General features: G+C 41.2%; 1 protein-coding gene and 1 non-coding gene across 3 annotated transcripts; both read right to left on the bottom strand.

Annotated features, from left to right (window-relative positions):
• Positions 1-26296: 26296 nt before the first annotated feature.
• On the bottom strand, positions 26297-170118 carry LOC132829818 (hippocalcin-like protein 1). Of its 2 annotated transcripts, XM_060847182.1 has the most exons (5): positions 170031-170118; positions 169508-169572; positions 71892-72289; positions 34044-34149; positions 26297-27979 (listed from the first exon to the last, which is right to left on the bottom strand). In XM_060847182.1, exons 3-5 carry the CDS (start codon positions 72267-72269, stop codon positions 27882-27884), a joined length of 582 nt encoding a protein of 193 aa, XP_060703165.1. In that variant the 5' UTR covers positions 72270-72289; positions 169508-169572; positions 170031-170118; the 3' UTR covers positions 26297-27881. The 2 variants fall into 2 exon arrangements, with proteins under 2 accessions (XP_060703165.1, XP_060703166.1); XM_060847183.1 differs by lacking the exons at positions 169508-169572; positions 170031-170118 and adding an exon at positions 109580-109663.
• Positions 87018-87122, bottom strand: LOC132830193 (U6 spliceosomal RNA). The gene has a single exon (XR_009646354.1). It is a non-coding gene; the product is annotated as a U6 spliceosomal RNA (small nuclear RNA).
• Positions 170119-264059: the final 93941 nt, after the last annotated feature.

The following is a 264059-nucleotide window of genomic DNA, read 5'->3' as shown; positions in this document are numbered from 1 at the left end:
ACTAGATAGCAGCAAACTGCACGCAAGACCTGACCCTGCCCCCAACTCCATCCACCACCACCCCCCATCCGTGCCCCCTTCCCCCCCGCCCCTCGCAGCCCATTCAATCTCCAAACCCGTCCAACACCGCCCCTGCCAGTCACCTGCCTCCCCATCTGCCCACCCTCCCATGCACCCCCACCCCCTCTCTGGGGCAGCCGGACTGGAAACCAACTACAAGACTACTGCTGCTGCTGCTGCCGCCTTTTGGAGGTGAATCTTCAAACAGCGCGCGCGCACACTCACACACACACATACAACACACCTTTTTACTGCAACTTTTTCTCAGGTTCCACCTTTGCCCTGTAACAGGACAATGTTGGAGAGAACTCCAGGGGAGGTGTGGGGGGAGAGAGAGAGCACACCAGCGGTCAAGTCATTTGGAGATGGTGCTTGGGCTCTTATCAATGTCCAGGACTGTTCTCGGCAGCATTTCAGGAAGTGGAGTTCACTTTTAATCACTGTAACCAAAAGACATGATCAGCATTGGAAACACATCTGATGTAATGTTTCTATCGGGACTTTGAGATCTCCTTCAGATAATCCGATATTCGGATAATTGATATTCGCATAATCGAGGTTCCTCTGTACATGTTAATCCTGTCCCTCAGGATTCACTGCAACAACGTTCCCACCACCGACGTCGGGCTCACCAATCTATAGTTCCCTGGTTTTTCCTTACCACCTTTCTTAAATAGTAGCACCATGTTAGCCAACCTCCAGTCTTCTGGCACTTCAACTGTGGCTATCAATAATACAATATCTCAGCAAGGGGCTCAGCAATCACTCTTCCCTAACTTCACAAAGAGTTCTAGGGTACACAGGATCTGGAGATTTATCCACCTTTATGTGTATTAAGACATAAAGTACCTCCTTCTCTGCTATATGGACATTTTTCAAAATAGTGCTATTTATTTTCACATGTTCTCTAGTTTCCATATCCTCTACAGTAAACACTGATGCAAAATGCTCATTTAGTATCTTCCCCATCTCCTGCGGCTCCACATATAAGTGGCTTCGTTGATCTTTAAGGGGCCCTATTCTGTCCTTAGTTACCCCTTTGTCTTTAATGTATTTGTAGAATCCCATCAGATTCTCCTTAACCCTATTTGCCAAAGCTGTCTCATGTCCCCTTTTTGCCCTCCTGATTTTCCTCTTAAGTATACTCCTACTGTTTTTAATGTCTTCTCGGGAATCACTTGATTTTTGCTGTCTATACCTGCCATATGTTTTCTTCTTATTCTTATTCAAAACTTTGATTTCTCTAGTCATCCAGCATTCCCTACATCTATCAGCTTTGCCCTTCACCCAAACATGAACATACTGTTTCTGGCCTCTCGTTATCTCATTATTGAAGGCTTTCCATTTTTTAGTCATCCCTTTACTTGCAAACATTCTCTCTCAAATTTAACTTTATTTAAAAGTAGTTGATGACAGCTATATCTTAAAGCCTCTGATGGCATAGTGGATGAGTAAATTTTTCATGATGATGATTTTCATATCATTGCAGTCTTCCATTGAAGGGCAGACTAAAGCAGTGGGACCACTTGCATGTTGATTGAGACTACAGGCAGCCTATCCATGACAACTTCTTTACAAAGTTAAAAATCACACAACACTAGATTGTGGGCCAACACATTTATTTGGCCTTCAGAGTGCTGCTGATGAAGGAGCAGCGTTCTGAAAGCTAGTGCTTCCAATTAAACCTGTGGGACTATAAACTGGCGTTGTGTGATTTTTAACTTTGTCCACCCCAGTCCAATTCCGGCACCTCCAAATCATAACTTTTATACAAGCCTATAAAATGGTTAATTCTAATGTGGGCATCACAGTTTGCAACATGGCATATGATGGGGAAGAGTGGTGGTAGTGAAGGGACAGAACACCCACAGCCACCAAACATGACTATTCCTCCAGATGTGAACTGAGAATACAGAAACAGAAGTTTCCACCTTGGAGACTGTACTAATTATATATATTCTGATTCAGCAATGAGAATGCATTTAATTAAGTCAATTACATTGAAATGAAATGAAAATAAAACCATGAAACATGCAATCTTTCTCCAAGTAAAAATCATTCCTACTATGTCCTCCTGTTTGGGAAGGTTTACAGGAAACAGTTTTCAGTTTTAAAAAGATTGTTGTTTTGGCTGTTGTTTGCTTTTACTAAATTAGTTCAAGTGATGTTGAGGAACCAAGGATATTTGCACAGCAAATTGAATGTGATTCACCACTTCAGTGCCAATACATGATTTATCAGCGCAGTAACCTAAACAATCCAACCAGGTAGGAGATTAAATTACTCAACTAAATCAATTTAACAGACAAAGATGAATCACTTGGGCTTTGAAACCAAGACTTTTCTATTTACGCTGAGGAAAATAACAGAGAACACTTCAGTCAAAAATCAGACTTTGGTATGATCAGTGAATCATTGGTACTCTTGGAAAGAGTAAAGCATAGACAATAGACAATAGGTGCAGGAGTAGGCCATTCTGCCCTTCAAGCCAGCACCACCATTCATTATGATCATGAATGATCATCCTCAATCAGTATCCTGTTCCTGCCTAATCTCCATAACTCTTGATTCCCTATCCTTAAGAGCTCTATCCAACTCTTTCTTGAAAGTATCCAGAGACTTGGCCTCCACAGCCTTCTGTGGCAGAGCATTCCATACAATCACCACTCTCTGGGTGAAGAAGTTTCTCCTCAACTCTGTTCTAAGTGGCCTATCCCTTATTTTTAAACTGTGTCCTCTGGTTCGGGACTCACCCATCAGCAGAAACATGCTTCCTGCCTCCAGAGTGTCCAATCCTTTAATAATCTTATACGTCTCAGTCAGATCTCCTCTCAGCCTTCTAAACTCAAGTGCACACAAGCCCAGTTGCTCCAATCTTTCAGCGTAAGATAGTCCCGTCAATCCGGGAATTGATCTCATGAACCTATGCTGCACTCCCCCAATAGCCGGAATGTCTTTCCTCAAATTTGGAGACCAAAACTCACACAATATTCCAGGTATGGTCTCACCAGGGTCCTGTACAACTGCAGAAGAACCTCTTTGCTTCTATATGCAATTCCTCTTGTTATAAAGGCCAGCATGCTATTAGCCTTCTTCACTATCTGCTGTACCTGCATGCTTGCTTTCATTGACTAATGTACAAGAACACCTAGATCTCATTGTACTTCCCCTTTACCTAATTTGACTCCATTTAGGTTGTGATCTGCCTTCCTGTTCTTGCCACCAAAGTGGATAACCACACATTTATCCACATTAAATTGCATCTGCCATGCATCCGTCCACTCACCTAGCCTGTCCAGATCCCCCTGTATTCTCCTAACATCCTCCTCACATTTCACCCTGCCACCCAACTTTGTGTCATCAGCAAATTTGCTAATGTTACTTATAATACCTTTATCTATATCATTAATGTACATTGTAAAAAGCTGCATTCCCAGTACTGATCCCTGCGGCACACCACTGGTCCCCGCCTGCCATTCCAAAAGGGATCCGTTTAGCACTACTCATTATTTCCTGTCAGCCAACCAATTTTCAATCCATGTCAGTATTTTGCCCCTAATACCATGTGCCCTAATTTTGCTCACTAACCTCCTATGTGGGACTTTATCAAAGACTTTCTGAGAGTCCAGGTACACTACATCCACTGGATCTCCCTTGTCCATCTTCAGAGTTACACCCTCAAAAGATTCCAGAAGATTAGTCAAGCATGATTTCCCCTTCATAAATCCATGCTGACTCTGACCTATCCTGCTTCTGCTATCCAGATGTGTCATAATTTCGTCCTTTATAATTAACTCCGGCATTTTTCCCACCACTGAGGTCAAACTAACTGGTCTATAATTCTGTTTTCCCATATTTCTTAAAATATGGGACAACATTAGCCACCCTCCAATTCGCAGGAACTGATCCTGAATCTACAGAACATTGGAAAATGATCACCAATGCATCCACGATTTCTAGAGCCACCACCTTCAATACCCTGGGATGTCGACCATCAGGCCCCAGGGACCTATCAGCCTTCAGACCTAACAGTCTCTCCAACACCATTTCCTGCCTAATATAAATTCCTTCAGTTTAGGTCCTTCAGCTACTATTACACCTGGGAGATTGCTCGTGTCTTCCCCAGTGAAGACAGATCTAAAGTACCAATTCAACTCTTCTGCCATTTCTTTGTTCCCCATAATAAATTCACCTGTTTCTGTCTTCAAGGGCCCAATTTTAGCCTTAACCATTTTTTTCTTTTCACACACCTAAAAAAGCCTTTACTATCCTCCTTTATATTTTCGGCCAGTTTACCTTCGTACCTCATTTCTTCCCTACGTATTTCCTTTTTAGTTATCCTCAGTTGTTCTTTAAAAGCTTCCCAGTCCTCTGATTTCCCACTCATCTTTGCTTTGTTATACTTTTTCCCTTTTCCCTTTATATAGTCCTTAACTTCCCTCAGCAGCCACAGCCACCCCTGCTTCTCCTTAGGATCTTTCTTCCTTTTTGGAATGAACTGATCCTGCATCTCCTGCATTATACCCAGAAATACCTGCCATTGTTGTTCCACTGTCATCCCTGCTGGGGTATTGCACCATTGAACTTTGGCCAGCTCCTCCCTCATAGCTTCATAGTTCCCCTTATTCAACTGAAATATTATCACTTCCGATTCTACCCTCTCCCTTCCAAACTGCAGATTAAAGCTATTGTATTGTGGTCACTACCTCCTAATGGCTCCTTCACTTCAAGGTCCCTGATCAAATCCAGTTCATTGCACAACATCAGATCCAGAATTGCCTTCTCCTTGGTAGGCTCCAGCACAAGCTGTTCTAAGAATCCATCTTGGAGGCACTCCACAAACTCTCTTTCTTGGGGTCCAGTACCATCCTGATTCTCCCAGTCTACCTGCATGTTGAAATCCCCCATAACAACTGTAGTAACATCTTTGCGACAGGCCAATTTCAGCTCCTTATTCAACTTACACACTACATCCAGGCTACTGTTTAGGGGGCCTGTAGATAACTCCCATTAGGGTCTTTCTACCTTTAGAATTTCTCAGCTCTATCCATACTGACTGTACATCCCCTGATTCTAGGACTGAATATCATTCCTTACCAACAGGGCCACCACCGCCTCCCCCCCACCCCCGCCCGCTCTGCCAGTCTGTCCTTACAATAGCTCATATAGCCTTGAATATTCATTTCCCTCGACTTGAGGCCACGTCTCAATTTTCCCCACAATATCATAACTGCCAATTTCCAAATGAGCCTCAAGCTCATCCACCTTATTTCTAATGATTTGTGCATTCATATATAACATTTTTAATTTGTTACTCCCCTCACCCTTCCTATCAATCCCTATTTCACTTGACCATATGGCATGATCCTTTTTTGAGTTTTCTGCTCCATTGATTCCGTTGTCTTTCTTGACTTCTCTTGTTCTAACTTTCCCTTTACCTTACTTCTTAAACATCCAGTTTGTCCCCTCTCCCGCACTATTTAGTTTAAACGCAGCTGAATTGCAGTGGCAAACCTATCTGCCAGAATGCTGGCCCCCCACCTGTTAAGGTGCAAACCGTCCCTCTTGTATAATTTATCCTTACCGCTAAACATACCCCAGTGATTCAAGAACTTAAATCCTTGCTTCCTGGACCAGTTCCCCAGCCACACATTCAAGTCCATTATCTCCCTGTTCCTGTCCTCTCCAGCCCAAGTAACTGGAAGCAAACCAGAGGTAACCACCCTGGAATCCTGCTTTTCAGCCTTCTTCTGAGTTCTCCAAAGTCCCGCTGTAGAATGTCCCTCCTCTTCTTCCCGCGTCATTTGTGCCGACATGCACCACCATGTCTGGCTCTTCACCTTCGCTCTTGAGGATTTCCTGCACTCTGTCAGCGATGTCCTTAATCCTGGCACCAGGAAGGCAACACACCATCCTCAAATCCTGCCTGTTGCCACAGAAACCCCTTTCAGTCCCTCTCACTATGGAGTCCCCTATTACCTCGATTCTGTGTGATGTCTGACTCCTCGGCTCTGCCTCCATGCCAATTTCTGATTGGCAGACCTGACCACCTCTCGGACTGGCAGTGATACCTGTCTCTATGGTTTCCAAGAGATTCAACCTGTTCCTGACAGGTACTTCCCCTGGGGTCTCTTGCACTTGTCTCATCTCTGCCTTCCTCATCGTCTTCTCCCTTCTATTCTCTTCTGGTATGCTCTTCCGGTGGGCTGTACCAATATTCACATAAACTGAACAAATTCCGGGTTAAAATAACATTGGGAGGTACAATCCATTTACATGCTTCACGCCTTCATTAAATACAGGGCTATAATGGCTTTGGCATTATGAAAGTAAGTCATGGACAGGTTGACATGGTGGCTCAGAGGTAGGCCCTGCTACCTCACAGCACTAGGGACCTGAGTTCAATTGCACTCTCAAGTGAATGTATAGAGTTTGCCTGTTCTCCTTGTGACTGTATATGAGCTGGTTAGGTGGATTGGTGATGCTAATTGCCCATATTTTCCAGGGATGTGCAGACTAGGTGGATTAGCCATGGGAAATGCAGGGTTACAGGGATATAGTGGGCCTAATTGGGATGTTCTTTAGACGGTCAGTGTGAACATGATGATCAAAGTTTGTGCGAAGATTTGTAGCTCGGGTGCTGGTTGTAGTGGTTCTGTTCGCCGAGCTGGAAGTTTTTGTTGCAAACATTTCGTCCCCTGGCTAGGAGACATCATCAGTGCTGTGGAGCCTCCTGCGAAGCGCTTCTTTGATGTTTCTTCCGGCATTTATAGTGGTCTGTCCTTGCCGCTTCCGGGTGTCAGTTTCAGCTGTCCGCTGTAGTGATTGGTATATTGGGTCCAGGTCGATGTGTCTGTTGATGGAATTTGTGGATGAATGCCATGCCTCTAGGAATTCCCTGGCTGTTCTCTGTCTGGCTTGCCCTATGATAGTAGTGCTTTCCCAGTCGAATTCATGTTGCTTGTTGTCTGAGTGTGTGGCTACTAGGGATAGCTGGTTGTGTCGTTTTGTGGCTAGTTGGTGTTCATGTATGCGGATTGTTAGCTGTCTTCCTGTTTGTCCTAAGGACAGCGGACAGCTGAAACTGACACCCGGAAGCGGCAAGGACAGACCACTATAAATGCCGGAAGAAACATCAAAGAAGCGCTTCGCAGGAGGCTCCACAGCACTGATGATGTCTCCTAGCCAGGGGACGAAACGTTTGCAACAAAAACTTCCAGCTTGGCGAACTGAACATGATGAGTCAAGTGGCCTGCTTCCACACTGTATGTACTCTATGTGGCAATAACAAATCAAATCAAAACAAAACCCTCTGGGAGAAAAAAAGTCTTCTCACTACTTAAAAAAAAGGTGGTGACCTCCCCTAATGTTAGAATATTGCCCCTTAATTCTGGACCAACCCACAAGAGGATCATTTCTATATCCTCCTTGCCAGGACCATTTTGGGCTTATGTGCTTCAAACAAGTCACCTTTCAGTATCCTTAATTCCAATGGAAACTTAGTCCAGCGTGTTTCTGTTTTCCATTGAAAGGAACACTTTCATTGATTCCAGCTATCAATCTAGTAAACTTCCTCTCAACCATTTCTTGTAGATTTTCATTCTTCCCTAAAAAATACCAGAATTGCACAAACTAATGGTTTGTACCTCTTGCATTACAAAAGTTAAATCACTCCGCACTTCAGCATTCTGCAGTCGTTCTCCATATAAGCATGATTCAAGTTGTCACCAGAACTTGGTTTGAGACGAAATCACTGCAGATGCTGGAATCCAAAATAGACAGGTAGGAGGCTGGAAGAACACAGCAAGCTAGGCAGCATCAGGAGGTTCCCTTTTGAAAGTTACTAATGAATCTGCCACCATCCGTTCAACGAATGCATTCCAGATGATAATAATTTCATGTCCTTCCCTCTGGCTCTTTTGCCAATTACCTTAAGTCCATGTCCTTTGATTACAGACTTTCCTGTCAATGGAAAGAGCTTTTCCTTATTTACTCTTTATATAGATACATTTGAAAACAAGGCATTGCCTACTAAAGCTAATTAGAAAATACCCTTAGAATCCCATTGTCTACAGGGGACTACTGCAACAAAATAACATGTTCTGTTTAACAAATAAGAGCCAATTTGCTGAAACTGATGTTGTTCCTGAAGGGAAACTGAAATCCAACAGTGCCCTGGAGAAATCTTGCAATGACATGGCCTGTTCAACATCCTAGAATTAAATTGTTGAACTTGAACTCTCAGTAATATTGAAGACAGAAATAATACCAGGCACCCAGGGAATATTGTCCTTGCATTGCAAACGATGGTCTGTTCAATGTATGGTGAAATATGTACAAGCATATCAAAGCATCCCTCCCTTACACAAACAAACAAAATCTCAAAAAATTATGTACTGTACCTAAGTGCAGTTTAAAAAGAAAACAGTCCCAATATCAGTTTTGTAACCCACAGTGAAATGATTGTCCTTGAATCATTTTCACTGAATGTAGAACATAGACAACTATTACAGCACACAGGGGAAATCATATACTGCAGTGCTTCAATGTCACAATGTACAGTGAGATGACTGTAATTGAATCATTTGATGTTTGTAGTATTTCCCCAAAGACTATCAACTTACTGTCATTTTATTATTGTCTGTCAAGCTTTTAGTTCTATGGTGGTTTATACAAGAAATTGTTCTTTGGTGATTTATTCAAGGATTTGTTCTTGTCATTATTTGTCTCTTTATTGTCCTCACTTTTTCTATCTAGTGCCTGTAAGCTTTGCTGCACTTTAAAAAAAATCAATCTCAGGATGTGGGCGATGCTGTCCAGACCTGCATTTATTCCACATCTCTAACAGTGTGAGAGAAGATGAGGCTTCTTTTTGAAACATTGAAGTCCCTCGGATCGGGTGCTCAGAGGAAGTTCCAGGATTTTGACTCAATGACCAGAAAAGAGTATGAAAATGTTATGTCTATGTCAGAACGATGTGAGACTTGCTACAAGACTTGAAGGTCACGGTGAATCTGTTGCACTTTTCATTCTATGCTTCCAACCCAGAGGAAAGTCATCCATTCTGCTCACCATCATTCAAGGTGGTCAAAATTACAGGTTTGGGAGCTACCATTGAAGAAGTCTTGGAGAGAAACTGCTGACCTATAAGTAACTTGAAGGGAAGCTGTGGGGAGTTAGAAAGTGTGCCTCTTACCAAAGGATATCCCACTTCTGACGTTCTTCGTTCTTTGAGGCTAATACTTCAAATAGCTGATTCCTTTCGGATTCCCATTAACATGCGCCCAGGATAGTTATGGTGAGGGTATTGCCATTCAGTGTGGTGATTGTCATGATTCATTTTGATAGTGCACTGGATTTCAAGCCAGGGTCATTGCAAAAAGCAAAGTTTTTAAAAACAAACCTACAAAATCCCCAAACTATCTGCTTTTCAGACTCAGGTTGAGAGAATACACACAGCAGATTTCTATACTTAGCAAGATTCACTCTTTATTATAGGTAATTAGATTCTAGCTATGGGTAAATAATTAAATAAATTGAGGAAACTACACATTAAAACTCTAAACACCTTTTAAACTCACTCTTACACACATAATCGCATACAGGTGGAATGAAAACATAGATGGAGGGTAAACTGGGGAAACATTCTACAGTCTTTGTTCTGTTGGGTTGGTTCTGGGTTGATTGAAGGTTCCTCCTCAACCTTTTTCCAAATGCTTTTACTAGTCAGCAGAGTCACATGGTGACTGTTTCACTTATGAAAGTGCCCTGATGTATCAACTCAATGCCACAGCTTACATTATCTGCAGAAGTAAATAACTAATTTGACTTCAAGTTTAAAGTGTCATTACGTGCAGAGAACTGATAGTAAGTTTCCGGGCTGACACAGATCTTCTGATTTCTCCTCTGGTCTGACCTAGCTTCTCTTTGTCTTATTAGACCAGCGGGAGGCTGGAAGAATGTTGCAAGCCTGGCTGCATCAGGAGGTAGAGCCCAGTCCCTGTGTCTGTGTGGATTTTCTCTGGGGTGAATGTGGTGGAATGGGTCTGGGTGGGGTTGTTCTTAGGAGGGTTGGTGTGAACTTGTTAGGCTGAAGGGTCTGTTTCCATACTGTAAGGAATCTAATCATTTTTCATTGAGAAACAGTAAGAAAAATAATAGACATAAGTATCAGCAGGTCCAGGAATGCCAAAATAATGTTTGAAGGAAATATGCATTGATATGAGATCTGAATTCTGCTGTATTTTACAATAACCTGAAACATTGAGCTCTCCACCTCCTGACGCTGCCTGGCTTGTTGTTCTTCCAGCCTCCTGCTTGTCTACTTTGGAATCCAGCATCTGCAGTTTTTTATGTTTCCCTGTCTTATTCACAGCCCAGGTAGTTCACCTACTTGACAACCAATCACATAGTTGTTGGCAGGCACAGGACCTTTGTCATTAATAACTGGTCAATAGTCCACAATCGGCTTCACTTGTATACAATCCTTCGGTTCCGGTGCGTCTGCACATTTCTGGAATCTACTGCTGCACAAACAGGGCTCACAAAAGGTCCAAATTCTCTACTCTCAAAAGGTTCAATCTTCCTTGTAAATCCTTGGATGTCATTATGGTTGTTTCTTAATTCATGATGAAGTTTTAAAGATCACAGAAATATAAAGGCATAGTCTTTACATTTTGAAAGTGTTCGGGTTATACTCTCAGTCATAGGATATGGTCATGGCCTGACATTTATGTGATCTTAATGGTATTTGCCATTTTGGCACATAGACTTTATTATCCAGGATAATGCAGTCACTCTGTCCGCCACCAGCACACAGCAGCAGCAGTTGTACCATCTATAAGATGCACTGCAAAAACTCACTAAGGCTCCTCAGACAGCAACTTCTAAACCTGAGACCATTACTGTCTAGAAGGACGAGGGCAGCACTCAGACAGTTCCCCTCCAAACTGAACGCTATCCTGACTTTGAATTATATCATTATTCCTTCAGTGTCACTAGGTCAAAATCCTGGGACTTCCTCCTTAAGAGCTCTAAGTGGGTACCTATAGAAAATGGGTCAAGGCAGCTAACTACCACCTTCTCTATGGCAATGTGCAATAAATGTTAGCCCAGCCAAAGATACCAATAATGAATTTATAAAAGCATCAGCTTATGTTTGTTGTGATTAATATGGTTTATCATTCAGTTCTTCCCCTTTCTCTTTACTGTTTAGATTCTTTAATCAGTCCTTCCCGGCTAGCACTTCCCACGATCCCTTCCCTAGTCCAGACTTTCACGGTCTTTCTAACCTTCTTTGCAGCTCAGCAATTTGAGATATGCATTCTTTTGTCCATTGCTCGGTGAGGCAACTTATTTTCATCATCATTGTCCTCTTATTTTCTCACCAATACCTGATGTCACAACCCAGACCACCTCCCAATTCCACGTATTGCTTTCTTTCAATAGCTTTTTTGTTTTTTCTGACCGACATTCTTGCTTTTTCCTAAGGCCCTGATTTACACTGGACTACAATTCCATGTAATATACAATCACCAGTGCCTCACCCATGGTATTCATGTCAGAATTTGAAGAGTTCATCTGGAAAGATTATTTGTCCGGGGAAGGGATCACCAGGGACCTGACCCTACTCTCAGCTTAAGTGTACAGGTGCTCTCTTTTCACAAGGGCTTTGTGTAAATCCTTGGATGTCATTATGGTTGCATAAAGTGGTGCATCTGACAGATGCTCAATTTATAAAAACAATTCATGTGATATTTTTCTCTTGCCATTCCATTTTGCTTTATGAATAATTTCTACTCTTGAAATTTGTTTTTAACTGTACTGAAACAAGATATTTTCGATATAGAATATGCAAAATTAAAAGTAGCTGATCATTGATGGCATTATTGGGGCGGCATGGTGGCTCAGTGGTTAGCACTGCTGCCTCGCAACAACTGTTTGTGTGGAGTTCGCACATTCTCCCTGTATCTGTGTGGATTTTCTCTGGGGTGAATGTGGGGGAATGGGTCTGGGTGGGGTTGTTCTTAGGAGGGTCGGTGTGGACTTGTTAGGCCGTAGGGTCTGTTTCCACACTGTAAGGAATCTAATCATTATTCATTGAGAAACAGTAAGAAAAATAATAGACATAAGTATCAGCAGGTCCAGGAATGCCAAAATAACATTTGAAGGAAATATGCATTGATATGAGATCTGAATTCTTCTGTATTTTACAATAACAAAAAAATGTTCTTTTTTGAGCAAGATCAAAATATTTCAAGCAGTCTGCTGCAACCTGATGGGTATGATGGACTGGTCTATATATTTTGATGATTTCAGTAATTAGTGGTAGCTCCTGACATTCTGTGGACCTGAGAAAACTGGTAACTAGGGAAACAGGTGTTATTGTGAAGCTGTCTTGTGATGGTTTCTACAATAACACACATCACATTCTCTGGTTGATTGTTTGGCTAGGAGCAGCAATCAATCAACTTACTAGAAAGGAGCACTTATGATTAACCAATCTGCTGATTCAGTGCCATTCACTGAAATATAAATAGCATTTGTAGTTTACTGAGCTTCTCTGGGACAAAAAAAAAGACATTTTATAGCATTTAAAATATGACATCTGTTTTAACAAGAAGCAAAAGTAGTGCATTTTTGTGCGAGTACAAACTCCTTTGGTGTTTTACGTAGTAGATGGCACTGACATTTCAGTGCTTTCTGGTTTATTTAGAGAACTATAAATTCCACGAAAAATTTTATATCTTTGTATGCAAGATTTTTCTTTCACCTGCAGCTTACGCTGAGATACATATGGTTATTGTAAGTCAAATCATTAAACAGCCTCCTGTCACTTTGAGATGGAATACTTTCACAGTATTTGATACTGGTATTCGATATAGTGCTGCACAGCAGACCTGTGAGCAAAGTTACACCTAACAGAATAAAAAGGGGAAATAGCAAGAAAGGAAACAAAATGTACTTGTCAGTGGGTGGGTGTCCTTCAAACTGGAGGGAGGATTATAATGGATGCCCCCTCACCCCCCAATAGGTGAGTGTTAAGGGCCTTGCTTCCCCTGAGGTATGTAATCACTCAGACATTGATGTGTATGGCATAGTTTTAACCTTTACAGGTGATATAGGACCAATGAATTGTTTGAACAGTGAAGCATGTGAATCTGTGAGTAGGATAGCATAGAACTTTGTAAGGACATGAAGTTGGTGGAATGGGCAGACAAGTGGCAGAAGAAATTTAATGCAGAGGAGTGAGAGATGATTCAGCTTGGTTAGTGGAACACAAAGTTGATATAACATAAAGGGAACAATTCTAAAATGAATCTGGGTGTTTATATGTAGAGGTTGATCTGGTATAATATGCATTTCATCAATGCGAATTGGCGATAACACGATTAACAGATTGTGGACACTGTTTGGATAATGCGTACTTCCTCCTGAACGGGTATAGTGGTTTTCTATAGCGATCTCCTACAGCGCAATTTTCTATGCTGGATTTCTAATAGCGTGGCATTGCAGAAGAACACTCTTTATTACGAATTAAAGGTGCTAGGACAGGTCAATAAAGAGTAATGACATATACAACATTTTAGGCTTTACCATGGGGGCGTGGTGTACAAAACCAAGGAGGTTGAGTTAAACTTGCACCAAACACTCATTCAGTCACAACTGGAGCAACACATCCACTGGTGCCATACTTTAGGAATGCAGGACATGAAGGCTTTAGCAGGACTGCAGAAAAGATTCAGAAAATGTTTCCCGGTATAAAGAACTTTAGGTATATATAGTCAGGTTGTAGAGGCTGGGGCTGTTCTCCTTGGAGAAGAGAAGGTTGACAGCAAGTTTGATAGTAGCATTCAGGATCATGAGGGGCCTAGACAGATCAGATAGGGAGCAGCTGTTCACACTGGTAGAAGCATTGAGAATGAGAGGGTGCTGATTTAAAGTAAATTGGCAAAAAATGAAACATGAAGAGAAAATTTTTTATGCAGCAAGTGGTTAAGACCTGAAAAGCACTGTTTGAGAGTACCATAGAGGTAGCTTCAATTGAAGCTTTCAAGCAGAAACTGGTTTGTTTTCGGAAAAAGGAAGAACGTGCAGAGTTATGGGGAAACGGAGGAAATTACACTAGGGGTGTAATAATGGGCCGAATGGCTGTCTGTAGTGTACTATTTCTGTGACTCTGTGTTACTTTCAAAGTCAGGGAATAATATTTGTTCCTGACATGAGAACACTGAAAACTGTAAGCATTCCTTCCTTTTTTATACTTAAATAATACAGTTGCGAGTCCTAATTAAGAACATAAAATGCTGCAGGTACACAGCAGGTCTGCTGGCATCAACAAAACAGACTAATACCTTTCTTTTAAAGCCAGAAATAGAAAAGGAACAAAATAAACTAATTCTTTCCATTCTAATGGACCATCTCTGTTTGGGAAAATAACATTGTACCTTTAATATACTGAGTGGCTGGCTGTAAGTGCTTTTGTGTGCAGTCTGTGGGAGCCATTAGACACACTTCACTTGTACCAATTTATATTGGACATGCAGACCTATCATTTCTCCATTGAAATGCTGGTGGGTGCACTCTCATCCTAATATATCTGATTTTACTTTCTTCTGGTTCTTTGAGCTCACCCCATTTCCATTAAATATTGTGACTCCAAATGACATTATTCATAAAGACAACACTGCATAAATGCTGAGCAATTAATCATATACACTATAATATGTATTTCATAACCAAACTTAAGGATATTCTTCATATACTTCTGAAATGTTTACGAGATATATAATATTCAATGTTTTAATGTAGCATGCCTCTCTTCCTCACTTGCACTAACCCTGCTCAAGCATAAATCGATCATAAATACTTAAATCTTTCTCCAAAAGGACAAGTTGCCACTAGCAACATGATTAGAAACTAAAATAAAACAAAGAACTGCAAACTTTATGGTTAGAAACTGGTTCTACCACATAACAAGCATACCTCCTGTTTAACCCCTTGATAGCCCATAGCAGCAAAACCAGAAACATGTATAGAAAAATGACTTTTAAATGCTATGGAAAAGTCTACCACAGTAAAAATGTATTTTATGATGCAGAACATATTAGGTGCATCAAAATCTACACATATATAGAGTGTGTGTGCAATATACAAAGGGTTCAAATGTATCACACATCAGTAAATAGAATGGAATGGAATAGAAATTTATTACTATGTGTACTTTTACATGAAAAATAAAGTGAAAAATTTTATAAGTTGTCCCACAATGGCACCTACATCAATGACAGAAGTCATACATAATAATAAAAACGTAAAATTAAAACAAAATTCATCACAGATCAGTTATTGGCTCCTAGACTCAGGGAGAGCTGATTAAGGAGCAATGGAATACCCAGAAGGTGCAGCCAGGACGAGACTGCTATTCTGGGACAAGAGTGCCACAGGCCAGGCCAGTGCAATACTGGGCCCGAAGCCTTGGCCAAAGAAGATCACCACACCGGGCCGAGACTGCACAATTACAACATTTAAAATGCATCTGGATGGCTACATAAATGGGAAGGATTTAGAGGGATATGGACCAGATACTGGCAAATGGGACTAGATTAATTCAGGATATCTGGTCGGCATGGACGAGTTGGACTGAAGGGTCTGTTTCCATTCTGTATATCTTCATGACTCCTGGATGAGACAGCCTGCCAAGCGGCTGGAATATCTGGAATACCAAAGAAGCTGACCTCCACACGTTGGGCTGAGACCCCCTTTCTCCTCCTCCATTGGCCCAGGCCTAGCTGTGGACCTGGAGCCTCAGCCTATCCTGCGAATCTGGGCCAGGGGAGTTAGCCTGGGACTTGCTCCTTGCTCACCGGGAGAAGCTAGGCTAGGGTGAAGCCATGTTTGGCTTGTCCTGTCTGTGCTGCTGCTGCCACTGGAGACCTCCTCCTTTAACCACCACTCTCCAGGCTTTAAAGAAAAGAAAATGAAGAAAGAAACAAGAAAGAAAGCCATCAAGAGCAGATGAGGCCCGGGCTCGGCCCGTCTACCCCACCACCATCTTGAAATAATGGTTAGACTGAAAGAAGTTGCCAATTAAATCCACTGTTCAAGTTTCATAATAAACATATGCATTAAGCTGTGATGAACATATTAGGTCAAATTGAGAATCTTATTTTGCCCGTCTCTTATAGGTGTATGGATGTCTGAACTGTGTTAAATTAATATTAACCCAGAGACTTAGGAGACTGAGAAACAAGATGTATGCAGAGCTACCTGTAAGAAATGTCTGTTGGATTCTTCAATACCACTATTCGTACCCAGTGTTTTATGTCACAATGGATAACATAGGCATTGCCACATTACACTCCTGAAGGTGAAATGCACAGAAAAGACCTTCAGAGGAGAAATCAGCAGGTGGCTTTGGAGGGTGATCTCTGCCGAGTGCACTATCTCAGCAGAAGTGGCAATAGTTTTGGCTGACTGACATCAAAATCCATAGACAATGGTTAAAAACAGCAAGCTTGGGAAGACCAATGCTATAAACCTGAGAGAGGACAGCGCATTTGTGCTCAACCTGTCACTTGCCACACCCCCAGGGGCTGTGCCTCAACAATCCTATTCTGGATTAGTGGTGCTGGAAGAGCACAGCAGTTCAGGCAACATCCAAGGAGCAACGAAATCAACATTTCGGGCAAAAGCCCTTCATCAGGAATAAAGGCAGTGAGCCTAAAATGTGGAGAGATATGCTCGAGGAGGGTGGGGGTGGGGAGAAAGTAGCATAGAGCACAATGGGTGAGTGGGTGAATGGGATGAAGGTGATAGGTCAGGGAGGAGACGGTGGAGTGGCTAGGTGGAAAAGGAGATAGGCAGGTAGGACAAGTCCGGACAAGTCATGGGGACAGGGCTGAGCTGTAAGTTTGGAACTAGAGTGAGGTAGGGGAAGGGGAAATGAGGAAACTGTTGAAGTCCACATTGATGCCCTGGGGTTGAAGTGTTCCGAGGCAGAAGATGAGGCATAGTTCCTCCAGACGTCTGGTGGTGAGGGAGCGGTGGTGAAGGAGGCCCAGGACGTCCATGTCCTCGGCAGAGTGGGAGGGGGAATTGAAATGTTGGGCCACAGGGCGGTGTGGTTGATTGGTGCGGGTGTCCCAGAGATGTTCCCTAAAGCGCTCTGCTAGGAGGCGCCCAGTCTCCCCGATGTAGAGGAGACCACATCGGGAGCAACGGATACAATAAATATTAGTGGATGTGCAGGTAAAACTTTGATGGGTGTGGAAGACCCGTTTAGGGCCTTGGATAGAGGTGAGGGAGGAAGTGTGGGCACAGGTTCCTGCAGTGGCAAGGGAAAGTGCCAGGATGGGAGGGTGGGTTGTTTTACCTCTTAGTCAGCTGCTGGGGGAACGGATTACCTCACTGCTGTGACGTTTTGTAATTCTTTATGTGCATTGTAATCCACACCAAGATGGCCGAAATTGTAACTATCACAATCTAACCTTGCATGGCAATCTTACAGGAGAAAGATGGTGGGGGAGGGGTAGTTGATAAGTAGGTCACAAATGTTTCCAACATCAGCAGCTTATAATTCAGGAGTGTAGGATGAGGGGCATGTAGGACATGAGAAAGAGGATTAGGTATCAAGATATCATCACCTTTGATGGTTTCAATTCCTCTACTAATCACCAAGGCGATCTGATGTCCAATTTTTAAAATGCCCTCAATGTCCTGTGTCATTTAACATTTCTTTCCATGATTATATTTCTCCTGTATTTCTCAAGTTATGTGGGAATTGTCAGTGCTGTCATTACCCACAGTGTGTTGCTGGATTGGGTTTCCTTGAAAAACATGTCTGGCTGCACATGGGGAACGATAAGGAGTCATCCTGAGCAGAATACTGGATCGGAGAGACTTTGCTGATTCTTCTGTCGCCAGGGAGTGTGAAGAGTCTGAAATCCATAAGTGCATGAAATAATAACAATTTCACAAACTGTTTTGAAGCATGGAATTTCATATTACAGTTAAATCACAAGAGTTGAATTTGTGTTAAGTGAACCTTTGAGATGGCTGAGGAAAATCTATCTAATCAGATTTGCCTCAAAACATACTCAATGTAAAAAAAAATGATAAATAGCAATCATGTGAAGATGGTCTGACAATTTGATGGTTGAATTTCTCACTCCTTGGCAATGTTTGCTGTTTATTTCACACACCATGGTTTTCCACTTGCTGCAATAACTCACTTTCTCCCTAAACGACAACACCTCTACCTTTTTCACAGGTTGTGCTGTGCTTGTAGGGTTTGAAATTTCTTTCACCTGGAGATTTTATGTTAAATGTTTTCATGTTAAATGACAGCTTGCCTGGAGATCTATGACATCACACACTGGCCTGGCCTAATATGGTGTGGTCATATGACAAGTTTAACTGCATTTGGCTAATCAACAGAGACCAATCCAGAGGTTTATTTGTCACTGGCACCATTCAATTGGATTTGCTATCGTTCCAGTGGGAATGTCTTACAAATTCAACACAAATTCAGGTTATCCGAATACGAGACATCGAAGTTTGGCTGCATTATATTTATCATAACATGTAAATTGGAAAGGCACTGCATTAGAAGCCTAATTGACTAACCACACCATCCTAGAGCTCCCTATCAACTAATACGCCTCACTCACTGGTTGTCATGGTTACTAGAACTACCTGTTAAAGCATCCTTGTTTTATTTCATATGAGTTGGTAACTACACCAGCCACAACCAGAACAATGCGCCCCCCTCCCTCCATTTGACCAGCACCACCTCCTTGACTGAGGTTAGGGCACCCGACCGCTCCTGTCCCCAGCCAGTTAGCTTCTGCTGCCTCTAGTGGCAGAAACAAAACATACTTCAGCACACAAGCACAAGAGCATTCTGTGGGGCGGTCTTTATAAATCATAAAGCATGTCACTGGCTTTTGAGAATGGCTGACAGAGGGTGGAAGGCCTGACAGTGGCATAGGAAGACAATGGTGATTGTGTGCCTGGTCCTCCTTGTGCCACCACACTACTTTTGAGGAAGTGACAGTTGTCCCTCTCACCCACATGCCACATGAACTACCTGATAGGCAATTAAGGGCATCCTGCTGTCTTGAATGGCATTTTCTATAGGCCTACAGCTGGCAAGGGGCAATTGGTAATTTTGGCAATTTTACAATTTTTAAACCTTGTTAACTGTTCCACTTTTGATATTTAAATTAAACTGTTTTTAATTCTTTACTTTGATTTCCCAGAGGGACAAGAACAAGTAATTCTTGGAAATGGACAGACCTCCATTGTGAATTATACGAGATGACTGGACCAGTATATGTCAGTTTCAAGTTTTACTGAATAGAATAGAATATCCTTTACTATCACATGTACTCCAATACAGAACTGTCGGAGTACAATGTAAAATTTTACAATGTCACCTCTGTGGCGCCAACTTAGGTCCAAGTACCTTGGTACAAATTTTAGATATGAAAGAGGAATAAAAAGTATTTGCATTACTTTACAGTTTTTTAAAGAATAAGTTAGAAATAAGACATAGTCAAAGGATTTACATTACAGTCAGACTGAGAAAAATTCTAAATAAACATTACACTGCAGCTGCTCAGCGCAGAGGTATTCCTCTGGAATGGGTGCCCCAGATTGTGAAATCAGGACCACTGCCTCCAACCCAGAGTGTGGGTAGAATGTTGTTGAGGCAACAGGAGGTTTCAACAACTGGCTGGGGATCTGCTGAGAAATGTATGCTGCTTGTTCCAGGGAAGGCCCAGCGTACCAGTCACCAGCCAGGCATGGCCAATTAGAGGCAAACAGTGCTCCTACTCAGCTTGTGCTTTGACTTGACATCAAAATTCCGACTTGTTATTTTTGCCATATTATCCCAACTTTTTGGCCAGAACCCACATCCCACCAAGGAAAAGAGGATGTTATTTACAGCAATACCTTTAATAGAGTGATGATTTGAAGATACTGGGTGTATTCTAACAGATGAAAGGCTTAACAGACAATCAATTTTTCAATGTATAATTTCAGTTATATCACACTGTAAATGTTTGCTATAAATTCTGTGTGTTAGGATTGAGCCCTCCACTACCACCTGATGAAGGAGCGACGCTCCAAAAGCTAGTGTGCTTCCAATTGAACCTGTTGGACTATAACCTGGTGTTGTGTGATTTTTAACTTTAATAGAGTGCATTTCCTTATGGAAAAGTTGCTCTCCTTCATGCAGAGAGAGAGAGAGAGACACCAGTCAATATTACCTGGCAGAGTTTTGAATGAAGCGATCTTGTTTCTTTTTACAAAAGATTATTTCACTTTTAGGAGATAAAATCTAAAAAGCAAATACCTGTAATGTTGCAATTTGAATAGGTAAAGCAGTTCCATCAATGGTGAAAAACATCAAAGAATTCTATCTGCTGCTTCTTGATCAATTAACTGAACTTTTGAACTAATCCATTGTTCTGCTAATTGAGCCACAGAAACTGTTAATATGTACTTTCAGTAAAAAATGAGGTCTGCAGATGCTGGAGATCACAGCTGAAAATGTGTTGCTGGTCAAAGCACAGCAGGCCAGGCAACATCTCAGGAACAGGGAATTCGACGTTTCGAGCATAAGCCCTTCATCAGGAATGATGAAGGGCTTATGCTCGAAACGTCGAATTCCCTGTTCCTGAGATGCTGCCTGGCCTGCTGTGCTTTGATCAGCAACACATTTTCAAATATGTACTGTCAGAAAGGTTAGCAGGATTGCAGTATGTCACTACATGTCAGATAACTGCACCTGTTGATGATCCTGTAGAACAGCCAATCTGTAAGGCGGCAAAGCTTTGGTGATCATTTTGCAAGAAAAAAAGGACTATCCAAATATACAGTGAATGAAGTACAATAAACTACAATTAGCAGTATGATAAAATTATTACTTGATGGAATAAGTGATCACAATTAGAAAAAGAACCATTGCTTACATTCCTACAACTGGCTTTCTTTTTAAGTGGATAAAATTATGTATCATTAGATAAATCCTCAGAAACTGCCATAGCCAATAATCCTAGTATTTAATCGTGATACAAAGCTGCTAAATTTGGTTGTGATGCTATCACCTTTTTGAGGACACAAGCGTGATTTTAAAAATAATGTGAAATAAGAAGTTTTCTATTAAGTTATATGCAACCTTGTAATGGAGATATAATTGTCGATACAGGGAGAATAAAGTCAGATAATCAGGTAGAAACTTTACTGAAAGGCGAGAGAGACAATTATTGCAGAAAAGAAATACATTAATCATATTAGACTCCAGAGTGGAGAATACAATCCTATGTTCCACAATTATTTCACACGTGGTGGAAGGTAATATGAAATAATGCCACATTTCAATATCTATGTATACCATGCAGTTTTAGAAGCTAAAAGTAACCTTCCCTCATCACTGTTAGTTTCGTGAGATAAATTCAGCCCAATTTCTAGCACCCAATTCACCACAAAATTTATTAAATATTATGCAATTATAAATAATAGGATATTCAAATACTTTTTCACATCACTTTTCAGAACTCTTCCATCCATAGGCATTCTTTCAAATATAGGTGGGGACAAGCAAGTAAAAACGGTTAAGATAGTTGACTGCATTGTTCTTGCATGTAAAGAATGTGAAAAGGAAATAACAAAAGAGATACTAACAATGTCCTGAGGTTACCACGTACATGGTATACGTGGCAGGTACTCGTGTGACTTGACCTATGTTGTCTATCTCATATGCTGCAGGCAAGGTTGCCCCGAAGCATGGTACATTGGCGAAACTGAGCAGATGCTACAACAATAGATGATTGGACACCGCACAACAATCACAAGGCAGATAAGTTCCCTCCCAGTCAGGGAACACTTCAGCAGTCAGGGACATTCGGCCTTGGACCTTCAGGTGACTATCCTCCAGGGTGGACTTCAGGACAGGCAACAACGCAAAGTGGCCAAGCAGAGGCTGATAACCGAGTTTGGTATCCATGAGGAAAGCCTCAATCGGGACCTTAGGTTCATGTCACAATACAGGTGACTCCACACACGAAACACTTTCTCTCACACACACTCTCTCTCTCTCTTACCTATTCATACACTCATGCAGACCCTCTCTCATACACGCACACATACACCCTCACAGTCACGCCAACACATGCACCCTCTCACAGGCCTATACTCCATCACACTCACACGCACACTTTACCAAGCTTGTACACACACTCTCACACATGCACTCACTCTCACACTCTCTCTCTCTCCTGCACGCGTGCGTGCGCACACACACACACACACACACACACACACACACACACAAGTCTATGGGGTGAATTTGTATTTGCAGAATTATATTTTCAGATAGTCAATGCAAACAGTTGATCCATATCATATTTTGTAAATTTTACTTTGGAAATAGAACTAGTCTCAGTCAAGATTGGGATACAGACAGACTTTAGCAATTTAGGTTTGTTAAATATCTCATTTTACTTTCATGACACTGAAATCTTTTGCTATAAATTCTGTGCCTTATGGTCCTGCTACACAACCACCTGATGATGGAGCAGCGCTCCGAAAGCTAGTGCTTCCAAATAAACCTGTTGGGACTATAACCTGGTGTTGTGTGATTTGTAATTTTGTCCACTCCAGTCCAACATAAGCTCCTCCACATTATCTCAAGGGCCCTTATGGATGGGTAGTCATCGCTGGCATAGCCAGCAACACCAACATGAATGAATACGCATTAAAAAGGGTAATACTGACTTTTTCCAATTTTCTATTACCATGAGTATTCTCTGATGGGTCTTTCTTAACCCATCATTTTGGAAAATTCATCATTTAGTACAATGATTTCAATTCCAAACCTTGCTCAGTATAATATTCCTTCAAGATTAGAGTGGTGCTGGAAAAGCACAGCAGGTTAGGCAGCATTTGAGAAGCAGGAAAATCGATGTTTTGGACAGGAGCCCTTAATCAGGAATGAGGCTGGGAGCCTCTGGGGTGGAGAGATAAATAGGAGGGTGGTGGGGATGGGGAGAAGGTAGCTACGAGTGCAATAGATGGATGGAGGTGGGGATAAAGGTGAAAGGTCAGAGAGGAGGGTGAAACGGATAGGTGGGAAGGAGGATTGACAGCTAGAACAGGTCATGAGGATGGTGCTGAGCTGGAAGATTGGAACTCAGGCCCCTCCCCCCACCTTACCTCATTTCCAACCTTTCAGTTCAGCACCATCCTCATGACCTGTTCTAGCTGTCAATCTTCCTTCCCACCTATCCGTTCCACCCTCCTCTCTGACCTATCACCTTTAGCCCCATCTCCATCCACCTATTGCACTCTTAGTTACCTTCTCCCTAACCCCACCCCCCTCCATTTATCTGTCCACCCCGGAGGTTCCCAACCTCATTCCTGACGAAGAGCTCCTGTCCAAAACATCGATTTGCCTGCTTCTCCAATGCTGCCTGACCTGCTATGCTTTTCCAGCACCACTCTAATCTGGACTCTGATCTCCAGCATCTGCAGTCCTCACTTTCACCTATACTATTCCTTCAACCAAAGCCATAAGACACAGGTCACAAAAATATTATTTAGGAATATCAGAAATTTCATCTGTCCTATATAGCTTCTGGTGTTCAGTGGTGTTGGTTGCTTCTACAGACAGAGTATCTTACCGTGGAAGAGCTGACTCATAGTGCTGCCATTGTTCTGATGAGATGTTAAACTGATGCTCCAACTATTGTCATGGATCCTCTCAATGAACACAATAAAAACAGGTTATCTTGTCATTATCATATCATTGATGGAAGCAAATTGACTGCTGCATTACAACAGAACCTATACTTAAAATGTCCTTTAGTTAAGTGTTTTGGAACATCCTGAGGCTGTGAAAATGGAGCTCTTCTGGTTTGATGGTTCCACCACTTGTTGTTAGTTGCAACTTATGGATATGTGCCAGTTTTATCTTTGAGCAGTAAACAGTGTAGAGTGAGGGACATTTGGCCAATAGAGATTAAACTTGATGAAATTTGCAAGTATTCAAACTTGTAATAAACTGCTATTTTAAATTCTACTGTATTACTTTCTGCATTCTTGCTAACATTTCTTGTGTAAATAATCGGCTGAATCTTGCTGTGTTTTTGGTGGTGTGATTTGCATTGAGATATTTAGAGGGTTTCTTGCTGTGAGACCAAACAAGATTTCTCATTGTATCTTACCAAACATATGCCTCAATAACTAAAGGCAAAATATCGCAGTTGCTGGAAATATGAATTAAAAACAGAAAGTGCAGGAGAAACACAACAGGTCTGGCATCATCTGTGGAGAGACAAACAGAGAGAGTTAACACTTTGAATCTGATGTGTCTCCTTAACTTCCTACCCTGGCCAATGGCATTCTGGTTTTGTTCTTACCCCATCTTACTATGCACCATTTCCAGAACAACTCAACCTGCTGAAAGATTAGAATGACTGGTATCTTTGTCACATTTGAAAGGCTGGGGTGCACTGGTATTCCAAAATTGACTTGCTCAGTGACAGAATCATTCTGATGATATCATGGAAGGGGAAGATGGTGCCTTGTTTCTGACAGGGACCTGAGGTCCTAGTGGAGAGGGTGGTGCAAAGAAGTGGCAACCTCCTCTTGCTGAATTGGCAGAGGAAGACATGACATCGGTCCCTTCAATCTGCTCCGAGGCCTCCAAATAACTGAAATGGCCACTCAGGACTGAGATGAGGAGGAAATTATTTACTCAGAGGGTGGTGACTCTTCAGAATCTTCTGATGATGAAGGGTTTGGGAGGCTCAGTTTTTGAGTTTTTTCAAGGTTGAGGCTGATTGAGTTCTATGTATTAAAAACATCAAGGGACAGGGAATAGTGCAGGAGAGTAGCATTAAAACAAAAGCTCAGTCATGGTGTCATTGAATGGACAGTATTGGTCTGGACTGGACTGGGAAGATGCAGTAATCACAGTGGTATAGTGGTAATGTCACTGGACTAGTTGTCAAGAGGTCAAGGCAAAAACACTGGGATTTAAGTTCAAATGCTCCAATGGCTGATTGAATTCTGCCAATCAATTCAATTGATTAAATTTTAGGAATAGGCCACTAACTTTTAAACTAAATGCCCACCAATGCTTTTCAAGGAGGAAATCTGCCATACTCTGCCTATTATGGCCTCCATGTTGACTCTCAACTGTATTCTGAGTAATTATGGATGGGAAATAAATGCTGGCCTTGCCAGTGAAGACTACTTACCATAGAACAAGAAAGAAAGAAATTAAGATGCCAATGTTCAAACCAGATGACATCAATGCCACAGACTTTAACAGTGAATGATGGGAAGGCCTGGTCTCAAAGGTGAATGGCTCTTCTAGCTCTCTTTGTGGAGCAGGATTGCTGTCCTTGGTCCCTCCTGAAAACCTTCAGTCTGTGTTAGCCTTCCATCCAGTCTTTAAATTATGACCGATGCACCCTTGTCAATGCTAGGAACTGTACGCCATTGGTTCCTGACTGAAATTTTCTATAGCTAGCGTCACATCTGTGTACTGATTGTGACCCTGTCACTGTTTCTGTGACCCCTATTAGGATCATGAGCTGCGATGTGAGAATTGCTGCCACCAGGAATTGAACCTAATTTTCACCTTGTTAGCTCGAACACAAGTGTCAGTGCTGATCACCACCTGGTTCAAAAGGTGTTGAAATAAATCTTTTAAATCCGCAGTCCAACAAAATCATTAGAATCTGCCAATTATACCAAGCATTAAACATCACTTTGTAACCTCTCCAGTTCAGAATGCTTCGGTCCAATTCGTCTCTGGATAGTGGAACTTTCTGGATTATAGGACTGGAGAATGCCCAATCATAAATGCGTGCGCAAGAAAATACGTTGATATAAATACTTACATGAAAAATAAAATGGAGATAAAACATTACAAAACAAAAATGCTTCACTTATCCAAGCTAGCTAAATTTCTAGATGACTGGCATTTCTGAACAATAGATTTCCAGACTGGAGAGGTCACAATGTATTAGGTCCAGGTAAATAAAACATAGGACAGAAATCTCATTGACTTTGAGCTAAGCCCTGTTAAGACACTGCTTTTAATAGGTAGAAAATCAGTCTGAATTCCACTGAAGTGGAAGAAAAAAAACATTTCAATTCCTGCTTTAAAACAATGACATTTTAATTTAGATTAATATTTGAAGATGAATTACATCACCACAATTTTTTTTAAAAATACATTTACCTTTCATTACAACAATCTCCTCTACCATGATTTAATATGCACTGCTAATGGCTCCTCCAGATCTGAAACCATGTAACACACCCCTGCTATAACAGATATTGTGTACTTATGGGGAGGTCTAAGTATATATATCCATTTCAGTTCTGGTCTTGTAACATTGTGGGTTGGTAACAGTTTCAGGCAGGAGCAGACTGAAGGTTTATGTAGCCTATCTATCCAAAGTATTCCCTTGTGCAGTTGTAACAGCACGGATGGTGCTGGGTTATGAATATTGGCTATATTATTGAGTAGAAGTGAGGTATACCATAATTATCCAGTACATAAATCAACCTTATTTATGACTTTTTACACTTGACGGTGTCACTTATGCATCAATGGCAAGAGTCAATTACCACGTAGTCTAAAAACATTGCAAACAGGACTTTTCCATTAGGATGACGTATATAACGCTATTGTACGGCACTTTAATCCATAGAAACAAGGACAAATCCAGTCTTGTCAGACTTGATATACTCAAACAACATTTTTTGGGGGGAATTTAAACTGGAGCAAGTTGATCCTTTTCCTCCACCAAAACACTCCACACCTGCACCCCAACGGTAACTGTTTCCCCCTTTTCACCATGAGGTGAAATGGAATCTTGGAGATTAGTCACATTTTTAGTTTGACATGAGATGAAGGAGAAAATATTAATTTTCAACAATTTTAGACAAGTTCATGTCGATTTCTGTTTGTCGTGAAGTAATTGGTTCACAAACCATGCTTTGGGAAACTGCTGAATTTCAGCATCTTCAAAAAGGGATCTAATTAACAATCTAATTTTTAACACAGTGGTGCTTGATTGAAATGGGCATTGTTTTATAAAGCCAAAGTTATAGTCAGGGTACATTCTGTATACATGTCGACAATCTCACTGGAAAGGTGGGAGCCACTCAAACATTTTGCCCCAGCTTAAACCTCATCTCGCAATCATATTTGTGATATCTCTCCTGCTTTCTAAACATAAACTACATGTTCCACAGTGAACTGGGGCTCACTGAGTGAAACTGCTCATGAAGAAAAAAATTCACATGCAGAGCAGTTTAGATCATTACAGGAATTGTAGTTGTTTTAGGTTTGCAACACAAGAGCAAAAACTAGAGCAGCTACAATGTACTTGAAGCATGTTCACAAACTCCCATGTATGGTATTAAAGGGAGTAGCATCTTTACATTCGTAATGTCTTTTTTGTATGTTTGGATTGTAGGCCAATGTTGAACATGTGCATTACATTTGATTCATAGTGGAGAACGTTACGTACTGCCCACTAATGCCCTGAAAGTGTTGGCATGCTTGATGTTCCACTGTACAGAAAACACAAAAGTGACAATGCAGTGACTAAAAGCTCCTTTGAAGACAGATTGGGTAGAATATGCTATCCATGTTAGTCAAGCACCCTCTTATGGCAGGAGGATCAATTCATGATGAGATGGAGGTCAGACAAAGGGTTGGCAATCCAGCTGGAATGAAAGCTCGGTCCTTTACTTCAGGCGATCAGTGTTGATACTACCATGTCCCGTTAGAACTGAGATGCACTGCTTGGGTCGCATTGTAGTAATCGTACAATGGATGGGTCACTCTTGGCACCTTTAATGAATTCTTCAAGGGACAATTTACCTGCAAGATAGTTGTAAATAGGAAAGGGGTGCATTATCAAATTAATGTTCAGTTTTGAATGCTACAGATAATTTTACAGGCAGCTTGTGAAAATGGAATTTCTCACTCAAGTCTAACGAGAGAAAAATCAATTCATTTCACATCAATTTGTTCTCTACTACTCAGTGCCTACTACTAATGGACAAATAATTGATTGCTATAAGAAACTCAAGAGATTGGTGATGAGCAGCTGCTATTAGGGACTTATTTGAACTCCAGTAACTTTGAAAAATAAAAACTTTTTATAGGTACAGAAGAGGAAGTTGATTTGTGAGAAAGGGTGAAGAATTTCTACTTTGTACTGATCTCTACTTTTAAGTGAACCATACAAGAGAAAGGATAAAGTAATTGAAGTCACAATATGTAAAATAAGTTGAAGGTAAGTTAAGGCCTGGCAGGGCAGCTTAGCCAAGCAGAATGCCTGCCCTGTGCCATATGGGTAGTTGTGGACACTTATCATAGAGTCATGGAATCATAGAAATGTACAGCATGGAAACAGACCCTTTGGTCCAACTCATCCATGCCACCGGATATCGTCACCTAATCTATTCCCATTTGCCAGCACTTGGCCTATATCCCTCCAAACCCTTTCTATTCATATACCTATCCAGATGCCTTTTGAATACTGCAATTGAACCAGTCTCCACCACTTCCTTTGGCAGCTCATTCCATACACACACCACTTTCTGCATGAAAAAGTTGCCCCTTAGTTCCCTTTTATATCTTTCCCCTCTCACCCTACACCTATGCCCTCTAGTTCTGGACTGCCCCACTCCAGCGAAAAGACTTTGTTTATTTATCCTATCCATGACCCTTACGATTTTATGAACCTCTATAAGGTCACCCCTCAGCCACCCACCCTCCAGGGAAAACCGCCCCAGCCTATTCAACCTCTTCCTATAGCTCAAATCCTCCAACAATGGCAACATTCTTGTAAACTTCTTGTGACCCAGTGGAGTGAAATATTATCAATTGCACAATGGTTAGAGTCATTGAGGTGCATCTGTTAGGCAGAGGATTTTGCTGATAGCATGTTCAGAGAGGTGATCATATTGTGATTTAAAAGCATCCAGGCACATAGGGAATGGATAGTCTAAGAGAAACATATAGGTAGTGCAGGAATCTCCAGAGATCACTCACTAGGAATCTCCAGACATCACTCACTAACCAATCTTTCATTCTGGATGGTGAGAGTGATGGATCTTCATAGGAGTGCAATGAGAGTAAAGCCTGTGGGACCACAAGAGGCCTAGATGTACAGGAGGAGAGGATGAGGAGTGGAATGGCAGAAAGATCAGGGACCCTTTACTTAAGAACAGACAAAGGTGACTTAATGACTCCAGGATGGTTTGTTGCGCCCCCACCCCCGGCGCTAGCATCAGATACTTTACAGAACGGCTGCTAGAGTGAGGAGGAGGAGGAAGGTGAAAGCCAGAGATCATAGTCTACATTTGTGCTAATGACATAGATAGGAAAGGGGGATGTGGTCCCTACTTTGAAATGTAGGGATCTAGTTAGGAAGCTCATAAGCAAAGCCTCTAAAGTAATACCCTCTGGATTACTCCCAGTGCCATGTTTAAGTGAGTACAGAAATAGGAGGATAAGAGAGATAAATGAGTGGCTGGAAAGATTGTCCAAGAGGGAAAGTTTTAGATTCCCGGGATACCGGGATTGGCTCTGGGGAAATGAAGGTAGTACAATTGGATTGGTTGCATCTGAACAAAGACAGGACCGAGTTTCTTATGGGTATTTTACTTCATTTATATTCATTTAACAGAGGTGTTGGAACCAGGAGAATATGTAAGAAACTAATACCTGGGTGTATGGAATACTGGGAAATATAGGTAACAGAGATGGAGAAGAGTTTTACAAGAATGGTTCAAAGGATGAGACACTTCAGTTATGAAGAATAATTGGAGAATCTTAGACTGTTTCCCTTGGAGAGCAGAGGGCAAAAGTGAAGGCTTTCAAAATAGTGAGGAAGGTGGACAGAATCACAGCGGGAAATTCATGGAAGAATCAAGAATCAGAGGGCACAGGTTCAAAGCAATTTGCAAAAGAAGTGAAAGGGAGGTGAGAGAAAAAACAACTTTTCACACATATGGATCTGAGATATAGAATGTACTGCCTTGATGTGTGTTGGAGGCAAGTTTAAATAAAACCTTTAAGAAGGAATTGGCTGACTATTCAAATAGAAGCAATGTGCAAGGTTAGGGGAAAAGGCAGGAAATTGGCACTAAGATAAAATGTTCAGCCAGCCAATGCAAGGCACAATGACCCAAATGGCCTCCTTGTGCACTGTAACCATTCAGTGATTCCGAGTTAACAATGATGTCTCAAATGTTTCTGCAAGCATATTGATGTGTTATCCAAATGTTAGACCAGACACTTATGGGCCTTTGAATATACTTTTGTACATAATGGTTAGCGGTGATAAATGTCTGATTGGTTCCTCCATATCCATTCCTGAAGAAGGGCTTATGCCGGAAACGTCGATTCTCCTGCTCCTTGGATGCTGCCTGAACTGCTGCGCTTTTCCAGCAACACATTTTTCAGCTCTGATCTCCAGCATTTGCAGTCCTCACTTTCTCCTCCATATCCATGCCCAGTTTCTTATGATACAAGGGATAACTTAAGCATTGCAGCATGTGGTAGATCAACAGGAAAAGCTATTTTGATTCAAAAGGTAGTAGCCTTCTTAAGGCACCAAGAAATGCCATTCAAATAAATAAAAGACACAGATGTGATGTAATGGTTTGGATTCTTAGTATTTCATCAAACTCTGTTTACAAGAAGAAAGAAAAACAGACTTGAGACTTTTATTACCATGTCTGAGAGAGCATGCTGGAGTTTTGTGGCATCAAGAGGAAAACACAGGCTTTTAAAATGGCAGTTTGAACCCATATTGTCAAATTCAATCCCCATTTATAACAGGGCATAGTTTTGTTGGTAGGAAAGTGGGGCAGGCTGCCATTCATACAGGAGGGAAACCCAACTACAGCAGGACCTTTTGAACGTAGCTTTGGGTTCAGACGGGCCTGGAATTTTTGTTGGTCCAAGAGCTTTAATCTCCAATATGGGAGTCACAAATTTATGGAGCAGACCCAAGTGCTCTCAAAGGATGGTTAAGATTTAATTGTCTTTAATTATCTCAGTTTTTAAAAAAAGTTAAATTGTTAAAATAAAATCAGCAGCAGCTGTCAGAGATTGAAACAAAAAATCCCTTTTGCTAGATTACATTGATTGACAGGCCAGCTGGTGCAGCATTTAATCAGACAGTTTGGAAAGAGTTCTTTATCAACATTTTATCAATAACTTAATTGGACATGGACATCTCCATGGTGAGTGGTATTGCATCACAATATCCCATGCCAAGTGTGTTTTATCAATTTATCTCCAAGAGCTATTCATCAATGAATGTTTGACTCATTTTCAAAAGCTACAATTATGAACTAAGAGCTGAGTCAACACAATTGACAGTGTTTATCGGCATGAACATTTTTTCGTTTTCAAACAAAATATTTGAGGAGATTGATGCTTATGAGAATTTATTTCATGATGAACTTATAGAGTGAGAGATACATTAGATTTTTAGAATCTTATCTTTTTCTATCTCCACAGCTCCTGAGGTCTGGCCAATTTGAATACTGGGTAAATAGCTGTGAAGTTGGCACAGAAGATACTGTGGGCCATGAGTTGGCATGAAGAGTATGAGAAGCCATAGGTAGGGATGAGGGTATGTGGATGGTATGAGCTAAATGGCCTAAAGTTTTCGAGAACAATGGAGGATAAAAATTCCAAAGACTTGAGCTGGGCCTTCTCCTCAACACTGAATTTACCAGCTTCCAAATCTCCCCTCCCTCCACTTCATCCCAACTTGGCACTGCCCTTTTGACCTGACCTATCTTTCCAACTTCCTTCCCATCTATCCATTCCACCCTCCCCACTGACCTATCATCATCACCTCCTACCTACAACCACCTATCACTATCTCATCTACCTTCCCCTCAGCCCCACCCATAATCCCCTATTTATCTCTCAGCCCCTTCCCCCCTCCAGTCCTGATAAAGGGTCCAGCCCAAAACATCAATTTTCCTGCTCCTCGGATGCTGCCTGACCTGCTGTTTTTCCAGCCCCATAATTTGACTCTTCTAAGCATGTCACCTCAGTACATATCCACACCTATAGCAGCCAATGCCCTGTTTTCAGGGTCAATTGGTCAGACTTCATTCAGACCTAGCCTGCCCAAAGATCTTATGATTTTAGGCATTTTTAAACTGAAGTAGGTCATAGAGTCATAGAGATGTACAGCACAGAAACAGACCCTCCAGTCTAACTTGTCCACGCCCACCACAAACCTAACCTAATCTAGTCCCATTTGTCAGCACTTGGCTCATATCCCTCTAAACCCTTCCTATTCATATACCCATCAGATGCCTTTTAAATGCTTCAATTGTACCAGCCTCCACCAATTCCTCTGGCGAGTCATTCCATACATGCATCACCTTCTGAGTGAAAATGTTGCCCCTTAGGTCCCTTTTATATATCTTTCCCTTCTCACCCTAAACCTATGCCCTCTAGTTCTGGACTCCCCCATTCCAGAGAAGAGACTTTGTCTATTTATCCTCCTATCCACGCCCCTCATAATTTTATAAACCTCTATAAGGTCATCACTCAGCCTTTAACGCTCCAGGGAAAACAATCCCAGCCTATTCAGCCTCTCCCTGTAGCTCAAATCTTTCAACCCTGGCAACATCCTGGTCAGTCTCTTCTGAACCCTTTCAAGATCCAGTTAGTCAGGAAATTTCTTGACCCAAGCTACCTGCCTCAGTAACCAAATTCTGTCTCAGTGCGTTTAAGATCAACAAAAGTTATGTAGCTTTCACGGGAAATAAATCGGACGCTGTTCATGTCATCATGTCTTGCTTGAAAGACTAATCTGACCAACAGAGTAAAATAACTTGATCAGATTCAGTGACAAATTCATTCACAGAAGCCAAGTGAAGCAGCACAAAAAATATTAAGAACCTGCAAGGGAAATGGTGTAAATGGCTGGTTTTACGTTCATCTTCAAGTTGAATGCAAGGAAGCATGTTTGGGATTGATTTATTTGGAGGAACCAGTGTTGGACTGCAGTGGACAAAATTAAAAATCACAACGCCAGGTTATAAAAGTGTTGGACAATAACCTGGATTGATTTGTAATCCCCATCAGGCAACTTTCAAAATAAATCTGGGTAGGAGGGTTTTAAATGTTAAAAAATCATGGAAAAGTATAGTTAGAAATAACCCAAACAGAAAAAAAAACCAAGAATAGGCAATTTGTAAACGGAAAAAGGTATAGAGTAAGATGGTGCTATTACTTTAAATAACATTTGTGCAAAATGAATAAAAACAGATGAATTTATTACTGCAATATTAATGTTAACAACATGGCATGACTAAAGTGGAAACCATTTGTGCAATATTTTAACTCACTAGCTATTGCGTTTACACTAAATTCCCAGGTATGAAATTTTACGTAATTAGTAAATAAGATTCTATTATTTGGCAATTATGTTAGTATACAATGCACAGAAATGTGATATGAATCTGTTAAACTATTGCTGAAGATCATGAAAAAATGGGCTGATTCCCACATTACTCTATTGCAGCTCATGTAATGTCATGAGGCTAGGGAGTCAAAAATCCCAGGAGCTTCTATCATGCAAAGTTAAAATTAGCATTATAATTATGTCTAATTTAAAATGAGAAATGATAATAAATTTTAATCTTTAGTTCATCTCATTAGACTTAGAAGTTTACAGTTTTTTTTAAAGAAAGTTTATTTGGCTTTACAATTTCATGCCTTTGTACCAGCAAAGTGCAATGAAATATTATTCTTTATATAATCTACTACAGTCACAGAGGCAAAAAGACATAATGACAGGACAATGCCACAAGTTCTTAATGTCTCAAAAGGCAGGGTAGAGAGTGAAAGTTGAGAGTTCTGCCTGAAACATGATAAGGAGCAGTTTGATAATTACCATCATTATTTGTATCCATCTGCCTAAAGATTTTATCTGTTCTTTTCTCTGGTGTTGCTTCATCTTCAGGCATCTTCATCACAGTGGACACCATCTTGTAGATTGCCTGTCAAAAATAGGAACATCCAATAAATGGGTCAAAGAATATTCATCTCCCCATATATGGCCCATGCTTCTTTTCACTTAGCTTCCCAATTTGCACAATTTAATATACTAGTGAATTAGTTAGAGCTAGAAACATGTGAATAAAATAACGTTTCATTTACAGTCTGAATGAAATATATTTCAAATACTTTTGCTGTGATTTTACAGCATTAACATGAATGGCAATTCAGAGATGCATATGGTGTCAGTATGGACAATTAATTCTGTGAAGTGCATTACATCTTTAACCATTTTTCTTAGAAATCTGTCATGATGTTAGTTGTTAACCAAGCCTTGGAAATTTCATCACAGTTTGAAATCTGCAGCTGTCAGTTTTCAGTCATGCAACCCTCAGTATCCTTACCAACAACCTCTCCTGCCATGGACTACCCAAACTAAAGGTACAGTGGCACAATACCTGTCCAACTGAAAAAGAGAAAAATATGTGTCTGTGTCTCTATCTGTGTGTTCTTCAGTGTGAGAATGACATGGCTAATGGCAAGAAACTGCCTGTGTAGTCCTTCAAATGGCAGAGGCTGTTATACTGCAGCTATGGGTGACCAGCAATCTCTTTCCTCAGTCATTTTGGATGGATCCATATTCTCAACCCGTGTAGCCAACTTATGTGGCTATCAAGGCCTGAGGTGAGGCTTGAACCCAGAGCATCTGGCCCAAGATAAGAACATTACCACTGCACCACAAGACTGCCTCAGTAAATAAGAAAAAGAGAAAAATAAATGTAGCATCTATCAGAACATCTCAAAAACATTTACAGCCAATTAAGTATTTTAAGTGTAGCCATGATTGTAAAGTAGGAAATACAGTAACCAATTTGTACACAGCAAGCTACTCCAAAGTCAGTGTGATAATGAACAGATAATTTGCTCCAGTGACAGATTGAGGAATACACGTTGGCCAGATCAATGAGAATAACTCCCCTTCTCTTCATCAAAGGAGTGCCATAGAGTCTTTTACATTTACCCAAGGGGCCAGACAGAGTTTTAGTTTAATGTCTCATCCACAAAATGGCACTTACAAGAGAACAGAACTTCTTTGGTATGGCAATGGAGTTTGTCTTGAGCCCATTAACTTCCGAATAGTGGTTCCTGAGCTTCCAACTGAGCATGGCTAAACCTGACTGGATGATTCTTTATTGTCAGTCAAACCATGCCACTCATCATCCAAAGATGATGAAGGTTCCTGAAGAAGGGCTTATGCCCGAAACGTCGAATCTCCTGTTCCTTGGATGCTGCCTCACCTGCTGCGCTTTTCCAGCAACACATTTTCAGCACTCATCATCCAAATTCCAGTATTTGTCTAACTAAAGTGAAAGTGTTCAATGAAAATGAAAACAAAAATGCTATTTTTTTTAAATGTATCATTGATGTTTCTCCTCATTACTCACACAGTCTCTGGAGATTTTTTAAAAAAAATTCCTGAAAGGTTGAAAGACATAACTGAAGGGTTTCTCTGCAAAACCCAAAATGATGCGTTTCAATGCACAGGCAATGACAAGTGCATGGCTTCAGAAGTACAGAACTGTAAATCCTAATTAAGCTCGACAACTTATAAAATCCTGGAAAGTAATTAAGACAATAAATGAAAGTGAGACGTAAGGTTAGATTAGATTCTCTATAGTGTGGAAATAGGCCCTTCGACCCAATAAGTCCATACCGACCCACCCAGACCCATTTCCCTGTGACTAATGCACCTAACACTGTGGGCAATGCTGAATGGCCAATTCACCTGACTTGCCCATCTTTGGACTTTGGGAGGAAACCCATGTAGTCACAGAGAATGGACAAGCTCCACACAGACAGTCACCCAAGGCTGGAATCAAACCAGGGTCCCTGGTACTGTGAAGCAGCAGTGCTAACCACTGAGCCACCCATGCCACCCATGTAAGATGCATGATTTATATATCATCATTTATTTTAAACTTTGGATTTTGAACTAGCGGCACATGATTTTGGTCTCAATGGATGAGTGGGTTTAATTATGAACTTTTCAGTATGTCTGGATCCATGAGATTTTTAAACCAGTCTTAAAAAGGATACCCTGAGTGATAATGGGAATTTGTTTACATTGGGAAAGTCTTACAAGTGGTTAAAGCAAATCTTGAGGAACATTACCCTGTCTTCTATTTGAAAAGGATTTTATTTTCCAAGCTTAGGGGCAAAAAACACAATCCAGAAAATGTTTGGTTTCTTCAGTCTACAAAGGTTCTCATGACAGTTAAATATGTGAAACAGTTTCACCTAAAGAAAATAGATAGGTTACCTCAGGGTAACAACTTCTGCTTGGTAATTCCAGAAGAGAAGTGTTGGTTAGAGCCCTGAAAGGATTATTAAACCTTCGCAAGTTTGATGCTCAGTTGTGTGACCAATCAAGGGTGAATCTATGAAAGTTTCAAAAACCAGGAATTGAGAGAAACAGTTAAGTCAAATCTATTGACATGATTGTTCATGTCTCTATTTCCTACCGGTGTTTGGGTGCTGTAAAGTGAAGGTATTGGGATAGATGGGAGTATATTTTACCCTGTATTTTTAACCTTTCAAATTGTGTTATATGTAGACGGTTTGGTTCATTCTATTTTATCTTCATTTCTTTTGCTCAATAAGCTTCTCTTGGTGCCACTCTGTCTGTCTATCTCTCTGTCCCAAAATGTAAGAAACTTATGTCGCTAAAAGATTGGCTAAAAATATTAAAATATACAGGATCCTTAAGGATCTTGACAGGGTAAATGCTGAATGTTTCCCCTCATGGGAATCAGTAGGTACAGACAGCATAGTCTCAGAATAAAAAGGTGCTAATTTAAGACAGAGATAAGGAGGAATTTCTTCTCTCAGAGGGTTGAGGGTCTTTGGAACTCCTTGCCACACAGAGCTGTGGGAGCAGAGTTCTAGTGCATATTTAAGGCTGAGACAGATAGTTTCCTATCAGTTGGGGAATCAGGGGTTATGGGGAAATAAACGTTCAGCCATGATCCTATTGAATAGTGGAGCAGGCTTGAGGTGCCAAAAGGCCTACTCCTATTCCTACTTTTTAGGTCTTAATACATCACACAATTTCACTCCATCTTTCAATTGCTAAACTCTTATAGTATTTTAAGCTAAACAGCAGGTTCTGACTATTACAAATATAGATGGTCTAATTTTCATATGCCTGATCTTCCCAGCTGGATCACAGCAATATGCCGATAATAACATTTGACTTCAGCAAGCTTTGATAATGGAAACTAGTGAACACATGATACCCCTTTATTAAACATACCAAACAATATGCTTACTATCTCCATGGTGACCAGAATACATGGCTCAGAATAAGGTTGGAGCTGAGAATTTAGCTACCTTGAGGAAGTAGCTTGAGAAAAATCGGTGCTCGAGTCCAGAATGTGAAGGGATGGTTTGCACTTCCCAAGTTTGTTCAGGCAAATTGAGTTCTGAGTGTATCCCTTGCCAGCAAAAGCAACACAGTCTCCACCAATGGTAAGAGTTAAACCAGATGTTGTTGAACCTGTATTTGAACCACTCAGACTAGTTTTGTATTAGCCTTAGGGGTATTAGTGTCAGAAATTCTGACTTGAACCATGTGCTTCTGTACTCTGCTCTGTTTGTTTTGTTCCCGTTTCTGTTACAGTATTTGATCAGATTCCTTTCTACCTGCTGGAGCAAGTGGGACTTGAACCCAGACCTGCTGAACCAAAGGTAAGGACACTACTGCTGACCCAAAAGAATCTCAGCAGTTGCCTTGTAGAAATTTTTTATCAGCTTGCTCAGACATGCTATGACACTAGCACTGTACCACAAGAGCCCTTAAGTCATTATTTGAATCAATCCAATTTGGATATGTTATGACAGACAAAAAATGCTGGAGAAACTCAGCAGGTCTGGCAGCTTCTGTGGAGAGAGAAACAGAGTTAACATTTTGAGTTTAGTATAACTTCATCTGAACTATAAGATGTTGCAAGACGTTTTTTAAAAAAATACTTTTGATGGGGCCAGCAGGGGGATCAGATGGTGTAGATGTCCAGTACAAAAGTCAAGGGGGTTGTTAATGGTGGTTCAAGGGAAAAGGAGACATAATGTGGATGTGAAGTAAAGTTTTTAAAGTGAGAAAATTGGTCCTCTGTACAGGAAGAGACCGATAAAAGACAAAGGTGTTGATGAGAGGTGATGAACGGAATTGAGGGGGAGCAAAGTGATGGAAAGCAAGAAAAATGGAGAACAGACATAATGCAGTCAGTTTGTGAAGTTATTGAAGACAATATTAAGACCTTGAGACTATAAAGTGCTTCAGTGAAAGATGAAGTGTTGGTCTTCATGTTTCATTGCACCAAGCTCAAGATAGAAATGTTAGCATGAAGGCAAGGTGGTTTATCAAAATGGCAAGCAAATAAGAGGTCAGGATCATTCTGATGGACAGGGTGGAGGGGTTCCATAAATCTGTCACCGAGTTTGTGTTTGTAATGTAAAGGAGTCCTTGTTGTGAGTAGTAAATACAGTAGACAAGATTGATAGAAATCCAAGTAAAATGCTGCTTTACCTGAAGTCATATTTGGTATTTTGAATATGGAGGGTGGGGTGGATGTGAATTGGCAAGTTTTATACCTTCTTTTGCTTGCGTAGGAAAGTGCCAGGGAGGAGTGTGAAAGTATTGGAGGAGTGGATCAGGGTGTCACAGAGGGAACAGTCACTGTGAAATCTTGTCAGTGCAGTGAAGTGGAAGAAGATTTGGTGGTAGCATCCCGCTAGAAATGACAGAAATGGCAGGGGATGATCCTTTGAATGTGAAGACTAATTTGGTGGAAAGTGAGGACAATGGGAACCTTATCATTGTTTTAGGAGGGAGGAGAAGGGGAAGAATCGAGCGAAGAATTGAGAGAGATTGGTCAGAAATAGCTGAAGGCCCCATCAACCCTCCTGGTGGGGAATCCTTGGTTGTGGGACAAGGAGGACACGTCTGGTAGAAGGTGGCATTGACAGAGCAGATGCAACAGAGAACAGAGAAACTGGGAGAGGGGAATGAAATCCTTTCAGGAAGTAGGGTCTGAGGAAGTTTAGTCCAGGTAACTGTTGGAAGCATTGGGCTTGCAGTGGACACTGGTGGACAGACAAGCTTCAGAAATGGAAATAGTGAAATCCAGAGAGGGGTGGGAAGAGTCAGAGATGGACCAGGTGAAGGTGAAAGGAGGATGGAAATTGGAAGCAAAACTGATGAATGTTTCCAAATCCAGATGGGAACAGAAAGCAGCAGCAATGATATCATCAACGTATTGGAGGAAAGGTGTTGTGTGTGGTGGGCCCAAAGTATGACAGGTATAAGGAGAGATCCCCATAACCAGCAAAGATAAACACCGTGATATAAGTTTGGGGCAGGTGAAACTTTAACAAGGACCCTGCACCACACTTCCTCACTCCCAGGCCAGAGCTAGGGGCACCACCACTGAGCTACAAGACTCCTTTAAAATATACCCTTCTTTATGCACAGCCAATCACACAGAGATCAGCTAAAATGTTACTGGAGGAAATATTACACCTCAGAATAAAAAACTCAGCTTAATTTTGTTTAAAAATCTTCCTGCTCAAAACATGTTATAACACTGAAGCAAATGGGACTTGAACCCAGGCTTTCTGGCCCAAAGATAGGGACATTACCACTTGGCTGCAAGAGGCCTAAATGCAGTTGCCTTGTAAACCTATTGCGATAAATAAGCAGAGCACGTAAATGATTTCCTCTTTATTGGAAATCACCAGCTTTCGGAGCGCTTCACCTGACAAAGGAGCAATGCTCCAAAAGCTTGGTGATTATAACCTGGTGTCATGGGACTTCTGACTTTGTCCACTCCAGTCTAACACTGGCATCTCCACATCATCTTCAGAACAGAGGGAATGGAAAATTGGCAATGAATTAATCCTGCTCTTATTGGGACAAGTTGCCGCAATTTTTGGTCATGAGCTCTGCCTGCTATATTTAATCGAAAGAATTTTTTAAAAAATTCAGATATAGCGCAGACGGGTTATTCAGCCAATCAAGTTGGCTCATCTCAGAAGAATCCAAACAATTCTAAGCCCCCGCTCTATCCTGTAGCCTGTTGGATTAATTTCCCTCAAATTCCCATCCTTTTTCCTTTTGCAATCATTGACTGACTTAATTTCCCCTATCTTATGGGCACTGCATTCCAGATTATTGCATTCTCACTGTGAAAAAATATTTTCCTCACAATTCCCAGCCTTGAGTCAGGCCTGCTGATAAGGATGACAAGCTTCCTCCCTTTTAGTCTGCGTTAAATGGCAAAGCAGAACAGAGGTAATGTGAAGAGACAAAGCACACCATAGGCAAGGCAATGGAAGTCAGGGATGGTGTAAGCAATTGGCAGGCTCAGAGTGAGTGAGGAAAGAGCTTGGAGATGCAGCCTGGTGCAGTCCATAAGCTGGATGTACCTGAGCATAGTGTCCTTGCTGCAGCATAACAATGATAGCTGTTGGTGCAGTGCTGAAGTGCAGAAACATCCAATAAGTGGATCAGGGATGTGCCATGAGAGTTGCTGGCACATTTTGGTGCCTATGCAGTGTGCTCTGAGAATTTGGAGCTGTGTACCCAAAGTGGACGTGCTTCAGATCAGGGGGTGAGCTGAGGTTAGCAAGTACACCCTCAGGCTTTTATGTCAACATTTCTCGATGCTCAGCTTGTTTGGCATGATTGGTGAGAGATGGAGCTGAATATTAATGAGGTGAGCTGGTCTGTTAATGAGACGTTTAGCAAGCAATAATTTTCCTTTAATGACAACTGGGTTAGCAGGCCCCAGTAAGGGGATTCAAGGTGACAGGTCACTTCACTGGAGTGGAGCAGGGGAACTGTAATGGGGGACAATATAGTGGGGGCCTTCACAAGTCCTTGTTCTTGCTAGCTGGCCTGGGGGCCTCACTTGAGCATCTCCTGCTGCAAGAAAGATCCGACTGGGGGGCACAAGGCAGATCTCAAGCGATCATACGTAGACCACTTAAAAATCTCAACTGGCTTATGGGCTACCGGATACCTGCCATAAGCAAAATATTAACAGGGATAGGGCAGATTTGCAGGTAGACAATCAACATGCTTGGCTGTGTTACGTCCATATGTTTCTTAGCCATCATGTTTGGAATAGGACATGAACACAGAGCTTCTGATTCAGAGCAGGATAGTACCCTGTTCGACAACTTCCCAGTTAGACAAGAAACAATGACCAACAAACATGCGATATCTTAAATAAATGCCTACATATCTCATACGTTGCTTCACGTCTAGTTCCCTCTTACTGAGGAGATAAAGAATCCCTCTATACCCTCACTGCGACTCTTAAGCCCATCTTATTAGCGCACCCTTCAGAAATGCTGCAGAACTGAATGACAAATGCCAGCAGAGGGCACCTTAATTATACTTAATTCTACATGCCCTAGCACCATTCATTTTCTCATTCAACTCAAAATGACACAACTCTCAATTACTGATAAACACATCCTGAAGAGCTGGGCTACCAAATAGTACAGGTGGACTAACACTATTGTTTTCTGCGGGTAAACCAAGTCCTCTATTAAACCATACATTCTTCATGACACTCAATGTTTGCAAAGTTCACAACAGACTGCATTTATAGTCTATACTATATGAAAAATAATTAAAGGTATCATTTACTATTTTGACTGACATTAGATGATTTATCTGTAGCGTATTTTATATGTAAGCTATTCACCTATCGTTGAATATTGGGTAGCTTGCTCACTCTAGACAGGTTTACAGTCAAAACAGGAAAATAATTCTCCTTTCCCAAATGTCAAAACTATCTTTACGAAAATCCTCAATGACATTGTGGCAAGGTGCCCTGGCTGGTGTGACACTGAGTCACACAGTTGAACATTTTTCTGTCCCTGATTGTATCTTAGTCTCTGATCATTGTCTGAGTTTGCTGCCTTAGTGTCCTTGGCTAGAAAGTAAAATCATCCTGGATTCTAACTGCTAATCACTACCCGGTATGTGAAGTATTGGAACTCTGCCTAACAGCATTGTGGGTGTATCTGCCCTTGAGGTACTGCAGTAGCCCAAGAAAACACTACCTTCCCAAGTGCAATTAGGGATGCCGACATCCTGTCCATGAGAAAAGAAGTCCTTCCTATAAGGAGCCCATGTGATTATGTCAATTGATCAAACCAGAAGGGAGGTTTTAGACTTGTAACTCTACTGGTGTTGCACTCAGTAGGGGTAAGGGTAGAAATGAAAATGGCAAGTTTCTTCAGAAAATAGTTTGATGGCTCTCTCACAGATAATAGGAAGGTTAGAGGAGTGATCCAGACATATGAACAGGAATTTGCAATCTAGCCAGAAAAGATATCTTTCTAGCTGCTTTATGAACCCAGGCAGTTCAAGACATTTGATGAATTATTCTGAGCATCAATCTACACTCTCCACTTCCCCATCTGCAGCATTTTGTGTGAAGTTACTTAGCAATGTAGTTATTTGTTCTCTGCACATAAACATACAATGGCAATATTCTTTCATTTCAAACCAAGCAATATTATTGGGCAGTACAGTGGCACAGTGGTTAGCACTGCTGCCTCACAGCGCTAGAGACCTGGGTTCAGTTCCCGCCTCAGGCGACTCTCTGTGTGGAGTTTGCACATTCTCCCTTTGTCTGCGTGGGTTTCCTCTGGGCACTCCAGTTTCCTCCCACAATCCAAAAATGTACAGGTTAGGTGAATTGGCCATGCTAAATTGCCCGTAGTATTAGGTGAATGGGTAAATGTAGGGGAATGGGTCTGTGTGGGTTGCGCTTCGGAGGGTCGGTGTGGACATGTTGGACTGAAGGGCCTGTTTCCACAATGTAAGTAATCTAATCTAAAAAAAAACTTTGACTCTAAGGACAACTTGACCTTAAATCTATGGGACCAATACTGTGAATTCAGCCGGCTATGAACAGAACCTAGAATTCAGAAGTCACTTACAAATCCATGACAAAATGGTGCTTGACTACTGACAAAAGAAATAGGTCAGTTTATCCCCTTTCATAAGTATGGTTAACATTGAGGAGCTATATCTTTGCTTGAGAGTGGATGATGATGACAATGTGAAATAAAGCATGCGTAACACAAATGTTCAGAATTGATTTCAATGAATCCTCACAACTTCAAAAGATCACAAAGTCATTCTGGATGAGGACAGTCACCTAACCAAATCTGTGGTTATCCATTCAGGAACACCTGACATTACTCCCACTGATAAATTTCTTAATCTCAAAGGAAACGAAGTAAAATGCATTAGTGACATGTACTGGTGTGACCTATCTTGTATACTTCAAATTGGAGGACCAGCATGTTCAATTAAACAAAAGCAAAATACTGCCGATTTTAGAAATCCGAAATAAAATCAGAAAATGCTGAAGAAACTCAACAAATCTGGCAGTGTTTGTGGAGACGGAAACAAAATTAATTGCCAACTTGGTAAGCTCATGAGTACACACAACCCTGCACAGGGCAGAAGCAGCTGGGCAGCAGGGGAGTCGACGTTTCGAGTATAAGCTCTTCATCAGGAATGTGTCCATTGCTCTCGATGTGGTCTCCTGTACATTGGGGAGGCAGGACGCCAACCTGCAGAACTTTTCAGCGAGCATCTCCGGGACACATGCACTAAACAACCCCACCGCCCTGTGGCCAAACACTTCAACTCCCTCTCCCACTCTGCCATGGATATGCAAGTCCTGGGCCTCCTCTACTGCCAAATTCTAGCCAATTGATGCCTGGAGGAAGAACCCCTCATATTCCACCTTGGGATCCTCCAACAACACAGGATCAGTCTTGACTTCACCAATTTCCTCATCTCCCCCCCCCCAACCTTATCCCAGATCCAACCCTCCAATTCAGCACAGCTGTCTTGAACTGTCCTCCCTGTCCATCTTCCTTCCCGCCTATTTGCTCCACCCTCCCCTCTGCCCGATCACCTTCACACCTTCCCCCCCAGCCCCACCCCCTCCCATTTATCCCTCAGCCCTCTTGGGCTCCCTCACATTCCTGATGAAGAGCTTATGCTCAAAATGTCGATCTCCTGCTCCTCGGATACTGCCTGAGTGGTTGTGCTTTTCCAGCACCACACTTGTTGACTCTGATCTCTAGCATTTGTAGTCCTCACTTTCTCCCTCCAACTGCAGCTCTGCCCAATTCAATGCCTCACCAGCAAACCCACCTGGAGAGGGTGTTGGGAACAGGTTCTCTTTGTGGTTTTCATGTATGTTAGCCCAGTTAACATGTATCCGCTGCTCCCGCTATGGTCTTCTCTACATTGGTGAGACTAAATATAAATGAAAGGCATGTTTTGCCGAGCATCACAGTTGGGCCTGCAATGGCTGACGCGATCTCCTGGTCACCGCCCATTTCAATTCCACTTCCCATTCCCTCTCCAACATGACCATCCTCGGCCTCTTACAATGCCACCGTGAATCAGACCCGAAATTGGAGGAACAACACCTCAAATTTCACTTGAACAACCTACAGCCCAGAGGACTCAACATTGAGTTCTCCGATCTCACATAACCTCCCTTCCCTTCCTCCGATTCCCTTCCCAGCCCCTCCCCCTCCCTTCCATTCTACTTACCGACCCTTCCTTCCAGCCACCAACTGGATTCATTCCTCCCATTGATCAACCAGGCCAAACTCTCTACCTGTGTTCACCTATCACTACCTCACCACTCTGCCTCTTTCACCACTCAAAACCCACCCCCACCCCCTTTATGTGCAGCTCCACTCACTCCCACCCCCAGTCCTGAAGAGGGGTTACACCCAAAACATTGACTTCTCTACCTCCTGATGCTGCTGGCTTGCTGTATTCCTCCAACCTCCTGCTTGTCTGCTTTGGAATCCAGCATCTGCAGTTTTATTTTGACTCCAGATAACATGTATCACAAAAAACTGGGTTCTTTTCCAGATAGCTGTCTTGAAGCATATTTACAACACTAACTATTTACAGTGCTGTAATATCATAGATTTATGCTCAATGTCTGGCTGCTGTGCTTTGATGTTATAAATACTACATAGCTAATTGACTGGAGACATTATACTGACTCCATTACACAGATTCCCCTGATCACAGGGGAATCCCATGTCAGAGTGTCTTTAAAGTATTGGTCTGGAACCTATGCCATAATACAAGAGGGAGGCCATTAATGTCTATCCATTGTCTCTTTGAATCAGTGAAGATCATGTCTGAAAGGTTAAGTTATCATAGAATAGGCTCTACTGCATCAAAGTCAGTAGATTCATATTCTCAAACCACTGAGCAACTCCATTTAGAAACGAGACCTTGTAATAATTTAACCTGCTTCCTCAGCAGCTTTCTGTTAAAAACAAACGCAGTATCATTATTGGCCTGGAGATCAAATTAGCTAAGGGACATGAGTTATTAAATTGATCTTTTCTCCCATGCATCCGCAAAAAACTTAATCCACACTGACATTTTTTTTCGCAGAACTAATCGTATTGTCATCAAGATGCTTGTCATGTCCATCCTCAAGCGTAACTGTGGTGGAACTGAGTGACTGAATCTACTCAGCTGTCTCAAAGCCAGGAATTCCAATCAAAAGATTAAATCTTGCCAATATTGTCCCCTGTGCACTGCTGGAAGGGTAATTATATTCCCTCATCACATTCCTGAGGCATTAAAAGTTTGAAAAAGCAATAAAAAAAACTCAGATGTGTTGAAAATAAATCTTGACCCTGTCACTATTTAAATCAGCAAGATGTTAATTACAACAGCCCTTTCACTGATAAATATTTCATGAAATATAAATCAAGATTTCTCAGCTCTTAAGGCGAAATTTATCATTTAAGAAACATTTGCAATCTTGTTTAAAAGAGAGAACTGACCAAAATGAGTAACAAATCTAGCTGGACCCATTCACATGGTCAGCAAATGCGCCATGTTAGTGAGTCTATGTAATTTCCTGCAACAATGCCAATTCCCCACTTTAAAAAGGTAAAGTTAAAAATCATTCCACACCAGGTGGAAGTATAAGCTTTCAGAGTGCAGCTCCTCCAGAGCGAGCAACCTGATGGAGGAGCAATGCTCTGTAAGCTCATACTTCCATATAACTCTGTTGCACTATAACCTGGTATAGTGAGAGTTTTAACTTTGACAACCCCATTCCAACACCAGCACCTTCACATCTTAAAAAGCTGAAGTCACCATCGTTCTACCAGACCATACAGCTACTCTCTCATTTTAGAGAGAGAGAGACAGACAGAGACAGAGTGTGTGTGAGTGTGTGTGTGTGTGTGTGTGAGTGAGTGAGTGAGAGAGAGAGAGAGAGAGGGAGGGAGACAGACACAACTGGCAGAGGTTTAACCAGAGGCTTACCATGCCTCTGGCACATAGAGACATTGCAAAGGAGAGTGCTTCATGGTAACTTCAGCTGGTGCAGGAATTGAACCCACACTATTGCTATCACTCTGCATTGCAAACCAGCATTCAGCCAACTGAATTGGTCGGTTAGCTGGATGGCTGGGTCGTAATGCAGAGTGGGGCTAAATGTGTGGGTTCAATTCCCACACCAGCTGAGGTTAGCATCACGCACACTCCTTTGCAATCTCTCCACTCACCAGAGGTTTTGAGACGCTCAGGTTAAACCACCCCTAATTATCTTGCTCAGTCTCTCTCTCTCTCTCTCTCTCTCTATAGTGAGAGAGCAGCTGTTTGGTCTGGTAGGACTGTTTACCTTTAGGAGAACCTTAACTGCGAGCTTAAAAATACAAATCTCTTGAGCAGCTAAACCCACACAAGCAATTCCTGTAAAGACTTGACACTGACAATGCCAAATTATATTAACTAGTTATAAGAAAGTAAATTGGCCCAGAAATTACTGATAAACATGTGCATCACATCCTACTGAATAGCTTTGGATTTTATATTCTAAATAAATTTACATTTAGATTCCACTCATTAGTTCTGTACAATCCCTAACTGGCTGTGGTATTTGACCAGCTTCCAGTTGACACAAGTGGAGGTGCACCATCAAGCCAGCAGATAAAGGGGGTGCAGTGGTAGTCTGGCGCACTGACCTCTACACCGCTGAAGCCAAACGTCAACACGAGGACACCTCTTCCTACTGCACCCTCGACCATGACCCCACACCCCCATCACCAAACCACCATCTCCCAGACCATACAGAACCTCATCACCTCAGGAGATCTCCCACCCACATCTTCCAACCTCATAGCCGGGAACCTCGCACTGCCCGGTTCTACCTCCTTCCCAAGATCCACAAGCCTGACCACCCTGGCCGACCATTTGTCTCAGCATGCTCCTGCCCCACTGAACTCATTTCAAACTACCTCGACACTGTCCTATCCCCCCTAGTCCAGGAACTCCCCACATACGTTCAAGACACCACCCACACCCTCCACCTCCTCCAAGACTTCCATTTCCTGGCTCCCAACGCCTCATCTTCACCATGGATATCCAATCCCTCTACACCTCCATCTGCCATGACCAGAAACTCCAAACCCTCCGTTTCTTCCTCTCCTGACGTCCCCAACAGTACCCTTCCACCGACACTCTCATTCGTTTTGCCAAACTGGTCCTCACCCTTAACAATTTCTCCTTCGAATCCTCCCACTTCCTCCAGACCAAAGGGGTAGCCATGGGCACCCGTATGGGCCCCAGCTATGCCTGTCTCTTTGTTGGCTACGTAGAACAGTCCATCTTCCGTAATTACACTGGCACCATTCCTCTTCCTCCGCTACATTGATGACTGCATTGGCTCCACCTCGTTCTCCCGTGAGGAGGTTGAGCAATTCATCAACTTCACCAACATATTCCACCCTGACCTTAAAATTTACCTGGACCATCTCGAACACCTCCCTCCCCTTCCTGGACCTCTCCATCTCCATTAATGACAACCGACTTGACACCGACATTTATTACAAACCCACCAACCCCCACAGCTACCTGGATTACATCTCTTCCCTCCCTACCTCCTGCAAAAATGCCATCCCGTATTCCCAATTCCTCCGCCTCCACCGTATCTGCTCCCGGGAGGACCAGTTCCATCACAGAACACACCAGATGGCCTCCTTCTTTAGAGACTGCAATTTCCCTTCCCACGTGGTTAAAGATGCCCTCCAACGCATGTCGTCCACATCCCTCAGGCCCCACTCCTCCAATCATAACCAAGATCAGAACGCCCCTGGTGCTCACCTTCTACCCTATCAACCTTCGCATAAACCAAATCATCCGCTGACATTTCCACCACCTCCAAACAGACCCCACCACCAGGGATATATTTCCCTCCCCAACAACCCACCCTCCCATCCTGGTACCTTCCCCTGCCACCGCAGGAATTGCAAAACCTGCGCCCCCACCTCCTCCCTCACCTCCCTCCAAGGCCCTAAAGGAGCCTTCCACATCCATAAAAGTTTTACCTGCACATCCACCAATATCATTTATTGTATCCGTTGCTCCTGATGCGGTCTCCTCTACATTGGGGGAACTGGACGCCTCTTAGCAGAGTGCTCTAGGGAACATCTCCAGGACACCCACACCAATCAACCACACCGCCCTGTGGCCCAACATTTCAACTCCCCCCCCACTCTGCCGAGAACATGGAGGTCCTGGACCTTCTTCACCACCACATGCCTGGAGGGAGAACGCCTCATCTTCCGCCTCGGAACACTTCAACCCAGGGCATCAATGTGGACTTCAACAGTTTCCTCATTTCCCCTTCTCCCGCCTCACCCCAGTTCCAAACTTCCAGCTCAGCTCAGCACTGTCCCCATGACTTGTCCTACCTGCCTATCTTCCTTTCCACCTATCCACTCCACCCTCCCCCCCGACCTATCTCCTTCATCCCCTTTCCCACTCACCTATTGTACTCTATGCTACTTTCTCCCCACTCCCACCCTCCACGCACACATCTCTCCACCCTTCAGGCTCTCTGCCTTTATTCCCGATGAAGGGCTTTTGCCCGAAACGTCGATTTTACTGCTCCTCGGATGCTGCCTGAACTGCTGTGCTCTTCCAGCACCTCTAATCCAGAAACAAGTGGAGGTGGGTAAAGGCTAGTAAAACAGCATGAGCATTGCAGTGTAGAAGGTGCTCCCCATTGCTATCCAAGCACAGCGTGGAGCTTCCCCGGTGGCTCAATGGTTAGCACTGATACCTTGCAGCACCAGGATCCCAGGTCCGATTCTAGCCTTGGGCAACTGGCTGTGTGGAGTTTGCTCAGGTTTCCACCCACATTCCATGCTAAATTGCCCATAATGTTAGGTGCATTAGTCAGAGGGAAATGTGTCTGGGTGGGTTACTGTTCAGAGGGTTGGTGTGAACTTGTTGGGCCGAAGGGAATCTAATCTAATCTAATCTCCCCAACAGCAAGCTAGGGGCATGCTGCCGGGAGGGTTAGCTGCCCACTCCATGGAGATAGGGAGCCATTTTGCTCAATTAAAGCTCCTCTTTTAAAGTCATTCTATGAGGTCACTGGCAATGCCTGTGGCAGAGTGTTCTTCCTCACTGTCACAGAGAGACTACAAGTAAGGCAGCTACCTTTTGGGTGGCACAGTGGCACAATGGTTAGCACTGCTGCCTCACAGAGCCTGAGACCCGGGTTCAATTCCTGCCTCAGGCGACTGACCGTGTGGAGTTTGCACGTTCTCCCCGTGTCTGCGTGGGTTTCCTTCGGGTGCTCTGGTTTCCTCCCACAGTCCAAAGATGTGCGGGTCAGGTGAATTGGCCATGCTAAATTGCCCGTAGTGTTAGGTTAGGGGTAAATGTAGGGGTATGGGTGGGTTGCGCTTCGGCGGGTCGGTGTGGACTTGTTGGGCCAAAGGGCCTGTTTCCACACTGTAAGTAATCTAATCTACCCTGTGCCACTCCAATAGGCCATCATAGTCAGATGTGGTATAGTCCAACAGCAGGCCACGTGCATCCAAGTCAGTTCCTGAAGCTTCAGAACATCTACCAGCTGGGACATTGTTATATCGCTTAGAGCTTGAGATTTTAACTTTTAGTTATCTGTCTGATCCTACTTGCTTCAATGTCTGTTCCAGAGGGCCCAGCTGAGGGTTCAAAGCCGCATGACAACTTAGGTTCCTAAGAGGTGTTTAGATGCAATTTTACATCCCTACTCCACCGCCACACCAAATCTGCACCCTAGTGACTTTAGGCAGGGCTATTTTCATAGGCCAACAGCCAATGAGCTTCCTCTAATATAATAACTGAAAGTTTTGGAGAAGCAAACATTGTGGAAAGAGAAACGTAGACACGGGGAAAATGTGCAAACTCCACACAGACAGTCACCTGAAGTGGGAATCGAACCCAGGTCCCTGACGCTGTGAGGCTGCAGTGCTAACCACTGAGCCACTGTGCTGCCCATAAACAGGCTTCAAAACTCATGTTTTGAATTTACTAATCTTTAGTTTCATCATGTTTAGAGATGTCTCTCTTAATGAGTGGTCACAAGCCTATATTTAAAATCAGCAGGTGGTTTAAACCCCAAACCAAAACTTGAACACAATCCTGGCCAACAACAAAGGATTGCTGCATTGTTTATGTAAGATCTCAGAATGAGATGCTTTCTGCATATTTTCATTGCGGTATAGCAGAAGCTCTTCCAGTGTTCTGAGACACCAAAAACACAATTGTTCAATTATACATCTTACTGGTATTTGGGAAATCTTGCAATCTCACCCCGTTTAAATGTAATGGCTGTTGTGATGGACTTCGGGAATATCCTGAAGGTGTGAAAATATTGGCGAGTCACTTACTTCTTCATGCCCATGATGGTAATAACATTGTTCCCCACTTCTTAATGCCTGTCAGGGGACCAATTTTGTGCTGACTAAATAAAATAAGCTTCTTTTAATTGCTGCTTAATTATTAATCCAAATTGGACTGCTGCATTTAAACACTCTAGAAAATAACTGAGTTTAGAATGAAATTCTCCGATTCTGTGCTCTCTCCATGGAGGGTCGTTCACTGATATCAATGGGATGCTGTTACTCCTGGAGAACCATACTCTTTATGATTCTCAACTGGGACTTGTGAAATGTTGTGCTGTTGGGAATCATTCCTCCCCCCCTCCCCCGCCCATTATAAAGGGGACTGAATACCTGATCTCATCATCCACCACAGCCTGCTTCCTCCTGGTTTTAGCTGCAAATCTGCATTTATATGAAAACAAAACAAACTCAATGCAAGATGCAGTTCTTCTTGAGCTTTGGCTCTGTCAATTTATAGTCTGGGTTCATGCTCCATCCCTTCACCAGAACCGAATAATAAAAAAAATTAAAGGGGCCGATTAAAGGAAAGGGAAAAGCAAAATGTGCACACAGAAAAATTATAAATTGGTCAAAAGGAAACCAAAGGATAAAAGTGTTAAGCAGAATGTTGAAAGAAATTAAAGACATTTAGGAGACAGAAACAATATTGTCCTTTTAATGGAACAGAAACAAGCAGACTGAGAAGGCAGCAGCATTATCTCCTTGCGGTCAGAATGCCACACATGTACAGTGATCTAATCTCTATCCAGCCATAGCTTCATCAGTTTATCTCAAATTTCATGTCACATTGACTGTTCAAATGTTCTTAATTGTTTTTTAAACCAGTTTACCAGCTACATTCACAACCCTTGGGCTAGGGGGGATTTGGCAGGTGGAGTTTGTAAATGTCAGAATCTACCTGTCTGTCTTACACCCATATTATCAATTAATGGTCTCTTAAGGCTCCTTCCTGCCAATTTTGTGTTTTTAACCTGTACTGAATGGAGGACTATGCCAAGTGTGAAGACCAACAGACTTCACTGGTGGATGGACAAGAGGAGAGTTGTCACCTGAATGGGCTCCAGTGATCATTGGTGCCACTTCCCCAACTACCGCTCCCCTTCCCCTTGCTCACACCACCCCATATTGCAGGGATTTGCCAGTTTGACCCTGGCACTATACAGCTTCAGGACTCTGCTGTGACCGCCGTGCCCTGGGGTCAGAAAAAGTTTCTAGGGGGGGACCTCCCACACATAGTCCAAACATCCCCCCAAACCTAGAGGAGGGTAGACGTTCTGCCTCAAGCCAATTATCTGCCCAACTCTCAAATAACAATGTAGTGAGCCAGCCTAGTGGGCAGGTGTACCCCGGATGTCCAGCTCTGCCCCTCTCACCCAGTTCCAAAAACCCATCTTGTAAGTCATTTTGTATCTTTCCTTGTCCAGATGTGTGTCCATTTACGTGCTTGTCAACACTGTCATGACTCACTGGGGCAGCACTCTGAAAATCAAGCCCAACTATTTTCAGAGACAGCATGAAAGTTGAAGATGTTAAGATAAGCACACAAAATTCACAATTTACCTGATTTTCAGACCCAGTTTGATGACCTGGTTACTATGCTCACAAAGAATTACTATCATTACAAATGGATTGAATCTAGCTAAAGTTAAAGTTATAAATTGTCAATGTATAACACTACAAATTAAACTTTAATCACCTGAAAAACTGCAGCTTATATATACAGACAGAAAAAATATATTATGGGCAAAGGAAGATGGGAAGCCAGCAGTTTCTATTCACTGGTTGCTGAGATGTTTCTTATGAACCATATGCTGGTCAGAAAAGTGCTTTCCAGTCATTTTTCTCAGGATGCTTCCATTGGTTTGCAAGAGACACAAGGTGACTGATTCACTTATAAAAGATCTCTGACTTAAAAGTCACAGCTTACAGCAGTTACTGAAGGAAAGACGATCAGGCTTGCTTCAGGTTTAAAATAGTGCTTGACTGCAGAGAACACAGAGACAGCCCCTGTGCTGGTCGAGATCAAAATACTTCTTTCTGCAAGTTGTTCCCAGCCCTAAGCTGTTCAATTACCCGAGAACCAATCAGACAGGGTTGAAAGGCATGAGGCTTTCGTCATTGATCATTCGTCACTAGTCCATAGACCAATCAACTTCTAGTTGCCACCCAATTGTATCTGTACACAGAACCCCTCAGGACCAATTCATCTGCAACCACTTCAATTATTGCTTGCTCAAACAGATGTCTACACAGTGGTATCCTATGTTACAAAACATGCAGCAATTCTTTAAAACTCTGGTTTAAAACAGTTTTGTCACATTTCAGACCACAATATTAAAAAGCACAAAAAATAGTCTGTACAGTATGTCTGCTTTTTTTTCCCTTTTTCATTTGTTTTGATCCTTTGTAACTCTCTTGCCTTCCCCCCCACCCCCCAAATCCGATGAGTGATCAGTTGGTTGGTTCAGTCCATGAACACAGGCTGAGGTGCTGAGCCTCATATTTGAGACTCTGGTTTGGTATCACTTCCTTTATATTTTCAGTTTTGCTTTTTATTAGTAATTATTTCATGACTTCACTGCAGTCACCTTGATGCTCTGTTCAAATACTGACCTAGTTTTTTTTGAACTGCCCTATTTTGCTTCCTTGGGGAAAGTTACAAATGGAAAAGCTTTCCAGCGCTTGCATGATGGAATGTCTATCCCATGAGGAATTCCTGAAAAATTAATATTACCCAAAAAATATAAATTAGAGACAAGGATTCCAGGCCAGGCCTGCGACAAATAGTTATTAGTCTTGAGTTTCCATCCTCGATAAACTTCAAGACAAGTCAACTGAAAGATCAGATTTTTAGGATCAATTGAGCAGAAATATAGAATTTAACTTGTAACATTAATAATCCTATTTGAAAATGTATTGTGAATATATCCCATAGGAACATTATCACATTTAAAATGAAATTGCTCACCTGAAGCAATTCTCATAAAAGGAATTAAAGACATTTATAAGAATTATTCAAACAGCAATGTTCTTTGGAGAAAGAGTACAGGGACATAAAGTGCTAAAAGTGCCAATATTTTGTCAATTGCTTTCAGTAATAATAAGATGCTCAGATGTGTTGTATTATTGCCAGACTATGAATTCAGGAACAGCTAATATTCTGGGGTGCCAGGTTCAAAGCAAACCAAATTTGACAGATGGTGGAATTTGAAATTTTAAAAAATTGTCATGAAGAATCTACTGATGTCCGTGAAACCAATGCTGGTTGTCGGACAAATCCATCCAGCTCACTAATGTGTTTCACGGAAGGAAATCTAGCAACCTCACCTTGTCTGGCCGACATGTGATTTGTGACCCACAGCAATATGGTTGACTTTCAACTATCCTCTGAAATGACCTACCGAGCCAACAGTTCAAAGGCAGCTCGGGACAGATGCCCACATTCTGTAAGTGAATAGAAAAAGGAGAGAGCAATAACTGACCCCTTGTCCATAAGGTTGGGAAGTTATTGTGGAGGAAAACAAATGGAGGACAACTTTGATCATCCTCCTGCCCAGCATGCACCAGTGCAGTCCAGGTTCCTCATCACCATTACAAACTCAAATAACAATGTTACCATCAAGCATTCCATTTCCAGATCTCCCAAATGGCCCAAGAACAGTCTTCACTCCTAAACTCATTGGAGTAGTTAGTGAACAAATTCTCAAACTTCTCAGCAGCCTCTATGTGAGGTTATCAAGTAGCAGCAGAGGAAAGACACTTGTTGCTGTAGGTGGTGCCTTGTGGGCTTTCAATCTATTTTGAAAGACTCTTAAATGGTTTAGCAAACCTCACGGTCTGGTAAACCCTCAATCTGTGCTGTTTTGCACCCAGCCTTAATTTGACCCCAGGTCTGAAGAGTTGAAATGTCACTACATCTTTTGAGTCTGTCCGGTTGGGTTTATTTAATGATGGTAAAAAAAAATTCACTGGGTATTAAGATTCATTAATCATTTTAGGTCTGATGCAAAATGTGCAACAACAGTTTGCATTTAGTAAGGAATTTAGCAAAATGAAACATTCAAAAAAACTTTGTGAGAGAATTATGGAACAAAGTCTACGACCAAGCTATATCACTCAATATTCACGTCACCCATCATCTTAAATATACCCTCATCCATCGCAAGTGCACCATAACTGCTTCAGTGTGTGCCATTCGCAATGCACAATTCTTCAACAGCATCCCCCAAACTCATGGCCTTTGGTGCCTGGAAGGACTAATGGACCGAGTGTAACAGAACACCATCTTGACATGGAAATGCATCATTTTTCCTTTATCACCTCTGCGTGTACTTCTGAAACTCCTCTGTCATATCACTGGTAGCACTGCAGCACACACAAAATGTAGCAGCTCAAGAAAGTGGCTCATCACCACCTTCTCATGGGCAACTGATGATGGGGATTAAATTGTGACCTTGCCAGCAATTCCCAAAACTCATCAACAAATAAAGAAAATGTAACACACTACAAAGAGCAATCACAGTAAGTACAGCTTATAATGAAAACATAATAAAAGATTAGACTTACCATGAAGTGGAAGAGCAAATGAAAGCTAAATAATTGAAAATGCATTCAAATTACACAGCCATGTAACTTAATTAATGTCCTAAACTCAGATTGTAGAAAGTCAAATTCAAATTACAACTGTACTTAAATTCAGTTTAGCAATTGCTTAATGTTTTTTCTTAAATTAAAATTTACTGAGAAACCCTTCATCACAATAAAATATTGAAAAGCATCATCCCTCACTTCCCAGTTAAATTAGTAAGAGTAATAGCTCTGTTTTCTCCTAAATTAGGATGCAGCTTGCTCATGCCCAGCTATTTTGTTTCTGCACTAAAAAAAAGGACTGGATCTGTTCATTCTGAAAACAGTAGAGTTCAAAGAATTGGAGAATAAGCCATTGAAGGGATAATTGCTTCTGAAAAACATACAAGTGGGAGATACGGCATCACACCCAAACTGTATGTGCTCTTTTATTGGCCATAATCAATATGTCTTGTACAAAAAGAGACATATTGCTTCATACTCATGGAGTGCGCATTCTGATTAACTAATTCAGCTATAGTATTGTGGGTTTAAAATTGACTTATTTATTATTATTACACACATCCCAAATTAACACAAAACCACTCACACCTGCTCTCACACAGATAAATATTGAATACAGGTAAAAGTTAGTGCAACTTTTACTGATTACCATCGTTTCAGTCTCTGATTCATTGAACAGATTTGACTCTTTAGAATTGAAGTGAGGGTCTTGAAGGGTGACGCATTCACAGCAGTCCGACAGCTGACCTGTAACAATACATCAGTCGTACTTTGAAACTGAAACAGCTGAAGTATTTTGGCTGCGTGATGACGTGCAGTTCAGTTCACAGGCTGGTCCTCACATGGGCTGATGACTGATGGTCTTCTGGGTCCTCAGGCAATAAATGATTCCATTCCTGAAACTGTTTTGATCATGTGGGCCATGAAGTTAACAGTTGCGAGGCCCACACAGTCTAGTTTTCATGGGGAAGCTATCGTGATAGAATGGGAAGTGGCCATTGAGCTCCACTCGTCCCTGTTTACCAGTAAGAAACCTGCAGATAGGTATTCTAGAAACTTCAAAGTCTCTAGGTGTTGCCCCATGCTTATTAAACAATGAAATGTTTGAATTTCACAGGTGGCTGAGCAGTATCCTCACTTAAACTGATATGTAATAAGATATTCACCAGAGACTCAATACTTCTGTAGTACAATGCCAAAAGTCACATGATTGCCAGCCACTTTAACAGCTTGTGTGTCTCCAAAAAGTATAGACTCACAGTTCACAACTAGAACTGCATTAGACATGGCAATGGATTCCAATAAATTAATCCTATAGTTAATATGGATGTTATTCATTAATCGTTGCACATACAATCAGCATACTATAAAATCAAGTATTGCATGATGTATAGCTACATACTGGAAGTTATGAAGAATTTGTTACAATTTGCAAAACTTTGCCTTGCAACTTTTTGAAAAGACTTGAAATTACTGACCTAAGATTGACTTTTACCATTTAAGAGTAAATCTCAGGGGATCTACTTGTTTCACTTCTGGGAGTGCTGTGTCATTTTAGTTTCTAATTCAAGTACAGCATACTAAATTATATATATGGTACTAAGAAATAGGCAGTAGTTTCAGAAGGCTGGGTGCGCAACTATACCAAAAGTAGACAAAAACATTCAGCTGATGTTGACTTCTCCAGCATATCAGTGGATAAATATTAGTTGATGATGGTGGTAAGTGGATTAGGAAAAGAAATCTACTAACTCTTTAGCCAGACCAACCTTGGGAACATTCATGTTGCCACTGTGTATATTATTACTTGGAAGGCCTGGTTCCTAATACATCAGTTTCACTTCCAATGGAGCATGTTACGATGAGGATACCAGTGATAGCTCACATTGATGTGATGGGATAAGTGGACAATTGTTTTTTATTAGTTGATGAGCTAGCAACTGGAAGACACAAATGTCATCACCAAACAGGAAGAAAATCATTTAGACTAGACAAGGATTTCCAACATGCAGCTGCTGATACTAAAATTTGCCACCGGAAATGGGGGGGTAGCACAGTAGCTCAGTGGTTAGCACTGTTGCTTCATATCTCTAGGGTCCCAGGTTTGATTCCAGCCTCGGGCGACTGTCTGTGTGGAGTTTGCACATTCTCCCTGTGTCTGCATGGGTTTCCTCCGGGTGCTCCGGTTTCCTCCCACAGTCCAAAGATGTGAAGTTCAGGTGAACTGGCCATGCTAAATTGCCCATATAGTGTTAGGTGCATTAGTTAGAGGGGAATGGGTCTGGGTGGGTTATTCTTCAGAGGGTTGGTGTGGACTGGTTGGGACGAAGGGCCTGTATCCACATTGTATGGAATCTAATCTAAAAAAAATGCAAAGTTGGGAAATTATCCCCATTTGTTAAAGGTTATCAGTGAACAATGTAAGATATATCAACACAATGCACAAAGAAAAACAGAGAACAAAGCAACATAATTTAGGAGGCAATATGTTCAATTAGACATTACATGCTGTCCATACATGTACTAATTTGCTACTGAATTAAAAACTAATTGTAAATCGATTCAAGATGCCAAAATAGACAAATGTTTGGTCACTCCCTTAATATTAAACCTTTTGACATGGTAGTATTTCAGAGTGAAACAAAAACAGAAATTGCTGATAAAGTTCAACAGTCTGGCAACTCCTGTGGAGAGAAATCAGAGTTAATCTTTTGGGTCCAGCTACCCTTCCTATGAACACTTTCAGAACACCCTTCTTCAGGTCACTGGAGCCAAAATGTTAACTCTGATTTCTCTCCACAGATGCCACCAGTCCTGCTGAGATATACCAGCTATTTCTGATTTTGAGCATTTGTTGTTCTTTCAGCTTTGATTTAGTATTTCAGAATGTATTGACCTGCAATAATTACTGATTTGATCAATCACACGTGAGTGGGAGGTTGGTTTGATGCATACACCTGCAGAGTTTCTGAATTCCAACTTTGTTTCCTTCAGATTAACTGCAGTGTGTGGGGATGAGGAACAGGCTTTGCACATTAATGATAAATCCATGTTAAATATAACTCTATAATCCATCGTCTCAACACTTTTAACTGTTGAAGGCTGCTTGTGGTCATGCAACATCCATGGAAGACGTTTATTTACACAAATCCCTTCTTCTCAATGGAACTTCAGCAGTTAACAGACACCAATGAAAATAGAGTTAACATCTGCAATAATTACACTGCAGTAAACCGTAGTCCTGAAATAAGTACACTCATGCATTTTGCACATTTATGGGTTACAATAATGGTGCCCCTCCTTAATGAAAAACTCTTTCGCTCCATTGTGATTGCAATAAGACACAAACAGTGATTCAACAGAAAGATTAATAATCATTTTCTGAAATGTTACTTTAAATTAAAAGAAACTCTAATGAGCAGCTCACCAACATATTTGCTTCACCATTTGGACTCTAACTGCTCCATGCACATTTCAACCCAGTTATATAATCAGAAAGTTTGCTGATTGAGCTCATTCTGACTCTTCGAAAGTGTTAACCATTTAGCAGGACAAACAAACTGTGCCTCCAAAGCACTCCTTTATATTATGTTGTCAGTCAGACTGATCACCTGCCTATTCCTTCATTTCAGCTTGCCATTTCATTTTGTCACTCAGTTCAGTGAAGTAATAGCTTTCGTTTTCAGACAGATAGCAAATAAAAGCATTATTATAAAAGGCTGGCCAATAGAGATAAATGCGTGACCCAATGTCTTGTGTACTGCATTAATATTGGAAGATTAACCTGAGGTTACGCTCTCCACAGTTGCTGTGAGCTGCATTGAATCCAATAAATCACGTTTCCTTTGTAGATCTACACTGCAGACATTCACTGCCATTTGTTGTTAAAAAATATGAAATGTACAAATTCAATGTATTTAGAGTCATAGAGATGTACAGCACGGAAACAGACTCTTCGGTCCAACTAGTCCGTGCTGACCAGATATCCCAACCAAATCAAATCCAATTTGCCAGCACTTGGCCTATATCCTTCTAAACCCTTCCTATTCATATACCCATCCAGATGCCTTTTAAATGTTGCAATTGTACCAGCTTCCACCACTGCCTCTGGCAGCTCATCCCATACATGTACCACCCTCTGCGTGAAATAGTTGCCCTTAAGTCCCTTCTATATCTTTTCCCTCTTACCCTAAATCTATGCCCTCTAGTTCTGGACTGCCCCACCCCAGGGAAAAGACTTTGTCTATTTATAGCATATCACTCTACTAAAGGCCGATTTGCTCCTTCCAATCTACTGAAAATAGCCAGAAAATAGGACCATTTTATTGTTCTACAAAACATTGCTCCTGGCTAACTTAATACTTTTGATTAAATTTTAAAAATATAAGCCATGAAATAGATCCCAATAAAAACATAATCAAGAAAGAACCCTTCTACTCACTATTACAGCAAGGCTATGCTTAAAACTATTCACTTATCTGTTTATTTGCTGTGACCACTCCCAAACAGGTTCTTCTAAGATCAGTTGTGAGTTTCGCTATTTGTTAAGTTTTCCTAAGCACACCTCGATGTCCAGCGATTCGTCAATTCAAACAGCAAAGGCACTAACTGTGCAGATTCACTGCCGTGTCAGTTAGCAGTGTAGATTTCTTTCTTTCTCACCCTTACAGACCATGTGCCTTTGTCTGCCTTTCTCCCTTTTAAAAGTGCCGCTGTTTTGACTTTTTTTCTCCAAAGTTCCAAAACAATCACAACAGCATATAAAACAGTAATTGCTGCTCCTGGAATTCGAGGAAATCACCTCCAACACCCAAAATACCTCAAAAAGGAGCAGCTATTACAGCTACAAAGTTTTCCTGTCCTCCATCTTGGATTACCCAGAATCCTTATCTGATTGGTTCTGCTGAACCAATACAATGACTCCCAACACTAAAAACAAAACTAATTGTTCAACAATTAACAAAATTAAAAGTGTGCAAGTCTGTTGTTGTGACCTCAGAATGTACAAAACTGCTTTCCAGCCAATTACTATTTTCTGGTTCCTGATTTGTAGACATACATGGCAGCCAGTGTATACAGCAAGCTCCCATGAAGAGAAATGTAATCAGGAACCAGTTAATCGAGTTACATGGTGTAGGATATCAGCCAGACTGTAGGCTTGAAGATGAATGTGGGGTGCTAACTGATATAGTCCACGTAGCCAAGTTTTAAAAGTTGGTCAACTTTCAAAGTTTTATATTGCAATATAAAATGAGATTATGCCAAAAGCCAAGTAGAATATTCTGTAGATAATACCAATTCAACATCCATACCACCAAGCAATGCAGCAGCTACATTACTATTTAAATGCTCTGCTAGAATCACTTGTAAATACACAGGAGGAGGCGCCCCATTGACAGCACTCCTTAATGTGGAAATAACACGCTGCCTTGTGATAACGGCTTTTGTGGACAATTTATTTTTTCAAAATGCAATTTATGTGGGAGTGCAATCTCACTCTTCTTTCCACTCAGTACAACTTAAAGAGAAAATCCCTATGGAGATAAACATTTCAATATCACACATCCCCTCATAACGCGGTTTTACTTTTAAGGAGAAAAGAAAAATATGAAATGAGAGAAGACCGTGTACACCATTAAGCAAACTGCTTCCACAGGCCAAGTACAACAGATCCTGTCAAAGTTGACAAATTGGAGATCTGACTCTTTGAGATGATAAAAAACACATTATGTCTGTTTTTCACAATGGAAATTGGTAGCTTGCCAGCATTTTAGCACTAAAACAGCTTCTGCAATTACATTTCAGGAGAAATAGTCTACTGCCTTTGTTCCTCCTGTACCATAGGTCGCAAATGCATACTACTGATTAATATGTACACGTTTTGTAGGCAATCACCCATCAGAATAAATAACTTGATTGAGTCTTCAGTTTGAATTCAAGTTGACCGAACTATTAAGTATTATTTGGTTGCCTGCCTTAATAAGTTTTTAGATTTCTCAGCATTCTAAGGAGCAGTCAATCAAATAGATTGGCCACACCATTATTTGTAAAAGTCTGAGTGGATTCCTGCATTTTAAAATTATGAATAATAACTGCAATCTTCCTTTCGTGTTGAGCCTGGAATAATGGCAGGAGAGACGCAAAGAGATTGAAACCTTTCTGGCTAATCTCCTCCTCACACAGTCATGCAGACTAAAAAGCTAATAAAGAACTCCATGAAGCTCATACCCACAAAAGATTTTGCATCACAAAAGTTTAGTCCAAAGGTTTCTGAAGAAAATTATTATTCTAAAATGGCTACAATACATTGTTGAGAAATCATGTATTTTATTACTGCACATTTTCAGCTAAATTGACGGTTTTCAAAATGAATTATTTGGTTTAGTTTCATTTTAGATTTTAGAGGGGTTAAGAAATGAAGCCTTCAGGCTAATTGTTGATGATCCTTTTGAGCTATATCAGTTGATCATCATCTTGCTGCGTCTGCTCTGCTGTGATCAAAATGTATGAGATTGATGTGGAGATTATGTTCCAGTTCAGTTTCAGTAATGCTCATGTCCAAAAGGACACCTTTGTTCTTGCTGGGGATTGAAAGTCAGCTAAGAGTATCTGAGTTGTTTATTCAGAAACCTGGTTTACACTGTACTTCTAAATTTCTCCACTGGACTTCCATAAGTTGAAACATTTGAGAGGTGTTTGACAGATCATTTCTAACCATTCATGGTCTGAATGCACAATGAAATGCTTGTGGAATTGATGAGATTAGATTCCCTACAGTGTGGAAACAGGCCCTTTGGCCCAACAAGTCCATACCAACCCTCCAAATAGTAACCCACCCAGACTCATTCCCCATATTCACCCCTGACTATGAACAATTTAGCATGACCAATTCACCTAATCTGCACATCTTTGGATTGTGGGAGGAAACCGGAGCACCCAGAGGAAATCCACATAGACATGGGGAGAATGTGCAAACTCCACACAGTCAGTCATCCAAGGCAGGAATCGAACCTGGCTCCCTGGTGCTGTGATGCAACAGTGCTAACGAGTGGGTAAAAACAGGGTAAAAATAATGACATCTAGAAACAGTCTCAGAATTCAAGGCTAATCATTTAGGACTGATGAGGAGGAACTCTTGCTCTTGTTTTCAGGTCAAAATAGTTTTTATTCATACCTAAGGGGCGGCACGGTGGCACAGTGGTTAGCACTTGGATTAGTGGTGCTGGAAGAGCACAGCAGTTCAGGCAGCATCTGAGGATCAGCAAAATTGACGTTTCAGGCAAAAGCCCTTCATCAGGAATAAAGGCAGAGAGCCTGAAGCGTGGAGAGATAAGGTAGAGGAAGGTGGGGGTGGGGAGAAAGTAGCTGGTTTCCAGCATCTGCAGTCATTGTTTTTACCTAGTTGATTTTAATCCTACTGCGAATCCTCTTGCAAGGATGCCTGCCTTGAAGAAGTTTTCTTCCTCTATCTACAAGAATCTCAGGGAGTCCCTCGCCCACTGCAACTCCCAGGTCATTTCCTACTCCACACTACTTTCTCCCCACCCCCACCCTCCTCTAGCTTATCTCTCCACACTTTAGGCTCTCTGCCTTTATTCCTGATGAAGGACTTTTGCCCGAAACATTGATTTTGCTGCTCCTCAGATGCTGCCTGAACTGCTGTGCTCTTCCAGCACCACTAATCCAAGTGCTAACCACTGTGCAACCGTGCCGCCCCTTAGGTATGAATAAAAACTATTTTGACCGGAAAACAAGAGCAAGAGTTCCTCCTCATCAGTCCTAAATGATTAGCCTTGAATTCTGAGACTGTTTCTAGATGCTAAAACCAGTGGACACACCCTTTCTGCACTTACTGCATGTGTTAACATATCTTAAAGCACAACTCAAAACAAGCAATAGTTTGCTTGTCAAATCTCCACTGCCTATGGTCCTTTAAAAAGAATAATGTACCAACTTTCACCAGCAGCACTGGAGCATTTTCATCCATAGGATGTATTTAACTGTTGTTTATACCTATCCTTCTGTTCTTCAATATTATTCCCAACTGGTATCTTCTTTAAACAATGCAGCATCAACTGCTTTGACTGGGAGCCTGTTCTGCGTATCCACAGCCTGGAGGGAAAGCAATTTCTGTGTCTTTTCTCCACAGTGCTGGAACGACGTAGGAAACTAACCACATGAGTGAAGTTGCCTAACGCATGCATGACTGAGCTGCTGATCTGCTGCTGGCCTCATTTGTTGAAGTGCCTCTTGCCAAGCCGCTGCACCGGGGCTAACTCGACTCCGATCAGTGAATCGAGGCTTCAAGGGTCAACATCAAGGGTCAGCATCTTCAAGTCAGCATGGGGCATCTTCTCAAACCAAACAGGCCTCAGGCATTTTAGTTCTGCAGGAAAATCTTTTTTTTGAAATGATCCAGTCTTGTTTGCACTTTGCTTCTGACCAATGCCCACAGCTGCCTCAGACTGCTTCTCAGGCAGATGGAACACTGACAAATTTCAGGAAACTCCTCCTAACCCTGCTGTTCACCATCAATGCTCCTGAGGAATGGATATGGTGTCCCTGACTAGCTACCTCTTTCACTGAGAGCCTCAAACACAGGAGATGGTCAGTGATTATTGCTTCCCAGGAGCTTAATGGAACTGATAGTGGTCTAATGCTTCATGCCAGCCTGCTTCTTCACAGCGTGATGTTGCCTGTCATACTGCAGTGATATTGTGGTATGAGGGAGCTGGTTGAGAGCCATGACAGACCACAGCACAATGCAGCTGCAACTGGATGTAAGCTTCGTGCTCAATTTCACCTATGTTACTACCAGCTTCCTTTTCTTACAGAGACTGTTGCTATGGTGCATCAGGAGGAAAAATAATTAGAACCTAACGCAGAGGAAGGAACACTCTCTTGGGATTAAAAGGGGCAGAGATAGGATTAATTTGTGCCTGCAATGTTCCAGGGATCCATAAAAACAGTGTAGATAACCATAACCTTGAAGGATTTAAAAGTCATGTCCCTCCATTGGATGGCATCCTATGCTAAATTTTACTGCAAGGAAACAGGGAATGTAGATATCGCCAATACGAAGCAGGAGGGAGGTGAAGTAAGACGTATGAAGACATGAGCCTGTACAGAGGAAAGGTTAGGGTTGCAACTAGTGGAAGGGATGTTTCGTAGCCATGGTGCTAGATGCTGCATTGAAGCCTTGCACCACAACCCCACTTCCTCAGAGGTTACTGCGAAAGTTGCATTGAACAAGTACTGTTTTGTTCAAAGAAGAAACTGAAGACATTTGAAGTGTCTTCCCAGCCTGTTGAGAAACAGGAACTTTTTATGAACAGTTCCATTATCATGTGGAAGGAGAGTACCAAGCACTGTCAATGCTATCTCCCTCCAGATATTGCACACTATTTCAGATAGACGCTCTTTACAGTAAAAGCCTTGATGCCGGCACCAAATAATTCCTGCACTGTGGAAATTGGTGCAAAAATGAGATGATGGGACGAGACAGCATGTGACGGTGGAGCCCATGGCTTTCAGTCAGTTGATTGGAAAAAATTGACATTGAACATTGTGACCTTGAGGCTGCTGGTCAATGCATTTTAGAGCAAAGGGTGAAGAAGCCTGAGGGAACAGGAAGAATGTTCTGAGTAGCTTCTGGGCAGTCAGGACTTAAGGGAAATTCAGCGAAGCTGAAAACATGGTGGAAGGCCTCTGACTCTGTGTTGAAGGGAAACCTTGGAAGCCACGGATAGTTCAATGCATCTGAAAGCTCTCCTGAAGGAATCCCCCAAACATTATTTCATTGATACAGTTGAAAACTATTGAAGCTTTGAGAAACTCAGGGCAGTACCGGCTTAGTGAAGCTAGCTGTCTGTAAAAATAAACTTGTAATTGTGCTCAAGGCTAAGTACTAGAGTACAGCCTCATAAATCCATGAGAACGCAGTTTCAGGGCAAAAGTTATTAAATGAATATTTCACGTCAGCTTTTACTGTGGAGAAAGAAATGGAGGCTACGGAACTCAGGGAAACAAACATTGATAAGTATTGATGTTACAAATGAGAAAGTGTGGTAGTCTTCAAAAACATAAAGGTCATTAAATCTCCAGGAGTTGATCAAGTGCTGGGTGTCTTAGAATGCATAAAGATAGATAAATCCCCAGGACCTGATCAGGTGTACCCTATAACTCTGTGGGAAGCTAGAGAAGTGATTGCTGGGCCTCTTGTTGAGATATTTGTATCATCAATAGTCACAAGTGAGGTGACAGAAGACTGGAGGTTGGCTAACGTGGTATTGTTATTTACAATAGTTGGTAAGGACAAGCCAGGGAACGATAGACTGGTGAGCCTAACATCAGTTGGAGGGAATCCTGAGGGACAGGATTTACACGTATTTGGAAAGGCAAGGACTGATTAAGGATAGTCAACATGACTTCGTATGTGGGAAATCATGTCTCACAAACTTGATTGAATCTTTTGAAAAAGTAACAAAGAGGACTGATGACGGCAGAGCAGTGGATGTAATCTATACGGACTTCATTAAGGCAAGGTTCCCCATGGGAGACTGGTTAACAAGGTTAGATGGCATGGAATACAGGGAGAACTAGCCATTTGGATACAGAACTGGCACAAAGATAGAAGACAAAGGATGGTAGTCGAGCATTGTTTTTCAGACTGGAGGCCTGTGACCACAAGGATCGGTGCAAGGTCCACTACTTTTCATCATTTATATAAATGATTTGGTTATGAACATAGGAGGTATAGTTAGTAAGTTTGCAGATGACACCAAAATTGGAAGTGTAGTGGACAGCAAAGAACATTACCTCAGATGACAAAGGGATCTTGATCAGATGGGCCAATAGGCTGAGGAGTGGCAAATGGAATCTAATTCAGATAAATGTGAGGTGCTGCATTTTGGGAAAGCAAATCAGAGCAAGACTTATACACTTAATGGTAAGGTCCTAGGGAGTGTTGCTGAACAAAGAGACCTTGGAGTGCAGGTTCATAGCTCCTTGAAAGTAGAGTCACAGGTAGATAGGATAGTGAAGAAGGCAATTGGTATACTTTCTTTTATTAGTCAGAGCATTGAGTATAGGAGTTGGGAGGTCATGTTGGGAGGATGTTGGGAAACTTGAAAGGGTTCAGAAAAGAATTTACAAGGATGTTGCTAGGGTTGGAGGATTTGAGCTATAGGGAGAGGTTGAATAGGCTGGGGCTGTTTTCCCTGGAGCGTCGGAGGTTGAGGGATGACCTCAGAGGTTTATAAAATCATGAGGGGCATGGATAGAATAAATAGACAAAGTCTTTTCCCTGGGGTGGGGGAGTCCAGAACTAGAGGGCATGGGTTTAGGGTGAGAGGGGAAAGATATAAAAGGGACCTAAGGCGCAACTGTTTCATGCAGAGGGTGATATGTGTATGGAATAAGCTGTCAGAGGAAGTGATGGAGGCTGGTACAATTTTAACATTTGAAAGGGAACTGAATGGATATTTAAATAGGAAAGGTTTGGAGGGATATGGGCCAAGTGCTGGCAAATTGGACTAGATTAGGTTGGGATATCTGGTTGGCACGAACGAGTTGGACCGCTGGGTCAGTTTCCATGCTGTATATCTCTATGATTCCATGCCTCTAAGTGTGTCCCAGGTCATTGTGGGAAGTTAGGGATGGAATTGTGGGACCCATAGCAGAAATATTTGTGTCATCTATAACCACAGATGAGGTGCTAGAGGACTGAAGGATGGCTAATATTGTGTCTTTATTTAAGAAAGGCTGTAAGGTGAAGCCTGGGAAGTATAGACCTGCAAGTCTGACATTGGTTTTGGTTAAGTTTTGGAGAGAATTCTGAAAGATAGAACTTACATGCAGTTGGAGAGACAAGAATTGATTTGCGATCACCAGCATGCATTTGTGCAAGGAAAATCATGTCTCACAAACTTGTTTGAGTTTTTTGAGCAAGTAACCAAAAAGATTGGTGGATATTGTTTGTATGGACTTTAGTAAAGCCTTTGACAAGGGTCTGCATGGTTGACTAATTAGTAAAGTTAGATCACATGAGATTCAAGGTGAGCTTGCCAATTGGATACATAATTGGCTCGATGGTAGGAGACGGAGGGTGGTGATGGAGGGTTGTTTTTCAGACTGGAGACCTTGCTCCACAGGGATTCGTGCTGAGTCCACCTTTGTCTGTCATTTATATAAATGATTTAGATGAAAATATAGAAGGAACGGTTAGTAAGTTTGCGGATGGGAACAAAATTGGTCGTATAGTGGACAGCAAAGAAGGTTATCCAAGATTACAAAGAGATTTTGATCAATTGGGTCAATAAGCTGAGGAGTGGCAGATGGAGTTTAATTTGGATAAATGCTAGCTATTACATTTTGGTAAAACAAACAAGGACCCTGCCGTTAATTATAGGGTCTTGGGCAGTGTTGAAGAACAGAGCGACATCAGGGTTCAGGTAGATAATTTTTTGAAATTTGCATCACAAGTAAAAGATGTTTGGCACACTTGCTTTTATTGTTCAGTGCTTTGGGATGTCATGTTGACGTTGGTGAGGACTTGTTCAGAGAACTGTGTGCAGTTCTGGTCATTATGTTATAGGAAGGATATTATTAAACTAGAGAGGGTTCAGAAAAGATATATCAGGAGGTTGCTGGAAATGGAGGGCTTGAGTTTAAAAAAAAGACCAGATAGGCTGGTACTATTTTCACTGCAGCACAGGAGATTGAGGGGTGACCTTAGAGGTTTATAAAATCATGAGGGGCAGAGGAAGGGGAATAACAAAGGTCTTTTCCCTCAGGTTGCAGAGTTGAAAACCAGAAGCCATATTTTTAGGATGTTAGGGGAAAGATTTGAAAAAGGACATGAGAGGCAACATTTTTACACAGAATGGTTAGTGCGTTGAGTGAACTGTCAGAGGAAGTATGGATGCAGGTACAGTTCCATTTAAAAGACATTTAGATAAGTTCATGAATAGGAAAGGTTTGGAGGAATATGGGTCAATTGCAGGCAGGTGGGACTAGGTGGGTTTGGGAACATGGTTGGAGTGAATAAAACATGTATTACAGCGTAATTTATTTCCAAATTTAACAGTGATATGAAAAAGCAATGGAAGGAAACAATATTTTCCAGGCCTCATGTCACACTGACACAGTAACATGAGAAAAAAACCCTTGGTTACATATTAATTTATAATAACTAACAGTTAACTTATTAAAGTTGATTTACTTGATAAACATATTACAAATATCAAAAATGAAACGTGTCTGAAGCAACCAAGAAATTTAGAGATCTGCATGTAAGGGGTACTCATAAGTGAGGGAGACTTGAATGGATAAGGGTAGCTATATACCATCTGATCTGACCACATAAAACTCGACTGAGGCTTACTGTTGAGGATCATTCTGGAACTCAAAGACACAATCAGCTTTCTTTCTCATTTAAATCAGACCTGGTAAACCCCTCTCGCCTGACTACCCCACATACATCCTCAACAAAATATGCAAGGAGCTCACATCCTCCCTTCTCTGGGCCCACGAGGCCAAACTTCTTGCACCACTGCTTGTCCAAGTGTTAGCTTCCTCCCTATCTCCCTTTTCACAATTTCCAGGGTTCTCTAGCTGTTGAGGAATCCTCCTCAGTCACTCAAACTAAACTACTGAACACACAACTTCCTTTCTTGCTGACATCATTCATTCTCTCATTTCAGATAATGTCCCCTCCTCTCTTTCAAATCTGCTGTGATCACTGTGCTCCTCAAAAATATTAAAGGCATCTCTTGGCCTTAGTTTGCAAGGACAATATCCAAACTATCTTTCCTCTTGAAAGTTCTTGAATGTGTGCTACCTACCAAATCTATTTCCAGATCTCCCAAAAACATGATGTTCGAATCCCTCCAATCTAAATTTCCATCCTTGTCACAGTTCAGCAGTGGCTCTCAAACTGACAAATGACATCCCATGTGACTGTGAAACCTTCCCTCGTTTTCCTTCTCAACCTTTTGCAGCCTCTGAGATGATTGAATACACCACTGTCCTCTAACACCTTGGCTCAAACTCTCTTCCATTTCTTTACTACTTGGTTATTTCAAGGCACTTCTCCCTGCTGTCTCACATGATTTGACATCTCGATAAACTAAAGCTTATTCAAAGTTTACCTGCATGTGTCCTAATGCACACTAAGATCTTCTCTGCACAACTCCTGTGCTTGCTGGCCTACACTCACCCCTGTTTTAGCAATGCTTTGATTTCAAAAAAAAGGTATTTTCATCTCACTTCATGACCTGACCATTTATGTTTGCACTGCCTCAAGGGCACAATCATTTTAGATATTTGCACTCCTCTCATTCCAGGTTCAAGTATCCCCACTATTTGCAGCTATCCCTTCAGTCGTCTAGTTATCAAACTTTGAAATACCGTCGCTATCTCTCTCTGCCACACTTCACTCATTTAAGATGCTTCCTAAAACCAACCGCTTTAACTAAATATTTGGTTTACTGCCCTCATATCTCCACTATGCATTTCAGTGTCAAATTCTGCTTCATATTGTCCCTGTGAAGTTCCTTGGGATGTTTTCCTACATTGAAGGTGCCACAAAAATACAAAGTTGTTGTTAAATCCACAATTCATGCAGTAAAGTTTGCTCAAACTGATATTCAATATTAGATATCTAGTCAGTTATAAAATATCCCTGTATACAATGTGCTGAGTATAACCATTATGTGACACAAAAATTGGAGCTGCTTTCAAAATTTGAAAGGACTATTCACCTGCTGCAATAGATTTGCAAGTAATTGATCTGTCAAAACACATTTCCAACTGATGCCTTACAGCAATCTAGTGGCAATTAACCGACTGAATAGTAATCTGATCTACTGTTCCGAATCAGACAATCCCATTTCAAGGCTTTAAGTTCATATGGATGCTGTGGAAGTGCTCCCCTGCACTGGGGCTAAATTACATTGTCAAGATGATGTGGTAGCTCAGTGGTCAGCACTACAGCTTCACAGCCTCAATGAACTGAGTGTGCCCTTGGATATTGTGTTAGTATAGGTGTGATATTACAAAATATCTGATACAAATTTATTTCTAAAATGTGAGTTAATTATGTCCATATCAAAGCAAAAGATGTCAGGTCACATTTGTAAGTCAATGTCAACTATGAGCACTAACAGGTATATGGTACAACAGCAACAGTCTTGTAGCGTAGTTGTAGTGTCCTTGCTTTTCAGCCAGAAGTCAGCGACTCAGGTTCAATTCCTGCCTTGGGTGACTGCATGGATTTAGCATATTCTCCGCATGTCTGCACTGGTTTCCACCCACGGTTCAAAAGATGTGCAGGTTAGGTGGATCAGCCATGCTAAATTACCCATAGTGTCCATGGATGTGCAAGCTCGGGGAATTAGCCTTGGAAATTGCAGAGTTATAGGGATAGGGTGGAGAGGTAGGTTTCGGGAAGACGCTCTTTGGAAGGTCAGTGTGGACTCAATGGGATGAATGGCCTGCTTCCATGCTGTAGGGATTCTAATGATTCTAAGTGAGATTAAATGAATCTTTGGTTGGCAGCTATTTTAGTATAGATGTCTTTTAATGTACTTGTTGGGAAATCTGTCCTCTGGGACAGGTGCGACTTGAACCCAGGCTTTCTGGCTGAGAAGCAAGGACACTGCGACTATGTTTCAAGACTGTTGCTGTTGTACCATATACCCGTTAGTGCTCGTTGTTGACATTGACTTACAAATGCAACCTGGCATCTTTATATTAATATGGACATTATTAACTCATGTTTTAGAAATAAATCTGCAGCGGATATTTTGTCATAATCACACCTATACTAACATAATATCCAAGGGCACACTCAGTTCATTGAGTACCTCATGACTTGTTTTGATAAAGTAATTCAGAGAATAAGAACAGAACCCAGTGAGACTATAAAATCTGCACCGTGGACTGGATGGAAAAGTGAGAGAGGGGCATCAGAATATTGCTACCCACAAAACAATTTAAATGTAAATATTGAAAAAAACTTCCTACCTTTGAGGTACAGAAAACCTTTTTGTACAAATTCAACCTTACAACTCAAGTAATAGCCACAAAGAGTCTAATTAGTGAGAAGATTGATTGTTAAATGCCCTCGTTCCTTAAGGAATTATGGAAAATTGGAACAAACCTTGGGCAAGGTGCTTTTCCCGAACATTTCCTTAAAATTAAAAGGGGAAAAACTAAAGAGAACCAACTCCAATTTTCCAGTGGGTAATCAGTGAGGACTTTAGATGTATGCATCTCTTAGTTTATCCTTACATTATTGGATCACTGTGGATCTTACCTGTACAATTTCTAGCATTTCCTCTCGGCTGATGTACCCATTTCCATCCAGGTCGTACATGCTGAATGCCCATTTCAACTTCTGCTCCAGCTTGCCACGGGATGTGACACTCAGTGCAATAATAAATTCTCGAAAATCAATCGTTCCATCAGCGTTGGTGTCAAAGGTACGGAATACGTGCTCTGCAAATTTGGAGGCATCGCCATAAGGGAAGAAATTTGCATATATTTTCTTAAATTCATCAACAGTCAGATTGCCACTTGGGCAATCTTTCAGGAAGCCTTTGTACCATTCCTGGAGCTCATGGTCGGTGAATTCTGTGTTCTCACGAAGATCCTGAAGGACTTCGGGGCGCAGTTTACTATTCTGCTTACCCATTCTAGATCAGTTGATCACACCTAGTGAGAAAGGGGGAAAAAGAACAACTTTAGTTAACTCAATGCTATAAAGGGGCATCAGTCTGCTGCTGTTAAGTGGATATTTCCATTCTAGCACTTGCTATAATTGACAAACTGCTGCTTATTCAGATGGCAAGGAGAGGACTATTTGAGCTGGAATTGCTAATGGCTGAATCATTAATACAGTAAAACCTGTAGTCAAACATTTTAAGTACATAATTTAATCTAAAAAGGGTGGAACCTTGAGCTGCTGGAGTCTTGTTTTAGCTGCAAACAGCTTTGGGATGTTATAGCTTAGTAAACATATAAAAGCATATTTTCCATTGCCCTTCCTGATGCTGTTCGTTAATAATCCAAATGAATGCACTGTAGTTAGGTTTCAAAACGTGTGGTCAAAGTAATGGTCAGGGCTAGTGCCGATTACTCATGTTTATGCACCAATGATACAGCAATATCAGGAAAGAGGCAGTTACAAAGTTAGTTAAGGACACAACTGCACAAAAATGGCTCCTCACTGGATGGCTCACTACTGGTAAACTTTGAACAACATTAAACAGTTACATTTATCTGATAGATACATACTGAATGCAATATAGAAAATATTTTGAAGAGGTGTTATTTAAAATTGAATGTTCTTTTGAAGAAGTAAAACAACAATTAAATCCATTTGGACTCAGGCAGTGAAAATGAACTGTTACGAGTCTCATTCCTTCAGGTTTTATTATTGTTGGAGAGTACAATTGTCCTTTGTCTTTTACTACCTTTTCTTAAAAATCAGATTTTTACCCCCAAACTCCAAATTTGTTTTCTCTCCCTGTCTCTGATTTGACTTGGAATTGTAAATTAGAGCCACATTCTTGGTTTTTCATTTTTCAACCCTTTGAGCCAATTGCTGAGTGAAGGAGATACACATGGCATTCTTATGATAATCACTCAGGTCCCAAATGTTCAGTCTCCTTCAGTGCAAAACCTTCAGTTTGGACTTTCAACAATGCTGACAGGCAAATCTAAACAACAGCAGATTTTGTTCAGTGGCCTGCAACAGCAAACGATAGCCAATTATCAAGATGTCTATCACTAATCTAACCATTCATACAACTCTAATGTTCAGCATTGGGCCAGGAGATCACAAAGAACATGGACTTCGGGAACTTGTCTGTCAGTACTTCATTTTATAGAAGTAACATTAGTCTTGAAAGGGAGAAAAACACAGCCTACCTAAAGAAAATACTGATTAGTTATCACAAATAGATGAAAAGTAGCTAACCGCATTAGAGCCAATAACAGATATGGATGAGCAAAGTCTATTAAAATACATTGATAAAGGGCTTTTGCCTGAAATGTCGATTTTCCTGCTCCTTGGATGCTGCCTGACCTGCTGTGCTTTTCCAGCACTATACTTTCAACTGAAAATACACTGAGCCTATTCAAACCTCAGAGCAACCAAGTTTGGTGATCAGGCCAGTGGACAGTGTGTTTGCACTTGTGTCTGGAAAAGGAAAAATGCTTGGGGCAATAGCACCAAGAAAGCTTTTAGCTCTGAAATATAGAGATAGAAGCTGTAACACAAAATGGCTCAAATTACCCTCTTGCCTGAACACCTGACACCCTCAGACCCAATGTTAGTGCCCAAATTCAATTGTTAATTTTAAATTAGGGATAAATAAAGTTTGTTAAGCAAAAGGTATTCAGAGGCATAGGTCAAGTCAGGTATATAAGCTTAGGGCACAGTTTAGCCATCATCTCATTGAATGGTGAAACAGGCTGGAAGGGCTAAATAGCCTACTCCTGTTCCGAATGTTCCTAAGGCTGATCTCCTATTTTGCCAGATCACGTCCTTGACAGACACAAAACTGAATCAAGACAGTGGAACTTCTTCCTCTTGACTTATCCATGGCTTTTCTCACCCTAACCCTATTCTTGGCATTAGAATCAATTGACTTTTCACTGGAATTGCAAGGCAACATAAAGGGTATGTCAACAAGATATAAAAGATTTCTACCTCCTTTTCACAATGTCTAAAATTTAAGCATTATCTACGCACTATTCTGGGCACTAACAAGAATTTTATTTTTGACAACAAACTAAGCACTTTTGATTATGTGCCAATTTGCATTATTTGCAGGAGAGCCAGCTGGCTAGTTTTCTGTGTGGTGGAAGCATTCTACTATGAAGTGGAATCTCTGAAACCTTCTCTTTTATCCATTTGTTAAAACTGCAGATCCTTTGTACCTATTCCTCCAGTGAAATGAATGTCAGGGTTTAATCCCCGCGTTTCTATGAGATTTTTGAATTTCTTTTTATTGATTCTTTCCTCTCATATTTTAGGATGCGGCCCATAGATCAAGTAACTCATAAGCACATATACTGATCTCCCTTCATACATTCACCCACCTATTTAGAAAAATCCTGGCCTAGAATAAACCAATAGATTTGCTCCTTTTTCTTCTCACTGTTTAAGATGTGGATTATCGAGTTGTGAATAGGAAAAAGAGATGGATAAATTAGTTTAGGTCCCTGGAGGGTGGTGATTAGAAGACAACAGTATCAACAGTAAACATGATTAGTTTACATACTGTTGAAGACAATGCCCTGCTCACTGCTTACTTATCTCACAAAGGGAGAATGATCAGGGAGATCAGCCTGGGATCTCTTGCTTCACACTCAAAAAACTGGAATGTCTTGTTTGACGAATGACATTTGGCAGACTGGCATAATTTGAATATTCCTTCAGCAGATAAAGGTTTTGGTTAGGCTGAAGTTCACTTCCTTGGCTTAATTTTCCTCACCACTTTTTGTAGCAGCACAATAAATACCACTAACATAATCCTGGGGAGATCTATCCAGTTTGTCTTCAAGGGTAAAAATTTGCAAGGAATTTCATAAATACTTTATACTTGCTCAAAAATTTCAGTATTACCACGTATGATCCAAGATCTTAAAATTAATTGGAACAAATGCTCAGTTGAGTTAGACTTTAGTTACTGACAAAATGATCTCAAAACTCACTTTGCGTTAAACATGTGATGCTCCTTTGCAACATGCTTGGAGCTGAGGATGTATTCTTATGTCTTTAAAACTGGCATAGTTTCAGCATGCTACTAGTGCTTAATGGTGCTGTACTATAATGTTACTATTTTAACTTTATCAATGCATACTGTTTAGAAATATCATTACAATATTAAAATAAGTTTTTTTTCCCAACAGAGAAAGAGTCATGTTTAATTTTTTGAGCGAGCAGCTCTTTTCAGAATAAGAGACTTATTTCCTGTATGATTAGCAAAGCATCCTGAAGAAAGATTATTTAGTAAATATTAGTATTGGGGGAAGGAGATGAATGGCACACCTTTCTGGCTTGTTTTATAGACAAGTGGCAAAAGGTTTGATACAATTTATGTCACTAGTGTACAGCAAGGCAGAGCAACTTTCTTCAGGCTGATGGAAGTTTGCTCCATTATACATACTGTGCAATATTTGCTTTATAATTTTATTGCAATTAAAGTGAACAAAGTTTCATGGAAATTTCCTTTCCTTCAGAATACCTTAGCATTGGTTGAAAATCACAAGCTGAAAGATCATCAGAATAGCAAATGTTGTCCCATTTAAAGAAGGGTAGCAGGGATAATCCAGGAAGTTACAGGACTGTGAGTCTTTCGTCAGTGGTGGGGATATTATTGGAAAAGATCCTCAGGAACAAGATCTAAATGCAGTTAGAAGCAAATGGCCTTATTAGCGACAAACAGCATAGGTTTTATACAGGGGAGGTTGTACCTCATTAACTTGATCGAGTTTTGAGGAGGTGCTGAAAATGATTGATGATGGAAAAGAAGTTGAAGTTGTCTACATGGACTGCAGTAAAGACTTTGACAAGATCCCTCATTGCATGGCATGGATAGAGTGGAAAGCATGAGGCTTCTTCCAGGGTGAAAGGGGACACAGGTTCAAAGTGCGGGGGTGGGGGGTGAGTTTGCAAGAGATGCACAAGGCACGTTTTTCACACGAATGGTGGTGAGTGCCTGGAATGAGTTGCCAGAGGAGGTGGTGGAAGCAGACACAATAGCAGCATTCAAAAAACACTTGGATGCATACATGAATAGGAAGGGACTAGAGGGATACGATCCTGTAAGTGAAGACAGCTTTAGTATGGAAGGACAAAATGTGTGGGCACAGGCTTAGAGGATCAACAGGCCTGTTCCTGTTCCTATTGTTCTTTGCTATCTTCATTTATGTCAAAGGATATTAAGTGTTTCACAACCAGAGAAGTACTTTGGAAGTATAGTCATTACATTAATGTACAGCACACAGCAGTCATTTTGTAGACAGAAACCTAACACATACAGCAATGCTCAATGATCAAATGAGGGGAGGCAACGACGTCATCAAATTGTTGATAAACTAGTGATCCCAAGACCCAGGTAATATTCTGGGAACAAGTGTTTGAATGCCACGGTAATTGGTGGCATTTGAATTCAATAAAAATCTGGATTCAATTAAAACTCTATTGATGACCATGAAGCCACTGGCAATTGCCAGACATATCCAACTAATTCACTAATGCTCTTTGAAGAAAGAAACTGTCATCATTTGGTCCGGCCTACATGTGACTCCAGACCTACAGAAATATGGCTGACTCTCAACTATCCTCTGAGCAATTAGTGATGGGCAATAAATGCTGACCCAGCCAGTGATGCCCACATCCCATGAGTGAATAAAAGAAATAAGATAACCTATTTATGTCATGAGAATTGAGGGTACCAGAGTCAAACATCTTATCCAAAGGATAACACTACCTCATTATTGCTTTAGAAATCATAGAATCCCTACAGAAAATGGGCCATTTGGCCCAACAAGTCCATACCAACCCTCCAAAGAGCAACCCGCCGTTAAAGTGTCATTTTTGATTTTAATGCTGAAGTCCTAGAGTGAGACTTGAAACCACAATCTTTGATTCTGATGATTTAAAGTATGACACCTGCCACCCACTGTGAACAAGCCATTCAGGGGGGAGAGTAAGTAGTACTATCCTGTCCCTTCGATCAAACAATTCAAAGCAAGAGAGTAGTTTTTCAATTTATTTTTAACCTAAATAATACCTCACAAATCTAACATCTTTAAATAGCACAGTTGCTTACAGTCACTCAAATAATGTTCAGTAGGAGAAAATTAAACACGTATTATACAGCGGCATAATCAAAAGTTTATTTTAAACCACAGCCCAAAGGCTAGTTTAAGATACAATATAAAATTCAACAGATGTCCAGGGAAAAATCTGTTATCCCAATATCCCAAATCACAGCAGACATATGATATGTGGGATAGGGTGGTGAGTGTGGGTCTGGGTAGCTATCCTCTTCAGAGGATCAGTGCAGAGTCAATGGGCTGAATGGCTTCTATATTTACTGTTGGAATCCTATGACTCCATCGGTTTTAAATTCACCAGCATCTGATGGTAGTTAAAATTAGCAACACACGGCCAAACGGAACACCAACAACATTAAAATAAATCTCATGAAACTAAAATCCTTATAGAAGTATAGTATATTCAAGGCTTAAATATACCATCAACAGGGAATAAAAATCAGTGAAGCATACATTCCAAGCTAGAAAACTAGTAAAAGCTGACCAATGACCTTAAAAATGTTGAAACAGTTCTGCATAAATGCTCATGACATGTAAAACAAGTAATTACAACAGAAGTGCAAAGGGAGCTAGATTTATGTTTTAAGATGAAGGCACATAATTTACTCATATTGAAGAAACTAATTCATAACTGAATGCCTTATGACAAATGCTTTCATGCAATTTCCAGCATTTGGAGTTCACACCAAACATAAATTTAAAAATGAAAATCTATTAAAAGGACAGAAAATGAATTTCCAAATGGCAAATGCAGAATACCTTAATTGAAAATTTGTCATTTGAGAATTAATTTGTCTTTATATTTAAAAACTTCATTAAGCAGTAGTAAATTGTCTAAGTCAGGGAGTAGGAAGGGTCAGCCTTGGCTCAATGGTGATCAATGAGAGAAGGTGGAGTTGAAATCTTAATTTAGCACATCTGGCCCAACAGTTCACTTCAGTCGTAAAGAAACATAATCTTATTCTGGAGACACTAAATTGAGGCTTACTATGCCCATCCAGATGGACATTCATAATCTCACTGTGTTATAGACCCAGCTGACGTTATTATTGGACAAGTCATGTCCCAGTCAGAAATCTGGCTTGACAGATCATATTTTCTTTTGCTCTTGTTTAATTATGTTGTTTTTCACTAAAATTCAAGCATGCAAGGCTACAGATTTGATTTCAACAATATAACAGAAATTACGCAAAAGAAAAGAAGATACAAATATAAGACCCCAAAATGGTTCACATACACACAACTTGATAGATTTTGAAACACAGTAAAATACAATCCCATCTGTGCCTCCACCATCACTTTAAAATATCCAAACAGCAGAGAGAATTCCCTTCTCTATTACATCTATAGACTTGACTTAAGGGTTTCTTTAAATTCCTTGAAAGAAGGCCTTGAGATTTTGATAGCCCCTAACCTGAGTATTCACACAACTGAGCTTACATTTTAGCAGCTTTGAAAAACTTTCCATGGTTGTAACATCTGGTCTAGAACTTCAAAACTCAAATCCTTATTTCTTAACGGCTCTGAACTAACTCTTCCCTCTAAAAGAAACAATTTCATGCATCTAACTTCAAAGAGGGCTTCTCCAAACTGCCAAAAAGCTTTCCAAGCAACTAGGTTTTCCATAAGCCAAAAAAAATCAATTCCTTCCTTTCTACCTGAAAGCATGTTAAAGCTCTTCAGCGTGTCATCTGTTCACTTTAATTTCCAGGATCTCATCCACGACCGATCAGCCTAAGACCCATCAACCCACTGTCAAGGTTGAGATTTCTGAATACTTTGAGAAGGTTTGGAGATGTAGTGGACAATGAAGAAGGTTACATCAGATTACAACGGGATCTTGATCAGATAGATTGATGAGCTGAGATGTGTCAGATGGAGTTTAATTTAGATAAATGTGAGGTGCTGCACTTTGGAAAAGCAAATCAGAGTAGGTCTTATACACTTAATGGTAAGGTCCTGGGGTGTATTGCTGAACAAAGTGACCTTAGAGTGCAGGTTCCTAGCTCCTTGAAAGTAGAGTCGCAGGTAGATAGGATAGTGAAGAAGGTATTTGGTACGCTTCCCTTTATTGGTCAGAGTACTGAGTATAGGAGCTCGGAGATTATGTTGTGGCTGTACAGGGTTTGAGACAGGCCACTTTTGGAACATTGTGTGCAATTCTGGTTTCCTTTCTATCAGAAGTATGTTGTGAAATTTGAAAGGGTTCAGGAAAGACAAGCATATTGCCAGAGTTGGAGGATTTAAGCTACGAGGAGCGGCTGAATAGGCTGGAGCTGTTTTCACTGGATCATCGGAGGCTATGGGGTGGCCTTGCAGAGGTTTATAAAATCATGAGTGGCATAGATAGGATAAGTAGACAAAATCTTAGAGTCCAGAACGAGAGGGCATAGGTTTAGGGTGAGAGGGGAAAGATGTAAAAGGGACCTAAGCGACAACGTTTTCATGCAGAGGGTGGTGTATGGAATGAGTTGCCAGAGGAAATGGTGGAGGATGGTACAATTGCAGAATTTAAAAGGCATTTGGATGGGTATATGAATAGGAATATGGGCCAGGTGCTGGCAAATGGGACTAGATAGGTTAGGATATCTTTTCGGTATGGACGAGTTGGACCGAAGGGTTTGTTTCCATGCTAGACATCTGTTTGACTCTCAGTGACAAGCAGGTTAGACCAAGGAGAGCCAATGGATGTTATCTACCTGGACTTCAAGATGGTCTTTGACAAGGTGCCGTACAGGAGGCTACTGAGTAAGATAGGGCCCATATTATTAGAGGCATGGACAGATGCATGTCTGACAGAAAGTAGAGTGTGGGGCTAAAAGGGTCCTTCTCAGGATGGCAGCTGGTGACAAGGTAAGGCTCAGTGTTGGGACCGCAACATTTCATTTTATACATTAATGATCTAGATGAAGGAACTGAGGGATTTCTGGCTAAGTTTGCATATGATACAAAGATATATAGAGGGACACATAGCATTGAGGAGGCTGGGAGGCTTCAGAAGGATTTGGGCAGGTTAGGAGAATAGACAAAGAAGAAGTGGCAGATGGAGTATAATTTGGGAAAGTGAGAGGTCATGCACTTTGGTCGGAAGAATTGAAGCATGGACTATTTTCTAAATGGAGAGAAAATTCAGAGGTCTGAAATGCAAAGAGACTTGGGAGTTCTAGACCTGGATTCTCTCAAGGTAAACTTGCAGGTTGAGTCAATAGTTAAGGCGGCAAATGCAATATCGAGAAGACTTGATTATAAAAGCAAGGTATACTTTTGAAGTTCTGTAAGGCTCTGGTCAGATCACATTTAGAGAACTGTGCAGAGTTTTGAGCCTCATGTCTCAGGAAGGATGTACTGGCCCTGGAATGTGTTCAGAGGAGGTTCACGAGAATGGTCACAGGAATGAAAAGTTTTACATACGAGGGACGTTTGAGGACTCTGGGTCTATATTCAATGGAGTTTAGAAGGATGAGGAGGGATCTAATTGAAACATACAGAATACTGAATGGTCTGGATAGAGTGGATGTTGAGAAGATGTTCCCATTGTTAGGGTAGAGTAGGACCCGAAGGCACAGCCTTAGAGTAAAGAGAAGGCCTTTTAGAACAGAGATAATGAGAAATGTCTTTAGCCAGAGAGTGGTGAATCTATGGAATTCATTGCAACAGAAAGCTGTGGAGGCCAGATCATTGAGTATATTTAAGACTGAGATCGATAGGTTCTTTATTGGCAAGTAGATCAAGGGTTATGGGGAGAAAGATTTAGAATGGGTTTGAGAAACGTATCAGCCATGGCAGAATGACCTAACTTTTGCTCCTATGTCTTATGGTCTAAATGGGCACCAACACAAACATATTTCTATTACCATCTCAGGGACTCTCACTCTCTCTCTCTCTCATTCTCTTTTTTATTTAAAGAGAATCTTGGTTGCAGAAATACTGACAAGATAATCATTAAACCCCTTATACACAGACAAAAACCCACATGCAACTAGTTCAACGTCTAAATTCTATAAAATGTTATATTAATGTATAAATAAATTGTGCACCTTGACTTTCTGATTATAAATAAGGCCAATATTTATCACACAATCAATATTAATGAAAAAATGTTCTGTTATCTCATTGTGCTCAGTGTTTGCCAACATTCAATGGCATTTAAAAGTAGTTTACTGTTTATCAAGTGCTTGGGCCAGTGAAGGTAATAAAATAAATGCAGCTTCTTCTTAATGAAACTTTTTGTCACATTATTCAGTCAAGGAGACCCAGAGACTATTTCTCAAAAGTAAATTCAGATTAGTGCAAGGTAGGTTGGAGTGACTTATGGACAGAATATTTTGTCTTATATACAAACAATTCTCACATTCCCAGACTTGAGACAAAAAACTAACTGTGGAAAACACAAATCATTCAGTATCTAAAGACGAACATCACATTAATATATCAAGAATAGTACATTCAATTCTCTCTCCACGGATACTTATATATTTCGAGTAAGTTTTAGTTTTAAGCTTCACGTTGATTTTGTCATGCTGGTAAGTCTTTGGCTTCATTGTTTCACATATCAGTTTTTAAAATCCCAGGTCATTCTTTAGACATTAACCATTGAACTGTAATGATGACCTTTGCTAAATAATAGCATGCTCAGTATTTGCATCTAATGTGATTCCAACTTTTCTAGCTTACTGGAATTGTTCTCCCTGTACACATCCAGCTGACATTAAACAAACAGTCAGCTTGAAACACGAGGCATTTATAAAAACAGTAAGCTCCCATTGAATTATGGAGGAGCCAACCATAACAAGATGCTCAACTGAAATCTTGGGAACATTCCACAGAGTTGCTAAGTGCAATATCAAAAACAGGTCAGAGAAAATGATGACTGATTATTGAAAACACATCCGTTAGGCTTAAACTAGAACTCCAGATACATAATGCCAAAAGTAAGACTTTCCCCCATCAAGAGTCACAACGGAAAAGCTCAAACAGTGCATCACCATCATCATCATCATCCTGGAACATTGAGAGTGAATGTGGGAGATTCATTTCTATCACATAGGCATTTATTGATGTTTGGGCATAATATTTCTGAAGTTGTACCACTCTTTAAAATTGACTAAAAATGTTAAAATCAGTTTTAATTGCAAGGAGTTAAGGGAATTTTGGTGATTGAATTTTGCTACTCTTTTCTGTTAGAACATTAAATCTATGGGCTTGAATGGCACAATTGAACAAAAACTGCAATAGTTCATTGAATGTCTTTAAGCTTGTTGTTTATAATAGAAAGAGGGCTTTTTGTTATTTTCTTCATACAAATATCTATCACACTGTGATATATGGCTTGTTGTGGGACCACATCTTATGTGATAAAACAAAATGCAGGACATTCTCTATTTTGTGATGTGAAGCCACAACAAAGTAATGTTCCTGATCCAGTGATTCCAATTGGAAGTTACATTCAAAGGCTGTGTGGGTCAGATATAAGGTTACAGCGCTGCAGCACCAATTCACCAATCCCTTTAAATGAGGGTCTATATGGGGGTTTGAGTATGCAAACGTAACTTTGTGTGACTCAGAACCCTGGGTTTGGGAGCAGAATGGGCCATTCAGCCTTCATAATTGCTCCACCATTCGACAAGACAACGGCTGATCTGGCTGTGATCCCAACTTCACTTTCCTGTCTGCCTCTCATATCTCTCAACTCCCTTGTCTATCAAAAATCTAACTCAACCTTGAACAAATTTAAATGACCCAGCCTCCCCTTTTTATGGAGAAGAGAATTCCATGGTTTTCTGGGGAAAAGAATTCCAGAAACTAATAGTCCATAACATAGCTAGATTAGTTGGATAATGATTACAGTAACATTTCCCATTTTTGTATTAAAATGATTAATACTGCTAAAATGAATAAACACACAAACCCCTTCCCAGGGATAAAAGAGAGCCCAGCATAGACATCAGCTTTGATAGAAGCACAATCTATTTTGTCCTAGACATACACAAACAGTTTCTATGATGACCAAATCTTTCCATTATTGTCATTATGGATTAAATGGAATGTAAATATTAAGAAGATAGGATAAATTATAGTTTTAAATGTTACAGTTTTTGCTAGCATTCATCTTAACCCTAACAACTCAATTCTGAAATGCCTTTGATGACACAGAGGTTATTTCTTATGAATAGAATAATGGCTAATTTCCAGAAAACACAGATATTAGGGACAGTTCTACCAACTACACAAATTTAAACTAACAAACTCATCTCTGTTTAATTTCCTGTAGGGGAACATCTCCTTGGTTGCACTAGGAATAACCCCCACCCTTTTGTTGGTAACCATGGTGATAATTTTTTGTAAATGCCAGCAGAGGCATGGAGTAGCTCTTCATGAACAACTTCAAACGAATGCACCTTTAATCACAAAGGCATGATATCCTCTTTTCATAAACATAAACCTTTTTGACAGAAGGCCACAATGAAATCCAGTCTACACCAGTTAATTGGCTCAATTCTATTGCTCACAAAGTAACACAATAGCCAGTAATTTTCAGCAATTTAATGAACAGCTCAGCCATGTATGACTGAAATGCGAAGACATTTTCACGAAACATCAAACCAACAATAAAGATATGGGTGATCAAATCTTTGTTTTGTATAAACTATACAATGCAAATCACAAGTCACTTAGGACAGTATTCAATGCTCTCTTCCATTATAAAGTGGATACTGACAGGGGCATTTAATCCAGTGGGAAGGTGACCACTAACATCTTCCTGCCTCTAATAGAGGTAAGTCCAACATAGGAAATCTGAAGACCAGCCCATGTGCATTGCCTGCAATGAGACCATTAAGTAGGCAATTAATATTCACTTAAGGGTCTCACCCTAACACAGTTGGTATTAACCCAGGAAATGCAGGGTGTTGAGTCTATCAAGAACATGACAAAGTAAAGGCTCCATGAGGGCTGTGTATGAGAGATGTAGTCAGTGTTCAAAGGCAGTCAGTGGCTGATTAGGGGACACAGATTGGGTAGTGGATGTCAAGGGCATGTCTTTGCTGCTAAACCCAATTATTGCCATCTTTTATGGGTTCCCGCTTTTCCCCATTCTTCAGTTACCTGTGGCCCACGAGAGCAGACTCATGACTAAAGTTGTGGAGGCAGCAGCAATCACTCTCCTGATTCAATAGAACCACTAATCCCTAGATTTTGGTAACACTTGGGGAGTAAGATTTTTGCCATGGTGACATAGTGCCAACATTACTCCGCAAAAGATATACCACAGATAGGTTGTTGATAAGACAAGAGGCATGAGAAGTTTACTTATAACCCCATTTAAATGGCTACAATATTACAGACAAACACACAATCTGGGTTCAGTGCTTATTGATGTTGCTGTACATTACAAAGACATAGCTGAAAAATGTGTTGCTGGAAAAGCGCAGCAGGTCAGGCAGCATCAAAGGAGCAGGAGAATCGACGTTTCGAGCATAAGATATAGTTGACTGACTGAAAACATTGCTTTACATACAGAAGCCATAACTAAAGGAGAGGTGCACACTATCACAGGTTCTGATGTCATGTAACGGTCTTAAAAGGAATGGTCTTATCAGGTCTGGAATACAAAATGTCTTTCAAAGAATGGAAAACCTTGTTGTACTTGTGCAGCTGGAACACCATCTGATGGGTCCTACTGAATCTGCACTGCTCCACTGTGACCAAAATGTGAGATTGGAGAACATCTTCTAGTTCAGATTCAATAATGTCCACTTACAGGTCAAATGGAACATTATTGTTCTTAGTGCGGTTTGGAAACCAGCCATGAATACAAAAGATTTAGTAACTTGGATTTTACCAGAAATCTAAATTGTATCCTTGGTTTTTCACAAGTAGAGAGGGCAGTGAAAAAAAATCTGGACAGATCATTTCCAATTATTTCTGGTCAGTGTGGACAATGATGTTCTTGCTGTTTAGACATGGATGAAACTGTGAGGACAGTGTAAAATTTTAAAGGGATATTGTCCTGGTGGAGCAGGTGGATACTTAGCAGAGAAGTGTGAAGTCAGTCACTTTGATACAAAGAACATGAGGTGGTGGTATAAAATAAAGGGTGCTATTCTAAAGGGTGTGCAGGAGCAGAAATAGGTTAGATTCGATTCCGTACTGTGTGGAAACAGGCTCTTCGGCCCAACAAGTCCACACTGACCTTCTGAAGAGTAACCCACCCAGACCCATTCCCCTCTGACTAATGAACCTAATTCTGGATCAGTGGTGCTGGAAGAGCACAGCAGTTCAGGCTGCATCCAAGGAGCAGCAAAATCGATGTTTCAGGCAAAAGCCCTTCATCAGGAATAAAGGCAGAGAGCCTGAAGCGTGGAGAGATAAGCTAGAGGAGGGTGGGGGTGGGGAGAAAATAGCATAAAGTACAATGGGTGAATGGGGGAGGGGATGAAGGTGATAGGTCAGGGAGGAGAGGGTGGAGTGGATAAGTGGAAAAGAAGATAGGCAGGTAGGACAAGTCATGGGGACAGTGCTGAGCTGGAAGTTTGGAACTAGGGTGAGGTGGGGGAAGGGGAAATGAGGAAACTGTTGAAGTCCACATTGGTGCCCTGGGGTTGAAGTGTTCTGAGGCGGAAGATGAGGCGTTCTTCCTCCAGGCATCTGGTGGTGAGGGAGTGGCAGTGAAGGAGGCCCAGGATCTCCATGTCCGCGGCAGAGTGGGAGGGGGAGTTGAAATGTTGGGCCACAGGGCGGTGTGGTTGATTGGTGCGGGTGTCCCGGAGATGTTCCCTGAAGCGCCTTGCTAAGAGGCGCCCAGTCTCCCCACTGTAAAGGATCATACATCAGGAGCGACGGATACAGTAAATGATATTAGTTGATATGCAGGTAAAACTTTGACAGATGTGGAGGGCTCCTTTAGGGCCTTGGTTAGAGGTGAGGGAGGAGGTGTGGGCACAGGTTTTACAGTTCCTGCGGTGGCAGGGGAAAGTGCCAGGATGGGAGGGTGGGTTGTAGGGGGGCGTGGACCTGACTGGGTAGTCACGGAGGGAACGGTCTTTGCGGAAGGCATAAAAGGGGTGGGGAGGGAAATATATCCCTGGTGGTGGGGTCATTTTGGAGGTGGCGGAAATGTCGGCGGATGATTTGGTTTATGCGAAGGTTTGTAGGGTGGAAGGTGAACACCAGAGGCGTTCTGTCCTTGTTACGGTTGGAGGGGCGGGGTCTGAGGGCGGAGGTGCGGGATGTGGACGAGATGCGTTGGAAGGCATCTTTAACCACGTGGGAAGGGAAATTGCGGTCTTTAAAGAAGGAGGCCATCTGGTGTGTTCTATGGTGGAACTGGTCCTCCTGGGAGCAGACATGGCAGAGGCGGAGGAATTTTACCTAATGAACCTAACACTATGGACAATTTAGCATGGCCAATTCACTTAACCTGCATATCTTTGGACTGTGGAAGGAAACCAGAGCACCCAGAGGAAACCCACACAAACACGGCGAGAATGTGCAAACTCCACACAGACAGTCATCCAGGGCTGGAATCGAACCTGGGACCCTGGTACGGTGAGGCAACAGTGCTAACCACTGAACCACCGTACCATCCCTAAAAGATATGGAACGCTTCACGAATTTGCATGTCACCTTTGCGCAGGGGCCATGCTAATCTTCTCTGTATCGTTCCAATTTTAGAATATGCACTGCCGAAGCAAGCACATACTTAGGTGAATATACGTCATTAAAGGTATCAGGGATGGACGGTGGTGTTAGTAAGCAGTGGCACAGGGTACAAGAGCAGGGAGGTTAGGAGGACTTTATAGTGGAGGCAGGTTGAGCTGAGGCAAGCAAGTAGCAAGTAATCAATGTGTGGGGTTACAGGGAAAGGGTAGGAAATTGGTACAAAGGCAAAATTCGTCATTTCTGCCACCTCCATACGGACCCCACCACCAGAGATATATTTCCCTCCCATCTCCTATCAGTGTTCTGAAAAGACCACTCCCCCCGTGACTCCATCGTCAGGTCCACACCCCCCACCAACCCAACCTCCACTCCTGGCACCTTCCCCTGCAACCGCAAGAAATGCGAAACTTGTGCCCACACCTCCCCCTTTACTTCCCTCCAAGGCCCCAAGGGATCCTTCCATATCCGCCACAAATTCACCTGCACCTCCACACACATCAGTTACTGTATCCGCTGCACCCGATGTGGCCTCCTCTATATTGGGGAGACAGGCCGCCTATTGGGGAACGTTTCAGGGAACACCTCTGGGATACCCGGACCAATCAACCCAACCACCCCATGGCTCAACACTTCAACTCCCCCTCCCACTCCACCAAGAACATGCAGGTCCTTGGACTCCTCCATCGCCAGGCCATAGCAACACAACGGCTGGAGGAAGAGCACCTCATCTTACACCAAGGAACCCTCCAATCACAAGGGATGAACCTAGATTTCTCCAGTTTCCTCACTTCTCCTCCCCCCACCTTGTCTCAGTCAAATCCCTCAAACTCAGCACCGCCTTCCTAACCTGCAATCTTCTTCCTGACCTCTCCGCCCCCACACCCTCTCCGGCCTATCACCGTCACTATGACCTCCTTCCACCTATCGCATTTCCAACGCCCCTCCCACAAGTCCCTCCTCCCTACCTTTTATCTTAGCCTGCTGGACACACATTCCTCATTCCTGAAGAAGGGCTTATGCCCGAAACGTCGACTTTCCTGCTCCTTGGCTGCTGCCTGACGTTCTGCGTTTTCCAGCAACACATTTTCAGCTCTGAGGAAACAATATCTAATGAAAGGTGTTTCATATGTTGTCAGTTCCTTCAATTACAGGGAAAGATTTATGGGCTAATTCCATTCATGGCATGAGCTGGGAAAATGCTTGACACAACATAATGTGGGAACAAGTTCTTCCAGGTTAGGAATCATGTCTGGACATCTTTTAGCGTGTTGTTCAGGTGTTTTGGATTTAAACATATACATGTGGTGCTGTCTTTCTTCAAATCACAATTAATGAAGCAACATCAGTCAGCATGATGTCCAAATTTCCAGATGATGCTGTTTGATGCCTTGAAACCCATTTTCAGCTTCTCGTGAACATGAATCCTGTGTCTGTAAGAAGGATTGATGCTGGATTAGGCAGGCATCATTCAGATGTAATTTTGCAACCCATTCAAAGTTGTTGGCAGCATCAAAACCATCTGGGTAAGAGTTAGCCAGGTGATAGAAAGACTTAATGTTGTGACCTAGAATCTTTGGTGTTGAAACTGACAGGTATGTAACCTTGTGGAACATAATAATGTATTAATCCATATATAGTGGCAGAGCATGAACAAGTGGTTGTCTGTTTCAATGATGTAATATGTTTCAGGTATTGATCCTGAGGGTCTGTTGTGGCACATAAGAATCAGACCCATTGTAAAGTAATTGTTTTACGTTGTGTGGGCTACACCATGCTGTGCTAGCTTCCCCCATGTACATCTCGTGTAAGATGCATTAGTGGTTGATATTTGCCCTGGAACCTGTGTCAATCCAAGTGTATCATTCATGTCATCCACTTCCTTTGGGGTATATTACTTCGAGGCAAAGCCTTCAGCTTTTCTGGTTTTCACGTCATGTGCAACATTCACCAAATGTGCTGCCTAAATGGGATTTGTAAGCTGGGTTGTTCTGGTTATCTACTGGGCAATATTGAGATGTTTTCATGTTCCAGATGGAATGTCAATCTTTGGGATGCAATAAAGAACTGCAGATACTGGAAATCTGAAACAAAACCGAAATTGCTGGATAAATTCCACAGATAAGTCGCATCCGCGGAGGGAAAAAAATGTTTCTGAAGAAGGGTCACCAGATTAGAGACATTAAATCTGTAGATTGTTCGCTGAGCTAGAAGGTTTGTTTTCAGACGTTTCATCACCATACTAGGTAACATCATCAGTGAGCCTCCGGATGAAGCACTAGTGGCATGGCCTATTTTCTATTTATGTGTTTAGGTTTCCTTGGGTTGGTAATGTCATTTCCTGTCCTGACACCATTTCCTGCGGTGATGTCATTTCCAGTCTTTTTCTCAGGGTGTGGTAAAGGGGATCCAAGTCAATGTGTTTGTTGATAGAGTTCTGGTTGGAATGCCATTCTTCTAGGAATTTTCGTGTGTATCTCTGTTTGACTAATCCTAGGATGGGTGTGTTGTCCCAGTCAAAGCTGCATTTGAACATTGTGCTGCAGTGTGTGGTAGCTTGTTGAAACAGAGGAACTATGCAGAGCAGAGGAAAATCACCTATACAGTGCATTCAAAAGGAACGGGTACCCAATGAACTGATATCTCAGCAACAAACCCCAATAAGCAGACAAAACACATCCAGAAACCTTAGCCACTCTCCCCTACATCAAAGACATCTCGGTAATGACTACCAGACTCCTCAGATCTTTTGGCATCATGGTAGCCTACAAACCCACCAATACACTGAAACAGCAGCTAATGAACTTGAAAATCACTATACAGACAAGCAAAACTTAATGTCATTGACAAAATGCCTTGCAAGAACTGTACAAACACTACATTTGACAAACAGGCAGAAAACCAGCCACCAGGATAAATGAACATCAACTAGCCACAAAAAGACATGACCCACGCTCACTAGTATCCTTGCATACAGACAAGGAAGAACACCATTTTGACTGGGACAGCACATCCATCCTAGGACAAGCCAAACAGAGACACACGTGAGAATTCCTAGAATCATGGCATTCCAACCGGAACTCTATCAACAAACATATTGACTTGGATCTCATTTACCACACCTTGAGAAAAAGAATAGGAAATGACATCACCACAGGAAATGACATCACCAACCCAAGGAAACCGAAACACAAATAAAAAGTGGACCGTGCCACCTGTGCTTCATCCGGAGGCTCACTGATGATATTATCTAGTATGGTGATGAAACGTCTGAAAACAAACTTTCCAGCTCAGCCAGCAAACTTACATCCAGAGCCTCAACCTGAGCTTCAAATCTTCTCAAAACTCATTAACTTTAAATCTGTTTTCTTTCCACAGATGCTACCAGACCTGCTGCATTTCTCAGGCAATTTCTATCTTTGTACATTCTTTGGATTTACCCAGAAGAGTGTTTCTGAAGAATCTGACACATGCAGAGGAAACGAACAGTATGTTATGATGTCCAGCTAAGTTATATTCACTGAAATGACATTCTATACCTTTGCATCCACACCTCCCTAAGAAGTGGCTGATTATTATCCCTGGCTATTGGTGGTATGATATGAAATCAAGCATTTGTATACTGGACTTGACTTTCTAAAATCCGAAAAACTGTGTCAGGATCTCAGGAGTCAGTGAGAAACACCAGATGGTTTTAATTCTTAAACCTTCAGTGTCAGAAGTGAGAAAAAGTTTGACTAGCTATTAATTCTTTGTCAGGTATCTGCTGATCCACGCAGTAAAGATGGATTTTTTAAACAATAATTTCAAAAATAATTCAATAATACTCTCATTTCTGTATCACAAGGTTCTGAGTTCAAGTCACATACCAGTGTTGAGCAAAGTAGTGCACTGAGGGAATGCTGCTCTATGGCTAAGACATTAAGCCAAGTTTGCCCTCTCCGGAGGATGCAAACAATTCCATGGCGCGATACTGGAGAGAAGCATGGGAGTTATTCCATGTCCTGTCCAATATTTCTTCCCCATTCAGTATCAGAGTGAAAAGTCTGATCTTTACCACATTGCTGCTTGTGTGAGGTTGCTCCATGCAAATTGGCTGTCATGTTTCATACATTACAACAGTGAGTACATCTCAACAGTACTTGTGTGGCTATAAATCACAGACATCCAGTGATGGTGAAAATGCTGTATAAATACAAGGCTCTCTTTCTTTCTATTTAACAAAAGAACCCAGGAAGAGTAATTGAGCTAGTCTGTTGCATTTATATGAAGTAGGATTGCTCAGCAGCTGTTTGAAGTGGAAATATTAAAAATTCTTCAACAAAACCTGTTGAATTAATTTAGTCATTTTTGATGGGAGACACTTCAATTTGGAAAAGCAGACCATTAAGAGGAATGAAGTGTTTAAAAAAAACAGGAATGTTGATATGAGTTTTATCCTTACATCAAAGGTTAAGTGCAAACTTTCATTAACTGAGAGCAGAAGCCTGAAATGAGATATAGGGGGAGAGTTCTAATATGATGTGCAGCATTTGACTCTGAGTAGAGCTGGTCAGTAATTTGACAGTTTGTAATGGAATGGTGCATCGATCAAAACCACAGTTAATATGGAGGTGCATTGTTGCAATAGTTTCAAACACAGGTGGCAGTTTATGTAATGAATACAGAGTCCTGGTTCATATTCTTACTTTGCCCAGTCTTTAAAAAGGTAAGTAAGTTTACAATGAAGCCCCATATGAGTAATCCAATTACAATACAATCTAAAACAAACAACAATCAAATTGTTACCTGAACTACAAAGTTTGCAATATGGTGGGTCAGTGTAATCAAGCAAGGCCAAAGAATTTGCATCCTTTACCCATGACTGAAGCATATGTAAATAAACACACCAACCAGGGGTCTATCCAAGATGGCCTTTCTAGCTTCACTCAGCCAGCCAGAGCTGAGATTTTCTCACAATAATGTTCCTTGTGCTACCCCCCACCCCCCAAGTCCACAGATCCTGATCCCAATCCCAATTTCTTATAATGAACTGCTATGCCATCAGTGGCTTGATTTTCCACAAGGTTGGCCAGTGGGATCCAGTGTCGGTTAACTCCAGTATAATGAAATCAGAAGCTACAGCTCTCACCATTTAGACGATAGTAATGTTCAGGCAGGAGTTGAGATTGGTGATGATAATTGTTAGGTGACTGGGTTGAGTTGGGGGATGGTGTATATGATGATGAACTCTTATGAAGGTGCAGAGGTATACTATACCTTTAAGAGAGTTGAAGGACTTAGTAAGCACCCAGAGTGCTGGAGAATTTACAATGTAATATTTGGTCCAGCAGCTAGCAGTATCTGGGTTGCTATTAGACAGAAAACAAATTCAAATTCAGCCAGTTTAACTTATGCCCCAAGATACTAAACTCCAACCAAGTTCATATTTTGACAATATTAAAACCAATGAAATGATCTGATATTTTGGGGTTTAAACCAAAAACAATTGATCAGTTGAGGGAGAACAGCCAAGCCACCAATATCTGCAGACTGACCACAGAATAACTCTCCTAAAGGTACCTTTATCTATCAATGACCTGTAAAACAGAAACCCTAAGAAGAAAAAGGTTTGACACTGACCTAGAGAGCAAGTCTACAGAGGAAGATACTAAGAGAAGATTCAACCAGCTGGCTGGTTTTGAAATTTGAACTTTTCTGTAAATTCTAATCAGGGTTTTATTGAACTAGTATTGTAGGGAGCGAAGGTAAGAGATAGGTTTAGATAAATGAGTTGCAAATATTTGAAAATTAAAGTTGCTAATTTTTACTTTAAGTAATGACTTTTGGGATAGTTCTTTGTCTCAAATTTTAACAAATTATAGCATGGGTTAAATCATTTCTGTGTTGCAGGTTTGAAGTAGCAGCGTGGGGTGGGATGGGGGTGGGGGGAGAAGGTGATAGGTCACCCAGTAGTATTGTAAAATGAACTAGTCACTGTGTAAGGCTTGCTGTTTTTGATGGATGTGACATTTAAAGATGCACTCAACAACCTTGACCTCTTGTTAGAGGTCACTGACCTTTCTGGTGGTACTGCATTCAGCTCCTTAGAGCATTGACTTCAATGGCTCTGTTCACACAGCCTTTTGAGTATGTGTTTATTGGGCTTGCTGACCACCTGCATTTACAGGGCAACTCCAGTAGTCCCATCTACTGATGCAGCATTCAAAAACCTGGGAGCCAGGCAACTTCACATTGGCATTGTCCATCCAACTGTTATGCTTACAGCAGCAATACTCCTCTTCCTGTTATAGCCTCCCCAAAACCTTTGAAATATATAAGAATGTTGCTGTGAGTGTTAAAAGTTGTGCATTATTACATGCTAAATCCCCCTAAAATTACTTACATACTTAATTTCCCAATCTTCTTTGACTTTCAGTTCATCACCATTTTAGCAGCTATTGGATTTATTAAATCACCAGTTCCTACTTCACCGCACTCAATGCCTTATGTCCACTAGAACTATTTCCATCTCTATATTCACACTTTTCTCCTCATGTCTTTCCTATCTTTCCTCTTTCACAGCTCAACTTATTAATAAATCCCACGTCTTGCTGGTTTAGCTCTGATACCAACTGAACTTATTACTCAATTTCCCTTCCCGATTCCCATTCCCACATTAGCTGACATTAATGGCTCTTTCCTCGAGTACTGACAATTTTTAAAGGAAATAAAATACTCTGCTGGCATCAACCATCTCTTCAAAACAAATATAATGTCTACTCATCAACCCTTAAACCAGGAGAAAGTGAGGACTGCAGATGCTGGAGATCAGAATTACCCCCACACCCATCTAGCTATTGCACACTCAGCTACCTTCCCCCAGTCCCATCCCCGTCCCATTTATCTTTCTACCCCCTCAGCTCACAAGCCTCATTCCTGATGAAGGGCTCTTGCCTGATACATTGATTCTCCTGCTCTTCGGATGCTGCCCGACCTACTTTTCTAGCACCCCACTCTCAATCTTAAACTATCCTGATACTAAAACCCTTGAATGTCTTGTCACATGTCAAATCGATGGAAAGTCCCATCCTCACGTTGAAAATACGCTCCATGATATTATGTGGCATTACCCCAGGCTAAATGGGATAGACTTTGAACACATCTAGCAACTCAAGACTGGGGCATCATGTGGTGATGTGGGCCATCAGCAAGATTGTCGCTGAACACAATCTGCCACTACGTGGTCCAACATGTTCCCCGTAGTATCAAGGAAGAGTGAAGGAAGCCATTCCAGGAATAACACAAGATATACATGAAAGTTTGGTATCAACTTGGTGAAGCTACACGATAAGACCACTTGCCTGCCAAACAACGTAAGTAGCAAGCAATAAACAGGGGTAACCAATGCCACACCTGACAGATTAGGTCCAAGCTCTGCAGATCTGCCAAAATCATGAATGGTAGTGGACAATTAAATAACTCATTATAGGAGGTGGGTCCCCAAATATCCCAACCTCAATAATGGGAGAGCCGATCACATCAGTATGAAAGATAAGGCTATAATGGTTGCAACAGTTTTCCTGCAGAAGATTCAACTGAATGATTAATCCCTCCAGAGGTCACCAGCCATCCACAGATGCTAGTCTCCAGCCAATTCAATTTGCTTCACTTGATATCAGGCAACTCCTAAAGACACTGGGTCATGACAAAGATGCAGCAATAGAACTGAAGATGTGTGTTCCAGAGATTGCCATGCCCCTAGCCAGATTGGTCTAGTAAAGACAGAACACAGGCATCTAAGTGACAATGTGAAAAATTGCCCTTGCATGTCATGTGTAGTGATTGTAATTAGGTCAGCCAGGTGGACGTCATAGAAGATGAATTCTCTGATTGGACCAGATTATCAACCACTATCAGCGAGCCCTGACTGACAGAATAAAAGAGGAGTGCCATAGATTTTAGCACTCTGAGGAAACTGGATCAGTGTCAAGGACTCTCCACGCATAAATAACATACTGGCCTCTGTGGAGTTATTTCTTAATGTACTTGGACTCCAGTGTGGAATTTACACATTTCCCCTGTGTCTGCGTGGGTTTTCTCTGGGTGCTCCTGTTCCTCTCACAGTCCAAAGATGTGCAGGTTAAGTACATTGGCCATGCTGAATTGCCCATAATGTCCAGGGATATGTAAGGTAGATGGGTTGGTCTGGGAAATGCAGGGTTACAGGATTAGCGTAGAAGGGTGGGTCTGGTTAGGATGTTTTTTGGAGGGTCAGTGTGGACTCAATGGGCTAAATGGCCTGCTTCCACACTGTAGGGATTCTATGATTCCAAGAAAACAGACAAAACTCAAGACAAAACTTACCTCCCCTTCAGTCGACTCTTGATCGTCAGGAAAGTGATGAAAGAGGCCATCAACAGTGCTACCAAGTAACACCTACTCACAGCACTAACTTTGTCAGTGAGGCCCAGTTTGGGTTCCACCAGAGCCACTCCTGACCTCATTTTTGTGTTGGTTCAAAATGGACAATAGAACTGAATTCCAGTGCAGAGATGGAATTGACTGCCCTTGATATCAGGGCAACATTTGACTTATGATAGCAAAACTGAACTCAAATAGCAATCAGAGGGAAACTCTCTGCTGGATGGAGTCACACCTAACACAAAGAGAAATGGTGGTTACTGTTGGAGGTCAGTCATCTCAGCTTCAGAACATGAGTTCCTCAGCTGCTTCATCTTCAGCTGCTTCAAAATCTTTCCTTCACTGTAAGGTCAAAAGTGGTGATGTTCACTGACAATACAGGGGAGATCTGATAGAAACTTACAAGATAATGTGTGGTTTAGAAAGGGTGGATGCTGGGAATTTGTTTCCATTAAGCGGGGATACTAGGACCCATGGCACAGCCTTAGAATTAGAGGGGGTCAATTTAGAATGGAAATGAGGAGACATTTCTTCAGCCAGAGAGTGATGGGCCTGTGGAGTTCATTGCCATGGAGCGCAGTGGAGGCCAGGACTTTAAATGGCTTCAAGGTAGAGATTGATAAATTCTTGACCTCACAAGGAACTAAGGGCTCCAGGGAGAGTGCGGGTAAGTGGCATGGAAATGCCCATCAGCCATGATTAAATGGCGGAGTGGACTCGATGGGCCGAACGGCCTTAATTCCACTCCTATTTCTTATGTTCTTATAGCACAATGCTCATCATCATTCATGACTCCTTGGTTGCTGAAGTAGTCCATGTTCAAATGCAACAAGGCCTGGGTATTACCATCACTGAATACCCACTATCAACATCCTAGGGGTTATCACTGACCAGAAACTGAATTGGACGACATGCTGTAGCTCAAAGAGATCAGAATCTAGAAATCCTGTGGTCTGCAACTCACCTCCTGACTCCCCAAAGATTGCCCACCATATACAAGTCAGAGGTATGATGGAATGATCCCTATTTGCTTGGATGAGTGCAGTTCCAACAATTCTCAAGAAGCTGGATATCTTTCAGAAAAAGCAAATCAAATGATTAGCACCATATCGATAAACATTCACTCCCTCCAGCTCTGATGCTCAGTAGCATCTACAAGACACAGTGCAGAAATTTACCAAATCTCCTTCGACAGCACCTTACAAACCCTACTATCATCTAGAAGCAAAGGGAGCAGATACATGAGAATACCATCACCTGTAAGTTCTATCCAAGCCACTCACCATCCATAGTTGGAGGTATAATGTCATTCTTATAACATCAAAATCCTGGAACTCCCTCCCTATCCACACCAAATGGATGACAGCGGTTCAAGCAGTAAGTTCATTCCCAACTTCTGTAGGGTTAATGAATATTAGCCCAGCCTGTGAAGGCCACGTTTCATGAATGAATAAAACAAGCAATTGGTGATCTAGTCAAAAATCTCCTTGTGTGGCTTGATGTGAAATGACAATCTGTAACAGCTTAAAACTTGTGGTTACATTTTAAAAAGTGCTACACGAGCGTTGTTATTGTTGCTTTTCATTATAGACGGAGATCCAACACTATTCATCAAAAAGTCAACCTATTTTATTCTCCTCAAAACCAATACAGTCATTATTCCAGTAATATTATGATTAGTCCAAAACATTAGTTAGGATAGAACATAGGACAGTGCAGCACAGGAACAGGTCCTTCAGCTCACAATGTTGTACCAAACATGATGCTAAATTAAACTAATCCTTTCTGCCTGCTCTTGTTCCAAATCCCTCTATTCCTTGCATATTCGTGTGCTTATGTAAACATCCCCTAAACGCTCTTAATGTATCTTCCTGCACCACCACCCCAGCCTCAACCGACCTCAATTCTAAAATTTGTTGTATTTAATTGTTTGCACATTGTTTATACACTGCATGGATATCTGACGAGCATTAGAAGGAAAACAGTACTTCGAAACTCAGGAAACATATCTTAGATGGTATAGCCCAGGCTAATGACTGTCCTTTTTAAAAAAGGAAATATAGTCTTTGTTTTTGTAGGGGAATGATGGAATTGCTAACCTGAAGCTGGAAATCAACACATGGAAAATGATGAAGCATATTTTATTCATAAAGCAGCTTTGGATAACAAACTTTAGATTAACACCAGCTTCATACTTTGATGAGCTAGTTATTCCTTTCAGCTATCTTGTTCTTCAAGAGAAAAAAAATCAACTTGTCCACGCTTCATTGATTGCTCTAGGAAGTAATTATAATGTTTAGGTTCAGAGATTTGTTCCAAAACATTCTTCTGCATATTTATTCCAAGCATCCTTCTTTATATAATTTGAGTTCCTTCAAAATTTTTTACAGATATCAGTCAATCTCTTCCAAAGTCTCCCAGCAGAAAAGGCCTTCAATCTTAAGTCAAATTTCCTTTTTTAAGGGATTTTCAATCTATTGTGATAAAGACACTACTTTGACATTTGATAAATGTGCTTGCCAAAAATTTCGGGAAGTTATTACAAGGGTTATCCAAATAAATGCAAGTCATAATGTTAATAACTTTCTGAAATGGGTTTTCAGATCCAAATTGTTAAAAATGGGACTTTAGACAGAAGGAGGTATGCACAGAATTGTCCAAGATCAGCTGATTAGAGTAGTTCCAGCGTCACAATTGGATGGATGCAGATTACACAACAGGAGAAAATTACAGCGAAAGGAAACTTACAGGGCAGTCATCCATCAAAGAAAATTGTCAGAATGGGGTGACAAAAACATTGAAATCCTTTCATTAAGCTTAAAATGAACCTGAAGACATTTGCACGCTGCTAAAGAGGGAATTGAATAAGAAGTGAAAAGGAAAATGGAGTGAAAGAGAATCCACATTAAATATGAAAATGATATCCTAGCTTAGAACAGCACACACATCTGATGAATGCTAAAGGAAATATGGCTTTGCATTATACGCTTGCAAAGCAGGTGAGGCACTGCTCCAAGGCACCATCTCTGATAGTCTGCCTTGTATCATGGCTCAAAGAAAGCCATTCCTGATGAAGGGCTTATGCCCGAAATGTCGAATTTCCTGTTCCTTGGATGCTGCCTGACCTCCTGCGCTTTAACCAGCAACACAATTTCAGCTCAAAGAAAGTCAAGACTAGTTGAAGACAGCAGTCAATTGTTTCAACCATTGGTTACATCAGGTTACATCAACTTCGAGGCAGTTATAGACCTCGATGTGGTAAAGACACAATTTTCTTTCCAGGAACATAGGGACAAAAGTAGGTCCATCTGTCTCTTAAACCTAAACTACCATTCAGTTAGATCATGATTATTTTATATCTTCATTTCCCATCTCTCGCTACCACTGCCTAAAAATAGGCATTGATCTCATTTTTGGAAGTTCCAGTTTTCACACCAGCTTTGTCCTATTACAGATTTCCACAACTTTGTGTGAAAAGGGCCATCCTGATTTTACTCCTAAATGGTTCCTCACTCATGATTCCTCCACCAGAGGAAATGGTTACTTTGCATCGACTCTTTACAAACCTTTAAGCATTTTAACTTCCTTCATTAACTCAACCCCGAAACCTCTAAACATGAAGGAATAGAAACCAAGTTTTTGCAGCTTGCCCTTAGGAGTTAAGCTCTCATACTCTCTGCCAACTCTGACGCTTAAAGTTCCCTATGTTCTAAAGAGGCAGATGCATTAAGGTCTAAAGGGTGACCAACATTACAATTGGGGGTCAGGCATTTATATATCTCAGTGTTGCAAATGTCTACCCTGTTTCAATAGGAACTATAGCTTCTGCACATCCCTTGCTGCCTGTAGATGTAAGTGTGGAAATACTGACAGGCACAGAACAGCATTAGGCACTTGAATTTGTCTAACATTCTTATATTACTTGCCTGTGCTCTTTCAGAATCAAAATATCAGGGGTGTATCCCATTGAATTCTCTGTCCAAGGGCAACTCTATGTGTTTGAACGCACTCCAAATTTTGGTGGACAGAAAAAAAAACAAAGAACTGTGGATGCTGGAAATCAGAAACAATGACAGAAATTGCTGGAAAGACTCAGCAGGAAGTCCAGCTCTGGAGAGAAAGCAAAGCTAATGTTTCAGGTCCAGTGACCCTTCTTTAGCTTTTGTAAATTTTGACAGAGATTTTGAACACCCACTCCTCTGAGGTGTGCAGGAACTATTGGGAATTTAAGATCCAATGTCTGAAATCCTGGTTGGCTTAACCGTCAAAGAAAGAGAGACATAGCAAGTAGGAGTGGGAGTAAGCCATTTAGCTTTTGCTCCACCATTCAATATGATCATGGTTGATCAACCATCTGAATAGCCTGCTCCTGCTTCCTCCCCATACCCTTTAATCCCTTTAGCCCTCAGAACTATAAATAACTCCCACTTAAAAAAAAACTTTAATGTTTTAGCCTCAATTGTTTTCTTTGGAGGAATTCCACAGGCTCACCACTCCATTTCACACCCCCTTTATCTCAGTACCCCACGTCCTTATGACACTGGTCATAGAATGCAACAGCTACTGATGTATAAGGTTGCCGAGTTTTGGAACTGGTAGAGTGAGTCATTCATATCAATTTGAGGATATAGCCAATTTCACAAGCCATTTCATAAGAAACAAAATATTGGTCTATCAGCCTGCTAATGATTAATTCTGTTTCAGATTTAAGAGCACAAAAAATGGAATCTATTCAAAACTCAGGTTACCATAAGCTTTTAAGAACTAAACAAAGCTCTTTGCACACAAGATGTAGTCAGTGAAGATGATGGAGTAACACATCATCACACCTTACAGCTCAGAATTGTTTGTCAACAGCCTGTGAACTGTAGCTTTGTAAACAGGTAGCTTTAAAATATTAAGCCAGTTGCACCTAAAATGACTACATTTAAAATACCACTAAGTGAACCTAAACAGTTTAGCAATGACTAACTTGTGACCAGGGGGTCATATTTCATAGATCTCAAAAGTGCATGTTGGAATGAGTCACTCTCCATTATTTAATGATTTGCTGTCCCTGGAATCCATCAACAAAACATGGAAAAACCCATCTTTCACCAATGAATTAGGCAAAGCAGAATGCCAGTATTTCAGTGGTGCTGTTGGATTTCTCTTTGCGGGTAGCTGATGGTAACTTGTAGCTGAAACAGACATCACATAAAATTAGAGGGATGATTCATGTCCCCACTAGCAAGACTGATAACTCATGAATGATCAAAACATAACTGTTGTAAAATTACTCAGCGACAGTGTGGAGCGATGGAGTGAAAACTGGCACCGATGTGCATCTTTTCTTGCATTGAAACAAAAATCAGTTTGAATGATCATTTTTTAGTCCAAGCTCGATAGAGAAGTAGCATTCCCCCAACATCCATTAGATTTCTGAAGCATTAATGTTTGTGCTGAAATCTGTACATTTCATCACTTCATCAGGCAAGTAATTGCAGGGTTGCCTACAACTGCTGCATGATGACGTCTGTAACTGTTGAGTGGGAGATTGAAACAGGTGACTTTAAAATCTAAACCAAGTCAAACAAGACTGTCTGATAGTTCCCACAGTACTTACAATCCGTCATTCACCTCAAAACTCAACTACCTTGTGGTGAGAGTATTAAATACTGCCGAGAAAGAAAACATTTTAACTTCAGTCGGCTCAGTGTCAAAACAAAACTGGCCACCGAGAACATACACAACCTGCTGTTTGTGGACAATTGCTGAGTCATTGCTCACTCAACACCAGATTTGCAAATGACTCTCAAATTTCTTCAATTGTACATACAAGACTTGGCCTGCCATTGGATGCTGCCAAAATAAAACACATATCGGCCCAGACTTGGTCAATCAAATATTCCACCTCTCATCTATACTAAAGGAGCAATTCTTGTAGTTCACCAGCAAATTGGGGACACATAGCCATCAATTTAGACATCCAGGCCAAAGCAATGGGGATATGAGTCCAAGTCCCTTCATGGCAGGAGGAGTGGAATTTTAATTTAAGCAATAAAGATCTGGCATTGATAATTAAAATTGAAAGTAATGGCGATTATGAAATTATGGGGCCCAGAAGAGATATTTTTTATCATCTATAGACATGGATGAGGTGCTGGAAGTAGGGAGGGTGGCTAACATTGTGCCTTTATTTAGGAATAGCTGCAAGGAGAAACCTGGGAACTACAGACCGTTGAGTCCAAGAAGAACAAAAGAGATGTACAGCACAGGACCAGGCCCTTCGACCTTCCATGCCTGTGCTCAGCATTATGCCCTAACTGAACTAAACGCCAAACCTTCTGCCCATATTCAGTCCATATACCTCTATTCCCTCACTATTAATAGTCATCTGGATGATTCCATGAAATGTCACCAACATGCCTGCTTCCACCATCTCTTCTAGTAGTGCGTTCCACGCTCCGAACACACTCTGCGTGAGAAACTTCCCTTGCACACCTCCCTTAAACGTTCCTCCTCTCTCCTTGAGCCTGTACTCTCTTGTAATTGAAACTTTGACCCAGAGAAAAATCCCCTAGCTATCCATCTAGCTATGCCTCTCATGATTTTGTAGACCTCTACCCGGTCTCCTCTCAGCCGCCGTCTTTCCAATGAAAACAATCAGAGTCCTTTTAATCATAGTCAATGCCCTCGAGACCAGGCACCATCCCGGTGAACCTTCCCTGTACTCTCTCTAAAGCTTTCATGTCCTTCCAGCAGGGTGGCTATGCCACACGACGTCTTAATCACCTTGGCCATCTGTGTTGCCATTTTGAGGAAAGTCTGGACCTGCACACTCAAATCTGTCTGTATGTGAATGTTACTAAGGATTCTGCCAATTACAGTATAATTCACATCTAAATTTGGTTCTCCATTTGTCTGGATTAAACTCCACCTGCCACGTCTGTGCCCAAGTCACCAATCTTTCTATATCCTGTTGTATCCTTTCAAAACCGTCGGGACTATTAGCAACTCCAATAATCTTCGCGTCATCTATAAACTTACCAGTCAGATCACCCACAATTTTCCTCCAGATCATTTGTATAAACTATAAACAACAGAGGACCGAAACCGGAATCCTGTGGAAAATCATCAGTTACCAGTCTCCATTCTGAAAAAACACCCTTCCACTGCTATCCTAAAACAGCCATCCCGTGTGGACAAGCCCTACGCATACACAGGATCTGTTCAGATGAGGAGAAATGTGATGGACACCTGAAGATGCTCAAGGACGCCCTCATAAGAATGGGGTACAATGCTCAATCATTGACCGCCAGTTCTGGCGTGCCACAGCGAGAAACTGTAATGACCTTCTCAGGAGCTGTAACCGGTAGGTTACCCTTCATTGTCCCATACTTCCCGGAAGCCGAAAACTATGCTTGTTCTTCGCAGCCTGCGACACACTATCGATGAGGATTAGCACCTCATCAAGACTTGCCCACATCTCCACTTCTCACCTTTTAACAACCACCAAACCTCAAAGAGATCATTGTTCACAGCAGACTGCCCAGCCTTCAGGGCAACACCATACAACCCTTTCACAGCAGTCGCTGCAAGACGTGTCAGAGTGTCGACACAGACACCACCAGTATACGTGAGGACACCACCCATCATGTACACAGCAGGTATACATGTGACCTGGCCAATGCTGTCTATCTCATACATTGCAGGCAAGGATGCCACAAGACATGGTACATCAGCGAGATTGAGCAGAGGCTCTGGCAATGGATGAGTGGACACTGCACAACAAATCACCGGCCAGGAATATTCCGTCCCAGTCAGGGAACACTTCAGCAATCTGGGACATTCGGCCTAGGACCTTCAGGTAACCATCCTCCAAGGCAGTCTTTGGGATAGGCAACAACACAAAGTGGCCGAGTCGATGCTGATGGCCAAGTTTAGTACCCATGGGTATGGCCTCAACCGGGACCTTGGGTTCATGTCACACTACAGGTGACCCCACTGCACTATACACGCTCTCACACAAGCCCACACACACAGACACATTCACGTAGACCCGCCCTCATACACAAGCTCTCCTCATACGCTCACACATACACCCTCCATACTCTGACCCACATTCACACCCTCTCAGAGACTTATACCTCATTATACTCACACGCATACCCATACACACACTCTCTCACAGACACTCACCACCCCCTTCCCCACACACCCACATGCTCACACTCATTGACTCCCCTGCACGTACACACATATAGCTTGTAGGGTGAATTTGTACTTGCAGAATTACATTTTATTTTGCTCAAAAACTGCATAAATGCATTCTGTAAATTTCACCTCAGAAATAGAATCAGTCTGAACATTGGGACACAAACAGACTTTAACCTCACGCCTTCAGTGCAGTATCTGAGCTGAATGGCACCTATTGTTAAAACTAACTTGAGAATGCAACTTTCAAACAGTTCTGGGATTTAGATATGAAAGAACCAAAACTAACATGGTCATTCTAACAGATGAAAGACTTAACAAACAATTCAGTTTTTTTCAATATATCATTTCAGTGGCATCACACTGTATTCTTTTCCTATAAATGTGTGTCGTATGATCTTACATTCCACAACCACCTGATGAAGGACTATAAACTGAAGGACTATAGAATGCAACTTTAAAAAAAAGGGTTTTGTGATTTACACATGAAAGAAGTGAAACTATCACTGTATTCTAACAGATGAAAGGCTTAACAGACAATCAATTTTTCAATGTATAATTTCAGTTACATCACACTGCAAATTTTTGCTATAAATTCTGTGTTATGATTAAGCCTTCCACAATCACCTGATGAAGGAGCGTCGCTCCAAAAGCTAGTGTGCTTCCAATTAAATCTGTTGGACTATAACCTGGTGTGTGTGATTTTTAACTTTGACCACTTTGTCTTCTATGACCAAGCTAGTTTAGTATCTACAAGCCAGTCCACCCCGAATCCCATACGCTTTAAATTTTTGTTCCAATCTGACATCAGTGGTGACCAAGTTGTTGGGAGGGATTCTGAGAGGCAGGATTTACACACATTTCCATGCTGTATCACTCTATGACTTGAACATTGATCATTAACAAACCAGTTGAGTTTCTGGATGTCCTTTAGAGAAGGATGTCTGTCCTTGTTATCCAATGTGGCTGACGTGTGAATCCAAGACCCACAGCAATGTAACAGATTATGGACTGCCTTCTAAAGTGGCCTTGCAAATCTCACAGTTCAATTGTGATTATGATTGGCAGTTGATGCTGGCTTTTCCACACACATGATGAACTGATTAGAATAACAAAACACTTCTTTTAAAACACCACCAATGACAAGGAGGTCCAATACCTGATGAAGGGCTTTTGTCCGAAACGTCAATTTTCCTGCTCCCCAGATGCTGCCTGACCCATTGCGCTTTTCCAGTACCACTCTAATCTTGACTCTAGCCTCCAGCATCTGCAGTACCCACTTCTGCTAGGTCCGATTCCAAACCAAGTGTGCCAGATAGGCCTCCCTCAAATATACGACAGTGAGTGTTTGAGAGGAAAGACTTTCTATCCTAGTGCGCAGTAGTTCTCATCAACACCCTCGTGTGCTGCAGTGAGAGCTGCACAGTGTATCAGCAATGCCTTGGTCTCTCCCGATTCAATGGGAGAATTGTAAAACAAAGACCAGTGTCCTTTTTGTAGCCGGCTCTGGAGGCGCACAGGTAAAATGCTTTCAAGTTCAATAATAAAGGACTGGACACAGTCTGGACGGCTGAAAAACTAATTTTACTCTTCACCTCCAATTTTCTTAGCTCATAAATAGCTAGAGCTCCAGGGAACACTATGAAGTTACACTGTGGTTTTCTCTGAAAGGAGTGTGTTCTAAATCATTCAATAAGGCAACAACTTGTCCATCGAGCTGCATCACAATTGGAAACCAAATGTCCCAAACAATGAGGTAGATCAGCAGCAGGGGAGGAAAGAAAATGAGGCAAATCCTGCACTCCAGATCCAACTGTCTTCAGGGACATTCTGTCTCAGGTACCCAAATATCTACAGGTACCCAAATATCTAGCCTGTTTTAGTCATATGAAGACTCTGGAAGGATTTTGGAATGCTGATCAGCCATCAGCTTCGAGTCGAGGGACAGCAGACAATGATACTATATCGGAAACTCGCAACACCCAAACCAAAACCAAAGTTATCCAAGTTCACTTCAGCTGGCAGTCAGAAAGTGGTTAACCTTTATCAAAATTGATAATATTCAAACCCACAGACAAAAGGGAGGAAATCAACATTTGAGCCAATCGCACCATTCCTTCCTCTGTGGTATGGAATTCATTCCAGTTGTCAATGCACCGAGTTTAGATGGACACAGACTGCCAAATCTCAGGCAACTTGCAGCAAACCCAATACAAACTTGCCAGCACATTAAACCTGGCCATTGGGCAAATGGGTTCCAAATGGTTCTCCTCCATCAAGGAGATTTAATAAATACAATAAGTTCATGTTGGAAATGAAAGCAGAAAATGTTGGAAATACGCATGAAATCTGGCAGAGTCTGTGGATAGAGAAACAGAGTTCACGGGGTAGATTTTGTCAGAATTGTGAAGATTCCACAGACCTTTAAAAGTGGTGCACATGACCTAGATATATAAATCCCACCCTCATTTCACCAAAGGGAGGAGGTCAATAGTGTCATTCAGGGGAGAAATTTGGACACTTTGTACTGAATTCAATCAGACCCTATTTTTATAGTGGCAAGGGTTCAATACTGCACTGTGGAAGTCACAACTTTAGAAAGAAGTAAATGCTTAAGGAAGGCCGATAAGATATGTACAATGTATTAAATTATTTAAATCCCCAATATTATTAAATATTAAACAAAAAGCTTTCCTATTTCCATTTGTGTGGAAAAAAAACTATTCCAGCAATTACACTGGTTGTATGTTGACATTACCTCAAAAGCCATCATTAAATTTTTTATTAATAGCTGGCTGCTTTGCACAACCTACAATTAACCTGGCAGTGGAACTGTAAGCTCATAAACTGATTGACATCTGAAAGAGGTTATTAAAAGTTTCACTGTTTTTAATATGGGATTATGAATACAAATCTGTTTTCCTCAGAGTTTAGATAGTTGAGGGAATGGGTTTTCCTGGATGCAAGTTTCTTTTGTTTTACTGAAAAACTGTAATATATTTAAATCTTCATTTTATTTAATCTCAATAAATACAAGTAGGTAAAGGGGCTGCAAAAAAAAAGTTAGTGAACATGGGGCATGGACTAGCATAAATTGGAAATGATGGAGGTGTAAGACATGAGGAATGAGGCCCTAATATTTAACAAAACAACTTGAGATGAAGTTCTAGAGAACTGAGATAAGCCTTTCTCCAGTCTGTCCTGGCAATCAGATAGTAATCCCTGTGGAGTTTGCACGTTCTCCCCGTGTCTGCGTGGGTTTCCTCCGGGTGCTCCAGTTTCCTCCCACAGTCCAAAGATGTGCGGGTCAGGTGAATTGGCCATGTAAATTGCCCGTCGTGTTAGGTAAGGGGCATATGTAGGGGTATGGGTGGGTTGCGCTTGGCGGGTCAGTGTGGACTTGTTGGGCCGAAGGGCCTGTTTCCACACTGTAAGTAATCCAATCTAATCCTGAGGAAGGGCTTGGATGCTGCCTGGCCTGCTGTGCTTTTCCAGCACCACACTCTCCAGTCTGGAGTAGTGAGCCCAACACCATTCTGCACCTTGGAAGGAAACTTTGACCCAACGTTGAAAATTATGATCATTCATCAGTTTATGTTGGAGGTACCTAGCTGTACAAAGGACCTCCACATCATTGACCACCAAGCCCCTTATCAATACAAAAACAAAAACAACTTCAGTGGAAAATCTCATTTTGATGGAGTGACAATATAACAAACCAAATTTTTGAAGTTAAGGTGATCAAAACTTGTCAGATGCCACCAGTGACTAAGTTCAGTGTGGCCTTCTCTCAACTGGTAAGACCACTGAACCATATATGGACGATTAGGAAACAAAGTGAACAATTGTACAAACTAATTATCCCATTTTGCACTTCAGAACTGCTGGCTTGAATTGACCCTTTCCCAAGATATGCACATTCTCACAGAGTAGCAAATTCTCAGATGATAGAGAATAGTGAACACAGACTGTCATCGACATCAGGAGTCCTGCACAAATACCTGCTTCATTACTGTCCCACGGAAGAATGCCGAAGGTAAAACAAGGCAGAGTGTGAAAATTATGAAACAGCTACTCAGCATAGAAACATTTCCTTAATTATTGAAGAATTTAATAGAATTCATTCCCCCTTTTCAACACCAAAGCAAGAGTGTATACAAGGACACACAGAGGCATGCTGAGATTGCGGGCAATATTGTTACTGTCAATGATTCAGTATTGAAGAGAAGGGAAGTCATCCAGGAATTGTGGAGAAACAAAGTGATTTGAGTGTCCAAGTCCAAAAGTTACTAAAATGCAGTGTACAGATGTTAATAGAAACAATCAAGACAGTGAATGGAATATCAGGTCACTATCATAAATATGAGGTAGCTACCTTTATCTTCCATAAACGGCAGATTTTACTCTGTTTGGAGTAATAGTTTCAGAGTTGGGACCATACCGCTGGAAGGCTTTGACAAGCATACAGCAGAGATTTCCCAAAAAATACCAGGTCTTAAAGTATTACATTCTGAGACCAGGTAAATTCTTGCTTTGGACTCATTTGTGTTTAGAAGACCAAGCGCCAGAGACATTTTAAATAATACAAAAGATTTCAGTACACTCAACAGAACCCATTTCTTGGAGAGACCTAATCTTAAAACTAGAGCTAGCTAATTCATTATTGTGGCGGTGTGTCTTGTAGAGCACCCATTGTTTGAGAGATTGCTGGGTCTGTGGTCTTGCTAAGATTACATTTTATTCAACATTCTGTAAACTGTTTACACTCAGACTAAGCACAAGGTCAACACAGTGACCTGTCTCTTTAAGGTCCCTCTATCATATCATCACTTGCATCACTACTGGCGTAGCGCTTACTATTTATATGTTTGAATGTTAAACCTTTACTGCTCATTTAGAAATAAAAACAGTAAGTACTTTTGCATATTGGGAAGAGGAAATCTCAAACTCTCTTTATCCCCAATATTATAAATGCAAGGTGAACTAAAATGTTCAGGATTGAGATCAATAGTTTCAATATGCCAGGCAATGTCAAAGGAGATTGTAATACTATTGATGCACAAATCAGCCATAATCCAACAGGAATATGCAACAGGAAGGGGAGAGGGTGGTGTGGGGAAGAGAGTGAGGTTGAATGGTCTACTCTTGTTACAGTGCAATGGGATGTCCGACTGGAATTGACAGCAGACAATTACTGAGTCTGCTATTATTAAAAGTTAATGACAAAAATATGTCATCCAATGCATCTTTTTGTCATTAATGCCTTAGCAACACTGGTTGTCAAGTAGTGACTTGACAGACTTTTTTGTGCAATCTATCATTAATATAATGCTGATTATGAATTCCATGGTGAGAGCTTTAAATTCTATTTTCTGGAATGGAAAACAGCACCAGTAACTGTACCCCAGCAATCTAAGATAACTTGAGGCACCAAAGCTCAAAGCCTTTAGCATTCTTTGTTTCAGATACTAACCTCACCATCAGGATAATGACATTGTTGCTGATTGATGTTGCAAGTGGTGGCTTTTTAAAAGACCACTGCACTATATTTAATACCTGATAAATCTCAGCAAAGGATTTTATTGAGCAAACTGCTGGGATGTAACAAGATTATGCTTCTTCAAAAGCTTTTCACAAAAGCCAAGCTGTGGTAATCCCATTTATTTCAAGCTAGAAGTCTTCATAAATTGCTAAAAACTATTCAAAAGTAAATAGGAATAAATAAACAATTTAAATTTGACTGGTTTGAAGTAGAATTAAGTTTGTCTGGAGTTTAAATGGTCTCACAATCTTACTAAAGAAATACATTAATACTATGTAAAATATTTATGACTCCTTATCAGACATTAAAAGATTCAGATGAGAACTTTATCCCATTAATTGAAGAGAGCTTACATTCCGTCATTGAACTATTTCACCAATGATTCCAGAGTTTTGGCTTCAATTGTCCTTTCTGGAAGGCATTTCACATCAGTGACTCTTCTTCATAATGTTGTTGTTTGTTCATTCAAATCTGTGGCCAAGTACACGTCAACACATACCACGAATGTGCATTTATGTTTAACTCTTTCAGTCACTTCCTAGCTGCCTGCAATTGCCTCACATTGGTTTGCTTGAAAAGTTTGCATACAACATGCAAGATAGGGGAAGGTGAAAAGCAATTTCATGAGAAAAATGTCACAGAACGCTGTGAACACTTCTGATGTTGCATTTTTTGTTGAGAAGATATATACTGTGATTTCACTCAGGCGTTCACAAGCTGTGATAACTTGTCTGGGCAAGGCATTGTCTAATGGTAGTAGCTACCATCTGAGGAGGGAGTATTATCTGACTCTCTCTTTCTCACTGCAGGGCTATTATTTGACTCTCTGTTCATACACTCATAAGATGGACAGGAGGCAATCCTGCACCCTTTCATTCTGTAGGCATCAGAGTTAAATAGATCAAAACTCATAACTAATTAAGTATAGCTCAAGCTTGAAACGAGTGACACTGCTGTCTTGGGTTATTATGGAAGAACCGAGCTGTTTGAGCAGTCTCCTCCAGAAGCCACTCAACTTCAATATTATGGCAAAAACATAATAACACAAAGGTTGGAAATCTGGAGTAAAATCAGAACATGCAGGCAATGCTCAGCAGGTCAGGAAACATTTGTGGAGAGAAAAACTGAGCAAACATTTAAAGCAACAACCTTTATCTGGAACTGGACTTCAACTTTAAATAGGATTGAAAATTCAGAATATTTGGCCACTTTAATAATATTTCATTACGGCGAGGTCAAACTTATTGTATTAAGTTTGGCAGCCATGAGACATTTTGAATGCTCATCATTTAATTTTCATGCGCTCTCTCAATGCTCCTTTGTACCTTTTTACATATTCATAAAGCAGCAGGTGGACCTCATCTGAAAGCAGCATAATTAATAAGGCTACAGGAAGGAGCCCTGGCAGGGGAGGTTCTGCACATTGAACACAGGCGTGAGTAGAGAACTGAAAGACAAACAGCTGATGCAATTCAAATTTGCAGTCATCTGCAGAGTACTGGGAAATATATCACTACCAGCTTAACATTTATACTGTTACAATTCTGGAATCTACGAAACAATGAAACAATTCGAAAGCATCCACTGAGAATAAAGCCAAGCGCCTTCAGTAGTCGAGTCATATCTAACAGATTTATTGGAATTCTTTGTGGGTATAATTAAGTAAATGAGCACACAATGATGTTTCTTCAACTCCCCTCATTTCTCTTTGGGAAAGCATGTAATAAGCTGGAGTGTGAAATTTATAAATCAAGAATCAAAGCAACCAATATAAAGCTGCAAGTTTAATATTTAATTGGATGGGTAATAGCAAACTGGGCAATTATCCAGTCTGAAATTCCATCAGTCCATTATGGACAGTTAACCAAAACACAGCATGTATTGACATGTATCAAAATACCTTGCTTTAACTGGGTCACTATAATCTGGGGACCCTCAAATGGTTCAATTTGGGGATACTTATTGACAGATTGTTTATTAATAACTTAACAAATAATACCGTAAGTGGAATGATGAGTCATTTTTTTTTCTTATTATTTACGATTTCTGTCATTAACTTAGGTGCCATGGTATGGCAATTTATAAATTTTTTCTCTTTTTTTTGCATTTTATTCTATTTCCTTTCGACTTTGTAATAATTTTAAAAAAATTTGCTGTTTAAATAATCCAAGGATGTTTATTGGTGCAGCCACATTACCTCATTTTAATTTCAAATAATCAGAGTCTTTACGTGCAAGAAGCCAGCCAAGACTACTTAATGTAGTAGAGTTGTTTTATACAGTAGACCTCAAAATAAATGCATTTTCATCCAAGGGAAGTAATTATCACTTCAATATCTTTGACTTGCATTCAGTACAGTATTTTAATATTGTAAATACAATAATGGTTGGATTAGAATGGAAGCCAGAGATTCAAATCTCTAAAAATAACCTAAGAGAATGGACATCAATATAGAATATAAAAAGATAATGCAGTCCATTACCATTCTCTCGGGGCAAATTGGGATGAGTGATAAATAGAGGAAATAGTCACATTAAGAATGACTTATTAAATAAGAATCACAAGTATATCGTTCATGCCAGTCATCTCACACTGAAGACACAATATCGTGGATTATACTAGACAGAGCAATAGAAATAAGGTAAAGTTGGCTCTGTCTGAGAAATTGCAAAACATCAATAAAACAGTTTCATCCTGTAAAAGAAATCCCCCTGAAGTAACTGCAACAGATTAGAAATCCAGGTGGTCACAATTTCTGTCAGCTATGGACAGGCCTTTAATAAACCTGATATTAAGCAAAGTCTTTTCCTTGGGCTGGGGGAGTCTAGAACTAGAGGGCATAGGTTTAGGGTGAGAGGAGAAAGATATAAAATACATCTATGGGGCAACTTTTTCACGCAGAGGGTGGTATGTGTATGGAATGAGCTGCCAGAGGAAGTGGTGGAGGCTGGTACAATTACAACATTTAAGAGACATTTGGATGGGTATATGAATAGGAAGGGTTTGGAGGGACATGGACCAAGTGCTGGCAGGTGAGACTAGATTGAGTTGGAATATCTGGTCAGCATGGATGGGTTGGACTGGAGTGTCTGTTTCCATGCTGTACATCTCTATGATTCTCTGTCAAGTCTCAAAGTCAGAACAAAAAGTGGGAATTTTAAATCAATGGGAGTGTCAATCAGCAGCCTCAGATTTATTGGGGCGAGGGGATGGGGTGGAGTGGGGTGAGTGGTGTGTGTTTCCAAAATAGTCACCTGGCTCTCGGGTCTGTACATGCTAAGGTTGAAAGGCTGACCAATCAAAGCAGAGCACCCCACTATCAGCACAATCTTCTTCAATCCTCAGTTGAGGTCAATGGTGACCAACAGAAAGACCTGATTTCCAGCATCCAATCAAAACAAAGAATGGGAACTCAGGGTTTTGCTTATATTTGCGGAGATGCCTAGTCTTTGAGACAACGGGTTTGCTGATCAGCAGGTGCCATGAGGTGGATACTCAGCAGAGTAGGTTTGTGGAGATTTCTGGCCCTGCCAAACCAATATCTGCTGAAGAACCCATGGGACACAGTTGGGAACCATATCTTGACAACTGCAACACGTTCAAATACAAATACAATTAGCATTGATCCTTGCCCAAAATACAAGCCTAACAGCCTTGTGAAAGCTATAGGCAGGTAGCCGGTTGAGAAATGCCTGCCCCCAACATGGGAAGCTGGAGAAAAACCAGGAGCAACAGCAAGGAGGAGTTGGAAACAATTGTAAGGGCAAAATCAGGAATGGAGCAGGAGCATTTTCCTTACACTGATCTGTCTGTCTGTGTGAGTGCAGTGTACACGTGCTGTTGTGTGTTGGGAGAAGCGGAGCTGCAAAATCCTCACCTCTATTATTTTTTTCTTGAAGGGACGTCCCCGTTTATCTTTTTTTTTTCTTTACCCCCGCACTACCGCCTAACTGCGGTAGTGCTTATTTTCCCCAGCACCCATGGTGTGTGTGCAAGTGTGAGACACAGTGAGAGACACAAAGTGCACAAATCTTTATTTAATTTTCCACCACCAGGAAGAAAGGAAACACCTGAGTGGCCTGTGACAAGCAGTGCCCTTCACATCAAGGGGCAATGCTGTGTGATCAGACAGTGAAGGGGAAGGCAGGGACTAAATCAAAATAGAGTTGGAGGGGAAATGATGCACTCCACTCCCTGCGGCGCCCACCTCTCCCTGAACAACTCCAGGGTGTTGGTGGACACTGCGTGCTCCTTCTCCAAGGACACCCGGACTCTAATGTAACCGCGGAAGAGGGGCAGGCAGTCGGCCGTAACGACCCCCTCCACAGCCTGCTGCCTGGACCTGTTTCCTCACCGCTATTAGCTTACCTTGCCCTACAGCCATTGGTTGATTAACTAACTGGCTTAAGGCAAGAATATCACACATGACATCTCACCTCAGGGAAACAGTTCCAACCAAATGACTGATAACTGCTTTGTCCCAGGAATGCCACATGAGAAGTGGCCACTGTTGACACTACAGGCAGTCTCTGAAGGGGACATACCCTGATGCAGCCTGGAATAAAATGTAAGCACAGTGCCACCTTGGGGAGAGGCTGGTAGGCCCTGGAGAGGCTGGTTTCAGTCTGCAATTATCAGGGTGCTGGTGAAACCCAGGAAGAGAATTTTACATTGTTTTGGGGAGTGTTGTGTATCTGGAAGGGACACCTCCAATGGGCACTGCAGCCCTTACTCAGCCAGTAGTCCACCAGCTTTCATCAGCAATGCTGGACATGGCACTGGCCTTACTGGGAGCAGGTTCTTAAGTGACCATTGGTTGAGTTTCATTTGGCCCAATGGCCACCAAACCCTTCACCATTGATAGAAGAGACATGCCAAGTGTGTGGCAGGCATCACACCACTGCTCTGCTGTCCAGGTCTAAGCCCCCACTCAGTGGGAGTTTAGAAGAAGCATACAAGTCCAGACCTAAAATGGTGCACTTTGCATTGGTTCGATGGTGACAATGTTGCAAATCCCAAAACCAGGTATATTCACCAGGTGGTGAGGTCTCAGTCCATAGTCCAAGAAGTATTATTCCTGATTCTTAAACCTAAAAGCGTACAAGTAATGGCTTGTATAACTTTATGTTTCTTTGACATCCTCTGTCCAGTTACTATTCACTGGTCCCTGTCCAATCACGCTTAATATATCAAAGAGAAAATTGGAGCAAAAATTACAATTCTGAAGATATTACTTTTGTTACAATGCTTTGTGCCCAAATAGTCATATTAAGAAAGACATGACGACACACAACAATGCAGAATCATGAAGGTGAATTCTCCCTCCCTCCCTCAGGAAGAAACATTGGCCCAAATTTCCTTCTCACCACTGACTGTACAATAAAAAGGTCCACAGCAGCCGAAAACTGCAGTAGAAACTGGCTTTCCATTTGCAAACTCATGTCTGAGGCCCAGCATCAATCAAAAGGGCCACAGCATCATTGACATCACCAGAAGTCATGCTGCAGAGAGTCAAGCTGTCTGCCATCAATTAGTTGGTGCTTTATAAAGATTCTCAGTTGTTCAGAACTTTCAATAGGAAATGCAACTATTTTTAACGGCAGCATTTCAATGAAGAGAATGTTACTTTAGGCACTGGAGTGTTGCATACAAGCACTTGTCAAGGAACGGTTTCCATGGCTTCCTAGAAGTTGTGTCTGTTTATCATGAGGATTATTTTTGGAAAGGAAACTTTATGTTAGAGTCATTAATGGAAAATTTTCTGTCTCCGACCTCTCAGAGATCCTTGGTCCCATCCTTTGAAATAGCACTGATGCCAAAAGAGCCAGGAAGAGCTGGAATGTGTGGGGGATGGGAGGTAGCAGTCGGGGAGGAGGTGGTGAGGGTGGAGGAGGGCACTGGGGGCAGGTGGCATCATGAATACTTCAAAGACTATTTATATCAGTTTACACAACAAAGCTTTAGTTACTTTGCCTACTGAATTGTGCCTGTGATCGAGCGTCCCATTTTGCATGCAAAAGTCATTGCAGGTTGACAGTAAATAATCCAAATTCACACATTCACGGTCCATGTCAATTTAAAAATAGGAACAATGGAACCGCTACAGCCCATCCTGACTCACTGTGCCTTCTACATTTCAGCACTGGTGATCTTACTGGAGCTAGTTTAGCCCACACTCTCCTGTCAAAATGTAGTCAGACATCAATGTCCCCTGACAGTAATGATATAGGACCTTCAGCAGCCCTGATGCACTGACTATGTGGTAACTGCCTGATGACTGAAAACTTCTAAAAAAATCTGCTCTACCTTCCGTGTGTCTTTAAAATGGACTCTTTTCTAAATTCCCATGACTCCTCTCCCAACCTACCTCCTCGTTCATTTACCAGCCAGTCTACCCCTTGCCACCCTATCTTCTCCAGTGAGCCATTTATTAGCCTACCCCTTCACTAGTCCACCACACATTGTTTGGCCACCTACCACCTTCTACCCAAGCCCTCACTCACTTACCTAGCGCTCTGGCCCCTCACTCACTTTCCTTCTCTCTGTAGCTTCTCAAAGGAGGCTTTGGACCTTTAGATCACACTGCTGCAAAAACGTTTATCATCTAATGCTGACCTGTGTTGTGGTCGAAGGCTCTCACATCAGATCCATTCCACAATTCTCAGGAGGTCCACAGCAGAGGTTCAGGTTAGAAACATGAAGTCCCAACTAAGAATGTAAATTCTCATAAAATTCAGTCTCTATTGTGCCCCTCGATAGCAGCAACAACCTCAGTGGAGGAAGTGAAATCTTGGCTATACATTTTGTACGTGACATAAAAAAACACTTCTTTACAAATATGGCAAAATAGGCTCAGTATTCATTATATCCATAACAAGCAATAATTTACTAATAATTTCACTTCATCTGAACATGGCTGTTACATTCGGCATTTTCCTAGACTCTGGGACCTACCCCTCCACAACCCCCAACCCCAACCCCCAACTCCAGTGATTCCTGAAAGATCACCACCAATGCCTCCACAATCTCCTCCGCTCTCTTCTTCAGAACTCTGGGGTGTAGTCCATCCAGCCTGGGTGGTTTATCCACCTTCAGACCTTTCGGCTTCCCTAACACCTTTTCCATGGTGATAGCCACAACACTCAACTCTGCCCCCTGACTTTCCTGAAGTTCTGAAATGCTGCTGGTGTCTTCCACTGAAAACTGATGCAAAGTAGGTATTCAGATCCTCCATCATTACTTCGCTCCCCATACTACTTCTCCAACCTCATTTTCCAGTGGTACAATGACCACTTGTGCCTCTCTCTTACCTTTTATAGATCTAAAAAAAAATCTTGCAATCTGGTTTTAAAACACGAGCTAGCTTACTTTCATATTTCATCTTTTCCTACCTTATTACATTTTTGTTATGCTCTGTTGGCTTCCCATTCCTCTGGATTCCCACTAATCTTCACCATATTATATGCTTTTTTGTTTTGCTTCTATGCTGACCTTGACTTACTTTGTCCTTCCCTTTGTACGTTTCTTCTTCCTTTGGATGACTTTCTGCTGTGCCTCCCGAATTACCCTCAGAAACACCAGCAAGTGCTGCTCCACTACCTTTCTCTGCTGGGCTCTCCGTCCAATCATACCTGGCCAGCTCCTTCCTAGTGTCTTTGGAGTTACATTTACTCAATGTCATTGCAGTTACTTCATGGTAACCTCAGGGACTGCTGTGCTCTATGAAAAAGACTGGGACTGCACGCTGCAGGGACTGAGCCCTTCCCTGTTGGTGTCACCCCTGCATCACAAACCGCCTGTCCAAACAACTGAGCTAGCCCATCCCCAATAAATGGTACCCACTCCTGATTTTCCAGTTTAACTAATTTGATGATAAAGATACACAGATACTGGACATAAAAGACATCACAAGCTAATGAAATAAGATCCATTTTCAAACATTATTCCCTTTAAAGTCAGTGTAAGCTTCTCCCTCAGTCGGGGTCATGACGAGCAGGAAGCCAATTTTTATTTTTAGGATTTCATTCAGTTTGCATCTTCGTGATGAAGCTATCCCTTATGAATCAGCAGGATTTCAACAGAAACATTAAATCACACTGAAATACTGCAGGTTCAAAGTATGAAAAATCTATGCAGGCTACTCACACCAACAGAAAAATTTCCCTTGCTGTCTTTACTGAGTCATGCAGGGCTGCAAAAACACTCTCTGTGCAATCATTGCAAAATAACATTCAGTTTGAGGACTATTCCCAAAGCACTGCTGTTGTGTGGAATAGGCTGACGATCCAACTTAGATTTTCTAAATTATTTGAAATTCTGTAATGATATAATTGCCAAAAACTGGGCAAAGGAGATCTTACTGGTTCATTTGTGAGAGAATTTAAGGGAACACAAGGGATAATTAAACTCTTGACAGCTCACAACTACATACCTTCAAGGTCTTAAGTAAATCAATGATTTGTTTGCTCAGTAATTCTGCAATATATTCAGATCTTGCTAATTACAGGCACCCAATATACCACCTAATAAAAAAAGCTTAGAGATGAATTAATGAGAATATATTCCAACCGTATTTGTAATGTCAGAACAATTTACAGCAACCTTTCAGTTGTACACAGCTGAACATTCAATTGGGGTCTCACTTTGGAGGTAAACACAAAGGAGAGGATTCTCCAAAATATGTTTGGGAGAGAAAAAGTGTAAGGTAGCCCTGGATATTGTCGAGTCAGGACCCAAAGGTTATTTTGCCCTCTTCTAGCTGACCTATGCATGCAGTGAAAAAGCAGAGAATGGTCTTGGTAGGTCATTAGGAAATGGTTGAAGTTATTAAGAAGCCATTAAGGAGTGCCATTAGCCTCGAATCCTTGGAGGTCTCAGCTTTTCCCAAACGATCAATAACTCATCTGGATCACTGAGATGAGTGCACCATGGGAAGAGCTTCATCAGTAAAACTGCAAGGTATGAAGATGAAGAGCTCCAGCCATTGCCGGGGAGAGGCTGCTGTTTCAGCATTTCCTCTCTCAGATAGTGTTCTCACCGCTTGGTAGATGATTAATAACTTACCTTTAGCTGCAATTCCCACTTGCCATCCTTCAGTATGGCTTGGAAGCAGTTTTTGTAATTCTGGATTACATCTCTGCAGTTAGCAGGGGTGGGGAGAAGTGGTCAGCAATAGGAACCACACCAACTACTCCAGCTGCAACAGGACCAGTGTTGCTTATCATTCGTATGCCCTTCCACAGGTTAAAATGAGGTGGATACAGATCCCAGCAGAGGGAGGAGAGACCTTCAACTCAGGTTCTACTTATAGAGGATCAGCTCTCCCAACATGCCAGAGCACCAGAGAGTCAGGACACTCAAGATCTCACAGCAGATTGCAGCTGAGATCTAAAGTCTCTTAGAGCAGGAGCCCATGGCCAGTGGAGCAGCCTGGGATGTGTAACTGCCAGACAACAAGTTGCGTATCACTGAATGGCAACCATCCCCCTCCGGCCATTCCCCTTGGATTGCCACCTCTCACCAAGTTTTGTACTCTTTCCTTTAAAGAAGAACAAATAACATTACAGCATAGGAACAGGCCTTTTGATCCTCCAAGCCTGCACTAATCCAGATCCTGTATCTAAACCTGCCACCTATTTTCTAAGGATCTGTATCCCCTTGCTCCCTGCATATTCATGTATCTACCTAGATACATCTTAAATAACACTATCGTTCCCGCCCCTACCACCTCTGCTGGCAATGTGTTCCAGGCAGCCACCATCCTCTTCAGTATTGAGAGAAAGCAATGAAGTCTTGGGTTTAGGGGAAAGGGTGGGCAACATTTGTCAAGTGTATCTGTGAACCATGGGTGAGAGAGCTGCAGGAGGCCGAGGGCACACTGAAGGCTTTGACTGTTGAGATGGGGATATGAGATGCCTGAAGATGGTTAAACAAGTCGAGGCTGCAAGCTACATTGGTCCGAGGAACACTGTCCAGGAAGAAACAGAAAAAGCCATGACACTTGTTTGTCATGTCCATCCTGGAATGTCCTTGGTTAATCTTCTGGGCAAGATGTGGTACTGATTCTCTCAGTATATGGGTGTGTCTCCTTGGTTGGAAACTTTGTCTCCTTCCTTCTATCTTTGATGGACCCCTAAGTTAGTCAGATATTTAGTGATGTCTGTTAATTGGACACTTTGTCCATTTAGCTTTGCAAAACAATGGTAAGGTGCTTTCATCATTTCTTTCACAGTTTACAGCAGCCATGATGTGACAGGGAGTCAAAAATAATGTTTGCCTTCATAACCTTTCCCCACCTCCCCTTTTTGTTGTGTCTCCAGTGCATGCAATGATACCATCTTGTGCGTGATGATGTCACATGATATGTCTAGTTTGAGTGGCTTCCAGCTTGGCCACATAACAGAGCACACTCTCCGAAGGTCAAAGAGGGAATTGCAAGGAGCAGGCTTCCCATGTCACCTTCCCAACCCCAATGAGAACTACAGTCTCAAAATGTTAAGAGCTAGTGAGCTTATCTGAAAGTAGCTGTGATCCCTTTAAATTAAACTTCTTCCTTTCAGAGAAGAGGCATGATACCCCACCCACCTGCCATTCATCATCGATCGGGTAATCCTGAGGCAGGATGATAATGGTTTTACTATGGTGAGGGGCACCCACTTTGGTCAAGCTACAGGAAGGTGGGTTGCAGTTGCAAACATTCACCTCTTATTGCAATAGGAGCTAATGTGCCAAGATTCTGCCCAAACTGTCTGGAACCAAAAACATAACCACCATCACTAGACCACAATTGTCCACACGTAACAAATGTAAAAGAACAATAAATGACACTGGGGACAGGTGCTTCACAGGAATTTCAGAGTGTACACGGACAAGATAAAATCAGAGAAATTCCTGTAATATGCACTATTATTTGCTATTGACTGTGCATTCGGCTGAAGTACGAAGAAAATCTATGATGGAGGTGGAAACCTGAGGCTAGCAACGTATAATTAGCTGGATATGATATCCATATAGATATTCAAAAGCTACTGTTACTTACACTCATTGGTAATTGTTGGGGGATTAACTGTGAGCAATTGAGGCTCTCCTTCTGCACATTCCTGCCTCTGATAGAAAATAGAGTTTCTAGTTTTCAGATCATACTCTCCTGGCTTTCAGACGGCACTCAGAAGACATTAACCCAAAGGAACACACAGAACATTTCACCTCCCTTTCTTACAGCACTTCCCTTAACTTAATTATTGTTGAAATATTTTTGTCAAACATGTAGTTTTAACATTTAAAATTATGGTGAAGCAGCTATAGTAGGTGGGTGTTTTCTTGTTGAGGAGTGGTGGAGTCAGTCGAGAGAAAACCTTTTAACATAAAGCAGCAGCTTTTGCTACAGGGCCTATTGTTCAATACATGAAATATGAACTCAATTTATAGCTCTGATTAATCTGAAAATCAGTAACGCGAACAACCTACAGATCAAAAGTCATACTAATAAATAGAAGGTTAACTGAACATTTTGTTGAACAGTGCAGAGATTGCAAAGTTTTTTATAAGAACAACAGGTCAGTTTTCTTTTCAAACAGGAGTTCATCTTGCTGCCACAATCTTCTCTTTCATTTGCTCTCAAACAGTAAAGGAAATTGAAATAGAAGTAAAATTCTGGGGTTTTTGGGAAAACTGAAATAAAGATGAAAGTGTCAAATTATCCAGAAGGTCAATTGACAGAAAGAAAATTAGAATTAGCATTTCAGGTCAATGACCCAAAATATAAAGTTATTGGGATCGGTGTCCAATCTTAACCAAAGCATTTCAACATAGTATGTTGAATTCTATGCTTTTTCTGTGCATCCACATTAAAATAAACAAACATTGAAATAATTTGCATGGATAAAACAAGATGGACAATTTAGGAGACATCAAATCAAATAATATGCTTAGTCTGGTATTTGTCACAAATACATGAAGTATAGCGGCATATAAGGGAATTAAGCAGCATTTATTTTCCCCCAATACTTAATTGCAAATAATTGCTTCAAAAGTTAAATGATTAAATATATGCAGAAATGTCAGCATCTGAAAAAGAAAAAAGACTGATGGACATTTTGGATAGAGTGCCTAATTGTGTTTGACTAGCACATTCTATTTTTTCAGCAGTTGCAAATTTCAATCTTTTCAATTATAGAGTAATGTTTTGACTCAAACATTGACATTAATTATTCAAGTATGTCATAGTATATAAATTATGCAAGAACGATTAGGGGTTATTAAGATCTCATTAAACTTGATAGGTTCCTGGAGCAAGCACCTTCCAATTACAGAACAATCCAGCCCCTCCAAGTAATATATCACGTGTTTTGGTACAAAAAAGAAAAATTGCCAATTGCACATTCATTCATGGTTAGTGTGGTGGTCAAAATGTAAAATATAAAGAACCTAAAACTCAAGTCCTTTAAAAGGTACAACCCTTAAATGGGGTGTGGGAGTATAGGGACCGTGTTGTGTATGCGCATAAATCATTGAAGATGGCCAGGCAAATTGACAGTGTGGTTAATAAGGCATACAGTACCTTAGGCTATATTAACAAGGGCAGCGAGTACAAGAGTAAGGAGGATGTACTGAACTTGTCTAAGAAACCAGTTTGGCCTCAGCTGGAGATTTATAGTAATTGGCAAAAGAAGCAAAAAGCAATGCACAGACAACTGTTCTCACACAGTGAGTGGTTAAGATCAGCAATGATCCACCCAAGGATGTGGGTCAGGGCAAGTTTAATCAAGTATTCATGAGAAAATCAGAGTGTTATTTGAAGAAAGAACAATATGAATAGTTATGGGGAGAAGTCAGGATAATGGCACTCCAAATGGCACATTCACAGACAGGTGGGCTGAATGACTTTCTGCATTACAACTGAAATTCTGTGATTTCTTCAAAAGGTGTATTTAAAATATTTTCTAAAAATTCAATCCTGTCTGTATATGCATGGTCCAAAACAATTTTGACAATAATGGAGCTTCAAATCAAAACAGCAGTAACTAAAAATATATCCGCAGGAAAGTCTAACATTCTCCTTGGAATTTAGCACGTCATTAAATAAAATGGAAAAATTGGATTCTGCACTAAAACATTTTGGGTATTACCTAAAATATAGATAAAGCTTGTTTGAGGAATACTACACATTTGATATAGAGCAAGACACTTGTACCTGTAATACAACTACTACCCTTTGATTATTATGGGATCTATAGTTCTTTTAAATTATCCAAAAATATTTTAGATGATAATGATTGACAAGTTTTATGTCAATGGGCCAAAATACAACCATTGCTACAATTAAGAATTCCAGAAAAGAAGCCAGCCATGCAATGGACATGCACTTAATAAGTAAGCACATTGTTCAGGAACATCTATAGCTAACAGATTTTGGAAATAAATATTTCTACACAGTATACTTATTCATTCATGCCCTCTTTGTAACAACAGGCCAATACTCCTGGGATTGGAAGTATACAAAGCAAGAAGAGGAGGAGCTGAATTTGACATGGAACCCGCACCTGTCAGTGTTTCATTCTGTAACACCTGTGCCCAAATGTGAAGGGTTGGAAGGACATGAATCTTTTGCCTGATTTTCCCAAATCATTCCTTTCAGAGATGTGACCTGGGTGCTGTTGGCATACTTCAGCACCTTCCCACTATTTCAGAGGAGATCAACTCACGGCACACAGAAATCTCATGGCAACACACTTCTGGCAGCACGGGTACCACAAAACTCTGCCCCAAACAAAATATTCTAGATTCATTGTGCTCATATCAATCCCCATTAGGACTTGCATAATAAACTAATAGCAGTACCAAGAAGATAAAATGCCACAGTAATGGTCAGAAAGATGATGATGATGATATTATTACATCAAAACACTTCACCTAATCATTTGGTTTTGGAAGAGCAATTACTGTTAAACATTTATAGCTATTAGTTTTTAGCAATGCCCCACAAAGCACTGACAGGAATGACGAGTTATTCCCTACTCCTTAACTACAGAGAGAATATAGGTGACAGTAACAGGCATGTTGTGAAATCTTCAATATACTCCCATCTGAAACCCACATGGTTAGGAGGCAAAATCAGCATCTCATTGATGTTGCTTAGCATTGCCAGGGTGGGGCAAGTGCTTGCACAGACCCAGCAGTGAAGGCTCAATTGGAGTGGATAGTTCCTCACTGGGCCAGCATGAGCAAAATGAAGATAAAAATAATTATTTTTAAGCAGGATGCCAGAAGATCCAATAGTTTTAATCATAGAATCCCTATACTGTGGAAACAGGCCATTCAGCCTATCAAGTCTACAGTGACCCTCTAAAGGGCATCTCACCCAGCCTGAATTTTCCAAAAGGAGCAAAACACAAAGCACAGACACGAAACAGCTTTTGACTAATGACAGAAGGAAATCATCTCAAAACATAAAAGGTTAGACTCCAGTAAAACAAACCAGGATATTTACTTTGCAATAGAGGAAGAATTAATTAGTTTACAATTATGAAGGTAAAAAAAGGAAGAGCACATCTTTGTAAAAAATGGTACAGAATGATAATCTGGAAGATACAAAATATTGAAACCGTAGGATACAGTAACTCAATTGCTGCAATAGAATTGAACTGCAGATGAGATTCTATAGCTATGGTTGGGCATGCTGTCTTCAATAAGGCAATCATAAATTTAATAGGCTTTGTATAGAAATACATCCATCTCAATGTATATCTTGGGTATGTTTTTGATGAAGATTATGCATTGCAGTGCTTTAAATATATTTTTCATCTTTGTTATGCAGTTTCAGCAACATGCATACAGTCAGTTCTTGTGTCAAATATCTTCCAGCTTCTTCCAAAAAAAAAGGGGAACTGTTCCTCCTTGAACTAAATAGGACAAAATCATTATGATGCACAGTATGGGTTATCCTTCCATGTGTCTTATCCCTCACTGCATTAGGACAAAGGTTTTCCAGTTTCTAAGTCGTGAACACATATGATGTAGAAATAGATGGAGACTGCTCAAATTAATTATACTTGGTTGCATGCTTCAGGGAGAGACAACACCTCATTAGGCTGAGTTGAAAGCATAGACATTTCAAGACTTTATTAAAAAAACTTCCCTTCAGTTGAGACACAGTAAAAGATGCTACTGTTTATCAGAAAAATCTTTACAGCAATGCCCTCATTATAGCACAAACATCAATCCCAATGTTTAGACAAGGGACAGGGAATAGAATCTTCAAATAATCAGAGAACATTCAGAGATCACAATACTGTCAAAAGGAAATGTAAGATGGCACCTTAATGCAAGGATCCTCTACAGATATGTCCTAAAAGACAGACAACCATTAAATGGGTCAGATATTCTGTCATCTTTTGATGAAGTCTGGATAATGGTTGCTTTGAGGCACTGAGTTGTTAATACGCTCAAAGTGACTTTAAGATGTTTGCAGTATCAGTTCATAATTCCATCAGAATGTGCAAGATGGCTGAACAAATTGACAGTAGAACAGATTTGGTTTATAAACCAGGCACCTCCTTCCACACTGCTCTGGTTGTTCCTACCCAAGCGCTTGCACAAGTCTCCGGTAACCACTCTAGAATCAAGAAAGCAGCTTCATGATCTTCCAGAAGCAAGAGGGAAATTGAAGAGATAAAGGTAGTATTGAATAATACTGCATTAACTCGTTTCATTAACAGTATAATGAATTTCCCAGGTAAATATCCGTAACTTTTAAAGTTACGTTGCAAGCATCAAGTTCAAAATGGCAAAAGGCCATCTTGCAGCAGTGGGTAGATGATTCAGGCTTGGGTCTCACTTCAGGGCTTGATTGCAAAGGAAGTTGCATTCATTAAAAGAGACTATATCAAACAACATTTAATGTCAAGTACAACTAACAAAGTACATTTAATAATGACTCAACAATTCCTGGCAGTGTTAAGAATCAGCCATTTTTGATGGAAAAAAGGCAAACATTGAGGAAATAAGTTCATGTGAAATATATGGGTGGCACGGTGGCACAGTGGTTAGCATTGCTGCCTCACAGCGCCAGCGACCTGGGTTCAATTCCCGACTCAGGCAACTGACTGTGTGGAGTTTGCACGTTCTCCCCGTGTCTGCGTGGGTTTCCTCCGGGTGCTCCAGTTTCCTCCCACAGTCCAAAGATGTGCGGGTCAGGTGGGTTGGCCGTGATAAATTGTCCGTAGTGTTAGGTAAAGGGGTAAATGTAGGGGAATGGGTGGGTTGCGCTTCGGCAGGTCGGTGTGGACTGGTTGGGCCGAAGGGCCTGTTTCCACACTGTAAGTAATCTAATCTAAAAGTAATCTAAAATTGGCAGGTTAAAGGCCATATTATGGTCACTGTGTGATTAGCATAGATTCTTTTCTCCGGTCATGCAACAAGGAGACAGAAAATACATGAACTAGTTAGAAATATGGAACAAACATGCTGGTACTTCTCCATAGAGTACTGGCTCAAAATCAGGCCATAGTAGAAGTTTTTTAATATCATGTTGGATGGCAAGCTCTTCACTACCCAGGAGTCAGTCATGTATCTGCTTTTCTTTAAAAAAACACAAACATATATTCTGTAATTGTCAAAATTATGACAGGAATCAGTTTGATTTAGATATTTATCTGACATTGACAAGGTGTTTGATACAAGGAGATGTTAATTCAAGAACAAGTCAAAAATCAAGTGGTGAGACTCTACATAGGAATGCCCAAACAGAAGATTAACAATGGATAGATAAATGGAGGATGCAGCAGGTGTATGTCTGGCCATGGTTGGACAAATTAGGGTGACCACCTTGATTATTGAATATATTATGAATATAACACAAATCAATTTTAAATAGGATTTCTTGCAATTGGATTAAGTGAACAGTTTTCCCTCATTTATGAAAATCATAATAAATGAATTAGATCTGGGGCGACACGGTGGCTCAGTGGTTAGCACTGCCGCCTCACAGCGCCAGGGACCTGGGTTCAATTCCAGCCTCGGGCAACTGTCTGTGTGGAGCTTGCACATTATCCCCGCGTCTGCGTGAGTTTCCTCTGGGTACTCCGGTTTCCTCCCACAGTTCAAAGATGCCCATACTGTTAGGTGCATTCGTCAGAGGGAAATGGGTCTGAGTGGGTTACTGTTCGGAGGGTTGGTGTGGACTTGTTGGGCTGAAGGGCCTGTTTCCACACTGTAGGGAATCTAATCATCTAATTTAATCGAAGGAAGTAGCCATTTAAAAATAGAAATGATACAAGATCTAGACACCTGCTGCATTTTGATGTCTTCTACAAAAAGGAGGCAAAAGGTTGGGTAAACTCAAACATTACATAGTCCTTAAGAATGCATATCACTAACGAGCTCTTCTTAGAATGGGGAAGTCTGTGTTATTTTGAACTTGGAAAAGCCTCGTAATGTTATACATTGGACTACTATACTTTGAGCAAAACAATAGGGATCGGGCATACATTTAACTGGAATCAAATTCTAAAATCAGTCACTAAAAAAAAAACTAAGAGATCCAAATAATAATTATTAGAGGCAGTCCAGGACAGATAGGAGAAGGATGCCACATGAAAGGATGCAATTTGGGCAGCAAAAACAGTCAAATGAATCTGTGTAATTTGAGCAGACAGCACACAATTTACATGAGAGGGATTAAATCCAATTTATGCAGGAGAGTTATAATTTTGTGCAGTGTAACAATTCCTCTGAAACAAACATTCGCTTAAGGTGAATTGACTGTACACACTTCAGTGACATTTAGAGCACAGCTCAGGGAGGGTGTTAGCACAATGGCGGTACCAGAATAATAAATAGTCACTGCAGGTTTTCAGTTTCATTAGATTGATGCAGAGACTCTGAAATGAGCTGCTCAGAGATCTTCTCTAGTCCTCCAAGCCTAATTCGTTTAACTTCTAGTCAAGTATTTTTTTTTGAAGCAGAAATAATAAATTCATTCATTCATTCATTCATTTACAAATCTATTCTGCAGTTCAAAACGTCTGCCCCTGCAGGAGGTGTAGATTGAACACTGTTCTAAAGGGTTTTGAAATGGTTGATCTGGAATTCAAATCGCCAATGACATTCTGTGATGGCAAAAGAAAGACATAACTTGAGTGGAATCCTTTTGCATCCAGCAGGCTAGATGGATGAGATCCTTTGCAGAACTCTTACGTCTGGGGTTATTAAATGCGAGCAAGTGCCAATATTCACGGAAAAGTTTGAGAATAGCGCAACTTGTCATTTTCAATTGTAAAAAAGGTCTTCAGTGACCACTTAAGGAATTATTGCAAAATCAATAAATAGTGGTGACAAAAACAGAAATTGCTGGAAAAGCTCAGCAGGTCTGGCAGCATCTGCAGAGAGAAATCAGAATTAGTGTTTCAGCCGAGTGACCCTTCCTCAGAGGTTTCTGGGGAAGGGTCACTCAACCTGAAATGTTAACTCTGATTTCTCTCCACCGATTCTGTCAGACCTATGGGCTTTCCCAGCAATGTCTGCTTTTGTTTCTGATTTACAGCATCCACATAGTGGTGATTAGCTTTACAGATTTGTTAAGTGTTGATGCAGTGGAGGCTAGAAGTAGGATTTATCATTTCATTTTGAAAGAAAAGTACAGTTGGATTGGACTGCATTTCCTCAGTGTATGGCCAAGAGGAATTAACAACACCCACTTCAAATGGAAAAAAATGCTGATGTTTCTGGAAAAGAATTTGGATGTTATTGAATACGTCCAACTTGTGAATTATTTTTGAACTATCCACGTACACATCTGACAAACACAAAGCCGGCTGCATAGGAACAGGTGGTGTTCGGTCAAAATGTGTGCTGCACACAAAGACTCATGAACTTTGTGGTTTGAAGTATCAGCTTGGTTCAGCAGTAATGCCATGTTTGTCTCAAGTCAGAAGGTCATGGGTTCAACTCTGATGTCAAGATTAAGTATGTAATTCCAGCTTCAGTTTGGAGCTAAAGGTAAAATTGCTGTCATTCGGATGAGACATGAAACTAAGAGTTTTCCTGACTGCTAAATGTGTTAACTTCAATGATAGTAAAAAGAGCATTTCTAGTATCCCTCACTCATTGATTCCCTCAATCACTACTATCAAACACTGCAGCGAACCTAATCTAATCTAATCTAAAAAACAGATTAAGTTGTTATTTATTTCATTGTTAACTGGCTTTGTGGAAACAGATTTCCTACAGTTGCCAATGTAACAATGATTAGATTTTCTGCTCAGTTCCTTAGTGATAATTGTTTTTCAGATGTTTGCAAAAGACATGGAAAGATGTTACGAAATGCAAATTCCTTCGTTCTTGTGTTATCAAAGTGCACAATTTGTAAAAGCCAGGGATAGAACAAGCAAAAATAGCTCAAAGACACACTGCTGGGATCTACAAATTCCCGAGTTTGGAAAATAGGGATGATGCAAAGCATCAGAGATTACATTCAGTAGGGGATTCTTGCACAAAGCATCCGACTGTTGCCACAGTGCACTTTGAGGACAGACTTCTGTTCTAGCTTAATCCTTTCAGAGTTTAACAGCTAAAAAAAAATCAATCATATGTTCAAGGTCAGATTTCTTGGGAAGATTCAAAAGCTGATGAGTTGATGTCTAGGGGAAATGTTGGCAGACACAAATGGGTTGCAGCAAACCACCTTCAGGTCTTGGCCCTCAGACCCAACTCCGAATCCTGGAAGATTATACATTCCAAAGGATGGATCATCCAGAAATTAAGAGAACAAAAGAGTGATGGAATGTGAGGTGAGGAAACTGAAACAGAAACCTGCAGGCAAAGACATGATGAGGATGCAGCAGAATGCCACAGAGTGGAGGAGGCACAGAGACTGGCATGAAGGTGTGGGTATCCATGGCAGGCCAGATTTTACAGATAATGGATGAGCTACTTCCTGATAGTGAAGTGGTCAGTGCAGCCAAAAATGGTGCTTCTCCAGAGAGAGACCATGGCCAATCAGTGTGCCTTGATGGTGGAAGTATTGAGCTCCGATTGCATCGATGGGTATCTGATGCTGTGGGCTCTCAGGGTTACAGTGGTCCTATAATCCACACCCTTGGCTTATACCAGAGGCCTCCTAGAAACAAGTACACACACCACTACATTTTGGCAGTAACCAATGCTGCCTTGAGGGGAGCCAACCAGTTCATCAAACTGAGAATTATTGAAAACAGGCAGGCCATGAGAGTCAGAGATTTTAGTATCATCGTTGGTCCACTCCAGGCATAAGATTTCAGACTATTTGCAATTTTTCTTTGATTCATTCACAGGATGATGTTGTCACTCACTAGGCCAGCATTCATTGCCAATTCCTGATTGGACAAAGGGCAGTTGAGAGACAACCACATTGCTGTGAGTCAGGAGTCACACATAGGCCAGACCATTCGGCAGATTTCCTTGCCTGAAGGACATTAGTGAGCCAAATAGGCTTTTCTGATGATCGGCAATGGTTTCATGATCATCGGCAAATCCTTAATTCCAGATTTTTCTTCACTGAATTCAAATGCCAACATCTGTTGATGCAACTAGAATGATTAACATCGAGCAAACAATCAATTCTCAATTTGAGATTCAAGTCTGGATGAATCAGGTATCATCCTTCAGTATGAGGTAGTAGAGGCATTATTGGTGAATCACTAGAGTCAGGGACGGTCCCAGGGGAATGGAAAATCGTTAATCGTAAGGCAAGATATAGAAAATTACAGCCCAATTAGCCTAACTTCGTTCATGGTTAAGAGCCTTGAATCCATTGTGAAGGATGAGATTTCTGAATACTTGAATGCCTGAAAATAGCTCTCTTAAAGGTACCTTTATTGCTCAGTAACCTGGGAAGCAGAATCACTAAGAAGAAAAGAAGACACAGGAAGATCCATATAGAAGAATCAAAAGCTGCCTGTTTTGAGATAAAAGTTTTTGTAAATCTTAATTGGGAGTTTTATCAGGCTAGTATTGTGGAAGGGGAAGGTATATGATAGGTTAGAGGATGGAGTTGTAAATAGTTGTTAGTTAATTATTCTCTGTCTTACTCTAAGAAATAAAATTGTTAATTTTTACTTTCCATAATTATTGGCCCCTTGAATTTTCACAGATTACTGCATGGGATAAATCTGTTCTATGTTGCTAGTTTTAAAAGTTAAGCAGGAGAGTTTACCCCATGTCGTTACATTACATTTCAGCCATACGTCGAAATCAGTTCCATCAGACACAAACATAACGACACAAAAGAAGTTGACAAATTGAAGGAATAATTATCTTTGTTGTACATCATATCAGCAACTAGCAATATAGTATAGAGTCATAGAGTTGTGTAACATGGAAACAGACCCTTTGGTCCAACCTGTCCATGCCGACCAGATGTCCCAACCCAATCTAGTCCCACCTGCCAGCACCTGGCCCATATCCCTCCAAACCCTTCCTATTCATACACCCATCCAAATGCCTCTTAAATGTTGCAATTGTACCAGCCTCCACCACTTCCTCTGGCAGCTCATTCAATACGCGTACCACCCTCTGTGTGATAAAGTTGCCCTTTAGGTCTTTTTTGGTGTCAGGATCAAGGATGTATCAGAGAGGGTGCAGAATGTTGTCATGGGGGAGAGGGGCCAGCAAGAGGTCATTGTCGACATTGGAACCAATGGCAGAGGAAAGGAAAAGGTTGAGAGTCTGAAGAGAGATTACGGAGAGCTGGACAGGAAATGGAGGTCCTGGAGAGTAGTAATATCTGGATTACTCCCGTGGGATATTGATTAGCAAGGTTAGATTTCACGGAATAAAGGAGAACTATCCATTTGGATATAGAACTGGCTCAAAGGTAGAAGACGGAGAGTGGTGGTGGAGGGTAGTCTTTCAGACTGGAGGCCTGTGACCAGTGGAGTGCCACAAGGATCAGTGCTGGTTCCTCTACCTTTTTGTCATTTACATAAATGGTTTGGATGTGAGCACAAGAGGTACAGTTAGTAAGTTTGTAGATGATACCAAAATGTAAGGTGTAGTGGACAGCGAAGAGGGTTACCTCAGATTTCAACAGGACCTTGACCAGACGGGCCAATGTGTAGAGAAGTGGCAGATGGAGTTTAATTCAGATAAATGTGAGGTGCTGCATTTTGGGAAAGAAAATCTTAGCAGAACATATACACTTAATGGTAAGGTCCTAGGGAGTGTTGCTGAACAAAGAGACCTTGGAGTGCAGGTTCATAACGCCTTGAAAGTGAAGTCGCAGGTAGATAAGATAGTGAAGAAGGCATTTGGTATGCTTTTGTTTATTGATCAGAGTATTGAGTACAGGAGTTGGGAGGTCATGTTGCGGCTGTACAGGACAATGGTTAGGCCACTGTTGGAATATTGCGTGTAATTCTGTTCTCCTTCCAATTGGAAGGACAATGGATGGGGAAAATGTCTGCACTCGTGTCAAGGAACATATTATCGTTCAGTACAGTGTAGTGGCGGAACTTTGAAATCAACTGTCTTGAATAGATATAAATGAGGCTCTTCCACTCCTATTCAGTCCAAGTTAGATTTTGAATTCTTAATGACTCTATAAGGGACACTTCAGCAATAGTATCAAAGACTATGCCCAAGTGAAGCTGTACATATTCAAGAGTGGGATATATCTGGCCATGTGAAGAATTCCCAGGCAGCTCCTGTCCACAAAAAGCAAGATAAATCCATCCCAGTCAATTTCTACATGGTCAGTCCACTAATGATTAGCTAAGTGACGGATGGGGTTGTTGACGGTGCTACCAAACATCACTTGCTCAAAGTGTTCACTGACACTCAGTTTGGGTTCTGTCAAGACCACATAGCTCCTAGTCTCATTGTAGCCTTGGCCCAAGATTCCAAGAGGGAGATGAGATGACTGTCCTTGACATCAAGGCAACATTCGACAGTGTGCAGCATCAAGTTGCATACGGGAGTCAATGGGAATCAGAGGGTAAACTCCCCACTGATTGGAATCATATCTTGCCTAAAGAAAGATGGCTGTGATTGCTGGAGGTCATTATCACAGTTCCAGGACTTCACCATTGCTGTAGTTCCATAGCGTCCCAAGCCCAAACAATTTCAGTTACTTCATCAATGATCTTTGCTCCTTCATAAGATCAGAAGTGGAGTTGGTCACAAAATTATTCTACAATGTTCAGCATTTCCATAGACATCTCCACAGGATACTGAACCAATCCAAATGTTTGGATAATATCCAGGCTTGGGCTAACAAGTGGAAGGCCACACAAGCACCAGAGAAAGAACATTTCAAGTAACAAAATATCTAACTTTTACTGACATTGTCTTAACATAAAACAAAGAACTGCAGATGCTGGAAATCTGAAACAAAAACAGATTGCTGGATAAACTCAGCAGGACTCGCAGCATTTGTGGCAAGAAAGCAGAGTTAATTATTTGATTCCAGTTACCCTTTTGCAGAACAGTCAGGCAAAGAGTCATGGTCCAAACTGAACGTAATAACATCAGGAGGAAGGGTCTTGCAAAAGGAACTTAAGGAGTTAGGCAGAAAGTTAAACAGCAGGACCTTTAGGATTGTAATCTCTGGATTATTACCTATGCCACATGCTAGTGAGGCCAGAAATAGGAAGGTAGTGCAGCTAAAAATGTAGCTAGAATAGGAGGGAGGGTTTCAAATACCTGGATGACTGGGACCTCTTTGAGGGCGGCGTGGACCCGTACAAAAAAACGAGGTGCACCTAGAGAGGTACCAAAATCTTTGTGAGGAAGTTTTCTAGTGACACTTGGTAGGGTTCAAAGTAGGATGGCAGGAGTAGGGTACCAGAGTGGCAGGTCAGCATGTGAGGAGAAGGTAGAGATTAACAGGATGAACAAGCAGGATTAGAAAATGTGTATTGAATAAGCTAGGAGGGAGAAATAATAAAGAGATACTGAATGACACGATAGAACGTTCATCCAAAATTAGAGTTCTTTGTACAAATGCACAGAGTACATAGATCAAACTAATTGAGCTGCGGGTACAAATTCAAATGAAAACTCTGATATAGCAGCCATTACAGAGACATGGCTGCAGGATGGTCAGGACTGTGAACTAAACATATCAGATTATAAGATTTACAGGAGGGAAGAGAGAAAACAGCAGAGTAGCAGCATTACTGGTTTGAAACAGAATCACTTCTGTGGTGAGGGAGGATGGAAAGAGAAGAGTGGACATAGTGGAGACCTTAGCGGCAGAACCGTGGAACCATAACAGAACTAAAACCACAATAGATGTCATATATAGACTACCTGGTAGTGGTTCAGATACGACTCTATGACTCTAAGTGCTAGATTGTACGTTAGACAATAAGACAACTATACAGCAAAAGCATAATTGTATTAATATTGTATTGTATAGTGCCTTGGGCACAAGACAAGGGAATAAACAATATTGGATCTAGTAATGAGCCTGATTTAGTGACCTAGTCATTTGTGAACATTTGTCAAACAGTAATCATAATGAGATCAAGTTTCATGCAGTGTTTGTAAGAGACTTGCAAAGATCTGAAATGAGTATTATGAATTTATGTAAGGCAGCAGCTGTCCACAGTAAACTGGGAAGCACTGCTGATAGATAAAATAACTGAGGAAGAGTGGTGGCTGTTCAAAGAAACATTTAATGCAATTCAGAAGCAGTTTGTGTCCATGAGAAGGAAAAGCTGCACCTCACAAAAAAACACAGTCACGGACATATAACGATGTATGGGACAGCATAAAATGAAAAGAAAGTGTTTATAAGAATGTAAAGAACAGTATACATCCCACAGAAAGCAATAAATACAAAGATAACAAAGGCAACAAAGTGGCTTATAAGTGCAGTTAGAAAGGAGTATGAAAGGAAACTTGCAAGGGAGATAAAAGACAAGAAGTTACATAAAGGGAAAGTAATTGGTTAACAGTACTATTGGTCCTCTAAAGGCTGAGTTTGGCAATATTGTCAATGACTATGGGACAATGACAGGCATGAAGAATGATCATTTTGCTTCAGTATTCACAGCAGAGAAGAAGGATAACTTTCTGCAAGTCGCAAAGAAATAAACAGAGCAATAAGAACAGTGTCTAAATAAATTAGCATAAATAAAGCATCAGTAAGGGGAAAATTACTGGAACTGAAGAGTGACAAATCCCCAGGACCTAAGGGATTCCACCCATGGGTGATAAAGGAGGTAGGAGTGCACATTACCGATGCCTAACCATAATCTTTCAGAGTTCCCTGCATGCAGAGTTGTACCTCTGGACTGGAAATTTGCTCATGTCACTCCACCTTTTAAGAATGGTGACGGAGGGAAACCAGGTAATTATAGGCCAGTTAGCCTAACACCTGCAGTGGAGAAATTGGCATCCCTAATCATGGTCACCTTGGAAATTTTCATTTAGTCAGGGAGATTCAGCATTGATTCTTGAAGGGTAGGTTATGCCTGTCAAACCTCAGAGACTTTTTTCAAGAGGTGACAAAGGTGGTGGACAGAGGTAAGTCAATGGACGATGTCTTTGTGGACTTGCAGAAGGCCTTTGATAAAATCCTACACAAGAGAATGTTAGCTAAGGTAAATTGGTTGATTGACAGGGAATCTGGAGTTGAAATAGTAGGTAAGTACTCAAATTGGCAGGGTGTGACTGGCAGTGTCCTGCAGGGATCAGTGCTGGGGCTTCAATTACTCAAAATATTCATGAATAACTTGGATAACAGCATAAAAAAGCCAAATATCCAAATCTGCTGGCAACTCAAAATTGGATAGTATTGTTGACAGTGATGATGACATCGTACAATTACAACAAGATATTGACACATTAGGTGAATGGGCAAAGCTGTGGCAGACGGATTTTAATATAAGCAAGTGTGAGGTTATCATTCTGGACAGAAAATGGATACATCAGCTATTTCTTAGAACGCACAAAGTGTAACAAAATGGACGACCAACAAGATTTGGTGTTCAGGTGCATAACTTTATAAAATACCATGAACAGGTGCAGAAAATAGTCAAGGTGGTTAATGGAATGCTTGTCTTCAAATCTAAAGGTTGTTATTCTGCAATTATACAAAACCCTAATTAGACTCTATTGAGAGTACTGTCAGCAGTTCTGGGCATCACATCTTAGGAAGGATGTTTAAGCCCTGGAGGAAATTCACTGCAGGTTTACAAGGATTATACCTGGACTTCAGGGGTTAAGTTTTGAGGAGAGATTATAGAAATGAGGTCAATATTCTCTACATTTGAAAGATTAATTGATTATAGAGATCTTCAGGATATTAACAAAGAAACACAGGGTAGATAAAGATCAACTATTTCCACTGGCTGAAAGGTTCTAGAACTGGGAGCATAGACTAAGAAATATAGCCACACCCTTCAAGAGGGACATTAGAAAGTGCTTCAACATGCAAAGAGTAGTGCAGGTTTGGAACTGTCTTCCTCAAATGGTGGTCAATGACAATTCAATTGTTAAATTTAATTCTGGGACAGATGAAGTTTTATTAAGCAGGGGTATCAAGGGAAATGGACCGAAGGCAGACATATGGAGTTAGGCCACCGATCAACCATGATCTTGTTGAATGGCAGAGCAAAGCTTGAGGGGCTGAATGGCTTAGTCCAGTTCCTATGGCTTTGTTTATGGAAGTCTGCTTCACAGATGCTTGTCCACTTGCTTGTTTGTTTAAGTCTGTGAATGAAACTGAAGAGAGTTTTAAGTACTGACATCAGACTGGAAATATTCTGGAAGGGATACATAAGGTTTGTGGACTGTATTTTATGTATTCAGCAAAATATCAATTTTGACGAATTTGATGGAGAGTTTCCCTCAGTGAGCACTTACAAGATTTCTCAGTCTATTCACTAAAACTCCAGTCACTAACCATGCACCATAACCTCCTGCAGTCCGGGTCCATTTTTAAAGTATATGGGCCAAGTCAAGCACTTCCAGCCAGAAGCTGTCTTTATTTACATACATGGTGGGAAGGGAACCCAAAATAAACATTTTTCAGGGCACATAGGTAGCATGGCTGATATTACATTGCAAATCCAAGTGCTTATTCATAAATGCACTGCTATTAAGACATATAGAGGTTATGCATCCCTAGTCTCATCCCTTCGAATCCTGTGTAAGGGAATGCTACTTTTCTCTTAATGCCCGGTATAAGCTGCAGCTTAGTCAGGCCAACCTGATAAGGGGGCTTCACAGTGAGGATGTTGAGAAGATGGTTCCACTCAAATCAAGGGATATGGTCACAGAATTAGGGGACACTTATTTAAAACAGAGGTACAAAGGATTCCCTCTTCCAGAGGATAGAGTACATCTGTATTTCTCTATTCCACAGAGCTGTGAAGGCTAGATCACTGAAAGGATTTAAAGAGGAGGTAGATGGTTTTTTGAAATACCAAAGAATTGATTGCGATGCAGAGCTTGCAGGAAAAAGGAGGTGACACCTAGGGCTGATCAGTCACAATGTTGTTGAATGGTAGGTTGGGCTAGAGAGGTGGAATAGTCTACCCCTGCTTCTATTTCTTATGTGTTATGTTCTTCATCTGAATGCAAGTCCACCAACATAAAAATGGGATAATAACTTACAATATAAGATTTTTGTTCTTTATTGTCATTTGAATTTGCATACAGTAATGGACCTTCCCTAAATTTTACCTACTGGGATATTGGATAGCAAAGGGAGATAGTCACTGGACCTGTAAACCCAGAGGCCTAAACCAACACACTGGGGTCATGGGTTCAAAGCCCACTCCAGCAGCTGGTTCAATTTCAATTCAGTTAATAGATCTGGAATACATACGTTGTCTCAATAATGGCGACAAGGAAAACTATTGAGGATTGTCATAAAAACCCATCTGGTTCATTAAGCTCCTCCAGGGAAATAAATCTGCTATCCTTACCTGATCTCGTCTACATGTGACACCAGATCCATAACAATGAGGTTGGCTCTTAACTGCTTATTCAAGGCATTCAAAGCCTTACCTGCGGCTCCATGAAAGAAGGCAGGGATCTTCAGACATGGCTGCTATGAAGGAAGAAGATGACTGGAGCCAGGCTCACATTACAGAATGCTAGCCCCCAGTAACTAACTGTCTATCAGCTAAAGAGAGGCTTATTTTATTTTATAGATAATCCCAGCCTTGCAATTGAAGGAAGTGTCATAAAAGACAGCAACAGTGGGAACCATATGGACAGGGTGGGGCAAATCAACAAATAACAAAGCTGCCATCTGTGAAGTCTTTAGGCAACTAACATTAATGCTAATTGTGTTCCTTAAGTGGAGCGAATGGCATCTGGTCGATAAAGAAACTGAAAGGGTTGTGCATTATCAGGTATGCAGGGCATTTTGCACATTGTGGAGAAGCATGAAGAAGCAGCACAAAGAAAGCAATCCCATTGCAAGGATACATGTCTCAGAGGAGTGAGATTTGGCCAGTGCGCTGTATCTAAATGGAGGATTAGGAAGAAAACACACTTAGGCTTATTACCTGATAAGTCAAGCAGAGATGGGCTAATTTGATAAGAATCACCTAAGCAGAATGGCATCAATTTGGTGCTGAGTCAACACAGCTTCAAATCCATTTGGACAGTCTCAGGATTCCTGCCCGTTAGTTTTAAATTTATGAAACTAAGCTTCAATGATTGCATAGGCCCAGATATTACATAATAATTCCCTATAACCTCCTATGCACAAGATTCTATTTCTTCCTCTTTCACTACATAATATGACATTAATATTTGGTGTAGATATGGCCTCAAAAGAGACTGAGGTGTGACTGAGATAGGTGGGGGGAGGGGAAATGAGGAAACTGGAGAAATCTAAGTTCACGACGGCTGGAAGAAGTGCGCCTCATCTTCCGCCTAGGAACCCTCCAACCATAAGGGATGAACCTAGATTTCTCCAGTTTCCTAATTTCCCCTCCCCCACCTTGTCTCAGTCAAATCCCTTGAACTCAGCACCGCCTTTCTAACCTGCAATCTTCTTCTTGGCCTCTCCGACCCCACCCCACTCCGGCCTATCACCCTCACCTTGACCTCCTTCCACCTATCACATCTCCATCGCCCCTCCCCCAAGTCCCTCCTCCCTACCTTTTATCTTAGCCTGCTGGACACACTTTCCTCATTCCTGCTCCTTGGATGCTGCCTGACCTGCTGCGCTTTTCCAGCAACACATTTTCAGTTTAGAACAACTAAACCCATTTCAAAACTAAAATGACACACAAAAGTAGAATCGGCCCTTATCAGGACAAGAGAATGCTTAAATTAGCTAGCATATCCAAGGAATTAAGGTTTCAGGGCATTTAAATTGCTTTCTGCCAATTTCTTGCTTGACTAAACAAATGGGTAATGGGCAGAGAATATTTTGTTGGATATCCAGTTGCTTGTGCCTGATTCAATTTCAAAGCAGATCTTTAACCGGGAAACCAGTATTCCAAGTTTCAAACGCAAACAGCGGTTCCACGCTGATGTGACAATTTCACATACTATTGCCATCCATGTTTGGGGTGACAAATGTCAAGTCACATTCATGCTACAATGCCAGGCAGATGACCATCTGCAACAAGAAAGAAGCGGCATGGTGGCACAGTGGTTAGCACTGCTGCCTCACAGCACCAGAGACCTGAGTTCAATTCCCGCCTCAGGCAACTCTCTGTGTGGAGTTTGCACATTCTCCCTGTGTCTGCGTGGGTTTCCTCCGAGTGCTCCAGTTTCCTCCCACAATCCAAAAATGTGCAGGTTAAGTGAATTGGCTGTGCCAAATTGCCCGTAGTGTTAGGTGAAGGGGTAAATGTAGGGGAATGGATCGGGGTGGGTTACGCGTCGGTGTGGACTTGTTGGGCAGAAGGGCCTGTTTCCAAGTAATCTAATGTAAAAAATCTAATCTAATCTAACTATTGCCCCTTGACATTCAATGACAATATCATCATCATCACTGAAGCACCAGGATCAATATGCCGGGAGTTACTATTAAGCAGAAACCAAATTGGACTAATCATACAAGCACTGACAACAAGAACCAGTCAGAGGCTAGGAATCCTGCAACAAGTAAATCACCTCTTGATTTCCCAAAGCCTGTCCACCATCTATAAGGCACAAATGTTATAAATGATAAAATACTATCCACTTGCCTGAATGAGTGTGGTTCCCACAACACCCAGGACAAAGCAGCCTATTTGGTGGATACCACATCTACAAACATTCATTCTCTCTACCATCGGCACTCAATAGCAGCAGTGTGTACCATCTTCAAAATACACTGCACAAATTGAGGTTTCTTTGGCAGCAACTCTCAAACCCACAATCTGTGAAGGTCAGTGACAGCTGATACATGAGAACACCATCAATTGCAAGTTCCCCTCCAAGCCTGTCACTATCTTGACTTGGAAATATATCATCATTCCTTCAGTGTCACTGGGTCAAAATCCAGAACTCCCTCCCTAATACCATTTTGGGTGCAAAACATGGACTGCAGCATTTCAAAAGCCAGCTCATCACTACCTTCTTCTGGGCAACTGGGGATGAGCAATAAATGCTGGCCCAACCAGCGAATACCACAGCCCTGAATGAATTATTCAAATCATATGCAGTGCTTTTTAAAAAAAAATAGGGTTTGGAGACCATTCCAGAAAAGACTTAAAAGAATAGAATTTGTAAGATCAGGGAGAATGTTCAAGTTAGTCTTTAGCTAATCTGATGTATTGGGTCATTTTTGTTACACGCTTTCCCCTTTGCCTCACATCATAGGATTTGCTTCCACTCAATAGCAATGCCCATCTATTGATTATTCTGTACAAAAGCCATTCAAAACTAGCAAGTGGTGGTGAAGTGATCACTTAGCATGCACTTTAAATAATATCTATGGACTGTAAGGTCAGAACTCAACAATGTTTTGATCAAACAGAATGCTAGAAAAATTTAGCAGATCTGGCAGCATCTGTGGAGGGAGAAACAGGGTGAATATTGAGTTCACTATGACACTGTTTCAGAAATGAGGAATTCAGAACACCATTCAAAAGCATAGTGATATCCATCTCAAAATGTTAACTTTATTTCTCTCTCCACAGATGCTGTCACATCTGTTCAGATTCTCCAGGATTTTCTGTTTTTATCACAGATTTTCAGAATCTGCAGTACTTTACAATTGAGATAGAAAAAGTATATGTCTGCCCAGTCCATAACAAAATCTGAAACGTGAATTGTATGGGGTAACAAAAGGACAAAAATTGTAGAGCAGCAGAAAATAATAGAGAGATAAAAAGACAGGTGGTAAATTGTTTGGGCTTATAAATCTATTGGAGTGTGTCATCTTCTCTCCTCTTTTCCATTACTGTGCCCTTACTTTTCTTTTTCACACCCTACACTCTACCTTTTCTCTGCTCTCCAACACAAACCCTTCTGCTCCTCTAGTTCCTCCCCAATCCTTTTCCAATTTGCTGCCAACCTCTTCTCTGCCATAAAACACATAATAGGGGAACACACAAGGTGTAGTATGATGTAGAAAAGAGAAAAAAAAACATTAAAGAACTCTGAGACAAACCCTAGGTCCCACCATTCCGTACTGAACATAATCCCAAACAAAACTCGTCCCACTTACCTGCTCCTGGCGCATATTCCTCCAAACCTTTTCTACTCATGTACTTATCCAATTACTTTTAACATTGTAATTGTACCCCATCCACCACTTTCACAGTAAGTTCATTCTATATGTGATCCACCCTCTGTATAAAAAACTTGCCCAATATATCTTGTTTAAAACCTCTCTCCTCTCACCTTAAAAATGCATCCCCTCATCTTGAAATCTCCTAATGAAAAGACACTGACTATTAACCCGATCTATACTCCTCGTGATTTTGTAAACTGCCATTAGGTCACCTCTCACCCTCCTATGCTCCAGTGAAGAAGGTCCCAACCTTTCTTTATAACTCAAACCTTCCATACCCAGCAACAGCTTGATAAATCTCTTCTGAACCCTCGCCAGCTTACTAATATCCTTCCTATACCAGGGCAATCAGAACTGGACATAATTTTTCAGAAGAGGCCGCACCAATGTCCTGCACAACCTCAACATGATGTCCCAACTGCAATACTCCAAGGACTGAGCAATGAACACAAGCATGCTAAATACCTTTTTAACTACTCTGTCCATGTGTGATGCAAACTTCAAAGAATTCTCGGTCCTTCAGCTCCACAACACGATCCAAGGCCCTACCATTAATTGTATAGGTTTTAGTTCTGTTTGTTATACCAAAATGCAATTTTTTCCAGATTTAATTTCATCTGCCTTTTTTCAGCCCATTGATCCATTAGATCAAAATCTCTTTTGTAGTGATATCTAGGCGTTCTAGTGCATAAGTTACAAATATAAATATGCAGATGCAGCAGCAATTAAGAAGACTAATGGAATGCTAAGGTTTTTAATGCAAGGATTTGAATATAAAAGTAAGGATGTTTAGTTGCTTCAGTTATATGGGGCATTAATGAGACCACATCCTGAATATGGTGTGCACTTTGAGTCTCCTTATTTTAGGAATGATGTAAATATGTTGGAGATGCTTCAGAGGAGGTTTACTAGATGGTACTTGGAATGAGTGGGATGTTTTGTGAGGAATAGTCGGACAGACTGTACTCGTTCGCACTGGAGTTAAGTAGAGTGAAGGAGATGTGACTTAACCAAAGTATAGAAGATCCTGACAGTGTGAATATGGAAAGGAAGTTTCTGCTTCTGTGCGAGCCCAGAATTAGGTGACACTGTTTAAAAATGAATGGTTGTCCTTTCAGGTCAGAGATGAGGAGAAACCCTCCTTCAGTGGGTTGTGCAACTTTGCAACTCTCTGCCTCGGAAGATGGTGAAAGCAGGGTCCTTGAACATTTAAAGGTGGAGGTAGATTGATTCCCTTGTCTGATGAAAATCAAAGGTTATTGGCTGGTAGATGGGAATGTGGAATTCTAAACAAAACAGTCATAATCGTATTGAATATTACAGAGGTTTGAGGTGTTCACTGATCTATATCTGCTCCTATTTTGTGTGTATCTCCCCCTTTCACTTCCACTCCAATAACAGTCCCTGCCCAGAATCCTCCCCTCAAATCTTGTCCTCTCTATAATCTCCTCCCTTCCACTTCAAATCCTGTCTCAATTGTTTTCCTCTGTATTCCATCTCACCTCCTCCATTCTTTCCCACCTCTGCACCTACTGCCTTCCCCTCGCATCCATCTCATCCCACAAAATCTCAGCCTACCCAATATGCAACACCATGGAAGATCAAACAGCACATATTTCAATAGCATAATGATTGCTCTGGCAAATGAATCATAGCTGCAAATATGAGTTATTTTCCATTTCTTTTTATTGACTAATCAATCATTACACTTCAAATATGGCAGGACAGTCATTCACTCACTGATTTCTGCTCTCACTGGCAGATTTATATCATCTTTGACTGTAATTATTAACTGTTAAACTGCAAGTATTGCACTAATGCACTGCAGTGGCACGAAATACTTAAAGCTTCCTGATGTCATAGAAAAGAGAATTTAATAGCAATTTTTAATAATATTAGCCCTTTGACATTAAACGGTTTGCTGGAGTACCCTGAAATAAAACATTAACAGGAGATATTTGCTGTGTTGAAAGAAGTAAGTTTTAAGAGTATCTTAAAGCAGGAATGTAAGATGTGAGGCAGAGGTGTAAACAGGGTATTCCAGAGCTTGGGGCTAAGGTGTCTGATGGTGCAAGTACAAATGAGGCATGGTTGAAATCAAGGATGCACAAGGGATTGAAAGTAGGGAAATGAAGGTATTGCTCTGAATTGTGGGGCTGGAAGCGACTACAGAGATAGGGAAGGCTAAGACCATGGAGAGATTTGAAAAAGGAGAAGAATTTTAAAATTAAGACATTACTTGTTTATTGTATGCCAGCTGGTGAAGGTCAGCATTTATTATTGTCAATTACTCTTTTTTTAAATCAAGGCACCTACTTTTGCAGACCACATGTTGCACAAACACTGGCATACATGCTGTACGTACACCAGTGAGGGCAGGAATACCAGGAATTTTACCCAGCAACAACGGGGGGGATGCTCATTTCAGATATATCAATTGAGTAAAGCTCCCCTGAAGTGCCTCCAATGCATTTACATCCTTCCTTAAATGAGGAAATCAAAACTGCACACAGTATCTGAGCTGTGGTCTTATCACCGCCTTGTATTTCTGAAGCATAGTTTCTCATGTAATGAAAAGATAGCATTCCTGGCACGAACTTTGTAATTTCCAGATAGGATTTAAACAAACAGAAGGAGCTCAGACATTCGGAGTACACTGGCAGTACTGACCATTCCATATCCATCACGACTGAGACTATACCTAGGAGTGGCAGGGGCAGTCCATCATGGTCAGACACTCAGTGCCTGATCCAGACAGGCAGACAGAGACACATACACACACCTCTGTCCTTCCTTCACCCACCTTTAACCTGAGGACCTTTGTTGATCTTGGATTCCTGTTGGGGACAATCCCAACAGTTGTGTCACTCCTAATGGTAATAATAACATTGAGGAACTGCTGGCCTCTGGCAGAGATATTTGAATGCATTCATATTATTGACAGTATATACTTTTTAATTGGCCTCCTCACTGGGGTGATTCAGTACAGTCCTTGTATTACAGAACAGGTTAAAATAGAGTATATCATAGCTTTAAAGAGAAACAGGAGTCTGGTTGCCAAGGAACACAATGAAAATTGTCAACTTTGCTTTCAAAGCCCCAGGTGTGTCAAACATCTAATTTTTATTTTCTGCTCCTTCAACGCCTGTCTGTAAAATTAGTGTCCTGGTGCAAGCCATAAAATAGAATGACATGTCCACTTTCACTTCCTTGATTCAAGACATCAGTTGCTTGTCATCATCCACCAAATTCAGAACCATAAAGAAATGCCTTCAAATGCCTTATTCTCCCTTTATAAAGTGCTTCAGTATTTGTACTGATCAGAATCAGTACTGGAGTCTGAACAAATTTTCCCAAGATCTATTTTCTTGGCTCTCTCTGAATATGAAGTAATTTTCTTATGTACCTGACAACATTTCCAATCACAAAAGAGAGTCAAATAATTTCCTAATTGATTAGGGCACTAACTGGAGATTCACATTCAGCGATGATATAAACAGCGTTAAGGAAACTGGTGTGAAGGGACCTCAATTGAATCCATGCTCATGTTGGAGCATGAATATGCTTTACACCAGACAAAGCAGGCATTCTTTGCATTAGGTGCAAGGGGGTGCATATGTTAGTGGCAATTTTCAGTCAGGAGTTACTATTGATTCATCTGGCAGACCTATCTAAAATTCTACAAGACTGACGCATTTTCAAAACCAAATGGCCCAGTTTTGCCATTGTTAACAGCAAGGTTAATGGTGCTAACTGTTACAATGGAATAAATCTGATGACATCTAGTGAACACAAATGCTCAGCTCACATGTAGAAATCAGCCAGTCATTTTCTGATCAGTGCTGCTCCTCTATTTGCTTCACTCCACCTGTACATGAGCAGGAGATAGGGATTAAAATACAAGATAGGGATGAAATTGCTGCACTTACTCATTAAACATGCCAGAAAAAAAGTTAGGAATAGAAACAGAAAATGTGGAGAAACTCATCAGATCTGAAGTTAATGTTTAGTGCCATATTACTCTCCATGGGACTCAAACTATTAACTTGTTTCTTCTCTCTATAAACACTGCCACATCTGCCAAGTTTTTCCAGCATTTTCTTTTTTTTTGAAGTTCAGTGCTCCAGCATTTGCAGTATTTTGCTTTTATGAGAAAACATTTTGGCTTTTCTAATTAACTTTAGTGTAATCTTTCTTGCAAGTGTTAAAATCTGTCTTCCTCTGAGCAACCTCTCCAGCACTGAAAATAAACTTTTCTGGGTATGAAATTTCATTCCTTCAGGTTTTATTGTTAGATATTGTAAAAATATTTTATCTCTGTTCCTTTCATTTCCCTAATCTCTACATTATTGTACATTGAATGAAACATTCCAAAGTACACTGCTTGTTTAGACTTAGTGAGAAAAGTTTAGTTGGATTGTTTTGTGAAATACACAGTTCCTCACCCTGCTTCTATAGGTCACAGATCACTCTGTGTAGGTGTAATGTTAAAAGATTAAGTTGCAATCTCTCTGCACATTAATGTAATGTTAAAGGGGTAAACTGTAGCATCTTTCTCCAAGAAGCTACACATTCTGGCTGTCTCACAGACAGCATGTAGCAATGTGGATGACTATCCATCGTAATCCACACTTCATTTGGGCAGCCATTTAATACTATTATCAAATTCAACTCTCATTCCGTCCCATCCATTCAGAAATGCTTTCAAAGCCATCCCTAGCCAATCAAATTTGTTTGTGTGATCAGCCCCCAATACTGAAGCATATCACATCTCCATTGTCTTGGGGAATGGAGTCAGGAAATAGTTTGCATAATGATTCCCCAGGATTAGGGCATTTACAATATCTCCAAGATTGACCTCATCCCATCATTGTCCCTGTGGTAACATGTGGTTATGTGGGGTAGGGAGGGGAGTGGCCAGAGTACCTGTGAGCATTACCAACTGACCTGTGTAAAGGAGATGTGTTTCCTATGTTCAGGGCTCTTTTGACTCAACTTTGCATACCTGCAAGGAGTGTCAAAGGGAGTCGACCAGCTCGTACAAGCTTTAATAAACTTTAGCTGTTTGCAAGGGTTGGTGGATGCAAATTGCATCATGTGTGAAACCTCAGGAAAAGAACCTAACTCAAGTTGCTGCATTCTATCAGACTCCTGAAAATTCCAAAATGCTCTGTAGAAACCTGCCAAAAATCTATGGCAGTTGTAAGTGCAATTAGAAGTACAAGTGTAACGGTAGGCACCATTTCTTCACTAACGAAAGCCTCAGATCCACACCAGACTGGTTTTGAATTTTTAGCTTCCTTGCTTTATTCACTTTGCTGGCATTCTATCACACAAATGTATTACATTTTTACTGCATACATTGTCTGAACCTTCCAATTTCTTCTGTCATTTCAAATTTGAAAACATGACCCCTTGCCTTTCAATTCCGTCAGTGGCAGCTAAATATTTCAGAAACCATATTCTCCAAACCTCTCAAATCACTCCTTAGCTTATCTTTTCAAGACAGAACAATCTCAGGAGACACAGTGATGAGTAAAGCTGGTCTATTCTTAGTTCTCACCATCTTGAATAATGGCGACTTGGGTAAGACATCAAATGCTACCTGACATCTATGGGACTGCAGTCAAGTAAGGAATCTGCTTTAATGTTCAGAGTTGAGGAAAGAAAACTGGCAAAGAGATATAGAGCACAACAACAACAACAACTGAGTCATTTCTCTCTCATTGCTTTTCTTCCTTGATCTGCTCTGATGCTGCATTGTGTTTGAATACCACCTCATACATTAAGTTCCCATGAGAAATACAAAATTACAGACTCCTGAACATGCCCACTTCTAATATTATGCAAGTGAATGATAGAGGTATAAAATCCCTGCACCTGTCACCTTAGTGTCACAAGTAACATGTCTAGACAGAATCTTTCGCTAATAATCGAATCACAGGAAGCAGTACTTCCATTCTAGTACACAGATGAAGCTCCAAAGCTGCAGGAAATCAGTTTACAGTTGTTGAACACAGTTGCAGGGTATCCAGTGATTGATTTTCATTCATGTTCCATTACAGTGGTTCAGTAACTATAAGCTCACCTCCAGACCATATTAGTATGTACCACTCATGGCCTTTAACCTCAGTTTACATCAACTTCCTTTAGCTCAACACTCAGTTGCTGCCCCTGTGGTAATCTTTTACAATCTTTTATTCATCTGTTTCCTGCCTTGCTCCATCAAAGAGGAAAGCTTGCAGCGACAACTTATCTACCAGAAAGTCAAAACTGTACAAAAAAAAACAAATGAAATGGCTGCAGCTTGTGCCAGTCATGAAGTGATATTGAAAGTCAGAGCTGTTCGGTGTTCCAGATTTCACTTGCTTCAGCACAATTTCTGCCTACTGCCTGTTGCAGCAGCCCTCAGCAAAGTAAGAAAGGTTGACCAATCAAGTCTTAGGGTAGAGGTACTGGTGGCTGGGGCTGGTGGGAAGAGGTGATAGTACGGTGGAGGATTGTGATTCCTAGCCAGAGAAATAGTCCTGCTCCTTCTGGTTTCACACTGAGATAAGTGTAGGGGTTCTTCCCATCAACTAGCACCATGTTGCATTATACAAACTGAGCATATGGTGAGCAAAGTAGGCAAATGTAAATCAAAACTACGCTATGTGGCTAAGCCTTAATTTTAATCAATGATTCAGGTTTTTAATAGTTTATTTTTTTTTTAGATTACTTACAGTATGGAAACAGGCCCTCCGGCCCAACAAGTCCACACCGACCCGCCGAAGCGCAACCCACCCATACCCCTACATTTACCCATTACCTAACACTACGGGCAATTTAGCATGGCCAATTCACCTGACCCGCACATCTTTGTGACTGTGGGAGGAAACCGGAGCACCCGGAGGAAACCCACGCAGACACGGGGAGAATGTGCAAACTCCACACAGTCAGTCGCCTGAGGCGGGAATTGAACCCAGGTCCCTGGCGCTGTGAGGCAGCAGTGCTAACCACCGTGCCACTGTGCCGCCCATCAGTGTACCTTCCATTTATGTACCTTCCATCAGTGCATCTACTTTATCCAAAATGGCAGGTAGTCTGGTCAGCCATCACTGTGCTTCTTGTCTGTTATACTGGGAGCTTGATAGATTTATTAGCACTCAAAAGATACAGGCACTGGTCAGCCAAACCTCTAGATTTTGTAAAGCCGGTTCTCACACTAGCTATTCAGATGATTGCTTGCTGCAATATCCATCACCCACAGAGTTACTGCATTCTTGAGGTTTATTCAGCTAGTGCTATCTCTACCAAAATATCTATCAAGACAGATTTCAGAAGCTCATGATTAGAGGTCAGGCAGCATCCGAGGAACAGGAAATCGCGCTTCAGGCAGAAGCCCTTCATTAGGAATCTTCAGGATTTCAGGAGCTGCTCATTGTCATTATTATATGATAAAGTATTCAATACAATAATAGCAAACACAAAAAGGGCATTCCTTTCACAGTGCTTGATGCATGTGTGTTTTAAACTACCAAGTAAAAGGTGACTTAGATATCCAAAAGATGATGTTTTTACCCAATTAGTTGTTCCCAGCAAAAGCAAAATACTGTGAATGCTGTAAATCTGAAACAAATACAGGGAATGCTGGAAAAACACAATTAGTGTGGCAGCATCTGTGGAGAAATGAATAGAGCCCAGTATGACTGGACTTTTTTTATTCTGAAGAAGGAATATTGGAGTCAAAACGTTAACTCTGTTTCTCTCCCCACAGATTCTGCCAGACCTGCTGAGTTTGTCCAGAATTCCCTGAAGCTGTTGCCAATGTTAGTGAATAAATTGAGGTGACAAATGAGCACTAATGGCAGTGAGTAGAGTGGAAGGAACAATTTGGCAGCCTAATACAATTATCCATCACCTTAATGAATATCAAATTCTCTTTCTTCAGACCCCTTAGAAATTACAGTCAACCTATTTATAATGAAAAGGTTAATCGTTGGCAGTCCATTAACAACTCCAAAGATGAATTCCACCACTACAAAAAGAGGGTTATAAAAGAATAAATTAACTATTAATTTACAAAACTAAAAATGCAAAGTAAAAACTTAAATGAGATCATACTATCCCCTGTCCTGTAGCATTTGAGTTTAAAGGTGTAAGTACGTGTCACCCCAAAAACTAAAAAGCTTCCAAAATTGCAGATTCTTAAATGCTGCTGCATCTAATATGCAGTCATAATGGCTAAGAAAGCATGAAAAAGAAAGTTCTTTCGCAAAGGAGAGAAAAAACTGCAGCTGGCTTGACATACTCTTCAAACCCTCATTGTTTACACTGACTTACATGCATTTCACATTCAGGTGTATTTGCACAGGATCTTCAGGAAATTTGAGAAAAACTTGATAGCACCAGAATAAGAGTGGGAATTAGTGCATTTTCAGATCTCCCTTCTAGTTTGGGCCCAACAAGGAAATTCAAGGCTCATTAAATTAGAACCAACTTTATGGTCAGCTACTGGAGAAAAAAAACCTTAGTTTTTAAAGGAAATAATCAAGAGAAAATATAGTTTTTACTCTCAGAAAAGGATTTTGACAATACAAATTCTCTACACTGGAAATTGTCAAGGTATCCCAACTGAAACAGACTTTTTGAATACATGGACTCAGAAACATAAAATTAACCAGACAAACTGAGAATCCCACTCAACGTGGACATACAGTGTAGATATGTAATCTGTATTTATTGAATAAATGAAAGTTAAGTTGGAGCATTTTGTTTCTATAAAGTTGAGGAATTACATTTTGTAACCAACATATGCAGAACTGAAAAATGTGTTGCTGGAAAAGTGCAGGAAGAAGGGCTTATGCCCGAAACGTCGATTCTCCTGCTCCTTGGATGCTGCCTGACCTGCTGCGCTTGTCCAGCAACACATTTTTCAGCTCTGATCTCCAGCATCTGCAGTCCTCACTTTCTCCTTTATGCAGAACTGGTCTAGACAAATATTGAGAAGTACCGAGATGAGCACATTTAAAATCAAATCATTGATCAAATAATTTTTAAAAGATAATAATAACAATCATTTATTTTTGAAGCTCCTAATTTGTCAGACAGAGATTCTCCGCTTGTAAGAATAGCCTGTTGAAAATCTCTTCTCCCTTAAATCAACAACTTGATCTTTTACTTCAAGTATGGACAAATGGTACATTTTTTGTAAGGAAAGAATCGATGTCAGTTGCTTAGTTACCGGGTTATCAACACTAATGCAAATTCTTATTGCTTAATCTTAATTTGAAAATCATGGCAACATACTTTAAAGAATAGAAATAAATAATTACAATATATATGTTATGGAAAATTAATCCCTTGCTATCGAAAAACATGGTATAGAAAACAGCTATAGAAAATTGCCCTGTTCACTACAGAAAATCGCTATATCCATTCAGTAGAAGGTTTGCGTTACCCATACAGCTTCCACAATTCATCAATTGTGTTATAGCCAATTCGTGTTAACGAAACATGCATTGTACCAGAACAACCCATATTTGTACACACCTGGAATGGACTGGACTGTGAGCGGCAATGTGAGAAAATTAAATGAATTTGTATTTACATATCTTCTTTCAGGATGTCCTAGAGTACTTTACAACCAATTTACATGTATGTATAGTGTAATGTAGAGAAAACAGACAGCTAATTTGCAGACAGCCAGGTCTTACAAATTAGTAAGGAGATAATCGTCAGGTAATCGGTTTAGTGAAGAAAATTTAAGACATCTGAAACCCCCCGCTCTTTTTCAATGAATGACATGGAAATTGATAATCTTTTCATCACCTTCAATCATGAGAATATAAGAGCCATTAAATAATGGGATAGAGCTGTGCAAATTGAAAAACTGCTCCACATAAATGGTTTCAAAATAAATGAGTTATAACATCAAACAAGAGGAAATTTCAATTTGATCAAGCTCATTAAACTACAAATAGTAGAATAAGTTACACAGCTGGATACAATCCTTAAACAATAGCAATATTTTGCTTTTATTCAAAACACAACAATCAGATCAAAATAATAAAAAAAACCTTTAAAATACAAAACTTAATAGCCAACCTCACTGTTGCATTTAACTTGGCTTTTCATTAGTAAAATGCAAGTAAAAAAAATCATTGTTACAGGGAAGATCAATGTGGGGTGATTAATTGTTTGTATTCTTCATACTTTTTTATTATTCACACATGGGATGTGGGTGTCACTAGCTAGACCAGCGATTGCTGCCCACATCTGATGGCTCTCGAGAGGACGGTGGTGAGCTACCTTCCTGAACTGCTGCGGTCTGTGTGCTGTTGGCAGTTCCACAATGCCTTTAGGAAGGAATTCCAGGAATTTGACCCAATGACACTGAAAGAATGGCAATATATTGCTAAGTCAGGATGGTGAGAGGCTTGGAGAGGATCTTCAAATCCCATATTTTCTTAAGTGCATAAGATTGAGCAACTCTTGAACCCAACCTATCCATGTATTTTGGATCTGCACATGGCCTTAATAGCTTCACAACAGATTGTATGAAGTACAAGTTTCATGGTAAATACACTTTGAGCTAATCAAATGCAGACATGTCTGAAGGTCAGTCCTACTCATCTATTTATTAAGCTGACAGCCGACATCCATATGTTAAAACCGTAGAGAATTTTGACTTCTTGGGTGACCAAGAATAAAATCAATAATTTAGAAACATATTTTATACACACATGCAAACACACACATGCACAAAAACATATCACTTGAAGTATTTTTCCCAATTTATTTGCAACCTGCCTATTCAATGAATATTTTCCACATGGACACTGTTCCCATAAGTGTAACTGAAGCTTAGCAACTACTTACTTCTTACAATATAGTAAATAGTTACAGTGTGGTGTGGTCTCATGCAAATTTGGCAATGTGGTTATCAGCAGGGTCAGGATGGGATGTCTGGAGGATTATGATACAACCTTTAAAAAAAGCTTTAACAAAACTTTTGACTAAATCAAAAACAGAATCTGATATTCAATATCAAAATAAGTTACTAAGTCAGAATCTGGCACCATGATGAAATTAGATTCTGAAACCACTTCTCTGTCCTAACATACTCAATGATAATTCAGTCAAGACCTGTATACAAGAATTGTCGAGTGTAACAAAATAGGGAAGTTCATCACGGCAACCAGGAAATAGCAACCTCCCAAAATAGTTCTGTGGCTGGAGAAGCGCTAAACATGGGTTTCCATTGGGTCATGCTAGTTTATCCTCTCCCAACCAAAGGAGCACACATCTGCAGCAGTAAGAAGTCAACAAAACAGCTGGACCAGTGCCAGCTTATTTTCACCTTCGTGTCAGCCTACCAAACCTGCTCAACTGTTATGTCAATACTGGAGCAGAAGGAGCTACAAACGAGAGTGATGTTTTTGATGTTTCATTAGTGTCATAATGAGAAGTAAGACTTCCGTCTTAATTTGCCATGCAAAATATTTTCTTAATATTTAGAATATGTGTGAGAAAGGATAAAAATCAAAGGAGGTGGCCAAAAATGTAAATCAATCAATTCTAATCCCAACTGTGTGCACATAGCTGAGACAGTACAGGGTTAATTAGTCTGAACTGCTGACCACTGTGTGCATAACATGAAAATCAATGGTAGCAAAATACTTCAGTAGTGGATAGCTTCAATACTCACCAAAGAGAATTTTCAATGCCAATACATGGAACAGTCGAATCTTTAAATTAATCACATCAAGTATCTTACCCATGTTGGTGAATGAAATCAATATTCTTTTCAACATTTATTACACCAGTATCAAAGACTAACTGGCACATGACAATCAGTTCTTGTCACGGTGCTATGTTATGTGTACTGCAAATTGACAGCATAAGGCAAAAACATTTCACATCAAGATCAACCTGCAATGGAGGTGCTTCTGCGCCTGCCAATTATTACCCATTCCTTTCCAAGGTCCACTGGTATCATTATATTCTAACCTTATGCCAGTTCTTCTATAGTTCCCTAATTAGATCCATTCAGTCTAGTTTTCCCACTTCTCACAGCACAGAAATGACACAGCAATATCCTCTGACTCACCATAGTACCCTGCAGCATTTGATAAGGTTGACAACATAGACTTCCTTCATCACATCACCTCTTAACATATATACATTGCTGCTTAGTCACAATTTTCAGATATGAAGTCAGTTTCCAATGCAATTCTTTTTAATCCATCTGTTTGGACATGTTATAACACATCTCCATTGCAAGTTGCTTTTGAACCCAGACCTCCTGGCTCAGAGGTAGGGACACTATAACTGTGCTGTAAGTTTCCAAAAGTATTATGCTGATACTTTACTATTTACCTTAAGTATCATTATACAACATTTAGGTGTCAAAATTAATTGTCTCTGGCTGTCATAAACAGAATGACAGTGGCCTATCAGGTTACACTGAAGTTCTTGCTACAGCTGCCTTGCATAGAATCCTGAGGAGGGCAGAGGAGACCACTTTTAGTATCCAGACTCCAGATGCATCATTCATGTGCTGCACCCAAATGAAATCAAAATGGTTTAAACCTCAGAATACAATGGGTGGCCAATGGGAAATGCACAACCTTGATTGGCCAATTCGTATCAACAGTTAAAAAGCAGTCACAGATGAGCCATGGCCTTTAACTGAAGATTCAGAAGATTTAGGTGCCACCTTTGGCTCTGCTACGATCTCAATGTGATTATCAACTTACTTTTGCTCCCCAGTCAGAGGCTCAGCTGACTGTTCCCAACCTAAAATTAGTTTCAGGCTTCTTCCACTCAATAACAAACACGGTGTTTGTCTTTTCACCACTGGAAGCCTCAAAAATACTAATGCTTTTCTGCTTCCTTGACTTCTTTCCTGAACTCAAACACATCTTGTCACTGTACCTAATCCATCACCATCACCTGATCTATCTCAGACCTATTCTAAAATTATCTTATTTTTGACTTCTAAACAGCTTTGCATATTTTTGCCTAACCTACATCTGAAATCTTCTCGCTCCCTATATATTCACTGACTCCACTTTACCCACACGTGCAACAATTCAAGCTCAAGACTGCAGATTTTATAGTGATACATTGACTGCCCTCTTCCAGACCAGGCCTACAAGCCACAGAACAGAATGCCCACCATTAATGTGATTCTGCCATTGGAAATCATTTATTAAATAATCAAGACGGTGATAAGAACTACATCAGAAGCCATCTTTAGATTATCAATGGGATTCTCACTGTCAGATATTTGCATATGCTGGACGTTACATCTTTTAGTTACACAGGAGCCTGTTTTGTATGGGCGAAATGAGTTTGTACATACATTGCACTTTTCATAGAAGAAAGGGTCATGGAGCATGCCAATTTCTACTGCATTCCCATAGAAACAGTTTGACCAGAGTCTACCTGACTGTTCTGAGAACTGGGATTAACAGTTAAACTGCATCTCCATGTCAGTGTTGGTCCAGCCAATCAATAACCTGTTGTCATCATGTATAAATTGGTATCACTTTTACAAGTCTGGTGAATGCAGGACCAAAACATTTAACCTTCCTGTCTCCTTTCACCAATGATTTGTGATGGAGATATCTGGATCATTATACCAAGATTGTCTCCCTGAACCGATTTTAAATCTTTCTTCTCAAGAACGCTCATCAAGTTCTTAGCTGTGCCTCAATTCTTTTCCTTCCATATTAGTGCTCATTGTTAGTTATGCTTCAATAAGGTGCCCTGGGACTTCTGATGTTAATTGCAAGGTGGTGTTGTTTATCATAACCTTTACTTAAAAACAAAAAGGAAGCCTACCGGTGTATCATGTTTACGTGCACACAGACCATTGTATTAAGTCACAGAACACAGGTGCAATTCCCATGTGTATGTCTCAGACTTTTTTTTAATCATGAGAACTCCTATCGCTCTCTGATTTTTACTCTAATTCTATATTGATTAATACTAACATAGTGAAGTCCCACTATTACTTTGTCACTTCTCAGTCCCTTATGCCTCATTTACATGATCCTGGTGCCACATTATCCCTCCTCATAGCTGTAATTGTTTAATCAATCAACATTGCAACTCCCTCTCTTCTTTTACCTGCCCAGTTTCCAAAATCACATCATAAAACCCCCATCCAGAAATGTTGAGCTGCCATTTCTACCCTTCTTTCAGAGATATCTCAGTAACAGATATAATTTCATAACTTTGAGTTATTTATTGTTGCGCTTACCAAAGTACAGTGAAAATTTTGTTTATGAGCAATACAGGCAGATCAGATAAACAAGGATGTACAGTTCAAAATGACTTAGACAGAGGCATACAGGCTACATTGCACAGGGTGTGCAGTAGGTGAGATCAACGTTAGCAAGACCAGCATTATTTGAGGCTAGAGAGTCCATTCACCGGTCTAAAAGCAACCAGGAAGAAGCTGTTTCTGAACCTGCTTGTGTGTGTGTTCAGGCTTCTATATCCCTGCCTGATGGAAAAGTTTGTAGGGGATCATTACCGGGATGCAATGGGTCTTTGATGATGTTGGCAGCTTTCCACATGGCGATCTTAGCTGATTTGCTTTAAATTGCTCTGAAATATATACTATTTAACAACACCGAGCTCCCTTGCTGTTTATTTTCTAGCCTTTCTTTCATTTGCCTTTCAAAAAAGTTTATTAATTTTCTGCCTTTTACTTCCAACTTTTCTTCTCCAAATTCAGTCTGATTCGCCTTGAGGCAGAACAAACCGCGAAGGTGAAAGGTTTTTCAAGTTGCATGAGAACCTTACTACTTTATGAATTAGTGAGTAAAAATTGAGGTCTGCAGATGCTGGAGATCAGAGCTGAAAATGTGTTGCTGGTTAAAGCACAGCAGGTTAGGCAGCATCCAAGGAACAGGAAATTCGACGTTTCGGGCCAGAGCCAGAGCCCTTCATCAGTGTTCCTGATGAAGGGTTCTGGCCCGAAACATCGAATTTCCTGTTCCTTGGATGCTGCCTAACCTGCTGTGCTTTAACCAGCAACAAATTTTCAGCTACTTTATGAATTATGCAATTATTATGTAGAGTCTCCATACAGTCAGAGAGCCCCCACCCCCGCCCACCAAAAGCTGAGGGAAATTACACGATTGAAATGTCAACCTTGGCAGTGAACTTTCAAATGGAAAGGGCAGGATTTTACTGCTATTTCTCATTGTTAAATAATAGTTGTGGGATTCTGAAATGTTGACATCCTCTTTTGAAAATCAAATTAAAAATAGCCTATTCCCTGGGAGATAAGGGAATACCTTTTTTTAAAAAATATGTCAGCCAATTTTTGGCTGAGGAAGTATCACTTTTCTCAGAAAGGGTCACATGACCTGAAACATTAACTCTGATTTCTCTCCACAGATGTTGCCAGGTCTGCTGAACTTTTCTAGCAAGTTCTGTTTTTGTTTTTGAAGCCAATCTTTGGTATGCGTTCCACTGATCTAGTTTGTCATTTTCCTTCATCTTTTAAAATACAATCTTATCCTTTACATGGGATCATAACTGAATTTCTGGTCAGTAAAGAAGATCCAGGAAAATCTTTGCCTCATTTCAGAATAAAGCCAACAGATCCAAAGGTTAGTTCTTGCAGGAATTTAATATCACACAGGATTCCAATGGATTATTTTGAAAATCTCAAAGGCAGCTTTTAAATGAAGAAACGGGAGTTAACTATTGAGTATTACAATCAATGAGTTAGACTGTAGTAATTGGAACTTGGTCAGCCAGATGTACTTCATAGAATATCATTTCCCTGATTGGAGCTGTTAATCTAGTTCAATTAGGGAGCCCTGGCTGACAGATATAAACAGGCATGTCAGGGGTTCTGCTCACTCTAGGAGCCAATTCAGTACCAGCTGGCTCAGTGTTGTGTACTGTGCACATGTAAATAAAGGGTGATTTGGTGCTGGGATACTGGCCTTCATGGGGTTAATTCAATGACGATTTTCACATTGCTGAATTATTCAGTCATTTATTGTTTTAAGAAGCCTGATGAATTTTCCAGAGTAAATGTTAATAGCAATGCTTCACTGAAAAGCCAACTGGAAGTGGGATTAGGATAATGGTGGGATTAGCAAGACTAAACCAAGCCAGTTTGGTAACAGATGTAAACTTCACCAAGTGCACTATGCCAGTTTGGATAAACTTGAAAAACCAAGGTAAACAAAAATAAATCCTAAATATTGCAATAGCCCAATCATTCTGGCAAAAGGAAAATGAATACATTAATGTACTAATGCAAAATGCCGACTAATTCATGATCAGAATAGGAAAAAGCTACTGGCTACCACTTTTCCTGAATGGTTCTGTCATTTATGATGGGGAGCCACAATGCAGCTTTGATACAATAGAGCATGGGAAAGTGGCCAGGCCAGATTGAACCTAGGTTTGTGTGGGACTAGAGAGCAAACTATGAAAGGATGGAAGGTTTTGATTCCGAAAGACACTTTGTGATCCAGTTTGCATAGTGACAACAATTGAACAGCATCACAGCCACTATCATCAATATCAACTTGGTAATTTTTAGACATTTTTCCTTAATAGGCTAAATTGAAGGAAATAAAACTCTCAACATTTAGATTATTAGTTCAGGCCTCAGAATCCCTAGTCAAGCAGGAATAGCACAACACCACCCATTTCTCTTAAATCTAATATTAAATATCAACTCTTAAAACACTCAAAGATAGTGATCATTAAGCCAGCCATTTTATAAAATATTTTGACTCATGTACAATGAGATTCAAACTCTAAGTACAGAAATAATGTTATTGAGGTGTTAGAACAGCTTAACTATTATAACATTAATCTGATACTTAAACAGGATTTTGCTAAAAAGTGTCTTGAAAATGTTACTTCTGCTGTACATTATCTCTAATTCTTCAAAAGTGATTATTCTATTTGTGCAGTCTTGATTTTTGTTTCCTTTTATTTAATATTGTTATGCCTTACTTATGTTTTTCTTCCTGCAAGAGAGTGCGCTGATTTGATATACGTAGGACAATAATTAATTCAAGACTAATACCTGAAAGCTTGAAATGTCTAAACAGGATGAGTATGAAAGCTTATTCGTCAAGCATCATTACATACCTCTCACCAACAACAGTCCAAGTGTCACTTTTTCATTTCCCCATGCATAATACAGAAATTCCTCATATTTAACTGCAAATTAATCCTTTAGAGAGACAGATTATTGCTGTAATATGGTTTTACAGGTATCAAACACCCATGAAATATTTTAACTAAATGGTCATTCTGGATGGATGCCATTACTTAATGTTCACACAAACACAAAATAATTCCTGCTTTAACAGGAATTTGTTAGTCTATAGTTGGAATCTTTTATACATTGCTGTCTCTCTGCAAGACTGTTGAAGCCAAATTTCTACTGACGTTAACAACTTGCATCTATAAACACTTAAACGCATAAAACATCACAAAGTGCTTAATGAAGAGCTAAATATAAAAACAGAACATAAAAAATGATAGAAAATGCTGGAAAAACTCAGCAGGTCTGGCAGCATCTGTGGAGAGAAATCAGAGTTAACGTTTCGAGTTGAGTGATCCTTCCTCCGTCATTGGACCCGAAATGTAAACTCTGATTTCCCTCCACAGATGCTGCCAGACCTGCTGAGTTTTTCCAGCAATTTCTAATTTAGTTTCGGATTTGCAGCATCAGCAGTTCTTTCGGTTTTTATAAGAAGAATTATAATGGGTGAACAAAGGATTAAGTAGGTTTTGAGATTGCTTTTGAAAGAATGTAGACAGCAATTTATTAAGATGTGGATGCTATAGTATTCATTTGGATACGTGATTGTGGAAGAACTATTAACATTTTATTCTTATGAAGATGTATTCTAAATTATATTTCTGAAAACACAAGTGACTGGATGTATATCATACATGTGTTTGAGAAAAAAACACCTTGTAAAGCAAAGCAAAGACAAGTGGCTGCAGTAAGAAAAATGTTGCATTTGCAAAGAACACCAACTGCTTAACTGTAGTCACTGAGTCTACAATAATTGTAGAGGTCACAAGATCCAGTTTGTAAGTCTAATAAAGCTGTCGGGTTTGAGAACAGAGATACCTTGCCTGAACAGTCTTTGCCTTCTTTCTCTTTTCTGAAACCTCTCTCAAAGTCTGAGTGTTGTAAACCCACTGGAAAACTTCATCACAACAACTGGAGGGACTTGAAAGAAGAATTCAAAACGTGCAACACTGTCCCCATAAAAAATGGAATTCAGCAATCCATGACTGATCAAGCAAGACATCCCTGTGCCAACAGCTTGTGTGGAAAGTGATTTTGGCTACAGACCAATATTTGGACAATTTGTGAATAATTTCTTTTCTCCTAAATTTGACTGTCACTTAAAAATACTTTTGCTAAGATAACACTCTGCAAGAGTTTCTATTTCTTCACACTTGCAGTGATTGTAACAAGATCACGCAGGTGGACCTCATAAAATATGAATTCCCAATCATGGAGTTCTGGCTGACAGATATAAATGGGAATGTCAGACGTTCTGTTCATTCTGACAGCTGGCTCTGAGGAAACTGGATCAGTGTCAAGGGCTCTCCATGTGTAAATTAGGGGTGACTTGTTGACCACATACTGGCCTCTGTAGAGGTATTTCACACTTGTCTGAAACTTGGAGTGAGGGCGTTCCGCGAGCGCGTTTATGCGTGCCCACATGCATGTGAGTTTTCAAGTAGTTGCATTTGGTGGCACAATTTAAACATTTTGTTAAATAAATCTTACCATCGTTGCTTGAGTAGGAGTTTGTTTGCATTGCATGTTATTTCTTTCTTAAGGAGTATAGCTGAATCATACAGAGCTACCTATTGGCATAATTGTCTCTTTTTTACAATTAAACATTTTTGTAATAGGGTGGAGTGATAAAATGAAGGGAATCTGATGACCTCTAACTTGGCTGCAACCATCCATTAAAAAAAGAGAAACATCACAGAAATGCAATATTTGTAATTATTACAGGTACCAGAACCTATCATATAGTTTGGTGCATTAAAATAGTTGTACGTGCCAACTGAAAAACAAGATTGGATTAGTAAGTGTTTTCAAAATAAATTAGGCATTGAATACCACTCTTCAGTGAAACATAAACCTGCAGAAGAATGTTAGAACAGGCTGAGGTTTTACTCTATAAAAACAGAGAGCCACGTCATTTTCCAGCTTGAAGTTTTCCTCCCAGGGTGAGGGTCAGCTATTTTAGGAATAAATTATAGATTCATTATGTACACTCATCAGGGCTCCAGCAAAAAATAGTCATCATCCATCTTTAAATAGTACACCAGGTCATAAATTGTCCCAATTAGCTCTTGCTCAGAGATAACTTTTTTTTTAAATGGGAAAGTTGTTCAGTTAAAACAAAAATGAAATTTGTTTAATTTCTGTTCTGTTTCAATTGAGATACTATGATTGTTAATGTCCATATAGAGTTGAATCCTCCACATTTGCACAATTTAGTTTTCAGTATTTTTCCAGTTTTTTCCCCCTTTTTTGCCAATGTTGATTCATACAGGGCTACAGTTCCACCATATTGATACTGCCTCCAAACCATCATAATTAAAAAGATCCAAACTTCACATACAACACAGCATTTTACTGTGGAAGGCATCACTACCTTACTGACTGTATTGCTACTCAATTTTGACTTGCATGAATATTCCAACAAGAATTTGTCTCAACAATTCTCGATACTATCTACACTCCATCACCACGTACACACTCCATCACCACGTACACACTCCATCACCACGTACACACTCCATCACCACATACACACTCAAAGCTAATGGGAGAGCCTTCAATTTTGGTAATTGCCAAATGAATCACTTACTCACAATTTGCAGTCAGACAGGATGCAGATTGCTGAGTATTTTGAAGGCACATCATTCCTTCACTTCTCGACTCTTTGGTGTGTAACTATCTTACAAGACCCCTCATCTCCCTACATCTAATGATAATGTATTCTCTATTCTCATTCCAATGGTTGTTTTCACAATGCAGCAAGACAAATATCATGAGACTATACAGCAATATAGCCCTAGCCAATGGGATTTGCAACACACAAAGAACATTGGATAGAACAGCCTTTAAAGTCAGTATTGACCTGGTATTTCCCACTTATGGGCTTCAAAGCCCATAAAGATATTCTTACCTGCTCAAGAGTCAAGGGTTACTGGCAGGCCACAATTGGATCACTCATGATTTTAATGAGTGACAGAGCTGACTTAAGCTCCTATTGCTTACAAATTATGCTCTAAGAAGCAGAGTGGGAAACCTTATCCATGGTCTTCCCAATTGGTCAGCTCTTCTCTTGGTTTTCCATGTAAACCAGGGCATGGAATTTTCGAACTTTTCAAAAGGGAAAACCCATTGCATGGTATGGTACCAAAATCAAACAAGGTGATAAAGTCCAGTGTTCAACTATCAAGAAAGACATCACAGCAAGGAGTCAAAGACTGCAATGGGTCTCAGTGTTCCCAGGTTAGAGAGAGAGAGGGAGGCAAACAGCCAGGACATACTCTTAAACCAGAGAGTCGTACAGGAAATTGCAGTTATGAACTTGAGGTGAAGAGTGAGTCAGGCTCAATCACACTGCCTCCATGCTTGAAAAGTCTACAACACATTGATTTGGGAATGACCAATTGGGTGAGGCTTGAAAAGGCTGCCAGCATTGATAAAACTACTGCCCAAGTTGATTCAGTGTCCTAAACCCAGAGACTCAGCAAACAAAATACTGCGACATGCAGAAAGTGAGCTAAACTAGTGGATGATCAAATGGAATAGATAATATTAATTGCAGACCCTTGATTAAAAAAATTGACATTTTTTAAAAATTACTTGTATCGTATGCTATATTTAACTTTTAAACATTATATTCTGCTGTACTGCACAGAGGAATACCAAATGTTAAATTTGCTCTGTCACTGCTTAACCCAGCTGGTATTGCCTCCCAGCAGATCAACTGAAGTGATAGACTTGCTAATGGTTCTCTCAGTGCCCACACATTAGTTATCACAAAAAGGGTCAAGCTGCAGGCTGGTGTGCACTATGCAGCTCAGTCTAGTCACATTGCACATGCAAGACCTAGTGGGATAACACAAGAACTGTTAATTGCATGTATATGCTGCTAAAGAAAAATCACACAACATTAATGATTTCACGGTCAATGTCAGTTATGAAAGTCGCTTAACATCATTAGATATGCTTGGAGATAAATGTCAGAAAATTAGAGGATCGATCCAACTCCAGCTCATTTTACAACATAAATGAACTGCATCTTAATAATGACAACTTGCATTTATATAATGCTTTTAACTTCGCAAAACAGTCCAAGGTGCTTCACAGGAATTTCAACCACAACCTTGGCCACAAGATGAAGGCAGTGAGATGTAAGGAGTGTTTTACAAAAAAAGGAGAGAGCTTAGGCCCCAGGCAAGTGAAGGTATGATAGTCAATGACAGAACCTTTAAAATTTGGGATGTACGAGGAGGACTGAATTGGAGGAGGAATTTACAGAACTCAGCTTGAATGGGGTGGGGGGGGGGGGGCAGGATGGAGAGAAACAAGGCAGTAGAGGACTTTGTAAAGAAGACTCAACCTTTTAAAACTGAGCCATTGCCAGAACAAAGAAATGCCAGCCTAAGTCAGCGAGCACAATAGTGATGGATGAATTGAAGTCGGTCAAAGTTAGTATCAAGATTTTGGATGAAATAATGTTGATGTAGAAGATAGGAGACTGACCAGGTGACATCATGCCAGAGTTAAGAGAGGGATGAATGAGGGATCTTGCCATAGATCAGCTGAAGCAGGGTGTGGGTAGGTAGCCCTGACGATGAAGAAAATATGAGGTCAGAAGCTCATCTGAGCATCAAAGAAGTGGTACCTAAGTTTCAAATAGACAAGTTCAGACAGAAGCAGTGACCAAAAGGGGAGATGGATTGGGTGGTGAAGGCCAAAGACAATGGCTTTGTCTTTCAATAGGAAGCATATGCACTTCCAGGAATAGATATTGAGTAAAGAGAGTGGGGCATGTCAAGGACAGTGGAGAGGTGAGAGAAGAAGTGAAAACAGAGCTGGGTGTCATCAGTGTAGAAGTGGAACCTGATACACATATTTGGATTGTTTTGCCAGATCAGAAACAGCACAGGGACCAAAAGCAGATTCTAAAGGGAGGGCAGAGTCAGCAACACAGCATTGGGAATAGAAAACATTGCAGGTGATCCCTGGCCATGACTGGATAGATAAGATCGGAAGTAAACAAGGCAATCCCCCCAGCAGGATGGAAGGAAGCATTCAAAAGCAAAATACCAAGAATATTCTGACCCAAAATGCTGCATGGAATTTAATCCCCTCTCCTAATGCGAGTTTGGAGGCAGGAACATTGGATTGGGTCAGATGATGCAGGGTAAGGGCTGCACACCTTCCTGCCTCTGCAGCTATTATACTCAGGCAAGGAAGGCTCAAGGACAGCCTTCCCTTCTCACCACCCAATGGGGCCCTCATGAGTCAGTAATGTACAATTTCGGACCTTTTCCAACCAACTGAGGTGGGAACTCCATGGTGGCTGAAGTGACCACCAATGCGCCAGAAAAGCAAATCCTTGACAGCAGGTTCCCAAAGGAGATCCTTCATCATCAGGCATTCATTAGAGGACCCAGACATACAAAGTGGGAGTGAGTGTGGTTCCACTCAGAGCCACCTGCCTGCCCTTAAATCTGACCTCACTAAATCACCCGATTGAGTCAGTGACCCCCTGCTGTCACCCTATTTTGTCCTCCCTCACTTGTGCCACTGCCTGAGAGGAGGTGCCCTTTGCCACTAATTGGGCAGCAGAGGAAAGGGATATCTGCCCCTGGTGTCCTTAATCCCAGGGAAAGCCCATCACTGCCTCATTAGGAAAGACTTGCTGTATTAAATGCCCAAAAGGAGGTGATAGAGAGTTCTTCCTGGATCTTCAGCCAGCAGATTGGGCAGTGATGGGCTTTCCCTGGGATTAAGGACTCCAGGGCAGATATCCTTCTTCTCTGCTGCCCAATTAGTGGCAAAGGACATCTCCTCAAGGCAGTGGCATGAGTGAGAGAGGACAAGATGGGGTGGCAGCAGGGGGTCACTGACTGAACAGAGTAATTTAATGGAGTCAGATTCAAGGGCAGGTAGGTGGCTCTGAGTGGAACCACACTCCATGGGGGCCTTAATCATAGCGAAAGCCCATCGCTGCCCGATTAGGAAAGCCTTGCTGCATTCAGTGCCTAAAAGTAAGTGATGCAGGGTTCTTCCTGGCTCTTGAGCCAGCAGAAGAGACCCTCAATGCCTGTATTAAATTCTACCCATGAACTTTGTTTCTCTCTCTTCAGATAACAGGCTTCATCATTTTCTGTTTTAACAACAAAAGGAGGAGAATGATTTCATCAGCAATGAAAAAGCCAAAAAACAAATCAAGAAGAACAAGGCATAAGAATACTTTTGTCACATTTATGTAGGATGTCATTTGTAGCTTTGCTTTATACCCTTGCAGTGCTGTGCAATGCCAGAAGGCTCATTAGATATGGAGTTACAAAACAAATTGTGGCACAGATCTGAATCAAAGGAACCAAGGGTAGCTTTAGTGAGGAAAGGAAAGATGAAGGCAGATTTAAAAGAGAGAAAGGGCAGTACCTGCAAAGATAAGACACTTAATTTCTGACAAAATTGGGGCCAAGAAAGAAAGCTATGTGATCAAAATAGCTAGATGAAATCAGGGCAAAGAATGCATGAGGGAAGTCTCACGGACAAGATATGCATGTAATGGGTATGGGCGAGAAATAGGAAATAAACTAGAACAGGATGTGAGTTCAGGGCTCGGGCATGGGGGTTGTTTGGCCTGATGAACTAGGTAAAAGGAAGGAAGCAGCTAAAGCAGCTGATCAGAGAATCCAATTTTAGTAACAATGCAATCCATTCACAAATGTCTGAAAGTTGTCGCTGGACACAAATTCAGAGACACATGGGAAACATTTCAGAGGACTATATGCAGTGGAGTATAGAAACTAGGAATGGGATGGAGAAAAGAGCAGTTATTTTCACTTTCCAAAATGATGTTGGAAGAGTGAACAATTTTAGTCAGGAACAGCAGGGCCAACTGTACCTTGTGGGGTTGGGCATTTGGTGATGAATGGTATAACCAAACGTCCACATTAAGTGCCCCATGAACTTAAGGGACCAAAGACTAAGTTTATACTGGAGTGATAAAAAGTCCATAAATGGTGTAATCATTTGCTAGAATGATAATGTCCTAACAGCATTCAGATTCTGTAGATTACCCCATTACCATAATATGCTGAAGGTCCAAATGCAGGATAAGGCAGCATTGTGGTGGAGAAATGCAGAACAAGATAGTTTAAAGGTTTGAGAGCAATTAACAGATGGGGCAGGGGATACAGGTTCTGGAAGGCTACAGAAGGGGCCAATAGTCTTTTCCATCTGTTAGCAGTCCCTTGCAATTGAAAAGGATAGGAATTAAAATGTGACAGGTAAAGACCAAAAGAAACAATACCCATTGCTGAGCTGCCTTTTCTACGTCTGCACACCTAATCCACTGGCTGCTGAATTGGAGGTGCTGCTGCATAAAATAAGTTGCAAGGAGTGTGATATTGGGCGAGGCCTCTTTATCACCATTTGCGTAGGTGAAGATTGCAGCCTAGATCATGGTAGAGTCTTTCTGGAGGCCAAGACCCATTAGGTACAGTCACTGTCAATGCTATGCCCACTTTACCTGAAAGCAGGTGGAACAACTTTAAAATATGTGCCTTCAGTGTCATGAAGCTTGTGACTATTCATTGCTTGACAGGTGTAATTAGCTGCAAATATTATTTTTTCATGTAACATTTTTGCAATCTGCCATAACTGGAATGCTAGCCATCCTTTAGTGCCATGACTGAAGTATTTCCGAAAAATTATCCAGCAAAGGGTTGTCACATCCCTGCCAGGAGTCCAGGAAAGGCAAAATAAAGACTGATACTGGTTGACATGACGGATCACAAGAATCTTAATCAAGAAACCAAAACTATGCAATAAAAAAAGGCTTCAAAAATTGTTAACATCAAATCTATTTCCATGTACAACTAAATAGCCCTGATTGTTCACCTCACATAAGCATAAGTTGGAATTAAATACTACCAGCACAAGGACTGGAAAGAAATGGAGGGCATGTTATGAAACAACTGCAGTGCTCTTCTACCCATTACATATTTTCATATTGCAATCAAATACTCATCTGATTCAAGTGCAAATCTGCCCTGCGGATCACTGGAGACACACATTATACAATCAAAAGGATGGAAACCTGGTTTACTGGATCTCCACCACATTTGATTGCCTGTAATATTATTGTTTCCTAGTTAACGGGATGTTTTGATACAAACACTTGTCCCACCAGTTCCATATTGCTACAACACAATAAATATCATTACCAATCACACAGGATTCTGGACTCTTTAAGGATTTTAACATGTGTAAACATGAACCCTCACTGAAATGAAGAATGTTTCCACAGAATAAAGTCGATCTCTCATATTTGTGAGAAGTGTAGACTATTTTCAGTTACATAATAAAATTCGTGCAGATTCTCACTGACAGGACATTGTAGCTGAGGTTTGTCCACATCAGAGACTATGTGCAAATTTCTGTATTAAAAACCAACTGAATGTCACCAGAGAGCAGATTAATATTCATCATTTGTACGTATACCACATTTGGAATGCATTTGACAAATTTAACAGATGGAATGGACAGAGCCCTTATCTGGTGACAAGTCTTTTTCTTTCATTAAAATATTTGAAAGAAGAATTTTTTTGAAACTATTTTGGATCCAATGTAGAGACTGCCCTACTGTTAGGCTGACCCATTTTAACTAAAAAATCTGTTATGTACAAGCTGAGCTCCATTTTAATCCACACTTGTATCGCAGCTTTGATAAGCCAGAATCTGTGGAAAGTACAGGAACAAATGTGATCCTCCCTTACACTGTCCATACCAACGCCTGATTACCACTCCCAAGAACATCAAATGCTGTGATTAGCCAGTGGGAGGCTAGCTCTCTTCTCATGTTTGTTTTGGGAGACAAATGATTCCTAAATTTTAGTCTCATCTGTATATGCTAAAGTAGACTAGCAATGTCAGCAATAACTCAAACATACACATTATTAATTGTCCACAAATTATCACTCCACTGAGCAGTGAACCAACATTCACCACATATACAAATAAAAGTTGAATTAGCAGAGATGCAATATCATTCTTTCAGAAACAGGAAGAGACTAAATGATTAATTTGTGCTGCAAGCCTGCTGCAAGAATAAACAGCCAAGACAATGAATTTAAGCCAAGATTACGTGTAGGAAGTTAAATGTTACATTTAGTAGAATGGTATTTTTCTACAGGTGACTCGATGCTTTTTGATATATAATTCTTATATTATTTCTCAGTAATTAACTGCAAATTGCCACTTCAAAAATTTGCAGTGATCACATTGAAACCATTAATACTTTGTGCAGCTAAGCTCATACATTAGCCACATGAAGTGCACTATTCGAGTACCATATAGAACTAGCAATCACACCCAAGTAGATGGAGCCAAAATGCAATACTACTGTACAGTATGCTATTAAAAACAAACAGACCTAGGAGTAATTCAAGGCTGTGGTTATAAACCACTTGAACTGAGCTCTTACGGTTTGTTGTCATGTGAACCCCACTTCGATTGTTGCCTTGTAATCGCTCCTGGGTATTAATTATTCTCAATATAAAAATGCAATGAATCGTGATGATAAACATCATTAAAAATATATGTGTGCTCAATGTCACTAAGCATTTCTCAAGCATCATCAATGCATCAAAAACAAAGTACCTTAAAGATTCTTCGAAATCAAATAAAGGAAGGCAAGAGCTGATTAGATTATAGCTTTTGAATTCAGTTCAAATGATCTTCTATTTCAATCTACTTTCATTGAATCCGGTTCTTGAAAGTTACACTGAGAATAAGTTAATTTGTTAAATTCACTATCTAAGTAGTTAGTTACTAATTGGAATGTGTGTAAACTGGTTTTCCAAACTCACATTATCAAATTATTTTGTTCAAAGTAGAGCTATCCATATGTGTGGTTACCAAACTATGTACAGACATATGTCTTCCCCCGACTAAAAGGGAAGGCAAACATCCTATGATTGCCTGGGGGAGTGGATGGAAATTGATTGTCAATACCCAAGGTTTGTTTTTCCAGCTGCCGAAGATATATCTTTATTCCTGCATCACTTAGATAGCCTGCTTTAAAATCAGGAAGTCATTTGTGGCAATGCAAAGCCAAAAAAAAGTGATATTTTAAAATGTCATTGATTAATTCCAGTGAAAGTGAAAATGCAGCAGAACTAATCGACTTTGCTACTTAGAAATTCTGTGCTGCGAGAATATCAATTATACATGAAAACAATGTTCCAAGACCTTGTACAAGTTATAGGTGCTACATAAATGCAAGTTTTTTTTGCAATGCATTAATGAACAAAGGTTCATAAATGAGAACTAAATATCAAAATTATGCAGTGTAGAGTATAAGGACACCAGACAACAAACAGCACCAGTTTGAAGACATACAGATATGTTGCTCTTTGTGACAAAATACCTTGGGTAGAGATAAGTCCTCAAATCAGATGAACTTCTGGATCTAAATATTGGCCTGGGAATATTAAACTGGGCAAAATTTTCAGCGACCCAAATTTCACATTGCTCTTAACAGGAGGAATATGTGAACTAACATATTGAGACTAGAGGTAGTTGGTTGCTTGGAAATTGATTAGTAGATTGCAGCAACAGAACTGGCACAGGAGAACATGTTGGATTTCAGCTAACCATTGATGAGCAGTCAAAATCCCAAGAGGTGAAGTGGAAATTGCACACCACTGGGAGCTCAACCGGTGCTAAACAGATTCTTGCACTGGAACTCACACCTCAAAGGCTTTGGTGCTCTTTACCGTTAAAAGTTGCATTGGTGTGCACCCAAAACCATTTTCCATCAACTTGAATCTAGCAGTATAAAATGCAACCCTAACTTATGCAGAGGTCACTTATTCTTGCAGCAAGACAATGGAAACCCAACAATATTAATTTCTACTTTAAACATAAATACTATATCAAAGTAATATTTTGCATGCCCAAATTCATAGAAAATTGCTCAAAAATGACACACCCGAGGCTTCTTTCAGTTATGAAAACCCGAATCAAATGAATAATATCCAGTTGATCTTTTTTTATTTTGCCAAAATGCGCAAATAATCCTTCTTTGGATCTACAGCGAGCACAATAAAATGATACTTTTATAATAAAATTGCATCTATTCATTCAGCGTAAAACTGAACCAGAGACAGCAGCGGCTCAAGCTCACTCGCTATGGGCAAGGGATTTACCGCTGCCTGATTAACGGGCTGTACACAGAGATTTATCTCTGCAAATCCCCAGCAATGCAAATAACCACAGAAAGACAACGACTCGTTTCATAGCAATTGAATTTCGGCTTACCAGATCGGAAGTGAGAGATGGTATGGGGAAAAACTAAGTTGTTCTAAGGAAGAATCCACTTCGTGCTGGAATTAGAAATATGGTAATTGTTTCATGTTAAAACAACCAAGATCATCTTCTTTCAATCACAAATCGTGGATTAATAACTTCACCCCCCTCCTCAAATAATTCAACTTCCAGCATCATCCATTCATCCAGTGTACAGTATAAGTTCAGATCACGACTCTTTAAACTATATGCAAATCTACTTAAACCGCGTTCAATCTCACTGAAAGTAGTTAAAGGTGAACCGGTATGATGTGCTACACAAATACACGGAGACACCAAGAATAACTGGCACTCAAGGTCATCGCAAGTAAATTAGCGCGATCTGTTAAATTATACAGGCTGCAGAGAAAATCGCCACACGTAACAATTGCTGTCCGGTTTAAACTCAGATTGTCAGTGCTCACGAAAATAAAACCGTTATCTTCCACACAGGAGATTATACGTCCAGGTATATATTTCAAGCGCTGTTCTTTACCTTGTTAAACGATCAAACGCAGTGTTGCCTGTACCTTAGCTGTCTTATATGAAGCATGTCCTAGTGTGAGGACGATGTGAAATGGACACAGTTCAGAAGCACAATGCAACAATGTAACACTTCACAGCTGGGCTGATTGAAACAGGGAGAGCGCGTCCATTCCATTCGTAGGGGTGGAACGAACACATTCAGAACATACGCCGCAACCGGTGCCTTCAGTTTATGAACACAAATTAGATATGGGCTTTGTCTGCACCCTCTGACTGTAAAACAGACTGACACTTTGGCTCCCCATTTCTTGGAGTGAAGGGAAAATTAGTATGGAGCTATCCCACCTACCACCGCCCTCCCCCGGCTTTTGCGTGGTTTTGGTGTACTCCCGCGAACTGAGTCTTCCAGCAGGATGTCCATGCTGTATCAATGAATGGAGGAGATGCTCTTGAACCCTGCGGCTCGATCACGCTGATTCACAGGAGTTGCGGCATAGACGAGTTGTCTTACACGACATTTCCAGTTGAAGCTCACGGATGGAGATTTCATTGACCAATGCTAAAGTGCCTTAAGACACAGCAAGGTCTTGCAATGCTGCAAAAAAATGCGGCATTTTGTAGTGTTAAACTTTCGCACGAACGGGAAAGCTATTATCTGCGTCTTTAATAAAACATGTCACAGTAACACAGCAAGTTTAGCTGATCCCGGACTTTATAATAATATCATCAGATTGGGAAATGGGTGACTGAGACATATATCGATTGGAACATTATGGGTGTGGGTGTGTGGATGAGAGGGATTTACTATGATGGTCAATCTGGAAATATAATTCCAGCCCTGGTTTCTAGGTGGTTTAATTGGTCACAAAACTCACACCTGAATGTGGTATTTTCCCAGATGACTGCTCCTGGGACCTTCTCGTATCTACCCCCTCTACCAATATGTAATACTGGGTAAGCATAATTTGAGGTAGCTTGGTGCTAGCAATCCCGCTTTGTCCTGGGATGATCCAGTGAACAGTGGGAGGGAAGAGGGGAGGCAGTGGCCTAGTGGTATTAGTGCTAGACTGCCAATGCAGAAAGCCAGGTAATATTTCTGGGGACCTGGATTCAAATCCTAATGGTTGAGTTTGAATTCAATAAAATTATGAGACTAATCAATGACCATTGTCAGGGAAAAAAAAATCTGATTCACTAATGTCCTTTAGGGAAGGAAACTGCCATCCACGCCTGGTATGGCCTAGACATGGCCCCAGACACCTCTAGGCAATTAATGACACCCTCATCCCATTTTTGAATTAAAAATAAGATAAGACCATGGAGTATATACAGAAGAAGCATTATTCCTAACTGGCAAGGTTTATTGTATGATAATAATACATACATTTAGTCAGGCATAATTACTATAATCTTACTTAACCAGTACAAACAATTCCCTGTGACACCAAGTGTAGAACTCTTTGGTTCCATCCATAGACAGCTTGTGACATCAGTAGATTGGGTGAAGCCAATGTCCTGTCCACAATATTCCATTCCAAACCATTATTGTTGCAATACAGGGATAGCAAACCAAACCAAATTAACTTCAATATCACTGGATTCATAACATTGACATTACAACATTCAATGGCCCTCCAAATTGTTCGATTGTTTTGACCTAGACTTTGAATAACTGATATTGGACATCAAGTTTATAACTTAAACAAAAAAAAAGTATTATCAATAATGTAACTTTAGTAGAACACAGTTAAACAACATAGCAATTTAATTAATTTCTATGATGTAAGCCTGATTTTCTTTGATCTAAACACCCACACACACCAGCAGACAGACACAGTTAAGGGACAAATTGAAAAATAAAATAAAAAATCATAATTTGCCAGTTAAATAACTGTTTCAATTATAAATACCATACCTTCATGAAATCCTTCGATATTGCATTACCGATACAAAAGGCTGTATATCTTGCTCGAATTCCAAAGTTACCCCTCAAAGCAAATAAATTCTGCAGATCTCTGGAGACTTGTACTGATTTCTTACAGACTGGGATTACTTTCTCAGAACTTTCAACAAGTCAATAACTGGACAATAACTAGAGAGAGCAAAAAATAAAACCAACCCTAGTCCAGAAGTTTCCAAAACCCAGCCAGAGCCAGTTAACTCATCTTTTTTCAACATTCTCTATTTTTGGTTGGCTAGCACCATTCCTCCTTTGAATGACAAATTCAAAATGCAACCAGCTACCAGTCCCTGAGCACAGCAACATCTCAGTTCCAGTTCATCTACAGTTTCCTTAGAGCAGTAATTAACTTGCATTACCTTTTGAGGCCAGTTCCCAACAGCAAATGTTTGTCTTTTGTTCTCTCCTCTTTTTTGAAACAAGTTGTTCAAAGTTCAAATCTCCTTAAGCCACAGTTCCAACCAAAATAAGAAAAATAAGTGATGGTCTCAACATTCCCTTCCCATCCATGCCCAAGTATGTATCCCCATCATTAAGCACTTGTATAATCATGTATATAACTATGTTACCTTTACCCATTTCTCCCCCAAATCTCTGACTTCACAAATGAGGACAGTCTAAATTTTCTGCAATTCTTTTAGTACACATTTTCTTCAGGTCTGGAAGAATTGTAGGTCTTTCATTTGAGCACTGTTGACTCTGACTCTGATCAGTAGATCATTTTTGCCCTGGAGAATCTTTTAGCTCTCAGATATCTTTCAGAGAATGTAGCATTCTTTGCAAACAATGCTAATCACTCCGTTACCTTATCTGGTGTACATAATTTCCTAAATTTCCTTATTGGAAGACAGCTGCATTGCTGAAATAAATACTTTCTTCCTTGGTGTAAACTGGATTTCTGGAGCAGGCAATTGCTTTACAATTGAAAGAGGGAGACTTTTATTAAGTATTGTGAATGTTTAGGCGAGACAGTTTTCTTTTCTTTGCTGGATTGTAAATATTGGTCTGATTTGAAGGAGCCATATGCAGCTTACGCCCCTTAAGTTGTTGGTCAAGCAGAATATCTTCAGTCGCCCAGTGTGATTGCTTGATTGCTAAAGTAATTCTTTTTCAGACTCTCAGTCATCTTACTGAAAGGTTGTTTCTCATTCAGTACACTCTCACTTTTTTAGCACAGACTGTTCTGTTTTAGAAGACAAACGATTGCTATTATTGTGAAGTACCTGAATTCTTTTATGTTACTCTCTTATGATGAAATAAATGATTTCATTTGATGGTTTCCTTTGTTTGTGTTCTGACCTGAGTCTTGGAAGGCCAAATAGGTCTTCTCCCAATTGTCTTCTCATTGGTTGGTCAAGATGGGTTTCTTCCTGGACCAATCACCCGACAGTTTCTGGATCGGTTGTTCTCTGGATGTCATTGACCTCCTTCAACTCTTAAGAGATTGAGGTTGAGACGTGAACACAGGCTCAAAAGTGATTGCCAAAAATGTATGCACTCCCAACTCTCTTATGTGTGTGCCAGTGTAAGGATACTTGCAGCAATTCAATGCTACTGACAACAATCCTATTTGCACCTGAGTAACTGGTTTGATAGGACAGTAACATTTGCTCCTGTATCAGCATAAAATCAACAGGCTATGCATTGCCTTAGACAATTTCATCTCCAAGCTTATCTGAATTAGTTAGTTCCCATAGGAATGCCTTAGATATATTCTTCAATTGACATACTTTGTTAAATGAAAGTATAATTTCCAATAGGGATGGATATCCTATGTGTAGCCAATCACCTGTACTTCCTCCACACTGAAATTGTTTCTTCCTTCTGCAAATCTTCTGTAATTAACCTACAGTTTTACAAAGGTAGCATTCCTTCATGATGGTTGAATATTGCCTATGCCAATGAGCCCTAGTTGTCTCATTGTGTAGTCATCAATTTTAAGCACCAACTGTTTGGTTTATTCTTGATGTAGGTTTGTCACATGCCTCTCTACAGTGTCCATACCATATAAATTGTTTAGACTCTGTCACCTTCTAGAAAGAGTGTTGGTCTTCTCTCAGGATCTTTTTATGAATCTTTCTGAGTTCTGCTAATATTTAAACAGTATTATCCAAAGGTAAATCTTCCTTGGATTGTAATAAAACTGACAAAGATTCATCCATAATTCTAAAGTACTGTCCCTTATTAATTCTAATTTCAAGCTCCTACATTCAGTTTTACCCTTATCTGTAAATTAATGGAATTATCAGTGATTTTCATGGCAAGTGAACTCTTCCATTAAATCTTATTCTAGAATTATTGATTCTCAAATTCAAATAATTATCAAAGCCTTCAGGAAATCTTCAAAAATATATAGGGGGTTGGGAAAGTGGCAGAATGAGTAACTACGCAATTTTCCATGTCCATGGCTGAAAACAGCCTGGTGGAGGCATGCAGTATGCAGCAATGGTTGTGACTGATGACTTGAAGCTCATTTGACTTAATTGGAAAACAGAAAATATTATCCCCACAGATATTTTGCAGAATCTGAAGCTGCTGAAACTTAATGTAAAATTAATTTTGCTGAAATATTTCAGTGGAAAATCCAATTAATGCAAAACTATGCCCAGGATGACTTATGATTAACGAGCTCCTCTATTATCATTTTTAATAGAGTCTTAATCTTTATATATTTAATCCTTTGGTTAGGATGGAAAAGAAAAATAATGCCTTGACATCTACTCATAATTATTATCAAAACATCTTTACTGAAAATGACATATGTGAACAAATGGGGAAGGATAAGATTGCGCTAGATTCCAATGTACCAATGATTGATGTTCAGGTTGAGTGCTAAGAGATTAATAATGTTCATTTGGTGGAGTTGAGGGAGGAGAGTGGTGGTGGGAAGGTACAAGACAATGACTGTGTGGAATCATGTGTCAAAGAGGTGATGGAAGTAGAACATGGAACAGCATAGCACAGGAACGGGCTGTTTCGCCCACCATGTCTGTGCTGACCATAATGCCCTTCTAGACTAATCTCATCTGCTTGCACATGGTCCATATCTCTCTATTCCCTGTGTGTCATGTGTCTGTCCAAATGCCTCGTAAACTTTCCTGTTATATCTGCTTCTACCACCTCCACTGGAACCACCCTCTATGTAAAAAATCTGCCTCACATATCTCCTTTAAACATTCCCCTTCTCACTTAAACCTATTCCCCCTAGTAATTGACATTGCTGTCCTGAGAGAAAGATTTCAACTATTCACTCTGTCTATGCCTCTCATTATCTTACACACTTCAGTTAGGTTTCCCCTCAGCCTCTGATGCCCTAGTGAAAGCAATCAAATTTTGTCTAACCTCACCTGATAGTAATACACTCCAATCCAAGTAACATCCTGTTAGAACTCTTTTGCACCCTCTTCTAAACCATGCATTCTGAAAGGAGCTGCGGGTGGACATACTTCTTGTGGACACAGCCATCAGGGACATTGGACTTTTCTCTGATCACCCACATCTCAAAGGAGGGCTGACCACTCCATGAACTTCCATTACTACCCCTCAAGTAACCACTGGATTAAAAGAAAAGGAAAGTCCTTACCTGGTCTACCTTAATGCTGCTCTGTCTCCTCAGTAAAGCCTGGTGCTCAGCAAAGCCTGCACTTTGATCTCACAGCACTGTCCCAAAATGGTCATTCCCAAAATTCTTCTCCCAGAATTCCTTTCAGTTGCTTCTTGCTATTGCCCTTTTTTTTTGGAGGGTCTTCCTCCTACTGAGCACCAGGTCCTCTGCAATCCCCTTCTCAGATGTGGTGAGTGAGGCAACTTCTCTCAGAATTTTCCTCAGCAACTTGTCACTAAATGACAAACTAGAACCAAAATTCAGTTCCTACTTTTGCAAAAGCTGGAAAACTACATCCACATTTTATACTTAACAGAAACACTAACACCATCATCACTTCTCTTCAAGTAAATTCCTCCATTAAAAATAAGAAATTACCTATTTCACTTCCTAGTCAAGAACCAACTAATGAAACCATTCATGCAGAAATTGCAAATTCAAAATGTGCCCACTCCTCTAACATTGGTAGTTGCAAATTACAGAGAAGAAAACTGTTTTTGGAGTTCCTACATGAACCACAAAGTGAAGAATTATCATTTGTTAAACAAAAATGTTGTGGAGTCACGGCAAGATGAAGACATTAGAATTGATTAGATTTATTCCCTTCATTAACACATTGTGAAGTGAATACCTTGTTCCTACCCATAACAGGAATAACAGAAGTAGTGTAGTTATTGCAAAATATTTTGCTTGTTAATTTCTATTCATACTTCACTGGCTATTATAATGCTAGGTTTACCGCCACCCACATTTAACAATTTAAAAGTTTACAATCAATCACCCTCCAAGCTAAACACCATCCTGGCTTGGAACTAGATCGCCATCTTTCACAACTGTTTGATTAAAATCTTAGAACTTCCAGCCTAACAGTACTTGAGGGTATATCCAGTCTGAAAAAAGGAAGTGTAGTGTGTTTAAGGCCAAGGTGACTGACAGATAATTTGCCGAGTGATGACAGTTCAGCAACCAGTGAACTCATTATGGCAGACTTCGTAATCTGATACCTGAGTGAGATAGATTTGCAGATCTACAGGGCACTGTAGATGATTGACCAGTTATCCAGGTTCTGGACAAATCCAGGAAAAATATGTCTGTGTTTGGAAGTTTCCTACTTCACCAATAAACCTCCAACCCACATGCTAATGTGTCATTTGACTCCAGTTGGACAAGCAGTGGGAAAGCTGACAGATATTGTGTTTGTTAAGCTACACAGTTTTACCTGACTTAGCAGTATCCTTGTGTACATTGGAGATCTACAAATCCTGGTTTTGTCAACCAATAGTCGCAGAGTGTGGTGCTCAAAACTTACAGTCAGTCAGGAAGCATCCGAGGAGCAGGAGATCCGACATTTCCAGCATAAGCCCTTCATCAGGAATGAGACTTGTGGCCCAAGTGGGCTATGAGATAAATGAGTGGGAGTTGGGACTGGGAGGAAGGTAGCTGGGAACGCGATAGGTAGGTGAAGATGGGGGTGAAGGTGATAGGTCAGAGACAAGGATGGAACAGATTGGTGGGAAGGAAGATGGACAAGTAGGACAGTTCAAGAGGGCAATACCAAGTTGGAAGGTTGGATCTGGGATAAGTGGGGGGAGGGGAAATGAGAAAACCAGTGAAATCCACATTGATCCCACACTGATCTTGGTTGGAGGGTCCCAAGGTAGAAGCTGAGGCATTCTTCCACCAAGCATTAGGTGGTTAGGGTTTGGCAGTGGAGGAGGCCCAGGATTTACATGTCCTTAGCGGAGTGAGAGGGGAATGGAAATGTTTGGCCACTGGGTGGTGGGTTCTTTCATGCATGTGTTCCAGAGATGTTCTCTGAAGCGATCCACAAGTTGGCATCCTATCTCCCCAGTGTAGAGACCACATTGGGAGCAACAGGCATAGTAGATGAAGTGTGTGGAAATACAGGTAAATTTCTGTTTAATGTGGAAGGATGCTTTCGGGCCTTGGATGGAGGGGAGGTGTGGGCTCAGGTTTCACACTTCTTGCGGTGGCAGGGGAAGGTGCCAGGAGTGGAGGGTGGGTTGGTGGGGGACATGAACCTAACAAGGGAGTCACGGGGGAATGGTTTCTCCGGAATGCACATGGGGTGGGGAGGGAAATATATCCCTGATGGTTGGGTCTGTTTGTAGGTGGCACAAATGGAGAATGATGTGATGTGTCCAGTGGCTGGTGGGGTGGAAGGTGAGGACCAGTGGGGTTCTGTCCTTGTTGTGATTGGAGGGGTGGAGGGCAGAGATGCGGGAAATGGAGGAGATGCGCTGGAGGGCATCGTTGATCATGTGGGAAAGGATACATGAACACCTACTAGCCACAAAAAGACATGACTCTCTCTCACTAGTATCCTCACATATGGATGAGGAAGGACACCACTTCTACTGGGACAACACATCCATCCTAGGACAAGCCAAACAAAGACATGCACGAGAATTCCTGCAAGCATGGCATTCCAACCGGAAGTCTATCAACAAACATATCGAGTTAGACCCCATCTACCACCTCCTGAGAAAAGGAAAAGGAAGTGACTTCACCACAGGAAATAACATTACCACTGGAAATTACATCACCAACCCAAAGAAACCCAAACATATAAATAGAAAGCAGGAATTTTCAGCATTGCTTCACCTGAGACCTGCTGAAGATGTTACCTAGTAGGGTAGTGAAACGTCTGGAAATGAACCTTGAAGCTCAGTGAGCAAACCTACATCAGGTTGAGCTTGCCAATTGGATACAAAATTGGCTTAATGCCAGGAGACAGAAGGTGGTGATGAAGAGTTGTTTTTCCGACTGGAGGCCTGTGACCAGCAGTATTCCACACAGATCGGTGTTGGGTCCACTTTTGTTTGTCATTTCTATAAATGATATAGATGAGAATATTTTAAGCATGATTAGTAAGTGTGTGGATAACAACAGTATGTGGACAGTAAAGAAGGTTATTTAAGATTACAAAGAGATCTTGATTAATTGGGTCAATGAGCTAGGGAGTGGCAGGAGGAGTTTAATTTGGATAAATGTGAGATAATACATTTTGGTAAAATAAATAAAGGCACGACTCCTACAATTAAAAGGAGAGCCTTGGGTGATATTGTAAGACAGAGATTCTTGAGGGTTCAGATATATAATTCTTTTAAGTTTGCATAACTTATAGATAGGGTGTTTAAGAAGACATTTAGCATGCTTGCTTTCATTGCTCAGACCTTTGGGTATAAGAGTTGGGGTGTTATGTTGAGATTGTACAGGACATTGGTAAAGCCTCTTCTGGAGAACTGTGAACAGTTCTGGTCTCCCTGTTTCAGAAAAGATATTATTAAGCTGGGGAGTGTTCAGAAGAGATTTACCAGGATGTTACCAAGAATGTAGGGTTTGAGTTATAAGGATTGTCTGGGGCTTTTTCAATGGCACATAGGGGGTTGAGAGGTGGCATTATAGATGTTTATAAAATAATGATGGATATAGATAAGGTGAATGGCATGCTTTTTTTCCCAAGGGTGAGGAATTTCAAGATGAGAGGACATATTTTTAAGGTAAGACTTGAAAGATTTTTTTAAAATGAGGGTAATTTTTTTAAAAACAGTGTTTCATGTGTGGAATAATATTCCAGATGAAGTGGTGGATACGTACGGTTACAACATTTAAAAGACATTTGCATAAGTACATGAATAAGAAATATTTGGAGGGATGTGGGCCAAGCACAGGCAGGTGGGACTACATTAGTTTGGGATTATGGTCGGCATGGATTGGTTGAACCAAAGGATCTGTTCCTGTCCTGTATGATTCTATGATCTATAACAGTTCACCTGTACTCCTGAAGATTTAAGCTCTGGAACTAGCTGGATTAGAGTGGTGCTGGAAACACACTCCATCCACCTGGATACCCCGCGCTGGCCTATTACTTGCCCTCGAACTCTTCATTTCCAACTGCTGCCGGGACATCAACCGCCTCAAACTGACTACCCCCTCCCCCACTCCAACCTCTCAGCCTCACAATGCGCAGCCCTCCGATACCTCTGCTCCAATCCCAACCTCACCATCAAGCCAGCAGATAAAGGGAGTGCAGTGGTAGTTTGGTGCACTGACCTCTACACCACTGAAGCCAGATGCCAACTTGAAGACACCTCCTCCGACTGCCCCCTCGATCTTGACCCCCATCCCTCATCACCAAGCCATCATCTCCCAGACCATACAGAACCTCATCACCTCAGGAGCTCTCCCATCCACAGCTTCCAACCTCATAGTCCGGGAACCCCACACTGCCCGGTTCTATCTCCTTCCCAAGATCCACAAGCCTGACCACCCTGGCCGACCATTTGTCTCAGCATGCTCCTGCCCCACTGAACTCATCTCTACCTACCACGATACTGTCCTAACCCCCCCCCCCCCAGTCCAGGAACTCCCCACATACGTTCGAGACACCACCCACGCCCTCCACCTCCTCCAAGACTTCCATTTCCCCGGCCCCCAATGCTTCCTCTTCACCATGGATATCCAATCCCTCTACACCTCCATCCGCCATGACCAGGGCCTCCAAGCCCTCTGTTTCTTCTTCTCCTGACATCCCCAACAGTACCCTTCCACCGACACTCTCATTCGTTTGGCCAAACTGGTCCTCACCCTTAACAATTTCTCCTTTGAATCCTCCCACTTCCTCCAGACCAAAGGGGTAGCCATGGGCACCCGTATGGGCCCCAGCTATGCCTGTCTCTTTGTTGGCTACGTAGAACAGTCCATCTTCCGTAGTTAAACCAGCACGATTCCCCACCTCTTCCTCCACCACATTGATAACTGCATTGGCACCACCTCGTGCTCCCGCGAGGAGGTTGAGCAATTCATCAACTTCACCAACACATTCCACCCTGACCTTAAATTTACCTGGACCATCTCTGACACTTCCCTTCCCTTCCTGGACCTCTCCATCTCCATTAATGACGACCAACTTGACACCAACACCTTTTCACAAACCCACCGACTCCCACAGCTTCATGGATTGCACCTCTTCCCACCCTACCTCCTGCAAAAATGCCATCCCGTATTCCCAATTCCTCCGCCTCTGCCGTATCTGCTCCCAGGAGGACCAGTTCTACCACAGAACACACCAGATGGCCTCCTCCTTCAGAGACCGCAACTTCCCTTCCCACATGGTTAAAGATGCCCTCCAATGCATCTCGTCCACATCACAGACCTCCGCCCTCAGGCCCCACCCCTCCAACCGTAACAAGGACAGAACTCCCCTGATACTCACCTTCCACCCTACCAACCTTAGCATAAGCCAAATCATCCGCCAACATTTTCGCCACCTCCAAACGGACCCCACCATCAGGGATAAATTTCCCTCACCATCATTTTCCGCCTTCCACAAAGACCATTCTCTCCGTGACTACCTGGTCAGGTCCATGCCCCCTTACAACCCACCCTCCCGTCCTGGTACCTTCCCCTGCCATTGCAGGAATTGCAAATCCTGTGCCCACACCTCCTCCCTGACCTCCATCCAAGGCCCTAAAGGAGCCTTCCACATCCATCAAAGTTTTACCTGCACATCCACCAATATCATTTAATGCATCCGTCGCTCCCGATGTGGTCTCCTCTACATTGGGGGGGGGCTGGACGCCTCCTGGCAGAGCGCTTTAGGGAACATCTCCTGGACACCCGCACCAATCAACCACACCGTCCTGTGGCCCAATATTTCAACTCCCCCTCCCACTCAGCCAAGGACATGGAGGTCTTGGCCCTCCTTCACCGCCGCTCCCTCACCACCAGACGCCTGGAGGAAGAACGCCTCATCTTCCACCTTGGAACACTTCAACCCCAGCGCATCAATGTGGACTTCACCAGTTTCCTCATTTCCCCTTCCCCCACCTCACCCCAGTTCCAAACTTCCAGCTCAGCACTGTCCCCATGACCTGTCCTACCTGCCTATCTTCTTTTGCACTTATCCACTCCACCCTCCTCTCTGACCCATCACCTTCATCCCACCCCCATTCACCCATTATATTCTTTGCTACCTTCCCCTACTCTCCTCCATGACCTATCACCTTCATCCCCACCCTCATTCACCTATTGTACTCTATGCTACTTTCTCCCCACCCCCACCCTCCTCTCATTTATCTCTCCACCCTTCAGGCACTCTGCCTGTATTCCTGATGAAGGGCTTTTTTTCCGAAACGTTGATTTTCCTGCTCCTTGACTGCTGCCTGAACTGCTGTGCTTTTCCAGCACCACTGATCCAGAATCTGGTTTCCAGCATCTGCAGTCATTGTTTTTACTCTGGAACTAGCTGCAAGCTAAACTATTTCAGCACAGCTACAACAATAGAATCCACCTGACAGGGAGGAAAGTTTCCCAAATATATCATGTCTACAAAAAGCAGAGTAAAACCAAAAGGACCAATTATTACCCCATCAGTCTGCTCTCAATCATTCGACAGGTGATGCAAGGTGTAACTGACTAAGTTAGACTTATTCATCAGAATCGATTCATTAGTGCTCAGTTTGTATTCTGCCAGGTCACTTGGCTCCAGAACTTATGACAGCCTTGATTCAAATAAGGATTGAAAAGAAGCTGACACAAGAGATAAGGAGAGAGTGACTGCCCTTGACATCAAGACTGCATTTGACCAAGTATGAAAACAAGAAATCTGAACAAAATTGAAGCCAGTGGGAATCGAGATGAAGGTTTTCTACTGGCTGGACTTTTACTAGTAAAAAGGAAGATGCTTGCTGTTTTGGGAGACCTGGATGAGCGTAGCTCCTATAATAATCAAGAAGTTAGCACTGTTCAGGTAAAAGCAGCTTGCTTGATTGGCACCCCATTCGATACATTCAATATTCATTCCCTCCACCAGTGTTATACAGTGGAAACAGTGTGCACCATCTGCAAGAAGCATTGCAGCATCTCACCAGGGCTTCTTCGGAAGGACTTTCTAAACTCACAACCTCTAATGACAGAAGGAGAAGGACAGCTGAACTATGGGAAGCCCACCAGCTGCAAGCTCCTTTAAAATCATATATTATACTGACTTGAAACTACATCACTGTTCTTTTATTGTTGTTGAATCACAATAGTGGACTTCCAACACTAATAGCACTGTGGGTAGAACTACAATACATGGACTGCCGCAGCTTGAGAAGTTTGCTTGCCATCATCTTCTCAAGGGCAATTAAGGATAGGTATTAAATGCTGTCCTTGTCAGGCATGTCCACAGCCCAAGAACAAATGTAAAATATTACTCCTGGTGAGAGGCAGAGGATTGGAAAGTATTATGTCTGAAAGACACAGTAATGGTCACATGTGGAACTCATTAGCTAAAGTCAGACCTTCCTAACATTAAATGATTGAACTCACCCAAGCTGTGAAACATAAACATGCTGAAGACTCTCAATATTAGTTTCATTTGATTAGTCAGAATACATACCAAGGCTATTAATCCACCTTCATGACGCCTTTAATATTTGGACATTGCAGACCCCTGGCTCAACAGCTTTTTCAATATGTTGCCCACAAAACCATTTAAAAGGTGACTAACACTTTCCATATTTGGGAGTTGTGAACAACTTAATTACAAAACAGAACCTACAGATCTCAGCATGTCTGATACTCAGGAATGTGTCTTACCTGAGAGGTTACCCTCAATAGCATTGTTGTGCACCTCGCCCATCTCCTTTTCTTCCTCATTACTCATCCACTCACCTCTCTTATGTAATCCCATTTCCTTGTCCTTTCTCCACTAATTTTCCTCTACCTCTCTCTTCCTTTCCTGATTTACCTTTCATCCCTCCTCTGAGTTTTCCTTTCTATTAACCCTTTCTGGATTTCACCCAGTTTCTACATTTTTCCGAATAACTCTCATCATCTTTCCATCCATTGCTACTTTCTCTATAAACATCATCATTCCCCTTCACTTCACAATCTCCATCTCTCCAAATGTCCCCATCCTCACTCCATTTACCTTCGCAGTCCAATCCCCTTTTCCTCCATTCCACTTATTCTCCTCAAACATTTTCTTCTTCCCTACCATTCTGTCATTTACCTCCACTCTTTCCCTCAGCTTCTATTCACGCTGACTAACCCCTTCACCTTCCCCATAGTCCTCTTCTCTCTTCCATTCTCCCTCTCCTGTTTCACTCCCATCTCCTTTTCTTCCTCATTATCCATCCACTCACTTGGTTCCTCCAGTTATTATGCCAGGAAACAGTAATCCCTTTCATTTTTAAACCCTGTTTGATGTAAGACCATGGAGTAGGATTAGGGCATTCAGCCTATTGAATCTGCTCTGCTGTTCAGTCAGATCATTGCTGATCTGATAACGTTTTAAAAATTTGACTCTGACCCCCTTGTATAACATTCAAGGAAACCAATTGATCAAATTATTCACAAGCAATCATGTCTCACAAACTTGTTTGAGTTTTCTGAGGTAGAGACAAAGAAGATAGATGAGGGCAGAATGGTGGATATTGTCTACATAGACTTTAGCGAGGCCTTTGACAGGGCACTGTATGGTAGACTGGTTAGTAAAGTTAGATCACAGGGATCCCGGGAGAGCTTGCCAACTGGATACAAAATTGGCTTGAGGGTAGGAGATAGAGAGTTGAGGTAGAGGGTTGTTTTCCGGACTGGAGGTCTGTGCCCAGAGGGGTTCTGCAGGGATCGGTCCACTGTTGGACCTAGTTTTAATAAATATTTTGGATGACAATATAGGAGGCACGGCTAGTAATTTTGTGGATGACACCAAAATTGGTGCTACAGTAGACAGTGAAACAAATTATCTAACAGTACAATGTGATCTTGTTCAGATAGGCCAATGGCCCAAGAAGTGTCAGAAGGAGTTAATTCAGATAAATGTGAGTTGTTACATTTTGATATGATAAATCAGAGCAGGACTGATACAGTTACTGGGGATTATAGGCACCTGGGGATTATTGTTGAACAAAGAGACCGAGGAGTGCAGGTGCATAGTTCCTTGAAAGTGGTGTCACAGGTAGACAGGGTGGTGTAGATGATGTTTAGCATGCTTGCCTTCATTGTTCAGAGCATTGAGTATAGGAGTTGGGACTATCCAGGGCGTTAGTGAGGCCACTTTTAGAGTACTGCATACAGTTTTGGTCACACTGCTTCAGGAAGGATATTATTAAATTGGTGAAGGTGCAGAAAAAAATTTAAAAGATGTTACTGGGATTGGAAGATTTGAGTTATAAGGAGAGGCTGGATTGGCTCGGTTTTTCCCCCCTGGAGATTGGAGATTGAAAGGTGACCCTATAAAGGTTTATAAATTCATGAAAGACACAAGATAAGGTGAATAGCAAATATTCATAGATATATGAATATTTTGGGCGGCACAGTGGCACAGTGATTAGCACTGCTGCCTCACAGCGCCTGAGACCTGGGTTCAATTCCCGACACAGGCGACTGACTGTGTGGAGTTTGCACGTTCTCCTCGTGTCTGCGTGGGTTTCCTCCGGGTGCGCCGGTTTACTCCCACAGTCCAAAGATGTGCGGGTCAGGTGAATTGACCATGCTAAATTGCCTGTAGTGTTAGGTAAGGGGTAAATGTAGGGGTATGGGTGGGTTGCGCTTCGGCGGGTCGGTGTGGACTTGTTGGGCCGAAGGGCCTGTTTCCACACTGTAAGTAATCTAATCTAATCTAAAATAATTCAAAACCAGAAGAGTTAGGTTTAAGGTGAGAGGGGAAAGACTTAAAAGGAACCTGAGGGGCAACTTTTTCACCACACAGAGTGGTGCATCTTTGGAATGAACTGCCAGATAAGTGATAGATGCAAATACAGTTACAGTATTTAAAAGACATTCGGACAAGTACATGAATAGGAGAGGTTTAGAGGGATTTGGGCCAAATGGGACGAGTTTAGTTTGGGAAGTCTGGTTGGCATGGATGAGTTGGACTGAGGGGTCTGTTTCCATGCTGTATGACTATGAGGTGCAGACAATCTATTTCTCATTCTGCTACCTCTGACTGTATTCAAGCACAAATATCTTAGTTAACTTATATCAAATGACAGCCAAACACAATATTTGCACGAATGAAATTTGTAATATCCCTAGATTAATGATGATGGATGTTCCTCTACTACCAATTTTATTAGTTACTGTAATCTATGATCAGTATTGATCGATATCCTATTCTAATATATTTGATGCAATTTCACCTTTAATTAATCAAACAATACCATCCACTTCAAAAATGCAAATATTGTGGAACAGTCAACACAGCTCAATCTCCCCAGCCTACTGCTGCTCTTCACTGCATGAGGGAATAAACAACATTATTTATGATTTAAATCATTAAATTTACCCACTCAATTTTCCCATCCCACTCCGGAGTAGCTCAATTCATTTCTTGGTTGTTTGTGCTGTTTATTCAGATCCCAAATGACCAGTTTCCTGCCACGTTGCATTGTCAACTTGCCGTGCACAAAAAATTAATCCTTACATGTGGAAAAGCAAGCCCGATGAATTCAAGTGTGTTTTCCATACCATACTGCTATTAATTAAACAGGGTGGGAGCTGACTTTTTTGGGACTCTTTTTAATTTTATTTTACAATTTTGGGGATATGGGCTTTGCTGGCTTGGCCAGTATTTATTACCAATCCTTAATTGCTCTTGAGAAGGAGGTGATGTAAAATCTAGCTGATACAATTCTCAGAACTTAATGACATAATAATATTGTGGGCGGCACGGTGGCACAGTGGTTAGCACTGCTGCCTCACAGCGCCTGAAGACCCGGGTTCAATTCCCGACTCAGGCGACTGACTGTGTGGAGTTTGCACGTTCTCCCCGTGTCAGCGTGGGTTTCCTCCGGGTGCTCCGGTTTCCTCCCACAGTCCAAAGATGTGCGGGTCAGGTGAATTGGCCATGCTAAATTGCCCATAGTGTTAGGTAAGGGGTAAATGTAGGGGTATGGGTGGGTTTCGCTTCGGCGGGTCGGTGTGGACTTGTTGGGCCGAAGGGCCTGTTTCCACACTGTAAATCTAATCTAATCTAAAAATTACATTGCTTAAGAGTTCTTCTGCTCACTGACACCCCATTAAATCAGAGAGACTTGCCATCAGTATACTGACATCTTACATAAAATAAGTCATCTATTGATATGAATATTTACTTCCCAGTATTTAGACTTTTCAAATACAAAATGAACTTTGCAATCACACTTCAGAGGCATTGTATATTCACCTTATCTAGCTACCCAATCCTTAAACATTTCATGTACCATGTTTACTCTATTTTCTATTTCCATTTTTATCATTTATCAGCACAGTGCAGAATAAATGAAGAGTGCAAATCAAAACGGGTGGCACGGTGGCACAGTAGTTAGCACTGCTGCTTCACAGCGCCAGAGATCCGGGTTCATCTCCCGCCTCAGGCGACTGACTGTGTGGAGTTTGCACATTCTTCCCGTGTCTGCGTGGGTTTCCTCCGGGTGCTCCGGTTTCCTCCCACAGTCCAAAGATGTGCGGGTCAGGTGAATTGGCCATGCTAAATAGCCCATAGTGTTAGGTAAGGAGTAAATGTAGGGGTATGGGTGGGTTGCACTTCAGCGGGTCAATGTGGACTTGTTGGGCCGAAGGGTCTGTTTCCATGCTGTAAGTAATCTAAAAAAAACATATTTTAAACATTGTACACCCAGCAGGTGCTAGAGAAGCAATAATGAAACATGGAGGCAACTTGTTTCATTTATCTACAGAAACAAGCTTGTGTTTTTGTCAAAATAGAGCTGAAAGTGTGAGCAATGTGAAGCAGGTCAGTCAGTATTTGAAAAGGTAAAGGTAATTCAAGAGTTTGAATAGGATTACACATCTCAGGATAGACCAGGAGAGGAAATGAAAAATAAACAACCATTTTTGAATCTATAGAAGGAAAAGTTAGTCACAGAGAGAGTTAGAGAATGGAAATGATTAGTCCATTACCTCCATACACCGTTGGTGTGCTATATGAAAATTGTAGAATTGCTATCACAAAAAGGAAAGCATTCACCTCATTGTGTTTATACTGGCCCTCCACAAGACCAATTTATGTAGTGCCACTTCCTACTCTGCCCTCCTGAGAATGTGGTTCTGCACATTCTCCATTTATACATAGTTATACAATTCCCTCTTTATTTCCTTGATTGAATCATCTCTCTTATCTTACCAAAGGTAGTTCATTGCAGATTGTAACCACTGATTGGATAAAAAAAAGAGTGTCTACTTGTTCTCAACTCTTCATTAAATGGGAACAGTTTTCCCTCTCTACCTTGTCCAGCCATCACATGACTTTGAATACTCTTATCAAATCTTCATTCAACTTTCTCTGCTCAAAGAAAACTCAAGTCCAACTTCACCAATCTAATTATGTTGCTGAAGTTACTCATCCCGAGGATGAATCTTATGATTCATTTCTACACTCCCAAATGGCTTCACATAGAGTTGTAGAGTCCGTAGAGTCATACATAACAGAAACAGATACTTTGGTTCAACCAGTCCATGTCAATCATAATCCCAAACTAAACTAGTCCCACCTGCCTGTGCTCAGCCCATATCCCTCCAAACATTTCTTATTCTTGTACTTATCCAAATGTCTTTTAAATTTACCAGTGTTGCAGGTAACTGTACCCACATCTACCACTTCCTCTGGAAGTTCATTCCACACATGACCACTCTGTGTAAAAACGCTGTCCCTCATATCTTTTTAAAATCTTTCTTCTCCCACCTTATAAATATGCCACTTCATCATGAAATCCCCAACTCTAGGGAAAAGACACCCGCCATTCACTTTATCTATGCCCTTTATGATTTTATAAACCTCTACAAGGTCACCTCTCAATCTCCTACACTCCAGTGGAAAGATGTCCCAGCATATCCAGCCTCTGCTTATAATTCAAACCCTCCATTCCTGGCAGCATCCTGTTAAATCTCTTCTGTCTCCTCTCCAGCTTAATAATATCCTTCCAAAACAGGTCGACCAGAACCAGGTAGACATAATACTTCAAAAGGAGGCTCGCCAACATCCTGTACAACCTCAACATGACGTCCCAATTCCTGTATTCAAAGGTCTGAGCAATGAAAGCAAGCATGGTAAACACCTTCTTAATCATCCTGCTTTTATATGATGCAAACTTCAAAGAATTGCTACCTTAATCCCTAGGTCTCTCTTAGCCATAGGCCCTACTTTTAATTGTATAAGTCCTACCCTTGTTTACCTTCTAGAACTGGATTATTTCTTTCAGCTATATTTTTGCCACAAGCCTATTGTGTGTTACTTTAGCAAATGCCTTCTCGTAGTCCATGTATGACACATCAACAGAATTAAGTTATCAAAAAGAATCAGCAAGTTAGCTACATATAATCTGGCCTTAACAAATCCATGCTGGCTTTCCTTAATTAATCCACAATAGCCCAAGTGACTATTAATTTTGTCCTGAATTATGTTTTCTTGAAAGATGTTTTATTCTCGATCCAATTGGAGAATTTGAATGCAAGTGAGTTAGCATGCATACGCTCAAGCTAATCAAAGGGCTTCCCCAGTTAGCCTGTTTTATATAAAAACTGTTTTATAAATGGGTCAAAGTCTGAAAAACAAATAGATGACTGGATTCTTTACAATATATCACAGACAGATAACACTGATAGTGTTAAATGCCATAAGTCACTAGGACCTAAAGAAGTTCTGGCTAATTTTCAATATTTACTTTAACGTTAATGCGTCCATGAAAATCTTGTGACTCAGTAGGTAACACTCCTGCATGTGAGCCAGAAACACCAGCTTAAAATCTCATTCCTCAAGATTAATTAGCTGTTGGATATGCGCACATAAATGCATCTTAATGCATTGCTGATCAGCCTGCTAACTCTTCCCACTGTTACCCAAAGGGCAAAAAGTGTATGTGAAGATAAAGACTTTCATAATAGCAAGTTAGTTTTCCAAGTGGAAAAACAAATGAAATGTATTCACCTGGTTGTACACACATCTTTGTCCAAATAAATTCAATAGATTCAGAAAAGATATTTTGGTATATTTGTTTTGCTTTCAAGTACGGAAGTTTTAATTTTGCACCCACACTGAAAGTTTCAAGTTAACAAAAAAGCTTCACAATGAAAAGGTAATGTGGGCCAATTCAAATAGGTCTCTCCTATTTCTTGCAGTCAGACCATCCAGTACTCATATATTAAGCCATTCTGCATCTTCCTGACTCTTTCCTTCGTAAATCATTCTCCCACACTATTCTTTCACCTCTTAACAATGTTATAGAAAATAAAAACTGAAAGAACTGTGGATGCTGTAAATCAGAGACAAAAATGGAAATTCCTGGAAAAGCTCAGCAGGTCTGGCAGCACTTATGGAGAGAAATCAGAGTTAATGTTTCAGGTCAAGTGACCCTTCTTCAGAACATCTCTGATTTCTCTAACTCTGATTTCTCCCCATGCTACCAGACTTGCTGAGCTTTTCCAGCAATTTCTATGTTTGTCTGTCATTTGACTATCTTGGTTTCATTCCTTAAGTTTATTATTTCCCCTCATTAGGATTCGCCTTCCCTTTCTTCACTGATTTGCTCTTTTGTCCGTTTGCATGTTTTAACCCTTTATTTTCTTTGCCTGTGACTGCTTTTACATTCTATGTACAAGATGTTGGCCACCTGCCTAACCTTTTGCTTTTGGGAGTGCTAAAATGAAAACTGAAAGATGCTAGGAATGCAAGGATAACATTCAGAGAGTCATGCCTTTGCTGTATTCATTATGTTATATGCATGAAGAATGGAAAGATATAATTTCATGTATCTCACCATTTTCTATTTAAGTTTCTTGGAGTCTGTAAACAATATTGTTGAAAAAAGTATCATTTGTAAAATGAAACAAGGCACCTAATTTATGGGTCCCTACATAAGCTTTTCCTAAACGAATGAATTAAATCATTACTGTTTAAAATCCAGCATTAAGAAGTGGGATTTATGTTATAAATCACAGATAAGTATACCAAATAGCACTTAGAGCTGTGAAATAAGTTACAGCCGACAGCAGTATTTGCAAACATTACAAAAGATCTTCTTTACTGTGCCAAATGAAACATTAAACTTTGAAAAGAAACAAGTTTGTAAATGGTAATGTCTTCTGGAACAAAAGCAATAATCTCCTTTATGCAACAATAATATTCAAAGACAGTTCCTTGGCTTTGAGTTCTCCCATTATGCCTCAAGCTTAGATTACAATTCTCAAGACTCCTTAGAATGAACCTTTCTCACTCAGATACACACACACAGTGAAAACATACAGATAGATTTATTAAAAATTTAATAAAGATTAAATTAAGAAGCTCAGCAAAGCCTGCCCACTAAAAATTACTTTGCTCATGTCATTCAACGGGAAGGAATTTGTGCATAACTTTATATAAAAATGAGATCAAATTCCAATTAAAGAATTTGGGAATAATCCTGTCATGAAAAAGAGACTAATATGTGTCAAAGTATTTTAAATATCTGTTAATATGTTATTTTAACTCAGTCTCTCAATGATCTCTTTCACATATTCAAAGAAAACGTTCCAAAGACTGAATCACATCTTTAATTCTTCAAAGACACTGAAAAAAATTCAATATCCAAAAGTTATTATTTGTTTTAATTTACTGCAAGAATAGTATGATCTCTATGGTTCGCCCTTTGTTTAAACCCTCCTGCATTCATTTTTAGCCACAAGAAATACAGAACATCCTGAAAATAGCAATAAAAAAGATTTATGCATTATTTTAAAAACTCCAAGAAAAATCAAGTTTAGGGACTGCCACAAATCTCACTTTTAAAATCAGATATTGTACAAAGGAAAAGTTAGTTACTATTTCTTCAAGTGCACTGTATAACAGAAATTGTTATCACCCACAGATTTTCAATACATGAAAATATTATACCAACTTTTAAAATTTAACTTACTTTGTTAATCAAGTTGTTCAGAGATGTTATTACACATTGCTGGAGCTGGTGGGATTTGAATCCAGACCTTTTGGTTCAGGGGTACGGACACTACCACTGTGCCACAAGAGGGCCAAAAATATGGAATGCTAGGAAGCATGAGGATAAGCTGGTGCTAGGCCAGTTGTTAATTTTAAATCTGAGATACATCATTCTTTGTGAAGTAAAGATATTAAGGAATATGGGTCAAAGGCAGGCATATGCAGAAAGGCCACAAATCAGTCATGATCTCATTGAATGGCAGGGCAGGTTCGAGGGCTGAATGGCCTACTCCCGTTCCTTTATTCCTACGAAAAAGATGTCGGGAATAATTCTGAAAAGAATCCATTCCAGTTTTAGAGATATAGAACATCAAATATATTCTTCACCATCATTAGGCAATAAACTGAAGGGTACATTTCTTTATTTCATTGTAAGGTGCAGGATTGGTCTAGTAGTACTATCATTAGTCTACTCATTAAGCAATTCAGGTAAAGCTCCCATTTCCGGGTGTGAGTTTCACCACAACAGGTGGTATTATTCGAATTAACATTTTTAAAAATCTGGAATTTAAACTCTCAGGATGACCATGACACTGCTGTTCATTATTGTAAAAGACCATCTTGTTCATTAATGTCCTTTAGGGGAGGAAACTGACATGCTTACCTGGTATGGCCTACGTGTGACTCCAGACCCACAGCAATGTGGTTGGCTCTTAACTGCCCTTTGGGCAATAAAATAGGGTAAATTGACAAGGTATTTTCCCTGGGGTGGGGGAGTCCAGAACTAGAGGGCATAGGTTTAAGGTGAGAGGGGAAAGATATAAAAGGGAGTTAAGGGGCAACTTATTCATACAGAGAGTGGTGCATGTATGGAATGAGCTGCTGGAGGAAGTGGTGGCAGCTAGTACAATTGCAACATTTAAAAGACATCTGGATGGATGTATGAATAGGAAGGATTTAGAGGGATATGGGCCAAGTGCTGGCAAATGGGACTAGATTAATTTAGGATACCTGGTTGGCATGAATGGGTTGGACTGAAGGGTTTGTTTTCATTAAATACATCTGCTCTGTGTTTCAACATGTCAGTAGATCATCACATTTGACCTACATAAGATATCTTCTAATTGTTTCTCTCGTACATCAGACCTTATGGATTCAGTGATAGCTCTTTCATATTTCCCTTTTAAAACATGATGCTGTTGGCATTTCAAAATTCTCTCTGTCAGCCAATACCCCAGTCTCTGTCTGATGGACTTTGTTTCTCATAAAAAGAGGATCAAATATTCCTTAATCCAATGGGTGTGAAGTTCAATTGCCATGGGTAGATAGGGATTTTCTTATGCTCAGTAGATATAGCAAAATATTAAAAATTACTCATTAGCATCTTATCTACAAATCACCCTAACCTACTTACAAATAACTCTAAATAAAGTATGCATTTCATTACTCCACCATTATTATCAACATTAACCAGAACTGCTCTGAATCAGTCATATAAATATTGTGCATCCTAAGCAGATCAAAGACTTGGAATTCTGTGGAAAATAATTCACCTGCTGACTCCCCAAAGCCTCTCATAATCTACATGGTGCAGGCCATGAATATGATGAAATACTCATCATTCACCAAGATCAGTGCATCTCCAAGAAACTCAACACCATCCAGAACAACACAGCCTACTCGATTGGCATCTCACTTATCATCTTCAACTTTCACTCCTATCACCACCAACGCACAATGCCAATAGTGATATCTACAAGAGGCATTACAAGGATGTGGGTGTCAGTGGCATGGCTAGCATTTAGTGTCATGGTGCCATACAGTCATGGAGATATACAGCAGGGAAACAACCACTTGATGTCCAAGCTAGATACCAGCCTGACTCCGAACTATATCATCTGCTGTTTCTATATTGGATCTGAAAATGTCACTAGTTTAAAACTCTGGAACTCCCTCCAACAGCATTGCACATGTACCTATAATATGTGGCTTCCAAAGTTCAAGTAAGTGGCTTACCACCTCATCCTCAAGAACCAAGAGAGATGGATGATAAATATAGCCAATGATGTCCACATTCTGTGAAAATATTTTATAAAATACATGCATTTTAAAATAGTCAAATAAACTTAAACCATCCCAAATAGTGGTTGATCACTCATGTGAGAACAAAGTCAGGAAGCACTGAAGACAAACACTTCTGTACATTTTAAATAAACCAGTTCAGTGTCATATAATCATATAACATAGAAACAGATCCTTGGGTCCAACCAGTCCATGACGATCATAATCCCAAACTAAACTAATCCCACCTACCTGTGGTTGGACTATACCCCTCCAACCCTTTCTTATCCATGTACTTCTCTAAATGTCTTTTAAATGTTGTAACTGCACCCACCCCCACTACTTCCTCTGGAGGTTCATTCCACACATGGACAACTCTCTGTGTAAAAATGTTGCCCCTCATGTCTTTTTAAAATCTTTCTCCTCTCACCTTAAAAAAATGCCCCCTGGTCTTGAAATCCTCCACCCTAATGAAAAGATACCTGGCGTTCACCTTATCTACACTCATCAAGATTTTATAAACATCTTAAGGTCACCCCTCAACCTCCTTCCTTCCCGGCAAAAAATATCCCAACCTCTCTTCATAATTCAAACTCTCCATCTGGGCAACATCCTTTTCTGAACCCTCTCCAATTTAATAATATCACTCCTATGATAGGGTGACCAGAAATCCACATAGTATTCCAGAAGAGACCTCACCATTGTCCTACACAACCTCAACAAGACACACCAACTCCAATACTCAAAGGTCTGAGTAATGAAGGCAAGCATGCTAAATGCCTTCTTAACCACCTTGTCGACATGTGACACAAACTTCAGAAGATTATGTATCTGAACCCCTAGGTTTCTTTGTTTTACAATACTACCCAAGGCTCTCCTTTTAATTGTATAAATTCTGCCTTTTTTTTTAACCAAAATGCAATACCTCACATTTATCCAAATTAAACTCCATCTGCCAATTGTCAGCCCGTTGACCCAACTGATCAAGATGTCTTGGTAGTTTTAGATAACCTTCTTCACTGTGCACTGTACCATCAAATTTGGTGTCGTCTGCAAACTTAGTAACCATGCCTTCTATATTCTCTTCCAAATCATTCATATAAATAATAAACAAAGGTGGATGCAGCACTGATCCCTATGGAACACCATTGGCAATAGGTCTTCTGTCTAAAATAGAACCCTCCATCATCACTCTCTGTCTCCTGCTGTTAAGCCTATTTTATATTCAATTTGCAGGCTCACCCTGAATCTCAACGAACTTTACTAGTTAGTCTACTATGCAGAACCTTGTCAAAGGTTTTACTAAAGACTGAGCAAACAATGTCTACTGCTCTGCCCTTATCCATCTTCTGGCTTACTTCCTCAAAAAACTCAATTAAGTTTGTGAGACATGATTTCCCTTACATTGAACCATGCTGACTATTCGAGTAAAAAATGAGGTCTGCAGATGCTGGAGATCACAGCTGCAAATGTGTTGCTGGTCAAAGCACAGCAGGTTAGGCAGCATCTCAGGAATAGAGAATTCGACGTTTCGAGCATAAGCCCTTCATCAGGAATAAGAGAGAGAGAGCCAAGCCGGCTGAGATAAAAGGTAGGGAGGAGGGACTAGGGGGAGGGGCGATGGAGGTGGGATAGGTGGAAGGAGGTCAAGGTGAGGGTGATAGGCCGGAGTGGGGTGGGGGCGGAGAGGTCAGGAAGAACGTGGCTGAAGAGCTTCTGTGCAGAGGAGATGACCTGGGGGGTGCAGTGAGAGAGGGACTCACTGAAATCCTTGTAGAGGGAGGAAGAGAGCTTCTTCAAGGAAGGCATCCTTGTAAGAGGATTCGCAGTAGGTTAAAATCTTCGAGTAAAAAATGAGGTCTGCAGATGCTGGAGATCACAGCTGCAAATGTGTTGCTGGTCAAAGCACAGCAGGTTAGGCAGCATCTCAGGAATAGAGAATTCGACGTTTCGAGCATAAGCCCTTCATCAGGAATAAGAGAGAGAGAGCCAAGCCGGCTGAGATAAAAGGTAGGGAGGAGGGACTAGGGGGAGGGGCGATGGAGGTGGGATAGGTGGAAGGAGGTCAAGGTGAGGGTGATAGGCCGGAGTGGGGTGGGGGCGGAGAGGTCAGGAAGAACGTGGCTGAAGAGCTTCTGTGCAGAGGAGATGACCTGGGGGGTGCAGTGAGAGAGGGACTCACTGAAATCCTTGTAGAGGGAGGAAGAGAGCTTCTTCAAGGAAGGCATCCTTGTAAGAGGATTCGCAGTAGGTTAAAATCTTCGAGTAAAAAATGAGGTCTGCAGATGCTGGAGATCACAGCTGCAAATGTGTTGCTGGTCAAAGCACAGCAGGTTAGGCAGCATCTCAGGAATAGAGAATTCGACGTTTCGAGCATAAGCCCTTCATCAGGAATAAGAGAGAGAGAGCCAAGCCGGCTGAGATAAAAGGTAGGGAGGAGGGACTAGGGGGAGGGGCGATGGAGGTGGGATAGGTGGAAGGAGGTCAAGGTGAGGGTGATAGGCCGGAGTGGGGTGGGGGCGGAGAGGTCAGGAAGAACGTGGCTGAAGAGCTTCTGTGCAGAGGAGATGACCTGGGGGGTGCAGTGAGAGAGGGACTCACTGAAATCCTTGTAGAGGGAGGAAGAGAGCTTCTTCAAGGAAGGCATCCTTGTAAGAGGATTCGCAGTAGGTTAAAATCTTCGAGTAAAAAATGAGGTCTGCAGATGCTGGAGATCACAGCTGCAAATGTGTTGCTGGTCAAAGCACAGCAGGTTAGGCAGCATCTCAGGAATAGAGAATTCGACGTTTCGAGCATAAGCCCTTCATCAGGAATAAGAGAGAGAGAGCCAAGCCGGCTGAGATAAAAGGTAGGGAGGAGGGACTAGGGGGAGGGGCGATGGAGGTGGGATAGGTGGAAGGAGGTCAAGGTGAGGGTGATAGGCCGGAGTGGGGTGGGGGCGGAGAGGTCAGGAAGAACGTGGCTGAAGAGCTTCTGTGCAGAGGAGATGACCTGGGGGGTGCAGTGAGAGAGGGACTCACTGAAATCCTTGTAGAGGGAGGAAGAGAGCTTCTTCAAGGAAGGCATCCTTGTAAGAGGATTCGCAGTAGGTTAAAATCTTCGAGTAAAAAATGAGGTCTGCAGATGCTGGAGATCACAGCTGCAAATGTGTTGCTGGTCAAAGCACAGCAGGTTAGGCAGCATCTCAGGAATAGAGAATTCGACGTTTCGAGCATAAGCCCTTCATCAGGAATAAGAGAGAGAGAGCCAAGCCGGCTGAGATAAAAGGTAGGGAGGAGGGACTAGGGGGAGGGGCGATGGAGGTGGGATAGGTGGAAGGAGGTCAAGGTGAGGGTGATAGGCCGGAGTGGGGTGGGGGCGGAGAGGTCAGGAAGAACGTGGCTGAAGAGCTTCTGTGCAGAGGAGATGACCTGGGGGGTGCAGTGAGAGAGGGACTCACTGAAATCCTTGTAGAGGGAGGAAGAGAGCTTCTTCAAGGAAGGCATCCTTGTAAGAGGATTCGCAGTAGGTTAAAATCTTCGAGTAAAAAATGAGGTCTGCAGATGTTCGAGTAAAAAATGAGGTCTGCAGATGTTCGAGTAAAAAATGAGGTCTGCAGATGTTCGAGTAAACAGACCTCATTTTTTACTCGAAGATTTTAACCTACTGCGAATCCTCTTACAAGGATGCCTTCCTTGAAGAAGCTCTCTTCCTCCCTCTACAAGGATTTCAGTGAGTCCCTCTCTCACTGCACCCCCCAGGTCATCTCCTCTGCACAGAAGCTCTTCAGCCACGTTCTTCCTGACCTCTCCGCCCCCACCCCACTCCGGCCTATCACCCTCACCTTGACCTCCTTCCACCTATCCCACCTCCATCGCCCCTCCCCCTAGTCCCTCCTCCCTACCTTTTATCTCAGCCGGCTTGGCTCTCTCTCTCTTATTCCTGATGAAGGGCTTATGCTCGAAACGTCGAATTCTCTATTCCTGAGATGCTGCCTAACCTGCTGTGCTTTGACCAGCAACACATTTGCAGCTGTGATCTCCAGCATCTGCAGACCTCATTTTTTACTCGAAGATTTTAACCTACTGCGAATCCTCTTACAAGGATGCCTTCCTTGAAGAAGCTCTCTTCCTCCCTCTACAAGGATTTCAGTGAGTCCCTCTCTCACTGCACCCCCCAGGTCATCTCCTCTGCACAGAAGCTCTTCAGCCACGTTCTTCCTGACCTCTCCGCCCCCACCCCACTCCGGCCTATCACCCTCACCTTGACCTCCTTCCACCTATCCCACCTCCATCGCCCCTCCCCCTAGTCCCTCCTCCCTACCTTTTATCTCAGCCGGCTTGGCTCTCTCTCTCTTATTCCTGATGAAGGGCTTATGCTCGAAACGTCGAATTCTCTATTCCTGAGATGCTGCCTAACCTGCTGTGCTTTGACCAGCAACACATTTGCAGCTGTGATCTCCAGCATCTGCAGACCTCATTTTTTACTCGAAGATTTTAACCTACTGCGAATCCTCTTACAAGGATGCCTTCCTTGAAGAAGCTCTCTTCCTCCCTCTACAAGGATTTCAGTGAGTCCCTCTCTCACTGCACCCCCCAGGTCATCTCCTCTGCACAGAAGCTCTTCAGCCACGTTCTTCCTGACCTCTCCGCCCCCACCCCACTCCGGCCTATCACCCTCACCTTGACCTCCTTCCACCTATCCCACCTCCATCGCCCCTCCCCCTAGTCCCTCCTCCCTACCTTTTATCTCAGCCGGCTTGGCTCTCTCTCTCTTATTCCTGATGAAGGGCTTATGCTCGAAACGTCGAATTCTCTATTCCTGAGATGCTGCCTAACCTGCTGTGCTTTGACCAGCAACACATTTGCAGCTGTGATCTCCAGCATCTGCAGACCTCATTTTTTACTCGAAGATTTTAACCTACTGCGAATCCTCTTACAAGGATGCCTTCCTTGAAGAAGCTCTCTTCCTCCCTCTACAAGGATTTCAGTGAGTCCCTCTCTCACTGCACCCCCCAGGTCATCTCCTCTGCACAGAAGCTCTTCAGCCACGTTCTTCCTGACCTCTCCGCCCCCACCCCACTCCGGCCTATCACCCTCACCTTGACCTCCTTCCACCTATCCCACCTCCATCGCCCCTCCCCCTAGTCCCTCCTCCCTACCTTTTATCTCAGCCGGCTTGGCTCTCTCTCTCTTATTCCTGATGAAGGGCTTATGCTCGAAACGTCGAATTCTCTATTCCTGAGATGCTGCCTAACCTGCTGTGCTTTGACCAGCAACACATTTGCAGCTGTGATCTCCAGCATCTGCAGACCTCATTTTTTACTCGAAGATTTTAACCTACTGCGAATCCTCTTACAAGGATGCCTTCCTTGAAGAAGCTCTCTTCCTCCCTCTACAAGGATTTCAGTGAGTCCCTCTCTCACTGCACCCCCCAGGTCATCTCCTCTGCACAGAAGCTCTTCAGCCACGTTCTTCCTGACCTCTCCGCCCCCACCCCACTCCGGCCTATCACCCTCACCTTGACCTCCTTCCACCTATCCCACCTCCATCGCCCCTCCCCCTAGTCCCTCCTCCCTACCTTTTATCTCAGCCGGCTTGGCTCTCTCTCTCTTATTCCTGATGAAGGGCTTATGCTCGAAACGTCGAATTCTCTATTCCTGAGATGCTGCCTAACCTGCTGTGCTTTGACCAGCAACACATTTGCAACCATGCTGACTATCCCTATTTATTCCTTGTCTCTCCAAATGCATTTAAATCCTGTCTTTCACAATGACCTCCAGCAACTTACTCACCACCGAAGTCAGATTCATAGGTGTATAGTTCCCAGGTTTCTCCTAACATCCCTGTTTAAACAAAGACACAACATTAGCCAATCTCCAGTCATCCAGTACTTTACCCGTAGATGTTACTACACACTTCTGGAACAGCTGGGACTTGACTCCAGGCTTCCTAGCTCAGAGGTATGGATTCTACCATAATGCCACAACAGCCCCTCAAGGCAAATATTTCTTACCATTACTCAACATCTAATTGACATGGATTCCTTTGAGGAGACTTCCTTAGATTCTAATTAGGAATGAGATTGCTGGCTAATGTTTCTCAAACTAATCAAGAGCTGCAGGGGTATTCACTGCTCTTGCTGAGATTAATTAGCTCAACCAGAGATAGCAAACATTAAATTGCTCTGTTTGATTGGGACCATAAATACATCTGATAGAAATGCTCTTATTTTTATTTAGTTTTTAAAAAAGATTTAAGGCTTGGGATCATAGGGAAATTTATTATAAGAAAAGGTGGTTTTACGTATCAAACATGCTCCTTCCATGAGTGATGTGCGCATTTCCTTTTCATAGAAATGACCCAACTTGTTTGATCGCCCGAGGAAGGTTTTGTCAAATTTTCTCTCAATTTATATCTATCTTTAACATTTTCATTAATCAAATCCAGCCTGTTGTTCTCATGATTATCATCATATTCCCAACAGCACAGAAACAATGGTAATCCATAGTGTATTTTATCAGCTATGGCCATACCTATCCACATAACCATCAACTCTATACCAAACCAGATTCTAATTCAGCTTTTGAAAATATTTATTTGCATGTATTATCTGACACATGGAGTATGCATACTACTGAATTTAGTTTTGTGATTTAATGCAAGCCTACATTCAATAGAAATTCTGCTTCGGTACAGAAACAGTGGGTAACTGATTGAACAATAACAGACCTTTCATGTACTAGAGTTGATCTTTCTCTGCATTTTCTCTGTAGCTTTAACAGTATACTCTGCATTCTGTTCTATTACTCTGTTGTACTTTTGCAAGATATGATTTACCTGGATAGCACGCAAAACAACACTTTTCACTGCATCTCAATTCATGTGACAATAATAAATCAAATCAAATCAAATCAGATGAGCCAGGTGTGTGTATCTGAACACACAATGTCTTTGTTGCAGCATTGCAATGATAGTTGCTGTTGCTGCTTGAAGTGTAGCATTGAAGTACAGAACTGTCTTGTAAGTGGATCAGAAATGTCCCATCAACGTTCTTAAAGGCTGGAAAATATTGGATGCCAATGTCCGTGGTGTGGAGTGCATATGGCTGTTGCCCATGGTGCATGCCCTGAGATGTTGGTGCCCACTGTCCAATATGGAGGTCTTTCAGAATAAGTGGCAGCTGGAGTCAGCAGGTACCTGCTTGGATTTCTATACTGAAAATTCTCAATGTCCAACTTGTTTGGCGCATTTGATAAAGCAGGAAGCTAAATAATAATGAGGTGACTTTCAGCATTCATGATGCTCTGAATGAAACGGAATTTCATTGAATTGGGAACTCACTGTTGTCTCATTAAAAACTCACCTTGCTGCTCAGCAATATCAAAGATGTAATGAGATGTGCCCAATGTTGGAACAGGCCTCAAAGAACTCCTCTTTCCATTTTGTCTCAAATCTTGACTTGGCCTGCATCGCTCAGACCCCTATAAGCCTCCACTTCTTGTTTCCATCATGTGACCATTTTTTTTTAATTTAGTTGTCAAACAGTATTTGATGACTACTTAGTCATTGACACACAGTCATCTTTGGATTTCTCCCATTTAGATATCCTTGCTGGAGAATGGGGTTCTTCTCAAACCATTCTTTTGAATTCCACTCTGAAGAAGAAAAGTCTGCAAATCCATTGTAAACTAGTTTCAACAATGAAACGAATAAGGGCAGCCATTAATCCAACAGAAATGATCTGTGCAATATATCCAAAAACATTTCTTTTTTGCATTTTAATGTTTTGTGGATGCTGACTCCAGGATTTAGTTAATTTCATATATATTGCCAGGAAAGAGAAAAGGTTCCCTCACCTCTGGGATCCAGTTTGTTTCAAAAGCAGGCAGCTGAATTATCTGTATGTTTGAAGGGTGGGGGCAGTGACAAGGAGGTTGAGAAAATAAATTGAAAACAAAAAGGTCAGATTCTTGATGTCAAGAGAAACATTGCCAATGCTTCCCTCTTAGGGTGTACACAACGAGTTCTAAATCTTGCTAATGAGCAGCAACTATGTTATTTTCATGTGTTTGCATCTCATTATTTGCTAAACTTGTCTCATTTCTATTCAGCTCTCAATCCTCCCCTCCTTCCCCAGGAAGTAGAGTTGCAGGTAGAATAGTGAAAAAGACTTTTGATATGTTTTCCTTTATTGGTCAGAGTATTGAATCTAGGAGTTGGGAGGTCATGTTGTGGTTGTACAGGATATTGGTTTGGCCACTTTTGGAGTGTTGCATGCAATTCTGGTCTCCTTCCTATTAGAAGGATGCTGTGAAACTTGAAAGGGTTCAGAAAAGATTTACAAGGGTGTTGCCAAGGTTGGAGGATTTGAGCTATAGGGAGAGGCTAAATAGGCTGGGGTTGTTTTCCCAAGAGCATCGGAAGCTGAGGAGTGACCTTATAGAGGTTTATAAAATCATGATGGGCATGGATAGGATAAATAAACAAAGTATTTTCCCTGGGGTAGGGTGTCCAGAACTAGACAGCATAGTTTTAGGGTGAGAGGGGAAGATATAAAAGAGACCTAAGGGGCAAACTTTTCACACAGAGGGTGGTGAATGTATGGAATGAGCTGCCAGAGGAAGTGGTGGAGGCTGGTACAATTGCAGCATTTAAAAGGCATCTGGATGGATAAATGAATTGGAATAGTTTAAAGGAATGTGGGCCAAGTGCTGGCAAATGGGACTAGATTAGGTTGGGATATCTGGTCAGCATGGATGAATGGGACCGAAGGGTTTGTTTCCATGCTGTACATCTCTATGGCACCAACTTCTGGGATAGAGTCAGAGCAGCAGCTCACTGCTCACTTCTCTGGGCCTTCAGACAATTCTGTTTTCACCAACATGTCCCTCCATGCTCCACAAACACATTCATCTTTCATCCTTTGTCCGTGCAAATGGGCATCGCCAAAACACCAGCTTCACCAAACCATCATGGCTGCCTTCACACTATCTCTCCTACCATACAGCACATTAGGGCTTCATTCTGGAGCTCAGGGGAACCTGACTTGCAAACGTCTATCAGGTCACTTTCTGCACAGGGTCATATGTACTGACACAGGATGCTCTCACTTTCAGAGTGCTCATACGCTGACTTGGAGCGGGCAGCGTCTGGGGTTTGCATTGCCTTTCGGACCACAAGCTGTTCAGTGCTAACTTACTGGCTGTCAGCCTTTCTGCCATGCATTTGTATTGGGCATAAGCTCTTTTGTGGCTTGCATGTCTTTAAGGGCAGAGGGAGAGACAGGCACCTTTTCAAAGTCCAATCAATGAGCAGTTAAGAGATGGACATATTACCGTTCAACACTATGCTATGTCAATGTCAAACATACGACATGTGCAAGCGCCCATGAGACAAACATACTTAACCATATCAGCCACATCTGAAAGCCAAAAGAAAGCAGTCCTTAGTGGGGTCAATATCAGTCAGGAGGTTCCTTAGTAATCAGCCAAGGATCTCATCCAATTCCACTCCAGTGTGTGGCCTTGGTCAGTCAGACACCTGTGGAGGAGAAAGTGAGGATTGCAGATGCTGGAGACCAGAGTTGAAAATTGTGGTGCTGGAAAAGCGGAGCAGGCCAGGCAGCATCCGAGGAGCAGGAGAATCCACATTTCAGGCATAAGCCCTTCTTCAGGAATGAGGTTGGTGTGCTAAGTGGGCTGAGATAAAAAGTAGGGGGCAGGGGAAATTTGGGGGAGGGGCGTGGGGAATACGATAGGTGGAAGGAGGTGAGGGTGAGGCCAGAGATAGGCCAGAGAGGGGTGGGGGTGGAAATGTCGGGAAGAAGATTGCAGGTCAAGTGGGCCGTGCTGAATCCGGGGGTTGGGACTGAGATAAGGTGGGGGAGGGGAAATGAGGAAGCTGGAGAAATCTACATTCATCCCTTGTGGTTGGAGGGTTTCTAGGCGGAAGATGAGGTACTCTTCCTCCAGGCATCGTGTGGCCAGGGTCTGGCGATGGAGGAAGCCAAGGACCTGCATGTCCTTGGCGGAATGTGAGGGGGAGTTAAAGTGTTCAGCCACGGGGCAGTTGGATTGGTTGGTGCGGGTGTCCCAGAGGTGTTCCCTGAAACGTTTCACAAGTAGGCGGCCTGTCTCCCCAATGTAGAGGAGACCACACTGGGTGCAGTGGATACAGTAAATGATGTGTGTGGAGGTGCAGGTGAATTTGCGATGGATATGGAAGGATCCATTGGGGCCTTGGAGGGAGGTGAGGGGGGAGGTATGGGCGCAAGTTTTGCACTTCTTGCGGTTGCAGGGGAAGGTGCCAGGAGTGGAGGTTGGGTTCGTGGGGGCTGTGGAGCTGACGAGGGAGTCGTGGAGGGAGTAGTCTCTCTAGAACGCTGATAGGGGTGCGGAGGGAAATATATCCCTGATGGTGGGGTCTGTTTGGAGTTGGTGGAAATGATGGAGGATGATACGGTGTATCCGGAGGTTGGTGGGGTGGAAGGTGAGGACCAGTGGGGTTCTGTCCTGATGGCGATTGGGGGGGCGGGGTTCAAGGGCGGAGGTGCGGGAAGTGGAGGAGATGTGGTGGAGAGCATCGTCAACCATGTCAGAGGGGAAATTGCGGTCTTTGAAGAAGGAGACCATTTGGGCTGTTCGGTATTGGAATTGGTCCTCCTGGGAGCAGATGTGGCGGAGGTGAAGAAATTGGGAATATGGGATGACATTTTTACAGGGGCAGGGTGGGAGGAGATGTAATCTAGGTAGCTGTGGGAGTCAGTCGGTTTGTAGTAAATGTCTCTGTTGAGTCGGTCGCCCGAGACAGAAATGGAGAGGTCTAGGAAGGGGAGAGAGGAGTCTGAGACGGTCCAGGTAAATTTGAGGTCGGGGTGGAAGGTGTTAGTAAAGTGGATGAACTGTGGGGAAAGTAGGAATCTCACATCCAGAGTTGATGTTCATGAAGTTGGGTCACTGAGGAAATCATAACATTGAATGGTAGCAATTCAAGATCAAAGGGAGGATCTCATACAACATAGAGGGGAACAGGGAGCTGTGGGGGGGATGGGGTCGGTGGGAATGGAGGGTGAGGTGGTATAAGGGATAAGCACTCTGCCATCAGTGCGTTAAGTTCAACAAGGACGTGGCAGCTCACAAAGTCATGGCCTCAGGAGTAAATTAGGGACATTATTGATTCTGTAAAGCGATGAATGGAAATAAAGGGGGCCCAAAAGTTCATCAATGAGACAGGAAAAGCAGTACAAACGAGAATATGAAGAAAGAAATCTGTCTGCATCACAGGTAGAGTCTGCAGGTCCCTCAAGAGGCCAGGAAGCTGAAACCTTGACATTTTCAATTCAAAGTAACTACCCAGTAATAATAATGCACAATGGCTGTAACTACAAGCAGAGTGGGCAGAGTAAGTTATGTCTATCTTTGGGATGAAGTAGAATTGGTTGACTTTGAGGCTGTGTTATTACCATCAAAATTACATTAATCAAGCATCCAGTGATTCAATAATGCCACCCAGCTGCCATCAAATTGTAATTTATTAGCACATCATTTTTTTTTTGCAAGAATGAACATTAAAAATTATGGCACCAAGCAATCATGACCATTACATTGTTTGCACTAATTGCCTCTTTGTCACGTCAGATAAGCAAATCTATTCTGATGCTAACGTCAAAGTGTCACCTGGGTTCTTCATTTCAGAATTATTTTTCATAGCCGATACTGGAACACAATGTGATGTTTCACTGTGATTATTATGAGGGCTCATAAATTCCAAAATCCTGTTTTTTTTTGACATTCCCCACAGATTATTGACTCATGCACCTGATGAGGACATTCCAGTTGATGGAGGATTCCTTTTGGCCTTGCTGCACAGATGACAACAGCATGGAAGGAGTGAGCAATTGCAACGTCGTCAACAAAAGCAGCAAGCTCCAGCAGTTGCTGCATTCTCTACGGAGCAAACTGTAGCTGGTGAAGACCCTCCCCAAGAGGTTGGAGGAGAATTACCAGATTTTGCACAAATCTTGGAAATCCAGTCCAGATGCAGACCAAAGATGGCCCAGGCCCTTAGCATCAAACTGGTGATTTTCTGGAGCAGGTCTTGCACATGAAGGTCTGGGTTGCAATCCCATCCCAATGGCCTTCAAATAATAAACACTCTGAATTTTTATGCAACCAGCACGTTTTAAGGAGCAACAGGAAACCTTTGTGGCCTCTTCCAATACTCCACACACACATGTATCTAGGATGTCACCAATGTTACTTTTACAGATCCCACCAGTTTATACCCTTCCCCCTGTCAAGGACAGTCAAGTAATCTGGTAAATGGGATTCTCCACCATCACTGGCAATCCTACCGGGCACTTTAGACTGCACCCACATTGCTTAATGAGCAGCCTATCACCCAACCTGCAGAGTTTGTCAACAAAGAAGGTTATCACTCCATCAACGTTCAAATTCTCTATGACCTACGATCTATTATCTATTATCATTGTCAGATTTTGGAGAACTTTGCCAAATATCCTGGGTTGCTGAAGAACTCATATGGTCCTGCCTCTTTCCAAGCTCCTCAGGCCATATGGAAAATGGCTGCTGGAAGACAAGGTCTATCCCCTACAAACATGATATGGTGATACCGGTGTTGGACTGGGGTGGACAAAGTTAAAAATCACACAACACCAGGGTATAGTCTAACAGGTTTATTTGGAATCACTAGCTGTTGAAGGAACAGCAGTTTGAAAGCTAGTGCTTCCAAATAAACCTGTTGGACTGTAACCTGGTGTCGTGTGATTTTTAGCTTTGTTGCTAAAAACCTGGCTCACAACAATTAATGAAACCCTCAGACTGACACAGAACAGAGATAAAATGTTGGCCACATTTCCAACAAGGCCATAATGCAACACCCCCCCCCCGGAGGTTTCAAAGCCTAAAGTATTCAATCAGGACATTGCATTATTGCCCAGATATGACCCCCTTTGCCCTTCACAACCAGAGACAACCAAGAAGGATGGTCTCAGATGTGGACAAAATGGGAACATGCGGTAATCTTCTGCAGTCTGTTGAAAAGTGCATCTATGAGCTCCCTTGAAAAAGCTTACAGGTACAGTAAATCTTTCTGTTCTGAGATGTGAAGATTCACCACTTATTCTGTGCTATTGTTCACAAGGTGGGTGCATTTGTGGATGCACAATCCATACATTGCTTTTAGCCTCAGTTACAGTGTGAGGATCTGTTGCCATCTACAGTCAAAACGTCAGTAACTTTTGAGAGGTGGGTGATGCTTGGCCATTACAAATTAATTCATCCTTGGGATGTCTGAAGAGGCTGCTTATCTCTTACAGTGGTGCGAAATCAACAGATCCAGCAATGACAAAGACACTAGAGCAAACATTTTAAGTGTGCAAGTGAGCACACAATTACAAAAGTTCAAGAAACTTTATAATGATATAATAACCATGGCGACTTATGTGCTCTCAGTATTTATTTCTTCCTTTCCCTTCTCCTATGTGTTAATTCAGTCCCAGCATCCACATCTGGGATGGAGGTAGTCTGCACTATAGTTGGCACTGTTGTCCTGGAAGATGAGGCTGGTCATCCTGAGGGCCATCTGTAGGCTTTGGCATCACAGGTAGAAGGGAGCTGAAGGACTGTCCTGAAAGGAACCTTCTGCAGGTCCTGTTTATGACAAGAACCACCGAAGGAAGTTCAAGCATACAAAGATAGGTTGCACTCATATAGAGGGAATATGGTCAGTGTCTGCTGTTGATCAGGATAGATGTCAAGTGTTTGTGTCAAAAGAACGGTCACCATTGACTGTTTCAGACAGCTAGAGAGAGAAGTTAGCATCATCAAAGACACTGAATGCTCAGAGAAGTGGGGAAAATGCAAGTTTATCCATAGGGTTGCAAGTTAAATTCTGATGAGATAATGAAAGGACTCATGAGATAGATTATTAGAGTTGCCACTGGTGAAAGTTTGCTTCAAGAGTGAACTGTCCTTGTAATTGTGGAGTAATTTCAAGCTTGCCAATGCCAGAGACAAATAGATTATTGGAAGACAATTTGCCTGGCAGCAATATTATAAAACAAAGAACTGCAGATATTGGAGATATGAAACAAAAACAGAAAGTGTTGGAGAAACTCAGCAGGTCTGGTAGCATCTATGGAGAGAAAAACTGGGTTAATGGTTCGAGTTCAGTGACCCTTCATCAGAACTTCGCTGGCAGCAAGTCATGAAGGTGCCAGGGAATGACTACATTGCCAGCATATGATATGCATTTGTCTCCAACAGGATATTTTACTTGATGCAGCAATTTTCATATTATGTCCCATGATATTGAAAAATCCACAGATCACAGCTCACTATTATGTACCAACAATATACCTACAGGCACATTAATATTTGGGCCAAAAGCAAGTGATTAGGTTATAATAGAAAACCATGCTCCTTGTAGCATGTCATGCTTCAAGTGATCTCCAGGGTAAGATGGAGACCTTTATACTCTCAGGTCACACGCTATGACATAATGAGAACAAGTCTCATAAACATATATTGATATACTGATTGTGAGACATAACAAAATAGCATACAACCTGTAACTTAAATTTTAGTGTAGCGTCCTTAATTGTTCAAATGGAGTGTTATTATGTCTGAGGCAAGAATTTTTTTGTTAATCTAATGTAAAATGAATGCTAAACTAATTGGCTGTAATGGCATATTAGATATACTTTCTGTGTAAAGTTTCATGATGAGAACAAAATAAACCTTGCCTACAAAGTGATATGGAACAGGCTATTAACATTTGCTACCAGTCTTATGTTTAATGTTATACAAGGTTGGCCAAGCACTGAGTCAGAGTCTAGCGGCATCCATTGACAGCAGAGCTCATTTTATATCGATGATGATTGCAACACTAACATTTTAGTGTTCTCTTGAATGGCAGTATGATGCCCTTTAAAATGTAATTTTAAGTATGAAAGATCCTGCCTGAAAAAAGGTTTCACACTGAGAAATGTATGAACATGTTTATCAGCAGCATTAGTGTAGTATTTGCTGTAAAGTTCTTTCCAAGTATATTACATTTTTGAGATTCAAAACTAAAGTTAATTTAAAATAAAAGTCAATCTCATATTTTAATGATGTGAATGAAGTAACTTATTGTTCAGCTATTTTCAACCATCAAAGAGATCACCAACCATCAGGGGCCAATTCATACCATTCCATACTTGTTTTTGAATCTAGGTCCATAATGGTTAAACTTCCTCAATGACTGTGCTGAATAAAGCCCAATTATAGTTGATCTGTTCAATACACCCATATTTATTGAACATATATGTGGATCATTCCCTCAGTACTCATAACTTTGGCTCTCAGGTGATGTAGACTTGAATATCAGGGGACAATCCAAATAGTCTACATTTTTAAAGCTCAAAAAGTATTCCTAGATATGGCTGTACATGAAGATCATTCAACAGCTTGCAAATCAGAAATCAATTAACCCCAAAGTGGATGATAACTGAACTACACAAGCTGTCTAAATACTGTGTATGCAAGAGAAGATCAGGGCTTATGGATTCTGAAGGGGAAAGGGAAGGGGTTTCAGTGTACTGATGTAGCAGTAATCTCACTGGACTAGCAACCCAGATCCTCAGGGCTATGTTCTAGTGTCATGGATTCAAAGCACACCATGGTAGATGGTGAAATTTGAATTTAACAAAAATCTGGAATATAAAGCTGAGCTAACAATAATAACTATTGTCAATTGTTGTAAAAAATCCATCTAGTTCTCTAAATGGGGTTAATTTTTTATTCAGAGGGTGGTGCGTGTATGGAATGAGCTGCCAGAGAAGTGGTGGAGGCTGGTACAATTACAATATTTAAAAGGCATCTGGATGGGTATATGAATAGAAAGGGTTTAGAGGGAATTGGGCAAAATGCTGACAAATGGCACTCAGTCAGGTTAGGATGTCTTGTCAGTGCAGACGAGTTGGACCGAAAGGTCTGTTTCTGTGCTGTATGACTCTATGTCCTTGAAGGAAGAAGTTCTGCTGTCCTTAGCTGAGCTGGGCTACATGTGACTCCACATTCACATCAATGTGGTTCATACTTTACTGCTATCTGGGTGATTAGGAATGTACAATAGATGCTGGCATTGTAAGTGGTACCCACATGTTATGAAGAAATTTTTGAAAATAAGAGTAACTGAGCTGGACTATCCAAAAAACTGTCCAGCATCTATATGGTCAGGGATATGATGGAATACTCTGGACTTGCCTGGACAATTGCTGCTGCAACAACATTTAAAGTTTGGCAGTATTCAGGACAAAGCAACCTGCTCAACTGGCGTCCATACACCATTTTCAATTTCAGTACATTTACCACTGAAGCACAGTGACAGCAGTGTATATTATCTATTCACCAAGACTCCCTTGACAGCCAGGGGCTGAAAATGTGTTGCTGGAAAAGTACAGAAGGTCAGGCAGCATCCAAGGAGCAGGAGAATCAACATTTCGAGCATGAGGCCTGCTGAGCTTTTCCAGCAATATGGATGCTGCCTGACCTGCTGCGCTTTTCCAGCAACACATTTTCAGCTCTGATCTCCAGCATCTGCAGGCCTCACTTCCTCTTGACAGCCAGGAACCATTATCACTGTTAGAAGGACAACAGCGGTTAATGGGAACTGCAAATTCCCCTCCAAACTCCACATCACCCTGACTTGGAACTTTATCAGCACTCCTTCACTGGCATGGGAACAAGGTCCCGGAACTCCCCTCTTCCATGTGTCAGAGGTGTATGTCCACCATGTGACTATCAGTGGTTAACAGGGAAGCTCACTACCAACTTTCTAAGGACAATTGACTGGAGACAATAAACAGTGGCCCAGCCAGTGACAATCACATAATGTGAAAAAAATTTAAAAACATGTTTTAATTGACAGGCTAAGGAAGCAACATTATTAATTTCACCAAAATATAGCAGGGGGGTACAATGCAACTATCATAGGGATATGAAGTTTGAGGATAGGTCAACATCAATGATAAAGCAAACTGAATAAATTATCCCACTTTGTTGAACTTGTTGCTTTACCACATCTGAGGATAGGATTCGGAAGGGAAAGCTTCCGATCAAAATCCACTATTCTCTCCCTTGTAAAGAACAGATGTGATCCAAATAATGGTCCAGATATTCCAATGACCAAACAATTGTTAGAGTACCATGGAATGGAGTTGTGTATCAGGACCATAAGGAATCCCTCTGAAAGCGTCCATTAAAGTCAGAGTTCAGACTCACCTAAACTTAATTGTTCACCAAGTAAGATTAAAAGATTTAAAGCACTCTCTAATACCTTGATAACTATTAAACTGAAATCTCCAACTTATTACTGACCCCCCTTCTCCAATCTGCTACATCACCTTGGATCTCTTATACCTCCAGATCCTTAACAGCCAACTCCTGCCGAGAACCCCCCTGATCCAACCTAATTCAACTGACTCCCACCAACCTTGCCAGAAACTTACCTTCGCCGTGACGCTGCCACTGTCAGCCGTTCTGGACCTGACAAACCTCCGGCTGCCCTGACTTCCTCCCTCTGATTGGATACCTTTTCCCACCTGTCAGATCTGAACTTACTCACTTGGTACCCACCCATGTGGCACACTGCATCCCTCACCCACCTGGCATCCTACATTCCTCACCCACCTGGTGCCTGATGCTCTTCACCCACCTGGTGCCTGACATCCCTCACCCACCTGATGCCTGACACTCCTCACCCACATGGTGCCCTATACCCCTTATTCACTTGGTGCCCTACACCCCTCACCCACCTGGTGCCCTACACCCCTCACCCACCTGTTGCCTACAACCCTTCACCCACCTGGTGTCTGACATTCCTCACCCACCTGGTGCCTGACACCCCTTACCCACCTGTTTCCCTACACCCTTCACCTACATGATGCCCTACACCCCTCACCACCTGGCGCCTACAACCCTCACCCACCTGGTGCTCTACACCCTTCGCCTATCTGATGCCCTACACTCTTCACCCACATGGTGTCTGACACCCCTCACCCATCTGATGCCCTACACCTTTCACCCACCTGATGCCCTACATCCCTCACCCACCTAGTGCCCTACACCTCTCACCCACCTGATGCCCTATACCTCTCACCCACCTGTTGCCCTACATCCCTCACCCACCTGGTGCCCTACACCCTTCACCCACTCAGTGACAGCTGTGTAAACTATTTATTCACCAAGACTCCCTTGACAGCACTTTGCCAGCCAGGAACCACTATCACTGTTAGAAGGACAAGAGCAGCAGATCTAGAGAACACTATCAACTGCAAATTCCCCTCCAAACCACACATCACCCTGACTTGGAACTTTATCAGCATTGCTTCACTGTCATTGGAACAAGTTCCTGGAACTTCCTTCTTGCATGTGCCCTGTACCCCTCAGCCAGCTGGCACCCTAGCCATTTCACCCAACTGACATACTAACTCCACTCCTACTATCCAGAGTTAGTCTTTCCCAGGCACTGTCAAAGTGCCTGGCTGTACTGTGGGATGTGTAAGTCACAGAATACAGCACACGGCCTACTGCAAAATGGGTTGTGATTTCCATGAAGCTTTTCTTCACTGCAGCATTCATTGAATGTTAGACAGACTCGTAACAAGAGACTCCTGACCAGCATCTCCAGCACAAAGAGCTTTGAAAGGGAAGTGGGTAATTTTTAATCTGATCAAGATTGGAAATAGAGTACAAGTATATTTTGAACTTCTAAACAAAGACCACTTTGCAAAGGAAAGGCACAGAGAGTAGCAGAAGCAACGTTTAACCTCATTGAATCCTTGCATTGTGGAAGCAGGCCATTTAGCACGTACAGTCACATCGACCATTGAAGGAGCATCCCATCCACACTCACTCCGTAACCCAATCTCCGTAACCCTGCATTTCCTATGGCTCACCCACCAAGCCTCCATATTTTTGGGCTGTGGAAGGAACCCACAGCAAACCCATGGAGACACAGGGGGAATGTGCAAACTCCACACAGACAGTTGCTGGAATTGAACCTGAGCCACTGGCCCTGTGAGGCAACAATGTTAGCCACTGTGCCACCCTGTGAGGCACAGGGAGCTTGAATGGAATTACACATTCTGCAAAGCATTCAGAAACAGGCAAAATGGCCCAGTTTTGTGAGCAGGACAAGGCTATTGCATTTTTGAACTCAGTGAGAGAGAATTTGCAACCTCTCTGGGAAGCAGCAGTCCATTGCTCTCTCACTATTTCCTTGCCACTCCTCTCAGCAAAATTGAAAACCCACTAAAAGTCTTGGTTACCACGTGGTTGGAATTCCTGAAAAGGTTTTCCTTGGAATCTGCCCCACCATGTGAAGCAGGGGGAAATCACTCAGCCACAGCTGTTCCAGGAAGACCTCCCCAGTGACCTTTCTTGAATGTGCAGAATAGCTGCAGAATCAGAACAACTTATAGGAAAATCAATAATGTATTTCTTTTTCATAAATTTTGTTATTATTTTGCCAAAGAATTTTATAACTCTGGTAAGTTTTCTTTTTCTTGTTTTGTTTTTCTTGTGTGTGTCTCTGCATGTATTTAAAAGTCAAAATGTGTAGCGCAGGAAAAAGCACAGCCTGCCAGGCAGTATCTGAGGGGCAGCAGAGTTGACACTTCGGGCATAAGCCCTGATGCCCAAATATTGCTTCTGCTCCTCGGACTGACTCTCCAACATCTGCAATCTTCAGTTTCTTCTAGCATGTGTTTTAAACACTGGTATATGTGTATTTGCATGATCCAAACTTTCACTAATCTTTGCATCGTTGTTTGAGTAATTTTGTTTTATATAAAAGACCAGTTATTTGTTGTCGATTAAAGAAATCTGGTGGACTTGTTCTTAAAACTGAACCTGACACAGTCTGAGGTCTTTGTAATTAGCCATACAACTAATCTGATTAAATTTAATATATTTTTATGACCAGTGGACGAGTGGGACTATAATCGGAAAAAATAACCCCTCCAAACTCAATCGTAGCACTCTGAACATTGTAACAACAATTAATTATGGATTTCAATCAATTTAATGGAAAATCTGATGATATTTGAATCTGAAAGAATGATTGCTTGTTTCTGAGGATGAACTCATACAGCATACAATGGCACTTAGAGCCACTCATCATTGCAATGCAAGATTTAAATCCTTTTAGTGAAGTCTTGCTAAAGCTGCTAATTAAATTTCAGTTAAAAAAAATCACACAACACCAGTTTATAATCCAATGGGCTTATTTGAAAGCACAAACTTTAGGAGCACTCCAAAAGCTAGTGCTTCCAAATAAACCTGTTGGACAATAACCTGGTGTTGTGTAATTTTTAACTTTGTACACCCCAGTCCAACACCGGCACCTCCACATTTTAACTGAATTTAAGACAGTAACAGTGCAAATGTAGCTACTTCTGGGGATTTAAAAAAAATTGTGGGATATGGGTATCACTGGCAAGGCCATTATTAATTGCCCATCCATAATTGCCCTTGGGTAAATGGTGTTGAGTTGGTTTCTTAACATCTGCAGTCCAAATGACAGCACAGTGGTTAGTACAGCTGCCTCACAGGTTTAGCTCAATGGTTTCATGGTTAGATTAGCTTTGAATTCAAGATTCATCTGTTGTAGTAAGATTTGAACTCATACTCCCAGAGCATTAGTCTTGGGTCTCTGCATTAGTAGCCCAATGACAATACCCCTATACCATTGTCTTACTTAGTATGAAAGATTTGCATTTTACATTGTGTCTTGCACAACCTCAGTATATTTCAAAACAACTTTCTATAATTAAATACTTTGAGATATGGTCATTAATGCAATATAGGATATGCAATAGTCAATTTGTGTAAAGCAAAGTCAAACACACAGTAACAAGATCTGGATGTAGATTTGCTCGTTGAAGTTTTGTCACCATGAGAATCAATAGCCAGAGACTTTTCCTCAGGGCTCATAGTTTTAAGATATCAGGAGAAAGGTATAGAGGAGACATTAGAGGTAGGTTATTTACACAGAGAGTTGTGAACGCATGGAATGCATTGCCAGTGGTGGTGGTGGAAGCAGAGTCATCAGGGACATTTAAGCGACTGCTGGATATGCACATGGATAGCAGTGAGTTGAGGGGTGCGTAGGTTAAGTTATTATATTTTACATTAGGATTAAGCCTCGGTACAAGATCGTGGGCCTAAGGGCCTGTTCTGTGCTGTACTTTTCTATGTTCTATGTTCATACTAGATAACATCTTCAGTGAGCCTCTGGACAAAGCACTGCTGATGATTCCTGCTTTCTAGTTATATGTTTGGGTTTCTTTGGGTTGGTGATGTCATTTTCTGTGGTGAAGTCCTTTCCTGTTCTTTTCCTCGGGGATGGTAAATTGGGTCCAAGTCAATGTGTTTGTTGATAGAGTTCCAGTTGGAATGCCATGCTTCTAGAAATTCTCTTGCGTGTCTCTGTTTGCTTCGTCCGGAGCCTCACTGAAGATGTTACCTAGTATGGTGATGAAACATCTGAAAATGAACCTTCCAGCTCAGCAAACAAACCTACATCCAGAACCTCAACCTGAGCTACAAATCTTCTCAAAACTCACTAGTAATAAGATCATTGCAATGACTATTTGATAAATTATTATTACTAAAAAAATGTGGTTTCTAACATGGCAAAATAACGTATAACTTTTAAATTTGATTTGTATTTCGATATTAAGAAGTGAAGGGCATAGTTCTAGTGTTATTTTTGAGTTATGTGAGTTTGAAAGGGTTGTGTGGAAGTTTTTTAAAAAATACATCCATGAGGTGAATAGTTCAGTCCATCAGAAATAAAGCTAGAACAAAGCAAATAAAATTGTCAATTGCCAGGCACCAATGTGTTTCATAACACAGAAAGACAGAACCAACCCGAAGGTCAGGCAGTTTGTCATTTTTAGTCAGAGTGAAATGTTGCTTTTAGTTTCACAGTCTCCAAAACGTAGGAGCTCAGGGAAAATCTAATGGGGTTAAGAGAAAAAATATCCAGAAATAGAAAATTTCTGGAAGCTGGTGATATGAAAAACCTTATCTGTTTGCCTGAAAGTGTTGTGAAGTCAGTAGGAAGAAACCTCTAGGAAATCATTGCAATCAGGTCAACTGAACAAGGGATTTTAAATTGCTGACAGGGTGATCTTTCACTGAGGTTTGAGTATCTGTAAAGTTGTTGAGGGTAAAAGTATTGAATTTTTATTTCTGTTATTTGTAATAAGACTGTTTCAAATAGCTCTTGATATTATAGTTTACTTTCCTTTCTTTTTATGTCCAATAAACCTTGATATTCTTCTAATAAAACTACATTGACAGCATCCTTTGAGAATTTCCAGTGACTGACCATCACAGCAACAAATAACAAAATTAAAAGTTACAATCTATCAGGCCAGGTTTCACTCTGGAATCTGATTTGCGATCATCATCTGTGACCATAACATAATGATCAGGTAATTTATTTTAATAACGTTGGTGCAGAGACAGATAATGACCCAGGACATCAGATTGACTTTGCTCTTAGAACAGTACAATAGAAGCTGACTGTGTCTTAGAGTGAAGATGGAACTTTGGGTCATCTTCTCTTCCGAGAGGCAGCTTGAGTGATTGTGCAGCATTCCCACTAAGCTACACTGGAGTGCCAGTGTGAATTATGTGCTCAGGGTTTTGGACTGAGACTTGAACAGACAGGCTTCTGAGTCAGATGTAAAGGCACAGTCACTGACCCAGGGCTATGATATAAAAACATCTTCAGGAATGAAAGAGAGAGAGAGAGAGAGAGAGAGTGATGCTGCAAATGCAAATCTGCATTGAGAGTGCATCTGCTCACGTCAGCAATCTTCAGAAAATTAATGCTGGTGCAAAAAGATACATATTATTGATTTTAGTTCAAACAGGTTGCAAATAGCAGTTTAACCAGGTAGGATTGTTGGAGTGAGTGCTTGAGTGAGTCACATTATTCATAACAATGCGACTATTAAATCGTGCCAAAAGCTAAAATTCCAAACACCTTCAGTAAATATTGCTATGTTGTTGTGAGAGTTTGCAATTTTTCCTGAGCTCTGGTACTTCCATTCATAACCAGTCAATCACCATCCCTGTGTTGCTGCCCATCAGAGGATCCTCTTGACAGCAAATGGGGAAATAAAAACCATTAGAATTCCAAACCGACCTCATAAACCAAACTATCCAGTATTCCATGTAAAAGTCCCGTGCATTCCCTTTCTGCCATGCTTATCGTGTGCTTTGACCTGCTTCTGAGTTTCTGCAATGTTATCTAATGACTCCAGCTATTTTGGTAGCAGACAGCTGACGTTCAGTGAGAGACTCCAGAGAATCGTGCGGGTGATGTAGAAAGTTCTTGTCCTCAATATGGGTGGGAGCAAGCAAGAGCACTGGCAGCGAAGCAGTGGTGGAAGGACAAATACTGTCACACTGAGAGAGAACAGCAGAGTCCCACATTCTCCACTGAACCACTGTCACACTCCAAGGTAGCACCTCAGTGATCCGACTGATCTGTTGTGAGATCCTACAATCCCGTTAGAGCACTGATATATGCAGAAATAATGACAGCAGTCAGAACTTGCAGGGTAACAAGCTGAGCTTGTATGACTTCAGTCTGAGCTTCTACTGCAGCTCTCAGACAGTGGGCAGCTTCAGCTTGTGCTGCAGTGAAAGCTATTACATTAATGCTCAAACCCTGCATCATAGTTGGGTCTGGAGCCAATGGAGTTGGTTACTGTTCTCATGATGGAAATGGTGGGCTCCAAGTTCTGCATCAAACCATGAACCAGGTTCTGGACACTTGGATGCTCCTTGATAGTGATTGCAACCTTTTTGGCATGCCCATCAATGCATCAGACGTTGCTGAGTGCTTACCCATCAGTTTACTGTCTTTCTATGATGGCTTGACACACACTAACCAATTTCATACCAGAACTGGTACCCCAAACAAAGATTCTACTTATTTGAAGACAAGTTAAAGAATTGGTCAGTGAATTGGTTCAGTTTTAAAGTGGAGGTACTACTATCACGAGAAAAGAGTTATAATTCCTCCACTGGTCACGTGTTCTACATCCTGGTTGCTTGCTAGTTAGCACATTCTCTCTTCAAATGCTATCAATTCAAAGCTCACCCAATCAAGATCTTCATGCAAGTCCACTGCCACTTTAATGCAATGGCATCCTCCAGTGTTTATGTCCTGACAACAAGCTACCTACATCTTGTGCAAATTCATTCTCTAAGCTCTCCCATAGAGTACAGGGCTTTGCCAGTATCTACACCAATTATTACAAGTGTGACAGTGTGTAAAGTATTTCCTTTACCTGCGCATTCTTCTTCCTCCATTTTTTTGTTCCTGCACTGCTGTCAGCTGGGTTACAGTTCAAGTGTATTATCACAAGGAAAAGTATAAAAATAAGGTTGCAGGGAGAGGAGGCGTGGATAAGTTAGTGTATGTTTAAACTATCTACAGTTTATAGAACACAGAACATAGAAATGTACAGCAAAGAACAGGCCCTTAGGCCCACAATGTTGTGCTTAGATTTAATCCTAATGTAAAATATAATAACTTAACCTATGCATCCCTCAACTCACTGCTATCCATGTGCATATTCAGCAGTCGCTTAAATGTCCCTAATGACTCTGCTTCCATCACCACCGCTGACAACGCATTCCATGCATTCACAACTGTCTGCGCAAAGAACCTACCTCTGATGTCCCCTCTATACCTTTCCTTTAATATCTTAAAACTATGACCCTTCGTACCAGTCAATCCTGCCCTGGAGAAAAGTCTCTGACCATTGGGCCTATCTATTCCTCTCATTATCTTGTATACCTCGATCAGGTCTCCTCTCTTCCTCATTCTCTCCAGAGAGAAAAGTCCGAGCTTATTCAACCTTTCTTGATAAGGCAAGCCCTCCAGTCCAGGCAGCATCCTGGTAAACCTTCGTTGCACCCTCTCCAAAGCCTCTGTATCTTTCCTGTAGTAGGGTGACCAGAACTGGAGGCAATGTAAATGAAATAGGGATGAGAGGAGATTGGGATGTGGGAGGGGAAATCAGATATGATCAGAATGACATTTTCATTGGTTTTAATTTTGCTGCTGGCCATGACCTCAGTCATGGCCACCCCAATGGTGGAGAGCATTGTCTCCTCTATCAGGGTGAGGACATGAAGTCATGTCAGCTGTCTGCTGTTGAGGTGCTATAGTCTACACCTGTGTACCACTTTGGCCTGAGAGAGGAGGAGAAGAGTGTGTTTGGGTGAGTGGTATGGAGAATGTGCCTGATTTGATTGAATTGCTGTCAATATGTGCAGTTAAATCTGAAGTGATTTATGGATGTGATATATGAATTACAGCTGTTGGTGATTGGATTGGGTGGGTGAAGGGGATAGTCGAATCAGTGATGTGTGAGAGCAGTAGTTTCATTGGTAAGATATGGCCTTTGAAGATGAACTTGATCAACCTTGTGAGGTCATTGGACTTCTTATGGCACTGTACCCATGTCCTCCAGTGACACACTGACCATGATGGTTATCTGCTTTTGCTGCCTTTGTGCTTTCTGGCCCAAAGGCCTCCTCTTTCCCATAGATAGAGGATCTCTCTCTCTCCTCTTCAATGCCTGCTGCTCTGTCTCCAAGTGCTGTGTCGGAGACCCTTGGAGCCCATTCTCAATGTCACTGTGCCACACTTGTGCCTTTCCGAGGTCAAATTTTGACAAGGCTGCATCAGTTAAAGCACACCTGCCATGTGGCTTTAAGCCCTGCATGATAACGTTACCTCATGCTAGCCTCCCACAATTTAGTGTCCTCTCTTTAGATGCATAATTATTCAAGAGCACATACAGTGTTGATTGTGCATGAAAATGTGTAAGTGAACAGGTAGCATAAAGTTTGCATGCTGCTTGCATTGGAAGGCTGAGTCAGCAGTCTGTCACACACTCTGATGCCTGTACCTTTTTTGCATGCTGGCCAACAATTGCACCCACAAAATCTAGTTTCTGATTTATGGTTTATATTTATAATTTCAAGTGATTACAGCCTTATTTTAGCCCCAGAGCCATCCTACATTTACACAAATCAATTGAAGTTTTCAGGATTTACACTGAAATTTCCTCAAGAATTAGAATTAACATTAGGTTTATTGCCAAGTTAAATCATGTGAGGAGAAGATTAATTTACTTACCTATCTGCTCAAGACAGAGTTCAGATTGGAATCCCATCATAGATAGGTGGGAAATTCTTCTAAGGCACTTGGCTTTTTCTGCATAATAGTCATTCCAAAAGTAATTCATAACATGATATACTTTAAAACATTTCCTCTAATGTGCTTTCTAAATGGAAGCAGTATTTTAGTCATCTTTTGAAATAAATATCTCATTTTACTTGCACAGGCAAGTTGTCAAGAGTTGCAACTGTAGCTAGATGAATTCATCAGAACCTGTTTGTGTATTGCAAGCATTCAGAATAAGTGTCTTTGCTCACCTGTTAGAAATGAAATTCAAGGAATGTTGATGTAGAGATGAAAGAAAGCACAGGGAGTTTTCCCACTTACAGTTAAAGTGTGGTGGTGAGTAAGTTTCATGGTATTATTTCCACCATTATTTCCAACTTTCTGTTTGTCACCTCATTAATTGTGCGATGAGATGTTGGGCATGTTGTTCAGTGAATCTTATGGCAGGTGAGATTAAACCTCTCATTACTTCTGCCATCTTCCATTTTCCACATCTCTGGCTTTCTATTTAAATCCCAGCAGGACTCCACTTTCAACTCTGCAAGCCAGGACAGAGAGCTGCTGCTCATCACTAAACTCTCACCAGGTGTCACAGAAGGAAGCCAAGCCCTACTCTCCCCCTCTTGGAGAAGGATTGTGAGACAAGAAAAGGTCTTTCCTTTTTCCAGCAGAGCACAGAAAGAGGCTCACACCACCAAACAGCTTGGGAAGAGACAGCAGCTTGGCTCAGTGTCTTGTGTTTGAAGCAGCACTCTAAGAAGGTCAATAACATTCTGTGCTTCACTAAGTTAAGCAGCACCATCTTCCCTCTGCTGCCTCTTAGACTATGAGCCTCCATTCATTTCAAATCTACCACTTCATGAGCATCGTTTCTTTCAGTCACCTGTGGGATGTGGGCATCATTGACTGGTCAGCACTTACTGTCTGTCCCTAGTTACCCTTGAAGAGGTGGTGATGGTGAGCTGCCTTCTTAATCGCTGCTGTCCACCTGCTGTGGATTAATTTACAATGCCATTAGATAGGGATTTATCAGACTTTGACAGAGCACCACTGAAAGAACGGTGATATATTTCCAAGTTAGCATTGGGAGTAGCTTGGAGGGGAATTTGCAGTTGGTAGTGTTCCAATTTATCTGCTGCCCTTGTCCTTCTCATTGGAAGTGGTCAAGGGTTTGGAAGGTGCTGTCTAAGGAGCTTTGGTGAATTTCACCAAGGTACATCGATTACACCCCTTAGCATCATAATCATCATGTTCATACAACGATTCTCACCCACCCTCATCCTCCCAAACTGCCAGCTCTTCCTATCTCATGCCCTATCTTCTACTCACTTCAATGAGGAGACCTCACCACCTTTACTGATCATGCAAATTCATTCACAGCTCTTGAATCCACTTTCATAATCCTCAAACCTTTTATCTCATTGTAGGAAACACTGGCCCACAACTGGACAAGGAGAGGAGTTGGGGATGGGAGGTGTATTCTGCTGATGGTTGATGGACATAAGTGTCCTGACTCCCTATGATAAGAAGATGGTGGAGTTACCTGAGGAAGAAAATTACTATTCATTTGCTGAGGAGAAGGCATTGGTTAGCAACCAAACCAATGCTATGCTTTTCCACCATTACCACCAGAGCTCCCTCATTCTGACTCTGCATAAGCTTTTCTATCCTCTTCAGTTAATTCCTTGTCTTCCCTTAGGTAGGCACTAATGGTACCCAGGAATGTCCGTAAGGAATACACCTCCACTATAGACTCCTAGCTCCATTTCCACATCAGATGACGAAGCCACTGAACATGCTGAGGATGCATTGGCAAGGCATTTACCTGCACCCTCCAACAGCTCAGAAGCTTTTATCTTGGTAGGTATTCTATCTAGTACAGATTTGGGGGCATTTTATTGTGATTACATCACTGATAGGTTTCCACGGCCAGTGGGGAGGTAACAGCTGTAGTCTCTGACACTTAGAGAAAGCCAGAGAGCAGGCACATGCTTAGCCCCAGGCAGAAGATGTGCCCATGTCCTCATCAATAAGTGACTTACTCCATTGTTCTCAATCCTGAGTTCTTGAATATTCTCAATATTGTGGTGATTCTGTCATGTGACAGCCTGGCCGTCTTTGAGTTAGGAGTGGGAGCTGCCATGGACACCTGGATCCCATGTAATGCTTGGTGACTGTCAGATATGGGCTCTGACAGTCACCAAGGTGATGAGGCATCCACAGGGATGTAAAGAGTATTACAGACCAGGCCAGAGCCCCTCAAAACATTTCAAGAAATTAGCCCAGGCCCTAACTTTGCTAATTGTTTTAAGCAAGGGTAACGTGGATTTTCCAGGAGAAATGTCACTGGTCAAACCACTTAATTTTAAACAATTTATTTGCAAGATGACCAAATGAAATACAGGTAAAAGAGAAGAGAATACAGAATAACCTAACCTACCTGAAAACCCAACAGATTATCCCAACTTAATGATGCTGTTCCAAATCCTTGCAACACTCCCCATAAATACCCCTTGGCACAAAAAGTAAAATCAAACACAGGGTCTTACAGGAGAGATCTCATGTGAGAGAGTACCAGCCTGGGTCTGCTTCTTGGGTCCAGCAGCTTCTACAAAACTACTGCTAACACTCAAACCAAAATCAGAGGAAAGCTGGGAGAACTGGCCACTCCCCTTTCATTGTACAAGTTGTTCTTTTCCAAAGACTTGAAAGCCTGTTTCCCGAGGCAGTATCTGTTAGCTATAATCAAACTGGCCCTGAAACCCTTCTATGTAGACTTTCTGAAGTCTGTGTATTTTACGACCTCCAAAAAAAAACCAAGGGCAACATCACCTTAAAGGGGCAGCTCTGTCACACTTCTGTGCTTAAAAAAATGAATCATCAATATTCAAAAATGGCTTCATTTTAAAACTTCTTAATCTTAAATTGTTAGTACACCACAACAAAAAGTTCTTTGCCTCTGAAACGTTCCAGAGATGTAGAGGAAATGATTGCAAAGATGACTCTGGATAAGAGCGAAAGTAACAGGGTAGTTGTTATGGGGTCTTGAACTTTCCAAATATTGACTGGAAACATGATAGTCCGAGTACCTTAGGGTCAGTTTTTGTCCAATGTGTGCAGAAGGTTTTCCTGACACAGTGTGTAGATTGGCCAACAAGAGATGAGACCACATTGGCTTTGGTACTGAGTAATGAACCAGGCCAAGTATTACATTTGGAGGTAGGTGAGCACTTCGGTGATACTGACCACAGTTCGGTTAGTTTTACTTTAGTGATGGAAAGGAATAGATATATACCACGAGGCAAGAGTATTAGCTGGGGAAAAGGCAATTATGATGCAATTAGGCAAAATTTAAGATGCATAAGATGGAGAAAGAAACTGCTGGAGATGGACACAATTGAAAGATGGAACTTGTTCCAGGAACAGTGACTGTGCGTCCTTGATAAGTATGTACCTGTCAGGCAGGGAGGAAGTTATCGCGTGAGGGAACCACGGTTTACCAAAGATGTTGAACATCTTGTTAAGTGGAAGAAGAAGCCTTAAGTACAGATGAGACTTGAAGGCTCAGTTGGGGTGCTTGAGAGTTACAAGTTAGCCAGGAACGACCTAAAGAGAGAGCTAAGAGCCAGGATGGGAAATAAGAAGTCTTTGGCAGGCAGGATCAAAAAAGGAATAATTTGATGAGGGAAAGTCAATACGGTTTTGTGAGAGGAAGTCATGCCTCACACACCTTATTGAGTTCTTTGAGAAGGTGAAGGGACAGGTGGATTAGGGTAAAGCGGTTGAGGTGGTGTATATGAATTTTAGTAAAGGGTTTGATAAGCTTTCCTACAGTAGGCGATTGCAGAAAATACAGAGGCATGGGATTGAGGGTGATTTAGCGGTTTGGATCAGAAATTGGCAAGCTGAAAAAAAGACACAGGGTGTTGGTTGATGGGAAATGTTCATCCTGGTGTTCAGTTACCAATGGTGTACCACAAGGACCTGTTCTGGGACCACAGACGTTTTCATTTTAAAAATGACCTGGATGAGGGCTTAGAAGGATGGGTTAGTAAATTTGCGGATGACACGAAGATCAATGGAGTTGTGGATAGTGACAAAGGATGTTGCAGGTTACAGAGGGACATAGATAAGCTGCAGAGCTGGGCTGAGAGGTGGCAAATGGAGTTTAATGTGGAAAAGTGTGAGGTGATTCACTTGGGAAGGACTAACAGGAATGCAGAATACTGGCCTAATGATAAGATTCTTGGTAGATTCTTATCTACAGATAAGCAGGGACATCTCATTGTCCCTGAAAGTTGCCACCCAGATTGTTAGGGTTGTTAAGAAGGTGTAGGGTTTGTTAGCTTTTATTGGAAGAGGGATTGGGTTTTGGAAACATGAGATCAAACTGCAGCTGTACAAAACTCTGGCGCAGCTGCATTTGCATTATTGCAAATAGTTCTGGTTGCTGCATTATGGGTAGGATGTGGAAGCAATGGAAAGGGTTCAGAGGAGATTTACCAGGATGTTGCCTGGTATGGGGGGAAGGTCTTATGAGGAAAGGCTGTTTACGTTAGAGAGAAGAAGGTTGAGAGGTGATATAATGGAGACATACAAGATGATCAGACGATTAGATAGGGTGGACAGTGAGAGCCTTTTTCCTTGGATGGTGATGGCGAGCATGAAGGAACCTAGCTTTAAATTGAAGAGTGATAGACATAGGATAGATGTCAAAGGTAGGTTCTTAACTCAGAAAGTAGGAGGGGTGTAGAATGCACTGCCTCCAACAGTAGTAGACCCACCAAATTTAAGGACATTTAAATGGTCATTGGATAAACATATGGATGAAAATGGAATAGTGTAGATGAAATTGGTTTCACAGGTTGATACAACATCGAGGACCGAAGGGTCTGTACTGCTCTGAACTGTTCTATGTACTATGTTCAACATACACATTACACTGACTATAAACATGCACAATACATTCTGTTTCAGTCTGTTGTACTCCTGCCACCAAATGCCTCTGTTTATCATTTGAGTTTTGACAATATGCCGGCAATCACACTTTCTTGTCCTGCCACACGCACAACCTTCAAATTGAATGGCTGTAACAACAAGCTCCATCTAAACAGTCTGGTAATTTTGTCCTTAAATTTCTCCACAAACTTCAGTGGGATATGATCAGTGTATACGATTGTCTCAAATATTTTACTGGGAACATAAGCATTGAAATGTTGGAACACCAAAACCAAGGTCAAAGTCTCTTTCTCAACCATTGAACATTTTTGCTGATAAATGTTCAGTTCCCTGGAGAAATACATGATAGGCCTTTCTATCTTCTCATCATCTTCTTGCAAGAGCACAGCACCGACACCCACATCACTTTTTCGATCGCCACTTTGAATGTTTTTGCATAATTAGGTATAACTAATATTGGAACAGCAGTTAGCACAGGTTTTAGGCTGTCAAATGCCTTCTGACAGTCTGCTGTCCACTGGAACTTCTTGCCTTTCTTTAGCAATTCAGTGAGTGGAGCAGCCACACTGCTAAACTTTGGTACGAATTTTTGATAAAATCCATTCAATTCCAGGAATCATAGTACTATTCTTTTTTGTCAATGGTATGGAAAACTCCTCAATTACCTTTGTTTTAGCATCCTGTGGGGCCATTTGTCCATGTCCAATAACATGGCCCAGGAATGTGACTTGGGTTTGGCAAATTCACTTTTAGCTTGGTTTATCAACAAGTCTGCCTCATGAAGTTGATCGAACAAATCTGATAAATGTTGCAAATGTTCCTTTCATGTGAGACTAAAAACCACCGGGTTATCTACACAGTTGGTAATTGGCAATGACCTTATTGACTCGTCTCTCAAATGTGGCTAGCACATTTTTCAATACCAAATGGCATAACTTTAAATTGATACAGTCTCTTTGGCATTACAAAAGCCGAAATCTTCTTCGCTCTTTCTGACAAAGATACCTGCCAGTATCCTCTGAGCAAGTCCAACTTAGAAATATATGTTGCTTGTTCTGCCTTTTCAACACAGTCTTCCAAACACAAAATCGGATATACATTAGTCTTTGTAGTGGCATTGACTTTGCAATAGTCCACACATAACCGTTGTGTACCATCTGGTTTTGGCACCATGACTATGGGTGAGATCCAATCACTGTAACTCACTTCGCTTATGTTGTCTTGGAGCATGCTCTCTATCTCCTTTTGAACCTGTACCAACCTTAGAGGGTTATGCTGATAAGGATATTGCTTAATCAGAACAGCATCTTCTATCTCTACATCATGCATAATTGGGTTGGTACTTCCCAGTTTATTTCCAAATATTTCCCTTGCGGTAACAATAATTCTTTCAGGTCATTTCAATTTTCCTCTGGAAAGTAACTCAATTATTTATCCAAGTTTTTGGCAACTTCCTCATTGTCCAATTTGATTTGAGGAATGTCCAATTCAGAATCCTCTGAGCTTGGTTCTCCCTTCTGTGCTGTAATCATTAACACCTTCTCCTCTTGCTTTCCTTCACTATCAAAAGACCTTTTGAGCATTTTCACATGACGCACACTGTGAGATTTCTTCCTGTCTGGTGTCCTTATCAAATCAAATGGGTGGCACAGCACCAGGATCCCAGGTTCGAATCCAGTCTTGGGTGACCGTCTGTGTGGAGTTTGCACATTCTCTCTGTGTCTGCATGGGTTTCCTCCAGGTGCTCTGGTTTCTTCCCACAGTCCAAAGATGTGCAGGTCACGTGAATTGGCCATGCTAAATTGCCCATAAGTCAAAAGGAATGGGTCTGGCTGGGTTATTCTTCAGAGGGTTGGTGTGGACTTTTTGGGCCAAAGGGCCTGTTTCTACACTGTAGGGAATCTAATCTAGTTCACCTCACTCAATTTCCTTTCAGCTTGATAAGGTCAACTAAGCCTTGCTTTTAAAGATTCACATATCACTGGAAGTAACACGAACACCTTATCTCCAATAGCAAAATTGCAAGTTTTTGATTTCTTGTCTGCTTCCTGTTTCATTGTATGCTGTGATTCTTTTACATGCTGTCTAGCCAACTCCCCCACTCTAATTAATTGTTCCTGAAAATTTGACAAATAGTCCAAATATTCTGACTTACCAATTTCTCCATAATCAATTCCCCTCACATTGTGCCCAAAAACTAATTCAAGTGGACTGAATTTGGCCAACTCATTTAGTGCATCTCTGATTGCTAAAAGTACAACTGAGTTCCTTGTCCTAATCACCTGGATAATGTTGACAATAAGCCCTTAACATGGTCTTTAATGTCTGGTGCCCCCTTTCTAGCATTCCCTGTGATTCTGGATGGTATGCAGTAGATTTAAATTGTTTTATTCCAAAGCTGTCCACAATTTCCATAATTAAGTTTGATGTGAAGATTGTCTTGATCTGATTGTATTCTGGATAGTCCATCCCCAGTGAAAAATTTGAGCAATTCCTCTACAACCCTTTTAGCTGTGACATTGCGTAATGGAAAGGCCTCTGGAAAACTAGTGGACGCATCCATTATTGTTGACAAATACTGATTCCCACTTTTTGTTTTAGTAGGGGGTCCTACGCAATCAATTAAGACTCTTGTAAAAGGTTCCTCAAATACAGGAATAGATATAAATGTACGGGTTTTATTACTGCCTGTGGTTTTCTAATTACCTGACATGTATGACATGTCTGGCAAAATTTAACTATATCCTTGTGTAGTTCAGGCCAGTAAAAATGTCTTTGTACTTTAGCTCGTGTTTTTCTCACTACCTGAAGGTAGCTCAGGAGCCACTTACAACATCTCCATTCTATAGCCAATTGCCAATGTTCAGGGATACATTCAGATTTTTTTCTGTGTATACTTTTTGATATAATTGCTTTAAATTTTCATCTTTCTGCTGTAACTCAGTTAATTTGTCTGAGCTAAAGATGTCTACTGTGTCATCTGACTGCTCCTGCCTTATGTCAACCATACTAAAGGGCATAGGTTTAGGGTGAGAGGGGAAAGATATAAAAGAGACCTAAGGGGCTACATTTTCACACAGAGGGTGGTACATGTATGGAATGAGCTGCCAGAGGAAGTAGTGGAGGCTGGTATAATTGCAACATTTAAGAGGCATTTGGATGGGTATATGAATAGGAAGGGTTTGGAGGGATATGGGCCGAGTGATGGCAGATGGGACTAGATTGGGTTGGGATATCTGGTTGGCGTGGACAGGTTGGATCAAAGGTTCTGATTCCATGCTGTACATCTCTATGACTCTATGATCAAACAGGGTCTCTGCTAATTCCACTTCTACTTTATTACTTGGACTCTTTGGTCTCTCCTGTTTCAACTGGTGACTTTGTGACCTCGTTACCACATAATCAGGAAAAATCCCAGAATATGTGTCTTGCAATAGTTCAGTTGACTGAGTTTCCACTTGTTTTTCAACCACAGTAAGCAGCACTCCTACTGGTGAATCAGCTATATCATTAGCAAGGACAAATTGTATTCCTGGAGCTGAGAGTTTATCCGCTACTCCTGCCATGACTTCTTCACTCTTCACTAGACACTCAAACCTCACTCTCCAAACTGAGCCCTTCTTGTCTCACTGTGAATTCCTCTTACTAGCACCTTTTCTGGCAATACTCCTTCAGAGATACATATCTCCTCATCTTCCAGCATCACAGATTGAGAGGATTCTGTATCTCCTAATATTGTAACCTCTTTACCTGCTCCTTATATGGTTTAAGAAGGTCTGGCACTTACTCCTTAATCAACATCCGACCAGGTTGTACATTCTGACGCAGTTTTCTAGCCTCCACTGTGCTTTCTGTGACCACTCCAACAAAATTCACTATCTTATCCTGTTTTCCTACATCTGGCTTCCCAACACTTTTCCTAACCCACCAACACTGTGATCGCATGTGGCGTACTTTAGTGCAGTGAAAACACCGGAGCATTGAACTTCTCGTTCCCCTTCAATGGTTTCCTTTTTACCCTGTGGTAAGTTATCCTTATGATCTCCACTGAGACCTACCTTTCCCTTTCCACGTGAGGATTTCTCTTTTCCCCAATCTCTATCTCTCACGGATTGAAATTGACTTTGGAAGGTAAACTTTGATTTATCACCCAACTCTTAATCATCAGCCATTTCAGTTGCTAATTTTGCCATTTTAACTCTCTGCTCTTCCACATGAGTTCTCACCACTTCAGGAAGTGAATTTTTGAACTCCTCCAAAATAATTGTCCCTCTAAGAGTGTCATAGGTTTGCTCTATTTTTAATGCCCTTGTCCACCTGTCAAAATTACTTTGTTTGATCCTTTCAAACTCAATGTAGGTTTGAACAGGGTTCCTCCTTACATTCCTGAAGCGTCTGTAGGCTTCAGGCACAAGCTCATACTGCATTTAAGATGGCTTTCTTCACCTCCTCATACTCCCCAGGTACCTCCTCTGATAGCGATGCAAATACCTCACTAGCCCTACCTACAGGCTTTGTTTGGATTAACAAAATCCACATTGCCACCTGGCCACTGCATTTGTTTAGCCACATTTCCAAATGAGATGAAAAAGGCTTCCACATCCTTCTCATCAAATTTAGGGAATGTTTGAATATATTTAAATAGTTTCTCACCAGGCATTTGACTACCATGGATTTGGTCATCCTCACTCTCTTCCCCACCTAGCTTACCTTCAGCCTTCATTTCCATCCTTTTCAACTGACTTACCTATCCAACTGCCAATTTCTGAAGTTCAAGCTCCCTCTCTTTCTCCCTTTCCTCTCTCTCTTTTTTCTCTCTTCCCTCTTTCTCTCCTCTCTCTCTCCTCCCTCTTTTTTTTCTTTTTGTTCTGCTAAAACAGTTCATTCTTTTTCTCTTTCTTCTGCTTTAAACTGTAATTCCAACTGTTTCACTTCTGTTGCCCTTTCCTTGTATTTTGTCTCTAACTCAAGCTGCTTCATTTTCAATTGAATTTTTGCCATCTCTAAAGATTCTGATGGTGTTTCCAGCAAATGCAAATGCTGAGCTATTGCTGTAATTAAGTCTCTTTTCCTCATGGAATGAGGCAGCTCCAACCCCAGTTTGTCTGCTAATCCCAACAGCTTGGCCTTGCAATACACCTAAGGTCACTTCTTCCACCCCAGAAACCTCTTGGTGACTGTAAGAGCTGTTGCTATCCCGAGCACTGTTTAAACTAACCGAAATCAACACCCAGAGCAAAAAACACTCACACCTATCACTCTCTGCCTTTGAATCATACAATGCTAATCCATAATCGGAACTACAGAACAAATCCCGCAACAAATCTGTTATCAGCCAGGCCAGACCCCCTCAAAACATTTCAAGAAAGTAGCCCAGACCCTCACTTTGCTAGTTGTTTTAAGTTGGTGTAACACAGATATTAGAGGAGAAATGTTGCTGGTAAAACCACTTTGTTCTAAACAAAACAGAATTTCATTTACAAGATTCCTGAATGAAACACAAATGAAAGAGAACAGAATAACTTAACCTATCTGAAAACCCAACAGATTATCTCAGTTTAATGATACTGTTCCAAATCTTTGCAATACTCCCCATAAAAAAAACTCCTTGGCACAAAAGGTAAAATCGAACACAGGGTCTTACAGAGAGATGTCATGAGAGAGAGTAACAGCCTGAACCTGCTTCTTGGGTCCAGTTGCTTCTATAACAATACTGCTAACACCCAAACCTAACCGGAGAAAAGCTGAGCTGGGAGACCTGGACACTCCCCTTTCATTGTAGAAGTACTTTTTTTAATGAAACACTTGAACGCCTGAAGCAGTAGGTGTTGCCTGAGGCAGTAGGTGTTAGTTATAATCAAACCGACCCTTAAACTCTTCAACTTAGACTTTTTGGAGTCTTTGTCTTTTACACCCTTGCTGAAAAAAAAGGAAAACATCACCTTGTTAAAGGAGCACTTCTATCATAAGACTTAAAAATAGGCATCCCAGAAGCCTCTTCTCAGGGTGCTTGTGAGGTGTCCTGCCCTACCATCTTGCCCCATCTGTGATCCCAAAGCCTTCAGGAGTACAAACTGAGGAGCATGGGACTGAATTGGAGCAGGAGACTTTCAGCAGGTCTGGGCCCTTTAGCCCGAAGGACTGCAGAGTAGTGAAATTGCCCCATACAGGCCAGTACCCTGTCACCAAGTCACCCTTTATTCACACATAACACTCCTTGACTCCAGCACTGCCTCATTCTGAGACAGCTCTCAGAGTGAACAGTATCTCTGAGACTCCCCTTTTGATCTGTCAGCCAGAGCTCCCTCACTGGACCAGATTAATAGCTCCAAGTGGGGAACTCATATTCCTGAGGTCCCCCTAGCCAACCTCGTTACAATCACTACAGCTACAACTGTCCGAATCGTTTGAGTCAACTGAGCCACCCAGACCACGGGTTCCCTCCATCCCTGCTGCTAAAGCCAGATCTGTAGCAGGATGTCATAGGTGGGAAAGGTATACATAAACAAACAGAAGGCACTTAATTAGCAGATAATGCAACATCATTGCAAATAACCAATCACTTCTGTAAATACATTTTAACTTGCAAAGTTAAAATGTCTGCTGTTGTTTTATTTGCAATAAGACCTGATCACACACAAGTGAGAGATGAACAGTATTTTTATATATCCCAAGGTTATAAGCAGTTTCTGTCACCAAGCACAGCTAATCTCCCACCAGCAACCGAGCCTTTGATAGCAGATAGACTTAGCCATCAAGGATCCTTAAACCTTAACTCTGCAGACTGCTGCTGCTAATGCAGTGCAGTGTAATGTGAACAATGCCAAGGTTAAAGGCAATGTCCTGGGGTCTGACCTGTACAGGTTGTTCTGCACTTATACCTTATGGATGATGTCTTCATACGTCTGTGTAGGGAAGGGTTGTTCCTGCATAACAGTTTTTGAAGGGAGTGCAGTGAAATTCAAGGCTGGGAGTTGTTCAATGGACAGCTCACATATCCACTATCCCTCAATGCAGCATCCGCTGAGGAACACTGTACAAAGCTCCACCTATTTCACATTACAAACACTTCAAAGAAATGTTACTGCCTCTGTACACTCTGAAGCATTGTAGTGTTCCAGCGAAGAATGGCTCAAATCATAACAGTAAGAATATAAATTTAAACAAGTAAGAGAAAAATTAATCACTTTACAGCCTTCTGACTCAACATAAAATGAAACAATTGAATGTAATCTCTGCAGCAATATCCTTTCCTTTAGTTTGTATTTTTCAGCTTTTCTGTCTTAATGTTTTTCTCATGTTTTTGCTCTCTAAAGGTAACTGGTCATAATTCTGCCATTCACACCTCCTCTGGACACATCTCTTGTCTCTTTATTTGCCCCAATACAATTTCCTTTGGCTCCGTCTCAGAACTCTTTTGATTCTTAACGTCTCCTTTTATTTGTCCGATCACAGATAATCCCTTCTGTTCTTTTGCAATATCCTCCATCCGATCAATTAAAAACCTATTATATTTCTAAATTTTCCCAGTTGTGATGAAAGCTTATTGAGGACTCTTGAGGTGATGTGGTAGTGTCTCTTCCTCAGAGCTGGAAGGCTGGGTCCAAGTCACACCTGCTCCAGAGGTGTGTCATTAAGATCTAAACAGATTGAATAAAAATATCTGAAAGGTCATTGATCTGAAATGTTAACTCCCACTTGCAAATGTTGCCAGATTTGTTGAGTCATTTCTATTTATGTCAAAGGAAAGTGAGACTGACATCAGGAAGTTTTACAGACAGAGATATGGAATAGAAATATCGAAATAAAAATAGACCACTAAGCTGCCTGAGGAGGTTCCATTATTGAATTTAATCATGGCTGACCTGTAATTCAATCCAATTTACCTCTCTTTGTTCAATATCTCTAGATCCTGTTGCTTAATAAAGATTTATCTCAATTCAGTGCACTCAGCATCCATAACCTTTCAGTGGAATGAGTTCGAGGTTTCACTGGCTTTTATGTGAAAAAGTGATTTCTGATTTGAATGGATTTCTGAGGAGGTGACTAGGGAAAACCATTGGAATCTTTTAAGATTGAGGTTAATGGAGAAACTGTGGATTCTTTCTGGATGTATAAACTTTCTTATGTACATCTCTCTTGTGGTCTACTCTAACGAATAGCATTATGGTCTGTCAGTGCAATTAACCCATGCAATTTGAGTCATTGCATTCGGAGTTCAATAGGTACTTAATGCAAACAGTATATATCTTTCTTGCTTAGTGTGAAGTACATGTATTTTCCCAACACATGGGAAAATCAAAAACAAACTGTTTGAGGTATTTATTAACACATTAGAAAGGAATAATGGTCACCACAAGAGAAGAAGCTCAACAGTATTGCCTTGTTGGAAATAGCACTTCATCAGAGATTGGAACACAGCAGGCAAATAACTCCGTGTAAAACAATCAAATTCAGCAAAATCTTGAATCTCTCCACTATGAGCGTAAAATTATTTCGGAACATAAACCAACAGGTGAAACAGCTACTCATTGTTTTTCTAATAAAGCAGATGGGAACTACATGAGTACTCACCTTCAGTTTGTATCCAGTAATATTGCACACAGTGAGTCAAGACTAGGAGGATGAATCTAATTTGCAGCATGATGTAAAATTAGATTGGTCATCCAGCTTAATCTTCCCAAACCTCAACAAAAATGAAGAAGTCATTTCCCAAGATAATAAAGAAACTGTGAATGATAGATCTGAAGCAAAAAAAACAGAAATTGCTGGAGAAATTCAGCAGGTCTGGCAGCATCTGTGAGGAAAAGAAAACAGAATTAATGTTTAGAGTCTGGTGACTCTCCATCAGAAGAGCGGCTGGCAGTAAGTGGCAGTTATGCTGAAACTGATGTTGGGGGTGGGGGAAGGGGAGATTTGAGTGGATAAGTGGAGACGGGGCCCAGAGAGTCAGAGATATGAAAGAGGTAGATAAACTAGGAGATTATGAATAGCAGGCAAGAACAGAAGAAAAGCTGAATAAGAGATAATAAGGTATGAGTAAGAGAAAATGGGTGAGTGTTACTGAAATCAACCCATATCATATAATATGATAATGATCTTAGGTGCATGTTGGAATGGTTGACTGTGCTACAAAAAACATTAAATAACAGGGCTGTGTTTGGGGTGGGTAAAAACATGGAACAATGGAATCAAGTTCGAAAGTTATTGTTGAATCCTAGAGGTTGCAGTGTCCCTCAGTGGAAAATGAGATTTTTTATTTTAGATTCCCTACAGTGTGGAAACAGGCCCTTTGGCCCAACAAATCCACACCAACTCTCCAAAGTGCAGCCCACCCTGACGAGTGCACCTATCACTGCAGGCAATTTAGCATGGCCAATTCACCTAACCTGCACATCTTTGAAATATAGGAAGAAACGCAACAGACAGATGCCTGAAGCAGGAATTGAACCCAGTCCCTGCTGCTGTGAGGCAGCAGTGCTAGCCACTAAGCCACCATGCTGCCCTTATATTACAGTGCTTTGAGCTTGGAGCAGGCCTGTGATAGAAATATCAGCCAGCGAACACGATGGTGTGTTGAATTGGCAGGCAACTGGAAGCTCAGGGTCATTTTTGTCGACAAATGTTCTCCCCTTTAGGTTCAAAGATCAACATCTCATTTTCCACAGTCTTCTATTTGAATAGGGGCTGAAAACAAATGGTTCAGAATTAAAGCATAGACATTAATCAGATTGCCTAGTTGCTTAATATTTTCTCTGCTAATATTATTGTGTATTGAATAAATGTGTTTGAGATACAGAACTTGTGTCTGGAATTTATTATTCACAAAGTTTGGCCTTGGTTTTTCATAAGTCTGATTCAGAATCATTGGAGTAATTATTGTTGGTCATAGAGTCACAGAGTCATAGAGATGTACAGCATGGAAACAGACCCTTTGGTCCAACCCGTACATGCTGACTAGATATCCCAACCTAATCTAATCCCACCTGCCAGCCAAGCGCCCATACCCCTCCAAACCCTTCCAACTCATATACCCATCCAAATGCTTTTTAAATGTTGCAATTGTACTTCCCTCCACCACTTCCTCTGGCAGCTCATTCCATACACGTACCACCCTCTGTGTGAAAAGGTTGCCCCTTAGGTCTCCTTTATATTTTTCCCCTCTCACCCTAAACCTATCCCTATAGTTCTGGATTCCCCCAACCCAGGGAAAAGACCTTGTCTATTTACTCTATCCATGTCCTTCATGATTTTATAAACCTCTAAAAGGTCACCCCTCAGCCTCCAGTGCTCTAGGGAAAACAGCCCAGCCTGTTCAATCTCTCCCTATAGGTCAAATCCTCCAACACTGGCAACTTCCTCGTAAATCTTTTCTGAACCCTTTCAAGTTTCACAATATCCTTTTGACAGGAAGGAGACCAGAATTGTATGCCATACTCTAAAAGTGGCCTAACCAATATCCTGTACAGCTGCAACAAGACCTCCCAACTCCTGTATTCATTACTCTGACCAATAAAGAAAAGCATACCAAACGCCTTCTTCAATATCCTATCTACCTGCAACTCCACTTTCAAGGAGTTATGAACATGCACTTCAAGGTCTCTTTGTTCAGCTACACTCCCTAGGACCTTACCATTAAGTATGTAAGTCCTGCTAAGATTTGCTTTTCCAAAATGCAGCACCTCGCATTTATCTAAATGAAACAGCATCTGTCACTCCTCAGCCCATTGGCCCATCTGATCAAGATCCTGTTGTAATCTGAGGTAACCTCCTGGGCTTATGCTCGAAACGTCGAATTCTCTATTCCTGAGATGCTGCCTGGCCTGCTGTGCTTTGACCAGCAACACATTTGCAGCTGTAACCTCCTTCGCTGTCCACTACACCACCAATTTTGGTGTCACCTGGAAACTTACTAACTATACCTCTTAAGCTCGCATCCAAATCATTTATATAAATGACACAAAGTAGAGGACCCAGCACTGATTCTTGTAGCACTCCACTGGTCACAGGCATCCAGTCTGAAAAGCAACCCTCCACCACCACCCTCTGTCTTCTACCTTTTAGCCAGTTCTGTATAAAATGGCTAGTTTTACCTTTATTCTATGAGATTGTTAACCAGTTTCCCATGGGGAACCTTGTTGGATGCCTTACTGAAGTCCATATACATCATGTCTGCTGCTCAGCCTTCATCAATTCTCTTTGTTACTTCTTCAAAAAACTCAATCAAGTTTGTGAGACATGATTTCACATGCACAATGCCATGTTGACTATCCCTAATCAGTCCTTGCCTTCCCATATACATGTACATCCATTCCGTCAGGATTCCCTCCAACAACTTGCCCACCACTGATGTTAGGCTCACCGGTCTATAGTTCCCTGACTTGCCCTTACCACCTTTCTTAAACAGTGGCACCACGTTAGCCAACCTCCAGTCTTCCGGTACCCCAGCCGTGACTATCGATGATACAAATATCTCAGCAAGAGGCCCGGCAATCACTTCCCTAGCTTCCCACAGAGTTCAAGACTACACCTGTTCAGATCCTGGGGATTTATACACTTTTATGCATTTCAAGACATTTGGCACTTCCTCGTCTGTAATATGGACATTTTCCAAGATGTCACCATCTATTTCCTTACATTCTGCATCTTCCATGACCCTTTCCACAGTAAATACTGATGCAAAATATTTGTTTTGTTTCTCCCCTATCTCCCGCAGCTCCACACAAAGGCTGCCTTGCTGATCTTTGAGGGACCCTATTCTCTTCCTAGTTACCCTTTTGTATTTGTATTAGTAAAGACCCTTTGGATTCTCCTTAACTCTATTTACCAAAGTTATCTTATATCCCCTTTTTACCCTCCTGATTTCCTTCTTAAGAATACTTCTACTGCCTTCATACTCTTCTAAGGATTCATTTGATCTATCCTGTCTATACTTGACATATGTTTCCTAGTTTTTCTAAACCAAGCCCTCAATTTCTTTAGTCATCCAGCATTCCCATACCTATCAGTCTTCGCTTTCACCCTAACAGGAAGATACTTTCATTGGACTCTCGTTCTGACATCTCTGAAAGCTTCCCATTTTCTAGTCGTTTACCTGCCAACATCTGCCCCCAGTCAGCTTTTGGAAGTTCTTGCCTAATACCATCAAAATTAGCCTTCCTCCAATTTAGAACTCCAACTTTTAGACCTGGTCTATCCTTTTCCATCACTATTTTAAAACAATAGAATTATGGTCTCTGGTTCCAAAATGCTCACCCACTGACACCTCAGTCACCTGCCCTGCCTTATTTCCCAAGAGTAGTCAAGTTTTGCAACTTCTCTAGTAGGTACATCCACATACTAAAACAGAAAGTTTTGTGGTAAATACTGGTTTAGTATTATTGTGTTGCGAATACAGAGGTAAAAAGGCTAATGGTGTTTGACTCTCTGTCTCCATGTTATAACACTAGTCCTCTTTTTATTTCAACCCTCCATCCTTACCCAATATACTTTTTCACAATTACTTACTTTCTTCATCTCTCAGATTTAACACACACCTCATCAGTTATCCTACATAATTCCCCTCTCACTCACTCACCTGCAAACCCCTCTCCCAATCAGTCAAGCCTTTTACTCCCTCTCATTGTTAAAAATCACACAACACCAGGGTATAGTCCAACAGGTTTATTTGAAAGTATAAGTATTTGGAATTTCCAAATAAACCTGTTGGACTATATTCTGGTGTTGTGTGATTTTTAACTTTGTCCACCCAGGTCCAACCCTGGCACCTCCACACCATCCCTCTCATGGGATCAAATCCATCTCGATGAACATCCCCTCAGTCCAAGACTTAATCTTACCAACCCCTCCCAGGCACTTATTTCTTTGTCATATTCGACCCACCCCTTCCTTTTTACTGTATTCAGACATATTTGCTTTCTCTCACATCTTCATCTTCCTTTTTTTTACTTGACTGTCCATCGCTCTGCCTGTTTTTACTTGTTTAACCCCTGTATCATGCACATGCCCCCACCCCGACCAAATTGTAACCTGTAATCCCAGTCTCCCTTTACTCATAGCCAACTCACACATCTCCCTAACGCAATCTCTCTCAAGCAAACAGAATCCTTCCTCTGACTCAAAACTCTCCCCTCATTCACCCATTTAACCTTTTGCCCTACTGGCCTCAATGTATAAATTTATAATGAAAAAGACAGGACTTTAAAAGAAGGAAGGCAAATGTGCACAGAAAACAAATTTTTGGAAAATATTCATTGATAATGTAGGAAGAACTGATTAGTTTGGCTGACTTTATGACTATAATAAAAATTCTTCATTTTTCACAAATACTTTAGCTACTTCAAAATGCCATTATGAACAGGCTCACAAAATATATTTTGAACTAAAAATTCATTAAAGTGAATGACATTGCTACTAAATTAGCTAGAAATTATTGTACTGTTTGTGATGTTATCTTAATGTTTTGCATGCTTGTATCAAATTTCATTCTTATTTTAACAAATTTGACGAGCTTATCTTAAATGCATTAATACCACCATTAACATAGAAGACAAGGGAATCGGATATGAATGCATTAAGCATGATAACATTACTCAAAGTAAATTCAAAGCTTATGAATAATGCTCCATCTGGTCTGTTATACAACGGGTTTTAAATAAAACAAAATGAATATGAGAAGAGGTGAATCAAAATCAATGGATGATCATATATCATTGCTTTAACAGAGTTTCATTGTATTCCACTTCACAAAGCTTGAGGTTTTCATCACTTTTGGCATGATAAGGCACTCAAATCTACTGTCTGACATGTTCAGCCTTTCTAGCACAATGCTAAATAAGTACAATATTCTGAAGAAGTTGCCATTTAGCATTTTATTTTCTTACATTAAATTCAATTTTCCATCCACATTTGGGTTCTGAAAGTTGAGAAGCTCTTTGGAGATCTGATGGAATGTAGTAAGAGAAAGTTTCACATTCACAACAGATGGAATTTAATGCCTTTTTTCTGTTGCAAGGCTGGTGGTGGTGGTGGGGAGGGGGGGAAACTTAGTGGGAAAATTTAGTGGGAAACAGAACATCTTCAAGATGGACATTTTATGGAAGAGCCACATTTAAACACTAAGCCAACAGGCACCGTGGCTTGCTTTTGTCTGAGTGTTTCATTCACTTGTCACCTCTCTACCTGAAATGCTGATTATTTCCAGCACTTTCTCCTTTCATATTCATAAAAGTCTCTTGTATGAAATTGTCATTTTGCCCTTCAATCTCAAGTTTGCAATCTCCCATAAATGGAGAGCATTTTGCTCAGAATAAATTCTCTTCTCTTTCTTTCTGTTGAAATAATCAGAGCTGTTGAAGGTTTCCTACAGAGAGCCAAACTGAAATAAAGCTTGTTGCAGGCAGTCTGATTCCCTTTCTGTTCCTCCTAGAGTAGTTAATTGCTGTTGATGTTACTCCACACAGGCTTTTGAAGTATTCATTTTAATTATAACTATTAATGTAATCAGCAATTAAACGACAGACAAAGTTAATGCTGGCACTTATTCTGGGTTTTTATAGCCAATGAATCACTTTGGAATAAAGGCTTGCTCGGAAACTCAAGGTATGAAGAGAGGTTACCATGGGGAAAAAGTACTTTTCACTTAAGATTTCCATTATAATTAGAAATGTAAGGACTTTTTACTGGCAGATAAAAGTCATTTATTCATGCAGTGTGAATAATAAGTCAGATAGCCAGAAACAACTGTGGATTTATCCACTACCTGAACACCGTAAGGGTTGTTCCTGGCTTCTCTGTTGATCAATAAAGCACCTTAGTTTTTAATTGGAAAAAATACATTATTGAGACAGTAAAACCAGAGAAAAGAAGTGGAATGCATTAATTACAATGATCAGCTCATTGACATTTTGAAGGCGACTTTAAGGTCAGTTGCAGAAGCAAATGCCTGTTTCAAACAGTATATCCCTTTGCAAGGTCCCAGGTTCGATTCCAGCCTCGGGCAACTGTCTGTGTGGAGTTTGCACATTCTCCCCGTGTCTGCATGGGTTTCCTCCGGGTGCTCAGGTTTCCTCCCACAATCCAAAGATGTGCAGGTCAGGTGAATTGGCCATGCGAAATTGCCCATAGTGTTAGATGCATTAGTTAGAGGGAAAACGGGTCTGGGTGGGTTACTCTTTGAAGAGTCAATGTGGGCTTGGTGGGCCAAAGGGCTTGTTTCCACACTGTAGGGAATCTAATCATCTAATCTACTACTCAAAAAGCACGTTTTCATAGGGGCTTGATTCCCATTACAGGACAGAGTGTCATTCATACTTCAAACAGATTCACTATAAAAGATGAGGAGAGGTAAGTTGGAAACAAATCATTGGGTGGTCAAGAGAAGCAGGAGTGTCTCTCCTTGCCTGGTACCTCTCTCTGTGATTGTTAACATCTCACTGTCTGATTCTGTCCTCCTGCAGGCAAGGCTCGGCTAGGATGACCGGTCATGGTCGAACCTCAGCCCGATGAGCTGTATTTGATGCTTCACAGCTTTCTCAGCTCAACTGGAACCTCCAAATTGTTGCTAGTTTGCAGCATTAACACTTTGCTGGTCAGCCGCCTGCAACGTTTTGAAATTGTCTATTATTTTTCAGAACTTGAAATTCCATTTTGTCCAAAACTAATAAAAGATTTTAGATATCATTCAATATATAAGATGCCTAATCTTATCTGATGAATAAGAGAACAAGTGGTTGCATTTCTATCACAACAATTCATGACTTCAGGACATCTTGAAGTGTTTCACATCTAATAATATACTTTAATCCTGTAATTACTATTGTAACAAAATCAAACACAACATTAATTCTATTTGAGTGCAGCAAAGCACCACAAACACCAATAAGACAAATTAATTTTGTTTAACTTGGCTGCTGGTTGTATGATACATGCTGGATAGGACACTCCTTATGTAAGTAATTGTGAGTAACCCTTTAGGTCTATCTGGTAGGAATTATGATGGATTAGTTTGGCTTCTCATCTGAAAACCATACCTTTAACAATACTGTACTCACCTTGGACTGCATTGGAGTCTTAGATTAGAATATTTGGAAAGTTCATAAGAGTGAAACAGAGAAGCAAGTGCTAATGGTTGGGTGGCACAATGGTCAGCACTGCTGCCTCACAGTGCTAGAGACCTAGGCTCAATTCCCACCTCAGGTGACTGTCTGTGTGGAGTTTGTACATTCTCTCTGTGACTGTGTGGGTTTCCCCTGTCCAAAAATGTGCAGGTTAGGTGAACTGGCCATGCTAAATTGCCTGTAGTGTTTGATGTAAGGGAATGGGTCTGGGTGGGTTGTGCTTTAGCAGGTCAGTGTGGACTTGTTGGGCCGAAGGGCCTGTTTCCACACTACAAATAATCGGATCTGAAATAACAATCTTTGAAAACAATGGGTGGAATCTTATAGGGGCCTGAACAATGTAGATTTTGGCAAGAAATGAGGCAGAGTCATTCAAGAAGTCTGCGGAGGTCTATCTTGACATCAGGAACAACTTGTTACATCCATGAATCAAGTTCCAGGTATTGAGGTGACATTCTTGCTAGGCAGTGATGAGTTGCCTATTAAGGAAGTTTGTTGCTTGAAAACAATGTTATTTACTGCAGATTTCACCTCATGAACATGCAACTTTCCATTTTCCGTCAGGCATTCATAAACCTTTTTTCGAATCACTCATGGGACATGGGCAATGTTGTGCCAGCATTTATTACCCATCCCTGGGTTGCCCTTGAATAGGTGATAATGAGTTGCTTTTTTGAATGGTTGTAGTTCACCTGCTGTGGATTGACACACTATGCCTTTAGGGAGGGCATTACCAGCCTTTCTAGAGTGAACAATCAACAGATTAAAGAAACTTTAGGAAATAGTCAATCATTGCCAACTTTGCAATAGCATATAGCTATGCAACAGACTTCCATTTGCAAAAGGACCACTTGAGATATCATTACCCTGAAAGCTCACTATTGGTATATAATTCTAAAGTGCATGATATATGTAACATATATATTAATGCCTCTGTTATAATGGTAGACAGGGTTGTGGACTAGAGCCTTTGGGTTTAACTTAATATAAATTCTTTTGTCACTGATAGATAGGGAATATTCTATTATATCCTTGACTCATGCGCTGTAGATGATGGACAAGCTTTGGGGAGTCAAAAAGTGAGTTACTCATGGAGTCATAGAGTCAGACAGCATAGAAACAGAGTCTCAGGTTCAACCAGTCCACACCAACCATGTTCCCAAACTAAACTAGTTCCATTTGCCTGCATTTGGACCATATCCTTCCAAACCTTTCCTATTCATGTACTTATTCAAACATCTTTTCAGTGTTGTAACAAAACCTGCATGGACTACTTCCTCTGGCAGTTCATTTCATAGATGAACCACTCTCTGTGCTCCTGTAACCACTGTTTTTATGTGGCAAGTCTGGTTTTGTTTCTGGTCAATGGTAAGCCCAAGAAGTTGATAGAGGGGGATTCAATGATGTTAACATCATTGAATGTCAAGGGGCCATGGCTATATTGTCTCTTATTAGAGATTGTCACTGACTTGGCATTTGTGGGGTGTGAATATTACTTGCTACTTGTCAGGCGTGTACAGGTCTTGTTGCATTTGGACCTGGACAGCTTCTGAGGAGTCACAAATGATGCAAAAGCATCGCACAATCATCAGCGAATATCCCCACTTCTGACCTAATGATGGAGGGAAGGTCATTGATGAAGAAGCTGAAGATAATTGGGTCTACCCTGAGGAACTCCGGCAGAGATGTCCTGGAGCTGAGATGACTGACTTTCAACAACTATGACCATCTTCCGATGTGCCAGGAAGACTCCAAGCAGCAGAGAGTTTATTCCCGATACCCATTGTTTCGAGCTTTCCTAGGGCTCCACTTGGCTGAATGCAGCCTTAATGTCAAAGTCTATCACTGTCACCTCACCTCTGGAATTCAGCTCTTTTGTCCATGTTCGAACCAAGGCTGCAATAAGGTCAGGAGCTGAGTGGCCCTGGCAGAGCCCAAATTGGGTGTCACTGACCAGGTTATTGCTGAGTAAGTGCTGCTTGATAGCACTGATGACACCTTCCATCACTTTACTGATGATCGAGGTTAGACTGAGGTGGCTGCAATTGACTTGGTTGGATTTGTCCTGCTTTATGTGTACAGGACATACCTGGGCAGATTTCCACAATGCTGGGGAGATGCCAGTGTTGGAACTGTACTGGGACAGATTTGCCAGGGGAGAGTTTAATTCTGGAGCTCAAGTTTTCAGTACTATTGCTGCAATGTTATCATGACCCATTGTATTTGCTGTATCCAGTGCCTCCAACCATTTCTCGATATCATATAGACTGAATCAAATTGGTTGAAGATTGGCATTTGTAACCACTAAAGAAGCCCGAGATGCATCATCCACTCAGCACTTCTGCTGAGGATTACTGCAAATGCTGTTGCCAGACCCTAAGAATGTTCAACATGGAAGTCAGAGCAGTTTCCTGGTGCCTTCAGTTCACTGCAGGCTATGAGGAACCACCATATTGGTCACCAAGCAACAGCATCTCAGGACACATTCCACGGACAGCAGCCACACACAACCATGTTCACATACCCAGGCAAGTTACATGGACCAGCCTCGAAGAACCGTCATGGCACATCCCTGATCCATGTACAGGACAATTCTGCACTTCAATGCTGCATCTTAGGGCAGAACAACAACTCTCATTGTAACGTCCACAGATGTGCAGGTCAGGTGAATTGCCCATGCTAAATTGTCCATAATGTTGGGTGCATTAGTCAGGGGTGAGAGTAGGGAAATGGGTCTGGGTGGGTTACTCTTTGGAGGGTCGGTATGGACTTGTTGGGTCAACTGGCCTGTTTCCACAATGTAAGGAATCTAATCAACACTGCAGCAGGGACATTGTGTGCACAGGGCACACATCTAGCTTGTCGACTGGGCCAGGCTGCCTATCGAGACTCCTTCTCACTCTGAGCTTAATTAGATGCTTACAGCCTCGTCCCTGCCTTGTATTGTGTTGCATTTTTGCATTTTGTCCCTCATGTGGAGACACAGCCTCACAGTGCTGCTGTACTATTTTGCCATTTAGTGCAGCCATAAGCGAGAAAGCATGTCATAGCTGTCAGCAATCCTCACTCATGTCAAAGGTGATAGCCCTAGCTCAGGCTTTGCCCCTGAAAAGAACTTTTATCCTTAGTTGCTATCAAAATACTATAGTTTCCTCACACACTGTTGGTAGCATGCAGTTTCTAGGGCTGTGAATCTTAGGTATATTTGACTAAACATTCATTGCCACAGGATGGAAAACCACATACATGAGTTTTGCAGTGGGCTTGGAGGTTGGGGTGGCTGTGTAAAATTCAGTGGGACGGTAAGGGTACCATCAGCTTCCCACTGCTTTAGGGGTAGGATGGTAGTGGATAGCCTATCTGCCCTTGGGGCAACTGAAGAAATGATAAGTCTGAAGTAGCTGCAGACGATTGGGCCTTAGGGTAATGTCCTGGGCCCAACCACCTTCAGCTGGTTCATCAGTGATCTTCCCTCTAACATAAGATTAGAACTAGGATACCCATTGAGGATTGCATGCTATTCAGTGATTTTGGTACCTGTCTGGAATGGAAGCAGGCCATGGCCAAATGCAGCAAAACCTGGTCAACATTCAGGCTTGACCTGATCAGTGGCAAATACGCTCATGGCACACAAGCCTCAGAAAGCAATCATCACCAGCAAGACAGAATCTAACCATCTTCCATGATATTCAGTGGAATCACAATTGTTGAATCCCTCACAACCATCACCCAGGACAAAGCAATCCATTTGATGGTATCCCATTCACCACCTTCATCGTTTACTTCTTTCACCCTAACGTACAGGAATAGTGGAGATCTACAAGATGCACTGCAGCAGCTCACCATATTCCTTCGACAGCACCTTCCAAACATGTGATCTCTACAACCAAGAAGGACAAGGGCAGCAGATACATGGGAACACAACAAACTGAAAGTTCCCTCGAAGCTACACATCATCCTGTCTTGGACCTTTATCGCAGTTCCTTTGCTGTCACTGAGCAAAAATTCTGAAACTCCTTCCAAACAGCAATATAGAAGCATCAACCCACACTGTCTGCCATGATTCAAGAAGGCATCACAACTTAATTAAATGCGACTACGAATGGGCAATAAATGCAAGTCCAGCCAGTACTTCCCCATAAGAGAATAAAGTTTTTAAAAAAAATCTTATACTGTGCTGTGTTTGATTTTGCCACTTGGGATGACTACTAGGTAAATCCTGGCAACCCCCATGAAGGCTCGGGAAAGAGGTAGTGCTGACTAGACATCTTATTGTTCATGAAGGATCTCCTACATAATATGGGCCAACCCCACTGAAAGAACATCCTGTGTCCTCACCATCAAATCTTACCTTTCCAGCTGTGCTGAGTTGTTCTCAGTGATACTCGAACAGTCATCCCTGTGCTCTGTTGATTTGTTCACAATGTCCTGGTGGCTGCTATGGCTCTGCTGGAGTCCCAGCACTGGCCACTGCTTCCAGGACAATCCAACTGCTTGGGAACTCCTACAGGGGAAGGACAATCTCTGACCTCAAAAGGCAGAAACTATGACTGACTGTAATACCCCAACCTGTTGTTAGGTCTATTTTCCAAGTTAACATGGCGTGTATTAAATGCCAAGAATCAGAATAACTTTATCTGTTGAATCCCCTCAGTTGTGCTTTTGTGATTGAAACTTTAAATTAGACATTAAAACTTGAATGTCACTTTGTAAAGCTGGCTGAATAGCTGATAGTTTATACAAGGCAACTCTTTGATCCACCCTCTAGTATAAAACATTCTATTATACATCCTATTCAACAGCGTCATAAAACACTACAATATCCTGTCAGTCAACAATAATGAAAACTTCTCGCAACAGCACAAATCTTTGTTATGCGCTTCTGTTAATCATGTGATTCCTATCACAGGTTCATTGTCAGCAAATAACATTTTAATTAATGTAAAGATTCATTTTGCTTTTATCCGAAGGGTACAAAAATCCTTTTGTACAGTCAACAAAAGTTGTTCAAGAGGCGTTTACATTTCATAATGCAGTCTGCGGATTCAGATTTTATTCATGACCCTGAAAACTCATTCTGTAATCTCAGATCATCATTAACTGAGAAATGCATCACTAATCCATTCAGTTCCAACTCAAATCATGGATCTTTTGCTGGAGCCAGTTTTGATGATAGCCAAATCAGAATGATTCTGCTAATGTTCCATCTGGATTGTGAACAAGAAAAACAGATCTCACCAGCTAAGATGATAAACTTTAACCACACAGATGTCTCACAAACATCTTTCTTTGGTTCATAGAATACTGATTTGTTCATTTTTACATATTTGGTTGAAGCCCCTTTCATCAATTTCTTGTATTTGTTCACATTTTTCAATGTTCTCAAAACAAATTTGTTCAGCCAAGGAATTAATTTGATCAAGGAATCAATATGCATCCTTATGATATTGACACAATCGTCTTGACCTAAAGAAACAGGGCAAATCAAATCTGAACAAATTCATAGAGACTTGTACGTGGACAGCTAAACAAACCTGGAAGTGGCACACATCAGTCTAATCTATTCTTAATATCCAATTAAAATATCTAGTGAGGACTAGTCTACATTTTGGAAATGATTCAACAGAGAGAGAGAAGGAGAATTACCAAAATTATAATTATCTAACATTGGGATTCATAACAGAGGAGAGTGAGGATATGTTTTGTTTTATAAATTGTATAATAGGCCTGTAACATGATATAAGTATTTATAACAGCCATTCAAGTGATGAGAAGTCATCCTACAAATACAAGCTGAATCAGTCATATAATATGGAGCTGACAGTAGATTCTGAGTAACAAGGAAAATGAGTGATGTCATTTTTAGTACCTATTAATCTTATAAAGAATCTGTATTCAAAACACTAGATAGAATAATTGGTCTTTATTATATTAAATCCTCTTTGAGAAACATTAAATAACCTACAGATGACCACATCACTAAAATCCCGTTATTTGTGAGCCAGCCAGTAACAATGAATGTAAAGGAGTTTACCCAGCCAATAGCACTTAAATGTCAATGCACTTTATTGTGTGTTTCTGTGGGCTTTTGCCCAGTGATATTTGCATTTTGTCCTCAATAACACTTGAACAGTGGACTGAAGCTTATTTAAGGTTATACAGTGAATTAGGGTTACATTGAGTGTAATGTAAATTCAGCATGAAAGTCTGATTATAAAAGCTGAATCATACATTAGTTCAGCAACTTGATATCGTGCGAGGTCACCTTGTAAATTGTCTGACGCTGGATGAACGCTGAGCTTTCAGTTTCATAGGTTAACTTGGTATAGTATCTCAAGCTGTGATATTAATACATCATTGTGCTTTGAATTTAATGGAACTAAGAACAAGAAACAAACTTCATTTGAGTTGGTAATCTCACTGGTAAGAAAATGTGAGCTTTTACAGCTGACTACTGTTGAAAATGTTCTTGTGGTATCTTGCTTTTGGGAGAGAGAGTTGCAAACACAAGTCAGAAGTATGGAAAATACAACATTCACTAAATGCAAACATATTTCCATAACTATCCCTATTGTTAGGAATATGTTTTTAATTGGTTTGAGTTTCATGACCTGTGTGTGAAGGTCCCTTCTTGTAATTCCTTCCTCAAAACTTGAAATGTTGGATAATGTTGTCACATCCTGAGAACAAGTGTTCTTCAACACAGGGGCACATTCAAATATGAAATAAGAACAAGGTATAAATATGAGGCACCAAGAATGATATATGTGTAGAAAATTATATTTATTTAATTTAGGATTATTGTATATTTGTTCAAAAAATAGGTGCAAAGGTTGACCATTATGGCCCATTGAACCTTCCTAGCCATTCAACGCATTTTTGATCTTCAGCTTCAAATATACTTTCCCACCTGCTCCCCAAATCCCTCGATTCCCAGTACAAGCAATGTGCAAGCTCAGCCTTAATTGAATCGAATGATGGAGCATCATCAACACTTCGGGGAAGAGAATTCCAAAAAGTCACAACCATTTGAATGAATGGTTTGATTTGATTTCCCCTCATTTTTGTCTACAACAATGAGTTCTTAATCTAACACCATGTCACGATGTCTTGATTCCTTTATCAGTGGAATCTGTATCGACCCTATCAAACCCCCTCAGAATCTTATATGATTCAATGAGATCATCCCTCGTTCTTCTAAAGCCTAGAGGGTGTTGACCAATTTGCCCCTGCTTTCATCATCCTAGAGACTGATTTAATAAACCTTCAAATGTGACTTGTATAATAAGAAATGGTACTCTTTTAAAAAAAACCTGCCTTTTTTTTAACATTGATGTGTACAGCAGAACATCTTACCTTCAAGTAAGGTAAAACAAGATTATACATTTAAATGTGGTGCAAGGTTTCCCACCAAAATAGCATCAACAATCATTATACAATCATGAGGGGCATGGTTACGGCAAATAGACGAGGTATTTTCCCTTGAGTGGGGGAGTCCAGAACTACACGGCATAGGTTTAGAGTGAGAGAGGAAAAATTTAAAAGGGACCTAAGAGGCAACTTTTTCACGCAGAAGATGATGGCGTGTATGGAATAAGCTGCCAGAGGAAGTAATGGATGCTGGTACAATTACATCATTTAAAAGGCATCTGGATGGGTATATGAATAGGAGACATTTAGAAGGATATGGGCCAGGTGCTGGCAAATGGGATTAGATTGGTTTGGGATGTCTGGTCAGAAAGGGCGAGTTGGACCGAAGTTTCTGTTTCCAGGTTGTACATCTCTGTGACTCTATGACTCTGTATTGATATCTCAAATAATCTGTGAATGCTAACTGACAGAATAAATATCTTAAAGTGTTAGGAAGTTCAACTGCTACTCTAATGACATTAAGGAAATTTTGGGGAATTTTGAGATTGGCTAACAAATTCTGCTTTACAATCATCCATGTTACACTTTGTAAATGTTTTCACACTGACTTATATTCTGGACAAAGTTTTAAAAAAATCACATAAAACCAGATTATAGTCCAACAGGTTTATTTGGAAATACTAGCTTTCAGAGCTCTGCTTCTTCGTCATGTAGATAATGTAGCAGAATCATAAAACAGAATTTATAGGACACGATTATAGTGTTATGCAACTGATACAATATATTGAACAAACCTAGATTGCTGTTAAGTCTTTCATTTTTTAGAATAGCTTGCAGATTTCAATTCATTGATATGTATTGCAGCAATATTTCTTCAATATATTGTATCAGTTGCATGACACTATGAGCTTGTGCCAAAAATTCGGTGTTTTATGATTCTGCCCCACAGCGCTCCGAAAGCTAGTATTTTCAAATAAACCTGTTGGACTACAATCTGGTGTTGTGTGATTTTTAATTCTGTCCACCCCAGTCCAACGTCGAACCTCCTCATTATATTCTGGAGATAGGGCTCAACTTAAAGACCAAGACATTGCAAATATTGTATTGCTGGCTTTCAAAAGCAGGACTTGGAAGTGACAGCTCTCTCAACTATAAAATGATCAGCGGGAAGGATAAAAAATTATGATGCACTGCAAGCCTAAATTACTCCCAATCTCAGAAATATAGGTTGGCCATGATCTCAGTGGGAGGGAGAACGCGTTGAAGGGGTTAAATGGCCTCGATTTGATTCTAAGCTGGTCTTTATCTTATCCACATTACTGCTTTTGCATCAAGATATTATCATTTCATTTTCAGGCAGTTCCTCAAGATTGAAGATGACTTCCACTCCTGTTCAGGGAGTTCTGAGCTGACTGACACATCCAATGTGTGATCTGTAGTTTATTCCATGTGTGGGGCAGATGCTGTTTGAAAGGTTAGGTAGAAGCTTATGAGCTCCCTCAGGCACCCCCATGGCATATTCTCAATGAAGTTTCTCAATGTGTTCAGTGTCAGCTCAAATGAACCTTCTCCATTTTGGCTGGTCACAAGCCAGGATCTTACACGATTCAGCAGGTATGTTTGACCTCTTTAGGACGGCCTTAAAACATATGATTAGATAGAACAATAAATGTCACTTACTTATTAAATATTTGATTTTATTAAGAGCCCAAACGTAGAGTTTCCCTGGAGATAGTCAGCTGAGTTCTCACTAAAATCTGTTTTTTTTTAAAATATCTTTTGTAAAACTGATCAGGGACTATAGCTATATATTAGGAGTGACCAAATATTGCACATTCCACTCTGGTGGTTAGATTTTGATGCAATTGATCAAAACAAATCTGATGACCAAAGTAGTAACAGAAGTAATGCATCTGATGGAAACAGGGGAAGGAATATCTTAGAACTGCAATCAAAGTCAGGAGGAGTTTTGTTTGTGAAACTGCTTTAATTCTTCCAGTGAATTGAGACTGCACTTGCACAATATGACTCAGCTGACTATCGAGAAACAAAAGATGAAAAAGTAACTCCCCAAACTTGCTGTTATAAAATTAATTGCCAATGAAATCAATGTATCAAAGTGTAACAGCTGTACACCTATTATAGACCTGGTTAATGTTTGAATATTTAGTGTTTTTATATCAGTTATTTATCTGTATATCCTTTACTTTCAGCTAGAGAATAATTAAAATCAAAGGGATGAACAAATAATTTCTTCTATCTTGTTACTATTGATATAATTGTAAAAATTATCAGCTGTGTAACAAAAGTGTCAGGCAACGAGCATCTCCAACAAGAGAAAACATTCTCTTGACATTCAATGGGGATTATTATTGCCAAGTCTCTACCACCAACTTTCTGGAAGTCACCTTGACCCAGAAACTGATCTATAATAGCTACATTAAATGTTAAGACTGTTACAGTGGTCAGATGTTTAGTGCTGCATGGTGAGTGACTCCCCTTTTGACTCACCTGATCGTCTCAACTACCAATAGCAACAAGTGAGGAGTGTCATGGAGTCATAGAGGTCTACAGCATGGAATCAGGCCCTTTGGCCCAACTTGCCCAAGCAGCCCAGTTTTCACAACTAAACTAATCCCATTTACCTGAGTTTGATCCATATCCCTCCATACCCATCCCATCCATGGACTTGTCTAAATGTTTCTTAAGCGACAAAATTGCATTTGCTTTCACCACTACCTCTAGCAGCCCATTCCAGACACTCATCACTCTCTATATGAAAATATCACCCCTTTTGTATGTCTCCCCTCTCACCATAAACCTATCCCCTCTAGTTTTAGACTCCTCTATCATGGGGAAAAGCTACTGTCTATCTACCTCTCATTCCTGATGAAGGGCTCTGGCCCGAAACGTCGAATTTCCTGTTCCTTGGATGCTGCCTAACCTGCTGTGCTTTAACCAGCAACACATTTTCAGCCTGTATCTACCTCTCATGTCTATCAGGTCAGCCCTCATTCTCCTATGCTCCAGGGTAAAAAAATCCCAGCCTATCCAACCTCTCCTTCTAACTCAAACCTTCCAGTACGGGTCGCAGTGAGGTGGAAAACAATCGTCTTATCCCACAGATTGCAGCTGCAACCGTGCTCAAGAAGCCTCAATCAATCCAGGACAATGTAAGTGCTTGGTTTACTCATCTACCCATTGCTTAAACATTCAGCCCCGGCACCACTGGCAGCAGTTTGCTATACCTTGAGGAGGCACTATACCAATTCACCAAGAGTTCATCAGCAACACTCCCAAATCCACAACCTGCAACATAAGAGCAGGGGAAGTGCAGGGTCACCATAAACTCCAAGTTACCCCAAGTCACATACCATAATGACATGGGCACTCACTGCCACTCCACTATTGTGATTGGATCAAATCATTTCCTAACAGAATCATGAAAGTATCTTCAGCATACAGACTGCAGCTGTAAGGTTTTGCTACTAGCTTTCTCAAGGTCTACTGTGGTGGGTGTAGTGGATAAAGTAGTTGGAAGTGGGTAGGAAGTTGGATTGTGGCACACGATTAGGGTTCCCTCGACCTGAGGGGTATTTTTAATCGCAATTCTTTCAATCACATCCCACATTCCATTCAGCTCATTGTAAATAATAATCAAACCAATTCTTAAAATGTTCAAGTACACTTTCCAGATCCATTAATCACTACCTCCTGTGTGATGAACATTGACAATTGCAGAGTATGTAGATTAATGTAACAGATCTTGTTTACATCCTTTTGCAGAAACAGACTCATTTGAGAGGCAAGGGTTGGTTACCAGAAAAGCATGGTAACCAGGAAACATAATGTACTGTACACAGAGAAATAGATGAAAGTCATGAATTTGCCTGTCTCTATTTGAAGTAAAAGCCTATCACCTCTGATTATCATATTTCAAACTAATGGTACTTTAAAATACTGAATGCAATTGAGTTTGTGCCAGAGCCCCATTATTTCAGATTTTCATGTGTAAGTTATAGCTTCTTTTGCACTATAGGCTATCTCCTTAAATTTCAGACCCCAATACCCTCTCCTCCATTAACAAATGCAAGCTGACATTAGATTTTTGTGTCTTTAACAGTGAGACCACATTTAACTGCCTCTGCAGCTCACCACTTTGCAGTTGCCAACAAGCCAGCACTTCCCCCAAGCTGATTTCTGACCACACTCTGAAACTACATTTCCCTGTGAATCATACAGTACAACGAGTCTGTGCCCCCTAAAATATATCACTATTTGCGACAGTCCCGCTTTCCCACACCAGGCCCATACCCTGGAATGTTATGACATTTCAAGTGCCCATCCAAGTACTTTTAAAGGTTGTGAGGTTTCCCATCTCAACTAACCTCCCAGAAATCCTCACCCACCCCCTCCCTCCAACCACCACCACGACCAACCTTTGGGTGACAAAATTTATCTTCAACTCCCCTCTAAACCTTTCACTTTAAAATTATGTTCCCTTATTATTGATTTTCTAACTAAAAGAATAGCTGGCCCATCATAACCTTATACACCTCTAACAGGTCCCATCTCAACCAGGCTCTCTGTATAGTTGAGTTGCTCTATCCCAGGGATTATCCTGGGATTATGCCTGCACCCTTTCCAGTGCAAGCACATCTTTCTGTAGAGTGGTGACCAGAACTGCACACAATGCTCCAACTGTGGCCTAGCCAAAATTCTGCACAGCTTCAATGTAACCTCCTTGCTTCCACAATCTATACCTTGACTGACAAGGGCAGTGTCCTGTATACCTTCTTAACAACCCTCTTTAACCTCTCCTTCAGGGAACTATGAACAAACATCCCAAGATCCTGTTGTTCTTCTGAGTGTCTTGAAGTCCTAGTACTCATTGAGTATTCCCTTGTTTTATTCCTCCTTGCAAAGGACATCAACTCACACTTTTCAGGGCTAAATACCATCTGCTATTGATCTGTCCAACTGACCAATCTGTTTGTATCCTTCCACAACCTAATACTGTCAACCACCCAGCCAGTCTTTGTACCAACTGCAACTCTACTTCTCATCCCTCCCACATTCTCGTCTACATCATTTCCAAATATCACAAACAATAAGAGAAAATGCACAGATCCCAGTGATATGCCACTGCACGCTGGGCTCCAGTCACACAAACAGCCTTCTACCACCACCCTCTGTCTCCAGTAAGTCAATTTTGGATTTATCTGGCCAAGTTAACCTGGATCCCACGAACTTGCATTTTCTTTATCAGTTTTGCATTTGTTAACACCCATGTAAACTGTATGTAATGTCCCACCCTCATCCAAACACTTGGCCGCTTCCTCGTAAAGTTCCAACAGATGACCTCCTCTGATAAAACAATGCTGACCATCCCTGATCAAACCTTACCTTTCTAAATGGAAATTATTTTTGTTCTTTACTATTTTCTCCAGTAATTTCCCTATCACTGATGTTAGACTCACTGTCCTATAGTTCTCCAAACTGTTTCTACTATCCTTCTTGTGAAGTGGATTACCTGTCCTGTATACCTCTGGCACCTCTCCTGTGGTAGACACAATTTAAAAATTTGGGTCAGGGCCCGTGTAATTTCTTCCCTTGTCTCCTACAGCAGCCTGGGATACAACTCATCCAGACGTGGACATCTGTAACCACTGTGAAGTTGATGCTGCTGCCAAAGTGAAATTGATGCTGCTCCCAGAGTTAAATTGCCGTGGAACAGACATTACAATTATGGGTGAGCTTCCCATTGACTTATCAGTCAGTGCGAGGTCACAGAAACCATGGAACTCTGTAAAGTCCAGTCCATGAAAAAGTCCAAATTTTGGAAGCAGTGCATTGGTGATCAAAAGGCTGTTTCACATAGGAAATATTAGTAAAACCTCAGCATTTGGAAAAAAATGGCGATAGGTAGAAACAAATAGAAAAGAAAAGCATTTACATACTACAGCTTCCTGATGTCCTAAAGTACTTTAAAACCAACGAATTACTTTCAAAACACAGGTACTGTTAGTATGTTGGTAAACAGACTGCCAATTCTGTACAGCAAAGTCCCACAAACAGCAATTCAATGAATGAGCAAATAACATGCTTGTTTTGGTTGAGGGCAAATGTTGGTTAAACCACAAAGAGAATTTGTTTTTGCATGGAGTTGTGATGTAGACTTGACTGCATTCCTTAGGTCAGAGAATACGAAGAGGAAATATTGATAGCCGCGCTCAAAATCATGGACCGAGTTGATAAAGATTAAGGAGAAACTGTTCCCAGTGGCAGGGAGATCAGTGATCACGAATTTAGTAACATGGATTTCAGGTGAATGACAAAAGATGAACATGTGGGAACACTGTTTTACACAATGAATTGTTATGATATGAACTACACTGCCTGAAGGGAAGGTGAAAGCAGATTCAGTAGCCGCTTTCAAAAGAGAAAACAGTTAAAAGGCAATGGAGGAAGATCAGCTTGCTCTATCAAGGAGCCTCCCATCATAACTGATCTGAGGGGCTGAATAGCCTCCTTCTGTAAGCATTATACTATGATCGATTTAAGTTTTAAATTTATATCCAATTATTGACTTCATAATCATTGTCTAGGCAATGGAAACAGAATATGCAGTTCCAAGTGATAATAGAATGGAAATCAATAGCCATATGCATTAGTTCCCTCAGCAACATCTGACTATGTCTTTTGTATTTTGATAAATGTATATAGAGTAAACATTTTGTATGATGGGCCTCTTCTTATTCTTAATGGATTTCTAGATTTCTATGAATGTTAGTTATTCATTAAATTATTGTTCAATAAGTGTATCTCATTATCCCCTCTCATTCTAATTGCACCACTGAAGCTCTTTCTAATTACTTTTCTGTGATGGAAACAGTGACCACTTATCTCTTTTGCAATGCTGGTCATTAAAATCATATTTTGTGTTAATATTCAATGAACTGTACATGGGTGAGACAACAGCTAGGTTGAAAGATTTAAAACTTCAAAGGAATTGAATACAATTCAGAGTTATTATTCAATGCTATTTAAAAATTAGGGACTAAGCTGTCATTTCATAATATTCCACAAGTTTATAAAACCATGAGGGCTATGGATAGGGTAAATAGACAAGGTCTTTTCTCTGGGGTGGGAGAGTCCAGAACTAGAGGGCATAGGTTTAGGGTGAGAGGGGAAAGATATAAAAGAGACTTAAGAGACAACTTTTTCACACAGAGGATGGTGTGTATGTGGAATGGGCTGCCAGAGGAAGTGGTGGAGGCAGGTACAATTGCAACACTTAAAAGACATCTGGATGGTTATATGAATAGGAAGGGTTTGGATAGATATGGCAGGTGGGACTAGATTGGGATGGGATATCTGGTCGGCATGGACGAGTTGCACTGCAGGATCTGTTTCCATGCTGTACATCTCTATGACTATATTTAAAATCAAATTATTCTCATTTATTTGATACATTAACCATGTGGGCATTGAGAAAGGGTTTGACAAGGTTCCATGTGAGTAGTCCAAGAACTCCCCACCTACGTTCGGGACACCACCCACGCCCTCCACCTCCTTCAGGATTTTCGCTTCCCCGGTCCCCAACGCCTTATTTTCACGATGGACATCCAGTCCCTGTACACCTCCATCCCCCATCACGAAGGACTCAAAGCCCTCCGCTTCTTCCTTTCCCGCCGCACCAACCAGTACCCTTCCACTGACACCCTCCTTCGACTGACTGAACTGGTCCTCACCCTGAATAACTTCTCTTTTCAATCCTCCCACTTCCTCCAAACTAAAGGAGTTGCCATGGGCACCCGCATGGGCCCCAGCTATGCCTGTCTCTTCGTAGGATATGTGGAACAGTCCATCTTCCGCAACTACACTGGCACCACACCCCACCTTTTCCTCCGCTACATCGATGACTGTATCGGCGCTGCCTCGTGCTCCCACGAGGAGGTTGAACAGTTCATCAACTTTACTAACACCTTCCATCCCGACCTCAAATTCACCTGGACTGTCTCAGACTCCTCCCTCCCCTTCCTAGACCTTTCTATTTCTATCTCAGGCGACTGACTCAACACAGACATCTACTATAAACCGACTGACTCCCACAGCTACCTGGACTACACCTCCTCCCACCCTGCCCCCTGTAAAAACTCCATCCCATATTCCCAATTCCTTCGTCTCTGCCGCATCTGCTCCCAGGAGGACCAGTTCCAACACCGCACAGCCCAGATGGCCTCCTTCTTCAAGGACCGCAGATTCCCCCAGACGTGATCGACGATGCCCTCCACCGCATCTCCTCCACTTCCCGCTCCTCCGCCCTTGAGCCCCGCTCCTCCATCCGCCACCAAGACAGAACCCCACTGGTTCTCACCTACCACCCCACCAACCTCCTTATACAACGTATCATCCGCCGTCATTTCCGCCACCTCCAAACGGACCCCACCACCAGGGATATATTTCCCTCCCCTCCTCTATCAGCGTTCCGCAAAGACCACTCCCTTCGTGACTCCCTCGTCAGGTCCACACCCCCCACCAACCCAACCTCCACTCCCGGCACCTTCCCCTGCAACCGCAGGAAATGTAAAACTTGCGCCCACACCTCCTCCCTCACTTCCCTCCAAGGCCCCAAGGGATCCTTCCATATCCGCCACAAGTTCACCTGTACCTCCACACACATCATCTATTGCATCCGCTGCACCCGATGTGGCCTCCTCTATATTGGGGAGACGGGCCGCTTACTTGCGGAACGCTTCAGAGAACACCTCTGGGATGCCCGGACCAACCAACCCAACCACCCCATGGCTTAACACTTTAACTCTCCCTCCCACTCCACCGAGGACATGCAGATCCTTGGACTCCTCCACTGGCAGAACATAACAACACAACGGCTGGAGGAGGAGCGCCTCATCTTCCGCCTGGGAACCCTCCAACCACAAGGAATGAACTCAGATTTCTCCAGTTTCCTCATTTCCCCTCCCCCCACCTTGTCTCAGTCGGTTCCCTCAACTCAGCACCGCCCTCCTAACCTGCAATCTTCTTCCTGACCTCTCCGCCCCCACCCCACTCCGGCCTAACACCCTCACCTTGACCTCCTTCCACTTATCCCACCTCCATCGCCCCTCCCCCAAGTCCCTCCTCCCTACCTTTTATCTTAGCCTGCTTGGCACACTCTCCTCATTCCTGATGAAGGGCTTATGCCCGAAACGTCGAATTTCCTGTTCCTTAGATGCTGCCTAACCTGCTGTGCTTTAACCAGCAACACATTTTCAGCTGTGATCTCCAGCATCTGCGGACCTCATTTTTTACTCCATGTGAGTAGTTACAATATTTGCAAAAAGGAAATCACTCAGCATTTAGAGATAAATTTCTGAACTTGTGTTGATGATTGGTTGGGAGACAGAAGACAGAGAGTAGGAGAATAGGAATGTTTGATTGATGGAACATTTTCTACCCCCATAATGACAAGCTCACTCTGCTGGTGCACTTCAAAACTGCTTCATCCATCATCATTCACTCTGAAATAGCTTATTCAGTTGCCTAATGGGGAATATCTTATCAAATACCTTTTGGAAATTCAAATATAAAATGACCACTGATTCCCAATTATCTATCCTGCTCTTTTCCTCCTTAAAATAAACCTTGCCAGTCATGAATTTCCCTGGATGAAGATATCTTGACTTTGCATGATTATATTATATATTCTGAAACACTCTGCAATTGCGTCTTTTGTAATATGCTCTAATACTTCCCTAATGAAAGAAATTTTGCTAAACATCCTATAATGAGATGTGTTTTTTGTCTCATCCCCAGTTTGACTAAGGGTGTTACATTGGCAGTTTCTAACTGCCTAGAACTTCTCCAGAATCTAAGGATTACTGGTCAATCAGTAGCAGATCATCCACTGCTTTTGATAGCACCTTCCTTTCAAACATTCACACATCCCTGGATATTTAGTTCCTAGCTTTGAACTCTGTGTAACTATGCCTTCATAATGGCTGTAGGATCAGACCTATCAGCCTCTCTTTGTGCCGTTAATTAATTTATTTTGCTTTAAACACAACATGCATTTTGACTTTCTTACCCATTTCTCTTCCTTTAATCCTATTTGCTGCTTTGTTTTACATTTGTATTCTCTATCCCTTGCTGTCCACTCTGGGCATCATCACCCAATTAACTGTCCTGCAAAGCCGCCATATTCTTTTGCTTTGTAAGCCATTGTATGCCTTCTCCAGAACCCATCCCTTATCTATTTAGTTCAAAGCGTTCTTTACAGTCCAGTTATTCAATTTGGCAGGACACTGGCCCAAGCACAGTCCAACTGGAGCCTATCCCTCCAGACCAACTTTCTTCTGCCTCAGTAATGGAACTAATGGTCCATGAACTGAAACTTATTGTTCCCACATCAATCTCTGAGCCATATATTTAGCTTGGCCAGTATTTCCTTGAGTTTGGAAAGTTGAGGGATGATCTAATTGAGTTTATTTTAATGCAGATACAATTGATATAAAATTCTGTCATTTTTCATTGTTTACTATGGGTGCAATTCGCTGCCCAAAACAATGACCACAGCATGCAGGCACATTTTCTAAGCCTTAAAATACAACATGACTTTCAAAATGAGTACAGGCCATGCAGAGCATGACAAGCTGCTTGGAGAGAGAGGTGGGAAATACAGAAGAGATTTCAACAGGAGTCATGAATCACAGGATATTCAATGAGCACTTCTTAATCTGAACTTCATCAAGGAACAATGTGCATGATATCTGCTGTTCAGTAAACAAGAAGGGTCTTGACTTAGATAATGCCTTCCATAACATCAGGATAATTAATTTCTCCCTTATATTAGCCACCTGCTGCAGAGAGAACTGAAGCTTAGAGAGCAAGGATGGCATCACCACAGGCTATGAAAATGACCATGGTGAGACACCTAAATGTGTCAGGATCCTTCCAGGCTCCAGTTGGAGCAACATCTTGTACTTTACATAAGGGATGCCACCAATATATTTTTTTCCCAGAGAGAAGCAGATGGAGTCAGAAAACAGCTTTGCTAGGTATACAGGTTTCCTCACAGTGCCAGATCTGAGTGGCTGCACGCATATCGCTGTACAGGGGTTGCATGTCAGCTTGGCCATATACCATAACCAAAAGGGATTCCACTCTCTCAATGTGTCCAGTTTGAGTGTGAAATTGTGGCAGGAAGAAAGTAGAAACAACACACTTCCACCAATTACAGCTTACAGGTCACAATGTGGAGGTGCTGGTGTTGGACTGGGATAAACAAGGGTCAGAAGTCACACGACACCAGGTTATAGTCCAACAGGTTTATTTGAAATTGCTAGCTTTTGGAGCGGTGCTACTTCACCTGATGAAGCAGCAGTGTTCCATAAGCTTGTAATTTCAATTATACCTGTTGGACTACAATCTAGTGTTGTGTGACTTCTGACCTTGTAAGTCAGAAGAGAGTATGGGATGTGGGCAATTTGGATGGAAGAAGGAGATTAAGGAATGGATATCACCTTCATTGCCTTAGCCCTCTTCTGGAGCCATAAGCACAGGCACCATCTTCCTAATAGAGCTCAGGACATGCTGGAATGTTCGACCTGCTCCAATTAGCATTGAATTTCTCATGTGACACCTTCTCATGCAAGAAGGAGTGAAGTGCATCAGTGAGATCTTTTTAATGCATTCACTGAATGTAGATTCCACTGGTTAGGTCAGCACTTATCACCCCTCCCTCATTGTCCCTGAGAAGTGAGTGGCGAGCAATTATCTTGACAACTGAATTGAGTGAATTTCATGCATCACATAGATTTTTATGACAATGCAACCATTGCATAGTCACCATTGCTGACATCAATTTCAGATTCCAGAATTATTTCATCAACTGAATTTAAATTTTCGCATCAGCCCTGGTAGGATTTGAACTTGTATCTTCAGTGAAATGCTATCTCCCTGAAACATTAACCCTTTACCATTGCTACTGATGTCAGTTGTCCTACTGATTATTTCACATGATTTTTAAAAATATTTATTTCTGATCCAGTCACAATGTATCTCCACCTTTAAAAGTTGCACACTTACTTTAAGTGATTTTATGCAGCCATTTTACAGCACACATAACATCGGCAATCACATTCATCAGCAGGGAGCACAAACTTGGTGCCCTCTCGACATCACATCCAACAGGTTCAGGTTAATGGCATATTACAGTCACATTTTTACAGATTTGTCATTTTAGTTATCACGGAAACTACTGCCTCCCAAAGGAAAATCTGCAACAAGGGCAATCACAATCTTAAAATTAGTGTTTGGCCATTTAAATTTGAAAGTATTGTTTCACACAATAGATAGTCAAAATTCACCTCCCCTGAAGTGTTCAATATATTTATGGATCATGATGTGTTTTCTCTAGACTAGTGAGTGGATTGCATATCAGCCATAATCAAATTGAATGTTGGACCAGGCTCAATATTCGGAATGGCATTCTCTGTTTGTAATTCCTAAAGTTCCAGAAATGACACTGTTTGTGCCATATCGTTCTTTTTTGCTTCGGTTTTGCCTCCTGTCTTGTGCTGCTTTAGTTAGTTGTTAATGGGTAGTATGTTGGCCCTATTGTAAAATCACATTCAAGATCAGAGGAATATGTTAGGAGAAAGTGAGGACTGCATATGCTGGAGATCAGAGCTAAAAATGTGTTGCTGGAAAAGTGCAGCTGGTCAGGCAGCATCCAAGGAGTAGGAGAGTTGACATTTCAGGCATGGGCCTGAAGAAGGGCTCATGCCCGAAACGTCGACTCTCCTGCTCCTTGGATGCTGCCTGACCTGCTGCGCTTTTCCAGCAACACATTTTCAGCAGAGGAATATGTTGTCTTGCAATTATGCAGAAAAATGAACCTGAAAGTCAACAATATGCAACTTCTGTTGAAAACTAATGTCAGAATGTGCATCAGAACAGACCTTTCAATTGCCACAAAGCAGAGAATGTGTCATGAGTTACTAGCGGTCCTGGGTTAAGCACTCTAGTTTTACAGCCCAATGCATTCAACAACCTTAATAGTTCCATTACATACTTTTTCTCAATTAAACTAGTTTTTGGAGAAAGACAAGGATGAGTCATACTTTTCGAAGTTAAAATTAGTGATTCCATTCTGTAATGGCTGCTTCCTTTCCCTCCAAGTCATTGTAAAGTATTGAGCTCAAAACAGATTTAGTTTATGGAAGATAGATACATATTGTGATATCTGACAGCAGCCTTCAGTTTATTTAATATATAGTTCTGAAAAGATTTTAATTGGGCTTCAGGCAAATTGAAAAAGACATGCTTTGGAACTTCACAATGTGCAATATAGAATTTGTGAAGGAAATTTATTCTAATTTGTAGATTGCTCAGAAACCTGGTGTTTTGACAGGAATCTCACAGATTCAGGGGAACAATGACTTTCAACCAGTTTCTAAAAGATTGCGAATAATATGAACTGGAAGAAATTTAAAGCTTCCAGAGGAAACATAATCCAAAAATGAGGGGAAGGACAGTCGAGGAACACAATAAATGTAAATTTATTGTAATTTTAAAAGCTTCATGCATTTCCTCTTACACCAACGAATTGTTTTGTTAGCTTCTTCCCTAAGAAGACAGGAGAGAGAGTATAGATAAAGAATTACATATTCATTGAAATAAGGTTGATTGAACACAAGGATGAATCTGCTGTTTGTTGTCTAGTACAAACTTAGATTCAATACAGTTGGCTTATGGAACATATGGAATTTTAGTAAATCCTAATTGGGTATGAATTTAGACAAAGTAACAATAACTTATAACTGATCCAGGCACTGTAGAAAATGAAGCCTTGCATTAAGCATTAAATTATAGAATACATCTTATGTGGCTGAAGTTTCAGCTGCACTTTGGAAAGGTGTCAAGATGGTGAGGCACCAGGAACCCAGTTAAACAACAAGTGGCCTCATAAATTGGCCACTTAGCAAAGAAAGCCTAGCAGCATCTCTACTTTCTGCACAGACTGAGGAAAGCCCGACTCCCAAACCCCATCTCACCACATACGACAGAGGATTCATTGAGAGTACCCTGAGCTGCTGCAGCACTGCCTGGTTTGGAAATTGCACCATCCCAGATCGTAAGATCCTATACCAGATGGTGAGGACAGCTGAGAAGATCATTGGGGTCTTTCTTCCCTCCATTACAGACATTACATCACATGCTGCTCCAAAAGGCTAAGAGCATTGTGGAAGACACACCCTTCACTCAAACTCTTCTTCCTCCTGCCATTTGGCAGAATATAGTGGAGCATTTGGTCTCTCATGGCCAGACTGTGCAACAGTCTCTTCCCCCAGGCCATCAGGCTCCTTCACACAGCATGATTGGACATCTTCCCATCTGAAATTCTTTCATACTGCTGCAAGAAAAATGTCTATTATTTGTCATTCTTCTAATTTGTGTGTTTTACACTTCTTATGCACTTTATGCTGTGTATGATTGTGTAATTTGTGCTGGTCATATAGCACCCTTGGACCTGGAGGAACGCTGCCTCATTTTTATTGGATCAGTTGTATGTGGCAGAAATGACAATTAAACACTACTTTACTCTACCTGTTTCTAAAGTCCACTTTCTGCTTGCCGCGACAGCGTGTGCTTGCATTAAGAGGTCCATCACTATATTGGAAAACTTCCTATGAAACTAAGTGCTCTCCCTCATCCTTGCCCAAAGTAACATTATTCAGCTCCATTCCTCCTCTTCAAGAGTATCCAGCCAATGAGTCTCAGTAATAGTCAGGCTTCCAGCTCTTGGGAACAGATTGCATTGACCACTTAATTGGCCAATTTTGAATATATGCTTCCCTTGAGTCCCACCACTGGCTGAAGTGGAGTCACTTGTTTTCAGTCCTGGTAATGAGACTATTTGTATCCGAATAAACTTACACCAGGTATGTGTGACATAAATCTTTTGCCAGTGTTTCAACAGTTTCCAGTGAGACAATTACCTTAGAAGTCCCTGCAATGAACAGTGGAGACCCCAGCAATAGCCAGCTTGGTCACCACCAAGGGAATTAAAACCTGCAGGAGTAACAGGTCTCCTTTCAGTTTGGTTCACCCACCTTCTCGAGCAAGAGTGCAGGAACGTCAGTGAGTCTTGTATATTTACTTTTTGACTATCATGTTGGCAATTTATGAGATGACAATGTGAGGCTCCCAGCAGGACTAAATGAGTGACGATGCAATGGCGTAAAAAAAATGAGGCCAGAGCCCCTCAAAACATTTCAAGAAAGTAGTCCAGCCCTAACTTTTCTAGTTGTTTTAAGCAGGTGTAAAGTGGACATTTCAGATATTTATATCTGAAAATCCAACAGATTATCCCAATTTAATGATGCTACTTGCAACATCCCCATAAAAAGCCCTTGGCAAAGAAGGAAAAATTAAACATAGGATCTCAAAAAGGAGGAATGTCAGAGAGAAAGATGACAGAGAGATTTGGCATAGAACACTTTCTTCCATGTCACTGTTTCTGTTTGTTCTGAACAGCCAGACTGCTAAAACCCAAACCAAACCAAACCAGAGAAAAGCTGAGCTGGGAGAACCGGCCACTCTTCTTTCATTGTACAGACTTCTTTTAAAATTTGAAGGCTTTTTGCCTGAGACAGTGTCTGTTAGCTATTAATTGGCCCTAATACCCACAAAAACTAGACCTCCTAGAGTCTCTGCATTTATGACCCTTCTGAAAAATAAACAGGGACAACATAACCTTGTTAAAAG

This window comes from Hemiscyllium ocellatum, chromosome 30 (assembly GCF_020745735.1).
Source record: "Hemiscyllium ocellatum isolate sHemOce1 chromosome 30, sHemOce1.pat.X.cur, whole genome shotgun sequence".
In the NCBI taxonomy this organism is placed as follows: Eukaryota; Metazoa; Chordata; class Chondrichthyes; order Orectolobiformes; family Hemiscylliidae; genus Hemiscyllium; species Hemiscyllium ocellatum.
The sequence above is the reverse complement of the archived record's forward strand: the minus strand, read 5'-3'. Positions and strand labels throughout refer to the sequence as shown.

Coding starts and splice junctions, on each gene's coding strand:
- LOC132829818 (XM_060847182.1), bottom strand. CDS start 72,269: ATGGGTAAGCAGAATAGTAAACTGCGCCCCGAAGTCCTTCAGGATCTT. Junction 34,150..71,891: donor AAATGCTAGAAATTGTACAG/GTAAGATCCACA, acceptor TATTTTTGACAG/GCAATCTACAAGATGGTGTC. Junction 27,980..34,043: donor GATGGATACAAATAATGATG/GTAATTATCAAA, acceptor ACTATCTTGCAG/GTAAATTGTCCCTTGAAGAA.